Consider the following 288358-nt stretch of genomic DNA (forward strand, 5'->3'; position numbering starts at 1 on the left):
ATATAATGTGGGGTTTCTGAGTGGCTCAGTTGGTTAAGAATCTGCCTTAGGCTCAGGTCATGATCCCAGGGATGGAGCCCCACATCTGACTCCCTGCTCTGTGGGGAGCCTGCTTCTCCCTCTCTGTCTGTGGGGTCTCTCTGCCTCCTGCTCCCTATCTCTATCTAGTGCTCGCTCTCTCTCTCTCTCAAATAAAATCTTTTTTTTTAATTAATTAATTAATTTATTTATGATAGTCACAGAGAGAGAGAGAGAGAGAGAGAGAGAGAGAGGCAGAGACACAGGCAGAAGGAGAAGCAGGCTCCATACTGGGAGCCCGATGTGGGATTCGATCCCGGGTCTCCAGGATGGCGCCCTGGGCCAAAGGCAAGCGCTAAACCGATGCGCCACCCAGGGATCCCAAATAAAATCTTTAAAAAGAAGAAAACTAATACAATGAGATGGAGAGGTCAACCTGCAGACATTAAATCTTGAATTCAAAGATGAACTTATTTAAATGTTTAGTAGCTTAAAGATTCGTCCCTCAACCCCTCAAACTGAATCTCAGTGTTGGAGCGATACATGATTAAAGTGGAAACTCTTGAAACTGTGCCAGGTATCTAGAAGTATAGTTTTGAAGTACAATCATTTTAGATTATTTATTATTGATTAAATTACCTGCTGTGTATAATGTACAACGATAGGTGTGACTCATCAGGTAAACTGTTTCTTAAACAGCAAACGAATAAATATAAAATTGCTTTTGATCTAAAAGATTAGTTGAAAACTATATAACACAAAGTGTGAACTCAAAGCAGAGACCACATCTTCATTGCATTTTTATATTCTCAGGTCCTAAGTACTTAACACACAGTAGACATTTAATAAATCTCTATTTTTTTATTCTATAATAGGGAAATGTAAAATCTAAAATTAAAAATTCTTAAGTACTTAGGATAAGCTCTCATGGAAGCTACTCAAGAAGTTTGGTTAAAGGCCTTTATTTTTGATTTCTACAATTTTTTTATTTTGGCTGGTATTTGCTATGGGGTGAAAATTAAGTCTTTAAATGTAACATGCATGTATTGCATAAAGTAGAATTCCAAACAAGACAAACCTGATATAGAAGCTTCTTAATGTGGCAGTTATTGCCCTAATCACTCTGTACATAAATGCAAAGTATTTGACAAAGCCCCAGAAGAGAAAGCTGTGCTCAAGCTGGGCATAATCAATTTTATTGTAAAGACATATTAAGTCTGTTGCACTCAGTTAAACAAAACAGTTCTTCAGGAGCTGAGATACTTTTGATCTAGATACTTTCTCCCATTCTTCATGAATATCTGCTTTAAGTTGTTGATTTGCATGTGTACGCAATTATTTTATTTGTGATTCTTTTAGGTAAGTCAGTATTTTCATAAGAATAAAATGTTACATTTACCACAGTGTCTTCACCCTTAGAAGGCAAAAGGCTCAGTGTTTTACCTATGAGGCAAGTGAAAAGATAAACATGAATTTTCATGAATTAATCTGAGTTTTGAATATATTGTTTTGTTCATTCAAAATCTGAGGCTGAAGAGCTTTGAAGACTAAAGTTCAAAAAAGGAGACGGTTATATATTTTATAGCTTGGCTTCTACTTAATGCATATATCTTTATAAAAAAAACCCTCACAACCCTTAAAATTACTTGCCCATTTCAAACTTATAAAATATATGTTTACTTTGAAGTGTAAAGTCACAGTTAGCAAAAGGGCAAAAATCCTCATTTTAACAAGGCACAGACAGGCTCAGAGAAGTCCAATAACAAGGCCCACGAATACTTAGTTGGTCAGGTTCAGAGCCCAGATTAGCCCTGGTCTGTCTGATTTACAAGCTTGCACCTCAAGTTCAAGGTAAAGAAAGGCTTCACTGTTCTAAACCCAAGTCCCAAAGATGCCAGAATTACATGGCCACTAGAGAGCTAATTAAGAAAAACCGTTTAAATTATTTCCATGTTTCAGAGTTCCCCACCTCTCTGGACTCAGCAGGCAGTTAAAATATGTGACCTGAGACATTTTTGTTTTCCCTTGAGAGGAAATGCACAGTGGGAAGAGAAGTTCACAAAAACACCTTTTCCACAAAGCAGCAATAGGGCTTTTATCTTTTTTTTTTTTTTTCCAAAAGCTCTCTTGTTATAGCTCTTTGCTGGCAATTCATGCCCTCAAGTGCTCGTTTTCGTGATAGTTTACTCCCTTTTAGACTGTCTCACCAGCCGCATTATAAATGACTTTGAAACCGGGGGGCCCTGTTTTTATTTTGGACCCATGGCGGAGCCTGGCACAGAGCGGCAGAGTGTGCGTCCAATCCATACTTGTTGAGTGGAATTCCACTGGAAAGCGGGGTGAGGTAAAGCCTTCTTCCATCTGCCAAAGACTTTGGTGCGGCTCTGTGGGTAATTCTCATTCTTAGAAAGCTTGAATGCGAATGAAATGATTCCTTCGTGGGCATTTAAAAATTCCACTGAATGCAGTTTTAAAAAAAAAAAAAAAAAAGAAAGAAAAAGAAAATTAGGCCCTCGTAGAGGTAGCTGGACACCAGAGAATGAAAAGTGGCAAATCCGCATTGTTCAGGGGGAGGAGAGAAAGGTCAACAAAGAGCAGGAACGGAACCCTGCGCGCCCCCGGCGTTCCTTCCCGGGAACGTTCCCGGGCATCCCTCATCCTCCGCGTTCTTTAAACGCAGTTCCCTTTAAACCGCCCCGACCCCAAGGGAGGGTGAGGGGACCACAGGGGAGGGAAAGAGGGAGGAGGGGGAGGTCTGAGCAGGGGATTCTTTCGACAGCAGCGTCCACCCGGGGCCGCGGGGAGGCCGGGGTCACAGGGCCCTCCTCGCACCAGTGATCTACAACGTCTTGCCTGCGGTTTACAACCGCTCTTTAAAAATACTTTCCCTTTGGGACCGCCCTCGGCTTCTTCCTGCCACCCCCCTCCTCTGCCCTCCCCCCCCTCCCCCGCCGCCGCGGCCCCGGGCTAAGAAATGCCTCGGCTTCGCCCGCAGGGCTTAGAGTAAACAGCACGCTCGGAGGATTACCACCGACCCGAGGCCAGCGCGACCCTTTCCTTCGGCCGCCCTCAAGTGACCCCTGACAGCAGCCCCTGCTCCCCTCAAATGCAAAACCCACACACACACACACACACACACACACACACACAAACAAAAAAACCCCAAGTCTTCCCTTCGGTTGCTACCCGCAATGACGTTTCCCCCTCGGGTCCCGCCCCTCCGGGGGCTTGGAATTTTGGGATTGGCCGACGGGTTGCGGCGAGAGGGCCCCGATTGGGCGCCGGGGCGCTGACTGACAGCCGGGCGGCCGCCGCGCCCTCCCTCCCGCCCGCCCTCCCTGGTGTGCGAATGTGTGTGTGCGCTGTTATGCCGGACGAGAGGGAGGCGACCGCGGCGGCGGCGGCTCTGTTTATTGTCCCTGTCGCTGTGTGGATGTGAGGAAGTCGCGGGTGCGGCGCGGCCGACGGGGGCGGCCTTGCAGGCGGCGGCGCCGGGGGCGGCAGCGGCGGCTCCGGCGACCCCGGCGGCGGCCGGGCCTCGCTGAGTGTGAGGGAAGGACGAGGCGCCTTTGCGTCCCCGCCACGTCTGGACGCCCCGGGGCTCTCGGCGGCGCTCGGCGAGCGCACCCCCGGCTCGGCCCGGCCTGCTGCGGCGCCCGCGGGCGGGCGAGGAGGAAGCGCCGCCGCTCAGCCGCCGCCGGCCTCCCGCTTGCTTCTCCGCCGCCGCTTCTCGGCCGCAGCCTAGGCCCGGGCGACGCGGCCGCCGCGCCTCGAGTTTGAGGGCGCCGGGCGGCGCGGCCTCCTCGGCGGGCTCGGCCGGGCGTGCGTCCCGGGTCTCGGCGATGGGGCGCGGGGGGCGGCGCCGCTAGGAGCACGGCGAGCGCAGCGGTCGGTGCGGAGCAGAGGGCCCGGCGGCCGGCAGGGAGGCGGGAGCGGCGGCGGCGGCCGCGGCCTCGGGGCCTGTGAGCGGAGGCACCCGCCATGGCCAAGGCGGGCGGCGGCGGCGCGGGAGCCGGCGGCAACGGGGCACTGACCTGGGTGGTGAGTGGCGGACGGCGGGGGGCGGGGGGCCCGGCCGCGGCATTGTTCCCGGCCCGCGGGGGGTGGGGGGTGGGGGAGGGAGTCCGCGGGCCCGACCGGGGGGGCGGGGGGGGGCAGGGAAACGAGTGGGAAATCCGGCGTCCGGAACGGGCGCCCCGTCGGGGCTTCTGCCCGCAGAACCCCCCGCTCCCCGCCCCTTTTCTTTCTTTACCCTCTGGAGGCTCCGGCTGCGGGAGCGTGACGTGCGCTGGAAACTTAGGGGGACAAACCCTGAACCTGACGCGAAGCCCTCGCTTCAGCTTTTTTTTTTTTTTTTTTTTTTTTTTTTTTTTTTTTTTTTGCTCTCTCAGACTCTTCCGGGGCAGTCGGGCGTGAGGCGGTGGGTATTGGCCGTAACGCCTGCGTGGCTCTGTGGGCCAGCACTTTTATCTCCATGTGGCTTAAGAGAATCCCGGAGAAAAGGGTGTGTGTGTGCGTGTGTGTGTGTGCGTGTGTGTGGTAAGTGCAGATGCACCCAGTTCTGCCGCTCTAACCTCTCAAAGAACGGATTTGGTGTGTGGGGGGCGGGGGGGAGAGTCCAAGGCAATTTAACACTTGGGTTCAGCCTCGTTCAGTTGAAAGCGCGTCGGCACGGCCGTTTCGCAGCAGTTAGCACACCGTAGGTCGTGCATCTGTCAGGGTGGGATTATTAAAAGAAGCGTTCACCTGCGTCAGCATCCCAGGTGAGGCGGGTGGGGGCCGAGTGGGGAGTGCCCGAGAGGTGACTGAAATGCTTAGTCCTGGAGTTAAAGGACCTCGGCGCTCCGTTCCTGCTGGGAAGTAGTAGAGGAGGGAAGACCCAGAGAGATCCGATTCCCACGGCCGATCGATAATTCACCAGCATTTTACTTGCTCAGCATAGAGTTCAGAGCAGGGTCATTTCCTACACACACACACACACACACACACACACACACACAGCCCAGCTCAGCCGACGTACTTGGTTTCCAGGAGAAACATTTTAAAACGCATTACATTTAACAGGTACTTTCGATGGATCCTTCCTTTTTCAGAACACTCAAGGAAACTTTCGTATTGGCGTTTTTATTACTAATTCTTCCTTTTCTCTTTGCTTGGGCGAGGTTTAGGGCAGTTGAGTAGCAGTTCTGCTGAATTAACAAGACTTCCTTGAGAAAAAGCATGTTATAGCGGGAAAACATTTTAACCATTTATGTCTGAGTGTCAAGTCGCTTTGCAAAATAACTTGCTAAGCTCTTCATGTTGAATTTTCCGAATTTTGTTTGTTACTCCACTAATGGGGTATGAACAGACTAGAGCCAGGATAGATAAAATGCCACTTTATAAACTGGTGGTCCATGTGGACCTTTCTGGAAGGGAGGGGGGATTGCATAAGTGAAATATAATCATTTTTTAAAAATGGGTGGCCCTCCCCCCGTTACTAAAATCAAGCAACTTCTGAAAATTAAGTTAGCCGGATAAGTTCTCGTTCACTGTTTGGAGGTGTGAGAGGCCCGATTTGAGTTTCTGAGGACCTCTGATTCTGTAATGGTAAACATTTTGCTTCAGGATTGAATTGGTTGGCATTTGATAGCAATATTTTAATTTACTGTTATTTAACTTTGTACGTAAATGACTGCTTTTTCTTTTCAAGCTCAGTAGGAAACCACTTACGTAAAAAATTTCCTGAAACTTAGACGGTCTCATTCAGTATCAGATTCATTTGATAATAAAATTGACTTATTTAGTAAAGATTTTTTCATTATAAGACAAATATGGGAAATACAGTAAAACAAAGTAAAAATCACTTAATATTTACAGATTATACCTGCGTGTTGAATTAAAAGTTTATTAAAATATAATCACTCCATAAGTCTGCTTTAAGATTTGATGCTTGCTTTAAATTTGTCAGGGTATATGAGCATCTTTATGTCCATAATTTACATCATTGATCATAGACTAATTTTATGAGAGGCAATATAGTGAAGTGGTTATGAGCATGGACTTCGATGTCAGATTGATGTATATTCTGATCCTTTCTCCAACACATATTGCAAAAGATCTAACCTTTCAAAGCCTATTTTCTCATCTGTAAAATAAGGTTGCATTGAGAATTAAATAACACATGTAGCCAGTGCTGGACTTAGTAAATATTTTTTGTTGGTGGTGAAGTTCAAGAAATGTACACTCAGAATAATGAAGTTGCTCTTACATGAAGTGCTTTTAAATCAGGGTGAAAGCAAATTATTTCTTTGAAAGAATTCAGGGATTTGTTTCAGTGGTCATCTATTTCTGCAGAGGGGTAACTTTGCCTGCTTTGTTGAATGAAACTGGTGTTATGTTGCCACCTGCTTGTGGGTAACAGGAAGAAATAAAAATGGAATTAGTCCCTGATAGTGTTCTTTTGGGAGGGGGATGGGTAATGCCATGTGTTGCTAGTATTAACTTCTGTTGGGATGCTTGCCAGCATGTAGTATTAACATCGTCACTGCATGAAAGTTTACATTTTAATACCTAAACCCACGAAGCAAAGTGGTTTAAGATTGACATTAACTTCTCCTTTTAATGTTTGTGTTTTATTTGCAGGGTCTTAAGCAGATTTTTTAAAATGAAAAAAGAAGTGAAAAACATAAATATAGCAAACTATTTTTTGAGTTAACATTGACAACAGCTATGAAGGCTTCCTGAACCAAGCAGTTTCTTGAATTAACTTTTAGTTTGTAAAGCTTTGATTAGTAGACCCTGTAGTCTTATTTCATTAAGCCATTTATAATTTTTAGGTGACTGGTAACACTTCTGTGGAAATAGAAGATAGTTAATTACTAATGTGAATATTGATCTTTTTTCTTGAATACTCTAATTTGGTAGATTAAACTATATTATAATTAAAAACCGTAAGCATATAAAAAAGTGGTGGCTAGAATAATATAAGGAGCCTTTTCTCCATTTATCAAGTCTCACCAATTACCAACTCAAGATCACCCACCTTGCCCCTTCTCTTTATTTTTTATTTATCTATTTTTTAAAGATTTCATTTATTCATGAGAGACAGAGAGAGAGAGAGAGGCAGAGACACAGGCAGAGGGAGAAGCAGGCCCCATGCAGGGAGCCCAATGCGGGACTCGATCCCGGGACTCCAGGATCACATCCTGGGCCGAAGGCAGGTCCTAAACCGCTGAGCCACTCAGGGATCCCCTATATTTCTAATTCAAACCATCATTGTACATTTAGATATTTAAAGATTTGTATTAAGAACCTTGCTTTAGTGGATTATTGTTGCAAGTCTGAACTCCTCAATGAGACTTTCAAGCCAGTTCTCTTACGTCTCAGTTGAAATTTATTTTGTATAGTCATCATAGTTAAATTTATCTCTTCACTGTCCCCTGAACATCGTGGTTTTTGTCATGTTGCTATACATGCTTACCTTCCATCAGGAATGCCTCTTTCTCTTCTCTTTATAAGTGTAAATGTTAATTACTCTTCAAAGCTAGCTCAGAGTCCCACCAAACTTTTATCCTCCAGTTTTCACTCATTTTTTTCTGTTACCCCTATGGATCAGAAAACATAAATTTCTTTTTATGTAACTTTCATCCATGATAATTTAGTCTTAACAATTAGATTATAAACTAAAGCTAGAGACCATATATTATACCTATTTGTATCTTTTATACAGTTTAGCAAAGAGCTGGATTCATAATCCAACTTCAGTTATTTTAACAAATTGGACAGTTGACATGCTAACTTCCTGAAAAGTCCTTCATCATTATTATTTTTTTAAAGGTTTATTTATTCATTTGAGAGAGAGAGGCATAGGGGCAAAGGGAGAGAGAATCCTCAGGCGGACTCCCTATTCAGCTCATAGCCCCTTGCAGGCTTATCAAGGGCTCTATCCTAGGACCAAAGAACCCCAAAAAGTCATTATTAAGACAAGTGGTCAGGTAGCAATGTTCTTTAGGCAACCAAGTAACATAATAGCAGTACTTAGAAACTAATTATATTTGGTGCTAACTTTTCTGAATGGGAGTGTTTACTTGTAGTTTTAGATGTTAATTTCTTAGGTGTCAGTAGTTGCATTTTACTAAGTACTTTAAAAAATAAGCCTCTTTTCATAGTTTTTAAAAATAGAACCTCCTTTAGACCTCCTTTTTGAGATCAGAATTATTTTCATTTGCAGAAAAGGAAACAGGTTTAGAGATTAGGTAACTGTTAATTACCTGGCTAAAGCAGAGGTGGGATTGAAACCAGATTTATCTTCTTAACCATGATTTATACGGCTCCCCACTTTAAAAAAAACATTGAAAACCAAAAAACCTTGGGATGCCTGGATAGCTCAGTAATTTAAGTGACTGACTCTTGGTTTCGGCTCAGGTGATAATCTCTGAGTCATAAGATCCAACCCTCTGCAGGGTTCTACCCTTAGTGTGGAGTCTGGTGGAGATTCTTTCTGCCTTTCTGTCTCCTACCTTTCTGTCTCCTACGCACCACCCACTCCCCAACCCCCGCCTCCATTTGCACCTGTGTTTGCTCTTTGTCTCTCAAATAAATAAATCTTAAAAAAAAAAAAAAAAAAACACTCATCTTTTATACCCTGATGTGACAAGATTAAAAAAGCCTTCTAGGATATACTTGTATATTTTTGTACTAACCTTTCTTTTTACAGAGAAAGCTAGGAAATACATTCCCTTTTCAGGATGTATGTATCTGTGTAACAATGCTTTTTTAAGATAATGAGCTATAAAATCAGATCCTTTAAGTACTAACTTTGTTAGCTTTGGGGAACCACTTCTTCAGAGTTCTGTTTCCTCATTGTAGAAAGGGAATCATGGCAACAGTGCCTACTTCATGGAGCTCTTATGAGGATTGATTGAGATTGTCCATATAATTCCCATGATGCTGCAACATAATAAGCTCTCAGATGGGTATATTTGCATGTATTTTTCTTCAAATAAGTTGAAAAGAATTTTCATATCTTTTGTCTCACAGAAAGGTTTTGTTTTTTTTTAAATATTGTGAAATCACAATAAGTGAACATCTGTCACCACACAGTTACAATTTTTTTTCTTGTCATGGGGACTTTTATTTACTCTCTTAGCAACTTCTAAATATACAATGCAGTATTATTAACTATAGTCACCATGCTGTACATTACATTCACAGGACTTTCTTATTTTATAACTGGAAGTTTGTACTCATTGGTCACCTTCAACCATGTTGTTGCCTCTAGCCCCAAATTCAAGGGTTTTGTTTTTGTCTTTAGATTCTACATATAAGATCATACAGTATTTGTCTTTCTCTCTCTGACATATTTCATGTACCATAATGGTCTCAAGATTCACTCATGTTGTTGCAAATGGAAAAAGTTCCTTCTTTTTTTATGATATTCCTCTGTGTGCTACATTTTTTTATTTATCAATGGATGCTTAGGTTGCTTGTGTGTCTTGGCTCTTGTAAATAATGATGCAGTGAATATGGGGGTGCATATATCTTCCCAAGTTAATGTTTTTGTTTTTTTGGATAAATACCCAGAAATAGAATTTCTGGATCATATGTTAATTCTGTTTGTAATTTTTTTTGAGGAAACTCCATATTGTTTTCCATAGTGGCTGCACCAATTTATATTCCTACCAACAGTGCATGAGGAGTCCCCTTTTTCCATTTTCCTGTCAACACTTGTTGTTTCTTGTCTTTTTGATAATAGCCATCCTGACAGGTGTGAGGTAGTATCTTATCGTGGTTTTGATTTGCATTTCCCTCATGATTGATTAGTGATGTTGCATGTCTTTTCATGTGTCTGTTGGACATCTATATGTCTTCTTTGGAAAAATGTTTATTCAGAGCCTTTTCCCATTTTTTAATTTATTTTTTTTTCTTGCTATTCAGTTGTGAGAGTTCTTTATATATTTTGGATATTAACCCCTTATTAGATTTATCATTTGTAAATATTTTTTCCTATTCAGTAGGTTGCCTTTTCATTTTGCTCATGGTTTCCTTTGCAGTGCAGAAGCTTTTTAGTATGATGTAGTTTCACTTATTTTTGCTTTTGTTGCCTTTACTTTTTGTGTCAGTTTAAAAAAAAAAATCATTGTCAAGACCCACACCAAAGAGCTTATATTCAAGTCTATAATTCATTTTGAGTTGTTTTTGTGTATGGATAAGATAGGGGTCCAATTTTGTTCATGCATATGACTGTTCTTCAATTTATTTATTGAAGAGACTGTCCTTTCCCCATTTTATATTATTGGCTCTTTTGTCATAAATTAATTGATCACGTATGTGTGGGTTTATTTATGGGCTCTCTATTCTGTTCCATTTGTCTTTGTGTCTGTTTTTCTGCCACTACCATACTGTTTTGATTAGTATGGCTTTTAATATAGTTTGAAACTGGTGACTGGGATGCCTCTCTTTTCTTCTTTCTCAAGATTGCTTTGGCTATTTGAGGACTTTTGTAATTCTATACAAATTTTAAGATTGTTTTATTTCTATAAAAAGTGCTGTTGCAATTTTGATAGGGATAGGGACTTTTATTTTTTACTTTTTATTTTTTTTTAAGACAGAATGAGAGTGGCAAGGGGTAGAGGGAGAAGAAGAGAATGTTAAGCAGGCTCTGTGCTCAGCGTAGAGTCTGTTGCAGGGCTGGATCTCATGACCCTGAGATTATGATCTGAGCCAAAATCAAGCATGGGACACTCAACCAACTGAGCCACACAGGCTCCCCTGTATTAGGGACTTTTAAACAATGTTAATTATTCCAGTTCATGAGCATGGAATGTGTATTATTTGTGTCTTCGGTTTCTTTCATTAGTGTCTTAGTTTTCAGTGTTCAGGTCTTTCACTTCCCTGGTTGAATTTATTACTAAGTATTCTTTTTGATTCAGTTGTACATGGGATTGCCAATTCCTCTTTCTGGTAGTTTGTTGTTATTGTACAGAAACAACAGAGTTATGTGTATTGGTTTTGTATTCTGCAACTTTATTGGATTTGTTTTAATCGTTTTTTTGGTGGAGTCCTTAGGTTTTTCTGTATATACTATATCATCTGCAAACAGTGACAATTTTATTCCTTTTCAATTTGGATGCCATTTAGGGAAAGTGTATTTTTTATTTTCATGGTGGACGTTTAAACATTCCTTGTGATCTTAAGTATCCCTCACCTTCTGTCTTTTTCCTTGTCCCTTGGTTTGGGAGGGCATTTCTTGAAGAGCATAGATGGAAGACAAAGTGTTGGTTTTGTTTTCATTAATGGTAGATAGATACATGGCCCTCTCTATTGTTACATAGATGAAATATGAGTGAAAGAAACATCAAAGCATGGCGGGTTTGAGGGAGAAAGGAAGGGGAGGAGATGAAACAAAAGGGTAATGTGAAGTCTGAGGGGGTCATTTATAGAAGATAGGAGAAAAGGCTTGTTGCCAAGGTTTTGCTAGTGCCACTCTTGTTGGCTTGGTGATGGTGAAATTTCTGCGCCGATTATGTGAATGAATGGCTCAGTTCCTTTTTAGCACCAACTGGCAAACCATCTCCTTTCCCCTCTTTGGCAGCAATTCATTCTCTCACAGAAAAACAGGAACTGGGTGATTGCCCCAAATTGCTATGTCTCACGTGACAACTCTGTGTATGGAAGAATCTTTTTTTTTTTTTTCCTTAACAGAATGATCTTGGTACATACTCATTCTGAAATAAAAATTTGTTTTAAAACAAAGAAGAGGAGGTGGGTGGGGGGATAGGGTAACTGAGTGACAGGCATTAAGGAGGGCATGTGATATGATTAAAACTGGGTGTTATATGTTGGCAAATTGAGTTTAAATAAATTTATTTTAGTGCAGTATTTTTCTTATGATTGAGGAATGTTCTTGATAAAGGTTGAGTCTGAGATAAGTATTAGATCTGTGTTCTTTCACTAGGAGTTAGCAACATTGCAAAAGTGTTATAAAATAGATTGATATTTTAATATAGATTTCATGTATTATTTTGATGTTTTATAATTTAAAAATTCTGAACAATGCCTTGTTTAATTTGGCAACCCTCTTTTGAACTTCAGAAAAAGTCAGTTATGGCATCATATGTATAAACCACAAAGACTAGAATTAAGATGTTTTTAGATTTGCGGAGGATATTTTCATACAGGGGTTTCTTTACATTTTCATTGCCTTTATGAAAATGTTGCTCTGATTTCTTCTACTCTGCTGTTATTAGATGCTGGAATTATTTATTACTATAAATAGCTTGGTATTTCATCCACATAAATTTAGGCAGTGAAATAAATTACAAATAAACTTAAATTGTACATTTTTAATTTTTATCAAACCTTAAAGTTTATTTAGAATGTTTTTTGGTAATTGGTTATTTTTAAGGGCATACTGTGAATTTTTTTTTTTTTAAAGCTTTATTTTTTTTTTTTAAATTTTTTATTTATTTATGATAGTCACACAGAGAGAGAGAGAGAGGCAGAGACACAGGCGGAGGGAGAAGCAGGCTCCATGCACCGGGAGCCTGATGTGGGATTCGATCCCGGGTCTCCAGGATCGCGCCCTGGGCCAAAGGCAGGCGCCAAACCGCTGCGCCACCCAGGGATCCCATACTGTGAATTTTTATTTAATGTGGAATAGTCACTGTTGTACAAGATATTTTGCTACTATGAACATAATAAAAGGTTAGATTATTATTTTGAATCAAAAGTGTTTAAAATGAGTGTAATTAAAACACTTAAACATTAAAAAAAATTAGTGAAACAAGGACTTGAAAAGCAAAAAAAACCTAGTAAGACAGCAACAACAAAAAAAATTTAAAAATCAAACCTCTATGCCAATGTATACTTGCCTCAATTAAACATGAGGGTGAGGAGATGATAATAATTCAAGAAGAATTTTTCAGCTTCTCAAATATTGTTAATCACACAAAAGATTCACTGGGAAAACTGGTGGATTTACAAGTAAACCAAGTGAGATGTGAATGAAAACCTTAATATACTGACACGGATATGGAAAGTTTAACACCCCCCCACCCCAAATAAGCATTATTCTTTTAGCCTGCAAGTATCGGATATATATCAGTCTCCTTTATTATTTGTGGGATTGAGAATACTTTTATAAATGTGTAGATGGGAGTTTGCTGATCTGTTTGTGTTCAAGCTAATTTCATGATCTCTTTTCTCTGAATATTATTAGTAACGGTGTTAAAACTGAAGAACTACTAGGGATGATCTTTCTTTCTTTCTTTCTTTCTTTCTTTCTTTCTTTCTTTCTTTCTTTCTTTCTTTCTTTGTTTCTTTCAGTGGTAGTAAGAGCTGGAGGGAAGATGATCAATAGATTTTTCTCATTTTACTTAGTTCTCAGGCCAAAGGTGTTTATATTCATACCTATTCTAGGGATGAGATATCCCTTTGAGGGGGGCAGAGTAGTTGCTCTCTGTCCCTTCATCAGCAGATTCTGATTTTTCGTGGTCTGGACATTATTCAGGGAGCAACTTTCTGCTAATAAAGAGGAGCTAAAAGAGATCATTATTTCAGGTTTCTGTGAGAAAAACTTACAGACTTCTCAGAGAACTTCCTTTTTCTGTTTGCTGCTAGTGAGCCAGTGAGCAGTGCAAACTACCATTTATTGAGAATGGGAAAGTAAAAGACAAACTGCTATGTTATTTTCTGTTTTCTGCTCTGCCAAACTCGCCAGTCTTATCTGTTTATTTTGGTTTCAATTACCTTTTTGGCTAGATTCTAGTGAGAAAGTTGGGACTACAGAAGTAGTAAATAGGTTATTAGCAGTGCCACTAGGAAAAAAAAAAACAACCCTTTAGTTTTATTCCAGCGTAATGACATTTTCACATACGTGGATTAATAACAAGATCTTAAAATATATCCATATGTGCTCATTGTAGAAAACTAGAAAATGTGTATATCAGAAAAGAAAATGAAAATAACTTCTATTTCTACTTCTCACAGATAATTTAATGATTGATATTCTGTTGAGTATATTTTATATTTTTTCCTACGTGTATAATCTTTTTTTGATGAAAATGGGCTCATTTTTATGCTCTTGTAATTTTGTTCACTATAGAGTATATTTTTAATAAGCTACTAATTTAAAAATACTTGATTACATAATGTTTTTACGTAAAAGTTATAGCAATAGAAGTTTATATAGTCAACACAAATACGTTTTGATAAAAGTAACTAAAAATATTTACTTAATAAATATCCAGGTTTAAAAGTTTATATATGAGTTTTAGAAATTATTTAATATAAATGAGAGTTCACTTAAAATATTGACAAAATCTCAAAACATTTGTTTTATTATGACATTCTATAAATAATGTGTGTTCCTTAATGCTTTTCATTACTTTAAATAGAATGGTACCTTTTTTACTTAATAGCTGTCATATATTTAGGAAAAAATATTTTGACATTAAATATTTTAAGTATTGCCAAACTTATTTTTGACATATATTATTCCTAGAGAAAATTATAAATAGTAATCTCACAAAGCCAAGTACATTTTACTTGTTCTTTGAATTTTGAGACATTATCCTAGCAAGCATGACAACTTTTGAACTTGATAGGGATCTATCTGTTAGGTTAAAGGGAGGGAGGAAGAAGTGATTGGTAGTGAGGGGATATAGGAAAAGTTGTAAATTCTTGAAAAAGGAGTGATGAAGGACTTTATCCTTATTTTCCATACTTGTGTGCCCTTTTAGTTAAGTATAACTCATCTGGGTCAAATGTGGAAGCCCCAATTAGGTGTCTGTTAGTCTCTGGTTAAGTCTAATCTTAAAGATATTTTCTTTGTTCTGGGATTTGGAATCATAGCCTGGGATCAGAAAGCCTTTATTGCATGGTTACTCTAAGTTCCTGACCTTTGTGCCATTGATTGCAAACAGTTCTAAATTAACGGTAAGAAGTTACCTCTCTTTGATTCCATAGCATTTATTGTCTTTAAACACTTTCTAAGAGTGTGATCTTAGTCCTTACTAGCTATTCTGAGGACCCATTATATTATACACAATCAGTTATGTTTTTAACTTTGGATTTGTTTCTGTAAGTTAATCAGCTATCTCATGAAAAGCAAGGAACATGATTAGAAATTTGGAGACTGGTATTTTTAAAATGCAATGTATTTTTGGCTAGTTCATCATCTACTTGAGAGAAATAGTCTATGAAGATTTTATAAAACTCTTTTGTTCAGAGCTATTTTTAATTGACTCAGAGCAGTGTTAATAGGTAACCTTATAAATGAAAGAATATATAAGAATATAATTAAAAATATAGACAATGAGTTATTTATAATACTTTATTTTGCAATTTTATTTTATTTTTTATTTTGCAATTTTATTAAGTTTCATTAATTTTATGTAAAATTTATGGCACTGGAAGATTATAATTAATGTTTGAATTTCCATAGTGTTTGTACATTACAGTTATTCTGGTTTAGACTGCTTAGAGGTTATGTATTTGATTTTTAAATATACGTTGTTTAAATGTAGATTAGGTGTACTGACTTTTTTCAAGTATGAACGTTAAATATAATGATATGGCTATGTATATGACCTGAATTGAAGTGGTTTGTTGCTTGTTCAAATTCATAAAATCTCTTCCATTGTCTTCTGACTGCTTTATTTCTACTAAAGTTCAAAAACTTGTGAAGATATCTCAATTTTCATTGTGTCTTATATGTGAATTATTTTTTGTGAAAAAATATGCCGCTATAATACCTTTCTTTTAGTGGGATGTCTTATTTGTCAACATCAAGGAATTCCAGAAGGAGAGAGGTGTGTTTTCTGTCATTAAGAAATCTCTAGACCTTTGGAATTTGAGTTTGCAATTCTTATCTACATAGGAATGATTAGAATTAAGATCACTAACCTCTATTTACTTGAAACTGGCACAGAAACTGTAATTAGTGAGTGCCTCAGTAATGGAGCATCTAGCAATAATTTATAAGGAATTATTGGCATGACCTATAAAAGTGTGAAATTTGAGATTTCATAAACCATGCTTAGTATTACCAGCCATATCAGTATATATTTTTATTTTTTATTTTTAAATATTTTATTTATTTATTCATGAGAGACCCAGAGAGAGAGGCAGAGACATAGGCAGAGGGAGAAGCAGGCTTCATGTAGGGAGCCCGACGTGGGACCCGATCCCGGGTCTCCAGGATTACGCCCTGTGCCTAAGGTGGCGCTAAACCACTGAGCCACTCAGGCTGCCCTGCCATATCAGTATTTTAACTACATTGGTTACTGTTTTGCATAGGTTACTTTTGCCCACTCTCTTGACTAAATCATCAGTAGTTTAATGGCAGGGAACTGAAATGTAGATTTGAGGACTTCTGCAGGTATCCAGGTTTAGTTATTGTGAACCTATAACCTGACCAGAACTCATATTCCTTGGAAAGTTTTGAAGACTATAAAAATTAACTTGATAACTTACATAATTGGGAAATTTTTATATTTCTGGATTGAATAGATGTAGGCATTTCTAGCTATTCTAGTGTTATGTATACCTACTTTTTGGGCTTAGTCAAAACAATAGTTTTACACTGTACTATAAAAAGAACTGGACTGTCAATAAATAGACCTCTGTTTCTTCAACACTGAAAAATCAGCCTAAGAGATCATTTTGTCATTAAAAAGAAAACCTGTGACATGTGTCCATATGCATTTTAGTTTAACCCCTGGTAGGTTATTTAAATTTGATTTTTTGGTTAATTTTAGACTCTTTTTGATCAGAACAATGCTGCCAAAAAAGAAGAATCAGAAACTGCAAACAAAAATGATTCTTCAAAGAAGTTGTCTGTGGAGAGAGTGTATCAGAAAAAGACACAACTTGAACATATTCTCCTTCGTCCTGATACATACATTGGGTCAGTGGAACCATTGACACAGGTAATTATTTGTTAAATTTTGAGATTAGAAGATATGTATCTATATTTACTTTTTAATAAAATTTTTGTGATTGTATGCTTTAGAAGTACATGATTTCATGGCTTGATGCTCATAAGCAAAGTAGGGTGAGAGATCTAAGAGAGGTAGAAATGCCTTTAGTTTTTGCTAAAGATAAAAAACTAGGAGATAGAAGCTATCAGAGGTAAGTATAGAGGAAGATGGTAGTGTGTGAACTTTTATTTTAAAAGTCCTTAAGTTTATGCTGTGGTTTGCTTCCAATTCTAGAATGTGTACATATACAGTGATGACCATTTGATGCTTACTGTGGACTTGACTTACCCATATTATCTTGTCCAATTCTAACAATTTTGGAAAGTAGGTACTGTTATCCCTATTTTATAGATGAGGAAACCGAAGTTTAAATAAATTTAAATAACTTGCTCTCACATCCCTTAACTGGTAAGAGCTGGGATTCAAAGCTAGGTCTCTGGCTCCAAAGTCATGGCTATGTTCATATTATTTTACTCTCTGAGCCTTATAGAAAAATATAAAGAATGAAGTAAAAGTGTAAAGTAAATATAAAATTTTTGTATTTTTCTATTTTATTTAAATGTAGTTTTTAACAATTCTTATAGTGTGTAAGTAAGAATATAGACTCAATAAAAAATGATTTCTCAATTTTGAAGTTATTTAAATTGAATATGAATATAGTGAGGTTGAGTGCCACTAAAATGGTATATGTTTTTCTACTTTGAAGATCTAAGTATTTACAGAGGAAATGACAGATGTAGGTTTATAATTTGCAAAACTGATGTTAAATGCTTTTTTACCCCATAAGTCCTTTTGAATTTTTCTTATAATGCAGCTAATGTGGGTATATGATGAAGACGTAGGAATGAATTGCAGAGAGGTTACCTTTGTGCCAGGTTTATACAAGATCTTTGATGAAATTTTGGGTGAGTACTTGCTTAAGATTTAACTCCTCTCTGTCCATTGATACGTATATGTATGTGTGTGTGTGTGTGTGTGTGTGTGTGTGTATATCAATGTGTATATAAAGCCAGACTTACAGTATACATTTTAAGGGCATATCTTTGGCTTCTGTGCTGAATATAAATGTTCTTCAGGAAATTTTGTCAGTGTAATATTTTCATATCTGTGTACATCATATCTTTGTGTTTATCTGCAAAATATATGTATTGTATTTGATCAGAAGTCCAGTTGGTTTGTAATCTTGGATGTGTAGTTATCTGAAGGTTGCATACATACCAGTCACCTGGGGGGGCATGTTAAAAATAGAGATTACAGGGCTTGATCTTTGTAGATTTGGTGAGTTTGCTGTGAGACATGTAAAATTGTGTTTTTTATCAACAAATCAGAAATTTCTGTTGGGCAGCCACGTATAACAACCATTGTTCTGAATGATCTCTGTTTTTTCCAAATGACATGATAAATGAAATCAAAATGAAGTGTGGATGCTTAATTGATTCCTAGAGAATGCTTGCACTTTGGTAGTATTTTTAGCCAAGCACTTTCTAGAGACTCTGGATTCTGGCTACCTCATTAGTGCCACTTGAAATTTCCTAGACACCTGGGTTGTATGTCTTTCTGAGCTTGTTCTGGTCACTCTTTGGGAAAAGGGTAGAGGAGTAAAACTGGTTACTTGTATTTTATACTTTTTACTCTTGCTTCCCAGCTGTCCACTTGATTTTATTTTATGTTACATAGTGTTTATCAGGAACATATGTTTTCTGTGATTGAAGTTGAGTTTGACAGCTAGCTTGTGTTCAAATTTGTGTAGTCATGTGTCTAAGCACAGCAGTGGTTAATGTATGCAAGTATGTTATCAATTATGTGCATAGAATTTAAAATTTTGATTTCTAAAATGCTGAAGGTTTTGCCTTTCTAACTTAAAAATAACTGATTTTAGCTCAACTTGTATATAAAACCACTAGTTTTTTGAAGGAAATCAAGAGAAAGTAGTTGTTACCAAAGATAAAATATAATTAAACTCAATTTTTTTTCTTTTAGATCTAATCTGGATTAGGGGGTTGCAACCTGCAGATGTTTGTTTTTATTTTTATATATCACAAAATCTACCCTTCCCCTACCCCCATTTTGTAGTAAAGGAAATAACAGTAATTTAGTGTGATTTAAAATTTAAGAATATTATTTAGAAAATAAAATTTTTATTGGCAGTTAGTAGTAGTAATTTCATTAACTATTACCATGTGTTTATATTAAGTAGGGATGCACATGCAGTTGTATATTTATTTATATAACTTCATTACTCATCAAAATATTTAATTTGTAGTTAATGCAGCTGACAATAAACAGAGGGATAAGAATATGACCTGTATTAAAGTTTCTATTGATCCGTAAGTATATTTCAAGTTTACTTTTTTATGCTAAGTTGTTTTATTCTGATAGTCCCCAACTTATGAATACTGTATATAATTAGTACTCCTAAAGTTTCCCTGTTGCTTGAGATCTTGTTGTTTTTGCCTCTTTTAGCCAGAATATACTATACTTTTATAGTTTTTTCTGTAATTCATGATCTTTTCCACCAAAGTACTTCCCTGTGGGAGCACTTGGAAACCCATTTTTTTCTCTCTTTGATAGTGTGGGTATTGTTGCAGGTGATAGAGTGGTCACTCAATCTTTTCTACTTGCCTTTGCTTTGGGAGTCAAGGCTAAGTGCTATTGATAGTAGTACTCCAGTTATATTATATTATGGGTTACATTTATTTGTTATGGGCAATATTTGGGCTTTTCTATTATTTATAACATTATTTGTAAATTAGGAACTGCTGGTATTTTAGAATATATACCAGGTGTTCAGCTAATTAGATCTCCCTATGATGATTTGTTTCGGAGAGCTGAAGGCAAGTGAAAATAATACCATTTTAAGTTAGAAATATTACTGTTCTATTTATTCTGTTTTCAATGGCATGCCTTTTGTAAAATATCACATTTACATTTATAATTTTATTAGTAATTTAGAATGATGTTAAGAATTTTCTTTAACATGACAATTCAACCAATTCAGGTATGGTCTCACTGTTACTAATCTAATTTTAGATGGTATGGTTAAGTATATATTTATATATGAAAGTATAACATATTTGCTTATATCATGAATTAACCATATCTTATATTAAAATATTACCACATAACTACTCTGTTGAAATTCTAGATTTTTCTTTTTCTTTTTTTCCCCATTTGGATCCTTTCGATAATGAATACATTCTTGAGGATTTATGTGGTAAGGTGCATAAGACACTTATAAATTGTAATATATGCAGAAGTTTAAAATAGTTTTAAGGACATTTTAGCTTCAAGATTCCTTTTCTGTATTTAGGAAATTGTCAGTTAAAAACAGTATCATTTATTATGCTTTAGGAGAGCTAGCTGGTTAGTAGTAATGGATGTTGAATGTTAGGTATCTTTAAGCTTTTTAAAATTCGTAATGGAAAGATTCTGACTGAAAACTAAGGAAGGAGGGGCTCTTAAATACATTCTTGATGAACATGTTACAGTAACAGTTGGTTCTTTTTATCTTAATAATTTTGGCCATATTAATCCAACAGCATGGACGTAAACAGCTTACATAGAATCCCATCATAACAAAGTGATCAAAAAGTGAGCTATTATAAAACAACTCTGTAGACTGAATAGTGGCTCTTGGTGGTGTACTTTGCCTTTAAATTCATTATAGGTTCTGGACAGAGTAATTCTGTGTAACACTTTAGTGAGTTCTTTCTACCTTTTTAATCAACATTTTTGTATGGACATAACAGTGGCATAGGTTATAACTAAATTTATATGGTTTTTAACGACAATCAGATACTAGTTTTTTTTATTTATCTGTTATTTTAATTACTTTTGCTAGAAAGGTCTCTTTTTTCCAGTGTGAGACAAAAATTCGTAGCTACTTCCAAGGAAGAAGGTGTGAATTTTACTTTTTTTGTTTATAAATCATTAATGAGAGACTATTGAATCTTTCTCCTTTTAATTGAAATATATATTGTATATTTTAATATATGTTTAAAATATTAAAATATATATTTAAAATTGGCAGTAGACAAGCATTTTGGGAGATGTTGCTAATCCTTATATTTTATTATTTATTTATATTTTATTTCCGAATTTTAACCATAACATTTTGTCTTTTATGAATTTCCTTTCACAAACTGATTCCTTATTTTTCTTTTACTATGTATAATACCAAGCTAATGCCGTTGTTATAAAAGTTAATTTTATTTCAGAGCTGTAATTTTAGATTTCTTATTTAAGAAGTTAAAATTTAAAAGCAAAATTGAAATGGGAAAACATGCTATTTTGCTGTTTATTTCATTGGCCCAGTTTTTTCCTGCTGTCCATTTTTTATATCCTCTGAGTTTCATTTTTTCTAACATTTTGTATAGCAAAAGTTTTCTTTGTGCATGAGAGTACATGAACTCTGTGTAAAAGGTTAAATTTTGATAATGGATTAAGTGTGGAGGCTAGATAGCACAACTTGCCTCTTATTCTTTCTTTTTCAGTATAAGGGTAAAATTTAAATAATAGCCATGGTTGTAAAAGGCATAAGAATATTAGCAAGGGGTAAGAATATTAGCAAGGGGTACCATGCAGAATTTGGACAGGTCTTTTAAAAAATTAGAGAATTTGAAGCAACTTTTTACAAAGGGGCTTAAAACTCATTAAATAATACAATATGATATTTAGTATTTGCTGGCATCTGTCTGATTAAAAACAAATGTGGAGGGTGCCTGGGTGGCTTAGTTGGTTAAGCATCTGCTTTTGGCTCAGGTCATGATCCCAGGGTCCTGGGGTTAAGTCCCACATTGGGTTGAGTCCCACATCGGGCTCCCTGCTCAGCCAGCTATCTGATCCTCTTGTCCTCCCTCTGCCCCTCCCCTGGCTTGTGCTCTGTGTGTGCATGCCCATTCTCTCTCTCTTGCTTACTCTCTCTCAAATAAATAAAAAATTTTAAAAACAAAACCAAATGTGGAAAGCACATTAACCAGAGTTCTAATTATCCCTCTAGTTTAAGTATTCTTGCTTAAGGTTAAAACTCTTAAATCTGTAGCTTTAAAAAATAGTACATATTCATATTGAAATATGTATACAGACACAGTTTTAAAAAGTGGGATTATATACTTTTTCTATTTTTATCTGACATTGTGGACAGCCTTTGTTATTAACTTATATAGATCTGCTTAAATAAAAAAAATCTGCTTAAATCTTTTTAACTATTATTATTTTATTATGTCACTAGATCATAATTTAACCTCCTAATATATCATAATTTAACCTCCTAACAGTTGATGAATATTAGATATTTAGATTGCTTTCCAAGTTTCTTTTTTGCTTTAGTTATTTTGAAACTTTATTTGTAGCTTATTCAAAAGTATTCTTTTTCCTAATATTTTTGTGAAGATTATTGATGGAGCAAAGAAAAGAATAGAACTCTGAAGCACTGTTTAGAGCTTACAGCACTAAATACCAGATCTTGGGAGTGATAGAGATTGAAATTTTTCAATAGAGGACTTTGATAGTTCAAATTTCATACTCCTAGAGACTTACTGAATGTAGATGTCAAGCCTTATTTTTTAAAAAAACATAAAGCTAATGAATTTACAAAATTCCCATCTTAATTATAGTACCATATATGATATACTACAGTGGATGAAAACTTTTTTAAAGGTTTACTCATGAGTATATTGGCTTTTGTATCATTCTGAGATGTTTAAGATGTGTAATTTTCCATTCATTGCCTTTCTTTATTTCCTTCAGGATTCTTCTCTGTTAATTTTGAGCCTAAGCTAAAAACTATTTGAAAGTCTAAGAAAGCAGTATCTGGTCCTTGTTTCTAGGGCCCACTGTTTTTACCTCTGGAGATAGGCACAAGTAGAAGTGCAGTAGGCAATTTGAAACTGTTACATTCATCTGTGTATTCTGTAGAGTGTGTTTACTCATAAGTGAGATAATCTAATCATCTAGTCTTGGTATATAAGGAGGGTTGGGAAACATTGTTATAGACTGGGTAAAAGGCTTAATGGAGAACTGAAGTCATAAAACTGACTCTCAAAGTTAGGGTAAATTTTGGCTAGACAAAGAATAAAAAGACCTTAAGGCAAGGGAAAAACCAATAAACAAAGAAATGGAAGAACTGGGAATGAACATTCAGGACAAGTAATAAACTGACTTGAAGAAAAAGCAGGATACATGTTGCCAAATAGTGGCAATTAAGTTTGACTGTAATTAAGGATCTGGATAATGGGCTGTGAACGTGCAATAGAGGACTTTTAAGCTTGACCTAACAATATTTCAGGTGATATCATTTTAGACTTGTATATTGGCATTTGGAATGAAGAAAGGATTGAATACTGATAAGAAATGTATCTAAGAAAAAAAATTTTTAAAAGAAATGTATCTAAGGACAAACAAGTAAGTCTTGATGACTAAGGACTCTAGAGAATGACCAGGAGATCTGAATTAAAAAATGGGTGCCTGGGTGGCTCAGTTGGTTGTCTGCCTGCCTTCTGCTCAGGTCGTGATCGCAGGGTCCTGCTTCTCCCTCTGTCTGCTGCTCCCCTTGCTCATGGTCTTTCTCTCTATTAAATAAGTAAACAAACAAACAAACAAACTTAAAAAAGAATGCTGTCAAGGGATGCCTAGGTGGCTCAGTGGTTGAGCGTCTGCCTTTGGCTCAGGCATGATCCCTTGGAGTCCCAGGGTTGAGTCTCGCACGGGGCTTCCTGCATGGAGCCTGTTTCTCCTGGCTCTGCCTGTGTCTCTGCCTCTATCTCTGTGTCTTTTGTGAATAAGTAAATAAAATCTTTAAAAAAAAATGCTATCAAGGACAGCCCCAGTGGCTCAGCGGTTTAGCGCTACCTTCTGCCCAGGGCATGATCCTGGACACCTGGGATCGAGTTCCCGCTTCGGGTTCCTTACATGGAGCCTGCTTCTCCCTCTGCCTGTGTCTCTGCCTCTCTCTTTCTCTCTCTCTCTCTCTCTCTCTGTGTGTGTCTTCCATGAATAAATAAATAAAATCTTTAAAAAAATGCTATCAAAATTTGAGCCCAGGGCATTTGAAGAGCTGAACCTGTATTGTACAATGAGGGAAAGAAAAGTTGGTTGCTGATTTAGAGAGAGAAGATATGCTAAAAATTATGTTAGTTTCCCTTTCTCTCTCCTTCCCTCCTTTCCTGTTTTGATTTAATTAATTGATTTCTCCCTGAGTATATAATTTTAATTTTGTCTCTTATAACAAACTTTAATTGTAATAACTACTTCTAATAATTCTTCAGAGGTTAAGGTGTATATGTGTGAGTGAAACTGTATATCTAAGAATAATTATAGATCAAATTGTCAAATGGTAGCTTTTTAGGTCAATTCTAAGTGTTGGTTATGAAGCTGTGTTTCTTTGCAAATTTGGCGTTTAAATGGGTAAAGGCATTGTAGGATATACTACTCGAAATGATTGAATAGGCAAGATTTTCCATTAGGACTATTGCCTATGTAAAGTTACAGTTAGCTATAGGAGCCTCTACTGCATACCATTCAGGGTTTAAATGGATGGCTTTGTGATAGGAAAACTTAAAATAGGTATCTACATATTTAAAAACCACTAAAATTAATTTATGACAGTGATTGCCACAATGTAAACAACCCTATAATATTTAGGGTGAGAATGGAATACATTTCACATTGTTGTTTTCCATTTGTAATGTAGTAATGGTTAGGTAGGAAATGAAAATGGCAGTGGCAGCTGACTCTACAAAGCTTGTGGTTTACAGGTGGTATACTGGTAGAAGGAAGCAGAGGATCCTGGCTCATGTATATGAAGAGAAAACAGAATCTGGAGCTGATTTTGTAAAAGCTTCACTGCTTTCCTAGTTTTGGGGAGGTTGAGAAGAGTTTCTTTTCCAGAGAAATTTTTCTGTTACCTGTAGTGCTTAGTGGTCCTATTTTGAGTTATGATTCAGGTAGAAGTATGTATCCTCAGCAAGTATTTTCTTGAAGAATGAGTGCTGGCCAATTAGGAATGTTTAGAGTTTTGCTTATAATTATTCATGTTTATTCTGGATTACTTTACTTTTTATGGAAATTAATAGACTGTTAAGTCATTTTAAGCTTTAAACTCTGCTTGTTTTATTTACAGTGAATCTAACATTATAAGCATTTGGAATAATGGGAAAGGCATTCCAGTAGTAGAACACAAAGTAGAGAAAGTTTATGTTCCTGCATTAATTTTTGGACAGCTTTTAACATCCAGTAACTATGATGATGATGAGAAAAAAGTAACAGGTAATGTCTAAATGGCTGATCAGATTTTTTATTGAATTTTTTATGCTTCTAACATAAAATTTAACTATTCCTATATAAGATATTACAAAGGAAACCTGTGTAGCTTTATTGTGAGAAAATTCTTTTCAGAATAGTATCTATTAAAAAAAAACTATCATGTGTAAGTATTATCTTGATTATAGTCTGACATAGACATTTTAAAAGCTTAATTGATAGTACATGGGATTATGCTACAATTCCTAGAACTCTAACTTGGCTGATAGTTTGAGTTTTGAATTAGAGTAATGATGAAAGTGAGATACAGGATTCCTATACATGTGAATTTCTTATTACATAAGCACCATGTCTTATGGTATCAAATTACTTCTAAACTGTTTTTTTTTTACAAGGGTCAAGAATGCAAATCTAGGTTTTAGAAATAGAATCGAAGTACTGTGATCAAAATCAAATGTTTTCCCACTTATTCCATTGCTCAAGGGGGCCAGTGGTTTTTATTTATTTTTCAAAACAAGGCTTAAAAAAACAAAACAAAACAAAAATACAAAAACAAAAACAAAAAATGAATCCAAGGCTTTAGGAAAATATGTAGATTAAAATTTTGTAATCGAGAAGTAACTTTGATAGAAAGCTCAGATTTCATACTCACATAGATTTACTTGATTATAGGAGTCAACAAGCTTAATTGTTTTTGAATTTTAAATTGTGATGAAGTTAATGAATCTACAAAATGCATGTTAATTTTATTACTATATGTGCTATGTCTTAATTGTATTTTTCTTTAAATAAAAAAAAATCTAAATATACTTCTGAAATATTCAATTGGTGATTGTTAAGATAATGCAGTAAGTGGAACTATTTTGCAACAGACCTGCCACATGGTGGGTAAATTAACAAAGTTCCTAAAATCCTTTTCATTAAACCTTTCACATTTTATTGTTCTTACAGGTGGTCGTAATGGTTATGGTGCAAAACTTTGTAATATTTTCAGTACTAAGTTTACAGTAGAAACTGCTTGCAAAGAATACAAACATAGTTTTAAGCAGGTATGAAAGAATTGTGTCTAATTTTGTGTGTGTGTTTTGTTCCTTTGTGAAGATAATAGAACCTTAGGTAAATGGCAGTGATGCCTATATCCCACCCCCCACCCCACTTTTTTTTAAAAAGCATTGACCATGTCAGCAGAGTATAAAGACTTCAGAATGCCTAGGAGATTTTACATAAACCTGTCTTTCTTCTGTTCCTTCAAAACAAAGAGCTTTATTTAATAGGCTTGAACCTTATAGACTCATTGAAATGTATCCAGTTAGCATATTTGAAAAAGTCCTCATTGATTCATCAAATTCGTATTTTAAAATTGTCTTATTTTACTTTGGTGGTAGGCCTTTGAAAATAGTTTGAAATTTTACATAAGCTAAAGTAATTTGGTTAGGAAAGCATCATACTTATTTTTTCTATAAAATTCTAAATGGTTATGCTGAAGAATTTAAAAGTTATTTTACTAATAGTGTATAAAGTTGTGCAGTTCATTTTGCTTATTTTCAAATGAGGTTATTATAATATAGTAGTGTTCCCCCCACCCTCCTTATCTGTGGTTTCACTTTTCATGATTTTAGTTACCCGCGGTGAACCGCGGTTCAGAAGCAAATGATCCTCCTTCTGACATATTGTTGGAAGGTCAGTAGTAGCCTAATGCTCTTTCACAGTGCATACATCATTCACTTCACTTTATCTTGTCATGTTGGCATTTAATCATCTTACATCATCCAAGAAGGTTGAGTACAGTACAGTAAGATATTTTGAGAGAGAGAAAGACCACAATAACATAACTTTTATTACAGTATAATTGTTCTATTTTATTAATTGTTAATCTCTTACTGTGCCTAATTTATAAATTAAGATTTATCATTGGTGTGTATAGGAAAAAAAAGAGTATGTATTAGGGTTTCGTACTATCCATGGTTTCTGGTATTGGAACATAGATAAGGAGGGACTACTATATTGTTAAATTTTTTTCATCTTTAATATCAGTTTTAAGGATTTGGTTTGTTGGGAAGCTGGAAAATGGATATAGTTGTGGTAAGTGAATGTATTTCATGAACTGAGTATGTATTATAAAATATAGAAGCGTTATAGAAATATTTGAGTATTTTTTCTTTTAAAGACATGGATGAATAACATGATGAAGACTTCTGAAGCCAAAATTAAACATTTTGATGGTGAAGATTACACATGCATAACATTCCAACCAGATCTGTCTAAATTTAAGATGGAAAAGCTTGACAAGGATATTGTGGCCCTCATGACCAGAAGAGCTTATGATTTGGCTGGTTCATGCAAGGGGGTCAAGGTCATGTTTAATGGAAAGAAATTGCCTGTAAGTGTCTTCTAAAATAGTAAATGCTTTGTTATTTTGTGGGCAGCTTATAGTAAAATCTAACTGCTTTAAGTAGTCAGTTATCTTTTAGAACAATTAAAAATACAACACAGGATTCTATTTTACTTCATTTATTCCATTTTCAATACTCCTAATTTCTTGGTATAGATCTGAGTTTCTGATCCTAATCATATTCCTTCTGCCTGAAAATTTTAATTTTTTATAGGTAGGTCTGGCAAATTCCTTCAGTCTGCTTGAGAGAGTATTTTCCTTCACTTTCAAAAGATACAGAATTTCACCAGATAAAGAAATTATGGGTTTACAGTATATTTCTTTTAATGTCATCCAATTGTCTTCTTGTTTGTATGGTTTCTGATGAGAAGTCCACTGTAGTTCATTTTCTTCTTCCTCTGTTGGTAAGGTGTTTATTTTTCTCTCTCACTGCTTTGAAGATTTTGTCTTTGTTTTCCTTTTGTTTTTTTGTTTTTTTTTTTTTTGAATATGATATACTTAGGTGTTTATATGGGGTTTTTTTGTTTTTTGATGTTGTATTTTTTTTTCATTCTATTTTCTGAGCTGCTTGGATCTGTTTGGTGTCTGTCACTAATTTTGGAAAAATTTTGGCCATTATTTCTCAAATATTTCTTTGCTGTTCCTTTCTTCTGGTATTCCAGTTATGTATATGTTATGTAGTTTGATATTGTCCTAAGTTCCTGGATGTTTTGCTCTGCTTTATTCATTATTTTCTATTTGTGTTTCAGTTTGTTAATTTCTGTTGCCCTATTTTTAAATTCACTAATTTTTTTCCTTTATATGTCGGGTCTGTTGATGAGAGTCTGCCAGGGGCATTCTTCATATCTTTAACTGTGTCTTTGATTCCTAGCATTTCCATGTGATTCTTTCTTATAGGCTCCATGTCTCTGATGAAGTTGTATATTGTCTGCCTTTTCCAGTAGAGCATTTAACATAGTAATCATAGTTATTTTATTTTATTTTATTTTATTTTATTTATTTTTTTAAATATTGATTCATTTATTCATGAGAAACACAGAGAAGAGGCAAAGACACAGGCAGATGGAGAAGCAGGCTCCATGCCGGGAACCCGATGTGGGACTTGATCCCAGAACTCCAGGATCATGCCCTGAGTCAAAGGCAGACACTCAACTGCTGAGCCACCCAGGGATCCCAATCATAGTTATTTTAAATGTCTTCGTGATAGTTAAAAATATGTGACATATCTGAGTTTGGTTCTTTTTTTTTTTTTTTTTTTAAGATTTATTTATTTACGAGAGACATAGAGAGAGAGGCAGACACACAAGCAGAGGGAGAAGCAGGCTCCATGCAGAGAGCCTGATGTGGGACTCAATCCCAGGACTCTAGGATTATGTGCTCTGGGCCGAAGGCAGGCGCTAAACCACTAAGCCACCCAGGGATCCCCTCTGAGTTTGGTTCTTATGATTGCTTTGTCTTTTCTGTTTTCTTGCCTTTTGGCATGCCTTGTAAGTTTTTGTTGACAATCAGCCATGTTGGATAGTAGATATGGAGTAGATAGGCTTGGTAGTATCAGGATTTATGTTTAATCTGTACAGAAAATGGCTGTGTTTGCAGTTTATTGTTGTATTTAACTAGTGTTGAAGTTTGTTGTTGCTCTGGGCACCGGGAACTTCAAATTCTTCCTTGTTTTTGTCTTTTGTTTTTGGGCCTTGCCTTGGAATTGCCCCTTCAAGAAGGGTCTGTCTCTGCAGCTCTCCCTGCTGAAACCCACAGTTACTATTGAAGGACTGTTAACATGGTGGTAGGTTGTAGGATACTTATGTCTGATTGAGTCTCAAGACTTTGGACTATATACTGGCCCTGTGTCTTGGGTTTGGCCTTCACAAGTGTTTCTGCCTCTCTTTTAGAGGTAGAGATTTTTCCTCTGCCCTTTATTTTCCCCTAGCTGTAGCATGTATCCACCAGTATTCTCATTTAGTATTCTTCAGGCTCCCTGCTGTGTAAAATAAACTTTTTTTTTCTCTTAATGAAATGGGTGTGGGATGAGGTAGTAGGGCTAAGATGTTATTATTTTATTCCAGCTGTAGTGGTATTTTACCAATACATTTTAGCAGTATCCTTCCCCCCTGAAAACTAAGCATTTATTTATTTAGGTGGATGGGTTGGGTAAGAGAGATGGGTCTGGGTGGAATTCTCAGTGGCTGCTATTATTCTCCCCGCCCCTTCAACCAGCAGCACCATGGGTGGGGAACAACTTCTAGGTTTTCCCTGACCTCGCCTGTGAGAACCTGCTGGAATTTCTGGAGAAAAAGCCTGTAAATGTAGCAATTTATATGATGACAATCCTCAGGTGCTTCACACACCGTCTACATTTGTCCTATAAGCATCTTGTCAGAATTTCTGGTTTAATGTTCCTTTTGGCTTGTATAACATTAGGCAGCTTCTGCCTCACTTAAGCAAACTGGTTAGTATTCTGTGTCTCCCTACAGACACCTGTTTCTCTTCATATACAAGATGACCAGCTGTCCTGTGAATTCAATTTTTTGAGGGTTCTTAAAAAATCAGTTTGCTGTCTGACCAGCTGTTTCCTTGTAAAGGCAGAAGCTTCTTATCTTTCATCCTTTTTTAAAGCCTTGTACATATCTGAATTCAAACTGGAAGTCTTTGTCATTTTGAAACTTAAACTTTAAAGAGTTTATAATTTACCTGTCCAGTTGTCCCTTCATAACCTCTCTTTATCAGGTACATATAAAAATGAATCAGGGATCAAGGAATAGAATGGGGGAAGTCTTGAAATTTTGGATCTGAGAAGTAAGAGCTGTTGTACATGAGAGGAAATGTGTAAGAGTACCTGATGGCATTCACCTGGTTGAGTTGCTAATATTAGATTACTCATGGGTTTTGGTTTTCAAATTAATAGGTGAATGGATTTCGTAGTTATGTAGATCTTTATGTGAAAGACAAGTTGGATGAAACTGGAGTGGCCCTGAAAGTTATTCATGAACTTGCAAATGAAAGATGGGATGTTTGTCTCACACTGAGTGAAAAGGGATTCCAGCAAATCAGCTTTGTAAATAGTATTGCAACAACAAAAGTAAGTGTACTTCTTTGTTACCATGTCAGTGATAAAACAATATTTCATTAAAAACAAAATAAGAAACACTAACAATAACAAAAAGCCCCAAATCTTCTTTTGTGAAATCAAAATTGGCTTATGAAGATGAAAGCTTATTTTCTGTGAAAATAACTCTTATAATTTAAACATCCATTGAGCATTGAGTTTATATGACTAGTGTTTATAGTTGAATACATTTATATTTTATAAATTTAGAATGTTAACACATTCCTTATTCTGTGTTCTGAGTTTAGAGCGTAAAAAAGACTAACAGGAGAGGAGTCTGTTTGGTGGTCAGGTTGTGTTATATGCCATTCCAAGGAGTTTGAACCATTCTTCTGTCGGCTTTTTGGATTTCAAAAGCAAATAAAATTTTTCTTGTCTAAAAGCATTTGTCCACTGATCATAATAAAGCCTTAGGCAATACAAGCATATATCTTAGGATAATCTAAAGCAGTGGTTTGATAATTTGTCACTCTTATTCAAATTTTAACTAATTTTTTCAAGACTCAATTGTTTTCTATAATCTAGCATCACTTTCTCAAGTCAAAAAATTTTGCATCAATTATAATTGCATCTTACTATATGTAATAGAATACAGTGGCATAAAGATGTAAAAGTTTTTTTTTTTTTTTCTTCTAACTGGGAACTGGGACAGTCCTAGTTTGTACTGTGTGACTCTACAGTATTATCAGGGACCAGGCTCTTCCTGGCTTTCTTTTCTGCCATCCTTAGCATGTGGCTTTCATTCTCATGTTTTTACAGTGCCTGCTGGCTTCTGTATGTCTTAATTCCAGGTTGTAGGAAGAGAGGAAGGGGTAAATGTGTATACCAACTAGATCACTCCCTTTTGATCAGGGATATAGTAGTTTTCCTGGAAATCCCATCCAGTGTTCCTTACTAACATCTCTGGCTAGCACTGGGTCAAGAGGCTGCCTCTAGCTGTAAGGGTGTCTGGATTGGTTAATGTTTTCAACTGGGCCTGTTGCCAGGTAAAAACAATAAAGGTTTTTCAATAAAGGGAGGAATGGACATTGGATGGCCAACTGGTAATGGTTGCCCCATTCCCTAAGTTTAAATCTTGTGTCTGCCAGTATTCATTCTCACTTCTTTGTATTTTTATTCTATTGTTTTTACTTTGTGTATAGTTTTATGCAGTCGGCTAATTGGTCCTAGAGTCAAAAAGACCTTATTTTTAAAATCCCAACTCTGCAATTTTGAGATTCATATTATGCCTCTGTGTAATTGGGTTAATACTATTGACTCCACAAAGTTGTGAAGATTAAATGCTCATTAAAAAAAAAAAAGACAACTATGTAAAGTATTTTGCTACCCTAACTATAGAAGATTTTATATTCTCTTTTTTTGTTCTTCTTTAGGGTGGACGTCATGTGGATTATGTAGTAGATCAAGTTGTTGGTAAACTGATTGAAGTAGTTAAGAAAAAGAACAAAGCTGGTGTATCAGTAAAACCATTTCAAGTAAGTGGTGCTTTATATATTCTGTTGAATTATTTAATGATACCAGTTCTGATGTTGATCTTTTTTGGTTATGTTTTTGACAGGTGAAAAACCACATATGGGTTTTTATTAATTGCCTTATTGAAAATCCAACTTTTGATTCTCAGACTAAGGAAAACATGACTCTGCAACCCAAAAGTTTTGGGTCTAAATGCCAACTATCAGAAAAATTTTTTAAAGCAGTAAGTAAAATTTTTATTATTTTTCAATGTGTTTTTATTGAGAGTGGATTAAGTAGTTTTCTTTTTTCTATCTGTGATTAGTTTCTCTTATATTGACTATGGGCATAGGCATTTATAATGTAAACTAATAGACTTAATTCTGAGAACTACTAAATATAGACTTTGGTAAAACAATGGATTGTTTTGCCAAGAATAAAGTGTTTTTAGCTTTTTATTGGCCGTTATACAGCCCAATTTTCCTCTAACAAATTTACAGATCCTTAAAGGACTCCAGATTTCACTTTTTTTACTCCTTTCAACTTTACTGATTTTTACTTTTGCATATTTTTTTTGAAATTTTGGTAATCTGTGTATAATGTAAAATTTATCATGTTCTACATATTTTAAAATTACATTTTACTTTGCACATATTTCTTTGGACTGTTTTAACCTTTTTGAAATGAGGTGAGAATACAAATAATCTTAGACTTATAACTGAGCCATGCAGTTGATAATTTCTCATAATCTATTGTATATAAGCAAGATTTACTTCACTTCCCTTGTTCGGCAGTACCATTACTGTACACCAGTATTAAATAAGCATATGTAAAGTGCCTTTAAATATATTTGGACTGAGAATGTAAAGATGAATAAATCATAACTCCTCCTCTGTGGAAATTTAGTTTGGTGGAGGAGTGTTGTGTAATTGTCAGAAATAACTTGTCACATTCTGGTATTGTAAATTCAAAGATACACTCTCAAAAACAAAAACAAAAGTTTTTTTTCAGGTTCTAACGTAAAGCCTATAGAAATAGTATTTTTGCATCTAATAATGAATTCTGAATACAAAGGACCCTACATTAATGGTTTTGTAAGTTTCTGCCTTCATCGGATTCATTATGAAGTGATTTGATTTTAGATTTTGTACTTTTCTGTTTTGAATGGATTAAGTTTAGATTTGGCAATATAGTCCACCTCTTTTTATATCTCAAACATTCCAGTAAGCGATTTCTCATACCTAAAATCAAACTACCCAGGATAATGGAAAATAAATGGCTCCAACTCAGAGATTCTTCACTCTTCTTTTGGGTTAACATCTTGTCCCCACTGCATGCTGACACACAATATATAAGTTGAAGTTCTTATTATCAAATTTAAGATTTGTATTTTTGAGGAATATAAGAAATGCCAGTGTCTAGGAATCTCCCAGCTAGTAAATTCATGAATGGATCGGCTTTTACCTTGTTAATTTTAACAAAATAAACTTGTAACAGAAGCTATGTGTACTTTTCATGGAGTTTATTATAATAGAGTTTTTATTGTATCTGAAAGTTGCTCTTTATTCATATGTTTGCATTTCTGTACAATAGGTTATTGTGTATAGCTGCCTGAGTTAACTGTAGTTAGAGTAAAATTTACTAGAGTGTATCATTATTATTATCATCACCATTAGCCTTTGGCCATATAACTGCACAGATTCCAAGTATTACATTAATTTTAGCTAAGTGTATGAGCTTACAGCTTGTTTGTATATCACTATTGTTTGATTTTTAGGCTTCTAACTGTGGCATTGTAGAAAGTATTCTGAATTGGGTGAAATTTAAGGCTCAGACTCAGCTGAACAAGAAGTGTTCATCAGTAAAGTATAGTAAAATCAAAGGTATTCCCAAACTGGATGATGCTAATGATGCTGGTAAGATTCAGATTTTTTTTTCCAAGATTTTGATTTAAGTTTTTATTTATCAACTTACAGAAAATACTCATTTTCCACAGAGTATATAATTTTATGTTCAGAGAATAATTTTTCTTCATTAAATTTGTCACATGCATCACATATTATAAATTTTTAAGGGATAGGTATATTTTATTGAATTCCTAACATTGAAACTATGCTGAGCATAATGTTAATCTTATATAGTCTTTCACTATTATCCTGTGATTACTAATTTTTCTGGCTTTGTATTTCTCATTGATAAAGTTGAGGAATTTGGAATATATGTCATTTCTAATATCTCCTAGGTGGCAAACATTCCCTGGAGTGTACACTAATACTAACAGAGGGAGACTCTGCCAAATCGCTGGCTGTGTCTGGATTAGGTGTGATTGGGCGAGACAGATACGGAGTCTTTCCACTTAGGGGAAAGATTCTTAATGTACGGGAAGCTTCTCATAAACAGGTATGTATCTTTCTCTCTCATATATATCTCCCACTTTATTAAAATTGTTGAATTTTAAAAGTAAATTCTGACTTATTTTTTATGTATTTCAACCCTTTTTAAAAAAATTCTACTTTTAAGTCCTTTCGCCACCTAATATGGGGTTTGAACTTTCAACCCTGAGATCAACAGTCACATACTCTACTGACTAAGCCAACCAGGTACCCTGAACACTTGTAACATACTTTGAATTTCTCTTTTTGTTCAGATCATGGAAAATGCAGAAATAAACAATATTATCAAAATAGTTGGTCTACAATACAAGAAAAGTTATGATGATGCAGAATCTCTGAAAACTTTACGCTATGGGAAGATTATGATTATGACTGATCAGGTTGGTTTAAAGGTTGCCACATATTTAAAAGTTATCTTTTTCAGAGTGCCCTTATGATATTTGTTTCATGCGACTTGCTTCAAAAAAGTAAAAGGGAAAATAATTGTACATCAAAGGGAGGAGTAGAAAACATTCAGTGGCACTGTTTGTTTGAAGCTCATTTTATATTATCTTAATTACGGCACAGCCATCTTTTTGGCTATTTTAAAAATGTTTTTAAATGCAATAAATATGAGAAGAGTAGAACATATTATAGTATTACGGGGTTGAAGCCTACCTATAAGTTGAAAGGAAATTATGAAATTTATAAGCAAGAAAGATTAATTGATAGGATAATGGTCAGTGTTTCTATATGATGGCATAATTTAGGATGTGCAAAAACTAGGACTTGAATAGTACAATGATAGTAATTAGGAAAGAGCTAGAAAACTGAAAAGGAAGAATTTCATAAGCATTCACCTGCATGTCTCTTGTACTTGATTAAAAGCATTTGTAGAGAAAATCTTCCACTGAAAAAGCTGCTGTGTAGTTTTAAGCAGAAATTTAGCAGTTTTTATATCAAGATAAGACTTGTGAATACCTGTATTCTGTGTATTACTCCTTCCCTTGCTAAGTGAAGTGGCATTATAACCATGTTTTATGTATTTCCATTCTTAAATCATTCTTTCAGTGAAATCTATATAAAACATATAATGATAGTGTATTTTGAAATGATAGGAAGATTTAGTCTATCACTAGCTGTATTCATTATTTGAATTTTAAGAAAAATTCCTTACTGTGATCCTCCAAAGGATGGTCTTTACTGGCTTGTAAAGTGCAGTTCCAAAATTTGAATGGAATTTTGCCTCTGCTACATTCCTACTTTTTAAAATTTAGTTACATAAATAAATTTTATTTCATAAAATTATAGCATTTTTTACTAACATTTATTTAGGATCAAGATGGTTCTCATATAAAAGGCCTACTTATTAATTTCATCCATCACAATTGGCCATCACTTTTGAAGCATGGTTTTCTTGAAGAGTTCATTACTCCTATTGTAAAGGTACTATTTACATTAATATATTTTTATACTGTTGTCTTAAAAGAATAGCAGAAAACTAATTTTTTTTTTATTAATTTAAGGCTAGCAAAAATAAGCAGGAACTTTCCTTCTATAGTATTCCTGAATTTGATGAGTGGAAAAAACATATAGAAAACCAGAAAGCCTGGAAAATAAAATACTACAAAGGTTTGTATTTTAAAATACTTAAATTTTGTGAAGTTACCAGTGATATAAATATGTTTTTGAGATCATAAAATATTTTGAAAGTTTTAGATGACAAAAACAGCTATTGCTGATTTTTAAAGAATTTATGGAAAATTTTATAATAGTAGAGAGAGTGTTATGATGGGCTTCCCATGTACTCTAATAATAACCATTCCACTGCCAATCCTGTTTATCAAAATGCTTCTCATCTCCTCCTTATTAATTTGAAATAACTTCTAGATGTTATATTATTTCCATAATACTTTTGCGTGTAGCATGTTTTAAAAATGTCCATAATTTCATTATTGTATCTTTTTTTTTTTTAAAAAAGATTTTATTTATTTATTCATGACAGACATAGAAAGAGAGAGAGGCAGACACACAGGCAGAGGGAGAAGCAGGCTCCATGCAGGGAGCCTGACGTGGGACTCAATCCTGAGTCTCCAGGATTACACCCCGGGCCGAAGGCGGCACTAAACCGCTGGGCCACCAGGGCTGCCCCATTATTGCATCTTTTTAAAATAACCTTATATATTCTAGTCAGTGTTAAACTTCTCCTGATTATATTAAAATGTTTTTTTATTTGTTTTGAGTCCATATCCAATCAAGGTCCACACAATGCATATTCAGTTTGATAAGGCTATTAAATCTTAATATACTATTTCTCATTTCATATTTTTTTCCTTGCTATTTATTCAAAAAGTTAGATGGTTTGTCCTATATAATTTTCCACATTCTGGATTTTGCTGATTATCCCTGCAATTTCATTGAATATATGATGTATTCCTCCACCCCTTATTTTCTATTAACTGGCAGTTAAGTTGGAGGCTTGATACAGATTTGGATTAGATTTATGTGGCAGAAACATTTAACAGATGTATTATATATTTGTATTGTATATTTACGTCAGGAGGCATGTAATGTCTGGCATTTGTTGTTTACTAAAACTGATTCTTTGGTACAGGTGTGGCCAGCTTGATCTATTAGCTTTTCACCTAATGGTTTTAAATAGCCATTAATATTCATAATTCATCTAACTTTTTTCAGCTTTATCAAATAATTGACAAGTAAAATTATACATATCTAAAGTGTACAACATGATTTGATATATCTTTATGTTATAAAATGATTACCACAATCAAGTCAATTAACATATCCATCACCTCACATAGTTAATTTTTTGTGAGTATGGATGGAACATTTTAAGGTCTACTCTCTGCAGTTCTCAAGTATACAGTGTAGTATTATTAACTGTAGGCACCATGCTATACATTAAATCCCCAGAATGTATTTACCTTTCAACTGAAAGTTTGTACTCTTTGATTGACATTTCTCCACTTTCCCCTCTCCCTAGTCCCTGGCAACTACTGTTTTTTCTCTTTTTTATGAGTTCAACTTTTTTTATATTCTGCATGTAAGTGAGCTCATGGTATTTGTCATTCTCTGTCTGGAGTTTTTTCAGTTTTATTTTTTAAATTGTGCAGGGTTGGGTACCAGTACAGCTAAAGAAGCAAAAGAATATTTTGCTGATATGGAAAGACACCGCATCTTGTTTAGATATGCTGGTCCTGAAGATGATGCTGCCATTACCTTGGTAATCAAGTTAATTAAAAAATTTTTTTTCCTAACACCCATCCCCCTTCCTGCCATACCTTTCTTCCAAGTCTTGGTTTTCTGTAAGTCTCTTTTGAACTCTAATGCCCAAACTAATTAATCTTAATGTTTCTTCACCTCAGTCTCGCATGCAGATTATGCTCCGCTTTTAAAGTTCTTTGAAAGATTTCTGTTTAAGTATATTTTTGACAAAAGTCTGTTGGAAAAAAACTCAATTTCTGAGAAAATAATTGATTATTTGCCTTTATAAATTTTAATTGTATAATGAAATTAATTTGATTTTTAACATGTGAAATTGTTACCTGGAATCTTTCAGGCATTCAGTAAAAAGAAGATTGATGACAGAAAAGAATGGTTAACAAATTTTATGGAAGACCGGAGACAGCGTAGGTTACATGGCTTACCAGAGGTTAGTCATAAAAAGTGGTGGTCTGGGGGAAGAAAGAGATAAAATTCATGCAGGAATAATGACAATGTTGCTATATAACTTTTCTCTTAGCAATTTTTGTATGGTACAGCAACAAAGCATTTGACTTACAATGATTTCATCAATAAGGAACTGATTCTCTTCTCAAATTCAGACAATGAAAGATCTATACCATCTCTTGTTGATGGTAAGTAGCTTTTATTTTAAAATCTTTCTCACTTTTGTATGTAGTTATTGAGTATATTTTAATTTCATGTACTCAAAGCCATTCTTATAATAAATTTTAAAATTCTGAATTTATTTTTGAGATCTTTTGGTAGCAATGAAATCTTTTATATTTCTTAATTTGAATCTCTTAAACTCTTTTTTAAGTTTTTCAAATTTTTTAAGTTTTGCCTCAGGTTGATTGCACACTTTATAAAGTAAAAAGTAAAATGGGATTTTGATAAATTCTGAAATAATTATCTAAGAATAAATTTTAAAAACACCTTTGTATCTTAGTACCCAAACCTAATTTATCAAACTTGCCGAAAAAAAATGCTTAGAAACTGGTACCTACTAGTTAGAGCAGATTTTTGCCTTCTAACTTTTAGCAAGTTGATCTTTGGGTTCCTTGGGTTTTCAGCCAATAGCATATGGTTCTACCCATCCGTCTGATTCAGCTTTAAGTTACATCCCTTTTATGAAGTCTCTTCTAACAGTTGCAGTCTAAATTGGTTTCAGATACCTAAGCTTCTATTCCAGTATTGTGTGCCTCTTAATTTACTTATGTCAATTTTGCCTCCTCAATTAGATTATAAAATTCTCAAGGAAAGTGGCCATATTTTGTCATCTTGTTTCTACCATGCTCTGAGCCCATGATGATAGCTAGCATATACTGAAAAGTTTATTACTATGCTCTTTAGCCTAGTAGAATGATTCTATCCAGAAGAATAATAAGGGAGCAGAATGCTTTCCTTGCATTATCTCATGTAATCCTTATGATCACCCTGTTAGGAAGGTAATTACTTCTATTACACTGATGAGGATGCTGAGACTGTTGGTTTAGTAATTTGCAGAAAGTCAAATGGTAGATGGCCAAGTTGAGAAGAGTATCCAGATTGGTGAGATTCTAAAGCCTGCATTCTTAATTGCCACACCACATCTCTTCCTTATAAGGATTTTCTGATTTGGGATACTCTAACAATATACTTTTTACACTCATTGATGGTTTGCTGCTGCTTTAGTTACATCTAAAACTTTGGATGCCTGAATGTTCAACAACTCGGCAACTCCTGTGAAAGGTATTTGATGCCACTTAGCAGTTCTTTAAGACTAGAAGGTGGTCTTTTACCTGGCACCTCACTTTTGGAATAGACTGAGATGGTATAAAAACATGTTACTATGTATTTACTGTGTTATAGAATCTCAAGTAACAATTTCAGTTATTTTTCAAAAGCAAACTATCTTTGCTTCTTCTGTCTCTTGAGTATCTAGGACATTGTTGTCATTAAAAGAACCATTGCAGCTGTATCTGGAGTAATATTTTTAAAAGAGGGTTGTTCTTTTTAAAAATAGGTTTTAAACCAGGACAACGAAAAGTTTTATTTACCTGTTTCAAGAGGAATGATAAACGTGAAGTAAAAGTTGCTCAGTTGGCTGGATCTGTTGCAGAGATGTCTGCTTATCATCATGGAGAAGTAAGCATTAAAACTAGAATCAGTTGAAAACTATACTTATTGGCATGAAGAATGATAATTAAGCATAGTAAAGTGTTTTTCTTTTTATAAGTTCTTTGGAAATGTAAGAGAATCAAGAATTTGGGTTTTAATAAAAATTAGGGAATATGTATAGTAAATCTAGAATATTAATATTATATTTTTGTGTTATAGCAAGCATTGATGATGACTATTGTGAATTTGGCTCAGAACTTTGTGGGAAGTAACAACATTAATTTGCTTCAGCCTATTGGTCAGTTTGGAACTCGGCTTCATGGTGGCAAAGATGCTGCAAGCCCTCGTTATATTTTCACAATGTTAAGGTAACAGTTTGCTGATATGGTGGTATAAAGTCTACTTGAAGTATATTGGAACTAACTAAATGTTTAATAGAATTATAAGTATGGAGAGATGATAGGGTACTCTGTCGAGGGTGTGTGTTCCAAATTAGTTGATTGCAAATAGAATGAAGTTTGTTGATCTCAGTGTTTGTGAATTATTGATGAAACCAGTCCTAATTAATGTAAGGATTTTTTTCTGATCCAACTTTACTTTTTAGGCTGAAGAAGGGTTTTGGGATTAAGTGAGAGTAAAAGGAAATCCATAAAACGTAATTTATCAATACTAAGAAATTATTAAGTAAGCAACATAAGTAAAATAAGGCTATTTTATTCTGGCTTCCTGCCTGAGAGAAATGTATTCGGTAATTATTTTAGGTAAATTGTATTGTTAAGTACATGTAATCAAAATTTTAAAAAACATTTTTCTTAATTTTTAAAATGTAAAGTCTTCTATGTATAATGTTTTAATTGCTAAAATGAGGACATTTTCTTATCTTTTCTTCCTTTAATTAGCTCTTTATCAAGACTCCTTTTTCCTGCTGTGGATGACAACCTGCTTAAATTCCTTTATGATGATAATCAACGTGTAGAGCCTGAGTGGTATATTCCTATAATTCCCATGGTTTTAATAAATGGTGCGGAGGGCATTGGTACTGGATGGGCTTGTAAGCTACCCAACTATGATGCTAGAGAAATTGTGAACAATGTCAGAAGAATGCTAGATGGCTTGGATCCTCATCCCATGGTAATTATTTAGAACTTACTGCTTATATAATATTATATTTTTTATTTAACAAATAATGTGTAAGCTACAGCGTACAGCCATTTTAGAAAGATAATGGAACCATTTTCATTTTCGAACATATTGCAGACAATAAAGACCTTCTTATTGTGTAACTTAATATGTGCTTATAGTAAAAGAGATTAGCTCTAGAAAAAGCCTGGAGATAAGGATTATCGGGGAAAAATCACATTGAAAATGAAAAATATCTAGTATTTCAGGTTTTTAAGTAACTAAATTATATAGAGAACAATGTTCTTATGGCAAAATTATATGCAACTTTGTTTTTATTCTCTAAGTCATATTAAAGTTGTAAGGAATCTTAAGAAATTGTATATATTTTAATGTATCTCCATATTTTTTAAATTTTTGCCCTTATGTCATCCACTGTGCTTGTTTTTGCCCCAAACTCCCTCCAAGAAAAACTTATCAAAAAAGTGTCCTCCTCTTTTCTACATGATTAAAAATCATCTGGAAATTCCCCTTTATCATGATACACTTTAAGTAAAAGTGTATTTGTATAACAAAAATGGTAGTGCTCATTGTAGAAAATATAAATAAAAGAAAAAATGCGTCATAAAACCAGCACATGAAAACAAACTTCACATTTTTACATATTTCTCTCCAAGTTTTATTTCATTCTTATATTTTAAAATAAAACATGGGATGCCTGGGTGGCTCAGTAGGTGGGTGTCTGCCTTCAGCTCAGGGCGTGATCCTAGAGTCCTGGGACTGAGTACCAAATCGGTCTCCTCACAGGGAGCCTGCATCTCCCTCTGCCTATGTCTCTGCCTCCCTCTCTGTCTCTCATGAATAAATAAAATCTTTAAAACAACAACAACAACAACAAAAACCCTAAAAAAACCCCATTATGTTATGATGAATATGGTTTAAAATCTTTTTTTCCATAAATACTTTAAAGTATTTTAAAATATTTGTAACAGAAGCATAAAATGTTTTATGATTATAGTGTTTTTTTTTTTTAATTAACTTTTATTGGTGTTCAATTTACCAACATACAGAAAAACACCCAGTGCTCAGATTATAGTGTTTTAATTATTTCAGATGTGTTTTAGAATATTAAGACAATCTGTTCGGTCAATACATGCTTTTCATGTGCTCAACGTATATAGGTAGATACATATATGTGTATATAGAAATATGGAGCTAAGGTTTTTTTGGTTTGGTTTTTGTTTTTTTAAAGATATATTTATTTATTTGAGAGAGAGAGAGAGAGCGCGCGCACATGTGCAAGAGCAGGGGGAGGAGCAGAGGGAGAGGAAGAAGCAGATTCCTCACTGAGCAGAGAGCCTGACATGGGACTTGATCCGAGGACCCTGGGATCATGATCTGAGCCAAAGGCAGATGCTTAACAGACTTAGCCACCCAGGCACCTGAAGCTAAGGTTTGGAAATTGGGAGATGTTGAGATTAAGTTAACGGAAGTTGTGAATCCAAGATTAAGTGACTATTTGGAGATGGACTTTTGACGAGGAATTTAGTTTCAGTCATACTAATCTGTCAGTAGCAGTAGACCATAGGCTAAGGGACATTCAAATATCACACTGGGAGTTAGGAGAGAAGTCAGGGCCTTAAGTTATTTTTATTTTTCTCTGCAGCTTCCGAACTACAAAAACTTTAAAGGAACGATCCAAGAGCTCGGTCAAAACCAGTATGCTGTCAGTGGTGAAATATTTGTGGTGGATAGAAACACAGTAGAGATTACAGAGCTTCCAGTTAGAACTTGGACACAGGTTAGTAGAAGAATTTTAGCTTCCTGTCTGAAGGACAGTGCAATACTTTCCGGTAAGAATTTGATTCCATCATTGTTTGTCTGAAGTCTATATAGTGTTCAAAAATTCCTATATACATTTTTTACCTATCCAATTGAATTTCTGCCTTGAGTATTCAAATAGTAATTTAAAAGTTTAATTTCTCTAAATGTAGAATGACATACTAATTTGGAACCTTTATAAATATGGTCAGTAAATTCATGTCAGTATCAGCTGTTACAGATCTAAAAGTATGCATGTCCTCTCTTGTCAGATGTTGTTGATGTCATCCTCTTGATATGCTCAGCCTTTTCCTTGCCTTTGGTGTATGAGCAGATCAAAACTATTACGTTGTATATCTTCTTTCACCATTGAGATCCCGGTATTTTGTCCTCTGTGGTGACTGGGCAGATGACAGTGAGGGAGGTTTTTCTTTTTATCCTACCAGAGTTGGGAATATTTAAAAATTTCATGACTTGTAGTATGAGAACAAGTGTGTTTCAGGAAAAGAATTACTTATTTTTAAATCTTTTATAGGTATACAAAGAACAGGTTTTAGAACCTATGCTAAATGGAACAGATAAAACACCGGCATTAATTTCTGATTATAAAGAGTATCATACTGATACAACTGTGAAATTTGTGGTGAAAATGACTGAAGAAAAGCTAGCACAAGCAGAAGCTGCTGGATTGCACAAAGTTTTTAAACTTCAAACTACTCTTACTTGTAATTCCATGGTAATTGATTAGATTCCTTATTAATTTAATGTTTTTTCCATGCCATAAGTAGAATTTTTGTGATTGGTTTCATGATGGTTGTGGCTGTAGTAAGTCTGAATGGTTTTCCCCCTGTATATTTGATGAAGAATCTGATGGTTCATTCCTTTAGATTCTTATCCACTACTATTATCCACCACTCTCAATCCCAACTGTGCATTTATGCATCTGGGCTTGAGCACACAGGATACACACACTGACCAAAATTTATGGGAGTGATTGGTACAGGATTTTCGTGTTCCTTATGCCTGTCTCTTTTAGCATTTTAATTGTGGAGTACTTATCTCCCCATAATTCTAATCTGCTTTATTAAACTTGTATATTTGTGTTTTTATATAATCGAGGAGAAAGGTAGAAAGTGAGCATCATATATGATTACCTTCATTCCATTCTCAATTAGCCTTTAGACATAAAGAAAAAATCCAGTAGCACAGTGGTTGAGACAGACTGCCATAATTTGCTAAGAAAGACAGAAAAAAGGAGAAAAATGATAGAGAAGAAATAAAATTTTCCTCCAAGTTGAGAAAGTTTGAATTATAGGACAATTAAAAACAAACAAAAAGAGACAAATATACATCTATTGAGTATGTGGGGTAGAGAGAACTTCAAATTTAACATTTGTAAACTTAGAGATAAAATGTTTTGAGTTTGAAAAAAAAATTTCTTAGATGGTTTTATAGCCATTTTGAATCAGAACCTTTTTTTAAAGAACCTATTTATCTTTCAAAATAATTTTAAATATTTTCATAGTTTTAAGAATTGAATGGATTCAGTTCTTAGAGCCACCAAAAAATATTTAGCAAAATATACTTAAGAGTTTTGGTTCTTTTCAACAGCTTTTAGGGGTGATGTGTGTTCATTTAAGTGTGTCATAGTTATTTTCCATACTGTAGATGTCATACAAGTTAAAAATACCAATACAGGTTTATGTCATCTTTAAAAACTTTGTGTTTTTCTTAGGTACTATTTGATCATATGGGATGTCTCAAGAAGTATGAAACTGTGCAAGACATTTTGAAAGAATTCTTTGATTTACGATTAAGTTATTATGGTTTACGTAAGGAATGGCTTGTAGGAATGTTGGGAGCAGAGTCTACAAAGCTTAACAATCAAGCCCGTTTCATTTTAGAGAAGATACAAGGAAAAATTACTATAGGTAAGATGCAACCTTTAAAATTTTAACATTAGTTAAAATGGAAAAAAAAAAGTTTATTAAATAGAAGACATTTTTATCAGTAGAATATAAACAAATACAAATTGAATCTCTTTTCTTGATCCTAACTTTATTTTTCCCTCACATAGAGAATAGGTCAAAGAAAGATTTGATTCAAATGTTAGTCCAGAGAGGTTATGAATCTGACCCAGTGAAAGCCTGGAAAGAAGCACAAGAAAAGGTAATCATTTGCAGAACAAGATATTCAGAGAAGCTTTTAAAAGCAAATTCCAAAACAAAAAACCCAACCCCTAAATTTTAAATTTAGTACTGCTATAAAGGTGCCAAGTTGTCTGTTTAGAGACTGAAGTCTTCTGTTTATCCACAGAACAGATACAGTACAGGAATTTGCAGTGCACACCCACCACAAAGCACTTTGCCAGTGTGACTCAACCAGGGCCTGGAGAAATGACTCCAGGTGTGAGAAGGTAGCTCAGTCTCCTTGGCCTTTTTTCTGAGCCTGCCATTAAAGGGTGTTAGTTGTGGTGGTGGTTTTTGTGATGCATGTGAACTATCTGGGAACTACACTGGTAGCACATAAATCATTTCACACTGGTCTTACTATGGTCATAGTATGGTATCCAGTCACAGTTCACTTGGTATGTTTCGGTTTATGCTGGAAAGACTAGAGACAAAATGTTCAATATTATATAGTGTGTATTGAGCACCAAGTATATGTTTTGTCCTGTGCTTAGATCTTTGACTAGAGATTTAAACCCTGGAACTTCAGATTAAAAGTCTGATGTTTTATTAATTAAATTGTCCATTTCAGATTATAAAGTACTAGTACTTGGTGACTGGAATATTGAAACTTTGAGATTCTTCTCAAGAATTAGTTTCTTGCTGTTGTGTAATAATTAAAAGAAAAATTTAAGAAGGCAGTATAACATTGTGATTGAGAACACAAATGTATGAAAGGAAGAAAATAGTGGAAATGACTAATTTTTTATTTAGAATGTTGTGTATATATGATACTGATAATATTACTGTCCTTAAAAAATACAGTTATGATTATATGACATAACTTAAACTGAAACTTCAAACTTTCCTACATTTATGAATTCTCAACCCACAATGTTTTCCATATTTTTTATCAACTACATTGATATGTTGCTTTTGTTTATATTATTTAAGCTTTAAAAAATTTTGGTCAATAGAATGCCAGATATCAGAGCAAGTAAAATTAGAATAAATTATATACTTAGCAATTACATATTAAGATAATAGGCTTATTTACCATTTGGGGAAAATGGGGTAGTAGGACAAGATGGGGAGTGTTCAAAATTAAGATGATCCAAGCACTTTGCTTTCCTTTTAATGTGTTTTACTGAATTTTTGAATCCCACAATTATGGTTTATACACTGCTTGCCCTCTGTATCATTGTTGGTTTAAACTATATCTTTAAAAAAATTAACTTAGTAAGCTAGTAAATTTAATGCTTAGTTAAAAAAGGTAAAGGTATTTAGGATTTGAGAATGCCCTTCTAGTGGAAGTAGACTTCATGGGTAAAACTTAGTGGTTGGTTTTAGTAATTTCATTGTCACCATCAAAATTTTCTCAGTATCTTGGCCATGTGTCCACTCTGGGGGTTAAGGTAACAAAAGGAGGTACTCTTCCTATTGTATAGAGTTGGAGGAGACAGAATTATAAAGCAGATAGTTATGAGATTAGAGGTTTTTTTTTTTTTTTAAACATAATAGAATTGTTATTGGAACTTGAAAAGTTTATTTTTCTTGATTTCTGATAATATCCTTAGTTATCTTCATGTTAACAAGGATAGATACACATATATTCATAGAGTGTTCATTAACAATACTTTGGGTGTCATCAAAACCTAGAACAAATAAGCTTCTAAAGTGTGGATCTAAACAGGATTTTATGACACCCTAATATTTTAATAGTAGTGTAACAACTTAAATATTCCATACAAACACACTGTTTCATGAAGAATTTTTAAAATGGTAGAATTTGTCGTAAGTACTGTTTGTCTAGGTACTTATTAATCATTGATAAACTCAGCAACAGCATTTCTAATTTGGCTATTGTTGCTTAATTTGAATTTATAGTTTTGTTTATGTAATGAAGCATGTTGCTTTGCAATTTTTATTTTTATCCCTTTGAAAGTACACTAAATTTTACTTTGTATATACACATTATTTTACTGAAATTTTAAATTGAAAACAATTTTTTCTTTTTTGGTTACCAAAAGTGAACTTTTTGTTTCATGGAGTGTCATGGTTAACTCAGTCATTAACTATCTGAGTGCCTTAAACAAATTAGATGCAGTTTTATTTAATGGCTATTGTTATTTTTAAAATCTGAAAAGTGATGTCACCTATAATAACTTCTGTTAAATTCATTGAATTTTGAAATTTAATACTAGCATTAGAGGATTTTTTACTGCAATCTTTTCTATGATAAAAAGACCTTATAAATAAAGTTTCAGAATAGCCCTCACAATTCTTACTCTACCTTACCAGCTTTTAAATTCCTAATTGAACCTTTTCTTCATTCTTACATGAGTACTCTTGCTTTAGAAATTTTATTAAGAAATCATACATAATGAGTGTACCTCAGCATATTTATTTATATTACAACTGTAAAACAGTCTTCATAAGTGATACTTATTTTGGGTTTCAAATTGTTCATTCACTCACCAGCATAAAAATCTGACAAGATACAGTGATAAAACATTAGTTCTACTCTATTAATTTCAAGATGTGGTATCTTCTCATTTCATGACTTAGTGCCTGGGCAAAGCAGTTAATTTTTCATCACATTCCCAGATAAATGGTGACTGAATATACTCATTCCTTTTGAAGATTTATTATTGTGTATTTTTAGAATTTTTTATAGGAAATACATTTTTATAGGTAATCCTGCAGATAACCTAAAAGAATCCCAACCACCCTTAAGATAGACTATTAAAAGTATAGCATTTGTGGAAGTTTTAACTCAATATTCAGTAAAATTCAGCATTGATTTGATACTATACAGGACTTTAATATAAAGTTTATTATTTTTTACAGGCAGCAGAAGAGGAAGAAACACAAAACCAGCATGATGATAGTTCCTCTGATTCAGGAACTCCTTCAGGCCCCGATTTTAATTATATTTTAAATATGTCTCTGTGGTCTCTTACTAAAGAAAAAGTTGAAGAACTGATTAAACAGAGAGATGCAAAAGTATGAACTTTTGTGGGTTAAATAATTTGAAACTATTTCAGTATTATCCATTTCTTTTTCCAAAAAGAAGTATTTTGATTTACCCTTTGTACATTATTAAGTTACTGAATGTTTAAATTATACTACTTTCTTATTGTAGGGGCGAGAGGTCAATGATCTTAAAAGAAAGTCTCCTTCAGATCTTTGGAAAGAAGACTTAGCAGCATTTGTCGAAGAACTGGATGTAGGTTAAGTCTCCATTGAAATATATTTGGAAAAGTAATGTTTATGAAATAAGAATGAGAATTTTTCTTTAATTATTTCAGTTTCTTTTAACTCTGTAAAGTTGAATGTGTTTATAAGCCACATTAGGATTAAGCTTCTAGCTACATGAAGTTAAAAAGAAACGTTAGGTCTAATGTAAAAAGCTATAGGGAGTAGGGATTTAGAATAAATTGAATTCTGATACTTTTTGTTAACTTTCTTAAAGGACTTCAAAATAGCTTATTGATTCAGTTTCTTTTCCCCAAAAGAGGCAAGAAGAGAATATATATGATAGGTACTTTGATTTTTATAATGTAGAATAATAGTGTCTTTAGGTTTATAACAGACATTTTAATTTTTTTCTTTATAATTTAGTTTTCTCCAGGTAGAATTCTAATTAAAAAAAAAATGTAGAAAATGTAAACTTTTTCTAAAATTGCCCAATACATCATGGGATCGTAGAGTTAGAAGGGACCATATAGATCATTTAGTTACTACCTTTTTGTTTTACAAATGAGAGACTAGTTAGGCTTAGGACTACAACCCAGGTCTTTTGATTTAGAATTATTGTGGTTTTTTTTTTTTTTTTTTTTTTTTTACATTTATTTTATATTAGATCAGTTAAAAGGAAAGGTTTATTCCTTACTGAGTGCATGATATTAGTTTTAATTTTTTATGCAGTAGTGATTGTCTTTTCTAATGAGTTATTTATGTGCCCACCCTCTTCCCTTTGCCCCCTTTATAATTATAATTTAGAAAGTGGAAGCGCAAGAACGAGAGGATATTTTGGCCGGAATGGCTGGAAAAGCAATAAAAGGTAAAGTTGGCAAACCTAAGGTGAAGAAACTTCAATTGGAAGAGACAATGCCCTCACCCTATGGGAGAAGAATAGTTCCTGAAATTACTGCTATGAAGGCAGATGCCAGCAAAAAGTTGCTGAAGAAGAAAAAGGTATGACATATCTCTTGTTTTAACTCATTGGGGGATTCCATCCTCATCATGATGTATATATGTATTTTAATTTTACTGTATGCTTAAGTCATGCTTTGTTTCTTTATTTTTTTTAAGATTTTATTTATTTATTCATGAGAGACACACAGAGAGAGGCAGAGACACAGGCAGAGGGAGAAGCAGGCTCCCTGCAGGGAGCCCGATGTGGGACTCGATCCCAGGACCCCAGGATCACAACCTGAGCCAAAGGCAGACACTCAACCACTGAGCCACGCAGGCATCCCTCATGCTTTGTTTCTAATATATTTCACTATGATAGGAAATAATTTGTTCTATGAGAGCATTTGGTGCACAGAAAGAAAATGTAAACTAGGGATCCATATATATTTAAGAGCTACTTAGTTGATTACATTTTTAAAATAGAAATACTCTATTTAGAAGCATTCTACCTTAAAATCATGGAACAAAAACCAAAAAAAATATATCAGCTTAACAGTGAAACTTTAGTTCTACATTATGGCCAATTAAAGAAGTCTCATAAACAGAAAAAAGTCTGTGTAGTTTTTAAAGTAAGCTATTTTTTACTATTTATTTGTTATTACCCTTAGTTTAAAAATTACCAGGACTACCTCTTCTGTCATTAGCATTGATTAGAGCTATTGAGGATTTAAAAGTATGGGGCTTACCTACCCTCCAGCGTGTTGGGCAAGAGTTAGCCAGAAGAAGGAAACTCTTGAGGGAGCTGTTCAGAGTTGAGGAAACAGGAGGCATGATGGTCTAAAAGAGAGAGGCAAATGTTTCTGGCAGGTTGATTTTAGAACCCAAGGGATGTGGATATGTAGATAAGTCCAGTAGTCTTATTAGAGCTCAGGAAATGAGCCTTGGAGATGGAGTAAGAGATTGGAGAGTTCTCTATACCGAGTTAATATTTGAAAGCATAGGAACATGTGACACCAGAAACATTGCGCTCTTTTACTGTTCTGATAAATTGACATCTATACTATTTCTTTTCTTTTTTTTCTTTTTCTTTTCTTTTTCTTACATCTATACTATTTTCCCTTTTACCTAGCTAGCTTCCTAGTTACACACAGGTTCCTCCTTAGGAAATGGCTTCTCTCCTTTTCAGTTGGTGTTTGTTCTTAGCACTCTTCTCTTAACCTTACACAGTCTCAAGTAACCTCATCTATGCCCAGAGCTTTTTTTCACTCACACTGATGACTTTTTTTTTAATTTAAAGATTTTATTTATTTATTCATGAGAGAGACACACACACAGAGAGGCAGATATACAGGCAGAGGGAGAAGCAGGCTCCACGCAGGGAGCCTGATGTGGGACTTGATCCCAGGTCTCCAGGATAACACCCCAGGCTGAAGGCGGTGCTAAATCACTGAGCCACTGGGGCTGCCCTCACACTGATGACTCTTAAATCTAGTCCCTAACTTGTAATGTTTTCAGGAGTGCCAGGGTAATATAGCCACCTGAATGCCCAAAGCCCCTCAAACTCCACATATTTGAAGCTGAGCCCATTATCCTGATTTCAAAAGCTCTTCCACCTCTGTGCCTTATCAGCCATCACCAACAAGTTCAAAACCAGGGACTTCCTCATTTAATCAGTAACTAAATTCTGTTAACTGGGCAGGCTGGGTGGCTTAGCGGTTTAGCGCCACCTTCAGCCCAGTGCGGGATCCTGGAGACCTGGAATCGAGTCCCATGTCGGGATCCCTGCATGGAGCCTGGCTTCTCCCTCTGCCTGTGTCTCTGCCTCTCTCTCTGTCTCTCATGAATAAATAAATAAAATCTTAAAAAAAAAAAAGATAAAATAAATCCTATTAACTGCCTATGAAGCAATTCCAAAATCCACCCTCTTTATCTTCGTCCCCATTGATACTGTCTTGGAATTCCATGAGTTTTCTTTGATGTAAAGTGTTCCTCTTAATTAGTTTTCCTGTTTCTAGTGATTTTATCATGATTCCTACTTTATTCCACTTCATTTATCTCTGTTTAATTTCTTACTACCAGATGATATTTCCAAAAATAAGTCTGATTATCGCACAAATGGTTTAAAGTTTTCAGTGACTTCCCACTGACTACACACAGATTCTGGTATTTAGTGATTTAGCAACTGCGTGCTTCCCTATGTTTCTGTGTGGGTACTCTTTCCTCTTACGTTTCCTTGAATCCTAGCAGACTATTTGTGATTCCCTAAATAGTGTGGCAATCATGCTTCTCTGTGTTTTGCTTGGAATGCTCTTCCTTCTTTCCCTCTGCTCACCTAGCAAACATACGTAATTCTTTAAAAACCCAATGAGAAAGGCCCCTTCTCCATGGAATCTTTCCTGGCCCTGCTCTCAGCAGAGATGCTCACTTCTTCCCATGGGTTACTTTTATACCTCCCTCCATATATGTTATTTGTATTGTGATGACCTGTCCTTGGGTCTTTCTTTGTCTTAATAATCTCAGGGTAGCGATACTTTGACTAATGCCAAGCAGTACATGACATGTGTTGCTTATCTTCCTTCAATAATCTGATTTTTTTCTAGTATGTAGAGGCCTGAACATACAGAAACTTACTTTGCAGGTTCCCTTTGGTGTAGTTTGCTATTGGTTTGAAAGTTGCTTTGATAATCAAAAGCTGCCTTATTTTTTTACAGTTGCTTTTAAGTAGCCATCATCTCATAGAATGTATCAGAATATTAGAGTGGTAAGCAGTATCATTTGCTGTAGATAAAAAGAGTAAAACAGGTCTGGTCAAAATCCTCTATTTGGACCTCAGTAGAATCATAAAATAAATAATTTTATTATTTTATTTTTACTTAACTGATATGAAGAAGTGATCTATAGCTAGAAATGTATCTCTAAAATGTATGATGTTAATTTTTATTTTTACTTCTGGTTATTTGTTTGTTTAATGTGTAGGGCGACCTTGATACTACAGCAGTAAAAGTAGAATTTGATGAAGAATTCAGTGGAACACCAGTAGAGGGTACTGGAGAAGAGGCATTGATCCCGTCAGCTCCTGTAAATAAAGGTCCCAAACCCAAAAGGGAGAAAAAGGAGCCTGGTGAGGATTGTTACAAAGTTTTTTGTGAGAAAACATATATATGTACAGGTTTTGTTTTGTTTTGTTTTTATGCTTTTTCGTCAAGTAGTTGACATAATGTCTTCAGTTTTCATGAACACTTGTTATAATTAACTGTTCATTATTAACAGTTTTATTTTTACTAATGACATTTGTGCAAGTATTGATACATATCGTATTGTTGTTTTGTTATTAGGTACCAGGGTGAGAAAAACACCTACATCATCTGGTAAATCCAGTGCAAAGAAAGTGAAGAAACGGAATCCTTGGTCAGATGATGAATCCAAGTCAGAAAGTGATTTGGAAGAAACAGAACCTGTGGTTATTCCAAGAGATTCTTTGCTTAGGAGAGCAGCTGGTATTCTGATACATTTTATATTTATTTTATTGTATATTGTATATTGACCAAGTTAGTATTACTCAGATATGTTGGTGTTATTAGTATTATCAATGCTATTAAAGTACTAAATTATTAGTATTTCAGAAGTTATAGTTCACAAAATTAAAAAAATTGCTTTACAGAATGATGTTTTTAAGCAGAGTTGAACATAAATTGCTATAAAGTGAATCAAGTTTTATTGCATTTTATTAGAAAGTTTGGGTTATATTCCTTCAGTGGTTTGAAGATGTTTGGTAAAAGTGTATCTTAGAACACCAACAGTGATAGATCAGAAGTGCTTTGTAGTTTTGTTTCATTTTGCTTGTTTTCATGAAAAATTTCCTCCTACTTAAAGAGTCTGATTCCATGCACATAACATAATTTATATAATTGCAGAGCTAGAATTAAAATATATCATTTTGTTATTCTTAATATGCAGCTTTATCCTTTCTGAATATTCATTAATTTGAAGTCTTTAAATACTTAAAAATTGAGTGTCCTATTTTATAGATTTTTCTCAAGTTTTATTAAGTCCTGATCTACTTAAAATGAATTATACAATAAAATGGTTGTTTTAACCTCTGGGAGATACTTTTTAAATTATATGTCGGGGAAGGAGGGCGGGGGTTGGGGGTGAATGGGTGACGGGCACTGAGGGGGGCACTTGACGGGATGAGCATTCTGTATGTTGGCAAATTGAACACCAATAAAAAATAAATTTATTGTAAAAAAAAATTATAGGTCAGGCCTTAAAATTCTTTGGTTCTCTAATCACCAGCAATTGAATTTATTTTCCTAATGTGCAGAAGTAATAAAATGTAGGTGAATTAACATGAGTAACTTTTGAAAATTAATTTATTAAATTAGATGCTTCAAAATTTACATAGGCATTTTCATACATCTAAAATGAAATATAAAATTATTTAGCACCCAAATGTTTTAAAAATTTTATTCCACAGTAGATGTTAGAAATTCTAAAAGTTACTTGCATTATACCAATGTGTCTTCCTCTCTATGCTTTATATTAAATTATTTTTTAGTAATATCCTGAGGTCTTATTTCTACTTTTTTTCTCATTTATTACTGTTTGTCATTTCATAGTAAAACTACTGTGAATAGAAGATAGAAGCTTTTATGCACTCTTGTTAAGAGAAAGTTGAGCTCTAAGACTAGTAAGATTGGTCTTTTGTAATTGTAAAAATGAGAAATCTTAGTAGTCACTTTTACAATAGCCTATATTCCCCACTATTTCTGAATTGATATTTGAGTATGACAAATAGCTCCCTAGTAATTAATCTTATTAGTATATGCTCCCCTGTACCATATGCAGCATTACCACATTAGCCTCCTGGGAAGTCTACGATGAACGTTTAACATTATCAAAGTCATTGAGGCCAAAGTTGTTGGCTTTTTTTTTTCCTGAATGCTTTTCTTTCTTTTTCCGAGTTTTAGAGATAGCTGGAATATTTTTCAAATGCATTATTCATAATATGTCATGGGTAAAACTGGATTTAAGTTTAACCTTCACTTTTATTTTTCTCCTAGCTGAAAGACCTAAGTACACATTTGATTTCTCAGAAGAAGAGGATGATGATGCTGATGATGATGATGACAATAATGATTTAGAGGAATTGAAAGTTAAAGCATCTCCCATTACAAATGATGGGGAAGATGAATTCGTTCCTTCAGATGGCCTAGATAAAGACGAATATACATTTTCACCAGGCAAATCAAAAGCTACTCCAGAGTAAGTAATGAAGCAACTACTATTCAGTTACATGGTGCAGTTAGTTATTTAGACAGCTATCAGAGATCTCATAGCAAGCTGTGTCTTAAGAGTTTATCTTCCTCACAAAGGAAAAAAATCTGGGTAGTATTGTGGCTATTTATAGAACTATTGCTATATCTTATAGCATGGACTGGCAGGTTTTTTTCCCCGTAAAGCGTTCTATAGAAAATATTTTTGGCTTTGCAGGCTGTATCGTTTCTGTTCTAAACTACTCATTGTTGCCATTGTAGCAAGAAAGCAGCCATAAGCAGTATGTAAATGAATAAACATAGCTGAGTTCCAGTAAAACTTTCTTTTTTAAAATAGGCAGCAGGCCTATGGGACACAGCCCAACAACATAGTTAAGAAAAGTTACTGAAACTTTAGAATTGAGAGGTTTAATTTTCTTTCCTAACTTTGGCCTTGATTGATTTTTTTTTTCTTTTTTTGGCCTCTAAAGAGTATTGAACACCAATGTGTAGGATGTGAAGTTTGTGACCTATTTCAGAATTTTAAAGGAAGTGCTTTACTATGTTAAAGAAGTGTTTTATCATATGTAATCTAAGATCAGAAATAGGATTATTGATGACTTACAGATTCAGGCTTTCTCCTTAGGTTTTTGGCAGTAATTTACTGATGTTGGATTCTGGAATAGTTCTATTAATCATAAAATTTAATGTAGCAGTATTTTGAATAACTTTAGCTTTTGCTAGTTTCCATTCTCTTACATTAAATCATTAGTTTTTCTGGTGTCTCTGTGTATGTATGCATTCCTGTGCATATGAGACAGAAAAATAAAGTTTGGTTGACCTGTCTTTACAGTCCTCTCACTGGTTTCTCTTTGTTAATTATAATCCTGCAGTACATATTATATATAATTTACCAAGTTGAAACTGTGTATTTAAATTATATTGTGGTTAATTTTTCTTTCTAATAGAAAATCTTCACATGACAAAAAAAGTCAAGATTTTGGGAATCTCTTCTCATTTCCTTCATACTCTCAGAAGTCAGAAGATGGTACGCTCACTCAGTCTTTTCACCGGTTACTTACTGTACTATCGCTATGGATTTTTTTATGATAGAAAACTTACCTTTGTTTTACATTTTCCTCAACATAATAAGTTTTATTTGCTTTTCCTGAGATGAGTACTTAACTAATTAATCAAAATAGGCATTATGGAACCATTTAGGTGGAAAGGTAGATGTGTGTATGAAGTATATGGATATGGGTGTAGTGTTTTGATAGAGAAAAAGATATGGAAAGAAATTTTGAAGATGAAATTTGATTTTTATGGCAATGTGAATATATATGTGACAGTTTTCTAAAAACTACAAGGGGACTAATATTCAGATTTGCTGTATTAAACTGTAGTAGCTAAAAGACTAAAACCTTCATAGAAACAGATTTAATCAGGGTATATATTTTTTATTCTCTATATTTTTGTGTGTGGAATTTTTAAGGTCAAAACTAGTTAGGCATAATTGTCTTGTATACACCTAACACATATAGGCAGACAGATTTGGTATATGTTCTATGTATATAGACAAGCATTTTTGACAGCATGTCAGAATATTTATATAAAACTATAACATCAAAGTAGACATTTTAACAAACCAAAACAGTTCCAGTTTTGGTTTGACAGGGGGCAGGAGGGAGGGAGAAATGGAGGGAGAAATTGATTAATTAATTGAGTGTAAAAGTAAATTGAAGGTAAGCCTACCTACCTTTTAAATTGATTTTCAATGATTTAAAATTGCTTTTTAAAAGATGAAGTTACTGCTCTCTTAGATTTGACCATTACTGATATTCTTGAAATGGTTAGTAGCATTAGATGTGTAGATACTAAAATAATCACAGTGAGAACTTTTTAATATTCCATTTTAAAATAATATTTTTGAGTTGGTCAGTATGTTTTAAATGATTAGCATTTGGGACTATTAAGAATTTTTATTACTCTATGCAGTTGTATATTGTTTTGTAACAGATTTAACATTTTTGAAATGTAACATTTTTATATTGTTTTCAGCTGTTGATACATTATGGACTATATGATCACAAAGTAGAAATTTATAAGATTAATTATCTAAAGAGAAGCCATTAGTAAATAGAATCAAAGTTTAACTTTTAAGTGATCCTTATAGAATCTCTTAACTGAAAAAAAGCTTTGTAATTTTTAGATTCAGCTAAATTTGATAGCAATGAAGAAGATTCTGCCTCTGTTTTTTCACCGTCATTTGGTCTGAAACAAACAGATAAGGTTCCAAGTAAAACAATAGCTGCTAAAAAGGGTATGTACTTCTATTTGATGTTGTTAAGCATTGCATAAATGATATATAGTTGATATTAAAATAAATTTAATATAACTTAAAACTGCTCTTGGACTTTAGTAGAAAATAGTATAAATGCATATAAGGAGAATCCCTCTTGTTTTCTAACCATATGAGGTAATTATTAAAATGTGCATAAGATATCATTTTAAGGGGGACCTGACTGGCTCAGTGGGTTAAGCATCTGCCTTTGGCTCAGGTCATGATCTCAGAGTCCTGGGGTTGAGCCCCGTGTTGAGCCCCATGTCAGGCATTAGATACAGCAAAACAAAAACAAAAGTCCCTCCTTATTTTGAATTCACGGACCATGGTAAGAAATTAATTAACTACAGAAGCTTCGGTGGCCAACACAGCAGGTGCCCTGCCCATATCCTCTCGCCATACTACTTCAGTACACATTGGCCAGGGACTATATTTCTTTTTGCCTCAGGACTTTTTGTTACTATGTTGGAATGTTCATATTTCCCCACCCCAGCCACCCTTTATCAGTGATTGAGGAAAGCTGGTTTGCAAATATGTTAGTGCTCTTCTCTCAGGTAGGCTAACTCTGGGATGTGTGTTTTACAGTGGCTCAGAGATTGTTCATGATAAGAGATAAGCCCTGAGTGATGAGAGGCTTCTCTCTTCACGTCTCATTTTTGTATCGTTTTTTCACCTCCCAAATAAGTACCTATACTTTGTTTTGGAATTAAATGGGATCTGCTTCTGGGGAACTCAAACTGTAACAGGCCCTACAGCTTCCCTTTATGCATCTTTTTTTAAGTTGTCTTCATGTGAGCACTTATAACCACCCTGAAAACTTGGGAGCCATATCACTTTTTTGAACATATTAACTTGTTTCCTTTATCAAGCTCTTCACTCTTATTTAGAGTTGAGCGTTGACTAAAAAGCTAGCACACTACACCACCTATGCTATTTGGTTGTTTCACCAGTAGTTGAACTAGCCTTGTGTCAGTTGAATGGATGATGCCTGTGTGAAATAGTTGAAGCCCCTAGTCTTCCAAAACTACAGTTCCCACAAAGTACCATTTTTTTTAAAGACTGTATTTATTTATTCATGGGAGACACACAGAGACTCTCTTGGGGGAGCCTGATGCAGGACTTGTTCTTAGGACCCCAGGATCATGACCTGAGCCAAAGGCAGATGCTTAACTGCCGAGCTACCCAGGTGCCCCTCACATTAGTTTTTACTAATCACACAAGTAAAGACTGACTTATCATAGTTTTCACATAGACTTTGTTTTTCAGCTCTATTTACAGTCTATTTTAAAAGCAAAATTCATAAGAACAAAGGCCTTTGGATCTATTGTGCACTTATTTCTTTCCACGTAAAAGTGCCATGTCTAGATTTCAACTTTTGACTGGAAGTGAATCAGCTTCTATTCAGAGTATTTGAGGGTCCCATAAAAATGTTTTTTTTTTCTCTCTAAAATATTTTAGAAGTTAGGACTTCTAACATGTGATTAATACTTGAGTTGTAATTAATGTCCAATAGTTATTTTTCTGTCATGACTATACTGTATCTTTTCTACTGCTTTTTAAAAGTTACTGCTTAGGGCAGCCCCGGTGGTGCAGCGGTTTAGCGCTGCCTGCAGCCCAGGGCATGATCCTGGGGACCCGGGATCGAGTCCCAAGTCGGGCTCTCTGGGTGGTGCTTGCTTCTCCCTCTGCCTGTGTCTCTGCCTCTCTCTGTCTCTATGAATAAATAAAATAAAAAATCTTTAATAAATAAATAAATAAATAAATAAATAAAAGTTATTGCTTAATTCACTTTTATGGCCTTTGTATAAAATAATCTCACTTGAAATATCAAAAGGCAAATTATTCATAATAAAAAGCATTTTGTCATCTATGAGAAATTGTTTGCCTTTTACACTAGCACCAAGTATCATTTTGTTATTTAAGGCTACTCAATTTCATATCAGCAGTAAGAAATTGTATTATAGGATTGATTCACTTGAGTGTAGTTTGTTAGTAAGTATATTGATTTATGAAATGGAAATTTGCTTCATAGGAAAGCCGTCTTCAGATACAGCTGCTAAGCCTAAGAGAACCCCTAAACAGAAGAAAGTAGAAACTATAAACTCTGACTCAGATTCAGAATTTGGCATTCCAAAGAAGACTACACCCCCAAAAGGTGAGGATTATGTTTAACCCTCTAATGTATGCTATGTGGAAAAGAATCTCTTCTACCTACTGAATTTTGGGAGACCAGTTTTGTTTTAAATTGCTTTGCTCTTCAATAAGTAATGTGTCTTAAGAATCAGTGCTGAATTGGAGTTCAGAGGAAGTCTAGCACTTTGTTTTAGAAATTAAGGAATTGAGACTCAAAAAGGTTAAGTAAGCAGTTTGCACCTCTAAGAATGGATCAAAGACCTCCTGCCACAGACTCACTGAAAATAGTTATTAAAGTCAGGTGAGGGTTCCTCACAACTAGAGAGTGACTCTTGTTGGAGCTAGGACTCTGAGACAGGAGCTTTTTGCTCATCTAGGAAATGCAACCACTATACTTAGGGATCTGTAAGGGCAGCAGCATCAGTTCTTCTCCCTGGTACTCCTCTTTGCCCCAGAATCTAGAAAGTCTTCAAAGGTGCTTTTTAAAAACTACATGTAAGGTGTAATTTTTTTTCTAAGAGTAGCTGCTCAACCTTTTTTTCCAACCAACAGATGTTACCATCAGTGTATTTAGGTCTTAAAGTGGTGGTTGGGATAAGGAGATACCTACATGGAAACAAGGGAGAATAGGGGCAAAAAAGAAACAGTGACTGAGGAGATCAGTATGTATGGTATGCATGGTTTGAAACTTTTATACGTTCACAAGTGCCATTTCATTGATTCATTTGATAAATATTCCAAGTGAACTTGGAATATTTAGTTTTTGGTCTTAAGGAATTTTTAAAAGTTGTAGTTTGGTTCCATTTCTCTTTCACTGACATCTGGCATCATTGTAGGATGGAGAAAATTTTGGCACCATTTGCATATTACCTTTCCCTCTTCCTCCTCCAACAAGAGTAAGAGGTTAGGTAGATGGCAACAACAACTGCTGCATGTGCTGCTTCTAAATCTGAGAAAGAACGTGGATTTGACAGATCATTGCATGATTAATGCTGGGAGTTTATTCTAATACTGTGCTCCTTAAAGTGGTTGTTGCTAATATGTGATAAGTAAAATTTAGAGTACACGTTCAAACATATAATTTGTGCTAATAAATATGTATTATTTTTCTAGTAATTCATACTGTATTTTTAAAGGTACTAGCCTATTACACAATTTAGAAACTAAGATTTTTTTTTAAATCACATACAAGTTAAAAAAGCGCTCTTCGAAGACATTTTCTTTTCCTGCCCAAGGACTACATGTTCAAAATGCAAATATTTTCTCTTGTATATCAGGGACTTGGTTATTAAAATTTATCACCAGGACCTTTCAACTAGTTTTAAATGTATTTGTGAAATACTCTTCAGTCATATCAATCCCAGAACTGAAATGATGCTGCCAAAACGTTGCTTCATCATTTATATTTAGAGACCAGGATTGCAGTACTGATTGGGGCATGCCAAAGAAGTGAGGTATAATGTTGTGCCATTTATTTTTTCTATCGCACTTAACCTTGGAGAAAAAAAATCCTTTGTATCATTTTTAAGGTAAAGGCCGAGGGGCAAAGAAAAGGAAAGCATCTGGCTCTGAAAATGAAGGTGATTATAACCCTGGCAGGAAAACATCCAAAACAACAAGCAAGGTAATTAGGAACATCTTTTTAATGCATTGTTTTATGATGATCTATAACTGGCTTAGTTGGCTTATTACTAAAGTGTCTTTTAACAGCTTTAAACCTAGCCTGTCTTATGCATAGGGGGCTTATGGATGGTTAAAGAATTATCCAAGTATAAAACCCATATAATCAGGACTATTTCTTGGATAAAACTATGGGCATAAATTAGCCTACTTAATTAAGAGTATTCTATTTCACCCAGTGAGCCATAGAACTTATATGCTACCTGTCTGAAATAATATTTTCCAGACCAAATAAAGGCTATTTCTTTTTAACTTGGATTTATTTAACTAGGGCTAACTTTTTTTTTTTTTTTGGACTATGGCTAATTTTGACAGTCTGACCTTTCTCCAGAAGCACACAATCTTTTTAAGGTAAAAGAAAAATATCAGGTGTCCCTCTTTTTTCTCTCTTTGTATTAGAACTTAAAAATACAAACATAGATGATTTCAGCTTTATGCTGCTTTCCATCTTGATTTCGTGCCTCTGGTCCATCTTGGTTACTCTTCTCTGCATTTTTATAGAGTGCAGTCCATACTGTGCATAAGTCTTGTTTTTCCTTTCATTAATTTCTAGGTACTTACAAATGAGTACTTTTTACTAATCTGGGCACTTTGTCTATTTGCTTGGCGATATAGAAGTTCAGAACAAACAGAGCACCAGGGTGGCAGATTATTAGACTTATTTTTACAAAGCGGAAAAAGGATTAGGTAGCTGGTCTTACACTTAAGTCAGCATTACAATTCTGATTTTAGAAACCTCATCATTTACAGTATTTCTCGAGTGTAAGGAATAATTCTATTTTAACTTGGATATTTTTAAATCTTTTTTTTTTTTTTTCAACCTGTCTAGAAACCGAAGAAAACATCTTTTGATCAGGATTCAGATGTGGACATCTTCCCATCAGACTTCACTTCTGAACCACCTTCTCTGCCACGGACCGGTAGGGCTAGGAAAGAAGTAAAATATTTTGCAGAGTCTGATGAAGAAGAAGATGTTGATTTTGCAATGTTTAATTAAGTGCCCAAAGAGCACAAACATTTTTCAACAGATAAATTGTGTTGTCCTTTTGTCTTTTCTGTCTCAGACTTTTGTACATCTGGCTTATTTTAATGTGATGATGTAATTGATGGTTTTTTATTATTGTGGTAGGCCTTTTAACATTTTGTTCTTACACATACAGTTTTATGCTCTTTTTTACTCATTGAAATGTCATGTACTGTCTGATTGGCTTGTAGAATTGTTATAGACTGCCGTGCATTAGCACAGATTTTAATTGTCATGGTTGCAGACTACAGACCTGCTTTTTGAAATGAAATTTAAACATTAAAAATGGAACTGTGTACTCGGTGTCTTTACTAAAGATGAAAGTGTAGTAAAATCTCCCATACACTTTTAAAATAAATATATTTTATTCTTTGCCAGGAGACTCCATGGAAAAAGGTAAACAGTATATGAACATAGAAAGCATTGTTAAACAATCTCAATGTACAAACAGAGCCAGTGAAAGTACATCACAGACTTGCTAATATATCAAAAAAAAAAAAAAATTCCACTAGTGCTTAAATGAGAACTAAGAAACTGACACTTGTATCTGTTAACCACTCTACCACAGCTTTCACTCTGCTTCATAGTGATTGAACAAGGTCGAAGGATGCAGATTCTCTGTCCATGCCTTTGGGAGTCCATATTTTAGCCCCTGGGCGTCAGGGAGGCTGGAAGAAAACCCTCAATACCAGGCACGAATCAGAAAGGACACTGGAGTTACATGGTGTAGGTGGTAGACCAGTCTAATTATCCCATGAATTATCCCATGAAATTTCCCTAATGGCTTGTGACTAGGTAAACAAAAAACTTATTAACACTGAAAAGTGTTTCTGCCTTGGAGGCTACCATTACTGTAAAAATGTATTTTTTTTAATTGTGTAGCTATGTCATTAATAAACCACTGTTAAAGTGACATTAACAATTGAACAAATGACATCTGATTAACTGAACTGGCAGTTACACGGATACAGAATTCTCTTCTGCTAGTGCAGTGAATTTGTATCTTTTTACTGGGCAACATGAAATAGACGCAATTTGAGAGCGTCAAAAAGAGCAAGGACAAGCTTCCATACTAACTAAATTAGAATTATCTCTAGCTTTATCTTGTCATACTGTACAACAGTCCCCTTTCCTTACCTTGATGTTCTGATTGCTCTGTGAAAGCAAGACAGTTTTTTTTTTTTTTTTTTGAGCCTTTCTGAGCTGGACACGTACAGTAGTCTGTTTCACAACCTTGGTGTCTTGGTTATTCTGAGTATGCAAGGCAAAAGGAAAGCACCAAACATACAGTATAGAAAGAACAGAGCCATACTTCTGTATGTACAAAGTCTTCAGAAACTTAACCAGGGTAAATCATTTCGACTGGGTCTTTGCCATGCAATCTTGAGTGTTCAAAGAGGAAAATAGAAGCTTTTAACTAGTTTCTGGTTGCATGAAATGGCTGATTTTTAGAATTTAAAAAGTCTGTACTTCTAGGTAAGTTAGACAGTGAGGAGTATATATTGATACATATGAAAACTTCTTGGTCCTTCTTGAGTTTTAATATATTTTCAGTCCAAAAACTAAGCAGCAGTAAAAATGTTTTTTTTTTTTTCTTGCGTTTTAAGTCCTGGAACTGAAAGTCTTGGGGAATGTTTGAAGTAGCTGGAAAGTGTCTTATTGCACCAGTGGTGACTGACTGACACCGCTGTTTTCCACTGAGCTAGGTGAGATGCTGGGACTATGCTCCGCTGGGTTCCCACTTGAACTTGGGGTCAAGGGTTCATGTCCTTCAGAATTCTCCAGCATTTCCTGAATGAGAGGTGGCATTGATCCAGGAATTTCCATTTTCAAGGTAATTACACGTTCTGCACCTTTTAAAGAGAGATAATAGAAATCTGGTAGAGATAAGGAGTTAAGCTGAATAATGAGGGATTGTCTTCCATTTACTTTAACAAAGGTGTAAACTGTGCCACCAGTGGCCGTCCTGACTTTACAACATTTAAGTAAAGTAGTCTTACTTCATGTGTAGGAAAGCAGCACAGATATGGCAACTTGCTTAAATTTGAGGATATTCCATGCCTGAGTCTGTTTTAGGCAAGGTTAGCAGTATATATTTACTTAACATAATCTACAAAAAGAAGTTCCTGATAAAAGACCAGAAAGAGCCTATCTTAAAACGAGATCGTTGTAAAGGATACCAGTTACCCACGAATGAAGGAAGTGACTTAAGTAATGAATGTGTAGTGATTGATTATCAAGTTGATGTAGCTCGGCACTGTCCAGCACAGGAGGCACCAGCTACATGTGGCGATTTAAATTTAAATTCGTTAAATTAAATACAATTAGGAAAAACAGTGCCTCAATTGCATTAGCCACTTTTTAAGTGCTTGAGAGTCAAGTTGTGGCTAGTGGCTACTTGTATTGGACAATGCAGATTACAGAATATTTCCATAATCACAGTAAATTCTATTAGCACTGGTCTAGCTAGATATAGAGAATGACAGTATTAAGTTAAACAGCCTCATTGTTTTTAAAATCATCATAATTATAATGGCCAAGCACTGGTATCTGCTGTTTGCAGATACTCTTAATCCCATGTTAGGGATGAACTCAGAATGGCTCACTGAGGAAATCTCTTAGAAGTAGCTCAAGAACGGAGACTCCTTGTCAAGCAAGTTCACTATGTTTTTAAAGCACTTTCTGAGATGTAGAGTTTGTTCCCTGGCTCAGCGAGATCTTCAGGGACAGAGCATGCTAATGGGGAAGGAGAATGACAACAGCACACTCGGTACCAGGGATGGCTGCTGAGTTTTCTCTCTACACAGAAAAGCCCTAACGCTAGCACTCAACTGTCATATGGCTCTAGGCACTCCTGTAATTGCTTGAGTTGCCACACAAACTAAAAATCACTAGGCAGGGGATATTTATACCTTGCAGGACGGCAAGAATTCCTTTGCTGAGAAATGTGCAGAAGCAAATTTGCCTATACACAAGAGAGCAATGCAACATTGATTGAGAGAGAAACTTCCCCAATAACTGTTGCCCTAATTACTATTCATTTTCTGAGGTTTGGATGGTCAGAAAAAAATTCAGTCAAGTTTATATCTACCAGAGCATATGTGGAAAGGAATGAAATGGATAAAACTATGAAATTAAAAAGCCTGTCAATATATAGTATGTTCTCTTGAAAATACTTTTTTCTAGTGGCTCCCTGGGTGGCTCAGTCAGTAAAATGTCCTGTCTGACTCTCAGTTTCAACTCAGGTCATGATCTCAGGGTTCTTGCAATCCAGCCCTCAGTAGGGCTTGGCGCTCAGCAGGGAGTCTGCTTGCAATTCTCTTCCTTCCTCTGCCCCTCCCTATTGCCTTGCACTCGTGGGCGTGCATACTCTAAAATAAATGAATCTTTTTTTTTTAAAAAACAAAACAAAACAAAAACAGTTTTTCTGTTCATGTAGTCACCTGAATTATAAATTCCTAATCGATTAAGATCATTGAGTAGGGTAAGATACAAGGTTTTTTAAAGGGTGGACACTATTCATTTTGATTTCCATGAGAAATGAGTTCCAGACTAACAACAAATAAGCTATTATCAAACATCCCGAATGAAAATGTCGAGTTTAAAAAAACAAGTCAGAAAAAAAACAAACAAAAAACAAGTCAGGAACACTTCGTAAATACCATATAGGCTCTGAAGACATACCTTTAGCACTGATGCTGCGGAGATCTGTGATTTTCATTAAGATCTTTGGAAACATGTGAGGCTTGCTGGGTCGTCTCTTTCTGATATAAATTTTTAGTGCTTCCAGCAGTGGTTCCTGTAGCTTATCTACTTTTGTTGGTTCCTCAAGGTCCTGGCGGTCTAGTTTGCAGGAATAAAGTATTAAACAATTAGTATCAGGACAGAGAGAGTTACATGCTTACCAGGCAAAAGGGCTGCCACTCATTTCCCTTTCTTGTTTCCTTGGTCCTCATATATTATGATTTTATTAATTTGATGATCCAAACACATATACAGGTTTGAAGATACATATGCGACTGCTTTAAGCAGTGATACTTGAAAATGTCCCTCTTGCTGGTCAAAAGCACATTTTGATGCCTGGTAGCTTTTGTTCCAGGGAGACCATTACTTCTCGTGACCAGGAGGTGTCACTACTGAACTGAATTCAAACGAACTTCAAGCAGCCGCCTGGTTAGAAAGGCAAGGTAAAAGGGCCCCGTAATTAAAGCCATTACTTTTTAACCACTTACAAGTCAACCTCCTGTGAGCCAGGAGGGGTCAGTACAAAGAAGAAAGCCATATTTTATCCGAGTCCTTCCAGGGCTGGGGGTGGGGTGGGGGCCAGACAACCCAGTGACTTGTAGTTCAGCCACTAAATTCGCAAACAGAATAGCATATGGCAGTCCCTTACTTATCATTAAAATATCCTTAGGCAATTTATTTTACAACAGTCTGATCCTGCTTGGAAAAAATTACTGGTGGCAACTGGAGAAATAGCATTTTGGTATTTCAGAGCAAAAGGATCCCAAATAGCTTTATTTAATGTACAAAGATACAGAAAGATGCAACAAACCCCAAACATGCATGCCTGGCTGTTTATTCACGTGTCTTTTTCCATGCAAAAGAACTCCAAAATGGAGATAGGAATTCCCCATAAATTATAAGTGTAAGCTGTTTTTGATGGAATCTCATGAAGGTTTTCTAGGTGGTTGGTACCTCCACAGATTAAGCAGATGGCACTGAGAAGGCCTGTTTCTGTGTCATCCATTTCCAAAGGCAGGAGCTGGTTGGCAAAGGTGAACACAAGGTCAGTCAGAGGACCAAATCCAGCATTGTGCATCTGAGTTCGATTTAGGGTAAGGCCATCTGAAAAAGTCATGGTGTCTTGTTCTGGGGTATACCTGGTGCAAATTCTAAGAATCTGGAAGGGAAAAAACAAACAAACCATATTTGATGGGGTCATGAAAGCCAGCCTGTCCTTACAGCATCAACCAGATCTAGGCAGGAAATAACACTGAAGATTTCCAAGAAGCTCTTGCATCCCATGAGGCACACTGCCCTCCTGCCCTCTTTGAACGTGGAATGTCTTCAGCCCTTTCATTAAAAGACTGTCAAACATGGGCTAAACTTTATTTAGGGAATAATAAATAGCACACAAGAAATTGTGAGAAATATCTGTGCTGAAAGTAATTCATTTGACTCAAGTAAACATTTACTGAGTACCTACTTATGTCCCAGGCACTGTGCCAGGTGCTGGGGATAGAAAGAAAAGTATTTTTTTTCTTAAGAGCTTATAGTCTACAAAAAGAAAAAAAAGCAATATCTACCATTTATTAAATGCCTAGTATATGTCAAGTGTTATACATGGCCTACGTTCAAGCTTTCAAACACTTCAGTAAAGTGAATGTTACTCTTATTTTACAGATGAGGGACTGAAGCTCAGAAAGGTTAAGCCACATGCCCAATGTCACACAGTTAACGTGAGGCTGGATTTGATTCAAACCCAGGTGAGGGGGATCCCTGGGTGGCGCAGCGGTTCGGCGCCTGCCTTTGGCCCAGGGCGCGATCCTGGAGACCCGGGATCGAATCCCACATCGGGCTCCCGGTGCATGGAGCCTGCTTCTCCCTCTGCCTGTGTCTCTGCCTCTCTCTCTCTCTGTGACTATCATAAAAAAAAAAAAAAAAAAAAAAAAAAAAAAAACCCAGGTGAGGCTCCCTGACCCCACAGTTCACAGACTACTAGAATACAAGCAGCACAAAGGGAACTGCAAAGTGCTTGGGCATTTGGGAGGAGGAAAGCTCTGACACAGCCAGGAGGATCTCAAGGGCAGATTCACAAAGAGGCAGCATTTCAATTAAGCCCAGAAATATGGTGGGGATTTCTGTTAAGTGAGAAGCCTGGGTCATGAGACCGTGATCTTCCAATGCCACCTGGCATGCCCTTGATTTAAAACTCTGACACACCTGCTGCCAGGAAGTTGCCTGCTTGGTGCTCTAGACCTTCGGGCCTTGCTCAGCATGGTAAACTCCAAAATGCCTTGTGTATATATATAGTCAAGCCAGCTGGTATTCCCACTGCCCTATCAGTCCACACTGCTGGCAAGGAGCTCCATGTAATCCAGAGCACTCATCCACCCAGAAGCTTATTTCTGTACCAACCACGATGAGGGGCCTTTCTGCCAGCCAGGTTTCTTCTACATTTGACTTTTCCCTCTAAAAAAAGCCTCAGAGCTGCATGAAACACAGACAGAAATTTATTCCATCTGGACAGGAGTGAATAACCCAATAGGCTGAGGTAGCGGAGTGTTCTTTCCAGATGCTAGTGCTCAGTTTGGGTGTTGTCGCCATGAATGTCCACCTTTGTGTCAACATAGAGGACGACAGATGTGATCAGAAGGGTCTGCGATTTTCTTGTGACCCGGCCATATGCGGAGGGGGTGGCTCTCTGACAGAGCCACAGGACTCCCAGCTAAGATGGAAGTCCCTGTAGAAGAGCCCCCTCTCCACTCCATATTCCCACCAGGACTCCTAAAGCAAGAACCAGGTCAAGTTTTTCAGTGCCAGGGGTTTTAGGGCAAGGACATTTCCCGTGCAGAAGACCATCCTATCTGATTGGCTAAGTTACCACATTATCTGGGGGACAGGGCTGTCATGCTGGAAAAGTCGCGTGCTCTCTGAACCTCCAAGACAGTGGGCTAGGAGCCAGCCCTCCTCTTACATTCAGGACTCCAGTGTGAACTTGGAGAGCATTAGGACACCCTGTAAAGTGAGGGCATGGGACATCGGCTGATTAAAAAAACAAAACAAACAAAAAAAACCCAGCCCGACTCCAATGTCTTCTTGGTCAGAAGAACATCTGAGAGGAGAAGGGTGAATGATTCACACTCCCACCTCTAATGGGTAATAGCTAATGTTTTTTGATCATGCTAGGTGCTGTGCTAAGTGTTCTAACATATTAATTCTATCAACTCATATGTTAGGTACTACTGTTATCCCATTTTACAGATAGGGAAACAAATGCCATAAGCTTGTCCTAGATCACATAACCATTAGGTGGCATGATTGCTTCAGGCAATCTGTCCCTAGCACTTAGCACTCCACTCCACTGTGCTCTTAACCTCTGCTTCACAGCTGCCTCCTCCCCCTTCCCACCACTCTGCACACTCAGCTGCCTATGGTGAAAGGACATCTAGCCTAGCATTAATTTGGAGGTTAACCTCAGTTGTCTCCTTGGCTGGGTGCCTCTGTGCAGTGCACATCCTGAACAGTTATTCATGGTGACCTACCTGGTATATAGGAGTGCATGGCCAGCAGCTTGGAAATGGAAAATTTTGCAAACTTCACTTTAACTTAACATTCTTATCATGTGATCAAGTGGCACAGTGAACTGGAAAGCAACTGAATGTGAGTAGTTACTAAAACATTACAAAGATTCCTCTTCAGTGGATGGGTGGCCATTTTTGCCTCCCAGATATTTGCCTAGGGACCTCTCTGAGCCAGTCCAGCCATTTCCTCTGGGTCCCCGAGTGGCTGACCTGTTGTACTTCATCTTGGTAGCTAAGGAGCTTGTACAAAGCCATTCCCAATGTCAGAGCAGCAAAGGAACCAACAGGTGATAAACCTTACTTCCCCAGAAAACCACAGGAGCTGAAGTACAGTGTCCAAGATCACCCAAGTAATGGTGCCAGGACAGAACACAGGACTCCTAGCCCCCAGCCCGTGTTCCCCTCCACCCGCTGGAGGATCATGGGGAAATATGCCTGCCTGGGGAGGTGTCACGGGACGGGCAGAGTCAGATGCTCAGTATTTATGGGCTCAAAATCCCCAGACACATTTCCAGTTTGGAATCAAATAGGTACTAAATAAGTCTTTGCAGCTGCAGCACGCTGCCAAGAAGTGAGTGCACTAGATCTGTCCCTGCAAGAATGAAAGAAACCAGGATTTGCTGGAAAGGAACAGAAGACCAAGATTTAGGCATTTGCAAGCTGTCAACAGCTCACTTAGAAACCCAAGTCCGAACAGGAACGCACAAATGTCTCTTTTGAACGATTCTATTCTGAAGGGTGCCCCTCCTCAAAAGTCGGAAAACATTTGGATTCTAATGAAGCATTTAAACTATGTTCTGTTGTCTCTCTCCCTCGAAAGTTCAAAACCAAAACCAAGTATTAATGGGCTGTCCAGAGAGGAAGGCACATGGCGTGAGATGGGAGAATGGTCAATGTCTTCTTTTATCAGGGGAGCCTGCACTCCCACCCTGCCCTGGCTGGGCCCAGTGGGCGGCAGGCGTCCCCCTCGAGGTTTGTGGCTGGGCCTGCCGCTGGACAGGAACCAAGGAGTTTCATTCCGTGAAAGTCAGACACCAGCGGCAACTACCAAATGCCTCACCAGTATTAAAACGCCCTTTGTTTGAAACAGGGGCTTCTCATCTGCACAGGGGAGCATGCACGCCCCACGAGGGGGTATCAACAGTCCAGGCGAGGCTGACTTCCCCAAGGAGGGCCCCGTTGGGCGGCACAGGGCTCTGCTGATGGGCAAACCTGATGCTCCTCAGAGTGAGAAGGACCCGCAGCCTTCCTGCCTTCAGCAAGGACAGCTGAGTATCGTACTACGGCTTTGGGGTGCCCTCTGGGAGCAGACCGCCTGAGACTGGAGCCCTGGGAGGACCCGAGCATGTGGGATCCCAGGAACAGAGACCTGTCCCCTTTGCTCCTTGTCCCTGGGGCCACTCTGATCCAAGCCACCATCACGTCTCCTCTGGTGAGGGCCTCTGGTCCTGCTCCTACAGCGGAGCATGCTGTTCAAAATCTCCATCACCGGGGACCTCGCTCTTGCTAAAACCCCTCCAGTGGCTTCGAGCTGCCTTAGATCCGTAACATCCAAACTTCTTCCCACAGCAGCCTCCACGGCCTCCACCTATCCCGTCACCGCTCCTCCTTTCCTCTTGCTCCTTAACTTCTGGCCATGTCGGTCTTTCTGAATCTCTAGTAACTCAGCGCCGCAGCAAAGCATATTTGCACTTGCTGTTCCCTCTGCCTTTGATGCTTTGCCCTTGATCTTCATGATTCTTCCTCTCAGAGCTCAGTTCAAATGTCACCTCCTCAGAAAGCACAGTGAACACACTTCCTAAAACCTACTGTTTTCTACCCTATCACCCGATTTTTTAAAAAATATGCAATAAAATGGTTTTAAAACGAGGTTACATATAGCATGTACAGTGGTTTTAGAATATGCCTCTGAATTCTTTGCTACTACTCCCTGTAAGGAGTAAAGTTTCATTCCCCTCCCCTTGAGTGTGGGCAGGACCCAGTGACTGGATTCTAACACAGAATCCAGGGGAAGCAACAGGTGTGACTCTGGAGAGTAAGTCACAGGAGGTGAAGCACCGTGGACTCCTCCTTGTTGGCTCTCTAAAATCTCATTTTGGGGAAAGCCGGTTGACACATCATGAGGACACTCAAGCAGCCCCATGGAAAGGTCCATGTGGCAAGAAACTGAGCCCTCCTACCAGTAACCAGCTTTCGCTTGCCAGGCACCTGTGAGGAGCCACCCTGGAAACAGCCCTTCTATCCTAATAAGCCTTCAGAGGATGAAGCCCTGGCCGTGCAAACTTTTCAGCAACCCTGATCCACAAGCACCGGGCTAAGTCACTTCCTAAGCCACGGGGACCCTGCAAGATAGTAACACTTACTGTTTAACGCTGCTAAGTTTCGTGGCAACTTGATATACAGCCACAGATTAGGAGCACAACGTATTGGCCTTGAGCTGTGCACATGGCTCAAGTGTACAGCTGACTGCATTTTGCCCTAAGCCTACACCTGTGTAACTACTACTCAGATCAAGACACCAAGACTTCCAGCTCTTACAGGCTCCCTTGACCCCTCCTGATCCAATCCCCTCCCCCAGATAACCATTATTTTGACCTCGATTCCTGCCGATTAGTTTTACCCGTTCTTGCACTTGAGGTCAATGCAATCACACGGTATATTCTCTCCTGTGTCTGGCCTTTATGTACTCTGTGTCCTATCCGAGATTCCCCGCGGGGGTGCATAGAGCCATGGTACTTTTTCATGGCTGGGTAGTATTCCGGGCTGCCCACGGCCTGCTTTGCTTTCTGCTGGGCGCCGTCACTCTCTGAGCCTGCTGACCACTGCTCCTCTAGGAGAGGAGCCGGAGCCTGCTCTTCATCGGCCTCGCTCCCTGCGGTATCTCTAGCATCTAGGGCAATGTAGTCCACACAGCAGGTGGCTAATGAATATCTGTTCAATTATTAATGAGACGGGTTCCCTCATCAGAATCTCTCCCACCTCGTAGCAACCAGGGATTTCAGAGTTTCTAAGCAAAGGAGAAAAGCTCAAATTGCTCACGCATCTCAGTCCGTGCACTAATTGTATTTGGCAACTTCGTGGGCAGATCCTGATCTGATGTGACTATCCTCCAGCGCTTGTGGGAATGTTGAAGTGGTGACAGTAACAACAGTAACACATACAGAGCTTCACGTGGCTGTCTTCCCTGGCGGTGCGGAGCACCTATGATGCTGAGCTCATTGGAACAAAACGTTGTCCCCCGTGGGACCTGCCGCCAGCCTGCCTTCCCTGGGGAGGGAACGCGCGTGCTGGGAGCAGGACCTCCTTGTACTGCCATTGCTCCCTAGACTGGGACTCTAGGGGCTGTCATTTTAACATGTTAAGAGAAATGTGGGGAATTAAATCTAATAATATATTTTATTTAACGCAACATATTCAAAATATTTTTGTTGCAATCTGTAATCCATATAAAAGGTCTTTAAGGAGAGCAGCCCCGGTGGTGCAGCGGTTTAGCGCCGCCTACAGCCCAGGGTGTGATCCTGGAGACCCTGGATCGAGTCCCATGTCAGGCTCTGCATGGAGCCTGCTTCTCCCTCTTCCTGTGTCTCTGCCTCTCTCTCTCTCTCTCTGTGTCTCTATGAATAAATAAATACAAATATTTTTTTTAAAAAAGGTCTTTAAGGAGATCTCTGAGATGTTTAAATACTAAGTGCTTGAAAGTTTTATTTATTTTACAATTAGAGCATTTCAAACCAGCCACATTTCGGGCACTCAACATCTGCAGGTGGCTGTGGCTCCTGTACCGGACAGCACGCTCCAGCCTGTGTGTGTGTGGGGGTCCATGTGCTTGGTACCCAAGAGCTCATGGGGACAGTCTGACCTTACTCGTTCCTGATACTGGTGATGACTGCTAATTTAAAGAGCACTTACTACCTGCTGTTAACCTGAAAAATTATCCCAACAGCCTTACGAGGGAGGAGCACTATTCTACCCATTGCACTGAGCAGTAACTGAGGCTTAGAGGGGACACATTACCTCCCCAGTTCATAGAGCTTCTGTAGGGCAGAGCTGGGATTTGAAGCCAGGGAGTCTGGCTGCAGAGCCCGCACCCTTAACCACCACACTGCCTGCCTCCTGCTGACTTCCAGCGACAGCCAGGCAATCACTGCCCCCAGGCGTGAGAAAGCTGAGTTTCAGAGAGACACAGGACCTCCTCACGATGGCACGGGGGGGCCACGGCGACGCTGGAGCCAGAACTCAGGCTGTGGGCTCCGAGGCCGAGGCCTGCTCCTCTTCAGGCTGGGTCTTGTCACTACTGAGCTTCTGGAAGGGAAGGACAGGTTCATGTGGGAACGGCCCTCCGCGGCTGCAGAGCCACACGGTCCCCGGGACCTCAGGAGCCGCATATCATGTTTCGAAGTCACACAGGGCAGCCACTTCTGCCTCACCAGAGCAAGGCGTTGCTGCCGCTGGTGTGGGGACGTCTCCTCAGGGCAGCCGGAGCGGCGGGCAGCAGAACCCAGGAAGGCCCCGAGTGACCCCCGCGCAGGCCTCCTGCTCGCACCCGCCCAGATGCAGCACTCAGAAGGGGCTCAGATTCTGGAATTCCAGCTGTGATCTCTCACTCGTTCGCTCACGCATTCACCCCTACGGCGAGGACTGGGTGTCCGGTCAGGAAGGGCTGTTCTGAAGAGGCGGCCTTTCCGCCGAGATGAAGAGCTGGCCAGGAGGAAGGTGGAGGGAGGGCACCCAGACACAAGGGAGCCCCGTCGGGCCTCCTGGGCCTCTGGCTCCCACTTGGGCTGTGGCTGCCTCATCCGCAAGACGGAAGAGGGACGCGCCCAGGCACCGCGTGGGTGCCTCCTTCCCCCAGCCAGGTTTGGCTCACGCCGCGCGAGCGGGCACGTGAATGGCAGACACAGAAGCCCGCCTGCGGCGCACCTCCAGCCGAGCCCGTGACTCGGGCGCTGAGGATGAAAAGCCGGCGGCATCTCGAGCCACGTCCTCTGGGGCCCAGGCCCTCCTCGCCTCCAGGGCACGCTCGCACTCTTGGTGTCCTTTGGCTCAGGTCTCTTCCGAGGTCACCTGCTTCCCCGACCACACTCCAGAGAGCAGCCCAGGCCCACCTGAGTCACGCTCTTGGGCTGGATCGTGCCCCTGTTGTCCTCGGTGGCCGCAGACCCTGCCTCGGTGGCCTCCGTGAGGGCGGGGACCCTGGCCGTCCTGCTGGCTGCCAAGCCGTCAGAGCCTGGAACAGTGCCCGGCGCACCGCGGGCCCTCGGCGAACTTTGTAACAGGGAGAGAGCAAAGGGGGTGCGCAGGGAGGTGCAGGGGACACGGACAGAAGGTCAGACAGCCCCAGGGTTTGTTTTAAAGGATTTTTTAGTTGAGAGAGACTTGACCCTAATTACCCACAGAGAAGAGGAGTTGAGAGGGAGGAGGAGAGGAAACAGGACAGGGAAGGTGAGGGCGGGGAAGGCAGGAGAACAAGGGCACAGAGCACAGGCGAGGAGTGCTCTCGGGGGAACGGACGCAAACTTCTACACACAATGGTTTGGGAGATTTGGCCCCTCCTACGAGGGACCCTTTGGTGACTCGACCCTCATGGGAGACGGTGATGCTCAGGGCCAGGTCCCAGCTCTGCCGGAGGCCTGGCTGCGGACTCCACACCAGAGGGTGCCCACCGGCGGCCGCCAGGACCGGAAATCCCTCTGGAGGCTGGGTGGCAGGGAGCACAGACTCAGGGCAGGCGCTCCCACCTCGTGATCATAAACCAACCCAGGGCCCGCGCCGCCCGTGACGTGCCATCACAGCGCCGGCCCCCGCAGGCAGCCCTGACTCAGGCCACACACAGCACGACGCGTGGGTGGCTGTGAGTGTGTGGTGCCAGGCCAGAGCTGTCGACCCTTGGGACGCCGGCAACTTTCCTTTCTGGGGGTGGGCAACAGCTTCAGCCTGTGTCTGTCTGTCCTGGTCTTTCTGTCTCGCTCCATCCATACATCAATGGCCTCGATAAGAAGATTCTTCTAAATGGCTCAGCCAGCTGACATTCTCATCCGAAAGATGCTCTTTGAAGTCGTGCATTTCTCAGGCTCTTGTGATTAATTGCCTCTGCTACAAATTCTTGGAAATGAGCTCTTATCTGGGGCCAAATAAGTACGCCTTCTGCTTCGTCTCATATGACTGGAGGTCTCTGCCCTGCCCTGAATTGAGGTTTTTCCTTCTGTGTCTACTGCATCCCAACCCCAGCCCCTCAAGCCTGGGAAGCCAAGAAGGAGTGGTTGAAAGAGTTTCCTGAGTCCTGCCACAGGGGCTGGAATTGTCCCCACACGCTCATGACAGCTTTCCTCCTGATTTCAGCACCACTGACCGAGCATCGCATCTACTACATGGTCCATGCTCATACCCACGACTATATTTACGCACATTTAAAGAGTTCCAGCATTCACCTGACCCAGGTGACTGACCCCGTCTCTAGCTCCTCATCTGTAAACTGGGCTGAATCTCCATATCCAGCCAGGCTCACTGAGTTGTGTGAGGCTCAAATGAGCTGAGGTTTAGAGAAGCTATAGAATGCAGGTAGGTGATAAGTGAAAGCGGCTGTAAGCTTTCATTTTTTCTGAATGTCCCTAGGTTCATCCCAGACCGTCTGATTTTATGAGATGAAAAAATACTATATATACTCTCAGGATCCCTGGCACTTGTAGGTTACTGAGTAACCATTACCACCCCTCCTAAGATCCAACCAGTGAGCAGAAAGACACATAAACGTCCAAGTGTCCTGCACAACTGCCTCATATGGGGTCCTTTCTCCTCCTGAGGATTATGTGTGTGTGTGTGTTTTAAAGATTTTATTTATTCATGAGAGACAGAGAGATAGAGAGAGACAGAGAGAGAGAGAGGCAGAGACACAGGCAGAGGGAGAAGCAGGCTCTATGCAGGGAGCCTGACGCGGGACTCGATCCCTGGTCTCCAGGATCATGCACTGGACCAAAGGTGGCGCTAAACCGCTGAGCCACTCAGGGATCCCCTGTGTGTGTTTGATTACAGTGAGTAACTATATTTGCTTTGCAGAATTGTTTATACCCAAAGCTAGGAAATATGTCATAAAAAGAAACATCTATGCTTTTAAAGCACCTCAAAAGCTAATTTTACTTTCTCTATTTTCTGATACGTCCCTGGGGGCCAACTTCCCCTCCCAGTTCCTCCAGAGGCCCTTAGCACACCCCTTCCACTCCCCCAAGGCAAGATACATCCCTGTCACCTGTAATGGGGGCTGTTTCTCACCCATGGAAACCAACCCCCTAGCCAGAATTAATCACACCATCCCTGAAGCTCCAAGCAGGGAGAGGGAGGGCAGGCATCTGGCTAGTAGACCCACAGAGGACAAGGTGTGACAGCGTCCTTAACCCCTCTAGAGCCCTAGGAGCCACAGTGTAGGAACAGCAGAGTGAAAAGAGGCAACAGGGATCCATTCTCTTTGCATAGACAGGGACCCTGAATCCTATGGAAGGAAGTGATTTTCCAAGGCCACTGATAGAGGGTAGAAGCAGGGCACTATGTGCCACCTCCCGTCGGTTTAGCTTGGAGAAGCCTGACGGCCTATCACTGACTTACAAGGGTGGCCCATGGAAGGGGCTCTAGGGGAGCAAGGAGGCCTGTGACCAAGACAGCCTGGGTCCGTCCCGAGGCCATGCAGGGAGGTTCCCACAACCAGGTGGAGAAGGTAGGAGGTTCTGCTTATTTCCAGGGGGTCTCTGAACCTTTGGTGGTAGAGCCAAGATTCAGGCAGGGACGATGGGGCTCAGTGTGCAATGGAAGTGGCAGGAGGAGGGGCTGGGTGGACCAAAGCCTCTGGAGTTCTTCAAAGCATTTCAGTCACCTCTTCCCCCCACCCAACCTCTGACTATGAGTTCAGCAGGGCACCTACCAGAATGTCCAGGCAGGCGGCCTTCAGCAGGGTGATTTGGTCCGCGATGGTCAAGCCGGTGAAGCCTGGCAGACGTTTAGCAAACTCCACAATCTTAATAATGCACTTGGTGGCCAGTTCACTGAATTTGTCCCAGAGGCCCAGGTCCAGTCGGACTCGATGGTCAGCACTGGAATTCTAAGTGGGGAGAGAAAACACTGTCAGGAGTAGTTTGTGGAAAGCTCGACAGAAGACAGGAACTCGGCGCATTTCCTCCTGATGTGCTAATAGTTCGGTCTTGACCAGGGAGCTTCCTGTTGGGGTGGCTGAGTGTTTAGCTTGGATTCTTTTAAAAATGCTCAACATCCTATCCCTGAACCACTGGAACATCAAGTAACAGATAAAGGGAGTTTCTCTTTATGTGATTATCCCAGCTAGTGAGCGAAGGAACGATGCAGTAAGGAGTCACCATTTTGGAACACCCACGAATTAGTGGCTCCAGGCCCTGACCAACAGTGGCTGCTAAAATCTTAAAATCGGGTGATGTCATGGAATCACAACCATCACCTACAAAACAGTCAAAGCAGAATGAGAGCGGAGCTCTAGATGGAACTGCTGGAAATCCGGGAGTCAGAGGAACGTGGCAAGCTACACCACGGGGGAGGAACCTGTCACCATGCAGAATGCTGGAGCTTCCACCGAAACAGCGAATCAGGGTCTTCAACAAATACACTGCAAGAGGGTAACACGAGATGGAAGAGAAACCTACAGACTAAAAGCAACTCCACCTAAATGCTCATTAACCAGTATGGATACATCCGTGGCACCCCACACGATGGAATGCCGGCCAGGAGTAACAGCAAAGGGACGGCCAACGTGGGCCACAACGTGGGCGAGCCTCAGACGCACCATGACCACGCCAAGGGATGCCAGACGCCTGCACACAGAACGACTCCACGTACAGGACATTCTGAAAACAGCAAAGCTGGAGGGAGAGAGAGCAGATCGGGGGCATCCAGGGCCAAGGTAGGGACAGAGGCCCGGGAGGGAACTAAAAACAACAACAACAACAACAACAACAACAACAACAAAACCCGAGGAGTCTTACAATTACAACGTGTAAATCTTATGCGAATTCTCATTCAAATAAACTACAGAAACTGACACGTGTGAGAAAAGTGGGAATGTGAGATATTAAGGTGTCTGAGATGCTAATTTTCTGCGATGAAAACACTGCTTCTGTTGACATTGCTTTTGGTGGGAAGTTCCCACCATTGAGAACATTAAACGTATTTCCAGGCCAAATAGCACGTCTGTAATTTACTTCCACACAACAGATGATGGGGAGAGAGTGTGCCGGCGGGAGGGTGCAACAAGGTGGGCGGGGGAGTGATCGCCTGGGCGTCGGCTTCTCTACTCTCTCTGCTCCACGCCGCATTTGCAGTCGTTCACAATAAAGATAAAAGACAAGCCAGAGCCACAGTGAATTCAAACAAAATGACAATAACAGAACATGGACTCTCTAGGCGACCTCAGTGCTGTGAGGGCCACAGGCAAGCTTCTCCGGGCGCCCCTGGTCCCAGCGCTGGGCGGCCTCGGGGACACGCGCAGCACAATGACACGGTCCCACTCGGGGTGGGAGGGTGACACAGCTGCTCCTCTGGGGAGGGCCCGGCCTTCTCTCCCCTCGGTGCCTTTAATCTTGGACCCCACGACCAGCTTCCTGCAGGAGCTTCTGGAAGCCACAGAATAAATCAGGGGGAACCCTTCCTCTGGCACCGCGGTGACCTCAGATTTCTGCCCACCTACTGGCCGGGTTCCTCCATCCATCTGCATACTCCTTCATTCATTCACTTCTTGGCCTGCCTCTCTCATCCCTCCCTTGCTCCACGAACTTTCCTGACCCACTCGCACACACGCACGCACGTGTGCAGCCAGGGGCTGAGTACACACACACACACACACACACACACACACACACACACACGCTTCCAGCCCCAATGAGCTGACAGCCGGGCGGGCCAGGCACCTGCTGCTCCCTGGGACTTGCCACGACAGGCCTCATCCAGGGCCCCGCTCGGGACCTCACCCAAGCCCACTTGGCAAAGAAGGCGCTGGCTATTCTGAGCTCCATCCTGAGACATGGAGCTAACTTGCCCCCAAGGGGCTGGAAGTGGCTCCCACGTCTGCCCGGCCGCCAGGTGACAGGTGTGCCCTCCAGTAAGCAGCGCCTCATTCTCCCCTTTTGTAAAGTGGGCGACGGGCCACCTGCCCTCAAAGGCTGCCAGGAAGATTAAGTGGGACCCCAGGGCACAGAGGGGGCCTGGTGTGTTCCGGGGGTTGGCCAGTATTGCAACCCTTTCCTCGGCACCCGTTCTTGCCCACCGCACCGCCCGAGGGTTCAGACCACAGCCGTGACCGTCTTCTCCACGAGCAGAGGTAGCACGGCCAGCAAGGTCCCCATCCTGGTCCGCACTCCGCCGCCCATCACACTCCTCAGCCTCGCTCTCTTCAGTTAGTCCATAAAGAGGATGCGCACAGTACACACAGGAAATAGGGTACCACTCAGTAGTTGCCAGAACGTACTGATGGTCTCAGCTTTCAGCTGGGGTTAAACTAAAACATACCCAGGAAAGTGCCTTTTGTGGGGTTTTTCTTTTTTTTTTTTCTTTATCCAATCTCCAGAGCAGAATCTCTGGTGTGAATGCAGTCAAATGACTACCTTGTATTGCTTGCCTTTAGTCATCCCCTTGCTCCTCCTTCCCTCCGAGCCCTCGGGGTTTGGGCAGGGCTCTGGGACCCCCTCAAGTATAGAAGGGCACTTGACCGTGGTCTAGCTAATCACAACAGGCCCTCTTCCTGGCTACAGGCATTGGCTCCGAGAGGAGTGGGTGACCGACAGCAGGCCTATGAGGCTCACTTCTGGGACTCGAGTTAGATTAATGGGAAGCAAAGCTGTCAGTGTGGGTGGCCAGGGGTTTTCAGGGGCTACCAGGTGGAGAAGGCCTCTTAAGAAAGAAGCCAACTCAAAGGAAAGCTGTGGTGAGTGATGGAGAGAGAGGAAGAGTGAGTCTGTCCTGAAGGTACTGAAATGCTGGATCCAGCCACACCTGATCCACACCATGACTTTTTGGGAAAAAAAAAAAAAAAAAAAAAACAGACCAAAAGCCATAGTCCTCTCACTGGCCTGCGAGGCCCTCCCGAATCCGACCCCAGATCTGACTCCCTACCTTCCCACTCCCTCCTAGCTCACTCCCGCTCCCGAGCGTCATGGGTCTCTTGCTGTCCCCGAACAAGTGGGCATGCACCCGCCTCTGGGTCTTTGCACTGGCTGTTCCGTCCACCTGGATTCCTGTTCCCCTCGCTACCCACGTGGTGCACGTCCTCATTCCTTCAAGTCTTTGATCAAATGTCATCTCTCTTGAGCCCGCACCAGCCCACTCTGTCGAGAACTACAGGATCCTTCTGCTGGCACTGCAGCTGCTCCCCATCCTGCTCGGTGTCCACGCCACTTACCGCCTACCACACTATCGCTCCCTTATTAACACGGGCCTTCTTGTCTCATTTCCCCCTGCTGCATCCTCAAGGTCTAGAACAGTGCCTGGTACATAGCAAGCAGGGGCCCAATAGACATTCGTTAAATGAACCAATGAGGAACGATGTTGCCCCAAGTCTTGGCTTGTTCCAGACGTCTCAGGACAACTACATCCTGAGGATGAGGCTCCCCACGCTGCAGTCTAGGCCTGCTCAGGAGGCCTCTGCTGCCTCTGGAAGCAAAGCGGAACCACCCAGTGAAAGACAAGGCTCACGGGCCTGGTGTTTAGGCCTCTGACAAATGTCAACAGTTCAGTGAAGGGAACTGTGTATCCCAAATGCCCATCCTTAGTTCCTCACCCCAGTGAAGATCAGCCCAGAGCCAATAAAACTTAGCTTTCATTTTAAATGCTGGGGAGGAGAGCCAGAAAGGAAAGTGGGCCTAAGGGGTGCCCCGGAAGGCCTTCAAAAGGTGGGTGCCACCGTCGCCTCCTGCAGCACCCTCTGCAGGAGCGAGGCACTCATCGTCCAGATTTATTTTATTCCTTCCTCAAGGACCTTGGTGGCATACAGTACACCCAGGGGAACAGAGGATCAAGATGTGCGGCCATTCGGGCTGTAATTAAATTTAATAGGCAGTTTATCCAGTTTGTAGGAAGATGACACGGAAGAGAGGCACACAGAGGCGAGCTTACGGCGGGAAATCATTTGACAATGGAGTATCCATCTGGAAAAAAAGACATTGGCCCGACCCAGCGAGTGTGAACAAAACCTTCATCAGCATCCTATGAGGTTACTTCATCACACCCGGGGCTGCGGGAGAGAAGCCTGTCGTACCTTCTATTAAAAATAATGCACAGCCGTCTTAATGGCATGTAAATCTAACTCACTATTATGCAAACCGAAGGGAAGAGGCAGTTAATAAAACACAAAATAACCCGGTGTTTTATTATACCGGGCGCTCGATTCATAGGCATGAGGTTTAAAATGGCTTATATATTATCTGCCAGCGGCAGCAAATGGAGAGCCCTGCTTGTTTGGGGTGGCAAGGAAGGCGGTTCGGGGAGCAGGGAGGGAAGGGTGGGGTTGGGGAGGCCCTTCTGGAACTGGTGGAGGAGTGGGAGGCCAGCGCGGCTGGGGAGGAGCACAGCCTGTGGGGAGCAGCGGCCCCCCTCAAACCCTGGCTCTCCTCCCGTCCCCTGCTCCTCCTACAGGGTGGGAGCCCCTCCAGGTGGGCACCCCACTCTGCCTTCCCACAGGGCTGCGCGGGCACCCCTGGACACCACGGTGGTCGAGCCGGGCTGCCTGTTGCTCTTGTTCAGCTAAGGGGGAAACGCAGCTCCCCCCAGCAAGGAGCTACGCTGCCCAGGGGGTGCCGGGCGCACCTGCCAGGTGCCTCCTTCCCTGGGCCTGATCTGCCCTCGGCCGCCTGGACAGGCCGATGCCCCTTCCAGGTGCACCGCAGACCATTCCTGTCATCCGCCTTCCGTGTCCCCGTGGCACACGTGTCCCATGCCACAAGCCCCGGGGCCAGGCCCCCTTCGGAGGGCTTCACAACCAGCTCCCTCTAATCCTCACGGCACCTTCCTTCGGGAGGGCTGTTCCTGGCCCATCCAGCTGGGGTGGAGGCTGAGGCCCAGAGATGTGAAGTCACTTGGGCAAGACGCCCAGCTGTTAGGTGGAGGGCACGGGATTCACACAGGGCAGTGCGGCCGCACAGTCCATGCTCCTGACCCCCACGCTGTGCCACCCACCCTCCTGCTCCTCGGTCCAGCTCGGGTTCTGCTTCGTGGCCTGAACTTTCTGTCTTCTAGAACTTGCTATTGCATTTGTGATCTCCCTCCTGGTTGGAATGCTGGATGCTTCCAGAAGGTGGATGAAAGATCCCCAGGGTCATCATGAAGAGAACGTTATGTGCCAGGCCGCATCCCTCTGTGGTCAACAAACACATATCTAGGCACTGTGACAACACGGCCTCAGGAATGTGCCAGCTGGGGTACATCCATCAGCGGGAGGAGGGCAGTGTCGGGGCCCCCGGCACACTTTTAACATTTCCCTTAAGGCCTGCTTCCAACAGGTGGGGACAGCAGGTTGGCAGGCATCCTGCATTACGGGTGGACAGACAGGCATGGAGCAGCCCATGGGTAGAGAGGGCTCTGAGCAACGGGCCATGGGCAACGGGAAGGGAGAGGTAACAAGGGTCTCGGAGGACCTCCCCAAGAGTTTCTGGGAAGTCTGGCTAGAAGCAAACACGATATCCCTGAAGGTAATGTTTTAGGGGTGCTCCTGTACCCCCATCAACCTAAGATTCTGAGACCCACACATGAGACTAAAAGGGACGGCCGCAGCCTATTCATTGCTGGCGATCTCAGAGATTCAGGGACCTTGGTGGAGTGCAGGGGTATAACCTTTGGAATAGATCAGCTGGAGGGTACAGATCAGTGTTCCAGAGGATGTCCAGGAGGGGCTAGATTTTGGGGTGGTCTCAGCTGCTCTGAAAGTCCACTGATGGCTTCTGGAGTTCCAGGGGCACGTCTAAGGATGAACCGAAGCTCTGCTCTGCTGACCTGCCAAAGCCTGTGGCCGGGCACAGAGCACAGAGCACAGGCTCACCCCCTTGGCCCTGCTTCTTCCGTCTGGAAACCTCACCTATCTCCTCAGGCTCTGCATCCAGCCCCTCCTCTGCCAAACTCCTGGCCATGCTCATGCTATTCCCTTGACTGAAAACGTCTTTTCCTTTTTCTACCGCCCAGTAAGATCCAGGGAATGTAGCACAGTACCCAGAGGGCACTTTTCACTAAAAGCCAAAGACAAGACGTGTGATGTATACTGCCAGAGGCTTCTAAAAGCTCACAAACATGTGACAACATTTGCTTTTCAGCCAGGCCTCAGAGAAGAGCTGCAAGCACGGGAGGGTAAGTGTCCGCGCGCTCCGACTTTGCACTCCGTGGGTGCTATGGGTTGAGCTGTGTACCTCTCCTGCCACCGTCGCCACAGAAGACATGTTGAAGTCCTAATCCCCAGTAACTTCAGAGTGTGACCTTACCCAGAAATGGGGTCCTTAACACAAGTTATCAACTGAAAATGAGGTCATTAGGCAGGGCTCATTCTCGTATGACCGGTGCTCCTATAAGGGGACATTTGGAGAGAGACAGAAGCGAATGGAGAGAAGATGGTGTGAAAACACTCACTTCTACAAGCCGAGGAGTGCCAAGAATGGCCCCCAAGAGCAGAAGCTAGAAGAGGCAAGGAAGGATGGTTCCCTCGAGCCAACAGAGCGACCATGGCCCTGACATCTTGGTATTGGGCTTCCGGCTTCCGGACTGGAGAGCAATAAATTGCTGTTGACTGAAGCCGCCCAGTCTGTGGTACTTTGTTACGGCAGCCTTAGCAGACGAATACAGCAGGGATATAGTCTATGCGTGCTGGAAAATGAAAGAATAGTCGACGTGATACAGGCAGGGCAGGTATGTTTACTGACAGGAAACAGGCTCACAAAAGATAAGAACTGGTTCAAGGTCAGCCAACAAGGAGGCCGGTCAAGTGGAGACTAGAACTCATGACACCCCGTTCATCTTCCCCCCAACCAGGTACATCTCTCCTGGGAGGTGACCTTCTGAGTGTCAGGTTCTGATTCTCTGGTTGATCCCAGTGTTAGTTTGCTAGAATGAAAGCCAAGTGCACCGTGGCCAGAACTACTCACAATATCCTTCCTTTTCTAAAGCAGTTGTTTCCTGGAAAGTCTTTTGGAGGTTTAATGATTTTGTTGGTGGTCATTTTTCTGAGTAGATGAAGGGCTCCTTAAATCTCCATAGCTCAACTCCACGAGCCCCTTGGAGGGCAGCTTATGTGCCATCAAGCTCTGCAAGGAGACGAACAGCCCCCACACGGCGTGCCGAGCAGCGGGATGTGGGAGCAGACAGCCCAGGCTGGGGTCACGCTGCCTGGAGACTGCCTCGCTTGCCCACCTACCACTTTCCCTTCCCAGAACCTGTGTGTGTGACCCAGTGTTCCTAACACGATCCAGAGGAGACTGGCCCGTTTGGCACATCCCTCCGCCAGAAACGACACAAGAGGCTGACACAGTTGTTTCACTTAACCTTTCCAGGAACCCCACGAGGTGGGTGTCATGCAAATCCCATTATACAGAGGACGGGGCCAAGGTTCCTAGGATGAGTCCGAGGTCATGCGATCTTAGGTAGCACAGACCAGATTTAACCCTAGGTCTACAAAGTCCAAAAACGCAAACTACATTGTTGCTGGAATGTGACCTCTGGAAGCAGAGTAAATATCCTCAGAACTGGGATGCTGCTTCCTTTGGTTTGCTTCTTCATTCTATTTTGGAGACTCATCTATAAATAGCCACTGGCCTGCTTTCTACTCGCTCCGTGGAATCCCCCTCCAACTCTCCTTGTTTGTGGAGTGGTGATCACTGGTTAGGAACCTTTCCAAAGAGACTAGCTCTGAAGTTTGGGGGTGAGCACCCTGCCCAGGCCTGGGGGTGGAGGGCAGAGGAGTATATATTCCTGCCTCATCACCCACTTCTATGCCCCCTGGGGCTGGGCTATGTGTCCCAAATCTACTGTAATGAGAAAAGAAAAGGGAAGTACTTTTTCAAAGGTCTATAGGTGGATGGTTAGCTGCCTTTTTAATTCCTCTCTGCCCACTTATTCTAAAGGCATCTGACGGGGAGGCCAGGCTAGTGAGGATGGCAGGAAGTTTCCTTGCAGTGGAAGCAACTGCCTGTCTAAAAAAAGCTCTTAAAAAAAAAAAAAAAAAAAAAAAAAAGCTCAACTCAGAGCTAAGAGCTTGCCGAGAATGTGTTATGGCTGCTGTTATTTATTTATATCCCCACCTACTTCCAGAAAGGATTTGAAGTTGCTTACAATAAAAACTGAGCTAGATCTGTATACAGAGTAGAAATAAAGAGAAAAGCCGGATGAGAGACTGTTATCAGAGCAGATGGGATCTCACAAACGGGCAGCGTGCTTCTGGAAGGAGGTTGGCTGTCCTGTAGTTAAGGCTCACCCTCTGGAGAAGGGAGGCTGTATTTCCATTTTCCTTGATGGATGAAAACAGGTGCAGAAAGGGGCACCTGGGTGGCTCAGTCGGTTAAGTGTCCAACTCTTGGTTTTGGCTCAGGTCATGATCCCATGGGTGGTGAGACAGAGCCCCACGTTGGGCTCTGTGCTCAGCAGGGAGCCTGCTGGAGAGTCTCTCAGTCTGCCCCTCCCCCACTCACATGTGCTGGCTCGCTCTCTCTAAAATAAATCAATCTAAAAAACTAGGGGCAGAAATCCCCACAAAGTGCTTAGGATGGTGGACCCCAACTAGGGATGGATGGTGTCTCACCCAAAGAGGGGTGGGTGGGAAGGGGCCTGGAGGCCCTCAGGAACTACCCCCCCACCCGCCACCCCCTGCCACCTTGGGCCAAAAGCAGACTAGGATTTGAATGCAAGCAGCTTCCTGGGAATGAGTCCCAGGAAGCACCAGAGGAGGGCCGGGGAGGGGAGGCAGCCAGTAAAGACCATCCCTGTGGGCACCTGGGCTCCTCTTGCTGGGGACCCCTAAGAAATGGTTTAGAGAACCTAAGAGGTATCTTTCCCAGGGGCAAGGGAGCTGGGGCATTCACCCATCAGCTTCTTTTTGTTCTTGGGTGGGGGATCCCCCAGCAGTGTCAGTGCCCCACATGTGAGCCAAGTGGCTCTAGCAGCCCTCGAGAGCCCTCCCGCAGGTCCCTGGGACTTGCAGTGTGAGCCTGGGGACAGGGCCCTGCCAGCCCCTGTTGCATTCTCTGGGAAGGCTGGGCAGGTACCCCACAGCCTGGAGACATGTGGAATCAGACCTGTGGTATAATGGGAACCCAAAAGAGACCCTGGTGAGCCTGGCCAGAATCCCTGGCTGCCTTTTGGGGTGGGAGGGACCAGGGGGAGGTCCATCCTGAAAGACCATTTGGTCTCAGGCCCTGTAGGGAGCCGGGCCACAGCAGGGCGTGCGTTCTGGGCAGAGGCGATGCTATGCCTTGTGTTTGCCCAGCCCTCCCCTGGAGTACAGCGGACACCATCCAGTTACCAGGTGAGTCGGGGCCTGGTGGACTGTCTAGGCCACACTAAGAAAGCCCCGTCTGGGGAAGAGAGGAGGAGACCCCTGAGACCATAGCAAATGATCCTAAGGATTGTCATAAAATGTGTCTCATCTGATCTGGCTCCGAAATTTCCACTTGTAGGAAGTCCTCCCTGCTTTGTTCCCTTTTACTCTTTTCGGGAGCTAACAGTTTGATTTATTCCTGGATAACAGCCACTCCCTCCTAACTAGATGCCCAAAGGCCCCTGCTTCCATCCTGCTTCGTCAACCACCCCCTTGATGTCTCCAGTGTATGGTGTGGCTACAAGGGCTGTCCCTGGACTCAGGCTGTTCACGTTCAAGTCCCAATTATTTGCTATGAGACATGGGGCACATTATTTGGCCTTTCCACACACCAGCTTACTCATCTGTAACATGGAAGCAACAACACCTGCTTTATAACGTCCCAGAAGGAGGCAAAGAATGAATATTCACAGTACTTAGCACGGTCCCTGGCACAGAGTAAATGCTCAGTAACTACTAGCTGTAATAATGATGGTGATAACGATAAGACTCCTGAGTGAAGACTTCCTCTTTCTCTCCATTATTTACAGACTAAAGTACAAATTCCTCAGTCAGTGTTCAAGACTCTGCAAGGCTTTCTTTCATTCTTTCTGATTTATTTATTTACTTATTTTAGAGAGAGTGAGCACAGGATGAGGGGCAGTGAGAGACAAGGAATTTCAATCAGACCCCCACCCACCTCCACTCATGTTTTGAGCAGAGAGCCTGATGTGGGGCTCGATCTCATGGCCTTGAGGTCGTGACATGAGCCGAAATCAAGTCAGACACGTAAACCGACTGAGCCTCCCAGGCACACTTGCAAAGCTATTTCTTACTTCCCACTCACTCCCAACACAGTCCCACTAATCCACTCACCTCCTTCTGTCTGTCCCCCTGAGCCCATCCTCAGTTGACTTCCTGATTTTCCTAGGTCAGGGTGCACGCACTTTGATCCTTAGCCCAAAACAGTGCCTGCAGCAGTCGGCAATTGTTAATATTTCTAAAAGGAATAAATGATATGCTCCTCGGCACTGGTTATTAATCATCTTACTTCTCTGTGGCATCAGATGCACCCAGCATGGGACCAGCTCCCCGGACTATCAGTTCGTATCCAGTGGGTGGATGTGGGGTAGATGGTGCTCTTGCCACATCACTGTTGTATAGGTATTTCCCATCACAGAAGCTTCTCATGAATTGTTGAATTTTTCTGACCATTTTATATCCTCCCCATTCGACAGATGGGAAAAATGAGGCTGAGAGAAGTTAATAACTTGCACACAGTCACTCGGCTGACTGGTGTTAGCTAAGCAGGATTTAAGCTTCTAGCGCTCTTGCTCTTGATAAAAAGCATTACCCTCCACCACCTCTTGGCTCATGGGCCTGCCTTACCTCCTGGGTTAAAACAAAGCTCCCTTATGGCGTCCAGCCTTGCCTGCTCTGTGTCTCTCTGGGCTAGGATATGCTCCCCAAGCTCAGTGGGGGCCTCCACTGAATCAAGCCTTTCCCGTAGCCTGGGAGGGTAGGTCACCAGCTTTCCACATTGGTGGGTGAAGCACACCCATGTCTCTCCTTCTCCTTGACACCAAGGGCCTGGCTGGGCCCAGCAGGTCATCCTGGGTCTGGCTACTAAGTAGGCTTCACGGCGTCTGCTGTTTAGAGTGTGGTCTGCAGCCCAGCCGCAGCAGCATCACCTAGAAGCTTGTTAGAAATGCTCCCCCTCCCACCCCGGCCCCCAGCACCGCCAAACCTGCGGAGTCAGAACCCACATCTCAATATGATTGCCAGATGCTTCAGAAGTGAGCACACGGAGGTTTGGAGAGCGCTGCTCTAGGACGGTCTTCTGCTTTCTGAGCTGGTCTTCAGCTTGGCACGATCTAACTCCCGTGCTACCCACCGCGCAGCCTCAGCACCCCAGCAGCCTTGGGCTTAGCTGGGATGCCGCCCCAGCAGGTTCTAGTACAAATTTGCACAGCAAACCCCCTGGGCCCGCTCCTGCTTACCATTCCCATTGTACAGAAAGAGCTGAGGCAACAACACCCGAATGCAAGACGGCGGGCTCCCTCGGAGCAGCTTCCCAGCCCGGCGCTCACTGTCCTCCTTTCAGCACCAACACTTCAATTCTGGATCGTCAGGAGCTTTCCTCCTGTTCTTTTTCTAGTACGCCAGTCACCAAGCCAGCAAATATGATAATTTGGATTTTTTTTAAAAAATATTTTATTTATTTATTCATGACAGACACACACACACACACACACACACACACACACACACACACGGGAGGGGGTGGAGAGAGAGAGAGAGAGAGAGACAGACAGACAGACACAGGCAGAGGGAGAAGCAGGCTCCCTGCAGGGAGCCAGATGTGGGACTCATCCCAGGACCCCAGGATCACACCCTGAGCTGAAGGTGGCGCTCAACCGCTGGGCCACCGGGGCTGCCCATTTTGGATTATTTTAAAAGAACATTTATCAGCCTTTTAAGCAAGCAACATAAGCTACTTAGGGAGGCCAGAATAGCATTCTAGTTATATTCATTCATTCATTCATTCATTCAACAAATTCTTATTGACTGCCTACCATGTGCCACACACTGCGAATTGATGTCAGCAAACATAATACCCGCAAAAACCAGTATAAAAGACTGAAGTACCTTATGCGTCTCCAGCGACATATTTCAGACCAGTCATCATATGCCACCTGCCCTTGATCCCACATCCTCTCCCGCCTAGCTTCTTTATTTCGACCTGCAGTGAGAGCTATTTCTAATGGAGCTCTGGGAAGCACAGCAGGACCTCCACCTCCCCAGGGAGGAGTCACATCTGTGCTTTTTCCAGCCCTGGCTCAGGGCGTCCTCTCTCCAGCCGGACCTGGGGCCAGGTTGGACCTTACAGCTGGATGGGTATTTTTAAAACACTGCCTCGTGTCCCCTCTAGGTCCCCACTGGGCTCCGTACAGAGGTCTGTCATGACTCCTATAACAACTTATTGGCTTCACGTGTCTCCTTTGCCAGACTGCACGTCCCTGCGAGCAGAAACCTTATCTTACTCACCCCTGTCACTGGCACCCTGCACGCGGCCTGGCACATAATGAGCGCTCATACTCAGTTTGTGGTTCTGGAGTGAATGCACGCGTGCATGACTGGATCGGAGGCAACACCCATCTGACTGTCCAAAGATGGCCACATGGAGGGAGGTGGCCACCATGTAGCCCCACTCAGATGTCCTGGGCCACGTCTGGGTGGATGCCCCCTCCGGGTCTGAGGCCAGGGGACAGGGAAGAAGGGAGGGGGCATGAACGCAAGGGCCTGCAGCCTGGGGTGGCAGCGTTTCTTACCGTGGTGTATTTGCCCAGCTGGCAGAGTGAGGGGAAGGTTTCCTGGTGGGCTTTGCGGATCTTCTCTGTGAGATCGTCCAGCTCAGCTGTCATTTCATAGCTTTCCGTGCATTCCTGCTTCGAAGGCTCCTTCTTCTTCTTGTTCCTATCATTCCTGACAGCTGGAAATGAGAGAGAAGGCAAGTCAGTGGTCACTAATGGCCGGGCCTGCGCTGCCTGAGCTGGAAGTTTCCATTTCCTGATGCTGCCTGGACTCACTTGACACTAGGAACAGGAACAGTGGGAAAAGTTGCCATGAACACATCTCCCAAGAAGAGAGGTTTGGTGGCCAGAGGACCCCGGCAGAGAGGGCAGTTTGTCCTTCTGTGTGTATACCTGCCAACCCATTCTTCAAGAGAGGTTAGGCTCACCCAGAAGGCTGAGAGCCTCTGTTTGAGTGGAATGGTCCTCGAAGAGACGATTTTTCCAAGCATGTTCTCCCTGGTTCTAGAGGGGCTCACGAGGCATTACAAGGGAACCACTTGGGCCTGGGAGACATGTCACTGAACAAAACCTTTGTTGCATCATTAATTCATGATTCCTGGCTAAGCCTTCTGGGTTTTGTTGTTATTGTTGTTATTTAGTTTTCTGAATTAACTAACACTTTTGAAGAGATTCATCTTAAAGGTGATGGGATGATAATTTTTGTTCCTTCATGCTTTTTCTGCTTCCTAGACTTTTGGTACTAAACATGTACCAAATGATTAGTATTTATTTTTATTTATACATATATACATATATACATATATCTGTATTTAGATTTATTATTATTTATACAGATTACTTATATACATTATATATAATATACAAATGAAAAATTATTTGTTATAAAAAGTTATTTTAAGATAATAATTATGCATTAGGAGCTTTTGGCCTGAAAAGCTATTTGTCCACTCAATATTCACTTATTCATCTGTAGTTGCTCGACTCCACATCTCATCTGGCCCACCAGCCCCTTGGCGGGTGTGTGTATTTGCCTCGGCACCTTCCCAGCTGCGGCTACTGCCAGGGAGAGTCGGGACCCAGACCCTGGGGCTGTGGAAGCCCATGCCTCCCCTCACGGTGCAGAGCTCTCAGATGACTTCAAACTGAGTGTAACGCAAAGCTCTGGCCTCTGGTGAGGATCTCCTGGGGAGGGAAACTGAAACCCAGAGGCCAACAGGTAAAACTAGACCACACCAATCCCCTCCGGGCAGTCCACATTCCCTGGGGACCCAGGGGTTGCCAGGCTGGACACCACCTGGCCGTGTATGCCACCACCATGACCTGAGAATCTGTGTTGCAAAATGACCCAGGTCATAATCCGATCTGCCCTAAGAGGATTTGGCCTGCATTGCCTCCCTGAGAGCACCCAGGGTGATCTGAGAACTAGCAGTTCCCTGGGTCTACACCGCGAGGATCCCAAGGCCCCGCACGGGGCAGGAGCTGAGGGCAAAGTAAAAGGCAGGCCCGGGGAGGGCAGTAAGGTGAAAGGAAACAGCTGGGAATGGGGAGGGAGGGAATGAATGGTACCGGACACTCCCAGTGTCTGTATAAGTCCCGGACTCCTGGCTAGGAGGGAAGGCAGTCCAGGAGAATATGCACATTTCTTGAATATCTTCAGCGCTGTACTGGGAACTGTGTCCACAGTATCTCCCTTAATCCCCTTATCGCGTAGGCAGTTTTAAACTCATTTTACAGATGAACAAACTGAGCATCAGATAGACCAAAGAATGTTTACACAGTTGCCAAATTCTTTCTTCACTTGGACTCACTTATTCCTAAGGGAGTGGACCTGTTGGAGAAGAAAACAATACCTCTCCAGTTGGTTCTCTTCCCCCAGGACTCTGAAACAACACTGTTCTTTGGCTCAGAACATTTCCAGATCGAAGGTGAGTGGGTAAAGACCGCGCGAAGTTACTCAGCCTCAAGTGTATTCCTTTCCAGTGCAGCCTGGCCAAGTGCCCAGACCACTCCTAGCAGGTGCGGGACGCCGGGTGAGGGCAGCATGTGGTTTAAAGCAGTGAGAAAGCAAAGAATATAGTCAGCAGGAGAGGCTGATGGGAGAGGAGGAGGGTAGTGCATGGCGGCAGGGATGCCCTGGGGGCTCTCCAAGAGGGCAGAGCCCGGGCCCAGGAGGGGAGGCGGTGGCCAGAAGCCTTGGTGAGAACAGCACTGGCTTGCGGTGTATGTTAGCAGCCCTCTCCTTCCCTGGCTTCTGTTCCTGACCCTTTTTGTTAGTTAACACAAGAATCATCTCGAAGCAGTCGGGGTCCTTCTAAAACAGAGCCCTGAGGGAAGCAGTCTGGCAGTCCCTTGGAAAGGTAAACACAGACTTACCATATGACCCAGCAGTCCTAAGCCTGGGTCCACCCAAGAGAACAGAAAATAGATGTTCATGCAGAACCTGCACACAAATGTTCACAGTGGCATGATTCAGAATAGCCCCAAAGTGGAAACAGCCCACATGCCCATCAACTGATGAACGGACACCCAAATGTGGCAGTGCCACACAATGGAACACTATGGGCCATAAAGGAAGGACTGACACATATTACAACATGGATGAACCCCAAAAACATCATGCTCCGTGCAAGAGGCCGGTCGCCACAGGCCACTTATCATATGATTCCATCTGTGAGATGTTCAGAGAAAGCAAATTCATAGACACAAGACAGATTACTGGTTTCCAAGGGCTGGGGTGTGTGGAAGATAGGGAGTGACTGCTGACCGGCATGGGGTTTCTTTTTAGGGAGATGAAAATGTTCTGGAATTAGGTAGCAGTAATGGCTGTCCAACCTTCTGAACATACTACAAACCACTGAACTGAACACTTAAAAATTACGAATGTTATGCTATATGAGTCATACCTTAAAACCAGAATAACAAAACCCCGACCCCTGAGGGAGGCCACAAGTCACTGAACACTAGGAGCTGCTCTGACTGGAGGCAGAAGCCAACATGGCAGCTTGGACCACTTAACACAGCAGCGATACACCTTATAGATTGCTTAGCAAGGGCCAGCCATCACCATAAGCAACATAGAATTCTAGTTCCCTGAATTCCACAGTGAACTGGATGAGGTAGACATTAAAATTCCACTTCTATACTCTCCAAGCTTGAGGCCCAAGATCACCATGTTTGAAAGTAGTCAAGCCAAGATTTCAGTGGGATATACAGAATGGCAGAGGGAGGACCCGCACACACGCGCGCGCATGCACACACACAATTACCCATAGTCCCATCCCCAGGTATGTCTGGAGGACTTGTGTCCACGCTTGCCAGCATTCTGCTTCTCCGTCCACCATCCACTCACAGCCCCCTGGAAAATCACCTGGGAAACTCATGTGAGGCAACACAGCCCCCCAAGAGGTTACCTGCAATGTGCGAGGGGCACTCTGTGAGCTGCCACCACTGAGCATCCACGCCAAGCCAGATAGGGATAGATGAGGTCAGGTGGGAAGGTGACCCTGGAGAACTGCACCAGGGCACCCAGAGGGGGAACTCGGTTGGATCGTGCAGAGAGCACCCACCATTTGCAAAAATAACAGCTGTGAAGCCAGAGCTCCATCTTCTGTGCTTTGAGGCCCAAACTCTGAGCACGCTTTACCAGCTGACTGGTTGCCGGGGGACCCGTGCATGACCGCAGGCTCCCTTCCAGATAGATCCTGACCTCCCAAGGCAGAGTGCCTCTCCTACTGTCGCCATGATCAGAGGATTCCTGAGTCTTTTGGGAACTCCTCAGCAATGGCAATATGCAATGACCCCTCTGGTGATAATGCCCCAATTATGTAAAGGGCCAGAAGTTGATGGCTGAGTCCTCTAAACACATGGCTTCAGCAACTGCCTTGCTCAATGGTTTTAAACTGCCGTGGATTGCAGACAGGGTATCTGGGCGAGGCACGGGACACCATGAGCTTGCCTGCATGTAGGGAACCAGTGTGGGGCAGGGCGTGACACAGGTGCTGCAAGGGGACCAGGGACCCGGTGCAAACACTGGCTTCACCACCCTTTCAGGGGATCCGGCCCCTCTCAGAGCCTCTCCGAAAGCAGCAACATGCTCCCAGAGACATGTGGACACCCTGCTAGGTGGGAAACAGTGAGTCTATTGTAAAGGCTTATGCAGGCTGGTCATACAGGAGGAAGAATTTCAGGCCCTTCCATGTGGAAATGGTAGATCTGAACATGAGGATCTGTGGGCTTTATCATGAGGTTCATGGCTGCAAGTGGCAGTGATGCTTCAGAAGAGCTGCCTGGTAGCGGCCCCAAATGAGCAGATGGACTCATTTGTTCCTTCATTTTCTGTCCATTCATTCATTCGGATATTTTTTGAGCATCTAGTATGTACCATCTGCTGCAGGGATGAAACAACGGGTGAGCCACACAGATGGTTCCTGCTGCCATGGAACTCACTTATGGTGAGAGACAGACATTAATCATACAATAGCAACAGTAACAATAATAATATTGGCATCGCTGTTATGACATGTACTGTGACTCACACTGGCGCATTATCATAATACCGGAAATTCATTACGGCTACCGCAGCAGCAATGGGCACCGACAGAAGCCTTCTATCACATTAGACCATTCAACAACCTGAGAGGGAAGTATTGTTATTATGCCTGTTTCACAGATGAGAAAATTGAGGTGCAGAAAGCTAAGTAGCCTGCCCAAGGCCGTGCATCCTGTCAATGACATAGTTGGAATCTGAATTCAAAAGACCTGGCACCAGGTCCCTCACTCTGAACCACTGTGCTCTGTCCTGTCACATATATTCACGATCCTGCTGCATGGTGAGTGCCGTGAAGGATGCTGTGTATGTATTACCGGCGTGTGCATGTAGGGGCAGGGGGTCAGATCCAGGATGGGAAGGCTGAGGCTGGGGAAGGGGGAAAGTGAGCTGAGAGGAGGGATGGGAAGGTGGGTGGGGAGCCTGGGGAGTCTGGGTTGTCTAACTCATGCTTGGCCCCAAAGGCTGCCTGTGATGTCGGCGGCTGGCCTCTTCTTCCAGCCCAATGGAAGTGATGCTGGCTGGCATGAGCACCAATATACCTGTGACGGATCAGGGTGTTGACAAGTTGCTCTCAGGCACAGTGCAACCCTGGGAAGGCTTGGGCAATGAGATGTGGAGGGTGGGGGGCATATACTGTTACCTCTGCATCAGAGCACCTATCACCAAGTGGAGGCCAATTACTGTTCCAAACAGCTCTCCTCTCCCAGTCTGAATAGGCAAGGGTCCTATTTAGTCTGTGTTTCCCCGGGGCCTAATACAGTGTTTGGCCCACAGGGGGGTACAAAAACTGTTTTGTGAAGAATGAAGTGAACATGTGCCAAAGTATGGAGTTTGGTCAGCCGCCAGGGCCTCTCTGCGTAACATGGAGCTCACCTGAGCCTCTTTCTTCCAGACATTAAAGTTCTTATCACCACCTCAAGACCTGCAGGGGATTCAGGAACCACTCTCTACTCCTGCGGCACGAGCCGGCAGGCTGATAAAGCAGGTGAGGCATCCAAAGGGTCATGAGCATGATTTACACACCTGGGAGAACCGGGCCTGATGTCTGCAAAGCGCCTCTTGGACGCAAGGTGCTCCATAAAATATCAAGTATTCTCCTTGTGAGGGCCAAGTGCCACAAATCAGATTTGGTGGCATAAAAGTAACATATTTATGATCCACTATCATATTGCAAATGAAATGAATGTAATAAAAGTGTCACTTATACAAATACCTCTGATGTACGGATCTCGACCTATGAATATGAAAACAGACACCCAAGCACTTTTATTTGAATGTCTAATCATGGAAATAAATGAAGTCATGTTCATTTTAATGTGTGCACTTGTGCATGTATCTAGAATATTGATTTCCACGCACACAATAAAAATGTAATGCAGGAAACATGCAAAAGATGTGGATTTCACTTGGATTCAGGAAGAGATGAAAACAATGCTTCACTAAAAATTCCCTGACATCAAAGAAAGAAGGAAAAAAAGAAAGAGAAAAAGGGAAATACAATTGACAGTTTTGTCCATAAAGTTCTCTATATTCAGTTTAGCAAAGGAAGCATAACGGTCTATTTATTCTTGCTTGAATATTAAAGTCTGGAATTCGTTCATCTTGACTCTTCATCTTGCTAACTACAGGAATAATGGGTCACAGTTGGTGATTTGAGTTATCTGGTCGCCCTGCGTGGGGGAGAGCCTGTAACTAACACACCAATACAATTAAAGGAAAACCACCAAAACCAGAGTTTAATCTTAGTATGAAGAAGATTTTCTGAACTAATTATGGAAATGAACTGGAAATGAATGGACCCAAAGGCAGGCAGATCTATGAGTAACAGAGATACGTTTTTCCCATAATTTCAGGACTTGGGGGTTGGTGCTCAAGAGCAGAGCAGGTCCCACAGTAAAGCTGGGTGGAGTCGGGGTGAGCCAATCTTGCCTCGAGATCAGAATCACCTCAAAGGTACAGACTGTGCCTGCACCCAGAATAGAATTCCATGGAAGCCTAGCAGAAGTTTGAATGAAATGTACTGAGAGGGCAGCCCCAGTGGTGCAGCGGTTTGCACCGCCTTTGGCCCAGGGCCTGATCCTGGAGACCAGGGATCGAGTCCCGTGTCGGGCTCCCTGCATGGAGCCTGCTTCTCCCTCTGCCTGTGTCTCTGCCTGTCTCTCTCTCTTTTTGGCATGAATAAATAAAATCTTAAACAAAAAAGAAAGAAAGAAAGAAATGTACGGAGAAAGGAGGTTAGTGAAGGAGGCTGCGGCTCAGGTTCCCGGCCTCGCCCGAGAGCACGGCTCGCTGAGCACCGCGGTGACTGGACGCCTCTGGCCTGCCAGGCAGCGGCGCTGGGGCTAAGGACTTGCCAGGGCGATGTGACCCCTCCCCGCTGGTGCAGAGTGTAAAGGATGGCCTAGCTTTCATGGGGCCAGTAACAGAGCAGGGAGCATACTTAGAATTTTTACGGAATATTAAATATTCAAGTCATGGGGGAAATCGTCTGGACATAGCATTCTGAGAGTTTAACAAGGATCTACCAGCCTGGCTCAGCTGCTTAGAGTTATTCAAAGCACTTACAGAAAATCCCTGAAATATCAGAACGCACCAATGCCAAATACCTCCTTCTAGTCAAAGTGGTATATTATACTAATAAAACTTTGAAAACAGTTTTATTTTTTTTAATATTTTTTTAAATTTTTATTTATTCATGATAGTCACAGAGAGAGAGAGAGAGAGGGGCATAGACACAGGCAGAGGGAGAAGCAGGCTCCATGCACCGGGAGCCCGATGTGGGATTCGATCCCGGGTCTCCAGGATCGTGCCCTGGGCCAAAGGCAGGCGCCAAACCGCTGCGCCACCCAGGGATCCTGAAAACAGTTTTAAACCCATTTCCCCCCTCACTGGTTGCTTTTAGGTCTGAAGATTGTGCCTCCTTTCAAGTGGTGAGCCTTCCCCTTTTATTTCCCAAATATGTTCTCCTTCCTCTGTCCGGCCTGCTGTGGCCAGCCCTGCCACGGCCACTTACTTTTCTGGGCAGGCCCCACGTGGTGGCTGTCCTTGCAAGGCAAGAGATACGGAGTTTAGAGGCTATTACTGGTGACAGATCCTTTCCTTTGGACAAGAGTCTTGTGTGAACTATAGGACATATCCTAAGTTCAACTCCAGAGATGAGACACAATAAAAAATTCCTGCATGATGTTTAAAAACAGGAACTTTGACAATGAGCAGCTGAGAAAGTGCATAGTGCCTCTGAGATGCCCTCTTTCAGAATCAGCGCAGCTTCTCTGCACGTTCCCTCTGGCAGCAATGGGCTACTGTCGGTGATGGCATTCCCTAAGTCCTGTCCATGGGAGGAGGATATGTCCTTGGCTTTGTATTTATGGCAGTTATCCCACATGACTGAGGCTGAGATGAACGTCTTAGAAAAAGGAGAGTTTGGCATCTATTCCCATAAGCCACACTGTGGGCAGCGAGGTCTTTGTTATGTCAATCTGAAGTTCACCATATTCAAGTTTGTTGAAGTTCAACGTGCCCTCATGTATCTGAAAGACTGTTTGGTTGTGTTTTTTTTTTAATAAACTTTGTAAAAATGCAGCCAATCTCAGATTCGGGAATCTATCATTTTCAAGTAAGGATCCACATATGTAGGGTAAATGATTGAGCAGAGATCCAGGCACAAGGACAGCCTTTCAAAGCAGTATCTGCCTGGGGGGTGGGAAATGACAAAACGAAATTTCCCAGCAGCAGACTGTTCCAGATAAACATGTATCCTGCTCTGTGTCATGTATATTCTTCATGGCAAGTTACAGGCTTTCAAGCATTAAACAAGAATCTTTATCATGGTAAATTCCAATGGTCAGAATTTTCATTGCTACTGTTCTCTAAACCCAATTAATTTTCAAAAAATGAATTGCAGTTCTCCTTGACATTCTTATATTTTCCCCTCTTAAATTTTTTTTTTAAAAGATTTTATCCATTTATTCATGAGAGACATGGAGAAAGAGGCAGAGACATACGCTGAGGGAGAAGCAGGCTCCATGCAGGAAGCCCAATGCGGAACTCGATCCTGGCACTCCAGGATCACGTCCTGAGCCAAAGGCAGAGGCTCAACCACTGAGCTACCCAGGTGTCCCAAAATGTTTTTTATAATAGAAATGAGGTACTTCACTTAGTCTGGAGGCTCAGCAATTCCTCTTGGGGAGTATGACACTTTGACAAACCCTGCGGAACTGGAGGGTCAGGAAGCTCTAGAGTGCTAGAAATGGGGGTGATGTTTGCATGTGGTTTGACCGCCATGGTGGCCCTAATCCTCTGTGTCTTCTTATTGTACCCTGTTTGCACTGACTTTGCAGCTCCTCCCATTAACAAGTGGAGACTATTCCACAGCCCATTTATCTGGGATGGCCTGTGACTCACTTAAACCAACAGTACACAGTGGTAATAATGTTATACCATTTCCAAGCCTAGACATCAAGAAATCTTGCACACTTCTGCATGTTCCTCTCAGAACCTCATCACAGTATGTGAACAAGTCTAGGCTAACCTGCTGGAAAATGAGAGACCATCCAGAGGAGAGCCCAATTAGTCGAGTTAAGACCACCTGAGATCGGGATCCCTGGGTGGTGCAGCGGTTCGGTGCCTGCCTTTGGCCCAGGGCGCGATCCTGGAGACCCGGGATCGAATCCCACATCGGGCTCCCGGTGCATGGAGCCTGCTTCTCCCTCTGCCTGTGTCTCTGCCTCTCTCTCTCTCTCTGTGACTATCATAAATAAATAATAATAAAAAAAATTAAAAAAAAAAAAGACCACCTGAGATCAATCTAGAGCCAACTTGCCCATGAACCTGGGAGAACATTCAGGAAGATGAGTAGAATCTTACTCAATCTGAAGCTGACCACTGGCTCATGAGAGAGCCCAGTGACCCAAAAGTACCACCCAGCTGATCAATAATTTTGTAAGCAATAATAAGTGCTTATTGTTTCAAGTCATTGAGCTTTGGGATGGTTTGTTATACAGCAATAACTAACTGATATGGTCTGTGTAAGGGGTATTTATGCAACAGTAGCACATGCCTACATGTTCTTTTGCTCCATAGTATGTCTGAATAAATGGTTGCTTTTATTCAGTGGTTAAGGCAAGAAAGAAGACAATCTGTCATTCCTCCAACTCAAGGTTCAAGATCTTACCCATATCTGCTACAACACACAGAAGTTATGAAACTGTTCTCCATGGTCTCAAATAATATGAAAGGTACAACAGATAAGTGGGAAGGACTGGGCTAAAATTCCAGTGGCCTGCATTGAGTTCATCATTTACTACCTGTGAAAATTCAGGATAGTCTCTAAATGGTCCCAAGCCTCAGCTTCCTCATCTGAAAAATGGGGACATTCATGTTTTCCATTATATACAGGATTTTAACATACATTTAGATATGTAAATGATTGCATCACGGTGTAATATGTAATAAAATAGTGGGAGCCCCACACCAATTTCTTATCACCAAACAGTTACTGAATCCCTGTAGCTACTGAAGATACTAAGTCAAATAAAGCATGCTTTATTCCTCAAATGAAATGCACATGATATATAATATAAACTATGAGGGTTTAATATACATGTAATGATTTGAAATGATATGTTAATGCAGCAGTGGAGAAAGAAAAGAGAAAGAAACAAGGAAAATAAGGAAGAAAGTAAAGGAGGAAGGAAGGAAAAAATTTTTATTCAAGGCAAGACCAGTGCCCCAGCCTGGAGATTAAGGGGAAGATGGAGGATAGGTAAACTGAACAGTTTTTAGACTTTCAATGGGTTCATCTCAATGGCAGGGCTTTCCATGTGAACTCGACTTAGTAAATGATGTGACCATGTTCACCTACTTGGGATCCAACTTTTCCAGATACTCCTTGACACACTTGACGAACCTCTGCCTGCACCACCCATGTGTCAGTGAGGTGTTCAAAAGAGATAGACAAATGTCTGCATGTTTGCCTGATGTGTGCCAAATACCCTATTTAGGATATTACTGTAGAGAAGTGCCTGCATGTTGTCAAATCAATTTTAGAAACCCAAATCCCCAGAGGAATGGTCTACATGTGAATGTGTGGTTGTATAAATTATATACCTAGTTTAAATGAAAAACTCTCACTTTAAGACATTTCAATGATTTATGCCAGCCTCTATATCCCTAAGTGATTCTCACTGGTATCCCTGAAGCACTAAGCATTCTAAGGCTTTTCAGAATCACCAAATAAGTATATTTCAGTTCAGCTTTTATTCTAAATGCAATCTATTAATTTTAATTTTTAGAGAATTGGTAATCCATGTATGAGTATGTTAGCCTACTATTGGATATAATTAGTCAATTAGCCATAACCTCCTTTCCTAATAATTTGAATTAATTTAAATTTACTGTTGACATTTTTGGAGGCTATCTTAGTTCTCAGTTATTTAAAAAGGCATGTTTACAATGGGTGGGAGTGTTACCACTGAAGTTTCTCTTAACTGTAGGGTTTTATTCATCCATCCATCCATCTACCTATCCATTCATTTACACAGTCTACCTGTCCATCCTTCATCTATCCATTTGTCCATCCACTCAGCTGTTCATCTGTTCAACTATTTATCCCTCTCACATTGTTTTCTTTCATTGAGCTGTCTATCCATTTATCCATCCATTTGTCTATACTTTATTTATACTTTATTTATCTATCTACCTACCCACTCATCTATTCATTTATTTGGTTCTTCATCTGTTCAAATAATAACTATTTTAAAAGATTCACATTCTAGTAAAAGATAGTCACCTAAACAAATAACTATCATGCAGTGAGCTAGATGTCAGAACATTCATTCGCTGATTGAAGCAGCAGGAGTATAAATCTGAGGTGTAAGTTGTGAGATGGAACTTAGACCCACAGATGAAGGAGCTGGTAGGTTCAGTCTGTGGGAGTCATGAAAAATGTCACAGTACAGAGGAATCTTGAGCTGAGTGTTCTATAGGAGTACCCTAGGCCTTATTCATTCGGGTGTCCTCAGGGCAGTGTGTTTTCCAAGGACACTCAACAAATATTCCTTAAATGAATAAGACTTGAAGGGGCAGGAGATACTCGGGATGATGAAAGCAGTATGTGAAAGGCCTAAGGGTCAAAACAACATAGTTATATGAAAGGGAAGTTAGTTTTCAGATGGCTTTGAAAGGATGGGTCTCAGTGGGGAGGTAAAAAGAGGTGGGAAGAACATTTTGGATGGGGAGATAGGAGGAAATGCTTCCAGAAATGTCTGCATCAGGTCTGTAGAAGAGCAAGGTGGCTGATGTGCCTAGAGGAAAAAGTGGAGACAGGGGATTGATGGGAAGAAAAGATTAGATTGGTATAATGAGGACGGGGAGAAAGGGGATTTGTAGGGATGCACTCCAAGGAAGACATCTCCTGGGCTTGTAATGGGCTAAATATGGGGGTTGGAGAAGACCTGGAGGTACCAATAATATTTTAAGCCTGGTACTGGGATATTGAGAGTTTCCCAAATAAAAGAAAAGTGGGGAAGCTGGTAGGAAGACAGTATTCGGTTTGGGGCAGGAAAATGATAAGTGTGGCTTGGGGGAACGTGAGACAGGAATCCAGGTGGCAAGCCCAGAGGCTCTTTGAGAGATGGCACTATGGATCAGACACGAGAACAGGAAGTTAGATTCTTTAGGAGTTGAAATCTGAGAGATGACTGTCCCAAGTCAGGAGGGGGGGTGGTGAACAGTATGAGAGAGAGGAAGGAAGAAAGGAGGCTTAGGAACTGATCCTGGGCAGCTGCTGGCAGTTGGTGGGAAAGAGAAGAGGACACGATGATGGAAGCAAATGAAGGAAGGGCAGGAAAACCGGGATCCTAACAATTCACCAAAGCCAGTGGCGAAAAGGATTGGAAGCAGCAGCAGCAGCCTGGCCGAGCATCCACTGTAGCTGACAGTCAGAAGGAATGAAGAGGAAGCAAAGTTCACTGGTTTTGGCAATGGAGAAAGTGGCGACTTTCGAGAGAACATTTATAGCAGAGCCACAAGGATGGAAGCCAGACTAGGGGCGGGGAGGGTTAAGAGGAGGCCAGAGGAAGCCCTTCAAAACTGAACCTAGGAAATAAACTTGAGTCCAGGCACTTGAAAACTTGTTTTTCTATAATCAAACCTGTAAGAGAAGGTCAGTAGAACCAGCCGTATTTACAAACACGAAAAGCTGTACGGATCTCCCAGAGGATGTGAAATTGTTCACTCGTAGAGGCTCCCTGGAAGGTCAGCAGGAGCAGTAAGATCCTGGAAGACGCACTCACTTATGTTCTGTCCATGCAGGGAGGAAAGCAAGGGGAGGCTGCAGCCAAGCCGAGGCTGGAAGGCGGGAGGGCTGTGCAGGCAGGGCCAGAGCAAGTCGGGCGGCGTGGGGCCTGGACGGGAGCGACAGGGCAGCCCTGAAGCTCTGCAAGCGGGGCCCGGGCTCGAGGTCAGACTCTGGCTGGACCACAGCTCACGTGATCCCGCGGATCTCACCAAGGAGACTTGGGTTTCAGGTTCCTTTGGGGTGCTAGCGGCAGTGATGTTATCGGAGTTGCCTTTGAGAAAGGTCCCTCGGTTCGTGGTGAAGAAATGGGTGGCGGTGGAGAGAACACTGAGTTGGCTTCGAGAAGTTGCAAGGGCAAAGAGGGAGATGTCTGAACTGGGGCAGGACTGTGGGGACGGGTCAGGGTAAGAGATGTGGGGCGCCGGGCCGTGGGAAGGGGAAAGCGGAGCCTGGCTGGTCCCCGGTTTGGAGAATGATGGAGGGACAAAGGAGGAGGAACACGATGTATGGAACTCTCAGGGCCCGTGTGCCTTAAATGCCATGTGGCCAGAATTCAAACCGGGTTCTAACTCTGAACTCTACATTGCTCATGAAATAACTCTTGAATCAGTTTCCTTTTATTTATTTTTTTAAGATTTTATTCATTGATTCATGAGAGACAGAGACAGAGAGACAGAGGCAGAGGCAGAAACTGGCTCCATGCAGGGAGCCCGACGTGGGACTTGATCCCGGGTCCCCAGGATCAGGGCCTGGGCTGAAGGCAGGTGCTAAACCGCTGAGCCACCCGGGCTGCCCATCAGTTTCCTTCTAAAAAGTTTAGTGTTGGGCGCCTGGGTAGCTCAGTGGTTAAGCATCTGCTTTTGGTTCAGGTGGTGATCCTGGGGTCCTGGGATCAAATCCTGAATTGGGCTCCCTGTAGGGAGCCTGCCTCTCCCCCTGCCCATGTCTCTGCCTCACTCTCTCTGTGATAAATAAAATCTTAAAAAAATAAAAGTAAAAATAAAAAAGATTAAAAAAAAAAAAACCACGGACTATAATTAAGGAACTTTCCTACTTGGCCTGGGTTGCCGTGAATACTATGGAGAGGTCACTTTCAGGCCACATGTGTGACTAAGAGAAAACATTAGAAATCAAACAGCAGACACAAGCCACAGCCCCCAAGTCAATCTCGGTACGTGAAGTGCCGGCCAGATTGGAGCCAACTTAGCCTTCCCTCGAGTGAACTTATCAGTTTCTCAATATAAATAGATCATCCTAAATTGTCCTCATCTGTGAGGGATTGCTAAAATCTTATTTAGTTCACAAAAATCCCTTTTCTGGCGTACACAACTTTAATTCTCAGGTATTTATTTCTCCAGAGCGTCGTTTGGAAAAGAAATAAAGCCATCCTTCCCATCCTCTCTGTTGCTCCCAGCCATGTACTTGGATGCCTGACATGAGCAGAGAACCGAGTCTCTATTCCTGGGAACGCTTCGGCTGAGGGGTCAAAAAAAAAAAAAAATTCCAAGAAATCCAAGAACTGACACACGACGTTCCTGCCAGACCTGCACAATTCACTTCCTTCTGCCCTTCCTTTAACACCCACGCCCACACCCAGAACACACTTTTCTTTCCTTTTAATCAAAAAGACATCTGCCCAGGCCTTCTAAGGTAGACCCAGCTGTCAGGGCTCAGGGGGGAGAGAGCAGCATCTAGAGCAGAAAGCAGTGGAGGATCCCCACCTCCCACCCATGGCCACCTATTTCTCACCAATCCATATGTTGGGGTGGGGCCATCAGTAAAGACAGCATCTGGGACCTATTGGGAAGAGAGCTCCCCATCCAAGAAACCATGAAGGACACACAAGGAGGTCCTGGGGTGCAGGTTGTCAATTCTAAACATGGTCATTAATTTAAAAATATTTACCAGGTGCCTGTGTTTCAGGCACCGTTCCAGGCACCGGGGACATAACTGAACAAAACGATGTTCTTGGCTTCTCAGAGTTTATTTTCTTCTTGGGGGAAGGCCATCAATAAGCAAATGCAAATGCCATATAATGTCAGATCATGACAAGTGTCATGAAGAAAAATCACATAGGGGACAGAGAAGGAGCAGGGGATGCCGTGTAAGGAAGCGTGGGTAGGAGAAGCCTCTTTGATGAGCAGTAGCGTGGATGGCTGGAGGCGGAAAGGATCGCGTGTACTGGGGCAAAGAGCTTGTCATGTAAATTAAAACTCCAAGCTGGAATAGCTATTGGTTAATCTGCTTATTCACTTATTCAATAATTTAACTCAAATCTTTATAGGGAACCTATGCCGCCCCGTGCCTGGCACTGTGGCAGCTGCTGGAGATGTTGACAGTGAGGGAGGCCACGGGTTCTCTCATCAAGTCTCAGTCTAGACCAGGGGTGGCAAAATTTTTCTGTAAAATGCCAGGTAGCAAACAGGTAGTAGGCTTTGCAGGCCTTAGAGACTCTGTTGCTCACTACTGTGCCTGCTGTAGGGCAACAGGAGGCAGGACTGGAAGGACTTCAAGGAAGAGCACGGTGGTGTTCCAACAGAACTTTCTATTCCCAAAACAAGCAGGGAAGCCGGATTTGGATATAGGATGCTGAATGTAGTTTGCAGTCCCATACTTTAGAAACTGTCCTTGACTGTTAAGAAGTTGTTTGTACAATAAATCCAAATTAGGGAAGAAAGTAACAAAAAATAAAACATTTTAATACCCACCTTCTCCCATGTTTGTCTTCTGGTTTTATTTCAGTTATCAGGCAACATAACAAGTGCCAATTTTTTTTTTTCTTTTTTTTTCTGCTCAGCAACAAACCCGTGTTCCCATAGACAATTTCTTCTGGGAAATCTCCCTTCCCTTACCCTGATAATGGCCTGTGGTATTTCCAGACCCCTGGTCCAGGGGAGAGGCAGGCTCTTCTCAGCTAACCCATGTGTGGAATAATGGCTTATTACACCCCAGAGCAGTAAGGGTGACAGAGATATAGGACACTGGCTTCCACCCAATGGGAAGTGGAGAGGGGAGGGTAGCCAGAGAAAATCTTCCCATGATAAGGAAGATCTGAGCTGAGTAGCAGCCAATTAGGTGAAGAACATTCTAGGCTGAGAGAAAGCAGGAGCAAGATCTTGGGAACATAAGGAGACCCAGGGACCTGAGGCTGTGGTAGCTGAGAGGTGTTCTGGAGATATGAGTGACGTTTCAGTTCTCATCAAGCCTCATAAAAAGCATGGCCTCCAAACCTGCCAGGTTATAGTGGCATCCGATGACATTCTCTGCAAATACGAATTCTTCTTCAATAAGGAAGTGCTCATAGTTTCTCTCAAGTCCTGGCACTACCAGCTGCCGTTTGGGAAGGTGGCTTAGTCCAAAAAAGAATTTCACGGAGAGCTAAATCCATTTCACACAGAGCTGGCGGGAAGATGTAAAGATTCTGGGAATTCTCCAAAGAAAAGTTATCTGCTGTCCTGCCTAACCTTCCTGTTGGGGATGTTGAAGGGTGCACCTGGATCCTGGAGGCAAAGGCCACCCCCTACCAGCAAGTCTCCCATCCCATGAAGACTCAGTAAGTTTCGGACACTGGAAAAGTCTACAGGCTGCAAACCAAAGGAGTTCTGTTTTATTTACCCAGGTCCATCCTGAAAAAAACCCAAAACAAAACACACAAAAGATGGCAGAAAAATATCATCTCCCTAGGAGTAAAATTTTAAAATATTTAAAAATGATTTTATATTTAAAATTACTGAATTTTAAATTGTTTAAAAATTAAAATTTTAAATATTTTAATTGAAAAATAAAAATTTCATACTGAAAAATTAACACTGTTGCTTTTCATGTGTTTCATATAATACATCAAGTGAATTATACTTTGCACATCTCCTTTGTAAGGTTTCTGTTTTTATATTTTAAAGCTTCAAATCACAGAATCGCACCTTAAAGGGTCCATCATGAACTTTCCCTGTCTTGACAACTGACATACGTGTTTATATTCAAGCACATCTATTACAGAAAATTTCAAACAAAAAGCAGAAAGTAGAGAAAATAGTATAAGTAATGAGCCCCCATCCACTCAAAGCCCACAATCAATTATCACTTTACTAGGCCTATCATCTTTCTTCTCCACTCCCATCCCTTCCTCCAGATTATTTTGAAGCAAACCTTGATGTTGAGTGTTTTCATCTGTACATATTTCAAACTCCTTTCTTTCATAACTTTTTTTTTTTTTTTGGAGAGGGAGAGAAGTAGAGGGAGGGGCAGAGGGAGAAGGAGAGGGAGCTCCTAAGCAGGCTCCACGCCCAGTGCGGAGCCCAAGGAGGCCCTTGATCTCACACTGAGATCACGACTTGAACCCAAATCAAGAGTCCATGCTTAGCCACCCAAGGTTCCCTGCTTTCATAACTTTTTAAAAAATTTTTATTTATTTATGATAAACACAGAGAGAGAGAGAGGCAGAGACATAGGCAGAGGGAGAAGCAGGCTCCATGAAGGGAGCCTGATGTGGGACTCGATCCCTGGGTCTCCAGGATCACTCCCTGGGCCGAAGGCAGGCACTAAACCGCTGAGCCCCCCAGGGATCCCCTATTTTCTCCTTTAGATAGAATTTAGTAGGGAGAGAAGTCAAAGGTGAGAACTGATGGTCTAAAAACACAGGAGGGGAAACCCGAATGAAAGAGACAGTGCAGGTGCCCCCTTGACCTTGATGTACTCAAAGCAGAGGCAGCTGGAAACATCCAGAGCATAAGCAGAGAGAACAAGTTGTCCTAAGCAGCCACCAACATGAGGGGTGTTCCCCTCTTCTTTACCAAGTCCCTTCCACTTAACGACCAAGTCAATTTCAACAAGAGTGGGCAGTCCTGCCCCCAGCCTTTCCCCTACCCCTGCTTCACCACTTTCATTATTTTGAGAAACATATGGCATGACTTTGTGCGCATTTAAGGTTGGCCAGACCTGAAGCTGGAAAGGAATGCTGGGCTCTAAAGTAATATTTTTCTCATTAATGCCACTGAATCCCTTGCCCAGCCTGTTCCCCCACTTACCCCGTGATCTTCTGACTGAATTCAGGAAACTGCACAATGATTGGTCAGCTCCAGAAACTGCCATTTCCAATCATATAGATTGTTCTGGCTACCATGCATCTTAACTGCAGAGGGGCTTATGGCCCCCTGTGATTATCCACTTCACCTTCTTGTCCTGAAACTCTCATTGATGTCCACATTTATTTAGAAACAGGGAAAGGTCAATGGGTTATGGGACTTTCTTAGGATGTGTCCAGACTTTACAAAATAGCAAGAATCATGAAACAGGGTTATTAAAAAGTATCTTGGGCTAACTAACTTCAAAACGAGGAATGCTGGTGGATGGGGACCAGGCTGTGTTCTCTGAGAACTGCTGTCAACTCCCAGCTTGATAAAAAGGAAACTGAGGGCTTGATCGAGAAAGTAAAGAAACACTCCATTGAGAAACCTGGGAGCCCCACAAAGCCAATCTGGCAGTACACTAGAAGGATTCCTACACCTCTGGAATCCCTAGCCCTCCCTCACTCTTCGTGGGTCATGCAGTCACGCCCCAGCCCTCCCCTATCAAGGGGATCCAGAAGGCTCAGATCCCGGGCCCCAGCCCTGGCCTTTCTCCTAAGCCAGGAGATGTGTGTATCTGATTTCTCACTAGACATCTCCTGGACCCAATTGATTGTCTGATTGTCTCTTAAAAAGACTCCTTGGCTGTCCTGCATGGCTCCTCATCCACTGGTGCTGTCATCTCTGTGACCAGAACCACAGCCCACTCAGGGGCTCAAGTCCTAGTGAGACAGGCCGACCCATCCTTCTCTCCTCCCCATCCTATGTGTCTACCAAGGTCCACTAAGTCTACCTGCTATTACTCAACTCCCTTCTCTCTCTGAATGATGTTTTGCAGACATCAGCTCATCTGTGAGTGGTAGGAAAATACAATGCAATTAGAAGTAAAAGTACTAATATTACTGTTAGAGCGAAAACAGGCTGTTTCCACAGATGTGCCCTTACTCTCTCTTGCTGGGCCCCAATAACATCCTGTGAACTCAGATAACCTTCAGTCCTTACCACAGGGACATCATCTAAAGCATCTCCTTCCCATTTTAAGTACCCTGCTCGGGCTTTGTCCCTAAAGCCTTTAAAAATGATTTTTTTTTTTCTCATTAACTTTATAAGCCATCTCCTTCTCAACATAGACACACAGACACATACACTCCCTTTCCTTGAGGCTCCAAGAAAGTCCATGGTGGTAAGCCAGCATCAGGAACTGTCATTTTCAACAGTGTAGAGGGTTTTACTGCCAGTGTAGACAGCTTAACTGCAAGGGTGTCTATACTTTCTCAACCTAAATTTGTTTAAGCAGCAAGTATTCTCAGATGAACCTCATCTTATTTTGGGTCCTATGAGAGAGTACTTCCTCCTTATGCTCGAAATGTTTCTAAATATCAGGAAATGATTTTGAACTTGTCTTCTGAGTGGAAACCTACCAAATTTACAATTGAGAGGGACCTTAGCCATCCTCCAGTTATGGCGTATCACAAGTGACCACAACTGTGATGGCTCGGTTACGGTGATCACGAGAGCTGGGTTTTTATCTCAACTCTGTAGCTTAGTAGTTGTGTAAATTTGGGCAGTTTACCTGGCCTCTCTTAACATTAGTTGCCACAACCATTAAAAACTGGAAACAATCTAACAGAGGTGTTGAAAAGATCAAGCACCCAAGAAATGTTAATAAACTTCTCTTTTTCACTTTTTACCTTTCAAACAGGTTAGAGCAATTACCTTCTCCCAACATTGGATTTTCTCTGTCCTCTGAATTTCCAGTGTGTTCACTGATATCTCATAGCAGAGAGCTTGATGATCTCATGCCATCCTAGTCATCCTGGTTTGAATAATGTGCAGTCCTAGATAAATTAACTCTTAAAATAAGGTGCTCAGAACAAAAACCAATATGTCCCAAGATGTGCTGACCAGCCACAAATACAGGTGGTTTGGGTGGTCTGTCACAAGGCTTTTAGGAAGGAAGACACAGTAGCACCCTGAGTTAGATCACACTGGGCCATTCAATCCTTACCTCTGGTGTCCCCAGCCGGTCCTTCCACTACTGACCTGGCTGAATCTGAATCAGGACTCGACACACATCTCTGTTAAATGGTAATCTTGTTTGTACTGGTCCCTCAGTTGAGCTCCTGTTAAGATATTCTGGAAGCATCGGACCTTCTGAGGTTCTCACTCTACTAGGTTCATACTTGGGCTGATTTTAGGAGTGAGTCTTCTGCTGGAAGCTCCTCCATTTAGTCTCTAAATGTCTTGAGGCCAGACAGCTCATTGGCCTCCTTCATTCCTCTTGCTGCCCCTGAATGCCCTTGCCAAAGAGTACAGCATCAAAGGGGAAGGTCCTGAAAGGCTATTGCCTGTTAGCTTATCAGGTTTTGATACCATTTCATATATACCAGATCATCAAACTGAGCCACAAGTTGTCACAGAGGAATGCATAATTCCCTTTTTAAAAGATTTTTTTTTTTATTATTTGAGAGAGAGAGAGAGAGACAGCACAAGCAGGAGGAGAGGCAGAGGGAAAGAGAGAAGCAGACTCCCTGCTGAGCAGGGACGCCCCCCCCCCCCCAATGTGGGGCTCGATCCCAGGACCCCAGAATTATAATCTGAGCCAAAGGCATTTGCTTAACTGACTGAGCCACCGGGCACCCCCAAAATTTGCAATTCCTAACTCAGGTTTTGACATGACTAGAACTAAACAGAAGCCACATATATAAAAAGCACAACTTACATCCCAAAGTGAGTCACAACAACAACAAAGTAAACGCCATCAGGTAAATATTAGGCTCTAAATATAGATCCAAACCTCCTCAAAAATTAGATATCCCGTGGCTCACTGTGGAACATCTGTAATGTCAGCTGCTGCTACAATGGATATTGGAAAAATATTTAGAACTAAAATATGGTATTTCTCCTGGGCATGTATATAAAAAATGGGGGGAAAGCAGGAGTTACCAAAAAAACTCAATAAATAACTTGGCAACCTGTCACTTTTCTCCAGGTGCACCAATAACATATATCAAAAAGACTCAAAACTTGTGGTATCCTCCCAGAAATTTCTTTTCTTTTTTTGGGGGGGGGTGGGGGGTTGTTTGTTCGTTTTTTGTTTTGTTTTGTTTTTTGGTCAAATCTGGCAGAATTCCATTCAGAGCACCAGCAGGAAAAAAACCCCACACCTTTATGATGCAAAGACTTGGAATGTACATCACATTTAAAGGAATGGGCTTATCTGAGACTTTCCATTGGCACTGCCTTAAAATCCAGGGAATCTGAATGCTGGTCCTCCTGTATTATTCATTACATAATTGCTGTGTTTTATTAGAAATATGATCTATTATAACCTTGAATACAGTACATTAAATGACATTGAAAATTAGATTATTCTGATTATTAGAGAAGTGAGAAATGTGCTAAACATTTGTAAGACTGATAATCAATCAGGGTATCCATTTGTGTGTAATAAAAATCAATCTGGAGCCAGTGTGTTTAAATCTAATTTTTTAAGCATGACATTTTCCTCAGAGTTTCTTTCTAAAATGTCATCATCTTCTGCAACGGTGATTGATTCTGTCTCTAGGGAGAAGCACTCACTCCAATTACTTCATCCACTGCACACAAACCATAGTCCACTTCAAAAAAAAAAAGCCAAATGAATCACGGCAATAACAATATATTTGATGGGGGGGGCACAGATTTATGTCACTCAAGCTAGAAAACCAACCCCTTCTTCCTCCCTCCAGCTCAAATAGATAAAATATGCTACTTAGATCATAATGTGGCTCTTTACTTTCTTCCAGCAGAAATGAGGGATTTTCATATTGGGTTTTTATTTCACCTGCAAAATGGAAAAGACACTGGCTTGTGTAAAAACATTATTCCCCTTTCATCTTTTCAGGGAAAGAAGAAATAGATTATAAATGACCATCTTGATTTACTCTTCCTTCAATCATCCACCATCATTCCTTTCCTTCTTTCCTTCCGTCCACCCGTACATGTACCCATCCACCTCTTCATCCATTCATCAATAAACAGTTATTCACCTCTGACCGAGGTCACTTAGAAACCGGTCAACTTGGGGTTCTTTCTTGCCTTGAGGAGATTCGAATATGCCCAAGGTGAGAAGGACGGCTAATGACATTACATCCAAGGGAGAGTTACCGAACTGATCCTACAGTCCGTAGAGGGTTCACTAGGTTGGCACAAATAGGAATGACTGTCCACTAATTGAGCTTGTGCCTTTACACTGGCACATGTAAATATTCACTTTATGGAATTTTGGCATTTCCCTGAGAGTGGTAGGGGAAGGGATGAGATTAAGCAATGTCCATGACCGAGAACTTGACATTTATGACCCATTAAATCCTCAGTGGAAGGAGGGTACCTCTGCTTCCCTGGCCTTGGGTTCCCATGTGCAGGTCTTCAGTAGGGTGACACTCTTGCCCTTTCTCCCTACCTCTCTTTCTCCTTTCCCCAAAGAAGCACAAGGGTTTGTCTTGGTGAGTCTGAAGGAAGGCACCTAGTGTTCAAGCCCCTTGGGCCTTCTTGACATCCACTTGCCTGCCTGCCTGTAGGGAAGGGCACCAGGCCTGGGTTCCATCATGTGGGAGTTCCCACGGGCAGGCTCTGCCGTGGTAGGAGACTTTGGGGAGCAACACTGCCATTGAAAGGTTAAGTTTATCTGATTTGGAGCTGTAGTTTAGGAAGTCCGTCTGGGCACACAGGTAAGCAACATCCTCCAATAAGCAAACGGCTATTTAAGTTAGTTTATAATCATAGGGAGGAACATTATGTTGCTGTTAAAAATACTTTATCGAAGACTAATAACAAGGGGAAATCATCACAAAGTTGAATTTAACTAAAATAATAAATGTACACACCTATGGGAATAGAACAAAGGGGAGAATAAAATAAATCAAAATATTAATAGGGCTTGTATCTGGGACATGAGATTATATTTTCATCTTTATAAATTTCAGTACTTTCCAAACTGTCTGCAGCAAGCCTGTGTGGTTTCAATTATTTTTAAAAATGCAGGGTTTTTTTTTGTTTGTTTGTTTGTTTTTCTTTTCTTTTAAAACAAAATAGCTCTGCTCCAGCGCTCATAAGGTTCTCTGACTCCAAGGTGACTCTTGGAAACTAGTGGCAGACATTTTGATCTTCTGATTTATGTAGTGATTTCTTAACTGGGCCTGAATCCATGAGGGAAAGAGAGGCTTGTGACTCCCAGAAACCCTACCCCTGCCTCACCACCCCCACCTGGTCAGAGCCTGCCAACCACTCTCTCTGCTTCTGCCCTCACTTCCCCTGTAGTCTAGTTTCAGGCTCATGGTCAGCTAGGGCCTACTAAAGCCCAAGCTGTCAACCTTCTGCCCCAAACACCCAATAGCTTCCTATCATACTTGGGAGTAGGAGCTGGTCTGTGCAAAGCCCCCTGGGGCCTCTTGGATTCTATCTCCTGTCTTACGCCCATTTGTTTATTCCCCTCTTGACACGCTGGCTTCCTTGTTGGTCCTCAAATAGGGGAAGGCTCTCATGTTAGGGCCTTTGCACTGGCTGGGCCCTCTACCTAGAGTAACTCTCCCCTCTGATAGCCTCACCTTCGAGTCTCTACTCAGATGTCATCTTCTCAAGAGGCCTTCCTCAGAGTAGAATTTAAAAACCAGAGAATAGAATATCCACAGACGGCTGCCATCAGACAACCATGTCCAAAATTGCAACGCCCTGCCTCTAACAATCTTATCGCCCTTCCCAGTTTTATTTATCTCCTTATTTTATTTGCCTCCTTTCTTATCTTTCTCCTCCCTAGAATTAAAGCTCTAGGAGGGCAGGAATTTGAGGAATTCCTCCCATGGTATCACCACCATCGAGAAAAGTGCCCCGTGCGTCAGGTCCTGGATGAGCCTTGGTTGTGGGCAAAGGCTCTGGAATGGGAGCCTCATGCTGGGCAGGGAGGGGAGGTACCACTCAGTCTGGGGGCTCACAGCTACCCATGTAGGAGCTGCAGTGGAGGTGCAGGTGGCAGAGGACATTCTACCCACCTTGGAAGCCCTGAATCCAAGGCTGCCTCACTCTTCCAACCTTACCCTACTCAGAACGGTGCCAACTGTGTGCACAGGAGGATGGTGGCAGTGAGGGTGACGAACATGGGAACATCTGATTGCTGGCTGGGTGTGTGGAGATCAGTCCATTCAGGTCACACAGCGTTAAATGATCCTAACCCAGGCTCTCATGTGGGCTTCTGCTTTGGGAAAGATGGACACAGAAGCCATTTCTGTGTCTGAAGATATCTGAGCCACTCAGGGCACCATTAGCAGGTGATGTGTACAAAACAGACAAAAAAAAAAAAAAGTGGTTTAAGATTGCCCATCACTGCTATCTTTCCTAAGAGAAAGTGCAAATGTATGTTGGGTAGAAATGTAGAGAGAATGAACAAAATTCCTGAGACTTCTACATCCTCATTCTTGAAACCAACAACTTGGGTGAACTCAATGCAATGATGACAATCATAGATCTACCACAGGCTGCTGCTTGGAAAACTGCCTCAAGTTTAGAATGAAAATCTAAATACTGTCGAGAGAGGGCAAGAAGAAAGGCCTTGAAAATGCTTGGGAAGGTAGCAGCCCCCTGAAAATCCTATCCACAATGTAGGTAGGTAGGCTGGCGAAGCATGTCCAGGATAACCAGATCAAGTAAGTCAAGCAACTATTTTCATCCATTTTCTAAGTTCTAGACAGGCAGGGATGTAATTTCCCAGCAGGAGCAAGAGGAGGATTCTCCAGTGTTCAAATAAACATCGGTGTTGCGCCCAACAAGGGACAGAAGGCATGAGATGTACTTACTTAATTTTCCAGGTAAAAATTGTTTTTGTTTTTGTTTTTTTTTTGGTGAAAACAGCTGCTAACTAGATTTAGGGCAACTAGTTTCCTAGAGTCTTCATACAATATGAGGACCTGATTCCTTCTTTTTGGGGGGAGTGGGGGAAAGAGCACCTTTAAAAACAATAACAACAATAACAACAAAGCAACAGAGGTTCACTGCAGATTATCTGGAAAATAATGAAATGTGCAAAAAATAAAATATAAATCAAAATTAATTTGTGTTCTAGAAGGAAGCCCTTATTATTCTGATTTATTTTATTCTTCTCTTTATGCATTCATTTTTTTTACTATGGATCACAGAATATCCACATTTTTTTAATCTTGTTTTTCATTTAAACTTAACATTATGGAGATATCGCCCTATCATGAAAATATTGCTTTCCATGGCAGAATGTTTCCTTCTATGGGTGTGAATTAATTTATAGAGCATTCTTTTCTTGTTGGTCCTTTATGTTACCACCTGTTTTATATATATAATGCCACAATGAACATCTCTATATTATCATCACTGCAGACATATATGTGCATATTTATATGTGTATATATGTGTATATAAATAAATATATTTATTTCTTTAAAACAGGTTCCAGGAAGGAGACTATCAAGGCTTTTGAAATACATGGTCAAATCACAGGCAGTTTCTAATATTAACCTTGGGTTATTCTGCCGTAGGCTTCGTTCTTGCCCTCCTCTGCAGATCATGGGATACATTCTAGAAAAGGAGGTGAATTTTGCATTTCTGATCTCATTCACCTCTATGGGGAGCAGACAAGCCCTACTCCTGTCAGAAAGTCCCATCTGCTAAACCCCGTTAGCAGGGCTATTACACAGTCTCTCTGGTCATTCCATCGTTCCAAGGAGCATTGCTATTGTCCATCTCACTTAGGCCAGCGCTATTGGCTTAATAGTGGCCTATTGGGCCACAGATGGCCAGTGATCAGATATAGCAACATAATCTGATTACAGGACAACTGTGACCTCTTTGGCCAACCTCCGCCTTGCTTTGCAAATAGCCACTGCTCAGAGGGAGTATATCTGCCAGGCTGCCCGTCCCTGCAGAGTTATTGAGACACTCATAGAGGGCAGGGCTCATCCTGAAGCACAGGGCTTCTTCAGTGTCACTGCCTGAGCAGACCCACTGACCTCTGTCCTCTTGGGAGGATGTGTGTCAAGGGAGAGCAGGAGCTGGTGGGACTCTAGGTGAGATTTCTTCATGGCAATTCATAGGTAATTAAGACAGCATTAGTAGCTGATTCCCACTCGCAGTGAGCTTTATCTTCTAAGAGCTAACCCATGTGTATGTTCAGACCCCACAGCACTGTGGGGACTTTGGGCGATCACAAACCACATATCCATGTGTGTATTTCAGGCTTCCTCAGTCTCAGCATGACTGACATCTGGGTTTAGATGATTCTTTCTGGTGAGGAGCCGGTCTTGTGCATGGTAGCACATTTCATAGTACACCTGGCCTCGACCCACTAGAAGCCAGTAGCATCTTCCCCAGCTGTATGTAATAACCAAAAATGTTTCTAGACACTGCCAATGTTGCTGGAGGGTAAAACTGCCCTGGGGATTGAGATCCACTGGTGTATATGAACGTCATCATCTTGAATTAATGAGGGATTACAGCATAAGCATAGGAAGCAGACCTATCACCAGCACTATGTGAGCCAGTCATTTAGCCTTCCTTCCCTCTGATCCTCATCTGCAAACAGAGAAAATAACATATATGTCATAGAGCTGTAAGGATTATGCAAGAAAATGCTTGGAAAGTACTTGGAAGGGTCCTTGGAAAGCACTGCATAAATGGTGGCGACTAATACCACGGGCTTATCTGCAGACACTCTCAGGGAAATGATGACAGGTGATGGCTGCAAAGCTTCATTACATCAAATTCTGTCATTTGGCCAAATTTCACATGTTTCAGCCATTCTTAAATCAATCAAGATCCAACTGAACTGCTTTTTTTTTTTTTTAAATCACTACAGTAGAAATAAGAGACTCATTTTTTTTTTTTTTAAGATTTATTCATTTGAGAGAGAGAGAGGTTGTACATGAGGTAGGGGGAGCAGAGGGAGAGGGACAGGTAGATGCCCCACTGAGCATGAAGCCCATGTGGAGCAGACCCCATGACCCTGGGATCATGACCTGAGCCGACAAAACCAAGAGTCAGAGGCTCAACCAACTGAGCCACCCAGGGTGCCCGGAAATAGGAGACTCTTGATTGCATCCTGGAGTAGACATTAGAGCTGGGGGGTGGGGGCAGTTCTGAGTATCAATTTCTCCTCCTTATCACTATCTTAATTTCCTCTGGGGAAATCACCTCTACTGTACTGGGTACAATTCCGATAAGAAGGAAAATCCAGGTACCTGCCCCATTTGTTTATTAGAGAGGCTGAGGAGACCCAGTCATCTTCCCTTTCCTCTGTATGGGCAGGGGAGACTGGTCCCAGTCTGCCAGGGGGCTCTCTCTCTCGGAACTCAGAATCTGGAAGATGAAATACGTGACTTAGGTTCAGTCTTTTAAATGGCAGCCTTCTGGTCAAACTGCCCCAAAGGAGACTTCTTTCCCAGCCTCCCAGAGCCACTTGGTTCCAGTTCTTTTCCATGTCTGGTTCTCTCGCCTCTAGTCTATCCAGGGAGCCCTCACCCTCACTGAGCCCCATAGGTTTTCAATTAATTCCTCTTTGCCTAAATTGGCCAACTTGGTTTCTGTTGCTTATGACCAAATGACCCTGATGGATACATGCTCACAGAGACTTCTGAGGGGACAAGAGAAAACCAGAGAAATAGTCAAGGTGAAAGAGGTTCAGAAAAACTCTCTGCACAAAGAGGAGAATCCACTGTTAGCTGGCTTAAATGCAAACAGAAAATGGGAGGGGCACAATATTATGAAGAAAACTCTCGCTTTTGCTATTATTATCAGTCTCAAACTCCACAGCTGTGGAGACAGGCATTTGGCCCACCTAGAACAGAGCCATAGCTATACTCTCAATCAGTGATGTTTGCTGTTCCTCTAAAGATTAAGATTTCCATAAGTGGGCAGTTGGTCACAACTTCCAAAATTATATATGTATTTCTCTAAGGCGGGTAACAGAAATATAATGATTTCAGCCCCCATGTGGCTTCTTCTGTTCCAGCTCCAGTGGTCTCCTGGCTGTTCCCTAACCACACCAGCATCCTGGGACTTGCACTTCCTCTTGCCTGGAAAGCTCTTCCCTCAGACAATGCACATGGCTTACTTCCTCATCTCCAGGTCTTTACTGAACTATCATCTTCTGAGGGAGGTCTTCCTGAGATACCTGGTGTGAAATAATAATGTGTCCCCTCCTCCAGTGCCTACACGGTGTTCACTTTCCCTCTTGACTCTTTTATTTTTCTGGAAGTCACAACTTCCTTTCTTTCACACGCACGCAGACTTTACTAACTGATTATAGTTCTTCTCACTGAACTTGAAGATAGCCTCAGAATCCTTCTCAACAGTGACTGAAGTAGATCCCAGCAACCACTAATGGATCAGTGTTAACAAAGGAAATGAAACCTCTTTGCCAACCCTTCCCTTAATAATAAAAGACTCAAGTTAGCTTTCCTCTCCCCTCCCCTTCTTGTTCCTTCCCTTTTGTCCTTTTCCAGATGATAATTTATTTGAAAGCAAAATCTCAATCAGCTATGCAAAGAGGCAAGGGGGGAAAAAACACCTTCCACAAAACGAACGACAGAATCCTCATCTATTATTACGGTGGTGGCCACAGAGGGAGACCCAGGAGTCCGTGGAGAGAGGGGCCCGAGAACCTTTTTATGACATCCTCATTTGTTTTAGTTTCTTTCCTTGGGACTCTTACAAGTTCTCAGCTACTCTCCTTTGTGTGATCGAGGAGACTAGACCAAATGTGGAAGTGAATAGAGGGAGATTTACAGAAGCACCACTGCCTTCATGCATCACACACATGATCTATCAGAATAAAGGCTTGAGTGTTGGCACCAATGAAATGGAAAGCAGTGCCCTAGGGCCCCCAGAGTCTTGGCTGTGTATGGGGGAATGTTCATGACTCCAAGCTAAACTCACCTCTTCAGACTATTACAGATACACCTGTTCACCTGTGAAATCCAAACAGGATTTTCCATTAAGGGGATGTGAAAGGAACAGCTCTGAGCAACCTTCCTCCAGACAGTTAAGAGTCACTCATCCAGTCACTACACATGTTCCAGGCATTGTTCTAGCCATGAGGGTGACAAAAGTGAACAAAAAGACAAAAGTCTTTGCCCTTGTTTATATGCTTATGGCTGAAGGGTCAGGATGGAAGCCAGGGGAAAAAAAAGTGGAGTGACACGCAGAGGATGATGAGGATTCACTGTCACAGGGGTCGAGGGGAAGAAATCATCAGGAATGCAGGTCCTGAGAGCCAAAGGTAGCTGAGATGCTGAGGAGAGTGGGAAGGGAATCGGGACTGCCATAGTGGCGGGGTCAATGCATTTATTGACCCAGGACAGGGGTCAGCAAACTGAGTTTTCTAAGGACCCGAGAGTAATACCTCAGGCTTTGTGAGCTATCCCGTCTCTGTCAGCATTCCTTAGTTTTGTGCTTGCACTGGGACGGCAGCCATAGGCGATCAGTATAAACAAATGCACATGGCTGTGTTCCAATAAAACTTTATTTACAAAAACAGGTGACCTGTTGGATTTGGCTCATGGGCTGTAGTCCGCTGACCTCTGAATTAGGTCATTAGTAAACCTGAAAGAAGCATTTACTCCCTCTCTAGGTTAGGGTAGAGGCCAGAATGTGAGGAGTCAGGAAATGAGTGGGTCATGAGTAAGTTAGGCAGCCACTGAGGAGGAGGGTTCTACTGTGGACTGAACTCCAGCCAACAAGCAAGTAGGGGCGATTTCTTTCTTCTCTCTTTCATCTTTTCTATTATTACTTTTCTTAATTACAGAAGTCATACATGCTTATTATAACATGTGAAACAATGACGTTAATGATCTCCCTCCTACTCCTCTTCCATCCCCAAGGCCCCTGAGGCAACCACATAAAATTTCTGGTGTGGTCCTCAGATGCGGTGACTGTGCCATCAGAGACCAGGATGCTCGGTACAATCAAAGGCACCACCTGGATGTCACAGAAGCAGATATCATAAAGGTCATGGCAAACAGAGCTCCTTGATCAGATATTCTAAAAGGGAAGAAGGATGAGGGAGGCAGCCAAAACCAATGAAGTGTCTACCTGGGGAGCCCACTAATAACTCAGGTTCTAGAGAGCTCAGCAGCTAGTGGGGATTTCTTTAATTAGCTAACCATGCCCTGAGGTGTGGACCAGAGGGCTGATGCCTACGCAGACACTGAGGCTCCAGATCAAATTAACCAGGAAGATGAAAAGACCTAAACTGCTTTCCTTCTGCTGATCAGTAGTTCGTCCCAAAATAAATTATAGGATGAAAATCCTAAAGCAGGTATTACAGAATGCCACTGGTTGGCTGGCTGGATGTTTGGCTGGACGGTGGGTGAAGAAAGAAATCCATCAATTAATAAATTAGTGGGTCAACAAAGAGAATAACTGCTAGCCAAACACAGATGTTCATATCAAAAAGACTTAGTACCTGTACCTTATTATAACACAGCAATGTTATGTGGCTGCAAAATAGGTAATGTAGCCTCAGATTGCATTATATGAAATAGCGTGTGGATGGAGGGAAATGACCCATTTCCCATAATCTCAACAGGCCACCTTTGAATGTGCCAGGTTTAGTTTGGCGGGACTCACCCCCCTTAGGACACGCATTGACTAAAGAGAATACAGAGCATGGCTAGGAACAAAGAACCTGGGGTGGGGTATTCTTGAAGCCATACCAACCAGGGGACCCTTCAAAAAATGAGATTTTTTACCTTGGGTGGAGGAAGATGATTCAGGAGAGGCACAATACCTATGACTAAACTTTGGGACTCATTCTTAAAATCTTGAGGAGGTAGATCTAGGGCCAACAGGTCAAAGAGAGAAGGGTAGGCATGAGGAAGACTTTCTAACTGTCCTTTTGCTCCCAAAAGTATGCTGTCTAGCATGGTGCATTCCTCCCACGGTGCAGGGGCTGTCCCAGGTAGGGTGGAGACCAATGCCACAGGGCTGCATGGTCCCCTAGCAGCTCTTCCAGACCTTGACCTTCTTTGCAGTTATTATCTTGTAACTGTTTGGCAAAGCACAGGGAATTAGCCAGTCTGTAGAAGTCTAACTGGTTTTCTGAATTAGGAGAACTCTAATGTTATCAAAGGTTATCTGTTCATAGATCACTCAAGGTCACTTGTACAAAGAGATACCTCCTAAAAAAAAAAAAAAAAAAAAAAAAAAGGCCCAGGAAAGAGTGTTTGCAGATGAGCTTCCTTTATTTTGTCTATGATTAGCAGAGCAATACCGTGGAAAACTTCTGGCTCCAGGTAAGAAGAACTAGATCACAACACTACACATGTGATGGACCAGGTGTCTTTACCTCTTTGAGCCCGGCTTTATTTATTCATAACATGGACCTTAACATGCAATCCCCATCTTCCTCACAAAACTGCAGGCAGCATCAAATGAGATGATCGATGCTGTCATCATTGTTTTTGTCCAACGATCTTTGGGGAAAGACCAGAATTTTGTTTCTGTGGTTGGGGGGGGGGGGCGTTCATTTCTACTCTACTCTACATAAAGACTGTAATAAAATAAAGAGAAACTGCTAGAAAAATAAAATGCTGTTTGGATGTTACAGTGATAGCACAATGCTAAGAGTTTCTAAATTCCTATTCTTAACTTCTGTACCTATCTTCTCGGGTCTGGTAATGAAGCGTTTGTGAGCCAGCTCTATGAGTGACAATACTCTAAAATGGTGGAAAGTATTATTGTAAAATGGCAATACTATCATGTTAAGACATTTAAAAAAAAACAACCCATGATTATAAAAGCATCTATCCCTGATGAGAAAAGAGGACTCAAATGATGTTTAGCAACCAAAATGATCCCAGTCTCATTTGATAACCAGTTTGGGCTTAATGATATTTACTGGGTCCGGTTACGGGAAGAATAAGGAAATTCTGTAATTATGAAATGGGTCTAAGCCTCCCATTCTGTCAGGTGCATTCCGATCTTTCCGGACATTGATGCAGTGGCACTGGCAATTTCACTTACAGCCTTTCCACAGTCCAAAAGGCTGAATTGATTTAGTGTCTGACAAAACAGTTAAAGAGAGAGACATGTGTTACCGGGAAACACCATTTCTAAAAAAAGAAGGGTTTTCATTGTTTGATTTTAAATCTAAGTGATTACTTGGAGGCCTCTGAAAACTTCCAGAGAAAATGCCCCGGACACAAGGGACTTTGTTTCTATAAAGCACTGAGGCAGCAGTTTGCACAGAGTTAACTCAATAAAATAACACTTTCTACTTGGATAAACTGACCTAGATTCTCTGACTTCCATGCAGAAACACAATAGGCTGGCTGAGATCTCGGGAGCTGTCTGTGAGGAGGACAGAGGGGGTAGGACAGCAGGGATGGGGGACAATCCTGTGTGAAGAACAGTGAGACTCTTCATTTGGATTATAAACTAGAACTTTCATCCTTGGCTTTATTTATTTATTTTTTAAATATCTTATCTGTTCATGAGAGACATAGAAAGGGAGACAGAGATACAGGCAGAAGGAGAATCAGACTCCCTGCGGAGAGCCCGATGCAGAACTCGATCCCAGGACTCCAGGATCATGTCCTGAGCCAAAGGAAGATGCTCAACCACTGAGCCACCCAAGCGTCCTGTCACCCTCAGCTTTATGAACCAAAAGGGCCCCCGCCAAGATTTCCAGAAGGGATTCATAAGTAAAAAGGAATCATCATCCAAGGTTGGCCAAAAGAGGAGAGCCTCCTATGAAAGGACTTAGAAATACACACTTGTCTGTGTGTTCCCCCCACCCCACTGCATTTTCAGGACGTGGTGGCATGATCACCACAGCCAAAGAGCCCTGCAAGAGCCTCAGTTTCTACATCTGCAATATGGGAATTAAAGTATCTGCCACAGTTGCGAAAAACCGACGAATCTGTGCACAGTCCCAGGAATGCAGACTGTAATCTGTAAACCCTGTGTGTACACACAGAGCGACAGCCCCCTCGGAGTCCATTCAAACACACAACCAATCTTGAACTGCAGGGTAAGGCAATCTCAGGGGAAGAACTATATGCAGTTGAAATAATTTACAAGAACATGTGCTCACATTACTCAATTAGCTTGGCATGAGTTTAAAGCACTCAATGGCCCTTTCCAGATGCTTCTTGTTTTCAGCCGCTTTTCTATTAGCAGACCTCTCTTGACCAACCTTCTTTCTTTTCCACTAGGGCCAAACCACACTTTCAACTCCCTGTGTCCCTATGGGTTTGGGGTCTTTTTCTGACTCAGTTCCAAGCCTCCAACTGCAGCAGCGCCACCTCCCCCCCACACCCCACCAGCAGCAAACTGCAGGAGATCCCCGGGGTCACTGTTTGATCTGGGTGCTCCCCAGGGAAGTCCTTGACTAGTTTTTCCCATGCTTCTGGGAATTTCGGCTCTTACTCAATTCTCTGAACTGGATTGGCCATCCTGCTTATTAACAAAACGTGGATTTCTTTTCTTTCTCAATCCAAAATTTCACCAGAAAACTCCCCAACTTTCTTTTTCTAGGGCTTTAAAAGTTCTTGTCTAATGGTGGTGCATCTCCTCTCCCAGAAGCTTATGAAACTCCCATGGACAGGTCCCTACCATTTACCTCATCAACCTTGCCCTTTAGGCCTCCAGCCGCCAATGAATTTCTGAGAGACTATTTCTTCCAGAAATACCCAGCCGCATTTGCTCAGAACAGCAGGACATCTGCATTTTATTTTTCACTGTGCTTCTACTTTTTTAGTTGTTCCAAATGAAGTTCCGCCTATTTGCAAGATCCCAAAGATTTTTTTTAAAAAATCTGTGTTTTCAGAAACCACAAATGTTACCTAATTTTGCACTCTACTTTGTGAGGAATAGTTTGACCTGGAACCCATAAATGTTTCAATTCCATTTTGTCTTTCTCCCCTCATGGGCTTTTCTATAATTTAGCTATGTGGTTGAAAATGAATGGGTATAATCTAACTTCCACTTAAGTCTTGAAAAAACTGGACTTGCTAAGTCTTCTTGGGCATTTACACTTTAAAATGCAGTTTGGAGCCTGGCTTTGTTCCGAACCAGCTGTGTGACTTTAGAAAAGACACTTAACCACTCTTTATAGTTTCATGTCCTTAAAACAAGATTAGATGCTTTTTTGTGTGTCCCCATTGACTGTAACATGGATGAGATTGCAGATAGGAAAAAAAGTTTTGTGTAGTAGGGGTGATGGTGGATGGGGGACCCTGGCATCACTGTCTTCAATTGTCTCTTCACTTTGGCTTAACGTTTATGGAGGCTTCCAAAGTGCCCAGCACCCCAGTATGCACTTCTACCATCTGCAGAGCAACCTACTGAGACAGGAGTCCCTACCCCTCCCATTATAGAGATAAGGACAATGAGGCAGCGGTAGGGTTTTTTTGTTTTTTTTTTGTTTTGTTTTTCTGTTTTGCCCATGATTGTATGGTGGAGGCAGGAGCTAAAGCTAAGTCATGCTCCTAAGAAACAGACAATAATGTCCCCTCTGACCTCATCCCAACCAAATGACCACTGACCTTGACCAAGAGATCTCCAATTCGGAACTCATCAATACTCACTGATTGATAGAGAAACAAAAAGGAGGACCGAGTTCTACAGTTACTGACCCAAAGCACTGAGAAATTAAGTAACTCTCAGAACATTCAGTTAGCCCAGCTAATGGCTAAATTAAACAAGTTTGCATCATTGCCTTTTCTCTTCCACTGGGAAACCCATATCTGATTACTTTCAGCACCTCCTACTCCATATTAATACAATAAATCCAACCTGATCTTATTTTTTTTTAAGATTTTATTCATTTATTCATGAGAGACATAGAGAGAGAGAGGCAGAGACACAGGCAGAGGGAGAAACAGGCTCCATGCAGGGAGCCTGACATGGGACTCGATCCCAGGTCTCCAGGATCACACCCTGGGCCAAAGGCAGGCGCTTAACTGCTGAGCCACCCAGGGATTCCCCCCAACCTGATCTTATTTTATTTCTCCCACAGTCACATTGATATTTTGACCATTTCATTCATATTATTAGTAAGCCTATAGAATATGGTTTATGCTTCAGAGTAACACAGGTGACCCTCATGGAAGAGTCTTTGAAGGGGCTAAGAGGGTACCCTCTCACCCCATGTCAGCAAAAGAAGGAACTTCTTCAAGTTTTCAATGCACTGGTAGCCCTATATTTGCCTGTCCTTTTAGTTATAGATGATCATTTGAGCCAAAGCAATCTTGAGAAAGAAGAACACCGCTGGAGGTATCACAATTCCAGATATACTACAAAGCTGTAATAGTCAAAACAGTATGGTATACATGCAAAAACATACTCATAGATCAGTAGAATTGAACAGAGAGCTCAGAAACTCACACATATTATGGTCAGTTAATCTACAATAAAGAAGCAAGAACAAACAATGGAGAAAAGACAGTCTCCAATAAATGATGTTGGAAAAACTGGATAGCTACATGCAAAAGAATGAAACTGAATCAGTTTCTTCTACCATACACGAAAATAAACTCAAAATGGATAAAAGACCTAAATGTGAGACCTGAAACCGTAAAACTTCTAAAAGAAAACATAGGTAGTAATCTCTTAGACATCAGCCTTAGCAACATACTTATGGACGTATCTCTTCAGACAATGAAAACATAAGCAAAAATAACTACTGGGACTGCATCAAAATAAAAAGCTTTTGCACAGCAAATGAAACAATCAACAACAAAAAAAGGCAACCTAGGGATGCCTGAGTGGCTCAGCGTTTGAGCGTCTGCCTTTGGGTCAGGGCGTGATCCTGGTATCCAGGATCAAATCCCACATCAGGCTCCCTGCATGGAGCCTGCTTGTCTCTCTGCCTATGTCTCTGCCTCTCTCTCTCTCTGTGTGTCTCATGAATAAATAAAATCTTAAAAAAAAAAAGGCAACCTAACCAGTGGGAGTGGGAGAAGATATTTGCAAATGATGCTAAGTTTAATATCCAAAAATATGTAAAGAACTCATATGACTCAATAGCAAAAAAAAAAAAAAAAAAAAAAAAAAATCCAATTAGAAAATGGGCAGAGGAGCTAAATAGACATTTTTTTTTCCAGAGAAGACATGCAGATGGCCAACAAACACATGAAACAATGATCATCACTAATTATCAGGGAAACACAAATCATAACCACAATAAGATACCACCTCACACATGCCAGAATGGTATTATCAAAAAGACAAGAAATAAAAAGTGTTGGCAAAGATGCGGAGGAAAGGGAACCCTTGTATACTGCAGGTGGGACTTGAAAGGTATTATACTAAGTGAAGTAAGTCAGACTGAGAAAAACAAATACAAATGATTTCACTTAGATGTGGAATCTAAAAGATGAATGAACAAACAAAAACCAAACAAACTCTTAAATATAGAGAACAAATTGGTGGTTGCCAGAGGTAAAGTGGATGGGGTGATGGGCAAAATAGGTCATGGAAATTAAGAGGTACAAACTTCCAGTTATAAAATAAATATGAGAGATGAAAAGTACAGCATAGGGAATATAGTCAATAATATTGTAATAATGTATGGTAAGCACACTTATCATGGTGAGCACTGAATATAGAATTGTCAAATCATTGTGTTGTACACCTGAAACTAATGTAACACTGTATGTCAATTATACTCCAATTAAAAAATATATAATCCACTCCTTACCTAAAACAAAACGTGAAACATGGCTAGATGTGTTTACTTCTAATATTTTCTCTAAAAAGAAATATAGCTTCTGATAAGAAATAAGCCTGAATCCAAACATGTGTGTTTAGCAAAGACTATGCCAGAGGACCCAGGAAAACCACTGCTAAGGACACTGACTATGCGCTTACACTCAGATACTTAATGGAAAAGGGGAAGTGGAAAAGCACATGTGATATTGTTATAGGATTTGTGAAGCAGGGACCTTTCTCTGCTTTTACTTCAGAAATCTGGAATACTCAGATTTAGAAACTGAAGTGAAGACCCATTCTTAAAAATAAGAACAGTAACAGTCATAATAAGTAACATTTATTGAGTTGAGTAGTCACTGTAAACTAGGTCCAGAGAACCTACATAGGTACATAGGTTTCCATTCAAACTTCTCCACCCAGGAGGTAGGTACTATTATTCTAATTTTACAAATGCTTTGATTACTTGCTCAAAAAAGGCCAGCAAATACTGAAGTTTGGTTTCTGACTCATTCCAAAGTCTATACCTCAAATGTTCTTGCTTTCTGAAAATTAGTTATGAAAGGATAAACTGAACACTTAAACTACAAGAGGTTAGAGGTGAGTTAAACATAATCTGGGGGGCTTGAAGTACCAGGTGTAAGAACATTAAATAAATTAAGATAACGTGGAAGACATGAGGAAGGACTCAGTTCACTTCCATGGAGGAGCTGTGAGAAGCCCTGGAAGGACACTGGAAGACTCAGTGGGAGTCAGTGTCACTACCACAAGAGAGGAAACCAATGTTTAATTTAAAGTTAATTTTGAGGGGTGCCTGGGTGGCTCAGTGGTTGAGCATCTGCCTTTGGCTCAGGTCATGATCTTGGGGTCCTGGGATCAAGTCCCATGTCAGGCTCCCCACAGGGAGCCTACTTCTCCCTCTGCCTATGTGTCTGCCTCTTTCTCTGTGTCTCTCATGAATAAATAAAAATCTTTAAAAAATAAAAGTAATAAAAGTAATAAAAAGTAAAATTAATTTCGAAGAGTTAAAGTGTTAGGAAGGATGGCACTAATTTTTGCCTATGAGTTCCCATTTCTTTAAATCATGCTCTCAATTATATAACTTAATAACTTTTATTAAATAAGACAGGTCCTCCTTGGGGTACTTGGGTGGCTCAGGAGGTTAAGCATGACTTTGGCTCAGGTCATGATGTTGGGGTCCTGGGATCAAGCCCTGTATCCGGCTCCCTACTTCAGCAAGAGTCTGGTTGTCCTACACTCTCTGCCCCCTCTCCTCCCCCTGCTCTCTCTCAAAAAAAGAAAATCTTAAAAAACAACAACAGTTCCTCCTTTTAACCTAAACTTTGTAATTGGTTTGTTTCATTCATTTGGCACTTATCAAGCCCTGTAGGTAACTTTTTTTTTTTTGAATGGGTTACCTTTTGCTCCTTTTGTCAGATCACTTTTTGATTTCTGCCAATGACTGAGCAGAATCAAACCAACCAAGTAGAAACCTGGATATATCATTTGCAAAGTAAGTGCTTATTTTATTTGCTGGCATATGAATGCAATCTCCCCTCTCCTCCTCACTAATAAAATATATTCAAACATTATCCTGCATTTCATATGCTATGGAAAACCAAAAGCACAGATGTGATGTAAAATAATAATTTTATCCTCTTGTGAAATAACAAGCCACAAGTCAGGCAACTCATTAGACATTAAGTTTGGTCCTTCATCTTAGTATTTTAGATATACTTTAGTACTATTGTAATTTTCTATATATTATTTACTGATACTAATATATTTATTTTATCTATGGGATTTTTTATTCAAGGTTATTAAAACATACCATATATCCAAACTTGATATGTCTTGTTGAACTGCGGTAGTGAGTGTGCTGTGTTTACATAAACACAATAATGTTCTCCCTATAAGACCACAGTATAATTAAGCTCAATATATGTATAAAAACAGGTAAAGCTGTATATTCACATGACCTTTACAATGAATGCGTTCAATTTAAAAGTGGAGGTGACCTCTGGAGTATTTTTAGCAAGTGTTACTTTTTTATAAAGAACTCTCTTTTGTTCTTTGATTCCTCAATATCTTTCAACTCATTTGCTGCACTGAAGAGAACCTTGCTGTGTCGAATAGGAAATCTGGCAGGACCTCAGCACTGCCTGCCACCTGGTGTCAGCATGCTGAAATTGCAAGCATAGGACTCCAGCAGGTTCAGGAGTCCTCGACACGGAGAAACAAGCCTCTACAGTGAATTTTAAATGTCCTGGAGAGCAATGCCTTTTTCCAAAATACTTAATTGTGTTCCCTGGGAGGAATTCCCTCATCTTGTGGCTCAGTGCCACAAGAATGAAGTTAAATTCTCACTTCAGAGACAGTTATAGGAAGTCTCTTCAGGGCTTCAGCCATTTGGACCACATTCTTAATCATCTGAGAGCTGGATCATTAGCTCTTCTTCCTGGATCTTAGCCAGAGAGCATTACTAACCAAATCAGTTGGTCAAGCATATTCATGTAATATATGGCAGACTTCAAACACACTGCTCTTAGGAGGTAAAGTGCTACAAAAATAAAATAAATTGTCACCAGAGAAACTACCAAAAGCCTCTAAGCACCCTTTCCTCTTTTGTCAAGGGAAAACATATCATAAACAGGAGACATTTCTTTTAAAATGAAAAATACTATTTGTTTTTTAACAGCTCCTCTCTCCTCGCTCCACCCCCCTCTGCTGTTAATAACATCTGATCTTACATTTAAGCAGGAAGAAAATGTAGCCACATGATTTAAAAAGCGTGTGTTTATGACTTGCCATGTTTAAGCACTGCTGAATAAATGTATATTGAAAACATATTTCAAGTGCGAAGCCATAATAAGGGGTTTGGAGATATTCAATATTACTCTACTAATTCATAGCACACCATAATTATGGAATATGTAGACTTTCTAGATGTAAATTATAATCCATGACTCAGTGAGAGCCCCTTGCAGTTCCCAACCCCCTACCCTGCAACATTACAGTCTTCAGGCAAATTGACACAAAATAGAATAAATTATGTCAAAGGCTATATAGAACCATTATTTCAGCCTTAAACATTTCATTAAAACTAAACAGCCCAAAATCTCCCCTCCTCACTCCTACCTCCCAGCCTGTGTTAAAATGAGTAAGTCCAAAGATCCTGAACAATGTAGCTTTTCACATTTTTTTGGTGGAAAGATTATTTTTACCAACAAAACTGAAACCAGATTTCTGTTCTTGTTCCTTCAGCAAAGACCCCAAGGGAAATTAAATTGAGCTCTTCTCTGCTCCCCAAATTCCTACCTGGCAGAAAAGATCCCTGACACACAATTTTTGTCGTTTGTAGGCCAATAAAGTGGCTGTATCTTTCCTTTCTCTCAAACAAAATCTATCGACATAGAAAACAAAATAGGAATGCCTCTGGTTGAAGCATGGATAGGCTGGGGACTTTCCTGTAAGAAGCTGTGGGGCTTCTTTGTATCCTCTTTCACAAAACAGGTTGGAAAGTTCCATGAACTGTCACTAAAAAAAAAAACCTATTTAGTTACTCAACACCATGATTTTACTACATTCAGATTTCCAAATTCCAATGCAAGTTTTAGTGGACATTGCTGGTGCCCCCGTGTGTGTGTGTATTCCTTCAGCCTTGACTTTTTCAGTGTATTCTAACCTGACTTCCAATGCCCAACACTTTGCTTGAGTGCTTTCTTTGGCCTGGAGTGCATGTGGTCCAAAGGTCTTAGAATTAAATTTCTCCAAGAGCAGTCCTCCACAAAAAAACTAATGCTTGTTGAGGGATAACTCTGAGGCTCACATTCTCCACTGCCTCTCATTGGTCCTAGTTAAATTCTACTGCGCAGATGGTAAGTACCTTGGTAACACACTTTTTATTGCTGTCTTCTCCTCCCTATCTCCCTTCACTGCCCACCAGTGTTCCAGGGATTATCCAAAACAAAAACAAAACCAACTGTATGCACTCCAATCTTCTGGGTCTGCTTCTAGTGGGCACACACTAAAAGTTCAGTCCAATGACATCCCAGAATCAGGAAGCAGGTGCTTTGCTAGATGCTGTCACTCTCTTAAATTTCAGCAATTTCATTAGTTCTTTACTACATATGCTGCACGAATGCTGTCCCCCACCAAACTCCCCAAAATGTCTACATCCTGGGCCCCAGAATGTGTGAATGTATTAAATTACATGGGGGTGGGGGTGGGAATTAAGGTTGCAGATGAGATTAAGGTTGCTAATCAAGTGACCTTTGAATAAAGAGATTAGGCTGGATAATCCAGGTAGACCAATCTCAAAAGTCTTTAAACATGGAAGATGGGGCCAGAAGCCTTAAGGACCAGACTGAGAGAGACCAGCCTTTGCTGGCTTTAAAGACAGGGAAGGACTACAGGCCAGGAAGGCAGGCAGCCTCTAGGAGCTGGGGAAGACAAGGAAACAGAGCATCCCCTAGAGCCTCCAGAAAGGAACACTGCCCTCTGACTCCTTAGTTTGAGATGAGACTCATTTCAGACCTCTGACTTCCAGAAATATAAGATAATAAATTTGTGTTAAGTTACTAAATTTGTGGTAGTTTGCTATCAGGGCCATAGGAAACCCATACACCATTATAACCTATAGAACTAGCAACTCTGAAGTGAGTATCAGTCATGTATCATTCTTCCCCCACCCATTTCTTCGCACTGCTCCTGCTCCAACAGCATCAATGTGGATGGAGGTCTATGTCTTGACAAAACCGCACAAATCTTGGAACTCCTATTATGTATGAAGCCATGTGCTAAAACTAGGGGTATGACGGGGTAGTAATACGCAGGCAACTTGTAGTTTAGTGAGAGACAGAGCAGTCCACAGATGATTACAGTCCAGCAAGGTCAGTGTCATGCTAGGAAAAGGAGAGACTGCGTGGCACATGGGTCAGCCGAGGGTGGGAGGGTGAAAACAGCAGGACAGGCAAATGGGTAACACATGAAGGAGTGGTGGCCATGATGATCATGTGAGTCTAACCTGCAGAAAATGGCAAACCCTTGAGTGGTTTCCAAAATTCCTTTTGGGTAGGCTACACAATAATATAAATTCCATATGAGATATTTTTTTAAAAAATCACAATATAAGGGCTTCACACTCAGGCAGATCTGCTTGGAGATTTCTCTCCCTCTCTCTGCCCCTCCTCCCACCTGTATGCTTCCACCCTCCCCCCAAATAAATAAATCTTTTAAATAAAATAACAGTATAATAAACATACCATGTGCCTACCATACACTTTCCTTTCAAAGTGTTGTTTCAACTAAGCTTTCATTTACATGCTACAAAATTCACCCTTTTAGGTGGATAGTTCTAGGAATTTTAACAAATACATAGTCTTGTGAACACCACCAAGATCAAGATACAGAATAGTTCCCTTACCTCCCAAAATTCCATTGAGTATTTTAAGACAAAGCACACCTTGTCTTCCTTCGAAGTCTCCTAGGTTCCCCTTCCCATTTCCTCATCCTTCAGAAGCGACTCTATGATAAATCTGGTGTTTATAATTTCTGTGGTTTCCTTTTTAATTTCACCACATTTCCATCCATAAAGAAAAGGCAGTTTTTGTTTTACATTGTTTGAAATTTATATATATGAAAACATCTAGATTTTTCTGTGACTTAATCCTATGGCAATATGCAACCTAAGATTCATTCATGTTCTGTACTCTACAATTTATTGCTGTATAATATTTCTTAGTTTGAATTTACTTATGTATTCTACTGCTGTGGAAAATTGACTTATTTCTAGCATTTTGCTACTTTGAATACTGCTGACTAGGAACATTCTTATATACATTTTTTTTTTTAGGAGAAGAAAAAAAACCCACACATATATATTCAAGAGAGAATATGGGTAGGTCACCAGGTACACATATCTCCCACTTCACCATATAATGCTAAATTATTTTTTCAAAGCTGCTATGTCATTCATCATCTAAACAGCTGTGAATAAGATTCCAGTTACTCATCTCGTTGCCCTGCTGAACAATTTTCAGCAAGAGAGTGCCACCATAGTTGGATTTTTTTTACCTTAGAAAGACCACTATGACCCAAGAGAAAATATGAGAAAATGAACGTGGCCGAAGAATGGGTAGGACAGAATATTCTAACCTGAAAAGAGCAGATCAGATTCATAGAACGGTTCCTAATGAGGTGGCTCTTTACGGTTCTATTTTAAGAAGAAGGGAACCTTTTCAAAGCTGCCGGCCCACTTCTGGAATTGCACCAGTTGGGTGATTCTATGTAGAGTGGCCTATCAGAGATGTGCAAACAGAGAAGTAGAAACCTTTCTCCTCCATAAGGCCGCTCATTTCCAGCTTCACTAGCATAGGGAATAGGATGGGTGAGTCACCTCAGCTGAACCCAGAAGAGGGCTGCTCCTAGACTCCTGACCCACTACCCTTGATCGGTGCCACTAAACGCTCTAACGGGGTTCTCAGGCCATTGTTGCATGGAGTTGTCTGGCCTCAAGAAGGCGCACCCGAAACTCCACTCATTTTCCTGCCTCACCCCTCCCACGGTCTGACTCCATTAGAGCTAATGCTGGAAACTTAGGCCAGCTGTCCTTCAGGGGTTTAATTGACCATTTCAAAACAGTTTGACAAACTTCCTTGAACTCCATGTTGGCCAAGCTCTTTCTCCAGAATCTTGATGCTTGGCTTCAAGTTTCTCTTTCTTCCTTCCTCAACATCTACCAGCCTCTATATTTTCTTTTCTCCTGGTGCCAACTCCCCAGACATTACCAATTAGTCAAACATCAGTGTTTGGCAAGCATTTTCCTCAGGCTTCTGGCTCGGCCTGTGGAGCACCTCATCCACAGGCCTCCTGCCTGGCTTTGTGAGGGGGCCTTGCTGGATGGAGCAAAGGCAGTGCTCATTATGCTCTGAATAGGAGACACTGAGGGGAAGAAACAAACAGTAAGAAATCTGGGGGAGCAGGCTTTTTTTCTGAGGTTTACAGAGTGAACTGTTTATTTTTCCTCTTAAGTTCTGTGGAGGCAAAGATAATTACCTCCAGTTAATTTTTATCCACTGAAGGAGAAATAATCACATTTAGGTTTATCAGAGGAATGCCAACGACATCTAGTTACCCTCAAAAAAAAAAAAAAAAGCCCTCCTTGCCTTGAGACATAAGGGTAATAGTGGTCCTTTGTTCCACTTACCCTGTGCTTGGAAGGATCTGGACTAAATGCTTCACGTATAAGCTAATCCTGTCACACACTCCTGAGGTTTGCTTAGCCCTATTTTATACTTAAGGAAACTCCAATTCATGGAGGGCTTGGAGCTGGAATTGAACCGACAGCTAACTGCCTTGAAAGCCCAACTTTCTTGACCACTACCCTAAGGGAATTGGTTTACTGGAAACATGCAATGATCATTCACGACCTACTTAGTGCTCCTCAGCTGAAGGGACTCCTAGCTAGGTCTCCCTGTGGAAGAAATTGAGTCAGAGTGCCCACCACTGGGTCTACATTAGCAGTGGCTCACAGGGATTCCTGGAGCCTTTGCTTCACTGAGGAATGAAGCTAGAACACTGAATGTTCAGGGCTGCAGTTCAAAATCATCGTCATTAAATTGCCACAGAAAACCAGAATTTGGAGGGCTAGTAAGTTAGAATAGATACTCGAGTTTCTCAACTACACATCTGAGTCACATAGAGAATCATTCCCACCACTGACCCTCTGTGACCTCAAGTGAGTGACCTGCCTTCTTTAAGCTTTAAGTTTTTTAACCTGTGTAAGGGGCTGGACGGTGTCAACCTCATAGGGCAGTCCTAAGGATTAAACAAAGTCATGTTTAAAAAACAGCCAGCATACTACCTGGCCTAATAAAGACTGCAAAAAAGCTGACTCTCTACAGACCCTGCTCCCCGGTAATTACACACACGTGATCACTCATCCAGTTGCATGCTTAACCGTAAATAAGTTTTTCTGGCAGGATTGCTGGTAAATAATGTAATACCTTCACCAGCAGAACTCCATCACTATAATCATGAGTGAGCAGTCATGGGAAAGTAGAGACCCACCTGAATAAGGGGAACACTTCTAGAAACCAGCATAAATATCATTCTGTCCTCTTAAAGGTTGAGATTGGGCTATCAGAATTGTACTGAAGCCAGAGAACTAGTAACTATCCACCCATCTATCCATCCTTCCACCCATCCACTCACCTGGCTATCCAAACACCCATCCATCCATCAACCCACCCATCTATTCATCCATCCAAACCACCATTTATCCAACATTCCCTGTGTGCCTTTTATGTGCTATATCATGTCGGTTCCATCTCCAATTTATTTACCAAAATCCTTCCACCTCTATTTTCAAATTTTATTTTTCATTTTCTTTTATCATCACTGCCACCATCTCAGTCCAAGCCATCATCATCTCTTGCCTGGACTTCCTAACTGGTTGTCCCACTTTCATTCGAGCTCTGTCCCAACTCATTCCCCACACAGTAGCCTGAGCAGTGAATATTTTTAAATTTTTTTTATTATTTTTTTAATAATAAATTTATTTTTTATTGGTGTTCAATTTACCAACATACAGAAAAACACCCAGTGCTCATCCCGTCAAGTGCCCCCCTCAGTGCCCGTCACCCAGTCACCCCCAACCCCTGCCCTCCTCCCCTTCCATCACCCCTAGTTCGTTTCCCAGAGTTAGGAGTCTTTATGTTCTGTCTCCCTTTCTGATAATTCCCACACATTTCTTCTCCCTTCTCTTATATTCCCTTTCACTATTATTCATATTCCCCAAATGAATGAGAACATACACTGTTTGTCCTTCTCCAATTGACTTACTTCACTCAGCATAATACCTTCCAGTTCCATCCACGTTGAAGCAAATGGTGGGTATTTGTCGTTTCTAATGGCTGAGTAATACATAACCACATATGGTTATGTATGGTATACATAGACCACATCTTCTTTACCCATTCATCTTTCGATGGACACCGAGGCTCCTTCCACAGTTTGGCTATTGTGGACATTGCTGCTAGAAACATCGGGGTGCAGGTGTCCCGGCGTTTCGTTGCATCTGTATCTTTGGGGTAAATCCCCAACAGTGCAGCTGCTGGGTCGTAGGGCAGGTCTATTTTTAACTCTTTGAGGAACCTCCACACAGTTTTCCAGAGTGGCTGCACCAGTTCACATTCCCACCAACAGTGCAAGAGGGTTCCCTTTTCTCCACATCCTCTCCAACATTTGTGGTTTCCTGCCTTGTTAATGTTCCCCCATTCTCACTGGTGTGAGGTGGTATCTCATTGTGGTTTTGATTTGTATTTCCCTGATGGCAAGTGACGCAGAGCATTTTCTCATGTGCATGTTGGCCATGTCTATGTCTTCCTCTGTGAGTTCTCTTCATGTCTTTTGCCCATTTCATGATTGGATTGTTTGTTTCTTTGGTGTTGAGTTTAAGAAGTTCTTTAGAGATCTTGGAAATTAGCCCTTTATCTGATACGTCATTTGCAAATATCTTCTCCCATTTTGTAGGTTGTTTTTTAGTTTTGTTGACTGTATCCTTTGTTGTGCAAAAGCTTCTTATCTTGATGAAGTCCCAATAGTTCATTTTTGCTTTTGTTTCTTTTGCCTTTGTGGATGTATCTTGCAAGAAGTTACTGTGGCCAAGTTCAAAAAGGGTGTTGCCTGTGTTCTCCTCTAGGATTTTGATGGAATCTTGTCTCACATTTAGATCTTTCATCCATTTTGAGTTTACCTTTGTGTATGGTGCAAGAGAGTGGTCTAGTTTCATTCTTCTGCATGTGGATGTCCAATTTTCCCAGCACCATTTATTGAAGAGACTGTCTTTCTTCCAGTGGATAGTCTCTCCTCCTTTATCGAATATTAGTTGACCATAAAGTTCAGGGTCCACTTCTGGGTTCTCTATTCTGTTCCATCGATCTATGTGTCTGTTTTTGTGCCAGTACCACACTGTCTTGATGACCACAGCTTTGTAGTACAACCTGAAATCTGGCATTGTGATGCCCCCAGATATGGTTTTCTTTTTTAAAATTCCCCTGGCAATTTGGGGTCTTTTCTGATTCCACACAAATCTTAAGATAATTTGTTCTAACTCTCTGAAGAAAGTCCATGGTATTTTGATAGGGATTGCATGAAACGTGTAAATTGCCCTGGGTAACATTGACATTTTCACAATATTAATTCTGCCAATCCATGAGCATGGAATATTTTTCCATCTCTTTGTGTCTTCCTCAATTTCTTTCAGAAGTGTTCTATAGTTTTTAGGGTATAGATCCTTTACCTCTTTGGTTAGGTTTATTCCTAGGTATCTTATGCTTTTGGGTGCAATTGTAAATGGGATTGACTCCTTCATTTCTCTTTCTTCAGTCTCATTGTTAGTGTATAGAAATGCCATTGATTTCTGGGCATTGATTTTATATCCTGAGCAGTGAATATTTTAAAGCCACAGAAGTGATGTCCCTCAATGTTCAGCACTTATCTGTGGCACCACATCACAATAAGGATAAAATCAAATTCCTTTAGGTGGGCTACAAAAGTCTGCTAATCTGGCCCTTGGCTTCCTCTCCAAGGGCATGCGAGACTGTATCTCCCCACACTCATTAGCCCGGCCCCAGGGATCTTCTTTCATGTGGGTTCCCAGAGCGTCAGATTTATTCCAGCCTCAGACCTTCTCACATGTGGTTCCCACTGCCTATAATAGCCTCTCCCTTCTAAATACATGGTCAGCTCCTTTTCACACTTCCCTCACTGAGGTCTTCTTTCATCAACCAACTTGAAGTCCCTTTTCCCACTTATTTTCTATCATAGTTTGATTTTTTTTAAGATTTTATTTATTATTTATTCATAGAGACACAGCTAGAGAGAGAGAGGCAGAGACACAGGCAGAGGGAGAAGCAGGCTCCATGCAGGGAGCCTGATGTGGGACTCGATCCCGGGTCTCCAGGATCACACCCTGGGCTGCAGGCGGCGCTAAACCGCCGCGCCACCGGGGCTGCCCTCATAGTTTGATTTTTAACTACACAGTTGACCCTTGAACAACATGGGTTTGAACTGTGTGGGTCTACTTACACAAAGATTTTTTTTCCGTAAACACAGTACAGCATTTTCTTGCCATTTTCTTTTCTCTAGCTTACTCTACTGTGAGAATACAGTATAGGATACATATAACATATAAAATAAGTTAATTTGTGGCTTATGTCACCAGTAAGGCTATTACTAGTTAAGTTTTTGGGGAGTCAAAAGTTATACATGGATTTTTGAGTGGGTGTGGGGCCGGTGCCCCTCATCCTGCATCGTTCAAGGGTCAACTGCATATGTATTTCTTTGCTTCCTAGTTTTACATCTACCTGACCTAGAGTGAAAGGTCCAAGGGGACGCACTATAACTGTCTCTCTCATTTACCACCCAACCTTCAGCATACAGCGCAGAGCTTTGCACCTGCTATTCCTCTGCTGGGAACACTCCCTGATATCTACCCCAGCCCTCTCCCCCATTTCCTGACTGAATCTTACCCTGCCAGACAAGACCTTCCCTCTCTATGCTTTATTAAATAGCCACCATCAGCTCCAAATACTCTGCTTTATGTTTTTCTTCATATTTTAAGTGCTCAGGAGCCATATGTATCGGCTTCCACATTGCACAGCCCAGTTCTAAGCAGTGATGACCATCTGATGTAATATGTAAAATTGCTTACTAATAGCATCTGTCTACTTTCTCCCCACCTCCAAGCAAAAGCTCCATGACATCAGGGACTTTCTTCAAAGTTGATTCTCAATACGTAGAACATCTGACCTATATAACAGGAACCCAATAAACATTTTATGTTGAAAGACCAAATGGTAAATACTCAAGAAATATATGAATAAATGAGTGAACTCATGTTGTCATGAGCCAGAAACCATATTTGCTAGAGGCACAGGGGGAGGTTTATGAAGACAATGAAGTTAAAATCTCTGACCTCAAGGACCTTACTATTGAGGACAGGACAGGGGCAACTTGGTGACACATAAATATTTACCCATCAGCATCCTATCTATAGCCCTTCTCTGCTCCTTTCAACACCAGCTCTCTCTGCCCCTTCTGTCCTCTGCCTCTCCCCTCCAAATGACACCTGGCTTTAATTTCATCTTGTTTTTGCCTTCAAGTAAATATTGGGTGTTTTTACTCCAAGATAGGAGAAAACAGCTTCCTGGGAATTCTATTTTCATGAAAGATCTGTGAGAGTGCTTGTTCTGGGCCCTCCATTTAGCACCACAAGCCTGGGGATTTTTGGAGAGCTTTGTCAGAACATTTTATGAGGTTGTGAAATAAAATGAAAGTTGAAAAACTTCCACACAAAGCCTAATTTCAGATTGTATTCCCAGAGCCATAAAAACAAACCATTCAAAATGGAGGCAAGCAGAAGGGACAGTGGGGTAGGGGGGCAGAGGGAGGAGAGAGAAAGAACTTCTTTTGAAGGTGTTTGTTAGACTGAGGTTTTAATGCTTGCCTTTATGAGATGAAAAAGATTTGCACCAAATTACTCAGGAGCCTCATCTTTATTCCAACCAAGATGGAGAAGATGGCAGTAACAATGGGGCTGCCGGCACTTTTCAAATCTAACCCTAATTCCTACTGGGAAAAGGTTCCAGTTAAATTATCCTTTGATCTTCCTCCTCTGACCAACACCTTGACTAAAGAGAGCTGAAAAAAAAAACCACTAATGCACCTCACCTTTTGTTCAATCTGAATTTTCAAGGAGCTCAACGTTTATGCCGGGTGCCGTGGTAACAAAAGTAGGTCACCGTGATTGGGTTGCGTGTCTTTCCGACTCCATTAGGACTGTCAGGTGACTCTCCAAGCTCAAGCTCCTCAGAAAACAAGGGTCTGCCTCAGCCACATGCTGTTGCTGAGGGAAAGGCAGCGAGCCATTTAGCTCCGACTTCAAAATGCTTCTCGGAAAGCTCAGAATTCCCTTTACTTTTTAAACAAATTCCCTCCCAGCTGCAGTGAGCAACCTATTCCATATTGAGGGCACCATAGTGAAAGCCCACAGAAAATTAAAAGTGCACCAGCCTGAGGCCTTGCCCATAGGATGCGATGCTACAACTTTGTCAGAGGCACTTTTCAAATCATACTTTATATGGGAATGGGAATGAGAGGCTTTTTTTTTCTTACTTCTATTGCTAAAAATGGCCCATTAAAAAAAAAATATGTGATGTTACTAATACGTCCTGTGAAAGAAAAAGAGTGTAAAAAAATCACTGCAGAAGTTTTATGGTTATTCTTCCCCCTTTCCCATTCTGCAGGTGTGAGCGAGGGCTGGTTTTCTTTCTCATCATTTTCCAGAAGCACTTGTTAAGAGGTTTTTGAGGAAACTGTATAAAGTACACGGGGTAGATGTGATCCCTGACTTCTAGAGGCTCCCAATTTGCAGCTGATTCAGCTCAGCTGATGAGATGCTCCCCTAGGAGCAGGATGCTAAGCGATTAAGGGCACTCCCCTCAGAATCAGGGCACCCATGTTCTATTTCTGGCACCACCACTATCAGCTGTTGACACTGGTCAAGTCATTTAAGTTGTATACATCTTATATTCCTGAGTCTTACAGGATTTTTCAGTATCTCCCTTGCTTGTTTCACATGATACCAGCCAAGATCCCACTACCTGAAGGTATTGATTGCTCATGTTGAGGACCATTTGCTCTGCAAAACCTTACCCCACACCTTCTTTAAACAGTGATCACCTCAACTGTGTATGTGAAAACAAAGTCTTCCTATTGATAAGGATTTGATTTATCCTGTAAGAGGAAATCAAGAGATCAGAAATCAAGTAGAAACAAAGGCAGAAAACCATTCCCTTGGGAAGACATCCCTCAACTTCTCATATGTGAAGAGAAAATGCTTCTGATTGTCAGCAGAACTTACTGGAAAACAGTGATATTTTCAATACATTCAGGCACATGTTTATCGTGATACCACTACATGTTAGGCCCTGGGCTTCTGAGCAAAGCTGTCACCAATTGAAACGTGTAACCAAGAGAACTTCCTAGATAGCACCACAAAAATGATGACCATTCAAACTGGATTCTGATCATGCATCCATTTGTTCCTTATCCAGTGCCTATTGAGGCCGTGTCTGGATGGACTCTTGGAGACCAACCAGCCTGGGTCTCCTGCTCTATGGACAGAACCTGAGCCAAGAATGTAGGGCCATAACCCAAACACACCCCAGGTCTACTACCGGCATAGGCATGGAGGGCAGGACAGAGGCTCCTCAGGAATGGGGGCTGCTGGGGGAGCTCTCTGAGGATCTGTAGACCTCTCACTTCCCCAGAGCCGGGGTTGTGCCATGGTTGATTCTGGGCCAGACCTCCCCTGTGTTCTCCGTCTTTACTTCTCCCCCAGAGTGCCCCCAAACCTTTTTTCCCTCTTCAAAATGTGCTCACAGAATAAGAGCCAACACTTGTTTGCTCTAAAATATTAAAAAGTGATAAACCTGCCACCTTTCCCCGGGAACTTTATTTTCATGGAATTATAAAGAAAACCTTCCTACTAAGTGAAGAATCCTTCAAAGTCAAGGTGGGAAGTCAGTGATGAGTGGGCTTTGCCTGGGACTTGGGGTGGAAGGAATGGGTGAACACTGCCACCTATTCATAGATATGCCCGGCTCCTCATGTCTCCTTAGGGGTTATTTACACAAATCCTCTTAGTTTCTACCTTCCCAACTATTGACTAGAAATAATAGGATGGAGCAAATACACATCTCATGGATTTTTAAATTTACATATCAATGCTGAAGCCCTAAAAATCATAGAGTGCATAAGTACAACTTTACCTCTCTTATGCCAAGCCTATAACTCCACCTTTCAACTACTACTGTTTAAAGTATTTTGTATCATATATCTTCTTGGGCAAAATAATGAACCGCTTTGTGTCTCAGGTATTTCATCTCAAAGACAGTCTTACTCTTTCATAGCTTGTCATGGCAGGAGTGTTCAGAGATCCCCACATAAAGAGGTGACATATGAAGAAAAAGCAGCAAGAAAAGTCAATTTTGGCACATCATATGTTCCCAAAACCACTTGAAAATTTTCTATTTTATTAGGAGCAGAGCACAATAGGAATTAGCTTTCACTGTAATTGTGTCCTGGAAGTAAAAATGGTTTTCAATGAAAAATGGTTTTCAAATTTCAAATTTCTTACCAATTTTAATTAAATGTTACAGTCTTTTGTTTCAGATGGGGCAATGTCTGGAAAGGATAGTACCAATCATTGCCTCAATGCCCCTGAGTTACATATGTGTAAGGCCCAGAGAGGTAACTTGCACATGGTTACCCAGCTCGCTGGGGGCATGGCTACTCCCTAGGTCTCACCTTTGGGACTCAAAGTATGCTTTTTTGTTTTTCAAAGATTTTACTTCTTTATTTGAGAGAGAGCACGTGTGAGAGAGAGAGAGCACAAGCAGGGGGAGCAACAGGCAGAGGGAGATGGAGAAGCAGACTCCCTGCCAAGCAGGGAGCCTGATGCAGGGCTAGATCCCAGGACCCTGAGATCATGACCTGAGCCAAAGGCAGACGCTTGAATGACTGAGCCACCCAGGCACCCAGCATACTGCTTTTAAACAGACCATGATTAAAATAGGCTATGGAGGGTACGTTCATGCCTACTGCACAGATCTCTTGTCCATTTATTAATGAGTTACAGTCCAGCGGAACCAAAGCCCCAGTGGATCTCTCTCTCTCTCTTTTTTTATATACATCCTAGAAACTGTCAGGCGCACCAGGAATAATTTAGGAGCTGTCAGCTTCCTGCAGCAGCAAAGTGCACATGTTGATTCACCCTTGAAGCAGAAACCTCTGTGATGAGTTCGGATGTGAGGCGATGTTTGGCGCACCCCCGGTTTCATATAATTAGATTCTAGGAGGAAACTCGAGGAAAGATGAATGTATCTTTTAGACGAGCAAAGTTGGAAGGCTAAGTAGGTCGGAGAAGTTCTACCGGAACACGGATCTGCAGAGAGTACCTTCCCCCACTGGAGCTGGGCTCTGCGCTGCGCACATGGGAAGGCATGGGTGATGGGATTTCAGGACCCAAGTACTGCCCTATCCTCTATCATTGTGGGCCAATAAAATGAACCACAATCACATCTCCTGTTTCTCAAGCATTTTGTTTCATCAAAGTACTTTCACAGCTTCTTCTTACTCTTGGTATTTTATTCTCAAACTCCTTAGATATCTAGCAGAAAGGGTAGGAATGTGTATCTTCATATTATAAGTTATAAAACAGAGGTAGTGGCTGTTCTTCTGCCTTGGAGTTCGTCTTTACAATGGGCCAGGACACCATGCTAGCTTATTTCATGTGTTTAAGTTCCTCCTTGGTGGAAGTTTATAAAAGGTGCTGGTATATAGTAATATGTTTGTGACGAGTGCATGTAAGGATTCAAGCATTTCATTATACATAATGTATGAGGTTCAATATAACATGTGACCATTTAGACAAAGAGAAGTCATGGGATGCTGCTCCAACTCTGGTGCTACCGCTCACAACATTACTCTCTCTCCACAATTTCTGGACAAGAAAATCAAGCTCACTTATTCAGTCACTATTAGTTTACCTTAAAAAGAGTTACCAGTTGGATGCTTAAGTTCTCATGTGTGTGTGTGTGTGTGTGTTTCAAGGAGAGAGATGGCTTCAGAGTTAGCTGCATTTCCATCCAGAACAAAATCCTTTTAATTTTCCTCCCTTTAACATGAAAGGATTTGGGGGTGATGCTGGAAAAGGATTTGTTTATGAATTTCCAGTGCAAAGTTGAAATTAGACATGGTCCCTACTAAAGTACTGAGATACGATTGTAAGGTGCATAACCACTAGTAGCTTACATGAATTGGACAGAAACACAGGTGCAGTTACAAATTGCGCATGTCTGGCATAGAACTAAACTCTTTTAAACCAGTGCTTGAATTAAAATAGAAAATTTAAAGAGAGTGAATGGATTATGGCAGGGGTTGGCAAACTCCTCCTGAAAGGACCAAACAGTAAATATTTTAGACTTTGCAGTCTGTATGGTCTCTATCCCAACTACTCAATTCTGCTATTAGAGCAGGGAAGCAGCTGTAGATAATATAGAAATGAATGTACGTGGCTGTATTCCAATAAAATTTTATTGATCAAAGCAGGAGGCAGGCCAGATTTGGCTTAAAGGTTTAGGTTTGCTGACCCCTGATTTATGGTCTATTATATTTATATTTCTAAGATTTTATTTATTTATTTATTCACGAGGGACACAGAGAAAGAGACACAAGCAGAGGGAGAAGCAGGCTCCATGCAGAGAGCCTGGTGTGGGACTTGATCCCAGGACTCCAGGATCACGCCCTGGGCCAAAGGCAGATGCTCAATCGCTGAGCCACCCAGGTGTCCCTGGTCTATTATATTTTTAAAAAAGATTTTATTTATTTGAGAGAGTGAGCAAGAGAGAGTGTCTGCACAAGTGGAGGGGAGAGGCAGAGGGAGAGGGAGAAGCAGACTCCCCACTGAGCAGGGAGTCCAATGTGGGGCTTGATCCCAGGACCCTGGGATCATGACCTGAGCCAAAGGCAGAGGCTTAACTGACTGAGCCACCCAGGTGCCCCTGATTTATGATCTATTAAATTGAGATAAAAATGGATGTTATCCTCAGAAATCAAGATGTCTAAATGTATGGAAATGAATGTCTTTTGCTGGGGAAACAAACAGACAAATGCAAAAACAGTGTTGGCATCTATTTCCTCAACCATTTCTGCCTAAAGCACTGTCAATACCCAGTGTTCCTAAGCCTAAAATGTTAGACAACTAGGAAAACAGAAGTTCTACCCCAATCTAAGAGCTATCCTCTTTTTCTTAAAAAAACAAAAACAAAAACAAACAAACAAAAAAAACAGCTTTTCTTCTTTATCATGCAACTAACAAATGTGCACAGGGGTTAAATAATAAAATGAAAATACAGATAAGTTCAAAAAAATAACAGCTTTTAACATCGTGAGATATATCTGCCAAGTTTTGTTTTTACAACTATGAGATCAAACTATGTATAGTTGTGTTTTATATTTTCTCATTTAACAAGAGGTCGAGTTTTTACTAAATTAAAAAGAAATGCAGTGTTACCGGTTGTCAGGAAGATTCAAATGAAAATCACAATGAGATACTTTTAGTTTCACAAAACTAAAAGACAACCTACATAATGGGAAAAGATATTTGCAAATGACGTATCAGATAAAGGGCTAGTACCCAGGCCCATAAAGAACTTATTAAACTCAACAACAAAGAAACAATCCAATCATGAAATGGGCAAAAGACATGAACAGAAATTTCACCAAAGAAGACATGGACATGGCCAACGAGCACATGAGAAAATGCTCTGCATCACTTGCCATCAGGGAAATACAAATCAAAACCACAATGAGATACCACCTCACACTAGTGAGAATGGGGAAAACTAACAAGACAGGAAACAACAAATGTTGGAGAGGATGCGGAGAAAGGGGAACCCTCTTGCACTGTTGGTGCGAATGCGAAATGGTGCAGCCACTCTGGAAAACTGTGTGGAGATTTCTCAAAGAGTTAAAAATAGACCTGCCATGCGACCCAGCATTGCACTGTTGGGGATTTACCCAACAAAGATACAGATGCAGTGAAATGGCAGGACACCTATACCCCAGTGTTTCTAGCAGCAATGTCCACAATAGCCAAACTGTGGAAGGAGCCTCGGTGTCCATCGAAAGATGAATGGATAAAGAAGATGTGGTCTATGTATACAATGGAATATTACTCAGCCATCAGAAATGACAAATACCCACCATTTGCTTCAACGTGGATGAAACTGGAGGGTATTCTGATGAGTGAAGTACATCAATTGGAGAAAGATAAACATTATATGGTCTCATTCATTTGGGGAATATAAAAAAATAGTGAAAGGGATTAAGGGGGAAAGGAGAGAAAATGAGTGGGAAATATCAGAAAAGGAGACAGAACATGAGAGACTCCTAACTCTGGGAAACAAACAAGGGGTAGTGGAAAGGGAGGTGGGGGGGTTGCGGTGACTGGGTGACGGGCACTGAGGGGGGCACTTGACGGGATGAGCACTGGGTGATAATATATGTTGGCAAATTGAACTCTAATGAAAAAATATACAAAAAAAGAGATACTGTTTCATATCCAGTAGGATGTCAAAATTAAAAAGACTGAAATATCAAGGTTTGGCAAGGATGTGGGACAACTGGAATTCGCATACAGTGCTGATGGAGTGTAAACGGTACATAGAACCTTTGGAAAACTGGGCATCTTTTATAAAATTAAATGCCCATTACTGCCTCTATGACCCAGTAATTCTACTGAGTATGTACCTAAGAGGGTAAGCATCTATGTCCCCCACAAAGCATGTACAAGGATCTTCATGAGAGTTTTCATTATAGTAGCTCTAAGCTGGAAATGACCTGAACATCCATCGAGGTGAGAACCGTGTATCTATAGAATGAAATACTACTCAGCAAAAAAGGAACAACCAACCCATACTTGTACCACTATCAAAAAATCCTACAAACACAATGACGAAGGAAAGACATGGAACACAGAGGAGTGCAGACTACATGATTCAATGCAGATGAAGTTCTACAGGCAAAACTAATGTCTGGAGGTGGACATCAGAACAGTGTACCTTACAGCATAACCACCACCAAAATCAAGATAGCAAACATTTCAAACCCAGAAAGTTCTTAGTCTCTTTCTAGTATTTTGACTTGAAAGGTAGTTAGAAGGATGTATACATTTATCAAACTTACGAAGCAGTATACTTAAGGTCTGTACCATTAACATATGTAGAGCATACCTCAATAAAGAGAAAAATGTTCTAGAATACTATTGATTTTTGCTGTAAAAGGGAAGATCAAAAGAAACTGAGGAAATACCTGGAAAGGCATTATGTGAAGGAGACAGCTTTTATTCATTTATTTATTTATTTTAAAGATTTTATTTATTTATTCATGAGAGACACACAGAGAGAGGCAGAGACATAGGCAGAGGGAGAAGCAGGCTCCCTCTGGGGAGCCTGATGCAGGACTCGTTTCAGGGACTCCAGAATCATGCCCTAAGCCGAAGGCAGATGCTCCACCCCTGAGCTACCCAAGCATCCCAGGAAAGAGCTTTTAAATGATAAAATTTGAAATGGAATGAGGAGGAGAGCCAACCGGTGTTTTGAGGGGACGATCTTTATGGACTCTTCAGTTTCATATCTGTAAGTATATCTTTGGGAGTCTAAGGTGATAAAGATTGTCTTCCTTTTCTATGCTCTTTTTATTCCAATTTGGAAAACAGATGAGATTTAACTACATGGAAGTTCCGTCCTAAGGAAGAACAATGAAAAATGTCAAGGACATCCTAAATGACATCTCCCAGTACTCTCTTCACAAGGACTCACGAGAGACATTCATCTCCAACATCGGTGTCTGGAAAATCTGTGATTCTTCTGCACAACAAGGCAGATGAAAACAGCCAGAATCCTGCCACTGACTTCATCCGTTTTGCCCTACCAAGAACACAAGAACACCAGACCCAAATGGGATCCTTATATAATATATATATACACCTTAGTGACCATATCTGACTTCGAAGTTCATTTTCCTCTTTTCCTCTTAAGCCAATAAGTCAACTGGTTTTTTAGTTCTATGGTGTTTTTTTTTTTTAAATTAAGATATAATTCACATGCTACAGACCTCGTACTCTTTTTTTTTTTCTTAAAGATTTACTTATTTATTCATGAGAGACAGAGAGAGAGAGAGAGAGAGAGAGAGAGAGAGAGAAAGGCAGAGACACAGGCAGAGGGAGAAGCAGGCTCCATGCAGGGAGCCCGACGCGGGACTCGATCCTGGGACTCCAGGATCACGCCCTGGGCCAAAGGCAGGCGCTGAACCGCTGAACCACCCAGGCTGCCCCAGAGCTCATACTTTTAAAACTGTGTGAAATTCAGTGGTTTTTAATTTATTTCTGAAGTAATAATACCATCTCCCTCAAAAGAAACCCATTAGCTAGTCACTCCCCATTTCCAATGTCTCCAGCCTCTGGCAACTACGAATATATTTTCTGTCTCTATAAATCTGCCCATTCCGGATGTTTTACATAGGTGAATACATAGTCTGCAGCCTGTGTGTCTGGCTTCTTTCACCTAGCATCATGTCTTCAAAGGTCTTCCATGTTATTCTACCTGTCAATACTTCATGCCTTTTTATGGCTGAGTATTCCATTGCATGGATGCACTACACCGTGTTTGTCTTGTCCTTAATTGGCATTTCGATTATTTCTACTTTTTGGTTATTATGAATAATGCGCTGCCATGAATAGCCTCTCAAGTTTTTGTGCGGGTGTGTGTTTTTATTTCTCACAGGTAAACACCCTAGGAGAACTGATGGCTTATACAGTAAGCTCTATGTTTAATTGAGGAACTGTCAAATTATTTTCCAAAGTGGCTTTACCATTTTACCACCATTTTACACCAGCAGTGTGCAAGAGTCCAAATTTCTGCTTATCTTTGCCAACATCTGTTAATGTCTCTTTGATATGGGTGCGAGGTGACATCTCATTGTGGTTCTGATTTGTATTTCCCCAATAACTAAAGATGCTGAGGATCCTTTAATGTGCTTATTGACCGTCTATCATTTTTGCTATAATGTCTCTTCAAATCTGCTGCCTGGCCATCTACTTTTTTTTAAAGATTTTATTTATTTATTCATGAGAGATACACAGAGAGAGAGAGAGAGAGGCAGAGACACAGGCAGAGGGAGAAGCAGGCTCCATGCAGGGAGCCTGATGTGGGACTCGATCCCGGGTCTCCAGAATCACACCCTTTGCTGAAGGGGTGCTAAACCACTGAGCCACCCACGGATCCCCTGCATGCCCATCTTTTAAATGGGTTGTCTTATTGCTGAGTTGTAATCTGTTTAAAAAGTCTTTTTTTTCAAAAACATTTTTTATATATTGATTTGAGAGAGAGAGAGAGAGAGAGAGAGAGAGAGAGCAAGAAAGCATGCACAAGTGGGGGGAGGGATAGAGAGAAAGGGAGAGAATCTTTTTAAGCAGACACACTGCTGAGGGCAGAGCCGGATGTGGGGCTTGATCCACAACCCATTAGACTACGACCTGAGCTAAACCAAGAGTCAGACACCTAACCAAATGAGTCACCCAGAGGCCGAGAACAATATTTTTTAAAATTCTTTTGAATTCTTCAAAGATGGCACTGAGAGATAAATATATCTCTCTAAAAAGGGCTGGAGTTTATTTATATTTATCAATTTACAGAAATGCTGCTTCTGTTAGTTTTGATATGTTTAAAGTCATAGTCTATATCCTAAATTAACTCTAATATACCATCCCACAAAACCTGTTTTTGTGTCTAAATTTCTGATGCTGAATTAATTGTTCAACTGCCAATGGGCATTAGGAAAGGACTGCAATTTTCAGTGCCTTCTTCTCTGCTGTCAGTATATACTAAATACTTTTTTAAAATACTGAAAAGGACAAGGAAACTAAGATAGATGTTCTGCAAATCCAGAACCCTTTCTTTGAATGTGAACAGCCTCACAGAGAAATGACTCTGATGGCTGAAAAAAAAAAAAGAAAAAAGGAAAAAATTAACGAAAAGAAAATTCTGTCAGTCAAACCTTCTTGTTAACTTTTCTAAACCAGTCTCAATTTGGTCACTTACTTAAATAAAGTCCCATTTGCCTGTAATGAATGAATCAAAATGAGAAGATCTCTCATTTTGATTTTTTTTGCATTCTGGGAAAACAGGGAGGGTTGGCTAATTATTAAACTAGAATCTTGGGGATCCCTGGGTGGTTCAGTGGTTTAGCACCGCCTTCAGCCCAGGGCGTGATCCTGGAGTCTGGGATGGAGTCCCTCATCAGGCTCCCTGCATGGAGCCTGCTTCTCCCTCTGCCTGTGTCTCTGCCTCTCTCTGTCTCTGTGTCTTTCGTGAATAAATAAATAAAATCTTAAAAAAAAATAAACTAGAATCTGCACAGGCTCATAAATCAATTTTGGTCATACTATATATTTGAGAGGAATTACTGACACTACTGCTAATTTAACATTTAAAAATAACAACTCTCATTTTTTTTTAAAAGCCGTTTTATTATTTGATGGCTGAAACAGTTTTCCAAAACACAACAAGCTGTAAATGGATCCATGGGCTATTAATTTGCAGTGCATGGCACCAAAGGGAGAAGCTCTTTAGGTGCGTTGATGGGATTACAGGTATTACATAACCATCCTCAGAGAGCTCAGAGTAAATCAGGGATAACATCCCCTCTCTGGTGCTCCTTATGCATTCAAAGCTGCAAGTGAGAAAGGTCCCAAATGAGAAGAAAAGGCAAAGGCAGAAAGGTCAATACATTTTCAGGAGATAATTTAATGTGTTGAAAGGGAGGGAGGTTCTCTTATCGAAAGGATGTTACACTTCTCGTCTGTGATAACACAGTTTCTTTATGCACAGGATGGCATGGTGCTCTCCAACACTCCACATTTCCATCTTTCTTTTTTCGTTTTGACTGAGTTTAAGACATTAGACACAGTTAAGTACACACCAGTTAAGGATTAGAATGCCCAATACGCCACAAGGCTTCTAGGTGTCCCTTTCAAAGTCCCAAGAGTGACCACCACACTCACTTCTATCATACTGATTAGTTTTTTTCCTTTATATGGGAATAGAATTATAAAGAATGCTCTCTCTCACTCTGAGTTCTTTTATTCAACATTATGTCTAGGAGATTCATCCATGCTGCTGCCCTTGGCTATTGTGAATAAGCTGCTGTGGACATTCTTGTATCTATCTTTTGGTGGGCCTATGCACTCGTTTCTTTTGAAGATGTTCCCAGGACTAGAATTACTGAGCCACACTCATGTTTAGCTTTAGGAGATACCACCAAACTCTGGCTCGATTTATACTTCCACCAGCCACATTCGAGAGTTCCAGTCACTTCACATCTCGCCAACACTTGGTGTTGCCAGTCCTTTTAATGTCAGACTTTCGGGTGGAGTAAAGCACCACATTTTAATTTCATGGACATAATTCTGTTATTCAGGAACACAGAGCTACATAAAAGGCATTATTTTTAAAAAACGAAATGGGGCTTTGCATTCTGTAGACCTGGATCCCATCATCATCATGGGGAATGTGGGGAAAGCCATCTCTAAGGTTTGCTCGGCCCCAGGAGGCAGGAGGAAGTCCTGATGTCTCTCTTCCAGAAATAACTCACTGGGCCACATCCACTGGGGGGGGGGGGGGGGTGGAGGGAGGAGTACATTCTGAGCCTGCATATTTTCACATTTCTGAGAGCTCAGAGTCCAAGGGCACCTCAGCCAAGTTTCCATTTAGTCTAAAATTGCTCAAGCGTTGTCCCGACACTTCTAGGACACAAAGTGGGAATCCTTCACTCATTACATTTTGCACTTGATTCCCTTCCTGTCCTCATTAAATCCCCTGAGTTGACAGAGTTTACTAGACGCAACTTTCATCTTTCCTTTTGGCAGAGCCATATCATATGACCGGATCCTAAGCGGGTCCATTTTGAAATGCCAGTGGAATTCCTTCGTGCTATTTTAAAACAGATTTAACCAATGTTGCTGAACCAAGACACTGTTTTATAAGCCTGACCACGTAATGTCATAAAACACCCCGCCCCCTAAAAAGACGAGAAAAACGGGGGACGTGCATTCTCCAACACCCAAAAGGAACATTTCTGTCCTAAAATTATTCTGAAAGGAAGGCAATCAGAAATTTTTGGAAGTCGTGTAGGTACTTCACGTCAGTGAGATGAAATGCTGGAACGATCAAGAGTAAAGTTGGGACCAAAACATTCTTTCTCGTGAGGAAACGGGGTGCTGGCGCTCCTCGGCCCTGGTGCTAAAAACACGCCTGTCTCCGTTAACCTAGTTCATCGGATAATTGCTCAACTCTTTGTTTGCTGGCTTTAAGGGGAGACAGATGAGAGAAATAACCTAACTGTGAGAGTTAATATTTTTCGATGGCAGGGGGAGAAGAAAGTGGTTTAAGTGCTCAATACCACTCCGGGAAGAGCAAATGCACACCGTACCCTGTGCACGGATTTATTGAGCAACGTAGGCAGCCGCGCTCCGGGGAACTGCTGTCACTGGGACAAGGTACTTACAGGGCCACGTTCATCGCCCGGAACACAGGGACTGCGGGGAAATTTCGGGTTGCTATTTTCACGGAGACATTTGTTTCCAAACAAAGGGCCCTCTGCCAGCTATTTCAGAGGCACTTGCATATTTATTCACTCAGCTCTGTGCTGGGGATTGTCTTTGGGCACGGGGGTTTTATCAATGTCTATTTAAAGCAGAATGAAAAATAGCTCAAGATGGAAACATAGAATATTTCCAGCCCAGAATGTGAGATGCCGCCTTTTCTTAGGGCGCTGGTATCTGGTTTCTCCCTCTCTCCGTCTCTGAAATTGCCACCTGTCTCACAATCTTTGGCGTGTCCTCGTTTAATTGCTGCTGTTTTGTTTTCAGTGGCACGTAAAATAACAGTGCGCCTTAACAAATTATAGATTCGATGAACTATCGTGTGTATGTGTGTACGGTTTTGAGAGCGAGCAAATCTTCCCCGTCAGGACCGATTTACAAGCTCCATCTGGCTGTGTCCACCACGAACCAGACGACGGTGAGACTCCTTGTCATGCAAGGGATTATATGCTAGAAATCGTATGGTGCAAGTTTCGGGAAGGACGCAAAAGGGAAAAGAGAAAAACAAGCTCATTATGTCAGTGGGACTGGATCTAAATCTCTAACTCTTGGAAAGATCAGACGAAAGTTCCCAAATTCAGATTTCTACTCCTCAATTGCTCTTTACCTCCAGTTCATTCCAGAAATATCTATCAGGGGGCATCTGAGTGGTTCAGTGGTTGAGTATCTGCCTTTGGCTCAGAGTGTGATCCCGGGGTCCTGGGATCGAGTCCCGTATCAGGCTCCCTGCAGGGAGGCTGCTTCTCCCTCTGCCTCTGTCTCTGCTTCTCTGTTTCTCTCATGAATAAATAAAATATATATATAAAAAAAGAAATATCTATTAGGTACAAGGCACTGGGCTTTCAGTTGAGGATTCAGATAGGAAGGAGACTCTGTGCCTGCCCTCAAAATGCTCACAATGAGTGTAGAGAACACCTGTGTATGTTTTCTTTCTTTTACACACACACACACACACACACACACACACTCCTACCTCCCTCCTGGACTCCAAAGCAAGTCTGACTTTCAAAGTCACCCAATAGAGGTGTTACACTGGAACATGTCACACTGCTGAGAGGTGAGGGTGACCCACACCTCTTATTAGAGAAATGTGGGTGCATACTTAGGAAAAAGGTGGCTTGAAAAGGAAAAGGAAGATGAGTGGGAGGGCAAGCTGGGGATGGGCATCACAGGCAGAAAGAGCAGCACACACACCCTGAGACTGCCTCACACGACAGGCATGCTGAGTAGTCAGCAGTGACTAGTTCGGGGTGGGGTGGGGGTCATTTTGGGGAACATGACAGAAGGTCAGTGTCCTGGGCAGGCTGGGGCAGGCTGAGCCAGCTGTGCAGGGCCCTGCCCATGCTGCTACACTTGGAATGGATGCTGTAAGTGATGAAGGGCCATGAATCCCAGCATGGGATTATTTGGCTCAGAGATGACATTTTGCTTTGTGGGTGTTAGGTCTGAGCCCCAAGGATACATGTCAAATTTAAGAGTACCTTTTGTTTTGAGTAAATGGACCACTGGACCAGAAGGAGCATCAGCTGTTCCGTATAGTCACTAAAGACTACACTGATGATCAAACAGGCTGATTTTTGGAGGCCAGAATGGATCATTAGCATAGCAGGGTGAAGAGTAACAAGAGCTAACACTTAGCTAAGAAATGTCTTTAGTTCCTCCCATAAATTAATTCATTTACTCTTTACAATAGCCATATGATGTAGGTACTATTTTAAAAAAAAGATGTTATTTATTTTATTTGAGAGAGAGTGCAAACAGGGCAGATGCAGAAGGAGAGGGAGAAGGAGACTCCCCGCTGAGAAAGGACCACCCCCACCCCCCCCCCACCCCCCGCCACCGCTCCCCAGGACACGGGGACCATGACCTGAGCCCAAGGCAAATACTTAACTGGCTAGGCCACCCAGGCAGTCCATGAGGTAGGTACTATTATCATCTTGGTGTCACAGACAAGAAACCAGCGGCACAGAGATGCTAAGTAACCTATCGGAGATCACACAGAGTAACATGAGTGGTGGGCTGGGATCAGAATCTAGACTGTCCCTCAAGTCTGTGCTTTAAGCCACAATACTACCCTGCTGCTCTGAGGAAGGGGGAGTGAGAGATGCAACTTGAAATCTCCCCTGTTCCTCATATTCCCTCCACCAGGTACACCTGATCCTTGAAATCCCACCAAGACAGATCCACCCCTTTACTGACCCTCTGTTACATCAGGAGAGGAGAGGAGATAGACCAAGCCTAGAGGATCCCAGAAAAGTAAGATCCCAGAAAAGTAAGCTGTCAATCCCCAAGCTGTCCTCAGCTCAGAGGCCTGAGTAAACCAAAGGCAGGTCAGTGAGCAGCTGACCAACAACTGAAGCACTACACAGAGCTCTGGAGGGGGCTGAGGTTCCCCCGGAATCTCCTCTAATCTTGCCAAGATATAGGGGCACCTGACCAACTAACATATAAAACCAACTTCTGTGCTTTCTGTACTCCCTTCATGATCTTTCACACACAGGCCCCTATACTCTTAGGATTTCTATCTAAATTGATTTCTTAAAAAATATTTTATTCATCTATTCACAAGAGACACACAGAGAGAGGCAGAGACATGGGCAGAGGGAGAAGCAGGGTCCCTGTGGGGACATGGGATTCCGTCCCAGGATCCCAGGATCACAATCTGAGCCAAAGGCAGACGCTCAGCCACTGAGCCACCCAAGTGTCCCAAAATTGATTCTCTTTTTTTTGGCTTAAATAAAATTTACTGAATTTTATATTACTACTATAAAGGTAAAAGCAGTATTGTTTGACATCAATAGGAGTGAAGAGTAAAAAAATAAATGGGGTTCTCAAGTTGACTGCCTCAATAAAGTTTTACTGGAATAAAGCCACGCTCTCTCATGAAGCGTTCATGCTGCAACAGGAGGGTCAAGCAGTTGCAACAGACACTGAATGGCCTGTGAGGCTTAAAATAAGTGCTGTCTGGCCACGTCAGAAAGTTTGCACATCTCTGAAATGAATAGAACTTAGTCCTAACTAGGTCCAGTTGCCTGCCTGCCCTCTGTAAAAAAGAGGGAGTAGCCAAGGTTTAAGAGGTATTAATTAAGGATGGACTGGCATCAAACTGAGATCTTCTCATTAGCAATATAAAGACTGAATGAATATTGAAAAGGGAATGACGTTATCACGCTCTGAGTTGAGATTGTTGCTTGCTAAGTTTAGGACTCCCCCAATTTAGATTTCATAGGCTTTGTGCAGAACTTATTCTGGGAAAAATACCATACTGAACTTGTACATATTTGACATTAAATCATACACCGTAGAAGATGTGATTAGGGCGCAAAAATGGGTGAAGATACTGAAACTGTGTAGCATTAAATTCACACGGGACCCATGTCTTTAGAGAAGCAAAGAGTAGTTGAAAAGCTCACAGAAACTAGAATGAGGACCCAGGGCTTAGGGCTGGCAGCGTGCCGGCAGGCAGGTCGCTTGGCCTCTCTGGACGTCGGGACCCCTGGGATCCAAGTACTATTCCTGATCCACCTGCCACGTAGGATGACTCGAAGTCTTGGGAGACTCTGCTGTTGGTAAAGCACTTGGTGACCACTGACTGCCATATTACCACCCATGTCCTCTGCAGCCTTCCTGCCACATGACTGACTGCTAGAGCAGCACCAGGGAACAGGACAGGGTAAGATTTGGTTGGGAGGAGGGAGATGGACTTGGGGAAGGTGGGCCTCAGAGTCCCAAATAAAAGCTGGGGAGAGATGGAAGGTACCATAAGGATAAACAAAGGAGGAAGTGGGGAGTGAAAAAGACTTAGCCTCCTTGGTGAGCAGGTGCCAAGTGGATGTTGCCCGGGACACCCCAATGGCCTCACCCTGAGCTGACTGATGCTGGGAGGGGCCCAGGAGTCCTCTCTAATACCCCAGTTCGGCTTTCCCCATGGAGTTGGGTTCCATGATACCAGGATCCCATCCCATTCTCTGATTACACATGTCCCAGCATCTCCGGGCAAATGAGCCATCTGCCCCCCAGTTTACAGCAGCCGAGGAAGGCAGATATTTCTTTTAGAAACGAAGCCTGCAAGCTTTATTTTTAAGGCTGTGACATAATATTTGGGGCTATAGGTGTACGCTGTGGTGTTATAAACAATTCAAACCCAGTAGAGCCTCTGCCTTTCACTTTTCTCCTGAAGGAGGAGCCGGGCTGTGCAGTTATTTATATAAAAAGCAGCTGTGGGAGCATTGAGGTGAGCAAAGGATGGAGCCCATGTCACCAACCAGAGGAAGAACCCGAGAGAACAGCTATCATCATTTAGCAGCTACTGGGTGCCAATCAGGGTGCTAAAGGCATCACCCTCATGAGGTCCGATGCACAAAACAATCCAGCAAGGCTGATCTACTGGCCTACATTAGCTCCTTCCACTTGAAACAAAATCACAGGCAGCCAGAGGGCAAGGTCAGATTTGAACCCAGCTCAGGCTCACTTCGAAGCCCTCTGTTCCTTTGCTCTGCTCTGTCCTATCGTGTCATGGAAATTTCTCCTTTTTCTGAGGTGAGAATGTGCTGAGCGTCCCTTATTCTAGGAGACAGGCTGCAGGGAGAAATGTGTTAGTAAAGCTGAAGGAATTTTAATACTTCCTCTGCAGTCTGAGTGTTAATGGGCCTGAAGTCCCACAGTGGCATTGACATCACCGGGCTGCCAGTGCCCAAACGGAATTGGGTTTTTTTTAATCTCCCGAACAGATGCAGGAAAACATTAACATTTGGCAAGTGGAAAGGGACAGCAGATTTTTACTTTCCAGCTTCCGTGACATTTTTAGATACAAAAATATAAAGTTTCCAGCCTTTCATTGACTTTTGGGGGGCTCTTTGAGGAACTTGTGTGTGGCGGGGCAAAAAAGAGAGGTGCAGGGTTAATGCTGACTCTGTTGAGCAGAACAAAACGATCCCACTGAACCCTGGGAACACAGTAACAGGCTGGGACGCAATATGGGGACAAAGGCAGAAATAAACTAAAATTAGAAAGACATTAAATGCCTGATGATGATTTTTATGTAATTTCCCAAGTACACAGGGCAACCCACAGTGTGAATTTCCTCATTCTAAAGCCACAGAAATCCAGCCATAGAACCAATGAGCACATAGGTAGAATTTGTGCATCAACAGAGGTGATTTTAACTGAGGTTAAGTGCCTTTAATCCAAAAGGTTTGTTTTAATGTAAGTTTAACAGTAAAGGGAAAACACAGAACAACAGAAGCCTCTCGTGGAGGTATCAAAGCATCCATGCAAAGCACTTTCCTTCTACCCAATCGACCCACGAGGGCGTTCATGTCCAAAGTATAAATCAGAATTTGGAGACTTTATAAAAAGCTATTTTTTGCTTTTATTTTTAAGAGATTTTATGTATTTATTCATGAGAGACACACACAGAGAGACAGGCAGGAACATACGAAGAGGGAGAAGCAGGCTCCTTGCAGGGAGCCCGATGCGGAACTCAGTCCCAGGACCCCAGGAACACCACCTGAGCCGAAGGCAGATGGTCAATCACTGAGCCACCCAGGTGACCCTAAAAAGTTTTTAAGCTCAATATGCCCTAAATAAGAAGGTGTCAATGAGTACTTAGGGGTTCCTAAATTCAGATTATTCAATTGCTTTATTCTACAAATAGACTTATGCAACTGTCATAGGGGGGAAAATGCTGTGATAAGCTAAGCAGCTAAGCAGCATTCTCAAACAAAATCCAAGACAACTTTGGCCCACCACTCAAAAGCATGGCCCACATAAACATAAGCTCAAAGGCAATATGAAGATGTTCCTTTGTGAATCAGTGGCCAATGGTTTTCAGAAAGAAAAGAAATAGCATGGAGGGTGGCAGGCACAGTAATCTCCAGTGTTTCTGTCACAGACGTGAGGCGAGGGCATCTCATCTGGAAGGCCAGAAGCCCAGGGAATCTGGGCAAATGTCAGAGGCATCCAGAGTCCACTACTTCCCTTTTATCATGGTACATGAGTTTTGATTCTGTTCTCCTTTTTATCTTTCATTTTCCTATTGGCCTCCTGACCCCAGGGTCTAGCCCATCCTTGGATCCCCCTTCTTGTCAGCAAGCAAACTGATGGCCTGGAACTGGCTCAGTGAGTCCCAAATCCCACCACTTGTCCATGCTAGCCTCTCCCCCCCTCCCTTTTTTTTTTTTTTTTTTTTAGATTCATTCTTTTTAATACCATCCTAAAACTCCAGCATGGCCAGCATGGCCTCTGGGCTCAGTAGCCCATGAAGGAGAGGCCCCAATACCCCTAAGGCAGGTCACTGCAAGAAGGCACTCATGAGGGGGGCTTTGAGGCCCTCCTCTATTTCTTCATATAAAACTGGAGGAGGGAGGAGCCCCGAGGCAGAGGGAGGTGGGGGAGGCAGGCCTGTTCCTCCCAGCCTGTGGATTGAGGGAAAGGCAGGGAGGAAGCCAGGAGCAGAAACTGCTAAGTCGGGGGCCTTCCCTCACACACATCCCCCATCTTCCTCCTCTCAAGTCGACTGCCCAGCCCAGGGAGAGGGAAGGCCCCACGTCCAAGTCACACACAGTTGTACAAGATGCCCACTCAGCTCAACCATTTTCAAGAGAAAATCCACTAGAAGATCTCGGGTCCTCCAGAGGGGAGAGAACTGGGCAAGAGGAAGCTGATTGGAGAAACACTGTTGGCTAAACAGGATTAAAAGCAACAGTTTTCACATCATGCTCAGGCTGTCCGCCAATATTACTGTTCCCATTACATTGAGAGAAAACACACCTTGTTCCTGGGCTCGCAGCAGGTAGGTGAATGTCTGAGAGATGAATACCAAGCATAACCAGAATAATTTTTTGCGTCTGACAACTTATCAGAAGTAAAGCTGGGGAGATGTCGGATTTGGTTGCCTTTTAAAAACAGCCACTTTCGGGGGCACCCATCTGGCTCAGTTTGTGGAGCATTCGACTCCTGATCTCAGGGTCATGATTTCAAGTCCCTCATTAGGGGCAGAGCCGGCTTACACTTTAAATAAAATAAATAGCTACCGTTAACCCTGTGACCAATCCAACATCACTGGGCAAAGCATCTGCTAACCTCAGAGCTACAAAGGTGAGGAGGACATGACGCTTTTGCCTTAACCTGTAGGAATTCATAATTGAGCCAGGGAGCCTCACCGGTGTGTGAAGAATCACACTGTAAGAAGTCTACAGTTCATGGAGGGATATTCGAAGTGCTAGAGGAATATAAGGAAGAACAAATGAAGTAGAGTGTAGGGCTGGGGTTCATTTGCTTCCCAGAGCAAATGACTTTTCTGCCAGTTGCTGGGGCTCATCTGAAGGAGGAGGCAGAAACTCAATTCCAGGGCACAGCCCCTACAAAACATGGAGTTGCAAGGTTCGTGGGTCAGCATGGCCCAGTGTGGCTGGAAGCTGGGATGTCTCTTGGTAGGAGGGAACAGGTGGCAGTGGGAGGTGAGCCGAGCATGAGATCACAGAGCAGCCTTAAGTGGCCTACCTGACCACTGGGTGAGCCCCCTACCGCAGAAGTAGGCAAAGTATGGCCTCGAGCCAAACCTAGCCCTCCGCTTGTTTTTGTAAATAAAGTTTTATTGGAACACAGTCTTTGTGTATGTACTTTCTTGGCTCCTTCTGGGATATGGTGACAGAACAGAGATCACACAGCCCACAAGACCAAAAATACTTGCTATTTGACCCTTTTAAGAAAGTTTGCCAATCCCTGGCTTATGGATTTGAACTATTCATTTGGACTTCTGTAACAGACCCAAATGCACACGGTCAGGCTTTATGTACTCCTACGGTCTCTAAGTGGCATCGTTTTAAATCTTCTCTTTCCCCATCATGGACAATTAGTGGTTTATCTGTATCATAAGCTTGTCCTGACATGTCTTTCACAATCCCAAATTTTATGTCTTCCTTTATTCTCTTTTTTATTTCTTATTTTAGGGCCACATACTTTCCTTTGCTGACATCGTTTCAAGCCTCCCACCCCACCAGCAGAAGCTCATCACTCAACTTTGAGTCACTTTGCTTCCTTTGCCTCCTCCCTAAGTTCTTCATAAATTTTTGTACCACTTTTAGAATGCTGCTGAAAATTGATTTTTTTCACTTGCTGCTACCGCTTTCAAATCCCATGCTTTGACAAATAGCTATTCCTCTGCAAAAAGGCTCCCCTAGTTTTACAAAGCCCTTGGAAAATACACGGTATACCCACCAGCATTTACAGAACAGAAACGTGAAGAAATAATCATGCTTTTCTGATCCGCCACACTAAAGGATTTCTTTTACGAGGTAATCCCCTTATACATTTTAAACCAAATTTGAGCTATAAAAATTAAATTTACACATGATTTTCTAGGGGGTACATCTCTCATATACAATAAGCAGTGCAAGTACTGTTTAATTAACCACTTGCAATAGCGTCAAGAAGGGAAGTCAGAGTTTTAAAAGCTGCTCTTTATGGCATATAGTGTATATTACTACTGGGATCCAAATCCCCACACTGCCCTTACTAATTGTGTTACCCTAAATTAATCAACCTCTCTGTACCTAAGCTTCCACATCTGCCCCAAAAAAGGGGAAGAAAGGGTTTATTTTTAATTTATTTATTTATTTATTTTTTAAATGTAGTCATACAGAGAGAGAGAGAGAGAGAGGCAGAGACACAGGCAGAGGGAGAAGCAGGCTCCATGCACCGGGAGCCTGACGTGGGATTCGATCCCGGGTCTCCAGGATCGCGCCCTGGGCCAAAGGCAGGCGCCAAACCGCTGCGCCACCCAGGGATCCCGGAAGAAAGGGTTTATAACTGATCTGTCTCATAGGGTTATTGTTAGGATTGAATGGGATAAAGTATTAAAACTAGTTAAGCAGTGCCTGGCACATAGAAAACACGGAGCCTATGTTAGCTACTACTATCCTAGGATTCTTAGGTGTCTTCCTTCCCTTCAACAGCATGAAGAATAAGCAAGAGCACCATGGGGACTGACAGGGCTTTGTGAACATGGAGTGTTTCTACCTTCTGTCTTTCTGATTCCCTACCTAGGAATGCTGTCCTCCCACACTCCGGGCCCCCTGGCTCAGGTGGGGTCAAACTCCATCCCCTGGCTCCAGGGACTGGCACATGATCCAGATCTAGCCAATCACAGTGGTCTAACACCCCCAGCCTCCCCGAGGCCAGGTAGTTATAAGGGGCGTGTAACTCCAGTTAAGCCAATGAGAACCAGTTCCCTGACACCAATGGGATGATGGGGATCCAAGATTCTCTTTTTGTCAGGTAGACTCTCAGCCACAGTGGTTGGTGGTATCTTTACACTTAGCCATTTATAAAATCTTCCTGGACACCAAACCAACACAGTAAAAAACAGCTGTGGGACAGAAAGGTGAGACATGCCCCCCTGAAAAGGAACGCAAGCCCATGCACACAGGTGTGTTATTCTGGACTGTCCAGTTACCTGCACTGATGTTTAAAGCTTATGCCAAGTTTGAGCTGAGTTCTCAGAGTTCACTTGCATCCAAAAATTCTGACACATACTAATGAATCCTTATGACCCATACAGGCACTGAATGCAAATCTTGCTGATTTTGGTACTGCAGAGAAAGCATGGAGAGAAAAGGCAAGACCTGAACGGTAATCTTGCTTCTGTCTTTAGCCAGTTGGTGATTGCTGGGAAAACCGTTTCATCTTTCTGGGTCCCAGTGTGCTTGTGTGTCAAGTGAGAGAGGTGAGTGAAAATCAATCTCGAAGATCTTTTTTCAGTTCTAACATTCTATGAGTCTCTATTATGCCTGGATTCGTTTCAGTTGTGAATACCGTGGTATAATTGGTTACTGATTCTCATATTTTCCTGCTTATTTGGGTTTCACCTTAAAAAATACCCTATTAGACCCTCAGTCTCTATATTCCAAGTGTTTATTCCTTCCCCTTCAACTCCCTTCTAAGGAAAATATATTTATTTTTGTATACTTGGGCATAATGATCCCATTTTCTTCTCATTTCTATATTTTTAAATCTAATTAAGGTGATAAGTTCCTTGAGGGTTGAAACCAGAATTTTCCTGTGGGTGTAAACATTATTTTTTTTTTAATTGGCAACCAAGCTGCCAGTTTTTACAGAGCAGCAGGATATGGGTTTTAAGTAATGTAAGCAGGAAATGGGTCTCCAGCCCACACAAAATAAATGCAAAAGTACTGATTTACCCCGAGTCCACATCTGGCTTACTCATTTATAATTTCAGCCTAGACTAAAATTCTCCCACAGAACTGCAGTATGACATCCATGTCTACAGAATGTCAGACCAAAAATGGAGTGTCAGGGGATTGCTCTGTGAGTGTCACTTAGACATATAAAAAATCCAGTTATTTCAGGGGAATGTCATGCTGTTCTCTTCAATGGTGGTGTTGGGGGCCTAAGCTAAGTAAATATTAGCTCTGTATCTTCACATTCATTGATTTTAAGTAATTTAATAGCTCTAAAGTTTGGAGGGATCGAAGACAACTGGTTGAACTGTGGTCAGTTGACCCAACATCCACAGATAGAACTTTCTAGAAGAAAAAAAAAACCCTCCTAGGAGAGATGGTAGGATGCTTGCCTGTCCAATGACCCAGTCCATTTTTGTTCATCAGGACCCTAAATATGATCAAGCTCCAACCTCAACTGCTTTAATGAGCATCTCTTGGCAAATATAACAAAATTAGCTGGAGGCAGAGGTTTTAGGGTCGGTTGGTTTAGCAATTCAAGAATGACATTCAGGGCCTTATTTATCTATTTTTCCACCCTTCCATCCATAGTGTCTGCTTTGTCCTAGAGGTGACTTCCCCTGGAGTGGGAGGCTAGCTATTAGGGGCACTTCGAGCTACTTGTTTCCCTGTTCACACGCATCAAGAATTGTCTCAATATCCTAAGCATGAGTCTTTTGTTCTGTTTGGGTAATTTTATTAGGATAAAATTTCCAAATTTGCTCAAAAGTTACAAGAATAGTACAAAGAACCCCTTTACATGCTTCATCTAATTCACAATTCTTAGTACGTAATAATATACAACAGTATATTACAATGCTATAATCTATAGTCCATATTCCGATTTCACTCACTGTTCCAATTATGTCCTTTATAGTTTTTTTCCCTCTGACCCCAGGATCAAATCTGGATTATGCATTGCATGTAACTGGCATGTCTCTTTTAATCTGGAACAGTCTTTCAGTCTGCCTTTGCCATGTACTCTTGGCATTTTTGAAGGGCACTAAGGCTTGTTTTTTTTTGTTTTTTGTTTTTTTTAAATTGGGTTATTTGCTTTCTTCTTGAGTTTTCAGAGGTTAGTATATTCTAGATACAAGTCCTGAGTCAGATGTGCAATTTGTAAATACTTTCTCCTACTGTGTGCCTTGTCTTTTCATTCATTTTGTAGTAGAGCAGACATTTCCTATTTTGATGAAGTTTAATTTATCTTTTATTCTTTTGTGGATCATAAGCCTGAGTTTCATTCTCATTGGACTGGCCTAGATTATAGATTCACACCATGAACCAGTAACATGACAGGCTGGGACACAGAAAAGGATGCTCGGCTTGAGTCAACTGAATAATTCCCAATCCTGCTGTTTCTCCTCAAGTATAGAAATCCAAGGAGGGGCAGACGGAGAGAGTGAAAGAATCTCAAGTAGACTCCTTGCTGAGCACAGAGCCTAATGCAGGGCTCCACCTCACAACCCTGAGATCACGACCTGAGCCGAAATCAAAAGTCGGATGCTAAACCGACTGAGCCATCTAGGCACCCCAGTACCTGGTTTTTTGTCCCATATTCTTAGAGGGCAGGGGCCATGTCTCAGGCATCTCCAGCGTCCCCTCACACCACTAGCCCAGGACCTCACTAACAGTCTTCCTTCACCAAATCCCCAAGTAATGGGATGAATGGAGAAGCAGCAACCACATGAAGCACTTCACCTGGCAAACAACGCTATGTCTTCCTTAGGCCTGCCTTAGTCAAGCCATTTGCCTGTCACTTTCTTGTCCTCTCTAACTGAAAGCACCAAAGGGAGAAATATAAGTAGTGAAATTTTTTTGTAGTGTATATACTATCTGTATTAACTGATATATATTTCAAGTCCCCATTATCCCAGGTTTATGGACCACTAATTATTTACTAAAATGTTCTCTTTTGCATTAAAAAAATGTGAATTATTTGGAAGAGGGGGTGGCTGGGAGGAAAAAAAAAAACTAAATCAAGTTTGGAAAATTGCCAATGCACCAAGTTTCTAAGTATTTCTTCCACAACAGAAGTTTTATGCCCGCTTCTGTCTGAAAAAGGGCTAAATATTCACACCTATCATCTCATCTTGTTCTTGTATAAGTACCACGCGCTAATCAATTGTGCTATTAGAGCTCCTCATCTTCTTCTCGTCGATACAGGCAATACTTTTTGTTCGCACTGTCAGGATAGGGAAATGGAGTCTCTAAGTGACTTTGTGGTATGTTTGAGCGACCAGTGGCTCTGAAACACACAGTGAGCGAGTACTGCTCTGGAATACAAATCTGCCAGCCACAACACACAGCTCCTGCCTTTTCCCCAACAGCCACTCAAGTTTTATCTGAAAATCCCCACAGGTTCCCCAACAGCCACTCAAAGTTTTATCTGAAAATCCCCACAGGTATTCTGTTGTCCTACTACCTCTGTTTACACTTAGCCTTGGCAATATATCTTCAGTGTCATGTCTGAATTCCACGTAATGTGTCCTCCACAACTTGATTTTGGAAGCTGAGTAAATCATATTTATAGATAAGGCAAAGACAGAAAAAAAGTTTTTGAGACTCCACTTACATTCTTTGGACATTCCCACTTCAAAGCACTTCTGGAGTCGACAGTACTGGCATCGATTCCTGGTGACTTTATTAATAACACAGTTCTTATCTCGGTGACAAGTGTAAATCATGTTCTTCTGAATACTTCTGCGGAAAAACCCCTGCAGGCAAGTGAGAAGATGAGAAAACTAAGTAAAACTACCAAGTTTCATGAGAAATCAAAACCGGCCTTATCAATGCATTGATTGCTTGGTCTGAGTAATGAAGTGATGGCAGTAGAAAAGTTCACTTATTTAAGCCTTAAAAATCTTTGTGAGATATTAATAGTCAGCTCTCCCTTTGTTTCAAATCAGAAAGCCCCTTTTAATCAAAACTACACATGACCATTATCATCTTGCCGAAGGAAAATGAACACGAAGCTGATTCACTCCGAAAACATAATGCGGAGCTGGGTTCCCTCCAAACAGGCTTAGCTTCATAAGCAGCTAGAACAATTTTTTTTAAAAAGAGAGGGGGAGAGAGAACAATTTCAGGTGAGCCCACTCCCGAGAAACTGGATACGAGAAGCATCCCATTTGTAAAAGAAATGATAAGATTTGTGGAAGAATTAGGTCTGCTCGAGAAAGTCTCTTCCAATTTTTCCCCCACATATTTAGCTTGTTACAGTATTTTAAAATGTGATTTAATTTACAGAGTGTTTTAAAAAGAGTATTATCCAAGATTGGAAGCAAGGCATAAAAAGGACTGCCCATTTAATGGCACAAACGAGTGGCCACTGTCCAATACGGCAGCCCCTAATCACATGCAGATATTTAAATCAAAATTTTTAAAAATGAAGTAAAATTTAAAATTCGATTCCTCAGTTGCACTGGCCATATACAGCTAGTGGCTACCCCACTAGACAGCACATATATAGAAGATTTTCATCATGGCAGAAAGTTCTGTGGGGCAGCACTGTCCTGCAGCATTGGCTTTTTGACAAGCTTACCTAAGAGTCATCTGACACTCTTGGGAAATGTAACTTTGTTTGACTTACTATTTGCCATTGATTGGACACAGACTCTTTTAAAGACTGTAGAAGGCTGGTAAATTACAAATCTATTTGTTAAGGATAAGTGCAAAGATTTCTGTCTGGCTGAAATATAACCAAAGAGCATTGCTTCGTTGCCTTGTAGGACATTAACCAGTTCTGTATCTACCTCTGCAGTCTTATTCCAGCCACCTCGATATTTTGCTCCAATCCCTCTCTGAACCAGCTCTGTCATCTTACTTCTCATTCTCAAGTTCAATGAATCTTCGACTACATGCTTACTGAATACTTGAGTGCGTTGTTACTTCTCAACTTTTGAAAATTATATTTTGGCAAGAGAAGCAATTTATCCCGATTTTTGTGAGACACCGATGGGATAAAGCAGATTATAGGCTCATGAGCACATGGTGGCCACTTTGTCCCCTTTGTTCTCCTCATTCTCCCACATGGTTTTGCAGACAATGGATAATCAAGGGATGCTTGTTACTACACAGATGAATGAACAGTGAGTGAAGGGCATACCTGCTGTCTTTTCTGTCTCCTAATTGCCCAACAAAAACATCTATGTTGCTATGAGTATTAAGAGTAAGGAGTTTTACCTTCTCCACTGTGATGTGACTTTTACCAACATTAGCAACAATTCTCTTGGATGTAAGAAACACACCACTGAATGTGCTAAACAGCACATAAGACTCACCATCTGAGTTCAACTTTCCCTGTAGTACATTAGCACTCCAGGAGCCAGAACTAAAAACATTTAAAGTTAAAGTGCATTAACAAAGGAAGCTCATGTAACACACATTGTTTAGGATATTTACGTGGGCACCCTAGGATTCTAATGTCTAAATAAACATATTTTTACTGGTATGGTTCAACTGTAAACGCCTGAAAATCTTGTTTAAGTTTGCAACTCCTGTCACATCCCAGACACACACATTTTCCAAGAAAACACTGCTTATTTTGGTACCTCTGGAGCTACAAATATGCTCCAAATCTAAAATGACAGGTTACCAATGCTCCGAACCTCTAATAGAATCTGTGCAGAGTGGTCACCTCAAACATATCTTTGCATGCAAAAAATATACCTACGGGACGCTTTTGGTTGCCAGATGTACAAACTCAATTTACAGAAACTGCACTGCTCTCCTGCCAAGAAACACTGACACGATGGAAGACCCAGTCTTTTCTGCATGTGTGAAGCAAGTGAGGTATGGGCAAAGGTGACCTGCTCCATTTATTAAAAACCAAATACTCAGTTCAGCAAATTCTTAGTGAGTGACCAAGAGGGGGAGAAATACAATCTCCTGATACTCAAATGAAGGAAGAAGATTTTATTCATGAGAGACACAGAGAGAGGCAAAAACATAGGCAGAAGGAGAAGCAGGTTCCCTATGGGGAACCCAATCCAGGACTCGATCCCAGGACCCTGGGATCATGACCTGAGCCAAAGGCAGACACTCACCTGCTGAGCCACCCAGGTGCCCTGAAGAAGAGAGAATTAAGGAACTTTCTGTGTCATTAGTTATCCACTCAGCCTGGTTCAGTAACCATGTCGGCAGAAACTAAATAGGACTTCTTGGTTTCCCAAATCAGATTTTTGGCTAGATATCAGGAGACGGTTTAAGTTTCAGCAAATCATTTCTACCATAGTAGAAGACCTGCTGACTAACATATATGCTGGGAGGTATTTTTATACATTGACTGGGTTAAACAGAAAAACCCTCTGAGGCCAAAGATAGGTTTGCATTCTATAAATCCTCCTCCCCAGTAGATGTTATTACTTAAACTTTATTTCCTTGCAGACCACCACTTTGAGGATCTAGTGTGTGCCTGTGTGGGAAATGGTAGCCCCATGCCCCCTAAGTTCCATCTACTTAATATTTTTACTTAGGTTGCCTCTTCCTTTTATTTTTAACATTCCTTAAAATGGAGACCTTTAACCTCTGGCTTCATTTGAAAACCAATACCTACTGTCAATATTAAAAGGCAAATGTATCACAAATAAAATGAAAGTCAAACAAAATGATAATCAGATATTATCTCACTCTCACTGGATCTTGGATCTGCTAAGGGCTTAACACCCAGACCGTGTCACTTCTTACTGAAAAGGGAGCTAAGCGAGTGTTAGATCAGCCCTGACTGAGACTTTCTCTTTGAGGAATTCAGAGAAAATGTGTCTCATTATGTGGTTCACTGAAGTATAAAGCCACAAATCTGTGCCACCTAAAATTGGAAGCCTCATGCTTTGAGAAACAAAACTGCAACCCAAAACCTGTCATACGTAAAAAAAATGGGCTTAGAAGTGCTGAATTCAATGGGTGACAGTCCTTGAAGCAAGTGGATGGATAGAGACACATCTAGAGGAGAAAACACTGAAAAGCTGAGCATATAAAAGGAAGGATTTGGTCCCACTTGAAGGAGCAGTCCCAGGGTGAGGGTTGAGGGGTGGGAACAGGTACAGAGAGACAGAAGAGGTAGGAAGCAGTAGAGGCAGAGCCCAGGAAAAAAGTCCAGGAAAGGCTGGACTGCAGCCTCATTACCACTGTGCAGCCTTGGGCAAGTCAGCTCAAGGAGGCAAAGCTCTCTTACCTCCTCAGTGAGGGCTTGGGGAGCTGATTTCCCAGATCCTTTCCAGCTGTACATTTCTGGGATTCCAAGTACATCATCATACCAGAGAGTGACAAGGTGGGACACCTCGCAAGTGAGGATGAAGGAGTTTCTGGGAGCACAGAAATTGGCCAAGGAAGAGGTGGTGTTTGAAGACTAAGGAAGAACGTGTTGGTCCTCTGCCTGTACAGGCAAATACTGCAATTTGCAGAGGATTAGTCTAGGGTAACTGAGATCACAATTTTATTCTCTTTTTTGGGAGGTGGGGGGGGGGGAAGGGAGGGGTAGGGGAGGGGCAGAGGGAGAGAGAGAAGGAAAAAGAGAATCTTAAGCAGGCTCCATGTTCAGCATGTGCTGGACATGGGGCCAGATCACACAACCCTGAGATCATGACCTGAGCAGAAATCAAGAGTTTGATGCTAAATAGATTGAGCCACCCAGGTGCCCCCACAATTTTATTTCTTCTTTCCTGAAACATATTTTTCCCCATAAACTCAGAAAAATTCTGTCTTCAAGATGTATGTCACCTCATCCAGGAAGCCTTCTCTGACTAATCCAATCCCACATAAATGCTTCCTTTCCTAGGCGACCTTGGTATTTTGCTTATCTTTCTATATTATTCCAATTCAAGTATAATATTAAAAATAGTAAACAATAGTACCATTCACTTTAGAGGATACATGGGTGACAGGGAGGAATGCCTGCCTGTGGCCAGCAGTCACAGCTTCGGGGAGCCAAATGGGCATCATAGATATCCACAATTGGATGTAACAGTACCACCACCCAGTGTGACATTCTCCTTGCTGATACCCTGACAGATAAGAGGCAGGGACGTGGAGACCAACTTTCCTGGAACTAAAATGGGCATGTTGTTGGGCTCCCACATGGCCTCAAAGCAGTATGTATGTATGTATGTATGTATTCATTCGTTCATTCATTCGAGACACAGGGAGAGAGGCAGAGACATAAGCATTGGGAGAAACAGGCTCCCTGTGAGAAGCCCAATGTGGGACTTGATCCCGGGAACCCCAGGATCACGCCCTGAGCCAAAAGCAGACGCTCAACCACTGAGCCATCCAGACGCCCCTTGAAGCAGTGTTTAAAATGTCTTCCCTGAATATCAGGAAGGGAGACAGAACATAAAGACTCCTAACTCGGGGAAACGAACTAGGGGTGGTGGAAGGGGAGGAGGGCGGGTGTTGGAGGGGAATGGGTGACGGGCACTGAGGTGGACACTTGACGGGATAAGCACTGGGTGTTTTTCTGTATGTTGGTAAATTGAACACCAATAAAAATTAATTTAAAAAAAATTTTTAAAAAAAAGAAAAAAAAAAGAAAACAGAAAATATAGAATTACCAAAAAAAAAGAAGACATAGAAATCATCCATAATCCTATGACCCCTGGTATTGAACATTTATTATATTCTAGGTACCTATCTTTCCAGCCTTTTTTCTAGGCACATCCAGAGATCTTGTATTTACTGTGGTTTGTGACTTATTTTTTCTAACTAATACTTATATGTCAATAAATACACTTTACAATATTTAATAAATAAATAAAATGTCTTCCCTGGAAGCAAGACAGTGGACTTGGGTAGAGAGGATCAAAAGACTGGATGCAATGGTTATTTGATAGATGGTAGGGAAGTATTTCAGTATTTCAACAGCTAATAAAACCGTATTGGTGCATATTAGCTGAATATCCTCAGTAGTGGGACAGGACCTGACACACGGTAGAGAGTTAATAAATAGCTGTTAAATGAATGAGTGAGTGAATGATGATATCCTCAGCTCTAAGCAGAATCCGAGTAAGAGTCCTGAATGTATTAAAACTTAATTCCATAAAATATTCCTCCACAGTCATGCATTCGCTGAGATGATACTGTCTGTACTTAACAAAGTGAGCAGCTGGATTTCTCAGAAGTTAGTAGAAGATCCACCGGTTTGAGATGTAATCAGATTAGAAAGTCAAGAGTTCTGTTGGTTAACCATGATTCATGTTGGTTAGTTATGTTTTCTGTTGGTTAATCTTGATTTCTCTTATTATGACTTTTAGTGGTTAATCAGGACTTCCGTGGTTTGTGAGAAACACATTTAACACTCTAGCAACTTAAATCGACAGGATAGGTCTGTACCACAAACTGAGTCCAGTGTTTTCTGACCAGTTTTTCCGACCTTTCTTAGCTCATGCTCTTCTATTCTTGCTATCAAGGAATTGGAATAAAAAGAAACTACTTCTATGGTGGAGAAGGTCACATATGCATTGGGGTGATCCGCTTCATGTCTTAGCAATAATCCTGGAATTCCCATTGCCTACTCAGATTACTTCTGTCTCCCCTTGGGGACACGAGGTACCCCTGTTCTACATAATCCTGTCTTATCTAGAGTGCAGACACACTCCTCAATCAAAAGGAAAGGTAACCATCTCTTTTAAATCTGAATATTCTCTGTCCCTAAGTATCCAAAATTCATAATTACCTTGAGAGACCAGTTATATGGCCCAAATCTATCAAGGACATGGAGAAAAGTGGCTCACTGTACTCCCTGCTTCATGTTTTGATCTGAGAGTAACTTGGGCCACCTTCTCTCCTCTAATACTCTCAAATCATTGCTCTAATTCTGATAATTTTGGCTCATGGACCACATTTCAACTTCTGTTTTTCAGATTTCATCACACATAATATTCCCCACTGTCCCCCAAATAGAGCGCTTTTTGTTGGTTTAGATACTAGCCTGGTGATTAAAAACTGGAATTTAGCTTGAGTACCTGTGGATTTGAACTCTGACTCTGCTGCTATCTGTGGGCCATTAAGTGAGTTACACTAAGGCCTGTTTCTTCATTTGTAACATGGGGATAATGAACATACCTACACTTCATGGGATTACCTACTGTACCCAATTACGGGACACGTATGAAGTGGGAAGCCAATGCTCAACACATAGCAAGTGCCCAGGGAATGGCAGCTTTTGTTATGGATGAAACCTCTTCTCTCCAAAGCTTTCTTCTAGAAAACTTCCAATAGACATTTTATATTTAAAATAAAGATTCCCGAAGAGGAAAGAACACTATTCTGAATCTCTGAACAATATAGACTACTGTGGGTAGACAGCCTCATGATTCCAACGGCCATCTTTATATATATATTTCCATACTGATTCATTTATCTAATGCCAATTAACTGGAGTGGATGTGGTGGGCTCCCTTAAGTGTACAAAGATAGAGAAGGCATGTCTCCTGACCTTTCTCAGCTTACCAGGAACATTAAATCAAGTGAACACCTTGGAGCAGATGCCACCACGCAGTGTGATAAGAATTTAATGGAAGCACAAAGTGGAAAAGTGCCCAGTATAGTACCTGGCACATAATAGGCCCACTTAAAATATTTAGAGTAAAGGTTACAGGAATTCAAAGGAGTTAGAAGGGAATCAGCACTTGATGAAGGAGGATTTGAACAGCAAGTCCCCCCAGCCCCCCTCAGGAACATCTCAGCTTTGCCAAGATCACAGGTTCGATCATACAGGGAAGGGGCTGTGGTCCAGGTTGGCAGAGATGTAAATAATGGACGGTGTGTGTGTGTGTGTGTGTGTGTGTGTGTGTGTGTAAGGCACAACTGAAAGAGCAGGCTGACAATCAGACTGAGCAGGATCTTGACGGCCACGCCAGGTATTTCCTGGGAAGGCACTCACTCTTCTGTACAGGAGAAAGCTAGGGTCAGAATGCTAATCTGCCAGGATCTTCAGGAGGCCCTGAGTCACTGGTTTCATCATGCATTAATTTAACACCTACTCAAGTAGATAGTGAGCTCTGGGTATGAATATAAATACCAATACCCCTGAATTTGCCCTCAGGTCTGGTCAGGAAGGTAGCCCAAGAATCCTTGATTTCTGAAATAACAGTGCAATCTGCTGATTCATAGTTAATCATAAAGCTACTTGTGAGAATTCAAAGCCTGGTGTTTTGAATGGAAGTAGCTTTTTAGGCCTAGAGCTACTTTATATCAGGTTCAACATGTGTGAAATGTGTCGTGACTGAAGAAAAGCACTAAGAAAAAACTAATTTCTATTATTTTTTAAGGTTTATTTACTTATTTATGCATGAGAGACACACAGAGAGAGGCAGAGACATAGGCAGAGGGAGAAGCAGGCTCCCTGTAGGGAGCCTGATGCAGGACTCCATCCCAGGACCCTGGGATCACGCCCTGAGCCAAAGGCAGACACTCAACCGCTGAGCCACCCAGGTACCACACTTATTTCTATTATTAAAAAAACAAAACAAAACAAAATGACAACTTGGCGCGGAGTTAGTCATAAAAAGCACTCGATCAGGAGAAATGCACCCAAAAAGTAATGTGGGAAGCACATCTGCTTGCACTAGGCTTTTGCAGAGTTAATTTCTATCCCATGCAAAGTTCAAAAGGGTAATTTTTCCTTCTAGAGTCAAAGGAGAGAGAGAGACATCAAGGAGTGTTACTTAGGCATTTGCCCTCGGTCATTAAAGGGAAAATACTGCAACCCCATCTCAATCAAAAAGTAACCAGGTGGCTGCCTGGGGTAGTCCTTCGCCCTGGCCAGCAAGGCCGGGCCGGTGACGTGCAGCCCCAGGCCAGCGTCGAGCTGTAATTCCCATTTCCAGCCAGAAGCAAAGACGCTGCCAGTGGGAGGCGAGTATGGAATAATCCCATCGCGGCTACTTTGGGAAACACGGTTTTCAGACCAGGAAACACGTTGCCTTAAACAAACAAAAAACACCCTCCGGAGTGAGTGGAAGTCTATGCGTGACAACGTCTAAAAAGTTATTAATAGCAAGATTTGTGGGGGAGAAAGAGAAAAGTGAAGACCTTTTCACCCCACTGAAAGACAATGGGTGAGAGGGAGGGAGAAAGTAGAAAAACAGCCTACTTTTTTGATGACAAACAGAGTTTCCTCCTAAGCAGGGAGGGTGGGCATGAATGCAACTCAAAGGATACTGATCAAGTTGGGGGAGCCCCCCGCCCCCGCCGGCACTTGGAGCCACAAAAAGGGAAACAACCTAAGGTTCATATTCCAAACAAGAAAGCAGAATTGTCCCAAGGGGTAGAGGCTTAGAGTTGTTTATTTTTGTTGTTGTTGTTGTTTAAAAAATTCCTGACAGGACAAGGTCCCACTTTTGGGAATTTAGTAAAAATGAATGAATGAAAATAGTGAAGCCTTAGTGCTCTACTGTTTAGTAACTGTGGCTTCTAGAAAGTCTGTCATTCCACATTGCCTCTTGCCTGCTAACCGGGAAAGTGTCTCCTGTCCCTTCACTTAGAATCTGACCATAGATAGGATGCCTGGGTGGCTCTGTGGTTGAGCATCTGCCTTCGGCTCAGGTCGTGATCCCAGGGTCCTGGGACAGAGTCCTGCATCAGGCTCCCTGCGTGGAGCCTGCTTCTTCCTCTGCCTATGTTCTCTGCCTCTCTGAGTCTCTCAAGAATAGACAAATAAAAATCTTAAAAAAAAAAAAAAAGTGACTGTAGATTTTAGGTCTGTCTCCTTTCAAGTCCCTTGGACCAGAAGCTTCCTTGGCGTGTATGCTCTTCCCTAGGTTAGCAAGGCAAGCCTTAATTTTGGAAAAGCTCTAGAAAGATGGTACTCAAAAGACAATGACGATAGGTTTAGCAAAAACATCACCTCTGTGGGAACCAGTCATTCTGGTAGAGGGTGATGATAGCATCTTCCTGGACTTTGTCAGGTGAACCCCTGAAAGCTCAACCCCTGGAGATCCAGAGGCCAATGCTCTCAATCCTTTTAATCCCCAATTAATTAAAACTCCCTGGGAAGGAATACCAATGAATAGACAGCCCATGTTCTTAACTGAGAACCTGAACTCACAACATCAGAAAATCACAGTCTAAACTTCCAAAGTGTTCAATGTTCCAAGGAGGGCACTGAGCCAATACATTCAGTTCACAGTGTTCTTTATTTTAGAGTAACATGATCTGGGGAAGAAATGCTACAAGGTAATATAAACTGGAAACCAACAGTAAGGAGAGATTAATCAGTTGGATAAAAGGTCTTTTAATTTAGGTGTCTTATTATGTCTTATTATTTTTCAAAAACATGACCTTGGATAATTTTTTTTTTTAAGTGACTAGCTATCCTATGGGTCTGATTATTAGAACACCATTTTCATCCACCAGGTTTGGGGGCCAGTAATCTCAAAACACAATTTTGGGATTGAGGTGTACACACCTTTGATAGGGTATGTACACTGCTAGTTAAACTGGCTGTTTTCAAAAACTGAAAGGATCTGTTCTGGGCAGGGCCAATTTCACAGGCATGTGACCTGGGCACACATGGAGCTTGGTCCTTGGAAGGGCTTCATGCTTAGTTTGCTGCCCCGCTGTCACTGTCTTGAAATTCTGAATAATTTTTGGTCAAGTGGCCAGTACTTTTCATTTTGTATTTTTGTATGGGGTCCTGCAAATTAAGTCGCCAGTCTGGGCTTTAGAATACCATCTACAGGAAAGGTTTCCAACGTGTTATGTTAGTGAGGATGAGTAAGTCTTGGGTAATCTCTCTTCTCTGGTTGACCTCGATGCTAGTTTTAAGACTGTAGATCAGATAGAAATGCTACCACAGATAGAAAGTCTACCACAGTCACACTTCATCCAGGATCTCTCAGGGGTGCTTCCGAGCAGTCCACAACCCCAGCAAGAGCCAGAAGGGAAAACCATTTGGGAACCATCTTATGTTCTACTATTGGGGTTTATTTTCCCCATGGATAAGGGCCTTTGGAGGGAGCTGGAGGAGGAACATGAAGACTGAAAAGAACTTTTTCCGAATGTCATACAGTTGGACACCTGGATGGCTCACCAGTTGAGCATCTGTCTTTGGCTCAGGGCGTGATCCTGGGTATGGGGATCCAGTCCTGCATCAGGCTCCGGACAGGGAGCCTGCTTCTCCCTCTGCCTATGTCTCTGCTCCTTCTCTATGTCTCTCATGAATAAATAAATAAATCTTAAAAAAAAAAAAAAAAAAGAATGGGATACAGCGTCCTCCCAAATAGCATACATATATTTAGGTGTGAGTTCAAGAGGGTGCCCAGAAGCTCACTCATACACCTCCTAGATGACTCTGATCCCTACTTGGGAGCTACTGAAATAAAGAGTGGATTAGAAGAACGCAAGAAATATGAGGTCAAGCAGTTTATTTGTTACCCAAAGCATTTCTGCACAGCGGGTTAAATATTATCAACACTGTACCTTGGGGACCACTACCCTTCTTCTCAAGACTTTGAGTTGAGATATGGTAGTAGGGAAAAGAACCCTAAGATAGGAAAAAAAAAATCTGAAATGGAAGATTTCCCTCAGCCCCGTAGAGCTTTCTTTAAATCTGGTCTTGAGAATTTACTTTAAACCAACTAGAGACATCTGTTTTCTAGATTACTTGGGTCAGTTATTTTGTGCCCTTCCTCACTGAAACCCATAGTTACCGATTTATTATCAGGATTACTCTAAATATAACTGGGCAAGAAGCCAATGCATTTTAAGGTTTCTAATTCTCAAATATTTTACTGAGAAAATGCACCAAAATAGCTCCTCAGCTACAGCCCAGGAGTTAGGAGACCCCAGGTGCTTTGTACATTAATTACTAAATCTCATCTGGACCTAAATTCAAGATCCTCATTTGTACTGAAGGGGCGGTGGGGAGGCAGGCAGAAGGAGACAGAGCCAAAACATGCTCAAATATGCTTAAACCCTTTGCAGAGGAGCATAAATTTTTAAATCTCTTTTAGAAGTTTGGTATGCAACATTTCACCATCAACAAAGCCAGGTCTTAGGTCTGTCATAACATGTGGGTTGATGACAACGTACATCACCATGGCAACTCTACATATCACATGATTCAAAAGCCTTTCACAGAATCCAATGATCATGATGCACTTACATTATTTCATAATGCTAGGAAGGACCTAAATTAGGAAAGAAAAAATGCTTGTCCACAATGTGTTGCACTTTTTCCAAGAAAACTTAATTTCCAGGGCCATTCTAGGACCTTCTCACTGGAATCTTTCCTGCTTATTTTATAGGTGGTTACATCCTGAATCTGAATTGAAAAGGAAGAAATCACAGAGGATGTGGGAGCAGAAGGGAAGCCAGTCAGGCATTTACATTTAGGTCTTCAAGAGCCTGACAACTGTAAAATAATGGGCATTTATCGGATGCAGCCTTCTGCTTCTCCTCAGCACAGACACTGTTCAGACAGTACAAAAATCTTGCTAACAGTTTACTGAGAAAATACTGCCTAAAGTTCTAGCTCTCAAAATGCACTCTGTCCTTGTATGGAAAAACCCTGGTGGCTTTAGGCAAAGAGCTGATGTGCCATGTTATCCCAAACCCACAGCATCTGAACAACGACACCATTGGCGAAATAGTTGAGAGCCCGCCGGCCTTCAGTGGCACCTGGGCCCTTTGTGTACTCATACTTAGCCAGGCCCCTCAAATCTACAGTGTTCTCTTTTGCCTTTTGTACCTTTACACATGCTGTTCCCTATGCCTCAAAAGTCCTCTCCCTGCCTTGTTCACACCTACTTATGCTCCAACATAGCATAAGGCACCTCTGAATCACATACCAGGGTACCAGCATACCCTGTTTAACATTCATTGTACAACGCTGTAACCGTTGATCTTCGTGTCTCTTTCTTCCTCAAAGCCAGAATCCTTTGAGGGTATCTTAATTGTCTTTGTGATGGCACACATGCAACCTTTATAATTAAAAAATAACATGTTGCAAAGTTATTTTGCTGTTTAAAATCATATGGAGATTCAGTGGAGAATGGAAGAAAAAGATTAGCAGAAAACCCTAACTTCAATAAATACAACCACCACCTAAATTCTTTCAGTATAAGGAAAAGAAGGAAGTTCTATTTTCAAGAGCGAAACTCCAATATCATAATTCAGACAGCAATTCTAACTTCATGATTTATCCCAACCTCCCTTCTTTCTTACTCCAAATTAGCAAGAAATAGGCTCAAATTTCACCCATAGCTCCTCTTCCTTGATCTTTAAAATTAAAGTTGCTGTATAATGTCAGCATAGTTGCCAGGATTTGAAATTAAATAGGTCCCCAATGTAAAAGGTAAAGTTCTTTTAAACAACACGAACTTGCCTGCAATTAAGCACGTTATAGCCTCCACCTCAGCACCGCGCTATATAAAAATCCACTCCTGGAGCTACTGCTGTGTTGAAGACCTGAACTTCTGTGCTTTCTGTTCCTATTTTATAAGAGAAAATTTTGCAGAATACACACAATTAATTTTTAAGTGTTACTTCTCCGCTTTTCCATTTCATACCTGACTTTGGTTGATAAAAAAAGGAGTTGTCTTCTGATTACACTGGAGAGAAGGGGGAAGATAGGCCCAGCAATAAAAGAGGTACCTGCCAATTAGTTAGATTGTTCTCCAGTTTTCAATTAAAGGCAGCCTAATGGATGCAGGGGGACCTGTTTTATTTTCCCTAACAGAGCCCTTATTTTTAAACTCTTAGCTTCATTTTCCAAAATTGCTGGCTTTAGACAGAAGAAACATCTATCTTGAGTGAAAAGCTCTATGATTTTCTTCTATTTCCTGTATTGAAATTGTATTTCTCTCCTCAGTGGCTACTTCCCATTTGGCTTCACAAAGCTCTGCTGCCCACGATGGGTTTGCTAATGGACAGCAAGCAGTCCCTGATCTTGTAACCCGCTCTGGAAGACGGAGGGGTCAGGCTGACATGGGAGTTTGGGGGTGCTTTGCCCTATTTTTGCTCTCTTCAGATGATCATCCCCTGGAACTTTACCGACCCTCCTCAGTTTCTTCAAAAAGCCAAGAATAGAGAACTTAGGAGGGTATACTTATGTTGAACCCATCTGAAAGAACTTGCCTCCCTTAAGCATTGGCCTGTGCATGGAAATTGGGAATTATTTTCCTTAGATCAAACGGGAGTAAAAATATCCTTGGACATGGTTGGCCTTCTTTTTGGAACACACATGTTTTCGGGATTGAGAGTTTTATCCAGAGTTTTCTCAAATGAATAATCAGGAGATGTCCATGGGCAGGTGTAGGAAAAAGAGCTGGGCCTCCATAAATCATGATCAAGCTACATTTAACCACCAAAGGACTGAATGCAGTTTTGTAAACAGTTTAGCAGTTTTGTTTCTGTGGGAAATCACTGTCCCTAAACCTCAGGGATCTGTGGGCGCAATTCCCTTTACTGCCAACAGGAGTTTGGGCAGCTGGATAAATCCTTCAGGGTCGGACCAACCCTTCAGGGCTAGAAAAGGAGGCACTAATCACATTATCCTGGTAATTTAAGAGTTAACATATCTATGGGGAGAGGAAGACCTAATGTATCATATACTAATTCCTGTTTGTTTTTAACATCACCAGAAGTTTACCTGGTTCAGACCAAAGACACATTAGGACTGAGCATTCCACCTTAGCGGGTGTTAGAACAGACCTTGTGAAAACACCAGGCAGTGACACAAAAGTAATGTTTTCATCCTGCCAAGAAAACGGAAAGGGCTTTTAGGAGCCCCTCAGAAGGAGATTCTGAATTAATTTGTAATTCCAGGTTTCCTAACAGCTTTTACGAGCTTGCTTACCCAAAGTATTTCAGAGCATCATCTTTTTTAATTTTTAATTTTTATCCACGCATTGCTCCAAAAATATGCCGATCTGATCGTTGCCCCCTCATCTTGTTATCTTAATGGGGGAGGGATAGAGTATCATGCCGGCTATTCCGCATTAGGTGTCCTCATTTACAGATTGGGAAAAAAAAAAAAAGTGCCGGACATAAATTATTTAAAATCTATTGTATCAGTGTGTGTTCTGTAAGCATTCACTACCGGCAAAGCAGACAGATTATTTTTCACTTTTAATTGTGTTGATACCTTATCTGCTTTGTTGAAAGTGGAGAGTGGTATGTGAAACCACCTCACACGCTGAGGACCAGAAGTGATGGGGTCTATTATTTAAAGCCAAAGTAACCCATTTAGTGGAAGTACCTTTTAACACACTGCTAAGGAAGAGAAAACCTGGAGCTGCTATTTATGTTTGTAATGTGTGTCTATTACTGTGTCAAACACGAACGAGGGTAGGACAGAGGCGGCTTCCTTAAAGAAGCTCTTGGGTGAGGGAATCCGTGACAGCAAGCACCTCACACCAGCACCCAGGCACAAAGGCACCCATTGTGTGTGAGTGACAAGGGGGATCACCCTGCATTCCTCTGCCCTCTGCCCACCACTTCCCAGGTATGTGTTAAAAAGCAACATAAATGAGATCATCTCTAGGTACGCTTGAATACACTGTCCTAGAAAAAAAAATATTCAGAGCAATGACAATATATTTAGATAATTAAATTACTAATCTGTGATTTGAACCTGACTGCAATGAAATCATACATAAGATATGAAGATTCATTACTAGAAATTCAAAATGAGTCCTAATGCTTCCCTTCTCTTTTGACCCACAAAGACCATCATCAAAAAATAACCACAGGTAGGGGTGCTTGGGTGGCTCAGTCAGTTGGGTGTCCAACTCTAAAGGTTTCAGCTCAAGTCATTATTTCAGGATCGTGGGATCGAGCCTGGAGCTGGGCTCCACACTTTGCGGGGAGTCCACTTGAGATTTTCTGTCTCTCCCCCCCCATCTCTACCCCTCCTTATTCTCTCTCAAATAAATAAATAAATAAATCTTAAAAAAAAAATAAATGATCACAGGTACTAGGTATGTTAGTGTGCTCCCAAAAAGTACCTCACCCTTATCTGAATTTAAAATATTCCTTCAAAAGACAGCAACTTGGAATTCATTTGGGTCAATCTCCAGATGAGTGGTAGAGTATATATAGATAATGACTAGCATCATTCTGATGTAGCTTATTAAGCCGGAGACTTGTCAACACTCTTTAGCTTTTGTATCCTCCACAGCAAATCCAGTACCTTACCCAGCTTTCAATAAAAATTTGCGCATATACATGGGCAGAGGGTTGCATGGGAAAAGGACTCAGTTTGCCAAATATTCTCTGGCAGATGGCTGAAGAGAAAAGCACGCAAGTGTAAGTCCAGAGGGTAGTGGGCTGGTTTATGCTCTGCCTTTATGTGGCTTTGGGCCGTCAAAGCTAACTATTGAGCTGTCCTTGCAGTTCCATTTCACACATTTGAAGTTATCTCTATACCTTCTAGTGCTGACAACTGAGATTTCCATGCGTCTGAACAAGGTAAAACACATTCCTATGTCCCCAGTATGAGCCTCAGGTCTGCACATTTTGTGGGACGTGTCTGGTGTGGTAAGAAGCAGAGAGAGGGAGAGGGCCAGAAGTCTCCCAAATATGGGTCCTTTTCACACAGGGTCAAAATCCAGCAAACAAACAACTCCCAGCAAAATCACAGTCAATACGAGTCTACAAAAATGGACCACATCACATGTGATATTTGTGAGTTTCACTTCCATGCTGTCAAGTATAATTGGTGACAACCCACATCAGTGAAAGCCCAAAGTTAGCCACCACACCACACTTACTCTCCAAACCCCACCACTCCGATCCAGTGTGTGCTTCAAATTGAACTCCTGACCTTTCCAGCAATTATCCCCAGAATCTAGACAGCCCCGTCATCACCTCAAGTCAGTAGATGAGAGGAGCAGAGCCAGGAATGTTCCGCCTCTGTTCCCGAAGGGAACCAGAGTGAGGGAGAGGTTCCTGCCTTCCTTTCCATCTGGTTTCTCCAATAAAAGGGAAAAAAATAAATGGAAATGAAAAGTATACAATTAAAAAAAATTACATTTAACTTCCTTTTGCTAATGTCTGTAAGATGATTTTTGGCCTGGCAGGAGATTCCAGATGGGCCGTATAATGAATATAATTTAATACGAAAAACCGGAGTTCAAAGAAACACATTTTTCCAAGTCAGAAGGTTGTCTCACACTGTTTAATGCAAAACACCGGGACAAGTCTTGCATTTCTTTTCTTAGTGCACACTGGCCTTTAAACCTAATATCAGTGTGGCCAGATCCGAAGCCATCAAAACCAGAAGCTGTCACTCTCTGAGATGGGGCTGGCACTGGTGTATGCTCAGCCCAAGGGCCAGAGACCACTAACCATTAAGTGTGTTTTCCTCCGGGGTCTCAGAATTTATACCACCAATTAAGGCCATAATGAGTGCCCCAAGTTGACTTCCTAGGAGCAAGAATTAATTAAGCACAGTATTTCTTAGTAAAGAATGACATTTTTCCAGATGAGTTCTATAAGGTAGCCGTATTTTCCATGTACGATCCTTAATTGTTAACGCGAATAGAATGATCCAGGAACATGGCTTACTTTATGTTTTTAATTTGACAATATAAGAAAACAATCTTTATTTTTCTCCTGATTTGGGGCGCGAAGAGAATGTTTTGAGCACATTGTGTGTATGCGAAGCACAAAATTATTTACATGAGTAACATGGTGTCACTTCTTTGAATTATCAACATCGCCACAAAGAAGGAAGCCAGCACTGGTATTATAATCTCTTTCTCACCTTTCAAAAATGAAGAGTCGTGTTTTGAACCTATTTGTTCCCCAAATGGCTTATGTTCCGATAAATTTTGTAGAGTTAGAAAAGCAAACCCACACACAAAGGTTAAGGATGCATTTTTTTAAAAAGACTTTTATTTATTCATGAGAGAGACAGAGAGAGAGAGAGAGGCGGAGACACAGGCAGAGGGAGAAGCAGGCTCCATGCAGGAGCCAAACGTGGGACTCGATCCCAGGACTCCAGGATCACACCCTACGCTGAAGGCAGGTGCTAAACCGCTGAGCCACCCAGGGATCCCCAAGGATGCATTTTATAAACTATACCTTAGATAGTCTGATCCAGAGGCTGGCAGACTGCTTCTGTAAAGGGCCAGATGTAAACTTTTTAGGCTACGGGCCATATAGTTTCTGCCACAAACATTCGACTCTGCTGTGGCAGGGTGAAAGAAGCCATGGACAATTCATAAATGGATGGGCCTGGCTGCGTTTTGAGATAACTTTATTCATAGTTACTGAATATGAATTTCCTATAATTTTTATGCATAAAATACTCAATTTTTTAAATTTTTTTTCAAGTTTTAAAATGTAAAAATTCTTTGCTTTCGACTCTACAAAAAACAGGTGGCAAATGAGATAAATCTGCCTAAAGCCCATGGGCCATAGTTTGGCAACCAGTGGCCTCACACAGGTGTATATTTTTTAAGTCATCAGTAAGGTTGGAGAAAATTCCATTTCTCTCTCTCAGGCACAGACACACACGTACACTGTCACACACAAATACACCTCAGCTGTCAACATCATGGTCTCTGAAACCACTGATGTAGTACAGCAAAAATGTGGCTTCAAGCATGTGTCTAGACCTGTGAACCAGAACATGAAGAAAATCTCAGCCTTGAAGAAACATTAGCAGGGTGGTAGGGAAAAAGAGACCTCTCCCCTCCCACCCTTTCTTATGGAGAGAATTCCCACTCTAAATTACAAATCATGTCCTTTACCCCTTTAAGGAGTTAACGTAGACAGCACGGTTCTGGAAATCCCTGCAGCCTACTTGCCAATTAATGTATTTAACTCTAAAGAGCAGGGGCTTTTTAATTTAGCTCATCCATCACCAATAGAACATTTTGGTAGAAAATATTAGGATTTCCAAATAACTTTATAGCTCTGTAAATTGCCAACATACCATCTGCAATTGAATTAACATTTATAACCAAACCGAAATAATAAATAAAGCAAATTACGCTGCAAATATTCGAGAGTGCCCAATATGCACTTGAGGACGATAATTAGCATTTTATAATCACGCTTCATTTTCTTTATCCAACTCCCTGTCACATTAATGATAAAATATTTTAAACTGTGCTCTATCAGCAAACGGCAGTACAATCTCTAGATTAGCCATTAACTAACATGGGAATGAAAACAGTTTGTGCTGCTGGCATTACATATCTAAAGAAGTTTTACTCATAATCACATCCTCCAGTCTCCCTGGCTCTTATCTGTGTGATTTTTTTTTTTCCTACACTACTAAAACAAGGCCTAGAAAGCCAACACTTTATTTGTACCATCCAAACCCAAAGTGACAAGAGAGCTGAAGGTGCATGTTCTCACCAGCAGGAAAAAAAAAAAAAAAGAAATATGATTTAAACACTCATTATGCTCATCTGATCTAGGAAGCTGAAAGGGTCTGTCTAGAGGTCAAGAAGCTTAAGCCATTCAAATGGAATAACTCTGGTCCTCAAATCATTCTTTCTAAAGTTCTCTCTCATTATGATCCAACGTCCTCAACTGTGGCATGTGTAGTTTCTTTCCCTAGCTTTGAATAAAAATCAACTTGACTAAATCAGTGACGAGCAAACACATGTATTTTTTTTCCAACTAGACTTTCCAACAATTAGCAAAATTTCCCCAAAGTTTCTCCTTATCTTCCTCCAAGGTTTATTTTAAAGTTGTTTTTGTTTTGTTTTTAAGGTTTATTCTAGAAACAGAGAATGAGAGGGAGAGAGAGAGTATGAACAGGGGCAGAGAGAATCTCAGACTCCCCACCAAGCGTGGAGCCCGATGCTGGGCTCGATCTAATGACCCTGAGATTATGACCTGAGCCAAAATCAAGTCAGACCCTTAACCAACTCAGTCACCAAGGTGCCCCACAAAATTACTTCTTTATAACTGTATCCAGATGCTTTCTTTTTTTTTTAATTTTTTTTTAATTTTTATTTATTTATGATAGTCACAGAGAGAGAGAGAGAGAGGCAGAGACACAGGCAGAGGGAGAAGCAGGCTCCATGCACCGGGAGCCCGATGTGGGATTCGATCCCGGGTCTCCAGGATCGCACCCTGGGCCAAAGGCAGGCGCCAAACCACTGCGCCACCCAGGGATCCCCATCCAGATGCTTTCTTGATTTTCTTCTCCTCTTCGGCTCCTCTCCCATTTGCATTTGACATTTCAGGAATTTCTCACTGTGTGATTTCCACATTTCTTTGGTACAGGGCTGTTCTAGTTAATATGAAGCCTGCTTCATAACCAGTGCTTGTGGGGATCCCTGAATGGCTCAGCAGTTTAGAGCTTGCCTTCGGTCCAGGTGTGATCCTGGAGTCCCAGGATCGAGTCCCACATCAGGCTCCCTGCATGGGGCCTGCTTCTCCCTCTGCCTGTATCTCTGCCTCTCTCTGTGTCTCTCATGAATAAATAAATACAATCTTTTAAAAAATAAATAAATAACCAGGGGTTGTGTTCTGCCCTGGTTAGTCTGGATTAAAGGCCTCTTCCTGCTATTAACTGTGTGATCTTAGACAAGTCACATAACCTCTCTGTGCCTTGTTTCCTTACCTTTAAAATAGGAATAATATTTTTCCATCACGTGGGGTTGTCATGAAGATTAAATGAGTGAACACAGGTGGAGAGCCTAAAACAGTACAAATGCTCACAAATCTGAGTGAGCTGTTGTCATTATGACTATTATTAGTCTAACCAGAAGGGCAAACAGAAGCTTTCATAGCACAGATGGGAGTGGCAAAAGGTGCAAGGGAAGCTGAAACCAAAAATAAAGTGAGATCCGGAAAGCCAGGAAGCTGATTGCAGGGAGAATTCAGAGAAGAGTCTGGGAGGTACCCCGGGTAGAGCAAGGTAAGGATGAAAAAGCCAGGGATCCCTGGGTGGCTCAGCGGTTTAGCGCTTGCCTTGGGTCCAGGGTGTGATCCTGGAGTCCTGGGATCGAGTCCCATATCGGGCTCCCTGCATGGAGCCTGCTTCTCCCTCTGCCTGTGTCTCTGCCCGCCTCTCTCCCTCTCCATCTCTCTGTCTCTCATAAAAGGAAAAAGCTGCTACCCTGCTAGGGTCTCTTGAGTGAGCCATGCCTGTCACTAGATAGGCTCACTTAGTGGCCACAACTCACAGGATGCGTATGCCTACTGGAGGGGATGATGTGTTGTTCATTTTAATAGTTTATAGATTTCCGTCTCCTGTTATAAAAGCAAAGTATGTGCGGTAGGTTTCTACACTAGCTTTTCTTTTATTCTGTGGAAGTCTCTCCTAATATTTTTACTGACAGAAATTCTTTAAAAATTTAATTCTTTTATGACACCTGGTTGGCTCAGTGGTTGAACGTCTGCCTTCAGCCCAGGGCCTGATCCTAGAGACCCGGGATCCAGTCCCACATCGGGCTCCCTGAATGGAGCCTGCTTCTCCCTCTGCCTGTGTCTCTGCCTCTCTCTCTGTGTGTCTCTCATGAATAAATAAATCTTTAAAAAAAATTACTTTATTCTGATCCATGGTGTCTCCTAAACTTCTAAAGCAGAAGTTGCAAACTGTTAATCTATAAGCTGAATTGAGCCAAAAGACATGTTTATTTCTGGCTGAGACAGTGGTGGCCAGCACGGACTTAAAAACTTTTAAATGCGTTGCCAACATTTAAAAAGCAGATTTCAATTACAGAAGAGATTGACTTGATGTTTCTCCCTGTTTTTCTTGACAAATCACTGTATGGTCTGAGTGTTTTTCAGTAGTAAAATGTCTGGAGGACTAGAAAAGACCTTGAAAAAGTCACAGTGCTCATGTAACAAAGAGATTCACTTGAAATATCGGAAAACCTGGCAATGATAGTTCCACATTCTCACTGAGCAGGAACTCTCAAAAAGTGGAGGCTTGGGAGCATCACATGGGAGCAGGTTAGACATGCAGATTCTCAGGCTCCACCCCAGATCTCCTGAACCTGAAACACTGGTGGTGGGCCCCAGCAATCTAAGGTTTGACAGGCCATCCTGATGAGGCTGATCCATGCTAACGCTTGAACTCCACTCACCCAGAGCAGCAACTACTGGGGAGATAACCTTATCTTGGGCATACTCTCCACCCCTCCCTATTATCCCAAATTAGCCTGCATCATTCACTTCCTTGCCTGGCCCTCCTGATAAGGCACCTGAATTCTAAACTCCAACTGTAAAGCTAACTCCAGTAAGAAAAAGTAAACATAACTTCTTAATGAGGTTACTTTCAGTAGAAAACAATCAGGCGTCGGGATGCCTGAGTGGCTTAGTGATTGAGCGGCTGCCTTCAGCTCAGGGCCCGATGCCAGGATCCTGGGATTGGACCCCACATTGGGCTCCCCATAGGGAGCCTGCTTCTCCCTCTGCCTGTGTCTCTGCCTCTCTCTCTGTGTCTCTCATGAATAAATAAATAAAATCTTAAAAAAAAAAAGAAAACAATCAGGCATCATTTTATCCTAACCTTAGACAGACTGGAATATGAACTTTCTACATCTAGAATTACATGAAACATGACCAAAATGCATCCTTGCCATACTTCCAGGAAGTAATGAATCAGAGAATTTCAAAGATGAAAGTTAGTAGCCTCAATTATCATTTGAGCCTATCCCGGCTCATATCACAGGTGGAGAATCAGGTCTCTGAAGGAAAAAAGAAAGGGAAATAAGCCAGGGGCCCACTGACCTGGCCCAGGAGCTATGCCTCGCCTGGAAAATGAGAGCAGTGACAGTGTCTTCTTCATAGAGTTGGTATGAACATTAATGGAGTTAAAATATATGTCCAGCATGTAGAAAGTGCTAGACAAGTCCTCTTCTCGCTAAAGAAACACTGGGTGTATACACTGTAGTGTTTATTCCTCAAAATAGTTCTAGCATCCTGATGTGATTATCCTCATTCTACACAAGATGAAACTAGGTTTCAGGTGCAGAGTGGGCAGGCTATGAACCAGGCTGCCCGCTTCCCAGCCAAATGCAAATGAGCAGCTCAGGCTGAGGGGATGCAAACCATCAAGAGGAACACCAGGAACCACACGACTGCAATATTCCATCTCACCAAGACTGAGCCCGCTGCAAAGGATACAAATTTCTCTTTTCTATGGGAATACAACCAACCTTTTGTTATTCAGGGATAACGGCCAGTCTGTGGATCATTCAAGTTCTTTACTAGCTTCCTGGTCACTGCACTGCTGGTAATGAAGGGGGGACCTGGAGGAAGCTGAATCAGCCTACTTCACTTCCATGCGGCTTTTATTCAAAACATCCAGTAGGGGAGGGGCTGAAACAGACAGGCATTAATAGGACCTGGGGATTCTGTGATCAGTGATAATCCAGCCTTCCTCTACAATAGAGAGCAGAGGCGTGGCAGGTGGTAACCCGAGGAAATGTTTTGGCTAAGAAAGAGATCTGAAGACTTTCAAGATCTCACAACTGCCCAACCAACCAACAATGAAAAACCCTTCCATCGTTCTACAGATCTCCTTAAGATCCATGAAACTTGCTACTTTAAAAAAAGTAATTGCAAGTATTTATTTATACAGACTTGAACAAAATTCACATTTCACAGTTTTGTCTTTAAATTTTAAAAGGGAACAAATTAATAAAGTTGGAGGGGTTTTAATCTAATTTGTAAAAAAGGAAAACAAAATGGTCCAAGACGGGCATGGACTGCCTAATACTATGTATGGCAAGGCATATAAACATATAGTATATACTATATAAACATAGTAAAACACCTCTCATTTCAGGATATGGTATATCATACTAAAACCAATGAACACACTGTGATGGATTCACTAAGTAATTTTTAAGTAAATACCCGTGCATATTTTCTCACTGCCCTTCCCTTGACATACTGTACTTTACAAAAAAATCCATGTCCAAGTTCAAAGAGGGGGAAAAAAAAAGAAGAAAGACAGACAGCATTTTTGAAACAGGCCAGCCTTGGAAATATGTACAGAATTTATGCATGTTTCAAGCGCTCTTTCTCCTTTGCCAGAGGGTGTAATTAAAGGCCCACAGACAACTTCTAAACTGAGGCCAAAGAGAACTGCAGTAGAAGTCAGTGGGAGTTCAGCACTCTGACCATGCACAAGAATAGCTCACCCAAAAAGGAATAAATAACTATCCTGGCAAGAAACACAGGGAAGCACAAGGATGAGAGCATCAAACAATAGAACCCACATTTAGTAAAAATAAAAATTCATTCAGTGGCTTAGAATCAATAAGGTAATAATTGTATGATGTGACACAAGCCAGGGGAAGGCAGGGGGCCTGAACTGGAAGCCATTCCCTGGGAGATGAGCTGGCCGTCTGTTTTGAGATAGCTGGCAGAGCTGAGGTCTCACTCGGGCCTTCTGGGAAATTCTTTCCCTCTCTGTTGTCACAGACATTATTACACCCTATGTGCATTTCATTTTTTTTCTAGTTATTTGGAAAGCACGAAGCCACTCACAGCAGCAGCTTAAAGGGGGGTGGTTGGCAAATGCTGATCAGCCTGTTAACTCAGGGAGTGCACGTCCTAACACGTAAGATTGGTGGTGGGAATCCATAGGCCCTTTGCTCTCTCTTGGTTCCCATCTATTTTTCAAGGTGAAAAATACCAGAAATACCAAGATGCATGTTTTCCTTACAATAAGGTCTGAAAAAACACTTCACCTACTCCTTCTGGCATCCAACTAAAGAGTGAGCCTGTGGTTGGAAATAAAACCTAAGGTGGCCACCTTAGGTGACCTCTCCTTTCCCAGAAGATCTTCCAAAGTGACCCTCACTCAACCACTGAGCCACCCAGGTGCCCCTTGTGATGGTCTCTTATACAGCAAGGGTAACTGGAGCACATGGTTTGGATGACTCGGGGTCATTTCAACACTATACAATTTTTCCCTCATCTACTTATTTTAGAAATTAAGCCCTAAACGGAAAGGGACTGTACTCTCCTGTCTTCCCTACATGGTAAAGTAATATGAAGCAAGGAGATACTGCACTTATAAATCCTCTGTAAACTGCGGTATGTCCTGTGCTTATTATTACAGGATTTATCATTTCACAATGAAAAAAAGGTATCTGTTATTTCACTGGTGTATATGACAAGTGGGGAAAGACCCATATTTGAAATTCAAAACCAGTTCAACTTGAGGCCAAGAAGTGACCTTAATAATTGATAAGAAAATAGTCACCCTTGGCAGACACCAAAGGGCCATCTCATCAGGTGGCAAAACGAACCTGAGTGCTGTGCTTGCATCATCTACCTGATGCCAAAGAGCAGCATGGCAATGGAGAGTGGGAAAGAGGGAGTGGGACAGATGGAGCAGATGCCCCTGTATAACTTGGGAGTGCTCAGAGGAGACCTCGCCTAAAAATAAAAAATGGAACGGAGCAGGATGCCTACTGAAATTGTCATTCTCCCTTTCTTGCTTGTTTGGACATGTTCAGCCAACATCATCCTAAGTATTTTCTCTTTCATCTGCCCCTTAGCCTCTGCCCTGTGCTAACTTGGACCTAACACCATCTTTGGGCACGAATGCACTCTAATCCAGTTTGTCTCCTTCCTATTGCTTCTCATTTTATTTATTACATTGATTCAACAAACATCTATTGAGCGGCTATATCATGCCGAGTTTGTCACAGGCACTGGAAATGCACAGGTAAATAAGACTTGCATGAAACCCCTAATTTCATGGTACTCATATGCCAGTGGGAGAGAAAGCCAGTAAATCAGTAGATGATGAAATTATTTCAAAGAGTAGAAGTACTACAAAGAAAGCTCCACTTCACTACGGGAGCCCTGGCATGTCAGGATGGCCGCCAGCACTTTTATTTCATTGAAGACCCAACAGACCACACTGGAGAAATGTTGAGTGCACAGCAAAGGATAGTTGTAAGTTCAGGACTGGGTCTCTCATATAAAGACAGGGAAGGCAGCTGCCCTTTAACTTCTTGGTGGAGTTTCCCAGAGGGGCAGGGATTCATTTAAAATTTTTTATTTAAAATTTCTTTAAAAATAAAATGACAGAGGGATACCTGGGTGGCTTCAGTGGTTGAGTGTCTGCCTTTGGCTCAGGTCATGACCCTGGGGTCCTGGGGTTGAGTTCCACATTGGGCTCCCCACAGGGAGGATGCTTCTCCCTCTGCCTAGGTCTCTGCCTCTATATATCTCTCATGAATTAATAAAATCTTTAAAAAACTAAAAAAAAAATAAAATGACAGATATGTTATGATCAAGTTCAGTTCAGAGAGGCAGTTTGGGGTGGAACACAATTTCTTCCCTAAATCTCTCCTATGAACTATGCTTAAGGAACTCTTAAATATTTTTGGCAAGAAAAAAAAAAGCACTTTTTTTGGGCAGAGACTAATGGTATAAAAAACAGAAAGCACAGACACATAAGAGTATTTTTACCCAAGAGGTCTTCTGTAAACCCCTTGCTAAGGGCCCAATAGAGTTTGATACTGATGGGGAGAGAAATCTTCCATGGCATGTGAATGCAACCATGTGTATGTAACAAGTGCACCAACAATCACAAGAATACGGAGAAAAGAAATAATCTGTGATGATTCTTGAAGGAGAGGGAAGGGGTAAATACTGGCAATATTGCCCATCCTCCTAGACACACAGCATGGTTGCATCTCTCTATTCCATTTGTGTTGGGTAGGGCCATAAAAGTTATTTTTACTCAATACAGTTGTACATATAAGTGACAGCCTCCAACAAAGAGAAGGCCTTCATGATGGGGGGAAGAGAGGTGGTTTGTGTTCTAAGTTATGTTTATTACAGTATTCAGTATTTTAAAAATATTTTATTTATTTATTCATAAGACACAGAGAGAGAATGGCAGAGACATAGGCAGAGGGAGAAGCAGGATCCGTGTAGGAAGCCCGATGTGGGACCCAATCCCGGGTCTCCAGGATCACGTCCTGGGCCAAAGGTAGACACTCAACCACTAAGCCACCTAGGCATCCCAGTATTTAGAATTTTAATAACTTATTTTAAAATAATAAAGATGAAATTCCTACAAGGACATACACAGCAATTTAAATTGGTTAGAAAAAATGATTTTTTTGAAACATGATGTCTTTGGAACACTTTCTTCTTTTATTCAAGCCACCTAGGAGTGCAAAGTGGTGTGGCTTAATCTTAGGTTCTGAAGCCTTGCTAGAACACAAACCACCTAGGTGTGCCCAGAGTAACTAACAATGTCTTGATACGATACAGGTAAAGATTAGTTCCTTGGAGGTCACTATCATCAGTGCTCTTTTTCTCCAGTGATAGTGGAGGAAAGGAATACTGTTTCTGAGGCCTAGAGCTCATGAGATGGATGAAACAGAATCAAATAATAAAGGAATACCTGATCTAGACTCACTAATTCAACAATACTCTTTTATGTTTCTTAAACCACCAGATCCATGATATCAGTCTTGTTTTTTTGTTTTGTTTTGTTTTTGTTTTTCTTGATATCAGTCTTGTGAACTCTCTCATAACAAACATCCCACGTTTGGGTATAGCAAAAAAAAATGACTTCATTAGGAGTTTATGTTAGAAACAAGTACACTTGAGGACACTTGGGTGGCTCAAGTTGGTTAAGGGTCTGCCTTTGGCCCAGATCATGATCTCAGGGTCCAGGGATGGAGCCCCACATCGGGCTCCCTTCTCAGTAGGGAATCTGCTTCTTTCTCTCCCTTTGCCCTTTCTCCTGCTTGTGCTCTCTCTCTCTCAAATAAATTAAATCTCAAAAAAAGAAAAAGAAAAAAGAACAAGTACATTTGGTAGTGACAGACTCACTTAGGTTTTCTATGTAACTCACAGTTTTATTCAGATCCTACCTGCCACAAATATTTACAGACATAAATACCATATCCGTATGTGTGATATGTCCATGAAATTCAAACTGTAGGTCAACAGGCAAGAATTTGCATGACATATGCACTGAAACAGAACCTGTTTCAGTAAATAATCATGTAAACCTGTTTCCCACCTGACTCTTAAATCAAGCAATAATCATGTAATAATAATCATGTAACCAAAACACCACTGAATGAGGAAGTTTACATTTAATTCCATTTTGGGGAAGTAATCAGAATTTGTGAACTCAGTTTCTAATACCCTCTTCCCACAATTTCTGGCATTGGCCTGCTAACTTTCCTACTTTTTCTGTCACAATTCAACACAACACATATACTGAAAACTATTCGAGCATTTTAGCAAAATGTTTTGATCCTATCATAAACATAATACATTGTACATTCAAATGGAATAGATGCCATCAAAAATATCTTATGGAGTACTGTGTCTATAAATTTGCTAACTTAAGGTACCAACCAGTTGAAGGAGCATCTAACACAGCAGGACATGCCTCTGGAAACTAATAAATATAAAAATCACGCAACCCCTCCCCAGTTCTATTATTCTAAAACGAATCCTTTATGTTAATGAGGAATAATACAAATTAGGACAGCAGCTTTCAGAAGTACTTGTTGGTTAGAAGTATGCCCACACTCCCAAGGTCCCCAGATATAGCATAGCTCATCTACAATTTGAGTTTGACATATGGATGTGAGATCCAAACTAAAATTCTCATTTCCCTGAGGAGCAGTCAGATGATCCCTGCTGGGTTTGACTGATAAGGATAATTTTCATGATTTGGGGGACTTTCCAGGCCCGTATGAATAGTGGTGTTGTATAGTTAGAATGCTGCTATTTTCAGATTCAGAGGCACAGAGTTGCCAGATCATTCTAGTTTCTCCAAATTTGTGTAGCCATGAAAATCCTTTATAAAACCAAAGTACACTCCCCCTCACTGACCTACCTCAGAGTTTTCTAAGGCTCATTATTTTAAGGCTCACAGATCCTGAGAAGTACATTTTACATGCTCCAGTTCAGAACTGCAGCCAATGGAAAGGATTTTTCTTTTCCAGACGCAGAAAAAAAGCCTCCATAGAAGTAGAACTGAGAGGGTCACTGAAGATTTTGCTTTTCCTTATTGGAATATTTACTTTGCAAATCCACCAATCTCTCTTATAAATGAAGCATTACACTGAAATCATGAGAGGGAGGAGGTGGCCCATGGTAAAGCCCAAAGGCTGCCTCAGAAACACTTGAGAACAAGTTAGTAAAACTTACTATATACGCCCTTTTGCATTGTGACACTAGTGAACAGGAAGCAGACGCCCTGGCAGATGGGCCACTTTGCCTCTCCTGACAAGTTCGATGACAAGCTTTATAAAAACAGTTCTACCTTGTACACTTATGCAGCTTGCACTTTGCTACTTCTGAAATAAAACAAAACCAACCCAAACAAAAATGCCCCAGGCGACAGTGCTGGCCACAGAACTGGTGCCAGAAATCCGGGCAGGACGTTGCTAGCAAAGGAATGTCATCTTTTCAATACGGAACAAGGAACAAGGCCCTAATGGGGCAGGCCTGCCGCCAGAACCCCGCTTTTCCTCTCCACCCCAGACAATGCCAGCATTGTACAGGCAGAGAGGCGCACAGAGTTTTATTCCCCGCTCTAGAGTTTTTTTCAGGGATGAGTTCTAGGGTCCACAGGACAAAGTTTTCCCCATTCTGGCACTGCTCATCCATATGACACATCTAGCTGCCTTTCTGAAGTGGAAAAACACTGAACAAATACAGAAACAAATAAAAAAAAAGAACCAGTTCGTATAGGGCACAAGAGAAATCCCAAATCCCATAGAAACTATTATGGTAGAGGCAGTTCACTAACAAAGACGTATCTAGAAAGATGTGGGATTTTCATGACATGAGTATGATCCTTGTGCTTAAGGACACGTATGTTTGGTACAGCATGAAAACAAAGCAACTGTTTCATCCGGTGCTCCACAGCAGGGACAGCCACAGGTTTCCAAAGCTGGAGGAAGAACTGGCTTTGTAGGTCTTAGTGACAAGACACATGCCAGTAGTCTCCAAGAGCCGGCTTGCCGAAGGGATTTTCTGGGGTCATTCTGGCTACCTGTGATTTTTGCCTTGTGGAATCTAACCCCTGCTAGAGGTCTAGCTGTACAGGGTAAGTCTCTCAAAATATCAAAACGGAACATGATAGGAAAATGGAGATGTTTAAGAATCATACACTTTGAAAAGACAGTTTGATAAGATTCCGGGAAAATTAAATGCAGAAACGTATTCAAGTTGGTTTCCACAATAAATCACTTCGACTAACCGAATTAGGTTATAAATCAAGAGTGTGGATGGTAGAATTTGGTCCCATAGACTCTTAAAAGTTGCCTCAAAAATTGGAGGGGGCAAACCCCATGCCACCTACTTCTCTAATTGGTATAATGATCAAACAGAAAAAAACCTAAGGCAGAAACCGTTAGCTCTCCACTGAATTCATTATTTCTTTCCAGAACAATCGGTCTGTACCCAGGCATATGGCTAGACTATGTTTCTTGCACTTGCTTTTGGTCATATGAGCAGTTCTGGCTGAATGATGCATCCCACTTCAGGCCCTTGCTTCTTCCATGCTCTCTTTCTCATTCCACATGATGCTAAGGACCTAGTGGATGCCAAGCGAGAATGCTGGAGGGAGCCAGACTTCCTAATCTCTGTGTGGAAGAGAGAAAAAAATCTACCTGGAATACATACCTTGAACTGTTATATGAAAAGAAAAAAATTCTGTATGAGGTATCACACATTTTGGTGTGTTTTTTGGGTTTTTCTGGTTTGTTTTTGGTACCGCAGCTAAGCTCAGCTTAATTCTATATGTGAAAGTGCTCTAGAAACATTAAGAGGCAATAATCAACGTAAGATATTTTTATCGTTTCTGTGGGCTTACCCTGGTCTGCAGATGGGAGCGAAGCAACCAAAATAGAGGGGAAACTGAGAGCTCACAGCTGTGCCCTCATGAAGAGAAATAAAGGGGCTGCTACAACAGGATGCCTTTGCCAATTTCACTTATTACTTTTTTCCAAGAGTTCACCCAGGAGGAGGAAATACCGAACTGAAAGCTCTCTATTTAACCTCTCTAGTAAAAGGTTTAGAAAGAGAAAAGGCTGAAAACACTCATTTCCCAAAAGTAACTAAATCATCACCTAGGATGGTGTAAATTTGATTTAAACAGAAATTATTTCAGTCATAATTTCTAGCACTCTCAGGAAACCCTGGAAGTATACTTTTATTTCTCCGACAAAAATATATTTTTGTTTTTGTTTGGTGTAATTGTAAGACATTGTCACAATTCATTTTTAGATGACGGTCCCTAGGAATTCTGTAAAAGCAACTTCTTTTGCTTCCTCCCACCTTCCCACCATTTGCTTTAAATCAGAAAAAATAGTGTTGGTTTTTGGTGATTTTTTTTTTAACTGACCAAAACATGAAACAGGTACTTGAGACATCCCTGGGAGGTGAGCCATTTTCAAAGCAACAGGTTAACTATGACATGAATATTGGGAACTGCTTCTCTACTGTGTGACAGAGGTAAAACTCTCACCAAAAATGTTGGACCTTTACCTTGTTTGGTGTAACTAAAATGGCCAATGAAAGTGCTCCGGATATTTTTAAATACAAGCAAAGTGAGCATTTCAACAAGCATTTATGAACTTTTAACAATTAGAAAATGTATGAACCATTTAAAACCACTAAATTAAATAAAGTGTTTTACCAATACAACAGGAGCAAAGAAAAATACAGGGTTGCAGGCTAATTCAAAATATACCCTCCACTTCCTGTTTATTCATATGCCAGGAAAAAAAAAAAGACCTTTCTGCCTTTTCAAACCAAAATGATTTCTCAATTTAGAACATTTATCCAGAAGAAGAAAAGTGTTTTCTCCTTCAGTAGGATCTATTACTGGGAAAAGCCAGATTGCCATTTCAGCGGTCTTGATGTTTCTCCACATGGGAGTAGATTCTAGATGTTGAGATTTTTATTTCTTTTAAAGCACTAAGAGCTCACGGTATTCTTGAGTATATCATTCTAGTTGCTAGCCCGTAACAGTTTGCTTCCGGATGGCATCAAAGAAAAGATAAATCTTTTGCACAGAAGGGTTAACTCTGAGGTAGAAGGCAGGAATTATTAAGAAAATGAGCTGCATTCTGGTCGTGAAAAGCTTTTTCCTGTTTATAAGTTTTATAAAAGTTTTCAATAACGCATCATCAACCCTATATAATTAGATGCAATTAATTAGATAGGATGTATAAAATTATACTACTATGTGCATTACCATAGAATTATATACCTGCTTGATTATGTCATATATTACTGTATTAATTACTATATAATTAGAACTAATTGGTGATGAAAATCCTTCATGCACTGAGGCCCCACGAGGTGTAGAGCACTGTGCTAGGCACTGAGCCCAGCCCCAGCCCTCTTCTCTGAAAGAAGAGGCTGGTATCAAACCAATGACTCCATAAATAATAAGCTGCTTCCAGTTGCAGTTAAGTGCTACAAAGGAGAACAATAAAAAATATCGAAGGGGGTTTGGGAAAAGGCTTTTTGAGGAAATGATATGCAATGAGTCCTCCAGAGTGTCTTTAAAGCCTGGCTGAGCAATTGCATTATAGGTTAGTTACCCCAAAGATACTGATGTAGTGCAACCCTGGGACACCTGCACCCCAATGTTCATAGCAGCAATGTCCACAATGGCCAAACTGTAGAAGGAGCTATGATGTCCTTCGACAGGTGAATGGATAAAGAAGATATGGTATATATGTACAATGGAATATTACTCAGCCATCAGAAAGGACTAGTACCTACCATTTGCTTTGACATGGATGAACTGGAGGGTATTATGCTGACTGAAGTAAGTCAATCAGAGAAGGACAATCATCATATGGTTTCACTGATATGTGGAATACAAGAAATAGTGAAAGGGACTATAAGGGAAATGAGAGAAACTGAGTGGGGAAAAATTAGAGAGGAAGACAAACCATGAGAGACTCCTAAATCTGGGAAACAAATGGTTGTGGAAAGGGAGGAGGGTGGGGAGATAGGATGACTCGGTGATGGGCACTAAGGAGGGCACTTGATGGGATGAGCACTGGGTGTTATACTATATGTTGGCAAATTGAATTTAAAAAAAAAAAAAAAAGCCTGGCAGATCCCCAGGGGCTTGCACAGGGTTATGCAAAACTGATGTCAACAGAATGGATAAATTTCATTTTCCACATAATTCTTCATAGGCTATTCCAAGTTCTCTTGTCTTCAACCTGTGCCTCGAACTCTTCTCTCCCTTTTCCCATCTAGAAATTGCCTCTACATCTATAAAATCGTCTCTTGTATAAAGTCTTCCCTGAACGTATCAGAGGGATGGGAGGCTCCGTCTCTGCACTCACCAAACCCCCTAGGTGTCCCAGCACATGGTACATGCACTGTTTGTCTCCCTGCTTTTCACTCATCCATTCAGGCCATAAATATTTACCATGTATCCAACAGGCACTGACCTATGTACCTTATAAACACTGGGATACAACTTTGGGAACAAAATACACCTACAGCCTATCTCAGACGTTGTTTAATAGACGTCTGATTAATGAGAGAATAAGTCAATTCTCCACTGTTAGCCGATGTTAATAAGGAGAATAGCTCTTTGGGTCTATTAGGGGACCTACTTTGTGCAGTTCAAGAACTATGATAATAAACTTCATGGCAAGCTTCACAATTCACTTTCAGCTATTAAAGCATGCAGTGCAGACATTGTCCAGATTTTGTTCTTGCCTTTAGCATGGTATATCGTTCTGGGGGCTCAATACTGCAGGAAACTCTGAACAGAAGCAACTCTCAGGGCAGCAAAGCCAGAAATGGTCTCCAGACAGAGCACAATGTTCATGTTTATCCATGCCAATTAAAACCACAAAAACGGAAAAAAAAAAACAAAAACAAAAACAAAACAAAAACCAGGAAAAAAAAAGTTGTTTTAAATGCCCTTGGTCAAATAAAATCATTAAGCACATTTGTAGTATTTAATAGAAGTTCTAAAATTAAGTGCAGACATCCATCTTCCTGATTGCAAAACTTTTTGTGACAGAGCATACTACTTTGCTGTCTGCCAGGAAAAAAAACAGCCCAGCAGCCCAACTGTCATGGAGATGAGGGCCTCCCTTCTTCAGCAGCAAAGAAAACAAAGGCAGATGAGAAAATGGACAAAATTAGCCCTGAGGGACTGAGGGGGCTAGTGGAGTTTAAACTCTTAAAGGCAGCTTTAAATAGAAGGCTACCAGGGTGACCTTGAGCAAGCATTTCCTCTGTGCCCTTGTGGGGAAGGCGCACCATCATGGCGGCACCCGGAGGCTCTCCATGGGAGCTGGACAGTGGCTCCCCAATGCCAGCTTATGGATGGGAAGTTCCCACCCATCAATGGCAGAGCAGAGCAAACAGGGACAAAGCAGCATTTGGGACTGTGCCCGTGGGTGGGTCATGTCTGTTAACCATCCCTTCTTGGGAAAGACTGCCTTGCACGCTCTTCTTTCTTTTACTTTTTGTTACAGAAATGTCATTTCTTTTATGAAATGATTGAGACGATAGGGTTGTTTTTCTTTTTAAGTATACTCCCACCTGTTTTTAATGAGACCCCCCCACTCCAGAACATAACACATCACTGCTTCCCGCCTTCTGTTTCAATGTGGCAAAAGCAGGGGAATGAATGTCTTCCAGCAGCCCTAGGAGTTCAATCCCTGCCCTCGAAAAGACTAGCTGTGTGATCTTAGCCAAGTTCCTTTACCTCTCTGAAACTCAGTTTCCTCATCTGTAAAATGGGTATTATTGAGCCTACCCTACTGTGCTCTTGTGATAATTAAATAAGAGTATACAATGCCCCAATGCCTGGTATAGAGAAGGTACCCAACAAGGGCAGTTTTCTCCTTCCCCTTACCCACCCCTCAACTTATAAATACCTGTATCATATTAGCCATTCCTAACAAGAAATGAGTACAATACTGCACATAATTAATTAGTCAGAAATAACTTTACCACTGTATTTGGCGTAGAACTTGTGAATGTGAGTTTTATAAATCTGTTGAGGCCCAGGGCAGCAAAGAAAGGAAGGCAAAGGATACAGCAAAGGAAGGAAGAAATAGTCCTGGATTCCAAGTACTCAGTTTCTGCCCTGAAACACTTTTCCCTGTTACTCACAAAGCTGGTCATAAGACTTCCTCTGACTCCCCAGTAAATCAGGTACCTCTCCACTGTTGTTTACCAGATCTTTCTGTCCCTTTTCTTCCAACTCAATACAGATATCATCTGTATGTCATTTGCATGAGACAGTAAGTTCCAGGAGGAACATGTCTCTGGTGTTGTATCTCCAGTGTCTGGCAAAGGCCCTGGAACTTAGTAGGTGTTCAATAATTATCTGCTAACAGATGAAGGGATGGTGAATCCAGCTGTCAGAACAGACTTACACATGAAATCAGGAGTTGAGGATGGTATGTAATCAAATGCCAGCTCTAATATACTCACTCTTTTGCAAGGTCACTTTGCCACTTTCCCCTCCAAAGGTGGAGTCAATTTCTCCACCCATCAGACCATGTAACTTCACCACATAACTTGTTTCACCAATGGGACGTGAGCAAATGTGATGCAACCAGAGGTTTGCACATTGGTGCTCAACCTCTCTTACTGATGGCAACCTATCCACCACCATGTGAACAAGTCCAGGCTAGGCTAATGGATGAGAAGTGATAACATGTGAAGAGGATCCAGTCATCCTGCCAAGGACCCAGTCATATGAGGCCATCTAAACCACCTAACTCAAGACAAGCCCTCCAAGATAAGAAAACCTGCACAGAATTGTGACCAACGATTCATGCCTATTGTTTTAAGCCAACAACATTTAGGTTATTTTTTTAAGCAAGAAAATCTTACCAACACTGTAGTTCATAGAATACATCCCACAAACCTCTCCAAAGTAAGATTCTAGGTGTTTCTGGAAGCTAATTTCTCTGACTTTGGATGATAAAGAAGTGGGAGCTGAGTTGGAATGAGGGGATGGAGTAAAAACAGAGACTAGTCTTAAAGCTCCCACTAGGGAGCTCTGGGCAAGTGGACATCAATTTTTGTTAAACACCATTTCTGAAGGAAATGGGGAAGAAGTACCGCATTCCCTGTGCTGCAGTCCACAAGAAACAACTGGCCTGGCACCTCTGGCATGAGTGCTTTGGATCATCAGCTTCTGAGTTTTAGAAACTGTAAAAAAAAGAACATATCACCATGTACTTTAGCAGAGCTCAGGAAACCAGGCCCAAGGGCCAAGTGTGTCCCACAGCTTATTATTATAAATAAAGTTTTATTGAAACATGCCCATGGCCATTCTTTAACATACTATCTTTGGCTCCTTTCATACTATAATGACAGAGTAGTTGTGACAGAGACCAGATGGCCTTCATAGCCTAAAATGTTTTGGTTCTTTACAGAAATGATTTCCCAACCCCTGTAATGGAGTAATCAGGGTAAGTTCCATGAAGTGGTTGGGTCCTAACTTGAGTCTTAAAGAAAAGCGGCAGTGTTTATCTTTGGTATAAAGAAATGGAGAATTGCTAAAAGAGCTTACAAGAAAGTATACTAAGAGTATAACTGATGTTACATCACTGTACAAAAGTCATTAAGTTAATGATAACATAAACCATAACTGAATGTATATACCATTTACTACGTGCCAGGTACTGTCTGTATGCTTCATAGTAACTCACTTTATACTCACAAGATTATGAAATATACAGTATTATTAACTCTGTTTTTCCAGATGAGAAGAGAGAGACACGGAGAGTTAAAGATGTTTGCCCAAGGTCACAAAGTTATTAAGTAGCCTAACTAGAATTTAAATCCTGGTGTTCTCACTCTAAACTCCATAATTAATATAAAATATGATGAAGGCCAAAAGTTTGCATAAATTCTAGCTATGAGCAATGAAGCTATTTCTCAAGGACACACGAAAATCAACTTTATCACTTTATATTGTTGAACCCTCTTGGCTAACCACAACACATGTTCACTTTATGTACTCTGTATCTCTTGCAAAAAACTGCCATTGCTTAGCTGGAAATCCCCTAAAGGGGACATCCCAGTGGCGCATTTAGTGGTTATGTTGCCATGGTAATATTATGTCAATGCAGTAGCCACTGGCCATTCCCAGAGATGGACCATAACCTATTCATTAAATTCTGAGTCTGAAACTGCCACCTGTTCCTTAAGAAAGTGGAAGGTTATCTTCTGCAAACAACAGTCAATAAGGCCATCCTGATCATGACAGACTGAAGCCACCTTGGGCATTACTTCTTATAGCTGTCAACTAGGTTCTGTTGGAGAGTCCTATTTTAGAGCAGAGGCTCTGGGTTGGGAAACCCAGAAGAGTGATCTTTGATCTCTAGCCAAAAAAGGCCAGCCCTTATAGGTCAATCAGGCTCCCAACTGCTGGGAGCCCAAAATGATAACATGCATTAGATTCATTATAAACAACCAAAGGAAATATAGGCATAACTCCAGAAGAGAAGTTGTTTCTTGATTCATTAGCTTATTATCACATCGGAAAGATTCCTAATAGATAGTCTCTAATATGATTACCTTTTAACAGACTAACAGAACTTAAATTGATATGTCTCTTTTAGAGGGCATTTTGGCAATGTGTATCAAAAGTCTTTAAAATATTCAAAGCCAATGACCTAGGAATTCCAATTCTTATAATTTATCCTTAAAAAAATGATCACAGATATACCTCAAGGTTATGTATTAAAGTATTATTTATAACAGAGAAAACCTGCAAACACCTTAAATGAACAACTGGGAATTCATTAAATAAACTATGATATAACCATAAATTACTCATTAATGTTCTAACAACAAACACTTAAGCAGTTATTTAAATTTTGGTCATGAAAGATTATTAAATTTAAAAAGCAGATTAAAACCGGCATGCAGCACAAAATTATTTTTTATATATATATAGAAAACAAAAATAACAATACACACACACATATATTCATAGAAAAAATAGACTTAACAGAGGTTTTCTCCCAGGGTAGAACTATGGTGGTTTTAATTTTCTATTTTTTATACAATAAATTTTGCACTGTCTTAGTAACTTTCAAAAATGCTGTTTTATTTAATTTTTTTAATTGTATTTCTTCTCCTTTGGCTGTTACGTTATACTTTGGCCTTACGGTTTTCAGTTCTGTGAATTCTACAATTATATTTTCCCAGTAAGCCAAAACGCAGACCAGTCTTTCTCAACAAACCCAGGGGAAAGGCAGTCCATGTTTTCAGAGACGTACCCACAATACAGAACCCCTCAAACCTCAATAAGTCTGGCCAGCCTTCTTGGCCTCTTACTCTGTTACAAAGCTATGCCATAACATGACTTTGAACAGCTTCACCAAGTTTATCAAAGTTGCCTGTGCTGGTACGGACTTTGTTTTTGTTGGGGTTTTTCCTAAAAAGAATCAGAGTTCAAAATTAAAGCAAGAGGTCAGGGAATTAGCTGACTAAGAGCTGATTAAAACAGTGTGTACTGTACAGACTGTGAAACAGCTGAATATTGTAGGGCCTGGAATCTGGCAGGGACGAGAAATGCTGGATAATTTCTTTTTCCTAGGACATAATGGGAGCAGGTAAGCTGAGTTAGAACATAACTGCATTCCAATTTCTGGACAGGACATGACTTAACATTTTTTGAAATAAAAGAGTGTCTTTTCATTTAACTTTCAAATGATCACTAGGAAAGGGTTTATTTATATGTTGCACAAGTGGACAAAGTAAACTGGTGTTTGGTTGTGGCTTTCTCAAATCTCAAGATACACTTAAGCAGGTTCAGCTAGCAATCAATAATAAAAGTAATAATTAGACACACAAATGTTTTGCTTTTTCTCCAGCTGCCAAGTGGCAGTTGTGTGAACTTTCCTGACCACCTTATCTGAAGCTACTAGAGGAAAAGACACTCCTTTAAAATAACCAACACAATCCCAAAGGCAGAGAGAGAGATGTTCTCTAAATTAGCCTTCCTCAGTACAGTAATCCATGTTTATTCAAGTGGCTTGAAAAGAAGGGAAAACTCACATCATTTCTTTTAGGAGCTGAGTGACATTCCTGTGTTTGTTCAGCCTATATCTTTAAAGTACCCACTACACGCCAGACTGTGTGTGAGGCTCTGCACACTCAAGCTAGGACTCCAACTCTTCGTCATGGACAGTAAGGCATTCAGTGTGGTAGACTTCATGCAAAAATGACCCCGTTTCTCCTTATCCTATATTCCTGTCTTTTAAAATGTGACTTTGCAGCACCTTGCATTAGAAAGTTGAGTTTATATTTCTACCTTCCCAAGTATCACTGGCCTTATGTCTTACTTTGGCCAATAGAATGTGTCAGTGGTGACGGTGTGCCATACATGAGCCTAGGCCTCAGGAGATCTTGGATGCCTCTGTTCTTTCTTCTGGAACCCTGCCAGTGCAAATAAACCAGTACCAGCCCAATAGGCATGAGACACCATATGGGGGCGCACCAAGAGTCATCAGCCAACAAGTGCCCTCTGCAACCCCCATAAACACATCCAGCTAGCTGACCAGAGATAGCATGGCTGAGAGCAGGTGACCATCCAGAGGAGGCTGGCCTCAAGTGCTACCACATAGAACTGTAGGCTGAATGAAAAGTGGCTGTGTTAAGCCATTCAGCCTTAGGATGGTTGTTACATCACAGTGCCTAGCCCAGACATACAATGACAATGAAGCTAGCTCTGACAAGCCAAATACAAAATGCCACAGAGCACCTGAGGGGAGCACCTGTAATGTTATTGCAACATGTTTACCACTACAAAGAATCATCCAATGGAGCTATATAAAGAACAGGTCTGACCAACTGTAGGACAGACCATAAAGAAGCTATCTATCTAGGGAAGGGCTAGCTCAAGACAGCAATAGTTCCTTTGAAAAACTATCTGTGGATGAGTTGGACTTGTCTATGAAGTCATTCTTTGTTTCTTTTGTCTCTTTCAAAAAAAAAAAAAAGCAGCTCTCTCATTCAATTAAGACTGTTGGACTCGATAGCAATTGTCTAGCTTGATTCAAAGCAGCCATACCCTCTTTGACACATGTTCAGCCTCCACTACTCTGCAGGCTGGAACGTTAAATCCAGCTCTCCTGAATTTATGACATGCACACAGTAGCAAGTCCCTACAGGCTGAAAATCAAACTGTAATTCAAAGGCCACAGGGCTGAGGAAACAGCCAGAAGATAAATCCCAATTTCAACCTTGGATTCTCAGCAAGTTGATTTAGTGGATTGTCAGTCATATTTAAAAATAAAATAAAACTACAAAGACAGCAGACAGCACATTTTAAAGAGAAACAGGATGATGCTTTTCAGGACTCCTTCAAAAAGCTCTTATTACCTGCAAAGAACTGTTATGTTATTTTAAGGGCCCAAGAACATTTGGCCCCAATCAGTCATTTGCAGAAGTTAAGGAATTTTTAACTCATGAGATATAAGGAAGAAATTAAACCATCAAGTACAGCTGAGACCATCACACCAGAGGTGGCATTACAGGTGGCAAAGCAACCTGCTTCTGGAGCTGAGCAGGTGACCCCCACAGGACACAGGAGCGTGGATACTCACCTTACAGCCCTCACAGGCGCTGACCCCATAGTGGTACCCCGATGATTTGTCCTGGCAGACGAAGCAGGGTTTGTACACACGAGGGGGAGGAAGTGGAGACGGAGGGCTTGGGACCAGTTCCTCGGAGCTGGTGCTCTGTGTTTCAATCGCTGTGGTGTAGACAGGGTGGGGAGTAAGGGGAAGGAGAAAAAAGAGAAAATGTGTCATTTTTTTTTTTTTTCACCAGCGGAATCATAGGTCTCTGCTCCCAATTCAGCAAGAACACCAGCAAGGACAGGCCCACAGAAACACTCGTCATTGTAGGCACAGCAGTGGGGATATGGACATCGACGTGGTGCTCTGTAGTTCACAGAGCAAGCCCATTCACCTCTCTCCTTCACAGCGTGAGGGAGATGATTTTAGGACCCTGCTGCCCTGGAGAGAAACAAACTCAGAGGAGTGCCAAGACTCTCCGACATCAACAGGCCCAGTGGTAGAGCCAAGACACAAAGTCAGATCTTCACACTGCAAACCCCAAGCTCTTTCTGCTCTTCTGTTTCCCCTAGCTTCTGAATCATCTAGAGTCTCTAAAAGGACTTCTTTGACCCTTGTTGCTCACTTAACCAAAAGTAAATTTCCTAGGACAAATCAAGAAAATGCCATAGCAGCCATGTGACAAGCATATGGGGAGGGCCTGGAACATGCAGCCATGACGGATCTCCACTAATAACAGCACCCAGAAGACCTATGCTACTACGCCAAGACTGCTCCTTGGACCAGCAGCACAGCATCACCTCAGAGATTATCAGCAAACATAGCATCAGGCCCAGCCCAGGCCGAAGGAATCAGAATCTGCATTTTAACAAAACTCTCATATTGCCAAATATACAATTAATGTTTGAGAAGCATATACTGATGACGGCAGAGTCACACTGCTCTTTGTCCTAGATTTAAAAATACAGTATTCCCCATTTTTCTAAACACCCAAATTCCATGGGAAATAGGAATACATAAAATTTAAGACCCAATGGCTCTCCCATCCCTTCTCTTCAGATTTACGTTCCAAGTCAAAGCAAGACCTGGCCCTTCTCCAACCATAGGCAAAAATGCAAATAAAGTATGAAGGTAATGGGGAAGGGAGTATGTGACTCAAAGTCATCAAATAACGTTCCAGAATATTCCAATCTCCAAATTTCTTTACAATATACAGGATAGTCCCCAGATTATAAGACTTCCAGTTGTTCCATTACTCACAATCTCCAGACTAGGTATTCTATTGACTTTATTGTCCTATAGACAAACCTTCAGGAAGTCAGGGCAACTCTACTCCTTACACACTCTGTGAATCCATCCTCATCTCATAATCCTGCTACCATGCTAGGCTAGCAGGCCACCATCACCTCTCACCTGAGCTACTACCACAGCCTCTTCAATGGTCTCCCTGTGTCTGTGCTTCTATCCTAGGATCCCTTCTTCAAATACATAGTCAGATAACTGTTCAAAAACTTAAAAGCAATCCCTCTCCCTTACACGTCTAAGGCCCTCCAAGAATCACCAGTTAGGTCAAAGTCAATCTCACTGCTGTGTTCAATAAGGCTCTTTAGGATATGGCCCCTCGCAACATCAACATCAACATCACTGAATTCAATCATTCTCATTTATCAACTTCTAAATACTTGGCTTCTATGCCAGCTCTTGGATAGGCCAAGCTCTCATACCAATGTAGGCTGCTTACCATTTCCCCCACCTGGATATCCTCAGACTTCACACATCTGGTTCCTTTCCATTTCTTAAATCTTAAAGCAAATGTCACCTCCTCAGAGATGGCTTTTCTAAGTAAAATGCTCCTCCCCGCTCCTAATCACTACACATTATTTTCTGCAAAACCCTACCTAGTATCAAAGTTTAGAAAGTCTATGTACAATTTTATATTCTACCTCTGTTACCTTCCAACTATGGGTTTCATGAGGCCAAGGAACTTATCTGCATCATTTACAACTATGTTCCAGGCCAAGAAGAGATCCTGGCACCTCTTCTTAGGTGCCAGGTAGGTTATCGATAAATGGTAGATAGGCTATCAATAAATATTTGTTGAATTAATACATGAACTTTTCCCTATTCCTTATGCTTCTTCATTCTAAGTACCAAGTGCCCCTCTAATGTGTTAGGGTAACACAATTACAAATCAAAGAGCTTTCATATACTCATTTGCTTCCTTAAAAAGTTAATTATCCATTTTGGAGTAGAATCAACTACAATTACAGTATTTTCATAATTCAGAAGTATCTTGGAATGAATTCATTACAGTAATGCAGGTCTAGGAGATAAACCTATTACAATCCTTACTGGTTAGAAGCAAGACATCTGGGACGAAGACAGCCCTTACTCTGGGTAGTTTGGCACAATTATGACAAGTATGCTACATAAAGGTTGGCATCTGAGATGTCACTAAGGCCTATCAGATCAGCTATCAAGCTGTAAATGCAAAAGCAGTCCACACACTAATCAGCTTCACTGGAAGCAAATTAGTAATAATGACATCAACAAGAAAACAGTACTTGTTAAAAGTACAGAATAATTTATCGCTCTTTGTTAAAATGTAAGAAAAACAAACATGCAGAGAATCACCCCAAACCTTCTACTTAGAGAAAAACATTGTTATCACCTTAGCATACATCTTTCCAGACCACTTTTCTATGCAGATAAATGATTTTGGTGTGTTTGTTTACTAACGTGGATTTATAGCATAGATTTTGTTTGGGACTCTGTTTAACTTATGTCATGAGTTTATTTCTATGTCCATAAATATTTTTCCTGCAAAACAGTTTCCATTATGATGAAACTCTTTGTAGCTAATCTCAGCACATGCCTATTTAAGATAGATTCTCAGAAGACGAATTACTAGCTCAAAAGGTATGGTTATTTAGAAATATTTTGTTAGTTTTTAATTCACATTGATAAACTGACTTCTAGAAAGGCTATGTCATTCCCAATACATCAACATAAGGAGTCTTTCCCTAAATGCCTCCCCAAACTCTTGGATTAGTTTTATTTGTATGGCTCTGCTTCCACCCAAGTGTTTCAACAACTCTGAAAGAATTGTGTCATCACCAGCATGATCAATCCTGCATTGTGTTCTCCACAGAAGCAATGTGGGGTGTGTGTGTTTTAATGTTCTACTAGCTCGTGTATTCGCTCGTGTAGAACAGCTAATCTGGCTTGTCTAGGAAAGTTGTAAATAGAATTCTGTTAGGGCTGGATTCAGCTGTCAGAGTTATGCCCTGAATTTCAAAAGTGGGTGGTAATTTCCATAAATATGTCACTTCAAATACATGTCCTAAAGGGAATCCAGCATTTCACCCTCCCAAAGAGAGGAAGCAGAACTTGGGCAATTTAATTCCCAAGAAATTTAGGGCAAAGCACACTTTTGAAAAACGGGGAGACCTTAAAAACCCCAAAATATTTTACAAGGTTTGGTAAAAGCCTTTTTCTATGGATAAGAGTTGCTAAAAACAAACAAATGAACCCAGAATGCTTTTCCTGAGCAGTTGCCATGAATGGAGAAGTTCTGTTGTAACCAATCAATAGTGATGGCTCTAGACTTTTATGAAAGCTGTGGTGAGGGACGCCTGGGTGGTTCAGTGGTTGAGCATCTGCCCTCGGCCCAGGACGTGATCCTGGTCCGGGGATGGAGTCCCACATCAGGCTCCCTGCCAGGAGCCTGCTTCTCTACCTCTCTTTGTGTGTTTCTCATGAATAAATAAAAATTTTTTAATAAAATAAAAAAATAAAGCTGTGGTGATTTCAGCAGTAGTGTTTGTATGAACCTTTGCATATTTGTGCAGTGGATGTTCACGTGTTTAATCATTTTTGGAGTGACCATAGTATGCCAGGCATTGTGTTATATTCTATGAATGGTGCATGGTATAATGGGTATCATGCCTTAGCCTTGATGGTTTCACCTGATGGATAGTAAACCAACAATGAGAATATAATACAGCCAGTTCTCTAACCTGATTTTACATTAGACCCATGTAGGGAGCTTTTTTTTTTTTTTTTAAATGTTTATTTATTTATGATAGTCACAGAGAGAGAGACAGAGACAGAGACACAGGCAGAGGGAGAAGCAGGCTCCATGCACCGGGAGCCCGACGTGGGATTTGATCCTGGGTCTCCAGGATCGCGCCCTGGGCCAAAGGCAGGCACTAAACCACTGCGCCACCCAGGGATCCCATGTAGGGAGCTTTTAAACATTCTAATGCCCAGGTTGTACCCCAAAACTATTATGCCAGAATGTCTGAGAGTGGGAGTCAGATATCGGTGTTAAAAAAAAAACAAAAAACATCCCAGGTGAGTCCAAAACGTAGCAGTTTGGGAACCACTGATAAAATACAATAACAGGGAGAGCTAAAAGCCTTATTGAGCCCAGAGAAATCACAGGAGACTTCCCAGAGGAAGTGACCAGGCTGTGTTTTGAAGGATGAATGAATTCTTTCTATTGAGGTTTGTAATCTGAGTCCTACAAATGCCATAAATGAATCGCATACAAACATAAATAGAAAAGACATATATGACAAGAAATAATCATCTTCAGAAAAATTGTCCCACTGGTGGTAAAGAATTCAATACTGGTGCTATATATACACTCAAATATCCCCTCCAAATTGATAATCGATGGTCCTGTATTTCCTTTGTGTGGTCTATACCACAGAGAACAATGCAAAGCAAAAACAGAAAAGCAAATCTCTGTGGTATGGTTGAATGCCAAAGCTAGCCTTAAGCAAACTCGTCAAGACAAGTTCTAGAATTACAACCAGGATATGGCATCAGTATAAACGCACATTTGTACTTTAACGCAACCTCTGGACTTTTCAGTAAAATATACTTCGACAAAGTTTATTAGTGATCCCCTTCCCCTCCTGTCCCTACCTCCTCCCACCCCCCACCCACCCCCTAGCAGCACCACCAATAAAGACAATGGGAAACCAGGGAGGGGGGCAGCCTATAGCTTCCCTCTCACTAACCATTGTTGGTATTTAAGAGAGCTACACAGTGCTTGGCCATTGATCTGTTCACTGTCATCCTGCTTAAATCAATAATCTATTAGTCCCTTTAAATTAGAGTTAGATTCATCAAATGCCCTTGAGAGGTCTCAAACATTTTGTTCCTTATTCCAGGCAAGCACAATCAGTCTATGGAATGATAAAATTTTTGCTCGAAAACTCTGCAGGCTCAGCAGACAATGTGTCCTGTATTAGCTCATTCAGCGATCTCAGGCAGGCCAAAAAAGCAGTTTTTAGACTTCCCAGGGGGAAAGAGGCTTGTGTCATTCAATAAAACAACTGCACTCCAGCCATCCTGATGTGATTTCAGTTTGGGGAAGCAGTCTTTGAGGAATAATTTGGATCTGTTTTTTTGCCTCCTGCTTTTATTTATTTCCTTGCTTACTTATTGACTTGGTCTGTCTGGTGAGTGCATCCCCAGTAAGCAGCAGCCTCCAATGTGGCATCCAAACTGCTAACCAGATGGGCCGCCTTGCTTTGTCAGGGAATGGCCAAGACACAGGAACTTCTGCTCCTCGAGTGAGATGGATGCTTGGCTCCGTGGGTCCCTGCCCAGAGCAGAGTCAGCACCAGGGGTGCTGAGGGGGCTTCTCTGGGCTGCACACATGCGAAAGGAGAGAGTGAGCTGAACTCAAACCTGCGCTGACAGAAGCTTCTAGCCCCTATTTGAGACCTTTCCGTCCCCGCAACGTAAAGATGGCTGTCACTGGGGAAACAAAGCTAGAATCACCTTCCTTCTGGAAAAAATTCATTACAGATCTTGTTTGCCTTTAAATTATTGTTCCTTGTGATCCCTGGGTGGCTCAGCGGTTTGGCACCTGCCTTCAGATCAGGGCATGATCCTGGAGACCCGGGATCGAGTCCCACATCGGGCTCCCTGCATGGAGCCTGCTTCTTCCTCTGCCCGTGTCTCTGCCTCTCTCTCTCTCTGTGTCTCTCAAATAAATAAAATCTTTTTAAATGAATGAATGAATATTCCTCAAAGTGTGATCCAGATCAGCAACTGGCAACAGCATTCCTGGGCGGCGGGGGGGAGGCATTTGCTTAAAATTAGTGACTTTCAGACTCTCTAGGTAAAGGACCGTTTCTAACTCCCTCGCCCCAGCCCCTTGGGGGGGGGGGGATAAAATCCAATAAAAACACATCCCCAGAAGAAAAAAAACACATGCACACAAAGTGAATTTTTGGAAAAAGGGAATAAAGAATAAGATGCTTGAAACGCAAGCGACACCTTAAAGGAAAAGGAAAGCCGTCCTCGACATAAAACTCCTCTGTCAAGCTGCTGTAGAAGTTTCTATCCCGGGCTGTCCGCGGCCGCTATGCCTCCCCTGGGGAGCAGGCGGCTTAGGCAGGGCAGCCTTGGGCAGGTGGCACCGAGGAGACCCACTCCGAGGGCCTCGGACTTCAGAGCTCGGCAGACAAAACAAAAACAAAGTAAAGGGAATCTCCACCGACCGAGCCGGTGTGAACGCACAATACCAGCGCTCCCAAGTGACTGCCCCAACCCTGGGAGTGAATTCATGCCCCCAAAGAAAAGAAAACCAAAAAAAAAAAAAAAAAAAGAAAAAAGAAAAAGAAAAGAATTAACGCTGTTGCCTGTTTAAAAGGACTTGGCACTTGCGAACCTAACTCACCTGAGAAAACACAGTATAAATGTCCTTGTTGTTACAACACACCTGAGTGTCATTTAAACACACAGAAAGTCTCCAACAATAGCTCCCTTCACGATTCCTAACATGCTTGGCATTTTTCTAAAGGTTAGATTAAGTAGCAGATAACATTTTTAAGAGAGAGCACAGTATACTATTTTTTTTCCCCCTTTGTGAGAACTAATTTAGTGCTGCCTAAACCATGTTGACAGATTTCAGGATTTTATGTGGGGCCTGATTAGCAGCAGGCAGGCATCAAACGTTACGAGAGCCCTGCCTCTCTACTAGAACCTTCGGATGATTAAGACAGTATTTTAATGCACTCTCTGGGCAGCTGAACCTTAAAAGAAAAAGGAGTTGTAAAGCAAAAGGCATTTCCTGCATGGCCCCGGGGGAATTTTGAGCCCAGAGCTCCGGGACCCGGTGGGAGGGAGTAATTTCAGCTAATTAAGGGAGAATAGCAAAGTGTTGCATTTGGTCAAAACATTCAGTGGGGCTTCATTTTTGTTGGCACCAAAGAGAGCCGGTCTGGATTTTTTCCCCCTTTTTCTGTGGATTCACTGCAGGATTGCAGGGCCCACAGCTCACATACATTAGGGAGAAAGTCAAAGGAAACGCCAAAGTTCAACTAAAGTACAAGTAATTAGAACCAGATTCTCCGCTGCCTGCGTGTGCGCATGCGCGTGCGAGCGCGGGTGTAGACGTTTTATTAAAATATAATTTACACGCCTCGAAACGGTAGAATGGGGGAGGAAAAAAAAAAAAAAACTCCTCCGAACTGTCGCTCATTTGATTTTCCCGTCGCCTCCTCCTGGCGGGGGTGGGGGGTGGGGGCGGGGGGCGAGGTCAGCTTTTGATCGTCTTTCAGTAGAAGCGGTTTGTTTCCACACGCATGGGATTTGCAAATCTGTGACTCGCATCGCGAAGCTAGGTAACTGCCAAACAAGAAAACCTTTGCTTTCAAATGGTCTCGCCTCACTCTGCTGCTGGCTTTGTTATTATTAAGCAGCTCCAAGATTAGTCCTGGGTTTGGGGCTGGCAAAGGGGGGGGGGGGGTAGGGGGAAGGAAAACATCAACGCGGGGCTCTGGCAGTCCTGACTCAGTAACCTGCCCGTGACCCTGAGGAGTGTGTGTTTGCCCGGGTCACCGGGGATCCTGGCCGAGGGCTGGAGCTGGGTTATGAGAATCCCTGCTATTCTGACCACACATGCAACAGGTGCTGAACACAGGCAGGGGACAAAAGCAGGGGCGGGGGGGGGGGCAGTGGGGGAGACTTTGATTTTGGAGTCCTTATAGAAAAGCCTTGCTTTTCAAAGTTTTGTCCCGGGACCAGCAGTATCGGCATCACCTGGCAACTGGTTAAAAGGCAGGCTCTCAGCTCCACCTGCATAGGCCTGCCGAATCAAAACAGGCATCTTAAAACAAACAAACAAAAAATTCTTTTTTAATTAAGAAAAAATTCCTATGCATGTGAACATTTGAGACACCGCGACATGAAAATGTCTTATTACTGCTCTAATCTTCCGAGAATCCCAGTTTGCTGAGTCAATTTGGCGTGGAAACTCTGTCAGCTTCCCCCTTGCACAGGTCCTTACTAAATACCCCACCTTGTTAAGTACTTAATACATTGAGAACTTCAGGCGGTGTGTTTATGCTCGCCAGAAGCCAGAAGCCTTCCTTCTCTCCCACAGAATCCTGGCAGTGGACTGTAGTTGGCAGCGGGTTCAAAGTTGCACAGGAAGAGCCTGAACTAATAGTATCTGCTATTTACTGAGCACTTACTAGGTGCCAGGGGCGGTGCTAGTTGCTTAATACCTATTAACACATTTGACTCCTCCCCAAAACCAGGGGAAGGGAAGGGACCAGGAACTCCACACTTTAGGATTAGGAATTTAAAAAAACACCACTCTCAGCCTTTACAAAAGAGGCGGAAATGGCTTAATATCTATCGCTATTACTTTATGAAGATCCACAGCTTTTAACCTTCTCGTTTATTTTCTTTGCTAGAAACGTCACTGGATCTGGTCTGGTCAGGACTATTGACTAAAATTGAGACCTGCAGGATGTGTACCCCCCTTTCTTTTAAGTCATGGTGATAATTTTCCAAACACTGATCTGATTCCAGACATGGCTAAATTCGACAAGATAGTTTGGGCTTTAAAATGAGAGAGAGGGAGAGAGAGGGAGGGAGAGAGAGTGGCTCAGCATCCACTAATCACTCTATATTATAGCTACACCTGCCTGGGCTCACGGCCAGCAGTAGAAATTACTCCTGGGACTGACTTTTACCATGGGAAGTGCTGTCATATTTTCATAAGGGACCATGACACGTTCAACACCTACATTTCATTTTGATAATATGCTTTCTTGCTTCAAGGAACATAGTCGAAAATTATCTCATAGGTTGTTTTGGGTGACGTTTTTAACAGACGATGCTTTATATCACTATTTTCTAGGACATACTAAGATAGCTTATGACAGGGTTCAAATAAATTCTCCCTTAAAATCACTTAACGGGCCGACACATCTAACTACTTATTAATGATCTGAACTGAGAGGCATCAGAAATGGAACTGCATTAACTGAGCAAATGCTGGAACCAGTCTCGGGAGTCATGTATAGATGAAGCTAATTGCATTGCAATATTAAGGTCCCCCTGAAGAGTTTATCTCAACACCAAATGATTCAGTTCAATATTCTACTTCTAATCAGGATTCCCATAATTTCTAAAAAAGCAATTATTGCACTAATAAATGACATTCTATTATCTGTTCAAATTTCCTGCACATAAAGTTGATTAAAACTGTAGCACTAAAATATATATCATCTCAGATACAAAATTCTTTGCTTATGTATTGCTAATATATACTAAAAACCACGGTGATATCAGCCTAACAGAAGAGTTATGAAGGGATACTTTTTGGAATACGGTATTTAAAGGAGAGGATAATGAAATTATGCTGTATCACATGGGGATTCTTGCTATATCCCGAGAGCTGAGAAAGCTCAAGTTTGGTGGTGACACCAAAATTGAGCCCAAACTACCTTTCTCAACAAAATGATGATCTGCTTACTTGGCTTGTAAGTTGGCTGCAAAGAAGGTTTTTGGTTTTGTTTTATTTTTATAGGTACACACTCGTGAGTGGTGTCAAAATAACTTTGAAACCCACATAATCCTCGCTGGGTGGGTTTTCTTGGGTCCTAAGAAGAACTACAACACAGAAGCCTGCAGAAAACTGTGCGTAGGAAGTGATGGGAAGGGCATGGGCTTCCTGCCAGATGAACCTGGATTTGGATCCGTCTTTTAGGCACTTACTAATTTAATGGCCATACAGTTTTCTCTACTTTTCTGAGTCCCAGTTTCCCTTTCATGAAAATGCAGATAATCTTAAAATTCTTGTGGGTGAAGAAAGGGAGACAATATTTGCAACTTCCCTGGCACACAGTAAGTGGTTAATGAGTGACAGCCAACCCTTACCTCCATCACCCTCCCCCAACATTTCCCTTCTATCTTTCTTAACCCAGGGAGTGGTTCTTAACCAACATTGATTTTGCCCCCCAAGAGATATTTTGCAATCTCTGGAGACATTGTGGCTGTCATGATTGGAGGCTGCTACTGGCAGCTAGTGAGTGGGCTGAGGCCAGGGATGCTTCTAAACATCCCACAATGCACAAGACAGCCCTGCACCCTCCCTCTCCCCCAAATGAATTATCTGGCCCAAATTACAAGGAGTGCTGAGGCTGAAAACCTCAATCTAGGGTAAGGATGGTACTTGTGGGGAGACTTTAGGACAAAGCTGTGGAACAGCAAAGAAGATGATTTCCTGCAGCGCCAGAGAAGTGGGCCCAGCATCCTAGCGGGCAGAAGGCCTATACTAGGTTCCTAACCCTGCCACATACCAGCAGTCACTTTAGTTTCCAGAGCCTCAGGTTCCCGAATCTGAAAAGTGGAGATGGCAAGCATACTTACTACCTGGCAGGGCTAACACTTTGTGAACTCTATACAAATACATAAAAATAAACAGCCAGAACTTCATTATTAGGGTATTTAGGGAAATGTGGGTAAGTGCTATCTGAATATGACTAATATTGTTACCTGAGAAGATGACAGAAACATCTCTAGAGTCTAGTCAAACAGTAACATCATAACAATATTAATAGCTAACATTTATAGAGCATATACTGTGACCTAGCCTCCAGCCCCCATTCTGTTCTAAGAACGTTCCATATAGTAACCGGCTTGATCCCCATAATGACCCTAGGAAATAGGCAGTCTTAGTATTTTGTCCTTACGGGCAAGAAACTGGGGGCACAGTGGTTATGTAACTGTTTAAGGCCACATAGATGGGAACCCATGGGCAGGGATGGGGATGCAAATGGTCTGCGGTTCATGAGGAGTGTGATCATGGTGTTGGCAGAAAATAATGACGCCCCTACGACCACATGGAACTTCTCCAGCAAGAGGCTGACATATTCCCTGCCAGCAAGTTTGAAAATATACAGACTACATCTAAGATACACACACACACACACACACACACACACACACACACACACACACACAGAGTTATCCCAGCATAAAGACCAAAAGTAAAGCTGGAAAAGTAAAAAAGAAAGAAACTACGCATAGAGAAATAATGCCCTCTTTTCTTTCCAGTCAGAGCAATAAAGTAGGAAAGTCCCCCAGAAGCAAACACAGGAATTAGAAGGCGCATACACACCCACACACACCCACAAACCCCTCCCACATCTTCCCTGCCCTGCCGAGAAACCAACCCCCAGCAGGCAGAATGGCAGCAGCTAAAACCAAGGTTGCAGAGGCCTTTGGCAGTACTCCAAGGGCGTGTGACTACACACTGTCGGGAGCAGTCACTCAGGCCAAATGTGACCTGCACAACTGCCAGCTTTGGGGGCCAGGGGTGGGGGGCTGGGGGGCAGCTCTGGAAGCCCCACCCCTGAGATGGTTTTTCCCCTCTCTTGCCAGTGGGCCATATATACTCCTCTAACCAAAGCTTAATTGGCACAAGAAATGAAAGCAACATCCAGAATTCTAAAGTTGTGCTATGGCTCCTTGGTCACTGTCTACAGATCTGGAATTCTCCATGTTAGGGGCTGCATTACTCTCTTCCCAGGAGGACCAGGGTGGGTGAGAGAGTAACTAGAAGAAGGATGATAGAGAACATACTCCCTGCACCTTCTACTTACCTAAGAAGACTTTAACACATCAGGTCAAGAATGATGTGCTTGGCGACATTTAAAAGAATCTGAAGTTTCTATATGGAATGAGGTTTATGGAAATGCTGTAACTGCTGTGTTTCTCTTTCGTAACTGATTTTTTTTTTCAATGTTTCTTGAGAATGACAGCTTCAAAGTGTTTTAATTGTAGTTCTTAAAAACAAAATGGCTAACTCAAAGAAATTTTCACCAAACTTCCCATCATGAGCAGTCCCCAAGGTCGAGTCTTTTTTGGATATTCCTTCCTTTAGGGAACTTTCCAACTTTAAAGATAAGCCAAGGCATGTGGTTGGAAATGTGTCTGGGTTCAAATCCTAATTCTGCAACCTGCTGTGTGACTGTGAGCGTTACTTAACCTCTCTGAGTTTCAATTTCTCCTTGTATACAATGAGAGTGTACTCCTCATTGGGTCATCGTGAGCATTAAATTATAAATCACTGTAAAGTGACACAATGACAAGCGCAATGCCTGTCACATAGTATGGTACGGTTAACATCACTAAAGTATCAAGAATACACTTGTGTTGATGAATCTCAATGTTCGTTCTTTCTTTCTTTCTTTCTTTCTTTCTTTCTTTCTTTCTTTCTTTCTTTTTCCTTCTTTTCTTTTCTTTCTTTCTTTTCTTTCTAGGTTTTATCTTTAAATAATCTCTATACCCGACATGGGGCTAGAACTCACAACCCTGGAGATCAAGAGTCACGCTCTACTGACTGCACCAGCCAAAGTGCCCCTACCTTCCCATCTTTCTTCTACACTACACTTTCATGTCTTGATTTGCTGACCTTCACTTCCATTTTCCCATTTTCCTTGCTCAAATAGCTGTCCTTCCTCACAGAAGAGATTCTTTACAAGCTTGTACCAGGAAAGCAGTATGTGTCAGCTCTACCTCCTTATGATCTCTCTCAACTCCCTTTCTTCCTAGCCACTTGGGCATTAAGCCAACATGCTACTACAATCCTCTCTTCATGGGTTCTCCTGGCTCTTCTGGCTCATCCCTTTTTTGTAAGCACAGCACCCTCAGAGACAGCTTCCTTGAATACCTCCTTACATACTGCTTGGTGCTTAAGAGAGTGCCTGGCACCCAGGAGGGACTCAATTCACATTAGTTGAAAAACCGAGTGAGTGAAAGAAGAAAATCTGTGCAAAAAATTCTCATATGCAGGGCACCTGGGTGGCTCAGGGTGTAATCCTGGGGTCCTGGGATTGAGTCTTGCATGGGGATCCCCACGGGAAGCTTGCTTCTCCCTCTATGTCCCTGCCTTTCTCTGTGTGCCTCTCATGAATAAATAAACACAATCTGAAAAAAAAATTTTCATATGCAGTATCAAACCAATGATGATTGTTGTGGCCAGTTCAGGGGAATGTGCCAACAGCACCCATTACGTGGCATCGGATGACTCACGATGTGTTTGCTCTCACGTTACCCGCCGTGTGCTCGCTTATGACAAGAGCATGAAGAAGAGCAGGCTTTATTATCATTATCCGTGTGTTAATCTCCATTATTCACAGGAGGAAACTGAGGCCCAGAGAAGCTATAAGACTTGGTGAAGGTCACAGAGGGAATGGCTCGATCTAGAATGGGCTTCCTGAATCCACGTAGGGGGTTATTATAAATGAGAAACAAAGCACTCGTTTCTATTCCGAGGCCTCTTATTAATTTGTTAATGTTTTAGGACAAGGTCAGCAAACTTTTTCTGTGAAGGGCCAGGTAGTAAATACTAGTCTTGAGGACCATATGGTCTCTGTCACAGCGATTCAACTCTGCCACTGTAGGAAGAAAGCAGCGCTAGACAAGACATAAATGAACAGGCGTGGCATGTTCCAATAAAACATTATTTATAAAAACATACTACAAGCCAGATTTGGCTTAGTTTCCTGACCCCTGCTTTAAGATAAAGGAAATTAAAACTATCCCTTCTTATAGTAACTGTACTTGTTACTATAAAATCCATGCTTTTCTTTGCTTCCAGGGTAAAGATAGAGTATGACAGCCATATGTCACAGAGATGTGGGAAGTATTTTAAGGATGCTAACACTATAGTGCATATAGTATTTATATGCACTATAAATGTGTAAGGTCTGCACATTTCCTTCAAAACTAACCTCATGTACACATTTTTATTAGTTAGGGAGGTCAATATGTCTATCATAAATACATTTTAAAATTCCTTCCTACATATTCTGTCTATTGGGATTATTTATCGTGCCTTGTTCCCTGGCCCAGAGCCAAGCAGAATATGGGAGTTTTAATACCTTTAATCCATTACGTGGATTTTTTTTTAGAGCTCCATAAGACAAAATAAAATGCACTCTCATGGTCATATATGCAATAGACCTAATATACCACTTAATATTTCATGTCCCATTTTATATTTCAGTTGTGATGGTTTCCAGCTTTTTCAATGTGCAAAATGACATATTTTTCAGCCATCTTTTTGCTCCAATTTTTTTTGTTTGTTTGTTTAGAGACCGGACAAATCATAAACAATAATTCTCACTGTGGACTTTCAGGGGTGACTATCGTTGCTCCCCGATATTCTGAGGAGGTACTTGAAATGACTGTCCTCTGACATATGCCACCCAGTCCACTGCGATATGAACTGGTCATGCTTATTTTCAATTAGGCCGTGTTGCCTTGCATTGACAAAGAGGTATACATTTATTTTTACAGCTATTTGTATGGTAAGCGGCCTCCACAGATGGCCTGCTCAATGAACCACACCTCCAGGAATCCACGCCAATGTATAAGGCCCTTCCTCTTGAATCTGAGCTGCTACTGTGATTTCTGTCCGACCGACAGAATGTGGCAAGAGTAATGCTGTGTGACACATGAGCCTAGATCATAAGAAGCCTCGCAGCTTCCATCTGGGTTTCCAGGAATGCTTATTCTAGGGGAAGCCATATACAGAGCCCTGTGACCACCATGCCATAAGGAAGACCACATCATGGGAGGAGGCCACAGGGAGAGAAAGATGCTTATGGGGGTTTCCACCCATTCCAGCAATCTCAACTGGGGAGCTGGACACATTGACAAGCCTTCTTGAACATCCAGCCAGCTCAAACCCAGAGATGAGTCCAGCCCCGGTCACTTCCAAATGCAGCCATGCGAAAGAGCCCAAGTGAGACAGAACCTTGAAAGTTAATCAATTGTGTTTTAAGCCACTTAAGTATTGAGTTGGTCTGTTACATAGCAGTGAGTTAATTAACTCTATAATTATTAATTAAAGATAATTTTGGCAGAGTCATAAAGAACCTGCAGAAAGGGCTCACTTCAACTCTTTTAGATTCTTTAGACAATAACTTGACATCTCATGTACTGTGCGCTTTGCATGCATCCCTGTCAGGTACAAGAGCAATGGAATAATTCCATCTAAAAAATTATTAAGGAATTCTGCGTGAAAAGGAGTAGGATAATTGCTCAGCTATAAATTCCAGGACAATAATGACTAAAATATCATAGAATAAGGCTATTAAAATTTTTTTTCAAAAGTTGGCTGTAATGCAGTGGGTCCTTTTTTTTCTCAAACTGCTTATAAAACTCATTCATATCCACCTGAGCCCACATGTGAACACCACCTGCCTCTCACCTGCACACACCCTCTTTTATTTTGAGATGCAGATGTCTGCTTATAGGGTCGTTGTATTTTTATTTGTTCCTCCAGGGGACAGATTGAATTCTTCTCCCCACACTGGACATTGTGGTTCAAAATAACAGCAAAAGACCTGCAGGTAATGGGCTATAATACTCACTTGATACCCACTAAAGGAGGGTTTAGAACACTTGCTCTCCGTTACCTTTCGTGAAACATCTGTTTCATATGAGCCAGTTAAAAGTGCATACATCTGTAAATAATAAGCCTGTGTGTGCACATAATTTAATGAATTAGGACATAAAAAGGAATTGAACAGTAGGGGCACAGCAATTAGACTAACTGCCCATTTTGTTAAAAATGTATTGTTTCCAGCTTTCACTTGGAAACCCTCCTATTATTCTGTGGGTTCTGAGGCTTCCAACTTTCTTATTCCCCCTCCCCACAAAGCAAATAGGAGTTTACTTTGCATAGTTGGCAGAGGGAAGGCAACCCACATTATGCAAAGCTAGGATGGGAGCTTCCAACTGTTTGCTCCTACTTGGGAGACCTGAATTGGGTCCCAGAACCGGCCTGTGCCTGGGAACTCTCATCTGTAAGAAACAAAAGAGCAGTAACAGGGCCCTCCCCAGGTGACATAATTCATTTTGTGCACTTGGCAGAGATAATATGCACTTAATAAATAATTACGATGATGGTAGTTTTGCAGTCTCATGAAAATCAATCACAGCTTGAAGTTATTTGGGGCCCAGGTGGGTGGAACAGACCTTGCTCAAATTTTCTCTTGGTTTTTGATTTGGTCTTATTTCTCTTTACCTTCTTGACATCATTTCCTGGGATAGAAAATAAAAAAAGGGGAGGAGAGGAATGACCATGTCCTGGGTAACAGAAAATCCATTCCCAGGATCTGAAAACAAGTGCCAGAAGTCCAAGAAAACATCCCATGCCCGTTCAGGCCAGCTTTTCAGCTAACACATGGACAAAGGCTCACCTTAATGGCCAACTTGTACTTTCCAAGTTTTGACAGCTCCCTACAAGTTTACTTCGGGTCTTCTTAGAGACCCCAAAATATACACATAAATCAGAGACCACTTGAGATGTACTGAATTTTATGTTCGTTAATACTGAACTCTTCTCAGCATATTTCCTGAGCACCTACTGTGTGCCGGGCACTGGGTTAGGAAGTAGAGTAAGCCTATGTGAGCAGGAGAAGGTGCCTGTGGGAGAGACAGCATGGCATTCTCTAGAACACACAGTGAGCCTTCCCTAGAGTGTAACCTGTTCATCTCTGCCTCCCTGAAGTTGAAGATTTTCAAATTAGTTGAACATAGCTTGAAAATGTTGGAAGACACTGTGTGTCCATTTGAAAGCCAAGAGGGCACAGAGCACAGGAATAGAATTTGATGCTACCTGATATATGATTGCTACAAGGAATATAATTGAAATCCAGAGCACCGGGATTCTGGGAAAATCTTGGTTTAGCTCTATAGTTAGTCAATAAGTGTTGCTCTGCATTTGCCAGGCCCTAGGAAAACTAGTTCCACCCCGAAGGAAAACAAGTTAAACAATGACCCAAATCACCACCCTAATATTCTGTTTACATTCCACTCCCCTAATCTATTCACCATCTACATAAAGAGATAATTAGAGCTCCTTAATAGCAATAGGAAAGAAGAAGGGCTAAAGGAAAATTGAGAAGGAACAAATACTGGGAAAGTATTAATAGTATGGAGAGCTGCACTGTTCAATACAATAGTCACCAGCCACATGCAACTACTGAAACCTTAATAGATTAAAATGAAATAAAAAATTCAGTTCCTCAGACATATTAGCCACATTTCCAGTGCCACACAGGGCGAGCAGCTACTATATTGAACAATGCAGAATTATAGATCATTTCTATCGCTGTAGGAAATTCTATTGGACAGCACTGATAACTAGTATACCAAGTGGTGGTGTGCTTGAACATATCTATTGACTTAACCATAATTCATTCAGTACTGACCAGGTACTAAGTATTAAGCTAGGACTGGAAAACAGAAAGACACAATACCTGACCTCAAAAATGTGCCAGGTTAGAAAGGGAACACAACTGATAATACAAAACAGAAAAAAACACAAGCACAAAAAAGGAGAAACGGGTAGACACACAAGAGTAGTTAGGTGTTCCCTGTAAAATTTTTCAGCTTTTCTGAAAATATTTCAAAAATACTTTCTGAATAAAATATGGGGGGAACATCTATTTACTGAGTACTACAGGGTCTTTATATACATTTTTATTTAAGTCTATGGTAAGCTTTCAGGGTAAGTAGCCTGGATCCATTTTACAGATGGAAAAATGAGGGAACCTGGAGCTCTAGCTCCCACAGCAGAGGCAGTGCATAAAGAATGTCCAGCTCCACTGCATCACACATGAGCACAGGGGCACAGGACAGCGCTGTATCCCTATAACACAGGGCAGCATTTCCAGATTTAGATCCACTTCCATTCAGAACCTACTATATGATCCCTTGATCTCTCTTTTTTTTAAAGATTTTATTTATTCATGAGAGACACAAAGAGAGACAGAGGCAGAGACACAGGCAGAGGGAGAAGCAGGTTCCATGCAGGGAGCCCGATGTGGGACTTGATCCTGGGACTCCAGGATCACACCCTGAGCCGAAGGCAGGCACTGAACCACTGAGCCACTCAGGGATCCCCGAGAACCTACTATGATCTCTAGTAAGTCACTTCATTGCATCCGTCTGTCTCTATTTCCTCAACATAAATAATTCAACAATAGTTTCCAAACAACCGAACAAACAAAACCCCAGGTAGAACATGGCATATAAAAATCCAAAACAGAGCACTATAATGCATTTCAAATGTACCTGAAATCATTGAAATTGAGCATTGTGGGAGAAGCTAATAATCATAATTATTTATGTAAATTTCATTAAGCAGTAATAGTTTTGTGAGGTTTGGGACCCTCTACAGAAAATACATACTGGGATCCCTGGGTGGCGCAGCGGTTTGGCGCCTGCCTTTGGCCCAGGGCGCGATCCTGGAGACCCAGGATCGAATCCCACGTCGGGCTCCCGCTGCATGGAGCCTGCTTCTCCCTCTGCCTGTGTTTCTGCCTCTCTCTCTCTCTCTGTGTGACTATCATAAATAAATAAAAAATTAAAAAAAAAAAGAAAAGAAAATACATACTTAGGGGAACCCTGGGTGGTGGCTCAGCGGTTTGGCACCTGCCTTCACCCCAGGGTGTAATCCTGGAATCCCGGGATCGAGTCCCGCATTGGGCTTCCTGCATGGAGCCTGCTTCTCCCTCTGCCTGCGTGTCTCTCTCTCTTTCTCTGTGTGTGTGCGTGTCTCTCTCATGAATAAATAAATAAAATCTTAAAAAAAAAAAAAAAAGAAAACACATACTTGGGGCACCTGGTGGCTCAGTGGTTGAGTGTCTGCCTTTGGCTCAGGTTGTGATCCCAGGGTTCTGGGATGGAGCTCCCATCAGATTCCCCACAGGGAGCCTGCTCCTCTCTCTGCCTATGTCTCTGCCTCTTTTTCTGTGTCTCTCATGAATAAATAAAATCTTTAAGAAAAAACATCCTTAAGATAGATGGCAAATCCCAAAATGGCGATGTAACTTCATCATCTCCTAGGAAGCTTTCTTGCCCACCCCTTCCTTTCAAGTGATGGAAGTGTACAACGGTGATGCTTCAGGCGGAGGTATCACCAGTAGGATTGCCAGTAGCCATCCCTACAGGAGGGTAACCAATGAACCGGAATAACACAAGAAACCTTACTCCTCATCTCTCACCTTCCTGTGACTCCTCCATAAATACAAGACTCATCCTGCCCCAATGCCTACGAGCTGTGGAGGGATAAGAACCATGCAGACTTGAGCCACAAACAGGATGGAAAACAGGACAAAAGAGGAGAAAATGGCCTCACACTTTCTTCCACAACATAAAAGCCTGTGGCTTCTGTTGGAGGAATAATGTTGTCAGAGGGACCTAGGTGAGTTACAGTTCCTTGACTTCTCTCTTTTTCACATTTCCCCCCAAACCAAAACATGCCATGGTCTTTTCTCCACATGATGAGGGCCTAAGAAATTTTTCCAGGAATTCTTCATGCAGCTGACAGCGATGAGATTTAAACTGGAAGTGAGGACCTCCACACGGAGAATGGAGGCAAGACCTTCCCGGGGTTGACAGTGCAACTCCCTGTCCCTGTGCCTTGGGCCACACTCCTCTCCTTGTCTGAGTGACAACTGCCTCCCCTATACAATGAGGAGAACTGCACCTTCCACATGGGATTGTTTGCGAGGATCAACTGATGACAACGTTCCCAGAGTCGTGAGAGTAGAATTTTGTGAAATACATAACCAGCCAAACAACAACAAACCACAGCCCACCATACTGCTTCAATTTAGCCCCTACTGTCAGAAGACAATCATTCCTTTCCTAGAGAAGGTGTGCCTCTTCGAGAAGACGGTTGTTATGGTGGACTAAGGATGTATGCACTTTCTTTGTCAATCTGCATTCAGAGGCGGATTTTTGGGGGATCTGGGCTGGCCCCAGGGCACCTTACCCAGCAGAATACTGTGCAAGTGACTTGTGCCAGCTCTGCATCCAGCCCCTCGGAGAACTGGGAGCTTCCGTTTCCTCCTTGCCTCTCAGAATACTGCTGCCATGCTGTGAGAAGCGCCGGTCACATGCAGCTACTCCAGTTGACAGCCCCAGCTGAGCTCCCTGCCAACGAGCAACATCGTCGACTGCCAGCCATGGGAGTGAGCCTTCCGGGACTTGCCGCCGTGCAGCCTCAGCTGACATCATGTGGAGCAGAAGACCTGCCCAGCTGAGCCCAGTCCATCCACAGACTAATGAGATCGTAAATTGTTAGGCCACTAACTTTGGGGGGCGGATGGTTACATAGCAAGAAGTCATAGAAACAATCGTAGAGAAGGAGGTAATTTGTTAAAAAGCTAAGCTAAGGGCAGCCCCAGTGGCCCAGCGATTTAGCGCCGGCTGAAGGCGGGGGTGTGATCCTGGAGACCTGGGATCGAGTCCCACGTCAGGCTCCCTGAATGGAGCCTACTTCTCCCTCTGCCTGTGTCTCTGCCTCTCTCTTTCTCTGTGTGTCTCTCATGAATAAATAAATAAAATCTTTAAAAAATTAAAAAAAATTTTAAAGAAAGCTAAGCTAATGAGACGTACCCCCAAAGAACATTATTTAACAAACACTCTAAAAATATCCACACAAGAGTCTTCATGAAGCAAGTTCAGAAGGTATACACTTACTCCACTGCTCAAGTGAATTTTAAAACACTGCTACGTATGCCACATTTAGAAATTACCTATGAGGCCTACACACAGGAAAACCTCTGCTTGCTCCTGTGACAAAAATGTTTCACCCACCTGATCCCTCACCTGATGCACCAGCTGCAGTTACAGTAGTTTTGAGTTCTTTCCATAATCAAAGTCATGTGCCAAGTCCCGAGGAGATACTTGTGTCTGTGCTATAAGGGGGCTGTGTCACGGTGACTTGTGCACACAATTTCTCCCACACTTTACGAGTCCAGAGAGAGCCAGGACCAGGTAGGAATCATCTTGGTGTTTGCCCATAGAACAGAACATAACGGAGTGCCTGGAACATGGCCGACCCAAGAGGTGTTTGCTGAGTAACAATGCAAGATTTAATCCATCGCTGAGCAATAAAATGGACTACACCCCTGATGCACCTTTGGGTGAAGTTGCATTGTAACAGTGCTCACATGTAAAAAAGCAATCATTTGTTCTAAATCTGGGGGTTTGGTTCAATGGATGCCACTGAATCAGGGCCAGGACTACCCAAACAGCAACCAGTGGGAAGAACTGTCACCTAGTTTATGAGCCACAGACAGAGGAACCATTTCACTGGGGACAAGAGATACCAACTGAAACAGCATGTTTGCTATTAGCAAAGACACATGAGCCACAGGTGTCACGCTGGAATCAGAGCAGAAAGTCTGTCTCCTCGGTGGCTTCTATATGCTTTCTGGGCGAGAACAGAATCCTCCTTTACAGGATCTCTGATCTTTCTGCAAATCCTGCAATGTAGACATTATATTCCCATTTCACAGCTGCAGAAATTAATCCTGTGTCAAGTCAGGCTATTCCCAACATCTCAGACCAGCAGGCAGTGGCAGGGCACACGGGTGGAGAGATGCATGGGAGGGCAGTCGACACGAGTGGGCACACAGAGGAGAAGTGGTAAAACTCTGAGAGAATGGCGACTTTTCACAGCCCCTGCTCTGGGGGCAAGAAAATCATTCTTTGCCAGAATGCTCTAGAGGGACAGGTAATAGGATAACCTTTGTCAGAATATAGGCAACTTCTGTCCACTGTAAGCCCAACACGGGTTTCTGGAAACTTGCCCAAGTAGCAGAGAGATGCCCTGTTCTACTGCATCCTCCAACTTTCTTTGCAAATCCAAACCTGTTCATCCTATCTCTAATTCCTATTGTTCCCTCTGATAAGCAGGGCCCCAGTGAACAATTAAAGCTTTCAATAAATAATCTCTAAGCACATTCATTTGATTGACTGTTATTTGATACAGCAGTTAGTTTCAATGGGGCAGTTAATATTGATCACATAAAGTACTCCAGACAAACATGAAACAGTTCCAGAACTCCATGGATTATTACCCTTTATCTGCCAGTCATCTGGGTTACTTGTAATGGTCACGGAATTTAAAATCAATAATAACAATTAGTGTTCTGTACACCAAAACGGATGAATCATGTGAAATGGGTTTTCATATAAAATCAAAGGTAAGGCAGCCTGCAACATGGAAAAAGGCTCTGAATTTCCAGCACACATTTGGCAAAGTACCTTTCAGGCAAGTCTTCCAAACAGGCGGCAAGAGAGAAAGAAAGGTATTTAGGAGAAGATGTGGCCATAAAAACGCATGTGAAACCCCTGACAATCTTAACCCAAAAGGATAAAGCATAAAAGATAAAAAGTGATCAAAGTGAGTGCTAACAAACGTAGTAAAATTAATGGGACTGGCAATTTACTTCCTCTAAGATGCGCTTCTAGCTACCTTTTTCCGCTTCTGATTCATAGGCATTAATTGTGATTTTTTTGTAATAAAATGGCAACAACAGTATTTTAACTCCATGGCACCACTACTGTAATGTCTGGATAATTAAAATGCAAAGCAACAGAGAAATGTTTCATCATTAAACTGTAACCAGCGCACTATGTGAAATCATCCATTCCAAAGACTTGTTTTTCATCAATTATTTGTTATTTATCTGATGTAAATATAAGAAGGACTAATTAAAATGTATGCCTTTTTACACAGCTTCTTGTCATTAAAGCCAATGAAAGCATTCTGAGGACCATAATGAAATAATTATGTTTGCCTTTAAGAATTCTCTTCAATAACACATGGCAGTACTGAGCTAAATTAAAACATCAGGAACTAAATTTCGCTTGCCTCCATTTCCATTTTACTTAATTATACCCCCAAGCTTTCCAATAGACCAGACCCTAAAAAATCTTTTGAAGCTGAAACAGCCTTCAGATCATCAGCCTTTTTATAATTACGGACTTTGATAACAAGACATAGGTACTGTAGCCCCGAAAGCTTTAATATTTCTGAGAAGAGGCATTTATTAGGTGAGGTCTTCATTTGCTCTGGAAATTAGAGAAAAACCGAGATAAATGTCTGATCCAAATTTTCTACCAGTTAACAGACATACTCGTCTTACGGTCTCATCTGCATTACTTCTACCAGAGTATTTTGGAATCAGCAATTTGGTTTTTCCTGATGTGGTCAAATGCAATCTGTGGCAAACAGTAATTGGTCAATAATAACAAAAAAAACATTTCACCATATCTGGGTCAAATCAGGAGAGTCACCCTTTATTCCACACTCAAACTTGAAAACAACAACAACAGAGCAATCTTTGAGAAAAGAGTAGAGTCTGGAGAACCTGTGAACTTGGAAAAAAAAATAGGCTCTTTCATTCGAGATTCCCCTCCGGACCTCAAATCACAGATACTCGCGAAGGCAAAAATAATCTGTGTTTAAGAGAAAAGACAGAGAAAGGAGAGCAAAAACTGCTGGACGCTGTCAGGGCTGGTGGCCTGATTGAAATGGTTTTAGCAGCGCTGTCATATGATGCGGATGGGGGTGGGAACTTGGTACTTAGGAAAGTAAATAGGAGTCCCAGGGATTGACTGACAAGGTGAATTCCCTCCCATTTTGTTATACAGAGAGTTGGCGGGGCTCAGGGGTGATGGGATTTGGTGACTGCTGGATAGACCGGCTCAAGACACATCAGAGGAAAACTGTGGACAGCTGGAAAACAAATACCTATTCTAGGACAACGTAAAATTGCAATTATATTCTCAGAATCTGCTTTTAGAGAAATCACTCCCTTCCACCCCAGTGACTCTTTGTTCTATTTAGAGGAATCTCCTTTGGGGAATGAGGGACATGGTCACCCACCATCACTCCTGTGGAAAGTAGCTTTCTTCATGCCCCCCCCAACCCCCACCCCCAGCTGGTTCAGTTCAGCAGCAGTGGGGGGGGGGGGGGAGGCCTGGAGACTCCTGGAATCCATGGGCCCTGACTAGAGGAAATGCTTGGCCAGCCTGGGTCGCCTGGCTGACGTCAGTTCCTGTTATCCTCGCCTTATCGTACAGGGGACCAAGAGTCTTATCTTACTGAATGGCCCCCTTTCGCTCCCCACCCTGCAAGTCCAAAGAAAAAGCAAGTCAGCAGTTCCATTGCCTGTTTGAATTCTCATCTAAGAAGCTCTGAAAGCTCAAGATAAATAATAAAGCTCAAGACAAATGATACCTGCAGACTCACCCTTACTACTTCCCAGGTGGAGAGAACTTGGGCAACTTTTTTTTTATTATTCATTTAAAGGGGTTTAGGGGCGTGGGGTGAGGCGGGAATCATAACTTCTTAACGATGAGGTAAGGAAGCCAGAAAGGAAAAAAGAATTCAGGGCAACATATTGACTGATGAGGTTGTGTTATTAGATCTTACAGATGGGGAAGGTTATCTCATCTCCTATTTAACAAGAGGTACTTAGGCCAAGCCACTTACAGGCAGGATCCTGATAAATCTGGAACCTGAGTTAACTCGGCTCTCCTCTCCCCATCACCACCCGTTTCAACTTTTTAAAAGAAGCTGGCCGAGAACTGCTACAGATTTGTTCCTAGTGATTCCATTTAATAAGTCGACCCCTCCCCCACTCCCAATACACACATGTGCTGGAATCAGAACCACAGCCATAAAACTTAAATCCATTTTGCAAGGGGTGCTATTTACAGATCTACAGTTTGCCACAAAAGGAATTCGTGTTCAGAAGAATGACCCAGAAGCACAAGGCGGTGTTCAGTCATAATGGAAAAATTAAACTGCGAGCGCTCTAGCTATATTGACCATAGAATCCAAACAAAGACTTTCTGTGCCACTCCTGGGTTCAAGGGGCAGCCTCAGAAATGTCGTAATATTGAAATATCTGGCATATTTCCATGATTTATGTGGGAATTGTGACAGTATATCTGGAAGTGGGTTATTCTAGAAAACCAGAGATGTACGATTGCCCTAACTACCCTATAATTTGAAAGGCAAGATTCTACATTAATATCTTTTGGAAAGGTTTTTAGCCAAGATTTTTCTGATTAACCTTCATCAAAAGCTCCCATTTCCAAAAGAATGTATTTAATTGACAGTTAACTGAATCTATAGTAGAACGTTTAAAATATAAAAATGTCATTTAAAGATAAATTTACTGGCACTTACATGTAACTCAAACTCTATAGAAGATTCTTTGTAAGATGTTCTAATATGAATACTGCGTTTATTGTTTAATAAGTCCTGTGTGACCTGAAGAGAGTTCTGTATTTTGCATCTCGGTTTCACATCTCTATTTTCCTCCTAGACAGTAACTTTCTCATTTAAAAATTCCTAGCCTTTTGTAAAAAAAATAATAATAATAAAACAAAGAAACAAAAAAATCTGATTTTAAAGATTACAAATTCCTTGAGAGCAGAATTTACAATCTTAATCATTTCTCATGTATTCCGTTCAGAGATAGTTTATTGATGCTGGTAGAATGTACAAAGGAGAAAATGTATGATTTTCTTCCCTTTTCCTCTCAGAGACTTAACATGTTAAAGATAAAATTACAAGCATCTGATATCCAGAAGAACGTTTTTACTTTTATGTTTTAAAGTTCATGACAGTACTGACTGGTTATATATGGTCAAAGCCAGGCTTCCAGAAATAAGAACAAAACTTCTGTTTCAGGTCAGTTATCAGAAATGGCCATTCCGATCATTTATCTAATAAGGTTGGTTAAATAAATAAATAAATAAATAAATAATAAATAAATAAATTTAAAAGGCCTGTTTCAAAGCAAAGGCTTTCGCATTTGGGCTGGCGAATCAAACGCCAACTGGAGCTTCCAGATCAATTCCATAGCCTAAGTTTAAGAAGACAGAGGTCTACTTCTCCTATCTTATTTTTTGGAATCCACACTCTATGGTGAGAAAATTTAAAACTTCTGCTTTGGTTTTTTTTTTTTTTTCTTTCCTTCTAGGTTGCTCATCAACTCTTCCCTACCCAAAGTACCAAGTTATCAGCGTAATGACAAAATTTTAGTATTTTTTTTTTTCCTACAGGGGAGGAAAACTTTGTGAATCTTCTGCTTGTTTTCAAGTGACCCTATCTTGTGTTCGGGAGATGTGAGCAAAAGTCCCTTTTCTTTTTTCTTTCTGATGGTATTAGTTACCACTGTCATGTGGCTGAGAAGCAGAAAATTATGTCCTACTTTAGAAAAACAATTGAGCCTTTTCATCGAAATATTTATTCAAAACCCCATTCAATTCATACGGTGGCTGTCAGTCTTTATTTCAGTCTTTATTTCGTCTCTTTCAGAGAGTATCTTTGATTTTGCCACTTTGACCCCAATTTATATCTCACTAGGAGAGGATTTGGATACTGTGTAATACTTAAAATTCAGGTCCCAGGGCTTTGAGAAGGGGACTTTTCTTCCTTCCTTGATCACACATCACTGTTTGTTTTTAAAACAGATGATTTATCCTCTTTAAATGGGCAAAATACTATTTCAAAAAGAAAATATCCTTTTTTCCTTTTTTCTTTTGATGGGCTGAGTATGGAGATGACGGGGAAGAGGGCCAAGAAGTTGTCACACTCAGGATTTCACCGAAAGCAACTATATTTAGACCACAAATATTAGGATTTATCCTATGCCCACTGAGCAATGAATGCTGAAAACATCTGGAGCAGCCCTAAAACCGAGATAATCCAGGAGGCACATGAATAGAAACTTTGTGACTATGATACCTTCCAGGGGCAGTCTTAAATCGTATTATTTATACCACATTCCCTTAGAGCCCGCTAATCCTGACTTCGAATTTTTATAACAAGCCATTCGCAGGCCCTACTCCAACCGGTAGCTGGTTGGCATGTCATTTATCTGTCGTTAAAATTTTAAAAAGAAAATAAAAAGAATATCCTAACCCCTTTCAAAGACCGCTTCTGATGTGTTTTTTCATTCAAAGGGTTTACTCTAATTACTACACATACACACACATACACACCACACGTCAAAAATAGAATCTCAAAGCAGAAAATACTTTTGGTAGGAATTCAGTGCTATTTTTTTTTCTCCTTGCCCACTGTTTCCTCTGTGTGAAGAGCGCAAACAGATCTGCTTCTCGTCAAAACAGTCATTAAGTAAAATGGAAAAGGTTGTGGTTTTTATGTTCTTACTTATCCAAATGAAGCCCTAATATGCTTTCATTTCAAAAGTCCTTACAACCCATGCCACCCCGAACCAAACACCATGTGGCAGACATTTGTTAGAATTTTTATTTACGCTTAAAAACCTGAATCTCTTGAAGAATTAAACTGACCGTCATAAAGTGGTTGATGGAGGATAAAGTGCTCTGCAGGGGCATATGCAATTTTTACAATTTATTCATTTAACCTATAGCTGGGGGGTATGCGAGTGGAACTCTTGTGAAATTGACCACAATAAGCTCTAATTGCCCTGCTTACAAAAATAAGACACTGGAATTTCTGAAATCCCTTTGTCAAACGCCTTTATTTACTTTTTCTAATGCAAGTTTCTTTGATTAGCTGAACTTTGCTGTTATCAACACTTCTTGCTTATCGGCTGGCCCTAGGCGAATGACACATTCACCACTCGCTCTCCCTAGATAAGGCAAATCCCTTGTTTAACTTGTTCAAGAACAAACAAAGCTTTTCCCCCTACTCCTACAACTTAATAGGCATGTTTGGAGGGTTAATTACAAAAGGGAGAATGTCTACTTGTGAAGGCTCTATTAGGTCTAATAGCTTTCCGCCAAGGGTCCCGAGCATTCCACCCCCCCCCCTTCATTAAAAATATGTTTCATAGAACTTTCTCTTATAAGAAAAACTTCTGGAGAGCCCCAGTTCCCTGAGATCCCGAGTGAAACTGTTCACACTCTTTTAACTGCTACGGAGAGGACAGGTCTGAAAGATCTGTTAGTGGATTATAAAATTATTTTGTAACACTGAGTTTCTTTGAATTCTCCAGAAAGAAAACAGGCACAGCAGGAAAGAAAAGGCATTTGGGGAGCCGCTGAAGATGAAGACACTTTCTGAAAACTATATTCTTTTTGCCCTGGTTATGGCTCTACGAAATATTAAGTCAGACAGCCAGACTGTTGGCATCAAATGGTTATTGATTTTTCAGCTACAAACCTGTTGATTTCCTGGCCCAAGAAGCGAGTCTTTATTGCTAAGACAAAGTTTCAGAGAGAGCAATTTGAATCTGGTCACTGTCCACTCTCTTTCCCTTTTCTTCTCCCTCTTTACATAAGGCACCATGTTATTAGGAAAACTCAATTTCTTCCAGTTAAACTTTGACCTCTTTGAAAACAAAGATTTAAAATGTCATTTTCAGGCTAATGCTCCAATGAATTGTCAAATAAAGTACTAAAAACATTTTGATAGATAGCTGAGCCATTTATCTAAATCACTGTCAGGGCAGCGATGCATCCTGCAGGCTCCCACCACAGCCACCCGAAGGTGGGATTTTCTGGGGCTCCTGGTCATTTCTCAAGCCCTGCAGCCACACTACTGTTGACCAGATGCGTGCCTCGGCATCATGTCAGCATCAGATAACCAAATAGTCAATATTAAAAAAAAAACAAAAAACAAAAAACAAAAAACTGGGCTACTCCACTTATATTTCCTTTCCTTTAAGTGATGTCCAGGTTCGGGGATGAATTGCAAGATATGGAAATAATGGATGGCTCAGCCCAAGGGGTGTTCATTGCCAGTAGTTTTCTAGCAAAACAGCAACTTCTTAGAGCAACAAAGTGACTCGGAAAGGTGGCAGCAGGGTCAATGCTAAGAAATATTGCCTTCCCTTAGCAAGGAAAACATTGGAAGCAGCAGCTTTAACTGGTGGTTTATGAACTTCAGGAGCAGCAGCCACCCTAATTAGGCTAAATTCCTTGCAAGGACGATGTCATATTTTAATTACTTGGGACTGTTGAAACACACAAGGGGGGAATATATACAACTAGCAGCTAATCCAAAGAACAGCAAAGTTAAATTCCCCTCTGCATACATTTTAGTAAAAAACTGCACAATGTGTCAAACTGCCTTACTTGAAGAATGTTTCAAAGTCCTGTGGTCACACTCTACTTTTCACCACCACCCCCTCCATGCATATTTTTAAAAACTGTTTTTCGAGAGACCCTAAGGTTGGTTAAGGAGAGGAGCGGGGTTCGGGAGGGGTTGTTTGGGAAGAAAACATCTAACAGGAAATTTTCAGCAGAGGGAATCAATATGCACGCCAGCATATCACACCCTTTCAGCATTAAATCATTAAATCCTTTGTCTTGCTACCAATGCAGTTTGTTTCCAACGTCTTTATTGCATGCAAGAGAGACAATTCATTTTTTTTTTTTCTTGGTAGAAGAAGGGAAAAAAATAAACCTACATTGAGCAGTGTGCCGATGCTGCCATTCGGTTTGGGTCAATCCACTGAAGCATGCTTTGAGAGCTTTCTCCTGGAGCATGCAGGAAGACGGACTCGCAGTGTAGAAATCCAGGATTTGCCCAGGACTCACTGACAGAACATCCATACAGTCAAACATGATCTCCCCTGCACCGAATGTCTGCAAAAGTGCTTATCCTCTAGGTGTGGAGGCAAATGGCATAGAAAAGTCCACCCAACTCCATCAAACTCTGCCCCTTTTTTGGCACGTAGGCTGTTGGTCTTTTTCCCAGCCCCGAATCATGAATTATGACAGACAAGCCAGCTAAAAGCCTGTAATTGATCCAAATGATCATTTACCATTTTCCAGGCTCGCTCGGCCAATCCAGCCGGGGCGGGGGTTCCCAGAAAGATCCCAAGTTCTCCTTCCAAGCAAATGCCTGCAAGCAGCCTTCCGAAGGCGGTCCGGATCCTAGCCCGACGGGGCCCAGACAGACCCTGCCCGGCTCGCTCGCGTCCTCGGCATCCCGGTCCTCCAGCAGCGCGCTTGGGGGAATTCTGGTCCCCCCTTTGGCAGAGAATAGACCCTCCTGCCTCTGAACAGCTCACTTCCTACTACTTCTGTCACACAGAATGAAAGATTGAATTGCCTAATATATGCGAGTGAACTTTCGGTGAACCCTTCCCGGGCTGCTAACCTTCAAATGACCCAACGAGTCTGACATCACCAGCTCCCAGGATTCTCACAGAGCTTAAAAACTCCCAGCAGCCCCGCAGCCGCAGACGGCCCGGGCGGCAGGCAGCGGGGAGCGCGCCAGCCGCCGCCTTCTTGCCCGGTTCTCACCTGGAAAACAATGCAAGGGGAGCTTCTGGAGACGGGCAGGGAGGAGCCGGGCCCCGCCGCCGGCTCGCGGGGAGCCGCCACTCGCTCCGGGTCCGCGCTCGCCCGCGCCCGCGCCCTCGCCCGCGCCGCGGCGGCCGGAGCCCGGGAGCGCGCCCGCCCCGCCGAGCCCCCCGTGCGCCCGCCGGGCTGCTGGATCCCCCGCAACCTACGTAGTTTTCCACTCCCGACAAAGCACATGCAAGCCCTAAACTGTAGAGCAGGGGAGAGCTCCTCCTCGGGGAAGCCTTGGCTTGAGAAACTTTCCACTGGACGGAGAGCTTGCCCCCCCCCCCACTCCTGCATCCCCCCCCCCCCCACCTTGCAGAAGCCTCGCGCCCCCGGAGGGATTGCATTTGCTCGGGAGTAAAAATCCAGCTTTGTGGATCCGTTTACTTTCTAAGCACTCTCTCAAGTCTGGAGGCGGCCGTCAAGAAGGCATGGTTCCTGCCCCAAACACGCACGCACATAGAAATCACTCAGATACACAGGATTTCGGGTCCTGATCAGAGGAGACACAGTGGTCAGGAGTGGATGTGGGGCTGAAACGGAAATCGATTCCAATTCCACTTTTTTTTTTTTTTTTTTTTACGCGGTGTGATCTGGGATGAGTATTTAATCTCTCCTAGCCTCGGTGTTCTCATCTGTAGAATGGAGATAGACTACTACCCACTAAAAAATTTAAAAAAAAAAAAAAAAAAAAAAAAAAAGGGATCCCTGGGTGGCGCAGCGGTTTGGCGCCTGCCTTTGGCCCAGGGCGCGATCCTGGAGACCCAGGATCGAATCCCACGTCAGGCTCCCAGTGCATGGAGCCTGCTTCTCCCTCTGCCTGTGTCTCTGCCTCTCTCTCTCTCTCTGTGTGACTATCATAAATAAATAAAAAAATTTAAAAAAAAAAAAAAAAAAAAAAAGACTACTACCCACTTCAGTGGGTGGCTGTGAGCCGCTCCCCTCCCCCAAAGCGCTTGCACGGCACTCAGTATGTACCCTGCAACAAGTACTGATTCTCATTTCACCCTCTTATTTTTCTCAAGCCCTGCGACGGGAGGCTGAGACCTGTCTGAGGCCGCAAAGCTGAAAGCTATGACCAGCACGCAACTCCCCGGAACCCAGCCCAATGTGAAAATTACTTTGCTGTTCCCACAGCCTTGCACCCTGGACAGCATGTTGGTGACCTCCATCACCTCATGCACGTACACACACACACACACACACACACACACACACACACACCCCACCACCACATAATTAAACACATATTTTGAAAACTGGCTGAGTGTGAAGGTTTTATACCTCCAAAGGCCTGTTTTCACCAATATTAGCCCCTGCCCAATCTTGGTTACTTATTAGAATAATTTTAAGAGAGATTCTTTTTTTCTCCTTCCCATATTGACCCACCTAGAGGAAGGAGAAACCTTGTAGCAGGTCCTAAAACCCTGAGAAGGACAGATGCAATATTTACAAATAAACCCGGGCAGAGAGCTTTCAAAGGGAGAGCCAATCCACACTGCAGTCATTTTGTACAACTTGCTTAAAGGATGCAAAGTACATCAAAGGAAGGAAACTCTGCCGATGATTTAAAACACCCTATCTCCTCTACTACCTCTCCAGGATTTACTTGTTGTAACTCTCCCACAAAACGGGGCAGTCAAGCAAGTGGGCATAAGGGAGTTTCCTTGCCCCTTGCAGGGAAAAGTGCTGCCCCAGTCTCCTTTCTGTGGATAATGCTGGAATGCTCACTGGCATCCAGGCCCTTTAAAAGCCTGTCAGGGGGCACCCGCCCCATGCTGAACGGCTGCTCTGTCTTCAGGAGTTGCTAAGTGGCACTCATGGTGTAACATGAAAAGTATGCATCACACACACTTCCCAAGTCACAGATCCTTTTATGAAGGTACATTAAAACAATTTTCAGCCCAGCAAGCTCAGTTCTTGCTATTGAAAAGTCCAGGGCAATAGAAGGGTGAGATTTTGCTGAAACTATGTTTGTTATTCTCTCTCTCTCTCTCTCTCTCTCTCTCAAGTGGCCATCATTTTGTAACAGGGGTTTATAAGAAACTCTTCAACTACAAAGAAAACACACGACTTAAGTTGCACAGAGGAATTTACAAAACATTTAACACACTGTCATTAAGATAGTTGTAAAGATACACAAAGCACCACATTATGTACCAACCTCTGGGGTGTGCGTGGACTTACAGCTCAAATGCTAACTTACGGTCCTTAAGAGTTCCTTGAAACTGGACTCATCTTATATGCCATAATGGAAGCCACTGAAAAGGTGTTTCAGATGAAAGGAGGAAGGAGCTACATTTAAAGCACAGCAGGAGGCATCAAGAGAGAAATCTCCCCACCTCCCCACCCCCAAACTCCCAAGTGTGTGTATTCAGGTATCTGTTGGGGTGGGGATGCATAGCACTTCCTGCTCAAACATCTTTCCAAAGGGAAGGGTGCACTGGTCACAAGGAGGTAAAGATGGGGATGGTGTCTCCCAAATTCTGTTTACTCTCATTTCACAAGCTAGAGGACAGCCTAGGAAGGGAAATGACTGCTCCCTAATTTCTACCCTGAATACCATGTCATGACACAAAAACAATAACAAAGTGTGCAGGGATGGGGGGAGATGGTAGGAGATTGGATATTTTCTTTCTTTGCAAGAGAACATTTTAAATTTATAATCATCTTGGGGTTCTCTTAACTGTAGAGGAATAAACTTGGGCTTTTGAATACTGATCTTTTATTTCAATGCGTGTGAATAGAATAGTATGGGTTTCTTATAGTGCAACAGCATTCACTAGTCTATTCATCATTTCTCATCATGAGTTAATTATGCTGATGGCAACTATTAGAGCTATTATTTAATCCAAGTATTAATTTATAAAGCAGCCCCCAAATTTAGCCACATGTTTCTTATCATTTCTTCATCAGGAAATCTAATTCTTATACTTCTGGAAAACCTGTCTTCCCCCACATTCTTCATCTTAAGTAAAATTTAGGAAAGACAGGCAAACAATCCACACTTCTTTAAAGAACATATCCATGTACCATAAAGATTAATGAGTAGGTAGACGGCAAAAAATGGCCTAGTTAATTTGGGGATAAATGAAGTGTAAGTTATCGACGCCTATTTTAAACACTAATCCAACAGTTGGAAGAAACCTTTCACAAATATTCTCTTGGTATGACATAGAATAACAATCTGATATGTGTCATCTCCTCTGTTTTGTATTTGATCAACGATAAAAGAAACTCTAGTAAAAGTATTTCCAGCCACAAACAAAAAAAGCAAAAGTTTGAGACCAAAATCCATTTTGTTTCGGAGTAACTGTAGATTTGTCAGTGTGACACAGCACATTTGAAACCCATAATCATAAAACAAAAATTTATAGCCAAGGTTCACGGTCTACATCTGTTTCTCTGGTTTTCGTATAGCAATTACCCACTGGACAATCCAGAAAGAAACACCATGAATCATGCTCTGCAAACATGTTTGAACTGGAGAGGTTTGTGAAGAAAGAGCAGGCGTCTCTGTGTACCCGTACTGAAGCCGGCCGTGTTCAAAATTGGTCAAATGCCTTGTGATGTCTAAATAAAAAGATTCTCACAGGCGCAGACATACCCACCCCAGGCACAAGTCATGCAAAGTGCAGGCAGACATGGGGGTGGGCTGCAGGGAGGTAGACACGGCTCATTGTAAAAAACACACCTGCCTCCTCCATGGTTTTTGGTTTGCTTTACTTTTATTTATTTGTGTGGTTTTCTTAACCGTTAATCTCATACAAACTCCTCTTGCCACAGTTTTGCCAGAAAAAGAGATGGCTAGCACTGAGTGCTGTGTGCGTTCTGGTCTGGGAAGCCAAGGCAGGGACGTGCTGTGGCACAAGGGGAGCAGGGAGGCACTTCCCAGGGCTTCCCCCCACCAGGCAGAGCTGCTTGTTGTGTTGGGGGCTGGGGGAAGTTCTCACACCAGTCAACACAGGGAAACTGTTTCTGGCCCTTCCATCTGAACACCTGATAACGTACCAGGACTGTTGATGGCCATGGATCCTAGGCCAGAAGACACCAAAGTGCTCTGCAAACATGAATTTGTGGAGTGGGTCTACGCATCTGTATAGAGACTGGGTCTTCTCAGAATCCCAAGGAACATCTGTTCTTCCTCAAAAATGTTTCTCCATCTTGAGCGTTGGCCACTGTGTCCTTCTTTCATTTGGTTCCTTTCTCTCCAGCTTCCTGTTTTTTCTAGTTTCTTCCATGAAGTCTTCCCACTCGGAGAACTTACAAATGCCATTCCCCAAGACAAGGGGAACACTTCTCCCTTTCCACCCTTGACTTGCTTTCTTTAGCACTTTACTTCTCTGCTTTCGCTGTGCAGGACTCATAAAGACATCTCTTCAAGTCCGACAGTTTCTGTTGGTCCCAACTTGGCACTTACCCTCCTGAATGAATACCTCAGTATTGAATTTTTCAGTTTGGGAGAGACCTAGCTTTGTTTGTTTTCTTTTCTCTCTCTTATTTTTCACTTTTTTATTTTTAAAAAATTTTTATTTTTTTTAAGATTGTATTTATTTATTCATGAGACACACACACACACACACAGAGAGAGAGAGAGAGAGAGGCAGAGACACAGACAGAGGGAGAAACAGGCTCCATGCAGGGAGCCCAGTGTGGGACTCGATCCTAGGACTCCAGGACCATACCCTGGGTTGAAGGCAGGCACTAAACTGTGGAGCTATCCAGGGAATCCCATTATTTTTCATTTTTTTAATTTAGATTTTTTTTTTGGTTTTTTTAGAGTAATATACATTCTGCAACAACATGGATGGATCTTGAGAATATAAATGCTAAGTGAAACAAGCCAGTCAGAGAAAGACAAATACCATATGATTTCACTCATATGTGGAATCTAAGAGACAAAACAAATGAACAAAGGGAAAAAAGAAAAAAGAGACAAACCAAAAAAAATAGACTTTTAACGATAAGAGAACAAACAGATGGTTCCCAGAGCGGGGAGAGGGGTGAAATAGGTGATGAGGATCAAGAGCACACTTATCTTGATGAGCACAGGGTGATGTATACAAGTGTTGAATCACTATATTGTACACCTGAAACTAATATAACACTGTATGTTAACTACATTGGAAATAAAATTTTTTTAAAAAGTAATACACATTCATAAAAACTCATACTTTGATCTGGAAGATATAAAGTGAAAAGTTGCTGGGCATATATCTGTATATCTCTTGGGAGGGTTGTTTGTTGCTTTTACACAAATATGATAAAATAATACATATTCTTCCGTAACATTTTTCTATTTGGCAACATTTCTTGAAATTCCTTCATAATAAACAGTACATATAGAACTTGCACTAAAAAAACAAAAAGAAGGGATGCCAGGGTGGCTTGGTGGGTTGAGTGTTGGACTCTTGGTTTTGGATCAGGTCATGATCTAGGGGTCCTGTGATCCAACCCCCTTCAGGTTCCACACTTGGTGGGGAGTCTGCTTGAGGATTCTTTCCCTTTGCCCCTCCGTAGACTTTTGCTCCCACATCATAGACACTCTCTCTCAAATAAATAAATCATTAAAATAAAAATTAAAAAAACAATAACAAAAGCTGAATAGTATCTCTCTACATTAATACATATAATTCATTTGGCTAGTGCTCACCTACTGGACAGTTAGTTTCCAGGTTTTCAGTGTTTAAGAAGACCTGTGGGTATATGTAGCCAAACATCTGCTGGATAAAATTCTAGTAGCAGTATTGCCAGGTCAAAGATGATGTGCATGTTAAAATTTGATGACCACACAAAATTGTACTCCAAAATGGTTGTGCTAAAACATTCCTCTTTTGTTCTAAAATAGGGGTCAGTAAATTTTTTCTGCTTAGGGTCATAGGAAAGATTTTAGGTTTTATAGTATATATAGTTTGTTGTAACAGCTCCATTGTAGTATAAAGGATATAAATGTGTGTGTGTGTGTGTGTGTGTGTGTGTGTGTGTATAGGCATGTTCAATAAAACTTTATTTACAAAAATCAGCAGTGGACTGGCATTGACCTATGGACTACAGTTTGTCCACCTCTATTCTAAACCATTCCTTTAACAATTGCACCAAATTTTATACTGTCTTGTTTCTTTCTCTCTTCAAAACCCAGCTCTATACATTTGGGTTCTGTTAACACTTTAATCTTCCTTCTCTTTTAAAAGCTTTACCCAGTTTCAACTTGTATACCAAGAATGATATGGCTCTTTTATCATATTATTTCATCTAGAATCCTCTCTTCTCTCTTGGCTCATTAATTCCCACTTTCCTACTTCACTCTGCACGTCCTTAAGAAGGGGTGCAGGATTGCGTATCTCCTTCACATGAGCCCAGATGCCCTTGTACTTTCTTTTCTCCACCACCAAACCCTGCTTTAAAGTCCATTATTTCCATCAACCCCTTCTCCCCCTAATATATGATGGCAATATTGAGGAGATGGAAAATATAACAACGACTCCTGAGAATAAATGCCAATGGCACCACCACGCTACAACTTGCCCATGACGTCCCTGTATTATTCTGCCTGAATTACTTTTTCTGTCTCATCTCAATACATCTTCCAATGAGCTAAGAGTAGATGTGCCACCTAGTTGGCAGAGGGCTTAAAAGAACGGCGAGGCTCTTTTCACTGATGGAAAGAAACACAAAGGATTCTAAGAGTGCTTTGTAATTATTTCACGTTAATATTATTAATAAAGGAGAATGTCTATAACTGGATGCCTACCTTAGTACCTAATTCAACACTTCATTTTTTTTTTTGGAGATCAACTGTGCTGTTTAAATTAATTAAAATTCAGTGCAACGAAAAACTTAGTTCCTCAGTCAGACTAGCCACATTTCAACGGCTCAAAAGCTTCATGTAGCTAGTGGCTACCATGTTCATGGGACAGCACAGATATAGAGCATTTTCACCATCACTGAAAGTTCTATTGGACCACAGTGCTCCGAAAGCTCAGTTTAGTGACCAGAGACGTGCATGGTGGGTGAAGCCATTGAGTCTGGACACAGACTGCCTGTGTTAGAACCCACGATTTGCCTCATACTAGTTGTGTGATCCTGAGCAAGCTACCTCACCTCTACATGTCTTAATTCCCTCACCTGTAAAATAGAGATATTAATGGTAAATACATTAAAATATTGCTGTAAAGATTAAATGAGGTAATACAAGTAAAAAGCACTTACAACATTGCCCAAATAGGGTAAGTAACACTTTTTAAGTGTTAGTGGAATGTTTGCAAGAAGAAAATAAAGTCAGGACACGTAGCTCAAATACTACTGCTATTAGGCACAGAGACTAGTCTGTCAGGGCAGTTAATTTTCAATCAGGATGCACATTTCAGGGTCTGGGGGCCAGGCATATGTAGCTAGGGCAACTTCTCCAAGAGATTTTGCTGTATAGGTCTGGTTAAGTATCACTACATTGAAACATTTTTATAAATTTCAGAAAAGAGAATGATTTCTTTCATTGTACAAATTGGACACTGAGTCAGAATAGCAATGAATTATTTGACAAGCCCCACCCTGTTCTTGCCATATCACATGACTTGCTGTTTTCTGCAGAAATGGTATTCAGCCTCAAGAACACCAAGACCAATCATGGTTAATTAGATGGCAAGGATTGTACAAACCAGAAGACTTGCATTATTTATCTATCTTGTCTTTCCACCCATCCATCCATCCATCCATCCATCCATCCCATCCTCCTTCTCATTCATCTACTTCAACTATCTGCCCACCCATCTATTTACCCATTTAACAATCCATCTGCTTTTCTAGTTACCCACCCAACTACTTGTCCATCTACTCATGTACTCATCCATCTACCCATCTATCCATGCTCTGACTCATCATCTACCCATGATCTAAGGATCAAAAGTGAAGAAGAAAGCATGGATTGGCTTTTCAAGCAGGCAATATAGAGTAGAGAGAGGGACAACAGTAAAGCTTCTCAGATTATGCATGTGTCTTTCCCTAGACTCCTTGAAAAGGATTTCCTGATGAGATGTGCTGGCAGAAATAAGGTCAAAGGCACAGGCCACTGGAGATTTTAGTTAAACAAGTTTGATAAATCAGGTTGTGGCTGGGGAGCCCCTCAGATCTAACACACTGATCTCTAAGAGCATCTTAGGATTTGAAATGCTAATGAGGCTGGGTTCTATTAGCAACACAAAAGTTTTTGACTCTGAGGGAAAGCTAAAGGCTCGAAAGGAATTTCCATCAGACTCTACAGGGAAACGGAATGTAAAAAGTAGCAAATACATCAGAGAGGCCATTGGAAAGGGATTGGAGTTTAAATTCATCCTGGTGTCTGACAGAGAAAAGGGCAAATAAAAAAGCCCAATGTGATTTAATGGGAATTGAGGGTAACACAAAGTCAAGTAGAAATCTCTGTGAAATTTCTGTTGGGGAAACAATGATATGTATATGTGTACCTTACACACACTCTCTCTCTCTCTCTCTCTCTCTCTCTGAATACATTATATAGATTTTTGATGAAAAAATAATTTTCTCTCTCTTTCCTTTCAAACTGCAGAGTATAAAGCCCCCTTCTGAACATCTACTTCAACCAAGGGCTTTGAAAACTTCTGTTTGAGAAGATACCATGGTGGCTTCCCAAATTAGTTTTTGATATTTTGTCATTGTTTGCTTTTTCATTCTGAGTTAGTGATGCTTCAAAAGAGATTAGCAAAGACTTCAAAAGCAATTTTCCAAAATTTAAGGTAATGCATATAAGCACAGGAGGGCAAAAAAAGAAAAAAAAAGACAGAAATATGAAACATCTCCTCTCTCTGTTCAAGCAAATGCAATGATAAAATGCAAGATCACTGCAGGGATTCCCAAAACACTGCAATTTTAGGGCCTCACACCTACAGGTACCTCATGAAAATTTCTCAAATTCTGGTAGAGTAATGGGTGTTTTAATCCAGGTGCTTAGGTACTTACCCAGCACACTGAAGTATCAGACCTCTGCTATGATGGAACATTCCATTTGGTGAATGCCAAGGAACAGGAAACCCTCCAAAGGATTAGGTATTAAGAAAGACTGTGAGGACTGGAAATGGCAGAGCTCTGAGCCTGGACAAAAGTCTTGGCTCTGTCCTCTGCAGATACGTGGGTTTGAGTAATCTCATCATCTTTCTGAACCATACTTATTCTTCACATCTAGGAAGATTAATGTCTACTTCCAAAGATAATGTCTAGTTTAAAGGAAGCTAAGGTTAAAGAATTAAGCGAAATAATGTATGAGAAAAATTATAAATCTCTAAAGTATTAGGTAACATTAGTCATTACAATTCACACGTGGTAGAAAAAAACAAAAAAATTTTTCCACTCTTTTATAAGCTCTGCTGAAAACTGCTAATCTATCCTCCCATCTAATTTGTAATCCCCTTTAAAAATCCACAGTAAAAAAAATAAAATAAAAACATAAAAATCCAGAGTAGATTATTAGCTGAGCATATGACTTCACAGATAGAGGCCACATTGCCCAGCGTCCTTTCCAGCTAGGTATGGCTATCATGTGACCTCATTCTCAGCAGCAAAATGTGATCAGAAGTGCTGTGCCCTACTTCTGTATCACTTCCTTAAAAAGTAATTTCCCAGCTTCCACTTTCTCTTTCCCTCCTTCCATGCCAACTGGAATGCCACGGGACCCTGTACAGACTGGATAGATGAGGACAGTATCCCAGGGGAAGGCAAAGCCATGAAGATGGAAGCAACTGGAGACTGTGAACATCATGTGAAGCACTGCCACCCTATCACATTATGTTGTCATAGTTTTGGGTATCTCTTAAAATCAGATTTAGTCTATATTCTAATTAATTGAATCTCATTTGAAGTGCTTAAAATTTAAAATAAGAAAAAAAAATAAAATTGAAAATCAGAGAAAGGATCATCTTGGTATTCCCTTATGCAATTAATCGCCCAACCCCTTTGAGATCTACCTTGTATTAAAGGCCTGTTTTTCTTCCCTCACTGAGCCAGGCTCCCCTCTCCTTTCCCACTGGGATGACTGGTCAGTGGCAGGGGGACACAGCTGATTTCCACTGTCCTCTGTGCTCCGGATCCAGAGACAAATGGCAGAGTTTTTCATTTGTATTTCTGCAGCACAGACAAAATGAGAGAAAGCTCTGCAGAAGCCTTCATTTCTAATTCTGGACATTACCAGCAGCTTCCCAGGAAACACTGCCATTCAGGCTTTGGCTGATTTGGGGAGGTAACCCTCAGAACTCTATTACTGTCCTATATGTAAAGTAATTTGTGGCAAATCTGAAGGAGGAAGGGCAGGCTAGTGTAACAAAACTGAGCAGTGAGGCGGTGAGGCCAGAAATCTAACTTTCCACTAACACCTTGTGAGAACTTGTCTGGTCTAATCAGTAACATGAGGAGGCTGTTGTTAGTCACAGTGGCAAGTACATGGCTCAGGTACTTCCCATAAGCCTAGGGCAGACTTGCTAAGGTGCATTCCTTGGAAAGATCCCAGCAAGGCTGCTCAAAACCACACTAGCCCAGAGGCTGGTGGCTTCCTGGGCAGTCCAGGCTACCTCCTCTGGTAAAATTAAAGTTTGCTTGGAGCACAGCACACTCATGTGTTTGCTTACACACTGTCTATGGTTGCTTTTACAAAACAACAGAGTTGAGTAAAACATTATGTCACACAGAGCTGAAAATATTTATGATCTGGACCTTTATGGGGCGGGGGTTGGTGGGGGGAAGGCTGAGTGCAGCTCCAGGCATTTACTACCAATCCATTTGAAGGGGCTTTGAAGATGAAATCTACTGGCAATCCTAGAACTGGATAGTACTGAGGGCTTTCTCACGGTCTAAGATTCTTAATTCAAATACCTAAGAACCCTCTGTGGCTATTTCTAAAACATGCCAAATAGACCTCTTTAGTGTCTAGTTTAGAGTTTATTTTTGCTCTGTCTGGAATATTTCATTTAGATATAAAAGTGACTTATTCCATCCTTTTCTTTAAGTCTTTTTGAATATGTTGCCTTGAGATACTAATGATCCTAAAAATCAAGACCTCCAGGTCATGACCATTACTTTCTTTCCCTTGCCCCTATATTTTGAAATTTATAGCTTTTATTATTACCTGCCAAACACTTATTTTTTTATTATATAATGGAAAGTAATATCACTGAGGGCAGCAACTCTATCTAGTTCACTGCAATGATCCTCATAATAAGAACATTACATGATATATAGCAATCCTTCAACAAATGTTTGTCAAGTGAATAAATGAGTGAATGAACAAATAGCCCCTCTTGGGAGACACTGCTTAGTAGAGACACATAAAACTTGGTAAAAATTTAAAATCGGCACCAACAATAATCTATTGTTTCCAATCAATTAGAATGGCCCTGCTATAACCAAAACAAAATTAAGACTAATTATTAAATGATCTCATTTTAAAAATGCAATCTATGGCATAAGCCTTGTTCTTTTAATTCTCTGATAAAGAAGTTCAACCTCTACACAGAGCAGAAGAAAAAAAATTGTCTTTTCAAAAAATAGAGTGAGCACACTTAGGTATCCATTGCAAAAAAACAATAAACAAAACAATATGATTTGATCCATAGCTGACACTACATACAAAAGTTAACTCAACATGGATCATGGGCCTAAATGTAAAACATTGAAATATAAACTTTTAGAAGAAAAAACAATAGGAGAAAGTCTTGTGACCTTGAGTTGGCACAGGTTTCTCAGAAATGGCACCAAAGTATGACATAATAAGTGAAATTAATAATGTGGATCTTATCACAATTAAAACTTCTATTTTTTGAAGAGTGCCTGGCTGGCTTAGAACACAGAACTCTTGATCCCGGGGTCATGTGTTCAAGCCCCACGTTGGGCATGGAACCTACTTAAAAACAAAACAAAACACTTCTATTCTTTGAACGATTCTGCTAAAAGAATGAGAAAATGAATAAAAAACAAGAAGGAAACCATGCAAAACATATATAAGATAATGAAGTGATATCTAGTATAAAGAAAGTCAGGTTCAAAAATAACAAAGCTGGGATCCCTGGGTGGCGCAGCGGTTTGGCGCCTGCCTTTGGCTCAGGGCGCGATCCTGGAGACCCGGGATCGAATCCCACATCAGGCTCCCGGTGCATGGAGCCTGCTTCTCCCTCCGCCTGTGTCTCTGCCTCTCTCTCTCTCTCTCTGTGACTTTCATAAATAAAAAAAAAAAAAAAAAAAAAAAATTCAAAAATAACAAAGCTAACCCCTTACCCTCACCCCAAGTGAATGAGCAAATTTAACAAAAATGTCATCAAATATATGGATGGCAAACAAACACATGAAAAGGCATCAATATTATTAGTTATTAGGGAAATGCACACTCAAACCACAGTGAGGCACCATGACACATCTACTATAATCACTAAAGAAAAAGACTGCCACATTTTATGTGGCATAAAATGTTGCTGTGGACGTGGAGAAACTGAAACTCTCATCTAATAGTAGAACTGTAAAATCATATAACCTTTTTTTTCCAGCCAGGAACTAGAAACAATCCAATTGCCTCTCAACAGGTGAATTGACCAACAATGGTATATCCATACAATGGAAAACTCCTGGCAATAAAAAGAAATGAACTGGTGATAAATGCGACAACCTAGAATGAATTATGTAATAATTATGCTGAGGGAAAAAAGATACAAAATAGTATTTAGTGTATGGTTCCACTTATGTAAGGAAATTCTAGAAAACTCAAACTAATACATGGTAGCAGAAAGAAATCAATGGTTGCCTAAAGATGGGGTTTAGGAAAATAAGGCAGAAAGATAGGATTGAAAAAAAAAAACACATGGGGAAACTTCTAGGGGTGATGGTGAATATGTTCATTTCTTAAAAAATTGAAAGATGATCGACATAAAAATTAGTTTCAGGTATACAACATAATTATACAATTTATGTATATATTGTGCAATGATGACTACAATAAGTCTGGTTAAGATTTATCATTACTCAGCTACAATTTTTTTTTCTTGTGTTGAGAACTTTTAAGATCTACTCTCTTAACAACTTTCAAATATAAAATACAATATTGTTAACTAGAGTCACTAGGCTATATGTTACATATCCAGGATTTACTTTACAACTGGATGTTTGTGCTTTTTTTTTTTTAAGATTTTATTTATTTATTTGAGAGAGGGAGCAAGCATAAGTCGGGGAAGGGTGGGGAGAGGGAGAAACAGGCTCTCCCTTGATGCAGGGCTTGGTCCCAGGACCCTGGGATCATGACCTGAGCCGAAGGCAGACAATTAACCAACTCAGCCACCCAGGCACCCCTAAAGTTTGTACTTTTGATGACCTTCATCTATCTTTCCCACCCACCACCCCCTGACTCTAGCAATCACCAATATGTTCTCTGTATCTATGAGCTTGGTTTTAGTTTTTAGATTTCACATATAAATGAAATCATATGGTATTTGTTTTTTACGGTCTCACTTGTTTCAATTAGCATAATGCCTTCAAGGTCTATCCATGTTGTTGCAAATGGCAACATTTCCTTTTTTATGGCTGAGTAATACTCCACTGTATGTATGTGTGTATATATATATATATATGTATATATATATATATATATATATATATATATATATATATATATATATACCATGTCTTCTTTATCTATCCATGGACAGACAATTTCTTCCATGTCTTAGCTACTGAAATCATGCTGCAGTGAACATGGCAGTATAGGTATCTTTTGAAGTTCGTGTTCTTGTTTTTTTTCAAGTTAATGTTTTTATTTCCCTTTGGATAAATACCCACAAGTAGAATTGCTGGATCATATGGTAAACATATTTTTAATTTTTTGAGGAAACTTCATTCTTTTATCCATGGTGGCTGTACTAATTTATATTCCCACCAACAGCGCACAAAGGTTCCCCTTTTTCCACATTGTCTCCAACATTTATCGGATGTGATAATGCTAGTTATTAACTTGTCTTTTTTATAGTAGACATTCTAACAGGTACAAGGTGATACCTCATTGTAGTTTTGATTTGCATTTCCCTGATGATTGGTGTTGTTGAGCACCTTTTTATATGCCTATTGGCCATCTGTATTTCTTCTATGGAAAAAGGTCTATGCAGATCCTCTTTCCATTGTTAAATTAGATCATGATTATTATTATTATTTTGCTATTGATTTGTGTGAGTTCTTTATATTTTGAATATTAACCCTTTTTTAGGTACATGATTTGCAAATATTTTCTCCCATTTGGTACATGGCCTTTTCATTTTGTTGATGGTTTCCTTTGCTGTGTATATTTATTACTTTGAGTATGGTGATGGTTTCACACATATATACATATGTCAAAACTTACTAAATTTTATACTTTAAATATGTAAAGCTTAATGTCAATCATACCTCAATAAATAGAAACAGTAGAAAGCAGTATTTAAAAAAACATTTAACAAGTATAGTACAGACATTAATCCTTGAAGATAATATTGACCATGCTAGCATGTTGCGACTGAACACCAATCAACCACTTGTAGCCACGGAGGTGTTCATTGGTTTTTCTGGGAAACAAAATTTAAGACCATAATGAAATAGCACAATATACCTATCAGCATGGTTAAAATTAAAACAAACAAACAAACAAGCAATGATACCAAGGGTATGCAAACATATGAAGAAATCTAGATAGTCATACATGGCCAATGGAATGGAAATTTGTGTAACTATTTTGGAAAATCATTTGTCAGTATCTACTGAAATCTGACATTCTTTGAACTCTAGGATGTGAGGATTCCATCCCTACATATATACCCAATAGAAACATATCCATATGTTTATGTAAAAGACATGTAGAAGAAATGGTCATAGCAGCACTAACTATAATAGCTCCAAACAGAAAACTACCCAAGTATATATCAATGGTAGAATGAATAAATAAAATATGCATTCATGCAATAGAATTCTATCCAGCCATGAGAATGAATGAAGTTCATTGTATTCGAATGTGGGTAATCGCCGCAACATTATATTGAATGAAAAAAAGCCAGAAACACAAAAAAGTACATCCGTTATGATTCTATTTATATAAATATAAAAGATAGGCCTTATTAATCTATGCTATTAGGAGTTAAAATACCTGTTACCCTTGTGTCAGGATTGGTGAATAAAAAGAAGGTACAAAGTGGCTTTTGGTGTTCTGGTCACATTCTGTTTCTTGATCTGAGTGCTGGTTAGATATTCAGTTGTAAAAAAAAAAAAATCCCATCACACTGTACACTTGTGATTTATGCATGTCTATGTATATTGCTATAAAAATGTTCACTTAAAAAAATAGGGGCAGCCTGGGTGGCTCACTGGTTTAGTGCTGCCTTCGGCCCAGGTTGTGATCCTGGAGACCCAGGATCAAGTACCATGTCAGGCTCCCTGCATGGAACCTCCTTCTCCCCCTGCCTGTGTCCTTCCCTCTCTCTCTCTCGCTCTGTGTCTCTCATGAATAAATAAATAAAATCTTTAAAAAAATAGAGTGGATGGGACACATGACTCACAGAATTTCTAAATAAAAATCTTCTTAACTGATCCTTGTATTGAACAATTTTGAGAACAACTAATCTAGTCAACAATATTGAGAAGGTAATGTGTTTGTACCATAAGCAGGTCAAATACAGGGGTGAGAAGAAGAGAAGAGGCTAGGAGTCACTAAAGAACTACCTTTGAATATTTAACTCTAAGGTACAAAGAGCGTTTTGATGAAAACTTATGTCAGCATCTATATAACTAGATCCCTTGGTTAATAGCAACACCTAATGAATACCAAAGCCTTAATATATCAGTACATAATTTTTATCTTTTAAAATAAATATCTAAGAAATTAAATGTAGGAGAAAAAAGGGAATGAGACATATAGGACAAAAGATAAAGCAAATATCAATTTTCTTCTAGGTAACTGTCTGCTATCAATTCTCCTTGACTAAGATGCGCCTTGACCACAATGTATTAATAGGAGCCAAGAGCCATTAGATAATTCACAGTCATTTCTAAGGAGTCCTCAGGTCTGTAATGACCCATACTGACTGTTTCTTGTGCTTTCTACAATTCTTTGCTAACAGACCATTTCTAAGGCAGAACTGGCTCTTCCATTTGCAGCTTACCACTTCCCCAAAGTCAGTAAGCGGCTCCCACCCTCTTCCTCACCCAGTCTCCTATTTCCTGGGCTCCTGCCACACTGCCCCTGCTGGACAGGAGTCTTTTCCATATTGTTCCTGTTCCTCAGAGCCCCCCAGTTATCTCTCCCAGTAATCTGCACCTGTTCCATTTGCTGAGTTTGGATACCTTGGGACTTCCTCTCCAGATGCCCAGGGGTCACCATCCTTTCAGCCAGTAAATTTTCCTTTTTGATATCAATGCATCAGGCCCTCGAGGGCAGTTCTTTGGCCTTGATTTAGAGTACTGATTTCCAATCATGGCAGTACTATTCCTTGGCCACTCTGTGAATCTTTGGGAGATATTTTTGCTTGCCTCTATGATGGGGGTTACTGCTGGCATTTGGTGGGGGTGCTAGGATGTCAGCTGTTCTATGCAATGAAGAACTACCTAGATCCCACACAACTTTAAAATGCAGGTAATTCATAATAGTAAATAACCTGAACCTAGAAATGAATTCTTTCTTATACACACACACAAACTGTTTCTTTGTTGTAGGATCTTCAAACATGCAAGAACCTTGTGCATTGAGGGATTATATTTTGTACTGCACAAAATTTTACCAAGTGTTTATCATTACAGAAAATCACTCTGATTTACCAGGACTTCACTTCCATTGGTTTGCATTGTAGCTCCTGCTTTCACACTGGCTCTACATAACAGCATGAGCATTTGGCTACCTTATCTTGTCTTCCAGTTTAGTAATGCCCAGATATTTACTTATTAAAATACAAAGTAATTTATAAATAACTTTTATTTTTCATTTGTACTGTCATTGGATATTATGCTGATTTATTTAAAAAAAAAGTTTTGTGTAGATAGAGTGTATTATCTATGAATTTCATTTCAGAATGGTATAGGAAGTGTTATAAAATATTTTATATATCAAGGAAATACTGGGCCTGAAAGGGTTGGGATCCATGGATTTAGAGAAACCGCTCCACTTTCCTCTGAAACATTTGAAAATGCTTCTATAAAATCTTGACTCTTAATGACAAATATGGGCTGACCTTTGCCCACTGGTGTGCTAGTAAATATTTAACAACTGACTCTCTGTGGGGGAGAAGCCCTGATTTGCAGTATTTGCTGATTTCCGTGGTGTAAATACTCCAACCATAGCCAATTTCAAGAATCATCTAACACGACATCACTGGACACAGAGTTGGGTAAAGATACCAAATATTAGCTCCTGCAAACTTCTACAAGTAAGAGAACCCCATCACCCATTAGTAATCAAATTTCTGCTTAGATACCACCCCAATTTTTTTCTAGGTTTTCTCTAACAAGGCTCAGAGGACCATGAAGCAAATTAGCAAAGAATAAATGAAACAAACATGTCACACCCGATATGGGTAACAACAGATACCTGTAGGCTCAGGGAGTTCACTGTTCCAAAGAAATAAAGACAAGCATGAGTTAAACAATTCTTTAAAAATCAGCTGTAATCAGCTGAGATTCCAGGATAAAAAGAAATACCCTATTCAGATGAGAACTAGGGGATATGGCAATATGTTACTAGCATCTATTTTGCCGCTGGTTTGAAAGAAAACACTGGAGACAACATTTGTGAAACTACTTAAGGGAAGCACCTGGGAAAGCATCCTTTAATTAGCCAGGCAATGGAAATCCATGGGCTATAGACTAGGTCTACTTGGTCATACCTTAGCTCGTAAACAGGTGCTAGATCAAAGAAGGGCAGCCTACTGTGAGCGGTGGGATAACCCACGTTCAGTTGTCCTGTTGTTGGTCAATTTAAGGACTGGGGTATCCAGGCAGTTTTGGCCAGAGTACAAAATCTCACCAGGAGAGAATGGTGGATGGATTATGGGCTAACCAAATGGATGATAACAAGAACTGGATTAATGTAAATGGTGCTCCAACATGAAAAAGTGATCAAGATCTGCAGCAATGGGAAACTGCCCAGTGTAAACACATGCATGTCTGATTTAGAATTTGTCTAGGACCCAAGTTAGCAATACTTCCAGTGTTTCTGCAATTCCTGACAAAGAACACTAAAGAACTATACAAAGAGCACCATGAAAGTAAGACCCCATTGTATAAAAGGCATTAAAGTATTTTCTGTATACAAAGAGACATGCACAGTGAACTTTCTGGAGAACAGACATGGGGAGATGCTCAGGTGGCTTGGATGTGCACACCAGGTTCTATTGGCAGCTTGAAAGTCTGCTTATTACTGGAAAAGGACACCTACCACAGAGTCCATTGTAATAAAGAGAGCAAAATTTTGTACAGCCTATACTCTGTATACCTTTTTAGTGCTGTCAAGTGTTCAGAGATTTCAAGCACAGTCCCAATTTAGAGACTCTGATGGCCAATGTTAAAAATACACAATTCTGGGGTTTCACATCTATGAATCCTGAATATTCAAGTCAATTGGAAGAGGTCCTTGTACTGCACGGCACTATAGAGTTAACACAATTTTGAATAATGTCTTGAGTTTATGATGAATGTGTTCCAGACATGCAGAAGTTTACGGTGACTGTCAACCGGGAAAATGTGCAACCCCAGCAGATAATGGCATATGGTGTGTGATCTGATGAAGGGAAAGAAGGTTTGCAGAACCTTCACTAGCAGATGCTCAATGACAAAAGCAAAGTCAGTTGTATGGCCTCTCAGGGAAACAACAAGAAAATAAAGGTAAAAAAAAATTTTTTTTTGTCATGTCAGTAGAAGATATTTGTGAGCTACACATTTTTCCTCTGGTCTCAAGGAACAAGGGAGAGTGAGCTCATGGCTGTGGGCTGAGGCCAGAGGGCACCAGGTCATCACAATCAGAAAGAAGTTGCTGCAACAGCACTCTCATCCCTAGTTTTTGGTATTGTATTTTATATGCTGTGGTGGCATTTATTGTGTCATGGCTTGCTTTGCCTGCTACATAGAGCCAATAGGGTTTCTCTTAACAATTCGTTAATGGTAAAAGAACTTCTGATAATGCTGGGATACATGAATTCCAGCTTCCTTGTGGCAACTGTCCAGAGTGAGCACCATTTGTTTGCAGCCTGTAAAGGGAGGTGCTACTGAGTAGTCAAGAGATGAAGGACTGAGCCTATTCTACACAGTTGACCAAAGGGGACAGCTGCCATGTTTGTGTCTTAGGTTGGGTTCTCTCTGAGGCAGATATTGACAAGGTTTTCAGTGCATGTAGCTTCTATGGGGGAATCCCAGGAAGCCAGTGATAGGGAAATGGTGAAGGGGCAGAGAGATACAGGGTGTGTTACTGAGAAGGTGCCATTGTGGGCCAATGGAGTTCGATCTATCTGAGCATCTTGGAAAGAGTGTAGAATGCACTTGAGAGTTATCCTCCCAAAAGAGCAAGAAGGCTCAAGGATTTATCCACCAACTTCCCATCTGTTTTTGCTGAGGGCTGTTTAATTTTCTGCCACTTCTAGCTTGTACTGCATGAGAGCCAAGAACGTTCTCATGGCCAGGAAAAATGCCTTCAGGCACAGAACTGCAGAAATTCACATAAGCAACCTCTGCTGTGCAGAAGGGAGGATGGAAGGATACAAATAGGACTCTGACCGTTTTTTTCTTTTTTGCAACTGTATGTGTGTGTGCATGCATGTGTGTGTGTGCACACAGATATAAAAAAAAGAGATGGACCATGAAGAATGTAACTAAGATAGGCATGAAAAGGAGAGCACTCACAGGCAGCAGGTGGAGTAGTATGCTCAAAGGTACAGAAAGAAGATATTCAAAGGAAAGTCAGGAATGATAAAAATTATTGCACCCTTAACTGAGAACATTCTATAGTCAAGCAAGCACCTTGTATATATATTATAAAGGATCTTCTCCAGCAACATTCAAGATATTATTATTTTCACATTACAGATGAGGAACGTCTGCTTCACTTGACATGTCTCAAATGTCAGTGAGCAATTTGAATTTGAATCTGTTTTTACTCTAAAGACTGTGTTCTTTTGACTACCACATTGCCTGGGAAGCAATCTGGGAGGCTTACTGGGAAGCTTACTCATCTGTCATGAAGCCTGTTGTGGCAGATTAGGTTGTTGGTCTCTACTGAGAAACTTCTCAAATACTGGACCACTGGAAGCCAGAAAGCACTGAAGGCATGTTAAACAAAGAGGCATGTGACGTGGCCAGCAAAAAGATATTGAAAAGATGATGGTGGAGGCACCCAGTTAGGTAACTGTCTAACAGTGTGGATGGGACAAAAAAGAAAAAAGATAGCTGAGAGAGACAGTGTTTACTCCATAAAATCTCATGGGATTGGTAAACTGCTCCACAATAAAGGCAGACAGAGGGAGGCAAAGCTAACTTAGAGATATCAAGACAAGGGGCTTGGGACGCCTGGGTGACTCAGTGGTTGAGCATCTGCCTTGGCTCTGGGCATGATGCCGGGGTCCTGGGATGGAGTATCATGAATAAATAAATAAAATCTTAAAAAAAAAAAGACAAGGGGCTGGTGGGGTGAATAGCAGCCATCACCAAGCCTTGTCTGGAATGAAGAACTCAGTTGTTACTGCTGTGAATCGAGGCAATGCAAAATATTTGAGCATAAAGGTCCAGTGTGACAGTGGTGGCTGTGGCCTCTGTCACTCTGCTCATTGCTGTTGCTGATTGGGCTGTGGGGCAGCTGACCCCTGTCCTGGTTCACTGCTGTTACGGGCTGAACTGTGTCCTTGCAAAATTTACAAGTTGAAGTCTCAACTGCCAGTGCCTCAAAACATAACCATTTACAAAGAGAAGGTCTTTAAAGAGGTAAATGAGTTAAAATGAGATTGTTAGGGTGACACCAGGGGTGTGTGTGCACAGAGGAATGCCCACATGAAAAGGCAGCAGGAGGGTGGCCATTTTTAAGTCAAAGACTGAAGCCTTGAGAGAAACCTATCCTATGATCACCTTGATTTCATACTTCTAGACTCCAGTGGTGTGAGACAATAAATTTCTGTTGATTAAGCCACCCTTTTGTGGTATTTTGTTATGGAAGCCCTAGTAAACTAAATTCCTGATGAGCACTGTGTTCATCCTCAGAGCGTGTGCTCCCACACACAGGGCAACTCTTCTGACTCACTGTTATTCTCTTACTCAAAGAAGGCTTTGAACGCAGACAACACACGTATGTGTATCTGTGTATCTGCGATCTGAGTGAGGCCAGTTCAGGATATGGAAGGATGCCAGGACATGTTGGTAAAGGTTAGTCATGGAAACCGGTGGCAACCCCCTGAAAAAAATTATCAAGAAAAAAGAGGGAGCACCAAAGATCATAAATACTCCTCATTGTTAGGTTAGTGGGATCCAACCAAAGCAAGAAGAGAAGGAATACAGTCAGGAGAGTGACTATATTATTGCTAATGCTACCACCAAACATGCTTTAACAGGTTCCTTGGCTTACACCACTCTTCTGGGAGATCTTCCCTTTTCTTGTCTCCCCTCTGCCAAAAGCTGCCTCCTATGTCACATCTGCCATGAAACTTCCCATGACCAGCCTAACAGAACCGCCTTCTCATCTCTCTGAACTTCTAGAGCAGCACTACCCAATAAAGCTTTCTGTGATGATGGAACTATATCTGTGCTCCATAATACTATAGTCATTACCCACATGTGGATACTGAGAACTTGAAGTGTGGCTAGTGTGACTAAAGGACAGAAGTTAAAATTTTATCTTGTTATTTAATTTAAATTTAAATAGCCACATATTGCTAGTAGCTAACATGTTTGGCAATACAGATCTAGAGTGTTTACTATACCACTCCTGCCCTCATCCCATATTGCCTTGGGTAATGGATATTTCTGTACCTGTCTCCATGTGTTCACCACACTCTCTCAAGCCAGATGAGACTTGGGGTTCTCTCTTAATTATGCATTCCCACAACAACAAGCTAGTAATGGATTACAGTAATACTTTTATCATGTTTGTGAGCATACTGTGGTTGCCATTTTATCTTTGATCACTGATATAGATTACTTATCAATCTTGTGACTCAAGAGAATAAACTTGTAATGGCTTTCCTGAGTTCCACTGGATGCCAGGTCTCTGCTGCAGTCTCTGGGAATTAAGACATAGTTACAATATAGCCTTAGCCTCGAAGGGCTCAAGTCTCATGGAGCAAGCAGAGAAGTGAATGAAAATACCATTTAGGCAGACCTGTGGTTTGCCTGAAGGGACTTCAGATTAAACTCCTAGTATTTTTTCTTAGATCCTATGGAATCAATTTTCCGTTTCCTCAGATTGAAAAAATATATAGACTAAATGGTGATAGGGCATGAAACATGTTAGGATCCTTGACAAAATGCAGTCAGCACATTATATTCTTTGAGAAGCAATCAACAACTAGAGGGTAGAAGTAGAAGAAGAATGAGGGGAGGTCTTTCAGGATAGAAACTTTGAAAAACTTCACTTTGTCTTATGTAACTATAACATTGATATATCATCAAAGAGGGTCTTTCTCTTTGTGCGTAACCCTTGAAATACAGACACCTTGCCTCATTTCATTTGGTCCCCTTCTGTTTATTGCTTAAATAATGTCTGTTAGAAAATAAAAGGAAGAGAATGTTGAGGGATATTTATGCTTACTTTCTATCCGTTTGGTCAATTCTCTATTCCCTAGAACCATATCCTTTATAAAAATGGAGGACACTAAGTCAGCCATCTGGTCTTCCTTTGGTCTAATAAGCAGAAACTCTTGGAAAAAAAAAAAACCCCAGTGGCACTGGGGAGTTAAAGGCGGATAAGCAATAGCAAGTCAGCTTTCTACCAGGGAGCATGTTACTGTTGGCTATGCAGTACTCCAGGCCGGCTAAGCTAACCCTGTTGGAATGTTAAACAGAGTGCAGCCAACCCCTTGTGAATGTGGAAGGAAACCATCAGGGCTTTGCCAGGACTACTCATCAGTGAGAAGAGTCCTCTGGAAAAAATGAAGTAACAAAGATCACTGAAGAAAGTGGTAAAACAATCTGAGAATCCAATGACATGTTGACAAATATCACTCCTCCCTGCTTTCCTCAAATCAGAGTCAAGCAGTGAAAACATGAGTAATTTCTAAGTAGAGTTTTCATAGTCCAAGATTAGGCTCTTCCTTGCCATATCAACAGCCTCTGAAAGACTCCAGGTGGATTCTGTCCAGGAAAAGAAGAAATCTTGAACTATTCAGTAAAAAGTTATTAGGGAGGCTTTGCCCTTCAACAGTAAGCTTCTTGGGGAAAAAACGATCTAGGTGTTTTTTTCTGAAAAAAGAATTCACAGCTTGTAAAACTTGGCACCTTTTCTAAAAAGTAAAGATGATGGCTGACTTTATACAAGAATAAGAAATGGAAATAAAAGTGCTAAATACCAACACTCAAATGTCAAAACGACAAGATTTTCCAGGCAAATATCAGGGCTGGTTTTTAAAAAGCAAAGCTGAGAAAGGTTATTAGGATGGCAGTAGAGTTTGGGACCCAGTCTCTTCTTGCTTCAGAACAAATTAAACCAAATAAAATCACAGGGCTGAAATCTGTATTTTTGTTCTGGTTCTAAAGTTAAGCCAGAGTAACTTGATCCTAGCCCGATCTTCCTAGGTTCACTCTGGTTTAAAGGCAAAGTCAAGGTCAAATTAACACTAGTATCTTATTCTTTAGCTGAAATCACATGTACTCAATGAAGCTTCAAAAGATTTTACTTCTAAATCATAAACAAATCAATAGTGTTGAATGAAACTAGCTTTAAGTAATTGGGTTTTATTTAGCTTAGGGTTCAAATTATGTTCTTTAACTTGTAGCTAATATCTTCCATCAATTTTGAAAAATTCATGGTCTTTTTCTCCTGGAATTTGCTTCTGTCCCATCATCTCTCTTCTCTCCTTCTGGGAATCCACATGTATATGTTCAAACTTTTCAGGATCTCCTGTGTCTCATTTCTGTGTTTTCTATACATTTAGCTCTCCTCTGTGCTTCAGTCTGAACACTTCCTCCTGACCTATCTTAAGGAGCACTTACCCACTTTTCAGCTGTATCTAATCTGCTATTAAATTTTTCTACTGGGATATTCATCTTCATTTCATTTAATGAATTTAATGCATTTTTCATTCCAGAATTTCTATTTCATTCTTTTTTCATTCAGCTTCATTTTCTGGCGAGATTCTTCATTTGGTCATTTATTTCTTGAATATACTCATCACATTTATTTTAAAGAGAAGCAGAATATTTGGATCATCCATGGGTCTGCTTCTAATATCTATTGCTTCTTGGTCCCATTTCTCAATATATCTGGTAGTTTTGTTAGAATGAGAGATGTTGTATATGAAAAAATTTTGGAGGCTTTGGATGATACAATATTCCTTCAGAAAGCATTGACCACTCTGAAAGCAATAGGTATCTAGATATCTAGTGCTGGGCAAGTTTACCTCAATTTAATTAAGGGCTCAGTTGACCAGAAAGTTTTGCCCTAGTCAGGGTGGGTCAACTGTGGGTTCACCTTCTCCTAGAGTATGTCTTCTAGGGATCCCAAGAGGAGCCTGGGATATTTACAAGAGCCTCTCCTCCTAAATTCTAGTTTTTATCTTTGAGGTACCATGAAATCCTGAAAACCCCATTCTGCTTCTTAGAAGTTTTCATTTGCTTGGGTTTTTAACTCCTTGCCTTATGCAATTAAGAACAAGAAAATTATTGAGGGGGGAATTGTTTGGGGCCTTCCTTTCTCAGAAAGCTTGGACCCTCAAGTCTTGAATGCCATAGTAGATCTCTGATGACTTTAAAAAATTCTCTGGTATTTCTAGTTATCCCCCCGGGACCATTGGTGTGCTATAAGCTACTTCATTGGCCCCATATGTAGAAGTGTTGAATAACTGTGGCTTTTTGCAAAAACAAAATCCTAGAGGCAGAAAACTACCAAAAATCCATCTGGGGAAATTCATTCTGTGTGTACTTGTACTGGGGCTTTAAAATGAGTAAGATGATATCCTTACTCTGGGGGCATTCACATCCTATCAGACCTCTTCTAAGGCACACTTAATTCCATTCCATTCTGATCCTCCCTTTTTGCTCATTTTTAATATTTAGTTCAAGACCACCAATAAACCTTTGCTCGAAGACTCAGGCAAATATTCAAATATTCTTTCTCTGAAACCTTGTGCTATTTATTATCAGCACCTGGCAGAGCAACATGCCACAAAGCCCTAGTTAATAAACTGTCCCCTACTCCCTCCCCCACATCAGATCGTGTGTTCTTTTAAAGAGAAGAACTAGGTTTGATATTTATGCTGTAACCTCCAAATCACCCAATGTATATTTTTGGATTTTCTTTTTTAAAATTATGATTACTCTCTGAGCAAGCTTTCCTACTTCCAGTATCTTTCGTATGATAAAAAATGAGGAGAAGAAATTGACCCTTTTTATAGGTTCCTGCCTGTATAAAAGGAAGAATTGCTATAACTGGGTCTCTGGAAGTTAGATCTCACTTATGCAGAATCAATAATGATTGGCCCCTCCTTTCTCAGATTTTAGGATGGCATTTACTAAGTGCTTCCAGTGTGCTTGGCATTATTCTAAGCACATTACATCTATTCTCCCATTCAACCTTTAGAACAATCCTAAGAGGTAAGTTTTATTATCATCCCTATTTTCCAAGTAAAGAAACAGAGAGACCCAACCCTAGGGCTCACTTTTCTGGAAACAGCAGCTGAGACTAACTCACGGCATTACTGGTGGGATCCTGGTCCCAGCATGAGGCATCCCTGGTGATGGCCTCTAGCCACGGAGAGTTGGTTGGATAGTTGGGGGGAGACTTGCTAATTGTATACAATGATCCTTGCCCAAGAGACAGGCCTTGGGTTTCCTTCTGGTTCCATCTAACATTTTCTTCTTCCCATTTTTAACTCTTTTAACTCTATCAATGAGGACAAAGTTCAGTCACAGCAACTATAGTGGCTTAATGAGATAAGGGCCTATATTTTTTCCCAGAATAACAAGTTTGAAGGTAGGCAGATCGGTTTCTGATGTGGCTCAGTAATGCTCTGAGGGATCCAGGCTCTTCCTACCTTTCTACTCAACTAAATATGTCGCTTTCATTCTCATGCTTGCAAGCTGGCTGCTACCTCTTCAGCATTGTGTTTGTATTTTAGGCAGGAAGAAGAGGATAAGATAAAGAGTGAAGCCAACAATTCTGTTTCCATTTAAATAGCTTCCCCAGAAGCCTCATCTGGGGACTTGCTCCACATCTAGCTGGCCAGGACTGTGTCACATGGCTACCCCATATTCATGGGAGCTGGGATATTTTACATGGGTACCATTGCTACACTAAAGGAAATTAAGATTCTTTTAATAAGGAAGAAAGGACAATAGCAATCCAAAGTGTTTGCCATTATTAATAAAGTCCTAGCTGAAATGAGAGGAAAGAACCTCATCAAACATCAGCATGCCTCATGGGCCATATTTCTTGGGGAGCATCACTGTGATACATGGGGTTTGAGCAACAAACCCATGTCCCCCTGGATCAGGTCTATGTGTCTACTATCTGTAAATGATCTCGTGCTACACAGCCAGGATAGTATAGTAAGAAAAGCCTTGAATTCAGAAGCAGAACAGGCATCACATTCTGCTTTTGCCACATAGAATCTGGGAGACCATGGGCAAGATAAAAACATTACATTCCTTATCAGTAAAATGGACATCAATGCATGTGTCCTACCCACTTCACAGAACTGGTGTGACCAAAATAATGGACGTGGAAAAGCTGTGAAATCTATTGACCTGTGCATCTGATTTCTCACAAGGTATTTAAAAATTGGAAATAGAGAAGTATGAATGGAAATGAGCTAATTATTTCAATAACCTTTTCGTAAGTTAATCCAAAATTATATATGCATATAAATCTATGTTTTAACATTTTGTATATATAAATAAAATGGTAATGTAAATAATTTTATAACATGATAGCATATACACACACTGCACACACACACACACACACACATATAGTCGTTTGCTTAGGAAATTTTGTGATAACTTTTGTATTGGAATGTGCCAGAATTTATGATGTTCAATTTCAGTACTTAAGCTTCTCAAACCCACCTAGATGCCTAATCTTCTTTGGTTTATCCCATATTGGGGAGGGGGGCAAAGAGGGTTTGGAATTATCAGTGTATCTCAACATTAAAACTGTCATCTCTCCCATTGGAAATATGGCAACTGTGTTGTGTTTTCCAAGATATATGCCAGCAATATTTCAAAATATGATTAACAGTGCCAATACCTTGCAAAGTCGGGCACATCTTTTCTTGTTTTGTCTTAGTGATGCCGTCTATCTTTGTGAAAGCTGATATATTAAATAGCTTTTTAAAAGCCTTATTGTGGCCTTTCTCTCCCTTCGGAACAGTAGTGTAACTTTTATCGATAGTAATGGGAGCTATGTTAGAGCACATGGGCTGGTTATGGGGCTCCTGTAGTTTATGGTGATTGACCAGCCTTGAAACCATGGCTTGGAGTTCAGGAGCTCGTCTCAGTTACGTAAGCTCTCAGAGGGGAATGGATGGGAATGGAGGGGGCATAGTCATTTCCTGTTTTAGCTAACCCCCAAACTTGGAGCTTTTTTGCCTTTTTATTTAGATAGAAGCTAGTGCATGGACACATAAAGGGAGACAGAGTGACGATAAATTTCATGTAAGGCTGTGTGATAGCCAAAATCCAAAATTAGGGGCATTGTCACCCAAAAGATGTAAGTTGGCATTAGCCTGAATTTTAGGTAGAGAGTATATGGAAATTTTTATCATCTTCAATTAAAGTTCATATAGAGAAAAAATGAGTGAAAATATCAGTGAGGATGACAGAACATGAGAGACTCCTAACTCTGGGAAACAAACAAGGGGTAGTGGAAAGGGAGTGGACAGAGGGTTGGGGTGACTGGGTGACGGGCACTGAGGGGGGCACTGGACGGGATGAGCACTGGGTGTTATGCTATATGTTGGCAAATCGAACTCCAATGAAAAAAAATCTGCCACTGATGTTAATAAAAAAATAAATAAATAAAATAAAGTTCATATATGGAGATCTGCCTTTGAGATTTATACAAGGAGATACATTTCTTCCTAATCAAAAGATCCCACTCATTTTCACAATTCACACTTGTTTTTGAGACGGACTAATTTTATAGAAAAGGAAATTGAGGCCCACTGAGTTTAAATGAATTACCCACAGTCATACAGTTAATTCTAATCCCTGACCATGAATTTAGAAAAGATTATAATGTGGAACCTGACCACCAAATAAGTATATATATGCAGACTTGGAACAGAGTGGTTATTCAAGAAATACTTTTTAAATAAATTCAATATCGGGTTCTTAAAACCCAAAGAACAGTGCTAAACGGATATAAAATTGTCAAAATTTTTCATATTTTACTAAAGAGGACTAGGAGAAGTCAACTAATATAGTCATGCAGGGCTTAGCAGGATGCTGGCACATAATGAGAGCTGAATAAATATTTGGTGAGTGAAGAAACCGTGTTAAAAGCTTATCATGCATGTGATAAAACATTCCCAAAGAGTAATTTCTTAGGCTATATCACTTTTTCCTTTGACGACAACTATTACTGTGAAGTCTAAACTTGATCAATATAATAGGATATGCATTTGGTTATTCTTTTTGGAGTAGATTCCCACTACCTATTTTAAAACCTGTGCTATATTTTTGGAGAGGAAAAACCAATGTGCCCACTACTATACAGGTACCTCTGGCATTTCTGCATCTCACAGGTGCCTGTATCCAATAGATCATACCAGGCCCTGCTGAACCTCCAGACTCCTCTGTCACCAGCCTCACTTTGCCTCTTTAGCTCTAACCACTCCAGTTCCTTGGAGCACCTTAACATCTGTCACGGAAGCTTCCTTCTTGCTGTACTATCTGCTTCAGAACTCTTCCCTACCTACTTTGCCTTTGTTCAAGACTCTGAGATTTATTGTCTTCTCTTTCAGGCCTTCTCGAGCTCTCTAAGGCTCTTCCTTTGGTGCCCCTGTGTAACTCATGCACAACCACTATGATTTGCATTATTTTTATGCACACAATTTTCTTTTCTATTAGATTGTGGATTCCAAGAGAGCAGATACGCTTACATTCTCTTTATTTCTGTATCCATAGCAAATAAGCTCTACTGAAAACAGAGTGGACAATCAATATCTGTAAGATGAATGAACGAACAATGCCAAGCCCTCCCACAGACCAGACACCCGGTCCTCTGAACTGGCCCTCTCCTCCGCGCACTGTGATAGTGAGCTTCCCGGGAGCTTGCTGAGCGGGGGCTAGCACGCATTAAGTTTTATCCTCACTGTAATGCTACTGTGGATTCTGTTAGTAGCACCCTTTCGTTGAAGAGGAAAGTGGGACTTACTTAAGAGCTACGTAGTGACTTTCTCAAAGTAACACAGCTTGACAGAGAGATCGTGCCATGGAAACAAGAGGGAAGAAATCTGAAGCAAAGGGACCCTGTCTGGGAAAAGCCACAGAAGTCAACAAGAGCAATCCAAAGCAAGGTGACCACTAGAGAAGCTGCAGAACAAAAAGCCCCAGTTCGTTACCAGGTAAAACAAGGAAGGCAGGGCAGACTCTGGTACCTGGGGTCTCATCAGGAAGATGGCCAGATGAACAGTTACTGTCACCTCCCCCGGGAGGGCCCTCCATGTGGAACCGTGCTCTTTAGCTAACCTGCGTTTGGCATGCTGTACTCTGAGCCCAGCTCAGAAACTACTTTTGCCCTCTTCTCCTTTTTCCTGGCAACCAGCAATTTGCTTCTGTGTCATGATTCCTCAGGGTCATGTGTTTCTTTATTCAATAAAAGGGTTCTGCGGCATTTTTCTACCACTAAATCAAAAATCTCCCTCTTCCTACAACTTCAAAGAAAACCCTGGTAATATCTAAAACAGCTTCTAGATTTCTTTTTTTAATGCCTAGAAATTCACATGACAAAGGAAATAGGAAAAACCCTTCCCCACCTAGCCCATGTGTTTGTGAGTGTTTACAATGCCATCATTGTTTATGTTGGGTTCTATTCATTTTTGTCTGCAGACTTCCTCTGTACAGTTTAACTACTTTCTCATGCTAAGCTCTCTGCAAATTGTCACAATGGTTAATGGGAAATTCTGTACCAAATACTATTTAATTTTAAGGCATTTCTGTCTGCTAATTTATTACCAACTGCAAATTTCATTTTGCCAGGGCAAAAAACAATTTGTTTGTTTCATGTTGAAAATAGTTTTTCAAATAAATTCTGATGGTACACTTATCAAGCCCTCTTATCTTTCATTAAACTAATGCTTTCAAGCATAATTAAGAAGGGGCTGGAAAACTAAGTATAATGTAATGCTCTGATATTAAAGAAGACATATCAAAATAAATTTGCAATTGTATCATCACATAAATCTCTACTATGACTGCAATAGTATTATAACCATAATTAATTAGCTATGGTACAAATTACCAATAAATCTTTAGAAATTAAATGCCCAATTTTTCAAAACCATATGTCTTCATAAATTGATTATTTAGAATTTAGAGGCTTTTTAATTAGGAAGAAATTTATGCAATGCTGTATGTAATAATTAGGAATCAGCTTTTCTGCGATACTTTTGAACATCAGCAAAAAATTAAATCTTAGGAAAATAGTCTGGGTTAATTATAGTATTTCACTGTCAAAAATCAACATATAGGTAAAATTTAGAGGTTAATGTGGCTTTCCATTTCTTTAACTTCCACCTAGTCTTGTGTTCTCAGTGCTGGAATCATTAGCCGAGTCCAAAAATCAATGAGAGAGGGGGAAATCTCCCCAGTGATTTATGCCTCGAAGAAAGTTTTCATTTTATCCAATAGTTTCAGCAAACCTCATCAATCCAGGTTAAACATTTAACACTCCTTTTTTTTTTTTTTATATTCCCTAAGGTTAAAGCAGGGATATTTCTGAGCCTAGCCATCATTTTGGGTAAGTGATTATTTTGACATAAGACACAAAAGCTGCTCTGTCAGGAGGGTGGGAACATCATTTGGGGTCGAACAAAGACATTGCTGAAGTGCGACCTCATTATGTGTGTGGTCAAAACCCCCAAAGAGACGAGGGATGGGACCTGATGGTGAGCCTCTGGGCACTCACAGGGACCTGCTACCAAAGCCAAGGCCCTCCTGTGTCCTGGAGCCTGGCTGGGGCTGGCAGGTGCCCTGGGTCGCCTTGTCCCTGCCTACCTAAGGGCCTGTAGGGAAATGCATAGGCAATATCACAAAGAGAATTCTACAAAAACTGGAAAGACTGCCCACACAATCTGGAAACCAATTATTTTCTTCTTGCTCGTTCACCTTCTCCCCACTTCAGTTCACAGAATATAATCCGGCCATCGCGTTTTGCATCTATAGGGGCCACAGGAATCAGGCCAACCAGGGTGAAATTCAAATTTTGCTCATCTAAGCACTTTCTCTGATGTCTTCCATTTGAATGTATCTTCCTCAATAAAGAGTTGGCTTCTGCGTTCTCCCAAAGCCAGTGTCCCTTTGTCTCCCCAGGAAACAAAATGATTCTTCCCTGCTCGGTCCAAAAGGAGCTAAGTCCCTAATTTTTTTTTTTTCTTCCTTTTGGGTTTTCTCTGTATATCACTGAGCCTTTTTTTTTTTTTCCATCTGCAGGTCTTCCGGCAAAATAGTGAAGCTCCTGAGCTCGTGACTCCAGAGTGACAATCACTAACAGATGCATTGGTACTTGGGCAGAATTGGCCTTTAATTGTTGCTTGTAGGAGAAAGGAAAAGCGACTAGCAGCACCGTTCTCTGTTGCTGGCAGATAACAAACTCAAGATGAAGCCACATTTACAGGGGAGAAATTGCTTACGCCCACAGAATGAAATTTCAGGCTTTGACAGCTGCTAGGTAAGTAAATGAGAATCATTTTATTCTGGGTAAGTGCAACACAGCACATCTTGAACAATGAGGAGTTGATGGCCCGAGGGCGGTGACACCCAGGTTGTGCGCATTCAGAAGAGTCTCCTAGGAGAAGAACCGGGGAACAAGTGGCCAAACAATTGTCCCCTTATCGCAGCGTGGCTCCTCGAGATCTGAAGTGGGAGGCACAAGTCCCTTCAAAGGAGAAAATGGCTTCAATTTTCCAATTCACAATTCGACAGACAAATACTGCACACCGACTCAGGAAAAAAAAAAAACCCGTTAGAAAGCCTCGGGCCTCTGCCAGGACGCGGGAGCCCTTCATCTCATGCCTGGATGCTTTTAACAGCCTCCCAACTGGTTTTCTGACCTCAATGTCCACCCTGCGGCCAGAGAAAAAAAGGGCTTCTAAAAGGCTGCTACTCCCCCGCTCAAAATCCTTCCAGGGCTCCCACTTGCCGTCAGAAGTCCTCCTTTGGGCTGACTCGCAAGGTCCTCCCACGCTGGCCCTTGACAACTTCCCAAACTCACTTCTCACCTTGAGCCCCTGGCCTCCACCCCTTGGAGAGGCTGTTCCCTTTTCTGAGCCTGTCCCACTCATCCTGCAGACAGGAGGGAAATTGCCTCTTTCCCCAGAAGCCTTCTCTGCTGCCACCAGCCCCGGTGGTGGAGGCCCTTCCCTCTGCTCCCTTGGCCCTCATTCTCCTCCCCCCACCCATCTCAGGGGATGATAGCTGCCTCAGGCTGAACTGCCTCTTTATTTATTTTGTCTCTGGTGTTTTCGAGGTTGCAAGAGATAGAAACTCGACCCAAATCAGCTTAATCTGGAAAGGAAATTTATTGGACGTTAGGTTAGCTCACGAAGCTGAGGGAAATACTGACCGATCAAGTTTTTTTTTTTTCTTTTAGGATTTTATTTATTTATTCATGAGAGATACACACACACACACACACACAGAGGCAGAGACATAAGCAGAGGGAGAAGCAGGCTCCCTGTGGGGAGCCCAATGAAGGACTTGATCCCCAGACCCTAGGATCATGACCTGAGCGCAAGGCAGATGCTCAACTACTGAGCCACCCAGGTGCCCCTTGACTGATCAAGTTTGAGGAAAGCTGAAACTGGGGAGCCTCTCAAATCCCAGATGTTGCGTCAGGGCCTTGACAACTGTTCTTAGTATGCTGGTCTGTTTCTTCTCCCTGCCTCTGTCTCTTCTCTGTCCCTTTTCTTCTGTTGATGATGTACTGGCTCTCACCAGAAAAGTGGAATCGTGGAATCGTGTCTGCCAGATGGGCGGAGGCTCACATTTTTCTTGGTTCTAACATTACAGGTCAAACGGAGGAACTCTGATTGCTCCTTCCTGGGTCACGTGCTTGCCCTAGACTGAGGACTATGACTCTGGTTTGGGGGAGATAGGAAGATGACCATCCCTTGAGATATTTCAAACTCTCAGGTAGAGCAAAGAACATGGAGGAGGACAGACAATTAGAGCAGGAGCCAGTGTTTGGACCACCTACTACCACGAAATCAACAACCGCAAAATCTCAGTGGCAAAGTATAATAAGCCTTTATTTTTTATGCAGTTGTAGGTTGGCTAGAGGTTGACTGATCTAGACCAGGTAGCTCTGCTTTCAGTGGCTTGTCTGGCTGAATAGTTCTTGTGGCCTGTTAAACTCAGGCATGTGCTATTAATATGCCTCATTCTAGTGACCAGGCTGAATGAATGGGAAAACTCTTCTTAGAGCAGTTATAGAGGTGCAAGAGAAGAAGGGGAAGCCCATCATGGATCTTAAGGACCAGGCTCAGAAGTGGCACATTGAATTCTACACTCTTCTGTTGGCTAAAGCAAATTATGTGGCTGAGCACAAAGTCAAAGGGTGAGGGAGGTACCATACCACTAGGTGGGAAGGACCAGAACAGTCACAGGGCTAAGGGCATGGATACAGAAGGGGGTGAAGATAAGAGGCCAATGATTCCAGTTACTACCGGAAGGACTTTTTGAAGGAAGGATGATATAATTTCTGCAAGAAGGAACAGGTGCTAAGCAAACAAAAGCAATAATTCTCATTATGTTCTCCCTGGTAAGGCTATAACTTTTATGCATTCAGAAAATGTGATTATATACCTGTTGCCATAGGCCCCATCTAACACCATGCTTGGCCCACAGAAGGCAGTCAAAAATTATATGTCGAATTCAACGTAAGCAATCAACGAGTTACAGAGGACAGACACCTGACCCACCTCCCCTAAAGACTTGAAATCTCATTTTGGAGGCTGAAGTTCATGTAAATAACTGGTAGAAAACAGAAAGAAACAATGTGCTCCTTTCATTCAGCCAACATGCTATGGGTGTGACAGAGAGGGAGAGATGAATTCCAACTTGGTAAGCTTAGGACGTGTCCTTGGAATGGGTGGGACTGAGCAGAATGTTAGAAGGATGGAAGTGACAACGAAGATTTAGCCCACACGCAAGCCTTTCAACTAGGTGGAGGCTCGTGATCTCATTCCGCTGCGTCAAGAGGAAAGCAGCATTCTCATGATTTTACACATGGGGTTTATTAAGTCAACTGTCCAGAGCTATCCAGCTAGAAGGATCACAGAGCCTGAAGTGGACACAGAAACCTAGCCTGTCATCTTCTCATTGTCTGGGTCCCACTCAGTGACTGACGGTCCAGGTGTTCTATAAATGTGAATTGAGGAAGTGTGTGAATATCTGGAGCCCAGGTCTCTTTTTTCAAACCTTTGGCAAGTGAAGGAGTCAGGAAAAGGCACTTGAGACAAAGGGGACAGTCTGGGTCCACTATAAGAAGAGAGGGGGCACAACTCAGAAATAGCCAACAGATGCGTGTGACTGGAGTGTCGCATATGCAGAATGTGTGGCACGCCACAAGGCCAGGAAGATAAATTGGAGACAAGCACAGAGTGAAGGGTGTATGTGTCATTCTGCCTACAAGTACCTGTTTGGGCCATGGGTGCTACTCAACATACGACCTCACAGGTAAAAGTTTATGATGCATTAAGGCAAAACAGATTGTAGATGCTACGCGATATGTAATGATTTGGAACAAGTGCACCTTACAATTTTTTTTTTTTATCATCAACATGCTAATGCAGGAAAGAAGTGTGCTGAACTGGGAAAACAATTTATTTCTTATTCCCTTTACGCTTTCTGAATGAACAGTTTGGCTAGCTGGTCTTCTACACTAAAAGCATAAAGAAGGCTGGACTTTCTAAAAGGATCTCTGACACGGAAAGTATGTAAAGAGCTGAGATAAATTGCAACTCACCACTGCTAAATGTATTGCACATCAGCCCACCTCCTGCCACTGCCAGCTCCTCACAGAGAAAAGAACAGTCTCAGGTGAGGAGGAATGCCAGCCTCATTGTAGAGAAAGGGGAGCCCGTCCTGTGTGTAGGTGTGATTATACAGCTGGGGTTCTGATGCTTTAAAAGAGAGAGAGCGAGAGCGAGCTGAGGAATAAGTCCCTATGCCAATTTCTAACACTCTGTCATCAAACAACCATGTAGGCACATCACCATCCACACCTTTCACTGCCCAATGCACAGAATAGCATGTTCATTGTTAGTCTATACATGACTCTCATCCTACTGTTGGTTAATAGGAAATGACAATAAACAAAATTTGCTCAAAGAGAGAGATAGAGAGGAAGAGAGAAAGATGTATATAGAGAACCACTGTACTGATTTTGCAGATAACCAGACAATTTAGCAACTGATGCAGTAAGGGGGCTCTGCTGGGATAGATATTTGGGGATAAGTGACTTTGTTTGAGAGATTGAGGGGATAGAGGTTAAATTATATTTTTGTTTCTTATTTCTCCAGGTAGAACCTACCCAGAACCCAACTAAAAAATGATCTTATAGATGTATGTGGTCTCATATGGTAGCCACTACCTACACTGTGGCTATTTAAGTTTATATTAAATCAAATAAAATTAAAAACTTAGTTACTCATCTAGCGGTTACTATATTGGACAGCATAGATACATAAATTTCTCTAACCACAAATGTTCTCTCGGAATCTACTGCTATATACCAATGGTGGTCATCCTTTCTAGCACTGCCCAGCCCCCTAGTTCTATCAAGTTAAAATCTGGGAAAATTCTTGGCAGATATCAGAGGTTGTCAACACAGGGGCTGCCAAACTCCGGAAGCAAATCACCTCTTCATTTCTAAGATATTAAAAGGGGCTTTCCCATCAAGAATCCATGTTCTTTTTATGCTAAAGACCTACAGGCCATCCTATGTTATGGGCTGGCAGAGAGATGCCTCATGGTGAAGTGGAAAATGCCCTGGATTGGGATTCAGGGGACATGGGCTCTCACTTTGGTTCTATGACTAGTTTTGTGCCTTTTGTCCTTACAGCCTCTTTGAGCCTCTGTCAGTTGCTGCATCTATAAAATGGAGATAACCAAATCAATGTGTCCAGTTAAGTAAACAGAAAGGTATAGTATCCAATCAAATACAACAATTCGTGCTTGCACAATGACTGCATTGGTACCACGCATTCAGGAATTGTGGCTCTGAGACTGCAGTGTAGACAATGAGGCTTCTGCAGTAGATGCTTTCACTCTGGTTCTTCCTCCTCTTCTTTTTAAAAAATTTTAAAAAGATTTTATTTATTCATGAGAGACACACAGGGAGACCTAGGCAGAAGAAGCAGCAGGTTCCCTGCAGGGAACATGATGTGGCACCCAGTTCCAGTACCCTGAGATCACGTCCTGAGCTGAAGGCAGACCCTCACCACTGAGCCGCCAAGGCACCCCTTCTTTTTATTTTTTAAAGGATTTATTTATTTATTTTGGGGAGAAGGAGAGAGAGAGAATGAGAAGAGAGAGAATGAATGGGAGGGACACGGGAGAGAGCATCCTGAGCGACTTGATGCTAAGTGTGAAGCTCCACATGGGGATAGATCTCATGACCCTTGAGATCATGATCTGAATCAAAATCAAGAGTTGGACTCTTATCCAACTGTGCCATCCTAGTGCCCCTCATTCTGGTTCTTCTATGAGGATTTCTGGGAAGTCTGCCTATGGATGAAAGCCGTGGCCTCTGAGCTACTGTCTCTTTGAGGATGTCAGCAGATGTCATCTGTCAACTTGATTCAATTAAGAAGAAAGATGTATGTAACCTTCCCTCATATTCAACAGAGAGCTTCACAGGTCCTTAGGGATCACCCAGTGCTCACAGGACATAGGCACTGCCACACACAATCACATGGCAACCTAGTCCATGTACCTGAAAGGGGAACTTCAATCAAGAGGTTCCTGAAGGAGAACATGGTGATTTGTCCTAAATATTATTAACTTCAAAATTTCCCAAACATCTCCTAAAATGAACAACTTAGAAACATCAAACAGAGGTCACTGAGTATTTTTTGCCAGGTAACCTGATTATTTTGAGAAATGAAAGGCACTAATCAGTTTATGTCTGGACTACCTAGTCTTGCTTGCCTATTCCATGTGAGTCAAGGACATTCTTTGCCCTTACCCACTCTATGATTTTGGGGTCCTACTTTTTAAATCCAAAGAAATAGGCAGTTCACTACTGTATGCCAAAGGAAGATATGATGCTAATATTTCTCGGAATATAGTTACGTTGTACCTATTGCTTGCTTGTCTTCAAGTTGCTCCAAGAAGCATGACCATGGACCATACAAAGGCTCATCCTATTGCTGTAGGTGGTGGGGTGGGTGGATACAGCTATACTGTGTTTTGGATGCTCCATTAGAATAGAGAGGATACTTGCCATTAGGGTCATGGTCCTCAAACTTTAGCATTAGCAGAATTGCTTAAAGGGCTTGTTAAAACTTGAACTGCTTGACCCCACTCAAAGCTGATGATTCAGTTTGGCTGGGGGTGTGTCAGTGGTAGAGCTTGATAATTTGCATTTTTAACAGGTTCCTAGATGTTGCTGCTTCTGGTCAGAAAACTAAACTTTAAGAATCAGTATTTTTAAGACTTTTCAAACTTGATCCCAGGTGGACACATGCAAGAGAAAATATATTTCCCAAAATTTGTATTTTCTTATACCTGATATAAACTCAAGTGACGTAGGCAAATAACGATAACAGTTAGGACTTACATAGTTTTACTGTGTTACAGACATGGTTCTAAGTGCTTAAATATGTTTATCTCATTTAATCCTCCAAAAAGTTGTATAAGAGTTGTATATTTGGCTGGGGTTTGAACACAGGAACTTTGGCCCTAGAAGCTAGAACCACTATACAACACTGTCTCTCCCTTCCACTCCCATTCCTTTTTTTTTTTTTTTTCCACTCCCATTCCTTTCCCATCTTTGTCCTCATCTCTGGGCGGATGAGGACATCTCTTCCGTTAAGAGAGCTCCACTTGGGAGCCTCCCCTCCCTACATGGCGACCTGTTGGGGGTAGCCTTGGTCAAGTTTATTTTGGAAACCTAGTAACTCTAGGAGGGCACAGTTTCTTATCTGCCTACACCTTGACATCTTGGGAGTCCCTTTGATTCAATCATTATTTTACAAGGGATGTAGAAGGACTTGAAAAATAGAAAAATGGAAACGTGAGTGAAGGAAGAGAAATGGTAAACAGGAAAGCGAAAATAATAAAGCAATAGGAAGAAGGGTAAAAATAACCAGATGGAAAGGTCAGGGTGGTTAAAACATGTGGAGTAAGGGCTCTACAGGAGAAAAAAAATCCTAAAAACGAAACATGCATGATAGAAAAGTTAAACTCTGGGTAGATATCACACTGAGAAAATAGAAATATAAAATCTAAGAGTAGAACCAGTCAAGAGGAGGGAATGCAGGAAACAAGGAGGGGAAATTAGGAGGGGGTGGGGGTGGGAATGAAAGATGCCATTAATTGGATTTTGAACTCCAGTTATTATAATTGGGCATTTAAGCTATATCAACATTCTTTTTCATCTTTAGAATATTTTGCAATCTTTTAAAATACAGGAAATGCCATTTGATTTTGTCCCAACTCTGACTACTCAAGTTCTGGTTGCTTGTTTATTTTTTCTTGAGCAAAAGAAGTTTCACTAAAGGTTGGCATGTGGGATAAATCTTTGAGAGGAAAGAGGGGGAAATAATTCAGTGGGAAGGAAGGATTCATTATGACAAGGGCCGGGTCAGGGAAATGGCCACATAACTGCATTCCTGAGAGGAAAGGCCTGCGGAAAATGAAACCTGCAGGAAGGCTGTTTGCTCTGCCCTGGGATCGAGTTGGGGTCGCCTCAGAGGCCAGTCACAGAGCCTGAGACTCTGAACGTTCTGTTTTAGATTAAGAGCTGGGTTCACTCAAGGGGTACAGCGTGGGGAAGAGCGTGGATGATGTCAGCTCGTCTGAAGGCCTGCGTCCTGCATGGGAGCATCTCACCACTCTACCTCTCTAGAAGGTGGCTGTTCCGTTAAATGGGGGCAAAGGATGGGTGGGGAGCAGCATCCACCTGTTACTCTACCTCCTGTCATCAGTTGTCCAGTTCTTTTCCACACATTTCTCTTTTGATGTAATAGGAAACTCCTGACTTTGAAAACGAAATGCTTGCAAAATTTATTCTCTTTTCCCCTAAAATGAGCTCCTATCCAGCCCTACAGTTTACATAGCCACGTTTCCTGCAAAGTCTTGCAGAAGCTGTCCTCTGGGGATCCATCACCCTCTTCCCCCAGAGCTCCCTTGATCCTGGAGGAGAGTTATCTGTGAGCCATATTACTATATCCCATTGCATCTAAGACAACACGAGTTTTACAGAGGCATCATTATTTCATCAGCCACTAAAGAAAGAAAAAGCCTGCTTATTCAACCACGATCCATCATTAGTTGTGAGATTTATCTCAACTGCAGAGAAGTTATGTTAAATGAACACTGCCTCAAAATCCATGAAATGCGGAATCTCCTCTGCTTGATTGTAAGCTCTCTGCAAGTAGGGACTATGCTCTAGTCTCTTATCTCTGAAGTCACCCCAAGGCAGAGATTGGCTTTTTGTATTTCCAAAGCTATCTTGCTAACAGCTTTAAATTGAGGGAGATGGGGGGGGGGGCAGGCAGGCAATGAGGGAGAGAGAGTATGTATCTGTGTGCAATTATGCATTTGCACAGCACATTGCACCCATTTTATACTTAAATTTTCCCAAGAAATTCAGGCACCAGGCAGGTACCGAATTTTGCTGGTCATATAGCTGGTCAGCCCAGAGATGTGACCTAGTATACTCACAGTCACATTGCCAGCAGGAGTAGGATGGAAAATCAGATCTACGTCTCGCCTTCTTGTAGGCTTTCCATGTTCAAGGCAGTAAAAAGTAGAAAGATTCTGACTGCTCACCTCTCATTCCAGTTCCTGAGAAAAGCCCTGCATTTGAGTGGAGAACAATGAAACTTCCTGTGCCTCCATGTGTTCCGGGAGGGGGTCCCTTACTCTGGCTCTGCGGCAGCTACCTGTCAATGTGCTGCTCGGGGCTGATGGGGCGGGGGGCGGGGGGGGGGGAGCCTGTACACACCGAGACTATCTAAACAGGCCATTAAGTGGTAGTAAAGTAACACATGTGAACGACAGGTCAATAAATCCCAGACAACTTATGTTGCCTCCAAGGAGCTGGCTGTTGCCTGAGTGTTGTTGTGTTTACATAAAATCAATTTTACAAGCGATCTTAAATAATTAGGGAAGACGCCATCATAGGATAGTCTACATTCCCGGTAAGATCTTTGGCATTCATCTTAGGCATTGATCCCTTTTGTTTGATATTGTGTGTGTGTTTCCAAAGCAGCTATCTTCTCTGATGACTTCTTTATGAGATGCTGAGATTCTATCCTAGGAGGAACCAGGACACACATTCTTAGTATTTTACAGACTAAAGACCCTGAAGATTCCCATTAGCCGAATCTTGATGAAGATCAGTTGTTTTTTTTTTAAAGCTCAGCTTTGTATGTATTTTCCCTTAATTCTCTCATCTTGGATGCTTAAAACATTTGGGGGCAGATGAATGAGGGAAGGAGGTAGGTACCACCCACACTAGACAGAAGTTGGAAGGAAAACAAAAACGAGGTTAGGTTTATGACAATGAGCATTTAGACTCATGCAGGTTTACCTCTTAATCGTCTAGCCTTCTGGGGGATGTTCATTTTCCCTTTATCAAGTCTAAATAAAATGAATCTTTCGTTGACATCAAACACCCATTGATGATTCACTGCATGGGCACAGGATGGAGACAATGTTACCACTAGGGACGAAATTTCCTTTGGGGACTCCTATGCCAGTGATTCACTGATTCACAGGCCAGAGGCATCATATCACTTCAGCTGCTCCCTCAGGTAGAAGAGAGCCCCTCTGGCTTGTGACGGTCATGCTATAAATCCACATTTACCATGGGATGCCATGGGTTCCATCTGTTCCCTAAAGTGCCTATATAAACTAAGTCTCTGCACGCCATCTGCAAAGTGCCCTGGCGCACGCATGCTGGAGTCTTGCGCTAATGCAGTGTGGTGATTTTGCAACTTCAAATAAGGCTCATTTTAATTGTCATTGTTAAGATCAAATGCTTTGCAGCTGTCTCTATGCTGCAGATGAAAAACATTACTTTGATGGCTGACGTGATGAACTCTCACGTTCTATTTTCTCATCGGAATTACCACACTTCAATGCCCTGTGTCTAGTATGTGCTTAACAAATATTTTTGAACTAAAAAAAATATATATGTGACTAGGAAGAGGTGCGGGGCAGCAATGTGGGGAAAACACAAGACTGACAGCTAAAAAAGGTGGGTTTTGGCTATTGCTCAGCTATGGAAGAGCCATATGACCTTGGCCATGTGACTTGAACCCTTTGGGTCATCTCCCCCTTGGTAAAATGGGCATGTTGGATGACTTAATCCTAGGTTCCTGCTGGCTCTAAAATTTGGATTTTAAATTTAATGATTTTTCACTCAGGGGTAACTCTAATCATGTTTGAATTTTCTTATCCAAGGAACATGACTCAATATGGAAATTCTGTCCTTCCTTTTGCTTGACAATTCCAGCTAAACCTTTTTTATAAACCAGCCCAGAGAGTTTAAGTTATCATTTATCACCTATTTTAAATGAAACCACATACTATAAAAGATGACTTAATTAACTCTGGCTGGTAATTTTTATCTGCTTAAGAAACCCTATTTCCTATTACCACACTTTAAGTAAAAATAAAAAGCAATTTAAATAAAGAAATATCTGACCTACACAGTCCATGCCTAGCACATAAGAAGAATGCTTCCATTCTGTTAGGACTGTTTATATGACCTCCTCATCTGCTTATCTGCACATTTCTCCTTCTGTCTGCCTCGGGGAGGACAAAAGCAATACACAGCTCTGAACACGGTTTTGTCCAGTCCTCTTTTAATATGGTTGGTATTTAGTCTAACAAGAAAAGCAAAGAAGGGACGATTAGACAAAGTCCAGGAATACCTGTCCTTTCAGTGCTGAAAAGCTCAATTGCATGGGGCATGTCTGAGCGGAATCTGTCATTAACACAATGTACTATTTGTCCAAACATCTGTAGGTCACATTATTTCTCTACAAGCCAGTAAAAAGCAAAAGCAAAACCAAGACGGTTATTAATCACTTACTTAGTATTTCTCAAACAACGATGAAAAAAAAATGAGCCTAATGGATTGAAAGAGGATAACACAGAAGAAAAACAAGGCATTCTTCACTATTGTGAAATGAGCCCACCCAGGTCCCACTAAGTCCATGTTTTACATAGAGTATCGGGGAGACTCTGAGGGACATGGGGGCTTGGAAATGGGACCAATGCCCAACTAAGGACACCCTGGTAGTTCTCATTTCCTCCAGAAGAAAACGAAAGTTCAGATTTGCACGTCTTCAATATTTGTGTTAGAATTGCTTCCACCAGGAAACCCAAGTGGATGCAATGAGCCAAACAATCCTTGGGACAGCCTGATATCATCAGATACAGGTAGACCTGGGAAAAAAAAATCCAAGTGTCCATTAATGCCAAAGAAAAAGAAATAGTGCAGTTTCCTGGCTATCTACAGCTGTCAAGCTGATACAGAATTGTATAGGTTGGTGCACTTTTACACATCTATCAGCAGAAGCCTGTTTCCAAAAAACAAACAGACAAACAAACAAAAAAAACCCCTACTACTCAGGAACAGCACATTTATTGTTGGTTTTCCCAGGAGGACTTTAGTTTTTGAGTAAGGAAGCATGGATTACAAGGTGACATGAAGACACGACTGTATCCGGGACCACAGGGGCTGGTAATTACTCAGAGACAAAAGTTTCTTTTTCTTTCAGTGTTCTCTACACTAGAGATAATACTTTGATACAAAATAGAAGCATGTCTTATTGGACTACATGCATCCTACAAACCTTAGTGGCATCCCTACTATGTGTTATGCATCAGGCACTCTTCTGGGTGGTTAATATGGGTTTATGGAGAGGTAGGAAGATAATATTGTGGTGAGTAGGGGAATGGTAACATATCCAAAGTGGAGTGAGAAAAATGCCATTTTGTGTGGCTGATTCTACATACAGAAGTGATAACAGCTTATCTTTGAGGTTTTCTTAATAAACAGTACAATACTTTAGACCTGCAAAAAAAAAAATACTCTAAGAGCTCACATTTACGGAGTACTCCCTATGGGTCAGGCATGGTTTTAAGAGCTTTACATGGATTAACTCATTTATTCCTCATTAATCCTGAAGAGGTAGGGGTAACATTATCCCCGTTTCACAGATGAGGAAATTGAACCACAGGGAGGTTCAGTAACGTCCCTCTAGGCCACAGAGCCAGCAAATGGTTGGTAGAAACTTGAATCCTGCGAGTCTGGCTTTGGATTCCGTGCTTTTAATCATGCTTACTAAAAAAAAATTAAAAAATAAAAAAAAAATTAAAAAAAGGTCTGGCTCAAAGATTATAGCTGATCACAAACAGAACCTCAATTTTGATCATGACACATGTGTCCCAGCATCCATCTATGTTTTTGCACAGAGAATTTAGTCATAAAATGGATTGTACAGATTTTCTCACCCAATAGGTAGTGATCATCTATTAACTGCTAGATAACAAAATATAGGCCCAGAAAGGATCCAGGTTTGCTTCAGATGAATGTATTTATTATTTAACTAATATGTGACAGCCCCTTTTAGCCTTCTTTTCTATTAGAATTTTATTTTTTAAAAAGATTTTATTTACTTATTCATGAGAGACACAGAGAGAGGCAGAGACACAGGCAGAGGGAGAAGCAGGCTTCCTATGGGGAGCCTGATGTGGAACTTGATCCCAGGACCCTGGGATCACACCCTGAGCTGAAGGCAGATGCTCAACCACTGAGCACCGCCCCCCCCCCCACAGGTGTTTCTATCCATCAGAACTTTAAAATGGTACTTCTTCAATTTCAACAATTAGTTACAAGAGCCAGAGGACCCAAAAGTAACCAATCACCTTGTATGACTGAAAAATCACTGTATCACTGCGGAGCTCCTCTGTAAGGTGGTAACCATTTGTATTAAATCAACGACACCTCATACAAGAAACTTCACAGTTGAGGATTGATGGCTGTGATGTTGCCTACAACACTTATGGTTCTCTAGACATAAAATAGATCATCATTATGAGCCAATTCAGCTCCAACAATAGAAAGGTAGAAATATATCCTTATTATTGAGAAGGCACCAGCTCACCTACTATGCGTAGGGTTCTGTATTTATTCCCTAGTTTGAAGCTAATGGTTTTTCAGAGGTGGAATATGCTGATGGAGAATAATTTTCCAGGCTTTATTTTCTTCCTGGCAGATATCCTGTATCAGTTTTGGTGCCCAGCACCTCAGAGTAATGATTTTTCATTGTTTTTTTGACAACCTGGTTTATTTGTGCTTTAAGTTTTCAGTAAGGCTACTCTCACTCTCAGCCTGGAAGATAAGCAGTGCTTCCTGCGCTAAATAAAAGACATGAGTTTTAGAAAAGATACTTAGGAAAACACAAGAAACACAACATGATCATAGCGTCTGTTCTCCCTTGTGGAGTTTTTCTGGATGTTGTCTTGAACATCCAGAACAACTGGATGTTGCTTCTTCCCCAGGCAAAGTCAAGGTTAGCACTGCTCGGTGTAGCTAAATTTCTATGAAAGTCATTAACACTTGAAGACAGACACCTTGTTCACTCTGAAGAACAAAACATACTTGTTAGGTTGACCTCACTCATCCCAGAAGGCATCTGTCGGGGACATCTTCTATTTGTCCCTCTAGATCCCCACCCTACTTTTCATGCCCCCAGAGGCTAACATCTACTCTGGCTTCTGGTTGGAGATGGATTGGCAGGTAAAACGAGACTGAAGTTGAGATGCCCACTCCCCCAGTTACCTCCCAGGAACAGCAGGTTGGCAGTGTTCTACCTCAAAGGCCCCTGCTCCCATAGGGGTGGCTCTCTCCCACCCACTCTTTAGGTCCAGGAAGGATAATAAAGCCCTGCTATTGCTAGTACCAGAGTAGTTCTTCATCTCTTGTTGATCTCTCTTAACCCTATCCACATCTTTCTATTCTCCTCAGTTAACCTGCTTTCTGCAGGGAAGATATCTGAAACAAAGTCCGTGCCTGGAACAACTGATTCTGAGACTTGCTCATCTGGTCCCAGTCGTCAGATCTTGTTTCCTGCTGTCCCCTGTTTCTTCATGCATGATCTAACATGTGAGCATATCTTTGTGTCTGACTATACTCTTTATTTTATTTTAAGATTTTATTTTATTCATCCATGAGAGACACACAGAGAGAGGCAGAGACATAGGCAGAGGGAGAAGGAGGCCCATGCAGTGAGTCTGATGCAGGACTCAATCTCAGGACTCTGGGACTACGACCTAAGTCAAAGGCAGATGCTCAACCACTGAGCCACCCAGGCATCCCTCTGACTACATCCCTCTTTAAATGCTGACCCCAGTTCCTGGCTTCTCCATCCCACTGTGTCCACTCAGCCTTCCTACTCTGACCGTTCACGCTGCCTGTGCTTCTCATTGTACCTCTGAAAGGCTGAGGAAGATTCCAATTCAAACTTGACTTTGTTTGCCAGTGGCTTGAACTATCAAAACACACCTGAAGACTTAATATCATCATGAGCCTCCTTCACTGTTTTTGGTGTGTGTGTGTTTCATTGTTGTTGTTTTGTTTTTTGTTTTTTCTGCAACTTAAGATAGAATGGTTTTCCAACCATGTGCTCTATCAATCCATATGTTGCTCTGGCTTCTCATCTGTGAACTACTCTGGTTTCTGGCTAATTTTTTTCCTGCCTGTTAGTCCACCAACACCTGAGGTGGGATGTCAAACCAAGACAAAGAAAAATGGCTTTTCTATCTGGATACAGTTTAAGTCCCTGTTAGGTATGTAACACTGACTCACAAGTTAGAAGGAACTGTGAGAAGTTATGTGGTCCATCCTCTACCATGGTAGTAAAAGGAAGTCTGTAGTCCCCTTTCAGTTTATCAGAGAAGAAGAAAAGCCCCCAAAATAAAGATCTTAAGACTATGAAGCAATTAGTTCTTTAAGTGCTTCAGGATATTGGGTAATTAGCTTATAGATGGGACTTTATAACGAAAAATGATTAGAGGAGAAAAACATTTAGGATCTCTCAACACTAATAGGATTGTGTATTCTAGCTTCTAGAAGCTGTTTCTCACCCCTTTTCTTTCTAGCTCCCCAAAAAGCAACACCTCAAAAGTATTAGGTCTTTCATATGCCTTCTAGTGGCCTTCACTGTTTATGGGATTGTTTTCTGCACTGTTTCACTGGGCTCTTTCTCTTGAGCTTTCTTTTCTTTTCTTTCTTTCTTTTTTTAAGAGTTTATTTTTAAGTGATTTCTATATCCAGCCTGGGGCCTGAACCCACAACCTTGAGATCAAGAGTTGCATACTTCACCAACTGAGCCAGCCAAGTGGTCCCCTTCTCTCTTGATTTCTTACCTTGACTTCTCCTCAACAGAACTTCAAGCTCAGTCTTGGGACCCCCTTTGCCTCTGCTCTACTCTTATTATCTCACTTCTCTCCTTGCCTCTTCCCTCTTTTCTTCTCCCTCCAAGAAATCTCATCTTGACCATGGCTTTCAAAGCCATCTACATGCCAAAAACTCCAAAAATTATACCTCTAGGCTGACCTCCCTCCCGAACTCTAGACTTGTGTACCTAACAGTCTACTTGAGTTCTTTTCTCCCCTGGATGTCTAATAGGCATTCCAAATGCACATATCCACATCAGAACATGCCATATTCCTTCCTACCCAGTGATCTCCACCCAACCTTGTTCTCTGTCACTCTTCTTCATGTCAGCTAAAGATACCACTGGTCAGCCAATTAGAGGAAGGCCATAAACCTTCCTCTGGTTCTTCTCTTTCTCTTGCACCCACACTTCTAAATTGTCAGTCAGTCCTGTGATTCCACCTCTTTTTTTTTCTTTTTTTTAAATTTTTTTTAAAATTTATTTATGATAGTCACAGAGAGAGAAAGAGTGAGAGGCAGAGACATAGGTAGAGGGAGAAGCAGGCTCCATGCACTGGGAGCCTGATGTGGGATTCGATCCCGGGTCTCCAGGATCGCGCCCTGGGCCAAAGGCAGGCGCCAAACCACTGCGCCACCCAGGGATCCCCATGTGATTCCACCTCTAAAGCACATTCCAAATTCACTTATTTCTCTTTCTTGGCAATTAGAAACCATCATTTTCTCTTGCCCAGAGCATGTTAAGCCTCTTAACTCGTCTTTTAGCTTCCACTATTATCTTCCCTACAAACTGTTCTCCTTGGAGTAGTCAGAGAGTGATTTATTTAAATCAATGGTTCTCATCTGGGGCTGATTTGGTCCTATAGGGACATTTGGCAATGTTTGGAGGCATTTCTGGGAGTCACAACTGGGAGAATGGGTTCTATTGACATCTAGTGGGTAGAAGCCAGGGATGCTGATAAACCTATGCACATGATGGCCCCCCCAAACAAAGAACTGTCTGGCCCCAAATGTTAAAAGACTGCCAAGGTTGAGAAGCCATAATTTAGATGGAAATCAGACCAAGTCATACATCTCTCTCTCTTTTTTTTTTTTAAGATTTTATTTATTTATTCATGAGACACACAGAGAGAGGCAGAGACATAGACAGAGGGAGAAGCAGGCTCCCTGCAGAATGCCTGATGTGGGATTGGATCCCAGGACCCCGGGATCATGACCTGAGCCAAAGGCAGATGCTCAACCTCTGAGCTACCCAGATGCCCCCATACTCTCTAAAATGCTCTGATGCCCCCATGCCTCTCTAAAATGCTCTGATGACTTCTGCTTATATTAAAAATACTTTTTACCAGGGCCCCTAATGCCTTGAATGATGTGGTCCTTTCATGCTTACTGAGCCTTATTATGCAACCCTTCTCCCTGTTCTTACTGCCACTCATGCAGGCCAGGCTTGCTCCTCAAATTACCAATGAAGGCTAAAATGCCCATCACCCAGATTTTTAGTGTTCCAGGTCACATGTCACCTCCTTAGCAAGGCCTTCCCTGACCACCCAATCTCAAACACCATCAATATCTTCTTTCATTGTACTTTCTTTCACATAATCGTATGTTATTTTATTTTTTGCATTTATTACTGTTATTTTTTTCTGGTTTACATATTGCCTATGTATTGATTATTAGCTCAGGAGAGCTGGGAATCTTCTTGCCCTTTATCTATAAAAGCCACAGTAAATGCTCTATAAATATTTGTTGAATAGATTAACTTGATGTTTGTACAGTAAGGATCCTCTGGCTTTGTGTGTCTGAGTGACCTCCTAAAGAACATCTATCTGCAAGAGTAATTTTTGCTCCAGGAACAACATTTTTCAAAACACTTAATGAGCACTTCCCACAAGACAAGTACTCTTCTCATCTCTAAATGTTTACATGTCAGCTACACCTTTTCTTCTTCACTGGTGTTGCATAATTTATCTATTTGCTTATTATTTCAATAATCAGCATGTCAGAAATCATGGTAGGTCCTTTGTTCTTAACAACAGACAAAAAACATCTCTTGTCCTTGAGAAACTTCTCGGGCTTGGCTTGCCTGCATCACCTTCCAAGAAATCAAATATGATAATATTATTTCTCCACATTTGATTTGCCCCATCAGCACTGCTGTGAGCTGGATGGTGTCCCCCACCACATCTCCTCCCACACCACAAAAAGGATTTATCCACATCCTAACAGAGAACTGGAGAATGTGACCTTATTTGGAAAGAGAATATTTACAGATATAATTAAGGATCCATGGATGAAATCATCCTGGATTATCCTAAATCCAATGGCTAGTGTCCTTAGAAGGGACACAGGGGAGAGATACAGATAGAGGAGGAGCCTGGGGGCACCTGGGTGGCTCAGTCGGTTGAGCATTTGACTCTTGATTTCCTCTCATGATCTCAGAGTTGTGAGATGGAGCCCTTTGTCAGGTTCCCCACCCAGTGTGCAGATTCTCTCTCCCTCTGCCTCTATCCCTCCCCCTGCTTGCAGTCTCAAATAAGTAAATATTAAAAAAAAAAAAAGAAGAAGAGGAAAGAGTTCTGGGGATGGAGGCAGAGATTGGAACTATGTAACTATAAGTCTCAAAAGCTGGAAAAAGTAAGAAAGATTCTCTCTTAGAACCCCCATAAGGAGTGTGACCCTGCTGAATTTTGGACTTCTGGCCTTCACAACTCTGAGAGAATAAATTTTCATTGTTTAAAGCCACCAGGTTTTTGGTAATTTTTGAGGGCAGCCATAGGAAACAAGCACAAATACTTGCAGCGACATACAATTAGCACTTCAGCTTATCACTGAGGTTCTCCTGGTTCTGGCCTCTGCTTTTACAGTCTCATCTCCAGGTCCTAGAACTGCTTTCCATACGCCACAACTTTTTGTAGGCACACAAGCTCTGCTTGAGTCAGGATTATTCATGTTCTCTAAAAACTCCCTCTTCTTTTATGCTTAATCTGGTCTTTTTGCCTGCGCTGCTCTTCCACCCATTTCCCACTATAGTTATGCTAGTAAACTCCTACTCATATTTTAAGGCCCAGTGTATATTGCCCTGGTTCTTCACTTTCACGCAAGGCCAGCACTCTACTACTGTATGCTGCCAGTTACTTCCCTATGAACTCTCCAGAGCTTGGAATTGTTACTTTTACGGGAAGGTACTTGGAAGTGTTACCTTTACTGTAACACTAATTTTTATGCTATTATATCTTGATGGTTACATTTTATTAATTAGTTTTAATGATAAAGCATTTCATGAATACAATCTCCTTATTTAAAAAGAGCATTATAAAGCTAAAAGATCCCTTTAACTACCCCCTACTACCCCTACCCAAAACCTGTTGTTCTCCCCAGAGATATGGCTTGCATTTTTCCAATCTATTTTATTTGTGTACCTAAATCTTAGAAAATATATATTATTATTTTATGTGTTTTTAAAAATTACACAAGTTATATGTATGTATGTGTGAGTGTATACCATCTAGGCACTTATCAAAATCAGAGTAAGCAAAAGAAACCACTATGTAGTTAAAAACATGGAAACTCTGTTCTCCACCTACTTCCCTACCCAAATGAAAATAATTATAATTGAAGATGTCACACATCCAGTCAAAAAATGCAATCAGCATTTTGAATACATAATCAAATCTATGTATAAGTAGGACTTTACAAGAGCACATAACCATGGCGTATCTCTGTCTCCTCACTTGTATTTATGAAGCAGCGCATGTGGACAGTTGATTCCTCAGTGAGGAATTACTCATAGGGGCCTACATTATCTGCAGGAATTCACAGGTAAGAAAAAGAGGCCAGGGAGAGAAAAGGAACAATGGATCTCACTGGCTGACCCCTGGGCTAGCACCACCGTACAATTAGGCAGACTGCATTTAAATCGTAATGAACACACCTGGAAATCTGCTTGCAATTAGAAAGGGATAATGAACTCATCTATCAAGGCCAGGTCTGTATGTCAGCAGCTTAGGCAGCAGGACCAGGAATGCCTTGAGAAGATGTGAGTTTTCAATGAAAACATATACAACTCCTCATAAGCAGAATGCTGCCATTTGCATTTGTGTGCTGATATATTTTTGGTCTTGAACTATATGAAAGAGAGTATGTGTAAGTAAACAATGTATAATAATGAACATCTCTGAACCTGTCCATGTAATAAGTGCTGTAAACATACTATGTGTCCTAATTATGGCCTATATGAATGATAAATGCAAATTTTTTTCTCACATAAGGTGGTGAACTATTTCTTACTACTTTGTTGCCTGTTCTGTTTAAAGAATTCTTTAGTTTCTCTGAAATGCAAGAGAAAAATTCTCAATTGCCTGGTCTACAAAAGTTCCCCAATCTTCACATTCCATGGAATGATTAAAAAAGCAAACCAATAAACAAATTTGGGGTTTGTTACAGCTTGCCAGCTTTTCATTTTGACAAGGAAGGAAATTCAGAAAGAAAAACAAGTTATTTACTACCATCTCATTTCATATAAGGAACAATTTTTAAGCTCCTACCTCCCCAAAAAGGTCAGAGGGACAATCTCAGAATAAGGGGAAGTGTTTTAGCTTAAAGAAATCAGGTTTGTAAAAAAAATTTAAGTTTTACAAAAATATTTTCTCATATTTTCTTGTTGCACGGAGGAGCACCAAAAACTGGATTGTCTTTATGTCTGCAGTAGGAAACCACCTTTCCAGTTTGGCTGCTTTCATAGTTCTTTTGATCTGAAATTCTCCTATGAAATCCAATATGGCCACTTTCACGAGGCCATATTGGGGGCTGATGCAATTCTACGAGCATGTGTTGAGGCCCTACTATGTGCTCAGCCCTGAAGTAGATGCTTTGCCAAAGGGCAACAAAGCAGAAATGCTATCCTATAAGTTGTGTTCATTCCCATGCTCCATTTTGTCATTTCAGCCAGATGAGTTTCTGACAAAAACCAGAATATGGGGAGAAAATTCTTTTTTTTCCTAAGATTTTATTTATTTATTTGACAGAAAGAGGAAAGGCAGAGGGAGAGAGAGAAGCAGGCTGCCCGCTGAGGGCCCAGATCCCAGGATGCTGGGACCATGACCTGAGCCTGAAGGCAGACCCCTTACCAACTGAACAATCCAGGTGCCCAAGGGGAAAAAATTCTTAAGACCGAGTAATGGATGCCATTATGCTAGGTGTTGAAAGACAGTATTCAAATGCTACCATAGCTTGGAACTATCCACCAAAATGATGCCCATGGCAATGCTAGAAACACAATTTTCAAGTATGCATTAATAAGCAAGTCTATCTTTTGCTTTTCCTGGGGCTTATTACAACCTGAGAGAATGCTAGTCTTTTTAGAATTCTAGTTCTACTGTTCAGACTGACAAGAAGATAATGATGGAGTATGAACTCTTGTCTGGCATAAAGAGAGTACCAGACACGCTGCCAATTTAGGGTCATCCTCTCCTTCCCCTGTCTCAATCAACTTTTTTTTTTTTTTAATGACATTATGTTGCTATAATCCAGAGGATTCTATCACAGAAAAGGCAAAAATGACTAAGTCTGGACCTAACTATGTGCTCACCACTCTGGGAGTAGTCTGCTCACTTTATGAGTAAACTCAGACCTGTGAACTATTCCAGATGTGAGGGTAATATCTGGGAAATGCTCTCCCTGAAGACCCTTGAAATAACCCATTTTCTCTGTCCTACAGAGAGTTTATTGGCAGAGATCCAACACATGTAGGCAATAGAACAAACAACTCTCAATATAGATTAATAAGAACAAGTCCCCTTAGAAAGGTGAACTTCTAAAAAGAGTGGTTGACAGGTGTTTAGGAACCATAAGCTATAAATAATTTGTGCCCTGTTGATTATTTCATTTATTTAGTGATCTCCTCCTCCTCTCCATTTTTAAATGGTTTCCAACCATTTTCATGAATCTTAGTACTGTCTCTGTAGATTCTACAGTCCCTCAAAACATATGTTGTTTCTGTTAATCTGATAATTTGCTTCACACAACTAGAACTTAATTGTATTTTTGTGCAGGTACTGGATTAATGGTGAATTTAGTTGTGTCTCATAGGAAAATGTCCAATAATCTGTTCTACATTCTCCATAGGATGCTTACATTTCTAAGAGGGTGGTGCTTAAAAAGTTGGCCACACTAACAATGAGGTCTTGCCACCTATGACATCATGGATGAACCTAGAGACTATTATACTAAATGAAATAAGTAAGATTGAGAAACACAAATACCATATGATTTCACTTATATGTGGAATCTAAAAAACAAAATGACAAATAAACAAAAAGCAGAAACAGACCCATAAATGCAGAGAACAAACTGATGGTTGCCAGAGGGTGGGGGGGGAGGGGAGAGGGGATGAGCAAAATGGGTGAAGGGAAGTGGGAGATATAGGCTTCCAGTTGTGGAATGAATAAGTCCTGGGGATGAAGGTATGACACAGGGAGTATAGGCA

The 288358-nt window shown here is 41.3% G+C and overlaps 2 protein-coding genes across 4 annotated transcripts; one reads left to right on the plus strand and one right to left on the minus strand.

Annotated features, from left to right (window-relative positions):
• The first annotated feature begins 3356 nt into the window (after nt 1-3356).
• TOP2B (DNA topoisomerase II beta) lies at nt 3357-61880 on the plus strand. Of its 2 annotated transcripts, none has more exons than XM_041734110.1 (36): nt 3357-4059; nt 16761-16931; nt 17797-17887; nt 19246-19309; nt 25102-25247; nt 26193-26290; nt 27409-27621; nt 30536-30709; nt 32110-32211; nt 32295-32432; nt 33966-34104; nt 34431-34588; nt 34836-34961; nt 35896-36006; nt 36087-36192; nt 37695-37804; nt 38141-38233; nt 38324-38438; nt 39809-39930; nt 40123-40271; nt 40803-41034; nt 42689-42823; nt 43379-43579; nt 44579-44774; nt 44921-45012; nt 47862-48017; nt 48157-48240; nt 49017-49211; nt 52128-52272; nt 52487-52648; nt 54215-54416; nt 55375-55454; nt 56616-56726; nt 58780-58902; nt 60410-60504; nt 61390-61880. In XM_041734110.1, the coding sequence occupies exons 1-36, from the start codon at nt 4000-4002 to the stop codon at nt 61555-61557; spliced, it is 4863 nt and encodes a 1620-aa protein (XP_041590044.1). In that variant the 5' UTR covers nt 3357-3999; the 3' UTR covers nt 61558-61880. The 2 variants fall into 2 exon arrangements, with proteins under 2 accessions (XP_041590044.1, XP_041590045.1); XM_041734111.1 differs by having other exon boundaries at nt 16776-16931.
• A 47-nt stretch (nt 61881-61927) lies between these two features.
• Nucleotides 61928-234845, minus strand: RARB (retinoic acid receptor beta). Of its 2 annotated transcripts, none has more exons than XM_041734113.1 (8): nt 234305-234845; nt 204414-204562; nt 164486-164627; nt 89772-89932; nt 76801-76977; nt 66283-66487; nt 65269-65427; nt 61928-63437 (listed from the first exon to the last, which is right to left on the minus strand). In XM_041734113.1, the coding sequence occupies exons 3-8, from the start codon at nt 164595-164597 to the stop codon at nt 63241-63243; spliced, it is 1011 nt and encodes a 336-aa protein (XP_041590047.1). In that variant the 5' UTR covers nt 164598-164627; nt 204414-204562; nt 234305-234845; the 3' UTR covers nt 61928-63240. The 2 variants fall into 2 exon arrangements, with proteins under 2 accessions (XP_041590047.1, XP_041590046.1); XM_041734112.1 differs by having other exon boundaries at nt 233948-234845.
• Between the last annotated feature and the right edge of the window lie 53513 nt (nt 234846-288358).

This window comes from Vulpes lagopus, chromosome 19, assembly GCF_018345385.1.
Source record: "Vulpes lagopus strain Blue_001 chromosome 19, ASM1834538v1, whole genome shotgun sequence".
In the NCBI taxonomy this organism is placed as follows: Eukaryota; Metazoa; Chordata; class Mammalia; order Carnivora; family Canidae; genus Vulpes; species Vulpes lagopus.

What these genes read in the sequence shown, in the direction of transcription:
- TOP2B (XM_041734110.1), top strand. Translation starts at nt 4,000, where the DNA reads ATGGCCAAGGCGGGCGGCGGCGGCGCGGGAGCCGGCGGCAACGGGGCA. An exon ending in GATCTTTGATGAAATTTTGG is followed by an intron (nt 17,888 to 19,245) that starts GTGAGTACTTGC and finishes TTTAATTTGTAG; the next exon opens with TTAATGCAGCTGACAATAAA. An exon ending in TATACCATCTCTTGTTGATG is followed by an intron (nt 38,439 to 39,808) that starts GTAAGTAGCTTT and finishes TTTTAAAAATAG; the next exon opens with GTTTTAAACCAGGACAACGA.
- RARB (XM_041734112.1), bottom strand. Translation starts at nt 234,104, where the DNA reads ATGTTTGACTGTATGGATGTTCTGTCAGTGAGTCCTGGGCAAATCCTG. An exon ending in AGTGGGAATGTCCAAAGAAT is followed by an intron (nt 89,933 to 164,485) that starts GTAAGTGGAGTC and finishes TCTCATTTCCAG; the next exon opens with CTGTCAGGAATGATAGGAAC. An exon ending in CCGCAGCATCAGTGCTAAAG is followed by an intron (nt 63,438 to 65,268) that starts GTATGTCTTCAG and finishes TCTCTTTAAAAG; the next exon opens with GTGCAGAACGTGTAATTACC.